The sequence below is a fragment of the Panthera leo genome, chromosome A2 (genome assembly GCF_018350215.1).
Source record: "Panthera leo isolate Ple1 chromosome A2, P.leo_Ple1_pat1.1, whole genome shotgun sequence".
Classification (NCBI taxonomy): domain Eukaryota; kingdom Metazoa; phylum Chordata; class Mammalia; order Carnivora; family Felidae; genus Panthera; species Panthera leo.
This window is the reverse complement of record NC_056680.1, coordinates 17435687-17709536: the sequence shown is the minus strand read 5'-3', so window position 1 is coordinate 17709536 and position 273850 is coordinate 17435687. Positions and strand designations below refer to the sequence as shown.

The 273850-nt window shown below is 52.2% G+C and overlaps 12 protein-coding genes and 2 long non-coding RNA genes across 43 annotated transcripts in view; 9 read left to right on the top strand and 5 right to left on the bottom strand.

Moving 5' to 3' along the window:
* LOC122214304 (cadherin EGF LAG seven-pass G-type receptor 3) overlaps window positions 1–32224 on the top strand; it is a 36582-nt gene extending 4358 nt beyond the window's left edge. The window contains exons 2-54 of one of the 7 annotated variants that reach the window (XM_042929257.1): window positions 900–1550; window positions 1929–2154; window positions 2464–2579; window positions 2949–3037; window positions 3146–3303; window positions 3838–4001; window positions 4263–4388; window positions 4479–4648; window positions 5063–5248; window positions 5799–5915; window positions 6285–6456; window positions 6597–6738; window positions 6847–6967; window positions 7286–7469; window positions 7785–7886; window positions 9298–9392; window positions 9617–9826; window positions 10052–10247; window positions 10519–10674; window positions 11073–11247; window positions 11874–12041; window positions 12265–12391; window positions 12480–12686; window positions 12893–13067; window positions 13297–13409; window positions 13859–13938; window positions 14402–14528; window positions 14966–15082; window positions 15190–15338; window positions 15615–15730; window positions 16043–16201; window positions 16771–16971; window positions 17360–18245; window positions 24246–24404; window positions 24485–24624; window positions 24857–24967; window positions 25524–25687; window positions 25895–26059; window positions 26139–26291; window positions 26571–26653; window positions 26738–26885; window positions 27380–27493; window positions 27628–27705; window positions 28007–28102; window positions 28192–28298; window positions 28445–28514; window positions 29425–29517; window positions 29603–29698; window positions 30080–30250; window positions 30891–31067; window positions 31258–31312; window positions 31562–31698; window positions 31936–32224. In XM_042929257.1, the coding sequence (XP_042785191.1) occupies window positions 900–1550; window positions 1929–2154; window positions 2464–2579; window positions 2949–3037; window positions 3146–3303; window positions 3838–4001; window positions 4263–4388; window positions 4479–4648; window positions 5063–5248; window positions 5799–5915; window positions 6285–6456; window positions 6597–6738; window positions 6847–6967; window positions 7286–7469; window positions 7785–7886; window positions 9298–9392; window positions 9617–9826; window positions 10052–10247; window positions 10519–10674; window positions 11073–11247; window positions 11874–12041; window positions 12265–12391; window positions 12480–12686; window positions 12893–13067; window positions 13297–13409; window positions 13859–13938; window positions 14402–14528; window positions 14966–15082; window positions 15190–15338; window positions 15615–15730; window positions 16043–16201; window positions 16771–16971; window positions 17360–18245; window positions 24246–24404; window positions 24485–24624; window positions 24857–24967; window positions 25524–25687; window positions 25895–26059; window positions 26139–26291; window positions 26571–26653; window positions 26738–26885; window positions 27380–27493; window positions 27628–27705; window positions 28007–28102; window positions 28192–28298; window positions 28445–28514; window positions 29425–29517; window positions 29603–29698; window positions 30080–30250; window positions 30891–31067; window positions 31258–31312; window positions 31562–31698; window positions 31936–31950 (8513 nt within the window). In that variant the 3' untranslated portion in view covers window positions 31951–32224. Of the gene's footprint in view, window positions 1–899; window positions 1551–1928; window positions 2155–2463; window positions 2580–2948; window positions 3038–3145; window positions 3304–3837; window positions 4002–4262; window positions 4389–4478; window positions 4649–5062; window positions 5249–5798; window positions 5916–6284; window positions 6457–6596; window positions 6739–6846; window positions 6968–7285; window positions 7470–7784; window positions 7887–9297; window positions 9393–9616; window positions 9827–10051; window positions 10248–10518; window positions 10675–11072; window positions 11248–11873; window positions 12042–12264; window positions 12392–12479; window positions 12687–12892; window positions 13068–13296; window positions 13410–13858; window positions 13939–14401; window positions 14529–14965; window positions 15083–15189; window positions 15339–15614; window positions 15731–16042; window positions 16202–16770; window positions 16972–17359; window positions 18246–19632; window positions 21596–22417; window positions 22497–22731; window positions 23135–23231; window positions 23325–24245; window positions 24405–24484; window positions 24625–24856; window positions 24968–25523; window positions 25688–25894; window positions 26060–26138; window positions 26292–26570; window positions 26654–26737; window positions 26886–27379; window positions 27494–27627; window positions 27706–28006; window positions 28103–28191; window positions 28299–28444; window positions 28515–29424; window positions 29518–29602; window positions 29699–30079; window positions 30251–30890; window positions 31068–31257; window positions 31313–31561; window positions 31699–31935 lie in introns of those variants that run through there. The other 6 variants (XM_042929251.1, XM_042929250.1, XM_042929256.1 and 3 more) reach the window with 6 other exon arrangements.
* Window positions 32225–33865: 1641 nt separating this feature from the next.
* TMEM89 (transmembrane protein 89) lies at window positions 33866–34852 on the top strand. The gene is made up of 2 exons (XM_042929261.1): window positions 33866–34255; window positions 34654–34852. Exons 1-2 carry the CDS (start codon window positions 33962–33964, stop codon window positions 34837–34839), a joined length of 480 nt encoding a protein of 159 aa, XP_042785195.1. The 5' UTR covers window positions 33866–33961; the 3' UTR covers window positions 34840–34852.
* Window positions 34853–43389: 8537 nt separating this feature from the next.
* Window positions 43390–52112, top strand: LOC122214305 (cytochrome b-c1 complex subunit 1, mitochondrial). Of its 3 annotated transcripts, none has more exons than XM_042929259.1 (13): window positions 43390–43500; window positions 43755–43895; window positions 45909–45995; window positions 47061–47190; window positions 47410–47608; window positions 48142–48221; window positions 49638–49753; window positions 49993–50136; window positions 50268–50428; window positions 50539–50624; window positions 50959–51047; window positions 51400–51475; window positions 51917–52112. In XM_042929259.1, exons 1-13 carry the CDS (start codon window positions 43432–43434, stop codon window positions 51979–51981), a joined length of 1443 nt encoding a protein of 480 aa, XP_042785193.1. In that variant the 5' UTR covers window positions 43390–43431; the 3' UTR covers window positions 51982–52112. The 3 variants fall into 3 exon arrangements, with proteins under 3 accessions (XP_042785193.1, XP_042785192.1, XP_042785194.1); XM_042929258.1 differs by having other exon boundaries at window positions 43394–43500; window positions 43752–43895; XM_042929260.1 differs by lacking the exon at window positions 45909–45995 and having other exon boundaries at window positions 43394–43498; window positions 43750–43895.
* Window positions 52113–55983: 3871 nt separating this feature from the next.
* COL7A1 (collagen type VII alpha 1 chain) lies at window positions 55984–87114 on the top strand. Its single transcript, XM_042929249.1, has 118 exons — window positions 55984–56132; window positions 56632–56812; window positions 57452–57617; window positions 57697–57790; window positions 57882–58043; window positions 58280–58443; window positions 58521–58650; window positions 58748–58864; window positions 58989–59135; window positions 59221–59337; window positions 59412–59561; window positions 59644–59772; window positions 60353–60496; window positions 60585–60710; window positions 60813–60956; window positions 61554–61673; window positions 61833–61976; window positions 62285–62410; window positions 62510–62656; window positions 62842–62964; window positions 63262–63408; window positions 63654–63788; window positions 63874–64020; window positions 64102–64238; window positions 64536–64662; window positions 64747–64893; window positions 64981–65153; window positions 65254–65289; window positions 65374–65400; window positions 65493–65537; window positions 65611–65673; window positions 66111–66182; window positions 66278–66313; window positions 66447–66482; window positions 66648–66719; window positions 66831–66908; window positions 67152–67178; window positions 67261–67314; window positions 67456–67518; window positions 67604–67663; window positions 67768–67803; window positions 68001–68045; window positions 68125–68160; window positions 68516–68560; window positions 68644–68679; window positions 68807–68839; window positions 69202–69234; window positions 69413–69466; window positions 69544–69603; window positions 69696–69731; window positions 69839–69919; window positions 70022–70057; window positions 70255–70299; window positions 70454–70525; window positions 70742–70786; window positions 71034–71060; window positions 71258–71287; window positions 71406–71486; window positions 71563–71598; window positions 71675–71710; window positions 71799–71879; window positions 72135–72170; window positions 72828–72890; window positions 73103–73147; window positions 74147–74182; window positions 74256–74291; window positions 74404–74499; window positions 74621–74656; window positions 74753–74788; window positions 74897–74944; window positions 75268–75303; window positions 75436–75558; window positions 75640–75840; window positions 75935–75970; window positions 76052–76105; window positions 76284–76352; window positions 76429–76473; window positions 76590–76652; window positions 76801–76845; window positions 77127–77162; window positions 77301–77336; window positions 77451–77495; window positions 77716–77748; window positions 77828–77890; window positions 77981–78016; window positions 78097–78177; window positions 78317–78385; window positions 78506–78541; window positions 78616–78657; window positions 78811–78855; window positions 78944–78988; window positions 79598–79633; window positions 79716–79775; window positions 79910–80017; window positions 80194–80265; window positions 80407–80442; window positions 80568–80627; window positions 80725–80769; window positions 80993–81028; window positions 81139–81174; window positions 81254–81310; window positions 81460–81531; window positions 82010–82081; window positions 82295–82330; window positions 82647–82727; window positions 82974–83027; window positions 83105–83158; window positions 83231–83293; window positions 83748–83810; window positions 83910–84026; window positions 84198–84275; window positions 84373–84426; window positions 84556–84604; window positions 85253–85285; window positions 85434–85520; window positions 85752–85841; window positions 85968–86165; window positions 86496–87114. Exons 1-118 carry the CDS (start codon window positions 56048–56050, stop codon window positions 86510–86512), a joined length of 8817 nt encoding a protein of 2938 aa, XP_042785183.1. The 5' UTR covers window positions 55984–56047; the 3' UTR covers window positions 86513–87114.
* Window positions 87115–87240: 126 nt separating this feature from the next.
* Window positions 87241–88177, top strand: UCN2 (urocortin 2). The gene has a single exon (XM_042927516.1). It carries the CDS (start codon window positions 87686–87688, stop codon window positions 88175–88177), a length of 492 nt encoding a protein of 163 aa, XP_042783450.1. The 5' UTR covers window positions 87241–87685.
* A 1514-nt stretch (window positions 88178–89691) lies between these two features.
* Window positions 89692–131126, top strand: PFKFB4 (6-phosphofructo-2-kinase/fructose-2,6-biphosphatase 4). Of its 7 annotated transcripts, none has more exons than XM_042929248.1 (15): window positions 89702–89782; window positions 96739–96944; window positions 99159–99275; window positions 99419–99515; window positions 103103–103169; window positions 105695–105769; window positions 106136–106192; window positions 106853–106974; window positions 109178–109385; window positions 109943–110089; window positions 117030–117134; window positions 118627–118756; window positions 118864–118926; window positions 119943–120007; window positions 122094–124153. In XM_042929248.1, exons 3-15 carry the CDS (start codon window positions 99164–99166, stop codon window positions 122151–122153), a joined length of 1308 nt encoding a protein of 435 aa, XP_042785182.1. In that variant the 5' UTR covers window positions 89702–89782; window positions 96739–96944; window positions 99159–99163; the 3' UTR covers window positions 122154–124153. The 7 variants fall into 7 exon arrangements, 6 of the variants coding, with proteins under 6 accessions (XP_042785180.1, XP_042785182.1, XP_042785178.1 ...); XR_006199830.1 differs by lacking the exons at window positions 89702–89782; window positions 96739–96944 and adding exons at window positions 93365–93522; window positions 130657–131126 and having other exon boundaries at window positions 122094–122637; XM_042929244.1 differs by lacking the exons at window positions 89702–89782; window positions 96739–96944 and adding exons at window positions 93365–93522; window positions 130657–131126 and having other exon boundaries at window positions 122094–122180.
* On the bottom strand, window positions 117389–122396 carry LOC122214301. 2 transcript variants are annotated; one of them, XR_006199832.1, is made up of 4 exons: window positions 122347–122396; window positions 119993–120190; window positions 118583–118671; window positions 117389–118305 (listed from the first exon to the last, which is right to left on the bottom strand). It is a non-coding gene; the product is annotated as an uncharacterized LOC122214301 (long non-coding RNA). The 2 variants fall into 2 exon arrangements; XR_006199831.1 differs by having other exon boundaries at window positions 122303–122383.
* Window positions 131127–136129: 5003 nt separating the features above from the next.
* On the top strand, window positions 136130–158496 carry SHISA5 (shisa family member 5). 2 transcript variants are annotated; one of them, XM_042929242.1, is made up of 6 exons: window positions 136130–136308; window positions 138678–138834; window positions 148877–148960; window positions 156688–156803; window positions 156952–157164; window positions 157278–158496. In XM_042929242.1, exons 1-6 carry the CDS (start codon window positions 136245–136247, stop codon window positions 157355–157357), a joined length of 714 nt encoding a protein of 237 aa, XP_042785176.1. In that variant the 5' UTR covers window positions 136130–136244; the 3' UTR covers window positions 157358–158496. The 2 variants fall into 2 exon arrangements, with proteins under 2 accessions (XP_042785176.1, XP_042785175.1); XM_042929241.1 differs by having other exon boundaries at window positions 136130–136311.
* Window positions 158497–158578: 82 nt separating this feature from the next.
* On the bottom strand, window positions 158579–160625 carry TREX1 (three prime repair exonuclease 1). Its single transcript, XM_042929239.1, has 2 exons — window positions 160068–160625; window positions 158579–159758 (listed from the first exon to the last, which is right to left on the bottom strand). The coding sequence occupies exon 2, from the start codon at window positions 159735–159737 to the stop codon at window positions 158793–158795; it is 945 nt and encodes a 314-aa protein (XP_042785173.1). The 5' UTR covers window positions 159738–159758; window positions 160068–160625; the 3' UTR covers window positions 158579–158792.
* An 86-nt stretch (window positions 160626–160711) lies between these two features.
* On the bottom strand, window positions 160712–175233 carry LOC122214297 (ATR interacting protein). 6 transcript variants are annotated; one of them, XM_042929236.1, is made up of 14 exons: window positions 174844–175233; window positions 172822–172952; window positions 171302–171472; window positions 169343–169461; window positions 167997–168154; window positions 166527–166628; window positions 166083–166212; window positions 165210–165899; window positions 162507–162658; window positions 162252–162343; window positions 161738–161818; window positions 161279–161531; window positions 160970–161006; window positions 160712–160873 (listed from the first exon to the last, which is right to left on the bottom strand). In XM_042929236.1, coding segments are annotated over exons 1-14 (2364 nt in total). In that variant the 5' UTR covers window positions 175091–175233; the 3' UTR covers window positions 160712–160872. The 6 variants fall into 6 exon arrangements, with proteins under 6 accessions (XP_042785170.1, XP_042785171.1, XP_042785168.1 ...); XM_042929237.1 differs by having other exon boundaries at window positions 160970–161003; XM_042929234.1 differs by lacking the exon at window positions 160970–161006 and having other exon boundaries at window positions 162252–162340; window positions 174844–175232.
* A 2649-nt stretch (window positions 175234–177882) lies between these two features.
* On the bottom strand, window positions 177883–179796 carry LOC122214296. Its single transcript, XR_006199829.1, has 4 exons — window positions 179721–179796; window positions 179586–179641; window positions 179416–179503; window positions 177883–178106 (listed from the first exon to the last, which is right to left on the bottom strand). It is a non-coding gene; the product is annotated as an uncharacterized LOC122214296 (long non-coding RNA).
* Window positions 179797–179892: 96 nt separating this feature from the next.
* CCDC51 (coiled-coil domain containing 51) lies at window positions 179893–188676 on the top strand. 8 transcript variants are annotated; one of them, XM_042929225.1, is made up of 5 exons: window positions 179893–179955; window positions 180262–180387; window positions 185668–185984; window positions 186985–187149; window positions 187697–188676. In XM_042929225.1, exons 2-5 carry the CDS (start codon window positions 180351–180353, stop codon window positions 188450–188452), a joined length of 1275 nt encoding a protein of 424 aa, XP_042785159.1. In that variant the 5' UTR covers window positions 179893–179955; window positions 180262–180350; the 3' UTR covers window positions 188453–188676. The 8 variants fall into 8 exon arrangements, with proteins under 8 accessions (XP_042785159.1, XP_042785160.1, XP_042785164.1 ...); XM_042929226.1 differs by lacking the exon at window positions 180262–180387; XM_042929224.1 differs by lacking the exon at window positions 179893–179955 and having other exon boundaries at window positions 179962–180387.
* A 2678-nt stretch (window positions 188677–191354) lies between these two features.
* PLXNB1 (plexin B1) lies at window positions 191355–216790 on the top strand. Of its 2 annotated transcripts, XM_042929223.1 has the most exons (38): window positions 191355–191367; window positions 195549–195601; window positions 196271–197383; window positions 198178–198360; window positions 198682–198810; window positions 198915–199015; window positions 199306–199438; window positions 199720–199876; window positions 200122–200230; window positions 200307–200415; window positions 200827–201507; window positions 201688–201810; window positions 202002–202124; window positions 202434–202527; window positions 202623–202795; window positions 202957–203108; window positions 204590–204695; window positions 204839–204975; window positions 205266–205442; window positions 205635–205806; window positions 205992–206234; window positions 206936–207112; window positions 207190–207338; window positions 207849–207949; window positions 208054–208271; window positions 208412–208590; window positions 208744–208810; window positions 209044–209190; window positions 210137–210305; window positions 210570–210673; window positions 210748–210832; window positions 211068–211240; window positions 211449–211609; window positions 211713–211860; window positions 213670–213734; window positions 213871–213946; window positions 214853–214927; window positions 216002–216790. In XM_042929223.1, exons 3-38 carry the CDS (start codon window positions 196277–196279, stop codon window positions 216104–216106), a joined length of 6408 nt encoding a protein of 2135 aa, XP_042785157.1. In that variant the 5' UTR covers window positions 191355–191367; window positions 195549–195601; window positions 196271–196276; the 3' UTR covers window positions 216107–216790. The 2 variants fall into 2 exon arrangements, with proteins under 2 accessions (XP_042785157.1, XP_042785156.1); XM_042929222.1 differs by lacking the exon at window positions 191355–191367 and having other exon boundaries at window positions 192015–195601.
* Window positions 216791–231327: 14537 nt separating this feature from the next.
* Window positions 231328–252785, bottom strand: FBXW12 (F-box and WD repeat domain containing 12). Its single transcript, XM_042929221.1, has 10 exons — window positions 252696–252785; window positions 252031–252068; window positions 251642–251799; window positions 250723–250841; window positions 244000–244209; window positions 243035–243193; window positions 241853–242063; window positions 240683–240861; window positions 240467–240600; window positions 231328–231577 (listed from the first exon to the last, which is right to left on the bottom strand). The coding sequence occupies exons 1-10, from the start codon at window positions 252783–252785 to the stop codon at window positions 231478–231480; spliced, it is 1398 nt and encodes a 465-aa protein (XP_042785155.1). The 3' UTR covers window positions 231328–231477.
* Window positions 252786–273850: the final 21065 nt, after the last annotated feature.

Genomic DNA, 273850 nt, shown 5'->3' with positions numbered 1-273850 from the left:
AGGAGGGTGTAGGTGGGAGAGGCTCTTGCAATCGTGCCTGCTGCTGCAGAGGTTGGCAGAGAGGCTTCCACTGCTGTTCACTTCCCAATTCTGGAGCATGGACTCCTCACACTGCCAAAGAAGGCACAGACTTCATTTATCCCTAAGTTCACTCAACAACCAAGCCTTATTGGCCATCCAGTGTGTACTAGGGTCTGGGGACAAGGTATATAAGCACCTCATTCTCATTTTGAGAGGTGACCACTGAGATCACAGGACCCAGATCTGGGATGACGGGCAGCTTTCTGATCCAAGAATTCTGAGGGGGCAGGTGGGTGGTGGTCAGGGTTCAAGACCTTCCTGGAGAGAGAGAGTTTGCTGAGCCAGGATTCTGGGGGATGGGGTTGAGTGGTCACAGGGCCAGGGGCCCTTCTAGTGCCATGGAAAAGCAGTTTGCTGACCAGAGATAGGGGATGGGTAAGTATTAATCTAGAAGTCTGTTTGTTTCTTTGAGGGGATGTTGTGCTGGTTATGCAATGCTGGGGGGTAGGGGTGGGTGGTCAGTGGCCCTGGCTCCTTTTTATGTTCTGAGTGAGGGTGGCTGCTGGCCATAACCTGGGGGAAGGTGAGTTACTATTTAGGGACTCTCTTGTGTGCTGTTAGAGGAATGGCTTACTGACCCAAGGGCTGACTCAGGTTTCTCCTGGCGTTGGAGGGAGGGGAGAGGAAGCAGCAACTTGGTACCCTGATGCTGAGGGAGTTGGTGGTCACAAGCCCCAGACCCCCTTGTGTCTGGCAGGGTCAGCCTGCTGACTCACAGGTGCTGGGAGTCTAGGCATTCACTGGCCCCAGCTCTCTGAGTCCCAGGGAAGGGCAGCCGCTGACCCCAGACTGACCACTGCCTCTACCCCCACCCGCAGATGGGCTGCATAGCGTGACGGCGCAGTGTGTGCTACGCGTGGTCATCATCACGGAGGAGTTGCTGGCCAACAGCTTGACCGTGCGCCTTGAGAACATGTGGCAGGAGCGTTTCCTGTCACCGCTTCTGGGCCACTTTCTGGAAGGCGTGGCCGCGGTGCTTGCCACACCCGCCGAGGACGTCTTCATCTTCAACATCCAGAATGACACGGACGTGGGGGGCACCGTGCTCAATGTGAGCTTCTCGGCGCTGGCGCCGCGCGGGGCCGGGGCAGGCGCTGCGGGTCCCTGGTTCAGCTCCGAGGAACTGCAAGAGCAGTTGTACGTGCGCCGCTCTGCCCTTGCCGCGCGCTCGCTCCTAGACGTGTTGCCCTTCGACGACAACGTGTGCTTACGCGAGCCCTGTGAGAACTACATGAAGTGCGTGTCCGTGCTGCGCTTCGACTCGTCTGCTCCCTTCCTGGCGTCGGCCTCCACGCTCTTCAGACCCATCCAGCCCATCGCAGGCCTGCGCTGCCGCTGCCCGCCCGGCTTCACGGGAGACTTCTGCGAGACGGAGCTCGACCTCTGCTACTCCAACCCGTGCCGGAACGGCGGCGCCTGCGCGCGGCGGGAGGGTGGCTATACCTGCGTGTGCCGCCCGCGCTTCACAGGTGGGCGGGCCGCGGGCCTGGAGGCGCCACGGGCAGAGCGTGAGGGCGGAACTACAGTGAAAGCGAGGATGGGGAATCTGTCTTGAGTCTACCTGGGTCGGGTGCGGCGCCGCGGAGCGCGAAGCCGTAGAACCCGGCCCTGGGAGAACCTAAAGCCCTGAAGAAATAGAGGTCTTAGGCGGGCTGAGACTGCGGCGGGGGCGTGGCCTGGGGCGTGGGGGCGTGACCGGAGCTGCTGGGAACGTGGGGCGGGGCCAGACCGATAGGAGGCGTGTCCGCCCCCAGGGAGCTCGCCCTTTCTGTGGGCTGGGAGGCTTTGGAGGGGCGGGGCCCCCTGGAGCCGCGGGTGACCTCCTCCAACCTTGGTTTGACTCCTAGGAGAAGACTGCGAGCTGGACACGGAGGCCGGACGCTGCGTCCCCGGCGTCTGCCGCAACGGAGGCACGTGTGCCGACGGGCCCGACGGAGGCTTCCGCTGCCAGTGCCCGGCGGGCGGCGCCTTCGAGGGCCCGCGCTGCGAGGTGGCGGCGCGCTCCTTCCCTCCCAGTTCGTTCGTCATGTTCCGCGGTCTGCGGCAGCGCTTCCACCTCACGCTGTCCCTCTCGTAGGTGCCCGCCCGGTATCTCTGCGCGCCTCCACGCCGTCCCCACTCCCTCTGTGACCCTGAGTCAGATTCCCGGCTGCCCCATCCTGACGTCCCACAGGACATCGCCCCTCCCCGGGTGTCCTGCCTGGGTGTCTCGGAGCATCACTGTCCCTGACATCACTGCATTGTCCCTGACGTCACCGCACCCGCTCTCCTCCTTTCCTGCTTCACCCTAGCCTGGCTGGCGCCCCGTGAAACTTCTTGTCGCAGGGATGGTGGGTGTGAGGAGGTGTCCCGCTCGTGACTTGCCCTGTCCACCCCATCCAGGTTCGCAACAGTGCAGCCCAGTGGACTACTCTTCTACAACGGGCGCCTGAACGAGAAGCACGACTTCCTGGCCCTGGAGCTTGTGGCCGGGCAAGTGCGGCTTACATATTCCACGGGTGGGTGCTCCCGTGGATGTATATGTGGGGGAGTGGGTACATGAGTAGGTGAGATGGCTGGGGGGTATAAGCCTCGAGTCCCCTCAGGTTTGCCTCACTGTACACCTAAACATGTACCTCCATGTCAAACAGACATCAGTGAGGATCTTACCCCCTTAGCCATTCCCTGGGAGAAAGTCCATCTCTCCAAGTGGTGTGTGCTTCTCCTATCTTCCAAGGTACTCTGGTCCAGCCAGTATGGTCACCAGTGGATGGGACTGATCTGATGTATCCCTGACCATCCTGGGAGTAACTGTACCTGAGTAGGGATGGGGAGGGAAAGGTAACTAGGCAGCTCCAGACAACCTTCCACATGTATCCCCTGCACAGGTGAGTCCAATACAGTGGTCAGCCCTACAGTTCCAGGGGGCCTGAGTGACGGGCAGTGGCACACAGTGCATCTGAGATACTACAACAAGGTGGGCACCACCCTTGGCATGGCAGTATGAGGGGAGCTGGGATGCCAGGTTCTGCCCCTTAGGGGTCAATCCTGGAGGTCCTGTTGAGTGGTGTGCCTGGGTTTCTAGCCCCGGACAGATGCCCTGGGGGGTGCTCAGGGCCCCTCCAAGGATAAAGTGGCTGTGCTGAGCGTGGATGACTGCGACGTGGCTGTGGCTCTGCAGTTTGGTGCTGAGATTGGCAACTACTCATGTGCAGCTGCTGGCATGCAAACAAGCTCCAAGAAGTGAGACCCCAGCCCCTGATACCCATGCCTTCTGCCTGCCAAAGCCCACTCCAACCCTGACCCCATGCCCGTCTCCAACCTGCCACCCCATCCTTCCCCAAATCACAAATCCTCTCTCCACTATGACACAAATCCTCTCCCCTACCTCACCGTAGCCCCATCTCTTTATTCTACCCCTGCCTCCCTGCTCCCATACACAGTCCCCAAGCACCCAGTCCTCCAGTATCCACTGCCCCCTTCCTAATGCCCCACATCCCCTTAGATTCTTCGCCAACCACCCAAATGCCTCACTGTTTCATCCTAGCCTTCAGCCCCTCCCCTTCACCTTTCCCTAGACCATCTGCCCATCATGAACTCTCCTTTGCACCCCCACAACTAAAGTTAGGCCCCAGCTTCTTCCCTGGCCTTACCCTCCCCCCTAAATCACCTTTACCCTCTGAGTCCTACTCCCACCCCACCCCCACTTCTGTGGCCCTCAGGAGCAACCCTACCTTGGCCTCTGTCCCAACAATGATGAGGACCCCTGATCCTCAGGTCCCTGGACCTGACGGGCCCTCTGCTCCTGGGGGGTGTCCCCAACCTCCCCGAGAACTTCCCCGTGTCGCACAAGGAATTCATTGGATGCATGCGGGATCTGTACATTGATGGCCGCCGAATGGACATGGCAGCCTTCGTTGCAAACAATGGCACCATGGCAGGTAGGCCATGTCCCCACATTAGGGAGGGGGAAGAGGGCTATGTGGAGTGATTCCAAATCTGACCTCATCCTTGTTTCCTTTGCTGGCAAGCATTGTGCCATAGCTTAACCCTTAGGGCCTGTCTCCTTCCAACTCCATCTTGAGAGAATCTGGGGCTAAAATCATGGCCACTTTTGGCCCCTCTGGACCCCTGTGTCCTGATAATACTTGTGCCCCCTGCCCCCCACGTTCTCACATCTGCCATGTGCCTTCCTCTCCCAGGCTGCCAGGCCAAGCTGCACTTTTGCGACTCGGGTCCCTGTAAGAACAGCGGCTTCTGCTCAGAACGCTGGGGTGGCTTCAGCTGCGACTGCCCTGTGGGCTTCGGTGGCAAAGACTGTAGGCTCAGTGAGTGGGCATCATGGGGCAAGAGGGGCCTGCAGGGTAAGGTCTTTTCCTCAGGTGGGACCTGTGATCCTCTTCCTTTTATCCCCCCAGCCATGGCCCATCCCCATCATTTCCGTGGCAATGGGACGCTGAGCTGGGACTTTGGAAATGACATGACTGTGTCTGTGCCGTGGTACCTGGGGCTGGCATTTCGGACACGGGCGACTCAGGGGGTCCTGATGCAAGTGCAGGCTGGGCCACACAGCACACTCCTCTGTCAGGTGTGTCTGTCCTCCTGGCCCCTCCCTAGACCCTCAACTCTCAACCTCTAATGCCACCAGCAACATTCCTGGTCTGTTACAACCTAGTCCTGCCAGGTGTACTGACCATACTTGGCCCTACTCTGGACCCTGGCCCTTGATCCTCTTCCCCACCATAATATCCTCTGCAGGTGCAGGGCCCCAGCATATCTTTTTTGTGCTAGCTGCACCAATCCATAATCCCTGATCTTGACCTCTGAGTCCCCTAACTTCACTCTCAGGGACATGGTGTCCCTATGGCACAATGCCCTGTGTGCCAGATATAGCCTTAGCCCTGCAGTTCTGATGTCTGAACCCCCTGATCTCACCTCTTGACTCTCCAAGCCCCAGCCCAACTTGGGGCCCTGACCCAGGGCTGTGCTTCTCTATCTGCAGCTGGATCGGGGGTTGCTGTCGGTGACAGTGACCAGGGGCTCGGGCCGTGCTGCCCACCTCCTTCTGGACCAGGTGACTGTCAGTGATGGCCGGTGGCACGATCTGCGGTTGGAATTGCAGGAGGAGCCAGGTGGCCGGCGGGGCCACCATGTCCTCATGGTCTCACTGGACTATAGCCTCTTCCAGGTCTGATCTCTGACTCTTGGGTAGTCCGTTAGTCTCCCAACCAGACCCACCTCATTTGACCCCTCTCTAGTCCAGATCCCCTCAACTGTCTCCACTGTACATCACTCTCCCTGCAGTCCCTTCCTCATGCCCTTGCTTTGAGCCCACCCTGCCAGCCAGGCCTGCTCAGGTTAGAGAGGCTATCCAGATTTCTGGCCTGGTCTTGGGGTACCTCTGCAGCCAGTACATTCCCTAACTCTTGGGAACCCCTTCTGGCCTCTGCCCTGATCTCCCTGTCTCAAAGCTCTGAAATTTCAGGGTCTATTCTGGGTCCAGGAAAGAGAGGCCTGTCTGAACCCAGCTCTTTACTGAAACCTTGCTATTATCCATCCCTCACACTCCAGCAGGTCCTCCGCACTCAGGGGCAGCGCATGCCCAGACCATTCTCCTGGTCCAGAGGGACAGAGGATGGTCATGCAGGGCTAGGACAAGGCCAAGACTGACTCTAGGGTAGGGCAGGGATCCATCAGGTGCCCCCACACCCCCAGTGCTGACTGTACCCCTCCCCCAGGACACCATGGCAGTGGGGAGTGAACTGCAGGGCCTGAAGGTAAAGCGACTCCATGTGGGAGGCCTGCCCCCCAGCAGTGAAGAGGAGGTTCCTCAGGGTCTGGTTGGCTGTATCCAGGTGGGGGTCAGCACGGGAACATGATTTGGGCCATTAGGGTGCGTGGTCAGTGGTCAGGAGCACCTTGGGACTTGAAAAGCTGCATTCACATAGGGGTTGGCATGGGGAGGGGATGTGACCCAGAGCCATCAGAGATGGGCCTTTCTGTGCTGTTGGCGGTGAGGGTCTAGCTTACATTATCAAGGGTCATTAGAGGTCTGTGTCAGGGACAGCACGATTAGGGGTCCCATGGGGGGCTGAGTTGGGGATATTGGGGTCAGGGTCTGGGCTTTTTGGGGGGTTTGAGGGAGACTGCATGTCAGGTGGCTGGCTCTGTAGGGGCTGAGATGCTTTGACATGGGGCTCACACCTTGCTGGCTGTGTCCATAGGGGGTATGGCTCGGCCCCACGCCCTCGGGATCCCCAGCCCTGCTTCCTCCTAGCCACCGAGTGAACGTGGAACCTGGTTGTATAGTGACCAACGCCTGTGCATCTGGACCCTGCCCACCCCACGCTGACTGCCGAGACCTCTGGCAGACCTTTTCTTGTACCTGCTGGCCAGGTGTGAATTGGGGTAGGGCAGGGTGGATTTGGGTAGGAACTGGGGGCTCATGGTAAAGACTGGGATCACTGGAAGGACAGGTACCTGCTTACTCCCATGCTCTGTGGCCAGTGTCCTGAGCTCGCTGACCCAACCTGCAGGTTACTATGGCCCAGGGTGTGTGGACGCCTGCCTCTTGAATCCCTGTCAGAACCAGGGGTCATGCCGCCACCTTCCAGGAGCTCCCCATGGCTATACCTGTGATTGTGCAGGTGGCTATTTCGGGCACCACTGTGAGCACAGGTGAGGGGCTGGAGACTGAGATGATGGAAAGACCTGGGGTGGGGGGAGGGAGTTATCACTGAGATATCTTGGAGGCATCTCACATCTCACCTGGCTGTCTACCTCCAGGATGGACCAGCAGTGCCCACGGGGCTGGTGGGGGAGCCCAACCTGTGGCCCTTGCAACTGTGACGTTCACAAGGGCTTTGACCCCAACTGTAACAAGACAAACGGGCAGTGTCACTGCAAGGTATGCCTGGCCCCTGACCCCTGACCTTTTAACTTTTCTCTAGCCATGATTTGTGATTCTTATCGAGCTTGCTGATCTCTGCCACCTGATTTAGGCCCTAGCCTCTTACCCCTGTCCTGTCATCTAACTGCCACCTCTAGTCCTTGATGTCTGATTCCTCCCTTACATTTCATTTGAAGCCCAATCTTCCTTCTGGCCTGTGAGTACTGTTCTCTTGACCCTTTGCCCTTGATTCCACTCATTCCTCAAGCCCTGACCTGAGACCCCTACCTTAAGCCCCGATCTCTGACCTCAGTCCCCTGATCCATTCTCGAATAGGAGTTCCACTACCGACCACGGGGCAGCGACTCATGCCTCCCATGTGACTGCTACCCTGTGGGCTCCACCTCGCGTTCATGTGCACCCCACAGCGGGCAGTGCCCCTGTCGCCCAGGAGCCCTTGGCCGCCAGTGCAACAGCTGTGACAGTCCTTTTGCGGAGGTGACAGCCAGTGGCTGCCGAGGTGAGCAGGCTCCACGCAGCTCCACATATAGAGGGCTGGCTCTGGCATGCTGCCACCAAGCTTTCTGGCGTGTTTGACTCCTTGGGTAGGGCTCTGGGAAGTGTTTCCTGAAGGAGACCACTGATACCTAGACACCCCCCACATTTGTCCCAGATACTTTGATGACTTGTTACAGAACCTGACAGGCCAGCTCCTGTAAGGCCAGAGAGGGAGTGCTGGGTAGTGGGTCTGATGTGGGTGGTAAAGGAGTAGTGGGTGTGGCTATCATTTTCCCCAGTCCCTGGCTGCCTGGTTCAGTGCTTCCTCTCTCTTTAGTGCTCTATGATGCCTGCCCCAAGTCCCTGAGATCTGGCGTGTGGTGGCCCCAGACCAAGTTTGGCATGATGGCTTCAGTGCCCTGTCCTCGAGGGGCCCTGGGTGAGTACCTGGGGAGCAGGGGCATCATTGAGGGTGGGAGTAGGTCTGTCCTCCGACTGCTGGAGCCACTTCTTTTCCTGAGTTGGGTGGCATTGCTCCTGCAAAGAAGTGGGAGTGGGGTAGGGGTCCATGTGGGCTCCTCAATACCTCCTAGGGGGTCTGGGTCCCTCCCCACCCCCTCATTGAGCCTCCATCTGTTTCTCTTGGCTTCTGGGCAGGATTGCGGGGTGCAGGTAAGGGGTACGTGTTTGCTCAGGTGTGCTGCGCCCCCCCACCCCACTGCCAGAGCTTTTGCAGACCCCTCCCGCTGCCTGAAATCCCTGCGGACCCATCCCCGCTGCCTGAGGTCTCTAAAAGCTACTCTCAGCTGCTTGAAGTCCCTGGAGGCCCCTTCCCACTGTCTGAGGATGCTGGAGGCCCTTTTCTGATGCTTGAGGTCCTCAGAGGCCCCTCCCCACTGCCTGAGGACCCTGCAGACCCCTCCCCACTTCCTAAGATCCTTGCAGACCCCCTCCTCAGTTCCTGAGGTCTCTTCAGGCCTTTTCCTATGTCGAAAGTCACAAAAAATGCCCTCCTCTCTGTTTGAGGACGCTATAGACTCCTCCCTGCTGCCTGAGGGCCCCTCCCCACTGCCTGAGGTCCTTGCAGAACCCTCCCTGCTGCTTGAGGTCTCCACAGTGGCTGGACAGAGATCATCTCTGTATGCATGCTCATGTGTGTGTCTTTCTGTGCCTGTGCACGTGTCTGTGTGTCTGTCTTGGGGGGGTTCTGTGTTCAAGTTAGGGTCCCTCTTGCTGGTGGCTACGAGCTCTCTTAAGACCCAGGTCAATTCTCATTCAACCCCCATCCCCATCTCACAGACAAGGGCGAGAGGGCAGCAGAGTCCACCACTGGGACAGTTGAAGCTGGTGTGAGAACTTTCACCCCACCCTCACTTTGGTCACACAGTACTCCTGGAAACCTTGGTCTGTGTGTGCATACATGGAGAGAGCATGTGTGTCTGTGTGTTTGTCCTGATCCACACGTCCGTGTATGTGCAGACGTGGGCACTGGTCTATGTGTTTGCTTGCCCTGGGCCACATGTCTGTGAATCTGCTCTGGCCCGTGTGTGTGTGTGTGTGTGTGTGTGTGTGTGTGTGTTTATGTGTGTAAGAGAGAGAGAGAGACAGAGAGAGAGCGTGCGCACCTTTCTGCTCTGCTTTATGTAATCAGTGGTTCTGAATGGCCCACAGGCCCCCTGAGACTGATAGGCAGCTGGGACCTGCTTGGGCTGGGAGCTTGTCCAGCCACAGATGCTTACTATTCTGGTCTCTGCTTCAGAGCTCCCCCTGGGTTGGGGGAGGGTGCTGTGCTCATCAGATCAGTGAAGGTGTTCCGGCCCCAGTCCTGACCATGGTTCACCTGTCCCTAGGTGCTGCTGTGAGGCTGTGTGATGAGGACCAGGGTTGGCTGGAGCCTGACCTCTTCAACTGTACCTCCCCTGCCTTTCGAGAACTCAACCTGCTGGTGAGACTGCCCAGACCTGACCCTGCACTCAAGACCTGCGCTGGCCCTGGCCCTGGCCTCAGCTTCCCCAGGCCTGGGCTGGGGCCCAGACATCATACCCCAGCCTTTGACCTCCTGGGCTTTTCCTGGTTGCCCTTTAATCTGGCCAAACCCTTCTTCCTGTGAAGCTTTTGAGAAAGGCCTAAGGGACCACAGAGCGACCATCCCCATCTTTGTCCTGGCAGCTGGACGGCCTAGAGCTGAATAAGACAGCACTGGATACTGTGGAGGCCAAGAAGCTGGCCCAAAGGCTGCGGGAGGTGACCGGCCACACCGACCACTACTTTAGTCAAGATGTCCGAGTCACTGCCCGACTGCTGGCCCACCTGCTGGCCTTTGAGAGTCACCAGCAGGGCTTTGGGCTGACAGCCACACAGGATGCCCACTTCAATGAGGTGGGGCTATCTCCTGTGCTCCCCATCTCCTGGACCCCTGCTCAGGCCCCTCCTGACCCTGAGGAAGTAAAGGCCCTGGGCTCTCCCTCTTCCCTTGTCCTCTCCCAACCCACGCCCTTGCCGGCTGGGGTGTGTCTGAGCACCCAGCCATAACCCTCAGACCTGCCTTGTCTCCCCTCACATGTCCTCACCTGGCTGAGCCCACTTTCATCTCCCTGATTCTAGAATCTGCTGTGGGCCGGCTCTGCACTGCTTGCCCCAGAGACCGGGGACCTGTGGGCAGCGCTGGGGCAGCGGGCCCCTGGGGGCTCCCCAGGCAGCGCAGGGCTGGTGCAGCATCTGGAGGAGTATGCAGCCACGCTTGCAAGGAATATGGAGCTCACATATCTGAATCCCGTGGGGCTGGTGACGCCCAACATCAGTATGTGGCGAGTGGCATGGGGGGGAGGCAGGAAGGGGGCTGTGAAAGGGCAAGGACCTGGAAATCTGAGGGGCTGGGGGCTATTGATGTCAACATTAGTAGCGGGAGGCTGTGCCACCTCCCTCAGTGCTTTGCAGGGACGGGCTCTGTGCTGGTAGCAATGAAGTGAGGGATTGTGGGACTTGGGTATAAGATGCAGATAGGAGGGTGTGGGGCCTTCTGCATGGGGAGGAGATCCTTGTTGGGTCTCATCCCTCTTCCTCCTGGGCAGTGCTCAGCATCGACCGCATGGAGCACCCCAGTCCCACCCGGGGAACCCGTCGCTACCCTCGTTACCACAGCAACCTTTTCCGGGGCCAGGATGCCTGGGATCCTCACACACACGTGCTGCTGCCTCCCCAGTCCCCACGGCCATCCCCACCTGAAGGTGAGATCCCTTGGGTGACCCCTGGCCCGGGTCCTGTTTTCCTATCCCACCTCTTTCACCAGATAGCATATTGCCCTCCTGCCAGTTCTCCCCTTGTCAGACCCACGCCATGTCAGACCCCTGTGTGAGACCCTCCCATGTCAGCCCCCCACACTGCTCTCGCCTCGCCGGACTCTCTCCCTCACCACAGATGATCTCTCCCACACCTTGATATTCAGGATCCAGCCCTGGAGAGCCCAGATCCCCTTCATGGGTTCCTGCTTTCTCCATCTCCCAGACCTGGACCTTCAGGGAAGAGATTCCCATGCTTGATGCTGCGATGGGTTGGTTCAGAGCTGGGTTTGTGGGTGCTTGGGGTCAGAGGTCACTGACAGTGGTTCCTCCCCCTCCCCTGGCAGTTCTGTCCACAAGCAGCAGCAGCACGGAAAACTACACCTCCTCAAGTGTGGGCCCCCCTCTGGCCCCCCCGGAGCCCGAGCCTGAGCCTGGGATCTCCATTGTCATCCTCCTTGTTTACCGCACCTTGGGGGGGCTGCTCCCTGCCCAGTTCCAGGCCGAGCGCCGGGGCGCCAGGTACCACGGGGGGCATTACTTCCAGGCCTCTCACCCCTGAGTTGCCTGTAAGCTTCTACTCAGTCTAGCACCCATTTTTTTCATGGGCAAATGAGCAGGTTCACAGTCATCCTGAGACAGCTCCCATGTGCAGCTCCAGGGAGCCTTGTCCGTGCTGGCTTCTAGGTGAATCATGTTCTGTGGGGTTGTGCAGGGTTGCAGACAGGCACAGAGCCACAGGTGGGGACAGTCTCATAAAGGAGAGGTACATGTGCCGGGTACAGACAGGCAGACTGGCTAACAGAGGCAGGCAAAGACAGGCTGACCAATCGATGGAGGTCGCATCGGGGTGGCAGGGACGGCAGTTTGAGGTAGACAGTCTGAAGCTGCTCAGGCCATAGACCCCAGTGTCCCTCGGCTGCGGAGAACCTGCCATTTCTGCAGAACCATGACAGCCTAGCTATGCCATTGGACTCAGGGTCTTGAATCAGCCCAGTGGGAGGCTGAGGGGGTTCCCCAAAATAGCATCCACTCTGGGGCATCCCGACTCTCAGTCAGCCATGCCGGTGGCATGAAGACCCAAGATGTAGGCAGTCAGAGCTTGGGGAGGTCAGCAGGGTCTGAGCCCAGGTGGGGTGTCTCCTCAGGCTCCCCCAGAACCCTGTTATGAACTCCCCGGTGGTCAGCGTGGCTGTGTTCCATGGACGCAACTTCCTAAGGGGTGTCCTAGAGTCCCCGATCAGCTTGGAGTTCCGCCTGCTACAGACAGCGAATCGGAGCAAGGCGATCTGCGTGCAGTGGGACCCGCCTGGCCCGTGAGAACCTCCGCTCCGGAAACCCTTGGTCCCCTGTTGGCCCCTGGGGAGCCCAGCCTGCCCCTGGGGCCCCTACCAATGTCCCTAGGCACCCAGGCCAATGAGGAATGTGGCTCCTCAGCTTCAGGCCCCCTGCCCCTCCCCACTGTCTGTCACAACCCCTCGCCAGGCCACGGGGCACTTTCCCGAGGGGATGATAGGTCTAACTGCCCTGTGGCTGCAGGGCGGACCAGCATGGCATGTGGACGGCACGGGACTGTGAGCTGGTACACAGGAATGGGTCTCATGCTCGATGTCGCTGCAGCCGGACAGGCACCTTTGGAGTTCTCATGGATGCTTCGCCCCGTGAGGTGGGACTGTGTTCAGAGTCCTGAGGACGTGGGCAGGCCAAAGGGCAGGGGTGACCAACACCCCCAGTGACCATCCTTGTCTCCACAGCGGCTGGAGGGTGACCTGGAGCTGCTGGCGGTGTTCACACATGTGGTCATGGCAGTGTCTGTGGCCGCGCTGCTTCTGACCGCAGCGGTCCTGCTGAGCCTGCGCAGCCTCAAGTCCAACATGCGTGTGATCCATGCCAACGTGGCGGCTGCCTTGGGCGTGGCAGAGCTCCTCTTCCTGCTGGGGATCCACAGGACCCACAACCAGGTGCAGGGTCGGGGCCAGGGGACCTGTGTCTCGATGGCCTTACCTGGCTCAGGAAGTCCTGGAGCCAAAGCTCAGGGTCAGGGGTCAGGGATGCTCAGGTTGGGGCCCGGGTTTGGGGCACGATGCTGGGTCAAGGTGCTGTGGTTTAGGGGTCAGAAGCGGGGTGAGGCAGGAGTGGTGCTGACGCCCCCCAACCCTGCCTTCAGCTGGTGTGCACTGCGGTCGCCATCCTCCTGCACTACTTCTTCCTCAGCACCTTCGCGTGGCTCCTCGTGCAGGGGCTGCACCTCTACCGCATGCAGGTTGAGCCCCGCAACGTGGACCGTGGCGCCATGCGCTTCTACCACGCCCTGGGCTGGGGCGTCCCTGCCGTGCTGCTGGGTGAGGGCTCTGCTCCCTGGCCCATCCGGGCCTGCGACCCCTGGCTTGTACCTATCACGTGGCCTGACTCCTGCCCCCGCCCCCAGTCCCGATCATTACCCCAACCTCCATCCCTGCCCCCCACCACGCCATGTGCTCAGCAGGGAGCCCGCTGTGCCCCCACCCCTGGCATGAGAAGGTCAGCTGCTCTAGAACATACCCCTTCAGTCCTTCCTCTCCTCCCCTACAGGCCTTGCTGTCGGCCTGGATCCAGAGGGCTATGGGAACCCTGACTTCTGCTGGATCTCGGTCCATGAACCCCTCATGTGGAGCTTCGCAGGCCCTGTCATCCTGGTCATCGTGGTGAGTGTGCTGTACCTGGTGCCACCTGCGTGCTCTGCAGCAGGTGCGGCGGTGTTGGTGGAGGGGTGCCGGGTGGCAGTCGGCAGGTTTCCAGGCCTCGGCCTCAATTTCTGTTCTCCACTCGACTGGCACAGAGATGGGAAGTGTGGGGCCAGAAACTTGGCTGCCAATCTCTCTCTGCGGATCTCTATTTCCCTTTCTCAGTCCCTCTCTGGTTCCCTATCTTGGACATTTTCTGAGCCAAAGTGCCTCTCTGTTTCTGATCTCCCTGTTGTGTGTGTGTGTGTGTGTGTGTGTGTGTGTGTGTGTGTGTGTGTGCGCGCCTGTGTGCATGTGTGTTTCTCACTGCTTCTGCCTCTCTGTGTCTTGGTCTCTCTCTGTCCCTGTCCCTCTCTCACTGCCTCTCTCTCTGTCCTGCCCCTGCTCCACATGTCTGGCCATGGGTCCAGATGAATGGGACCATGCTTCTCCTCACTGCCCGCACATCCTGCTCCACTGGGCAGAGGGAGGCCAAGAAGACCTCTGTGCTGTGAGTTGTCTGGCTGGGGGAAGCGGGGGATTCTTAGAATGGCAGTCCCTTCCTTGGCAGGCTGAGCTCCAGATTCTGGGTGGGGAGGTGAAGTCCTACCTGCCCTGGCCAGCCCCTGTCTGGTGCCCTCACCATACTCTGGCCCCACACATGCTCTGCCCTGCTGTCTCCCCTGAGTCTCCCTTGGCCTGGGTGGCTCACTGTGCCCCCTGCCCCCGTGTCCCACCTATCTCCCACGTTTCTCTCATAGCCTGCCCCTACTTCCCACATATTTTCCCCATGTCCCCTCATGGCTCCCTAACTATCCTCCTGGTTCTTTTGGTGACCTCCTGTCTCCCCTAGTGTCCTCTGGAGACTGCCATGTTCCTTTGTGATTTCCTGTCCTTCCATGACCCCTGTGTGTCCCCCGCATGAGCCCTGCATGACGCATGCTTGTCCCCTTGTGTCCTTCCCTGTTCCGCAGCAGGAGCCTTCGCAGCTGCTTTCTGCTGCTTCTCCTGGTCAGTGCCTCCTGGCTCTTCGGCCTCTTGGCAGTCAACCACAGTGTCCTGGCCTTCCACTACCTCCATGCTGCACTCTGCGGGCTCCAGGTAACTGGCACCCCTCCCCACCTCCGGCCTGGTGGGGCTTCAGCAGGGTGGCCCAAACCCTGGGCAGGCCATCGAGCCCAGTCTAGAGCTGACTCCTCTGGATGACTGATGCCAGGTAGGGTGCCCATCCTGGACTTCCTTCCCCAGCACTGTGGCTCCTGGCCACTTGCTGGTCCACACAGACCTCCACTGACTTAGTCACTTGGGCCACTCTGACGCCTCCGAGATTCTCCCTGACTCCCTTACTGGATCACCCCTGGACCCCTCACTCCCTCACACTGACTTGCAATGACTGATCCCCCTTGCTGACCCACAGTGACTTATATGAGCCTCGACTGACCCCCTGGGGGCCCCCCTCTGACCTGTGACTCATTTCTGATCTCTCACTGACTTTCGGTAACCCCTCGTTGACCCCATGCTGACCCTTACTGACACAGGGCCTGGCAGTGCTGCTGCTCTTCTGTGTCCTGAATGCAGATGCCCGGGCTGCCTGGACACCAGCCTGTCTGGCTAGAAAAGCAGCGCCCGAGGAGGCAAGGCCAGCGCCTGGCACGGTGAGGGGCTCTCAGGGCTGGGGAGTCAGGCCGGGGGCCCCGAGAGGCCAGGCTTGGAGGCCTCTCCAGAGCTGGCTCACACTCTTGTCTGCACCCACCTCCTGTAGGGGCACGGGGCTTACAACAACACGGCCCTCTTTGAAGAGAGTGGCCTTATCCGCATCACCCTGGGTGCCTCCACTGTCTCCTCAGTGAGCAGTGCTCGCTCTGGCCGGACCCAGGACCAAGACAGCCAGCGGGGCCGCGGCTACCTCAGGTGAGCAGAGCAGCCTTCTTGGGAGGAGGACATATAGCTCAGACCAGTCCCACTTGACCAGAGGGTGGCATTACTGGTCCTGGGATGATGGTTCTACCCATCTTGGCACCTGGTTCCCCCGCTACTGCTTCTGCCGTAGATGCCTCTTGCCACATACCCAGGGGTGCTTTCAGAGCCATTCCACAGCAGTTGGCTATGTGCTCACAGCCACCCCAGCCTCCAAAGCACCCCATCACATCCCTCTTTGATGGGAGGGGGCGGTTCCTGCATTTCCAGGGACAATGTCCTGGTTCGACATGGCTCAGCTGCTGACCACACTGACCACAGCCTCCAGGCTCATGCTGGCCCCACTGACCTGGATGTGGCCATGTTCCATCGAGATGCTGGTGGAGGTAGGGGCCAGGGCCGGGGCGGGGGAAGGGAGGCAGAGGATCTCCCCACCATTTCCCTTTCTTGAGAGCAGCAGCTGACTGCAGTGGGGCGAGCTCCCCGCAGGTCACTGCCCCAGGAGGCACCTGGTTCTCCTGCCAAGTCCCAGCCCTTCTGTACTGACCCCCACTCCAGACTCTACCTAGGTTCCCAGCCCCAGCTCCCTGCTGTAGCTAACCCAAGACCCTCAGCTCCAGGCTCTTTCTTGACCCCCAAGTTCCTCATCTCCCTGAGCCATTGATGTGCCTTCCTCCTTCTGATCTTCCCAACTCTAGCTGCAGACTCTGACTCTGACAGCGACCTGTCCTTGGAGGAGGAGAGAAGTCTGTCCATTCCATCCTCAGAAAGCGAGGACAATGGCCGGACACGGGGGCGTTTCCAGCGTCCACTCCGCCGGGCAGCCCAGAGTGAGAGGCTCCTCACTCACCCCAAAGGTGAGGGGGTATCTCTGACCCCATGGGTGACCAAGGGACACCCCATATTCCACTTGGGTGTGACCCAGGGACGCTGATATCCCCTGAAGATTCCTGGGACCAGCCTATTGGGAACCTGGGGTCATCATGAGGCCCCTGCACACCTCTCCCTATCTTCCTAGTGGTTCTGCCGGCTAGAGGTCCAGGAATAGCCTGGGCAACAAGGTCAAGGTCAGAGTCAGGGATGTTACAGGGTGACATGTCATTCTTCCAGCCCCTCTTCTTCCATGAGGGTTGGGGTTCAGCCTGGTTTCTTCTTCCAGGATTTTTCTTGACCCCTCAGCCATCAAGTCCCTCCACCCCTACTCTCTGTCCACCTCCAGAGTGGCAGGCTCACCAGTAACCCTCTCCATGGGTCCATTGATTTCTGAGAAACACTCTCTTGTTCCTACCTCTGCTCAATCAGTACAGCCAGAGTTTCAGGAGTCATTAGGGTCAGGGTTAGGGGGTGGTCACTGAGTCTGGATCATAGGGGTCATGAATCAATGGGGTCAATTCAGAGGCTCCTGTAACCTGCTCTGGCTCCACAGACGTGGATGGCAATGACCTTCTGTCCTACTGGCCAGCCCTGGGGGAATGTGAGGCCACTCCCTGTGCTCTGCAGACCTGGGGCTCCGAAAGGCGCCTGGGGCTGGACACCAGCAAGGACGCAGCCAACAACAACCAGCCGGACCTGGCCCTGACTAGTGGAGATGAAACCTCCCTGGGCCGGGCCCAGCGCCAGAGGAAAGGTACGACCCCTGACTTTGTCCTGTACTTCAGGGACCCCAGAGACTGCTTCTACCCCAGCCCAGGGGATTCTTGCCCCTTTGAGCCTCACCTGCATCGCCAGGACCTGGGGGTTGCTCCTCCTCTGATCTCAAGGGGAGGTCTGCCTCTACTCCTGCACCTTGGAGACTGACGCTGTCCCGACCCAGGGGATGACTGCCTTCCCACTCTAAGCCCTATCCTGCTGTCGCAGTGGGATCCCCAGGGGCTGCCTCTGCCCCTCCCCAAGGGGTTTCTGTCTCCAACCCTTTGTCACAGGGATCCCAGGGGCAGCTGCATCCCTAGCCCCAGGGAGTGTCTGCCACCCCCTGCCCCACATACTTACTTTACTCCCATTTGTTCCTCACACAGGCATCCTGAAGAACCGATTGCAGTACCCACTGGTGCCACAGACCCGGGGTGCCCCTGAGCTGTCCTGGTGCCGTGCAGCCACCTTGGGCCACCGTGCTGTGCCAGCTGCCTCCTATGGTCGTATCTATGCTGGAGGGCCCACAGGCAGCCTTTCACAGCCAGCCAGCCGCTACTCCTCTCGGGAACAGCTGGACCTGCTCCTCCGGCGGCAACTCAGCCGTGAGCGACTGGAGGAGGCCCCTGCCCCTATGCTTCATCCCCTGAGTCGGCCAGGTTCCCAAGAACGCCTGGATGCCGCGCCAGGCCGCCTGGAGCCCAGGGACCGGGGCAGCACCCTACCACGGAGGCAGCCACCGAGGGACTACCCTGGTGCCAGGGCCGGCCGCTTCGGGTCGCGGGATGCTCTGGACCTAAGGGCGCCTTGCGAGTGGTTGAGCACACTGCCCCTGCCCCACAGTGCCCGGAACCTTGACCCACAGCCCCCGCCTCTGCCCCTGTCTCCCCAGCGGCAACTCTCAAGGGACCCCCTCTTGCCATCCCGGCCCCTGGATTCTCTGTCCAGGAGATCGAACTCAGGGGAGCAGCTGGACCGTGTGCCTAGCCGGCACCCCTCACGAGAAGGCCTCGGGCCACCCCCGCAGCTGCTCAGAGTTAGGGAGGACCCAGCCAGTGGCCCTAGCCATGGCCCCTCTACAGAGCAGCTGGACATTCTCTCCTCTATCCTTGCCTCCTTCAACTCCTCGGCTCTCTCCTCTGTGCAGTCCTCAAGCACGCCCTCGGGCCCTCACACCACTGCCACGCCTTCTGCCACAGCCTCTGCGCTTGGGCCCTCCACACCACGCTCTGCCACATCCCACAGCATCTCAGAGCTATCTCCAGACTCAGAGTAAGCAGGCTCTAGCCACTTGCCCTTACCCTCATCAGCTTAAGACAACCTCCTGTGTACCCTGGCCTGTGTTCTGCCACACAATGGGGTATGGGTTGGCCCTGGCTTAGCACAGCCAGGGTGCCATGGGCTGGGGGCAGAAATCTGGCGGGGAATGGTGGTGTGATTAGCCGGAACTTGCAGGGTGTATGATTGGTGCCAGCCACCCTCCCCTGTACCTCCTGGGCGAAGGAAGAGAGATAGGTGCCTTCCGAAGGGCTTGAACGAGAGGAGGGGGTGAGAGCAGGTGCCAAGGCTTGGCAGTAGGAGGTAACCTGGTATGTGGAAGGGGCAAGGAGGAGAGGAAGAGTCATTGCCTGAGAGGCTTTGTTCAGGAGGTGGTATGGGATAAGGAGGGGCCAGAAGTGGTGCCAGGATATGGGCATCTTATATTCCAGGCTGAAGAGCTAACTTTGAAAGTAAGTCATTTATCCATTGACTGATCGATTGATTTAGTCAATGTTAGGTTCCTCGTGCCTGTGGGCACTGTGAGGTGGAGCACGTAGGAACTGAGCTGGGACCTGGTGCGTTTCAGGTGCCAGTGGGGCATCTGTGGGGTAGGGAAAAGCAGTCGTACCTGGGAAGCAGCTGGATACACAGGAGCCAGAGGAGTGGGGAGGAAACAAGGGCTGCGAGGCTTTGGAAACCAAGAGGAGGAGAGTTGAGTTTTGAGAAGGAGGAACAGCTAGGTCAGGCTCTGTGGAGGGCCGCAGGGCGAAAGGAGGCTTTGGGGAGAAGGGGACCCCAGGTGTGGGACAGGAGGCCAATAGAACCCAGGCAGAGTCCGAGGAAGAGAAAGGAAGGAGGAGCAGGGAACTTGGGGCCTGGTGCCAGGGACTCTGGAAGGGTGCTGGGGGAGGGTTGAGGGAGAGCTATGAGTATTGCCTGGACCCAACTGCAGCCCAACTTTGGGGTCTGACTGGTGGGGGTCGGGGGTGGGCCTGGGGGGCTGAGCAGGGGTTTGGGTTCGGGAATCACACTTGACTTCTCCGAGTCTCTGTTTCCATATCTGTAAAATGTGTCTGTAGTGACAAACTTTCTGAGATGTGGAGATTTTTTGAGACGAAAATCTGTCAAGTGCTTAATGTAGTATTTGTACATAGTAGGTGCTCGCTGAATGCCTAGAGAGAAGACAGGAGGCCGCGGGGCCTTGCTGATGAGTCTTGGGGTGCAGAAGGGGTAAAGGGGCTTGAGAACCCTGAAATGGGTGTAAGGGGGCTGGGGACTGAGAGGCAAAGGTGATGGGGTTGAGGGAAGTTGGCGGGGGCCCAGGCTGTGGTGGAAGCCCAGAGCCCCCTGACTGAATTCTCTCAGCAACCACCTCTGACTACCGCATTCAACTCTGCAGAGTTCCCAGAAGCGAGGGGCACTCCTGAGGGGCAGACTCACGGACCAGGAATGGCTGAGGGCAATGGAAGATTAGAGCTAACAGAAGAGACTCCGGGAGTCAGGGGCTGATCCCCAGGCAGCCTCCTGCCCACCCCCCAGCTCTCCCTGTTGCTGCAGTGCTGAGGCTCCTTGCTCTCTCTGTGAGCAAATCCCGCCATGCGTGTAACAGGTGCAGGGGGAAGAACTGAAAGGAGGACTTTTATACGTTTTGTACCTTTGTAACCAGAGAGATATGCTTATGTTATTTTTCAGCTTTTCTGTCTCCTGGGGTTCTGAGGCTGGGCTGGGAGGGGAAGGGGACAGAGGGTAGAGTTTGGCCCCATTTGGGTCCCTGGCAAACCATATGCTCTTTCCTCTCATCTTACTGGGGCGGATTCAGACAGGGAGGGCAAGTAGCCTCCCACCCATTGATCTGAATATTGTTAGGGCCCAAAGTACAGAGCTGATCTTTGCTTTTTCTTGGATGCCCCAAGGGCCAAACTTCAGGGACAAGGGGTTGGTCTTGGAAACGGGGGTCCTCTGATCTCCTCACAGGGCTTGCTCACGCTGCCCCTCCCCGTGGATGTGTGTGTTTATTATGTGGAGTCCCTGCCACTTACTGCCTTATGACCTAGGACTGATGCTGTGGGGTGCTGGTGGAGCAGCAGATGTCATGTTTACAGAGCAAGGCTTCCCTTTCTCTCCTGGGGAGGGGCTCAGGCCTCTGTTCAGACATTCCTGCAGAGGGTGGACTAGGGGGTCATTTGCCAGCCCCTACCCCTGCTATGAGCAAAAGTTGTCCATGGTGCCATTCGATGCCCTGACCCTGCCCTGTGCTAGAATTTCTTCCGAGGGGTAGGGTAGGAGTGGGGGCAAGGGGAGCAAAAACAAGGGAATTGAAGACACAGAATGTAGGTGCCACTGCCTCCCATGTTTACAGGACCCTCCCTGGCCCTTGGCACCTGGGCTGCAGTAACTAGTTCCATCCTACTCTATTTTCTCCTATAGGGAAAAATGACTGTTAGGACCCTGTTCACAAAACTCTCTTTTATTACTTTGTCTGATGTCCAGAACTGGGGACTTTTAGATTTTGTTACTTTGTTTACAGGTCAAGATTTCAAACATTTTACAAGTTTGTTTACAACTGAAAACTTTGAACTTTTACACTTTGTTTACAGTTGAGAATGTGTTTTCCCCCCCTTTGTTTACAAGTGAAAGATAGAGAAGATGGGAGAGGGGCTTGAGGACCCTGGACCTGGCCATCTTGAGGAGTTTCTAGCCTCTACCTCTCCCAGGCCAAAGGCCAGCCCTGAGCCCCCTGTTGAACAGCAGACCCAGAAATCCTCCAGAGCGGGCATCCTTTTACCGCTACGAACAATGGGTTGTGCAGGGTTGTAGGGGGTTCTGTGCAGACACCCCCCTGCCCCTTCCCCGCACATACTCTTGGGAGGCAGTTTCCAAGGAGATTAAAAGTTCTTCTTCACTGACTGGTGCCAAATCCGCCAGCCAGGACCCCAGCTCTCCTTACCCAGCAGAATGACCCCAGCCCTTGAAGGGTTAAGGGGCCCACTGTGGGGAGAGGGGGTCATCCTTGCTATGTCCTAGGTTCTATAGATGTCCCTCGGTGGGGGTCCCCTGCTCCAGCCCAGTGGCCCTTTCCCTGTCTGTGTAAATTGTTCCGTGAAGCCGCGCTCTGTTTTGGGAATAAACTTCTATAGAAAATGGTTGTTGCCTCTTTCTGTTTGGGGGTGGGGGTGTAGGGTAGGAAGGAGGCTATGAATGATTCAGGCCAGGTTGACCTTTGGGAGAAATCTGAGCTCTGCACCCCCCTCAATATTCAGTTATTTTTAGCACATTTCGTCTGACATTTGGACCAGGTTCCCATCTCTTTCACCCTTAATTCTGGCCTGGCGCCTTGTGATTGGGGCCTGAAGTACGAGCACAGGTGCTGGGAGTAAGGTGCCAGGGAAACTCCTCTCTCTCAAGGTGGCAGCATGATGACTTGGTCTTCAGGGTGTGCAATTGTAACCTCGAATTTGCCCTGGCTAGGGGCCCAATCAACCCTAAGAACTGCCCTTGCTAACCCCTCAGCCCATTAACAGCACTGACCCCCACCAGCCTCTAGGACTTGGAGCTGGCTGGGACATCGCGTTCCTTCTCTGCTCAGGCAGAAATCTTTGGACAGAAACCGAGATGCCAGGCTGTGCTCTGTATAGAGGAAGGGAAACTCTCAGTCTCATTCTGGGTCTGGGTGTCCAGAGTTGAAGGGCAGCCTAGGGCACCTTCGGTGTCAGACATTGCCTGATCTTAAGAGGAGAGACTGAAGGTGGCGCCCGCAGAGACCTGATACCCCAAGGAGAGCTATGGCTCTGGCCATCAGTAGCGCCCGCAGGCAGCCCATTGGCGGGTTTCTCGCCCCATCCCGTGGGGTCCTTCCGCGAGAAGCCAAGACTTGGTATTCGCCTTTGTCGTACTCAGGGACCTGGGGCCGCGGCTATGGCCAGCTCCGCGCAGGTCTTTAGTCCCAGTTCTGCAGTTCTATCAGGTTTAGACAGGAGGTTAAAAGTGAGCCAGGAGCGGCAGTACTAACCAGGCCGCAGGGGAGGAAGGGGTTAAATCTTCCGCCTTGGGGCTCGCCCAGCCTAAAGCGTGTCACTTAGGCCCCGCCCGACCACTCTGATTCGTCCAAGCCTTCCCTGTCCTATCCGGGGATTGGCCCCTCGGAGAGTGCCGGAGGTCCTCATCCCGGCCCCGCCTCCCGAGCCTCAGCGGCCTCCAGCCCCAGTTCCTGCAGCAGCCGGCAATTGACAGCCCGCTGGCCATGGGGCTGTCGGAAGCGTTGGGGTGAGTGCAGGGCGTGGCCCTGGTTCCTCGTGTCTGTGTCCGCGAGCCGCCGCGTGGTCTCGGTGCAGAAGCCGGCTTGGGTTAGCTCCGAAGGCGTACCGCCAAGTCCGGAGCAGGCATCTGCCTGCAACGCCTCTGTTTGCCGCTTTGCCGATTTTCTGCAGGCAGCTATCCCCTGAAGCGACGGATGGGGGCGGGAACTGGCGCGACCCTCTCTCCTGAGGACTGTGCGGGAAGCCACTCGAACGCCGCCCGCGAGCTGGCTTCGGGCCGCGGGAGGCGGCTGAGTGTGGCGGAGACCCGGCCCAGGAGGTGCGCCGATGGGCGCGTTGGGGCGGGAGGTCGTTGCACCGAGTCCATAACGGTGTCCTAAACCCACCTAGCTGTACAACTGATCCCGGATACTGGGATACGGCTGGAAGGGCTGCGGTGCCCTCCCAGAGGGAGGGGCCAATGATCTAGGCCCCGCCCTCCAAACACGCGCTCTGATGGGTGGTGGGGAGCGCTTTAAGAAGACCTGCGTGACTCACGGAGGAGGGGCAAGGGGGTTCAAAGATCTCTGTGAGACTGCGGTGCCAAGAGTCTCTGAGGATCTTCCTTGTGCGCACTCTACTCCCTTCTCCAAGCAGGACATCCAGGTTAGAGGCTCTTCCCAGGAGAGTTCCTACCCCTCCGGTGGGATCCTACCCCTAGGTCAGAGCTCACAGATCAGAACTTTCCTGAAAATTTTCCCAGCAGGGGAGTTTCCCCTCAGGGAAGATTCCTGCGCAGCGGAGATCTATTCTCAGGTGAAAGCTTTCACCCATTCCAGGTGGGAGCCTCCCCCAGGTAAGAGCTTCTCTTAGGTGAGAGTACCTTCCACATGAGGACTTTACTGGTAGGTGAACACTTTCCCCACTGAGAAAGCTTCCTTCTCAGTATGAGCTACCCCCCCCCCCCCCCGCCCCCTTAAGAATTCCCTCGCCTCCAGATCTCCTATTCCTAGAGGAGATCCACCTCCCGCTTCAAGTGGGAGCCTGGGTAGATAAGAGATTCTCCCAAGACAGGACATACCTGGCTGATGAAAACTTTCCTGTCAGTTGAGAGCTTTCCCCTACGTGAGATCTCACCTGGGAACAGGAGTTCTTGAGGGGGGGGATCTTCCCACTTTGAGTGGGAGCTTGCCTTTCCAGGTGAGACCCCTTTCTCCCGGTGAGAACCATTCCCTGGCTTTGTGAGATTAAGCCTGAGTTTGTCCACAACCTGGACCCTGGGGCTGGAGGCCCAGGGGCAATCTTAGCCTCAGCACCTTCCTTCCCTTAGAGGGGAGCCCCTCTAAAGAGCAGCCTGCCTGAAGAGCCGGAACCCTGGTTGCTGGATCCCTTCCTTGCGTGTGCTCTCAGATGGCCAGCACGGAGCTCATGGAGCAGCTGGATAAGGACTCAGAGACTAAACGGGGATTGGCTGGGGGATGGGCTGGAGGGGACCTGGGGACCAGTCAGCCTGGGACCTGGACCTGGTAGAGCGCTCACAGCTGTCCCTGGGTTGGAGGTATGGATTGTATTCATCCTGATGTGTTTTTGTAGGGAACTTTGGCCCAGTGAGAGACTTGTGCTAGACAAAGTTCAGGGATTGCCACTGGCAGGGCGTGGGGCCAGCTGGGAGCTGGACCTACCTAGATCTTGAGGATGATTCTCTGACTCCAGGTGGAAGTGTGAGGGAGGTTGGACCAGGGTTAAACTCACTATGACTCTGGTCTCGCCACCCCAGTCAGAGGGACACAGAGGCACTGTTGCCTGTGACGCAGGCCATGGAGCTGAGGAAGCGAAACTACTACGTGGAACGGCCACTGCTGAATCAGGAACAGCTGGAGGAACTGGGCTGCTTGACCTCAGCCACCGAGACCCACCAGTGGCGAACCTGGTTTCAGTAAGGCTGAGGTTGGGGGCTGGGGGCACCGACAGGACTTAGGTAGACTGTGTTCCCAATGCCTACCATTGTGTCCTCAGGTGCTCCTACACTCGGGCCCGAGCCCTTCTCCTCCAACACCTCCCAGTTTTGGCGTGGCTACCCCGGTATCCCGTGCGTGACTGGCTCCTAGGTGACCTGTTGGCTGGCCTGAGTGTGGCCATTATGCAGCTACCACAGGGTGAGCCATACCTGACCCAGAGGCTGTACCCTCAGTCTTTGGGGGGTGATCTGCAGCCCTTCAAGGCCCTGGCCCGGAAGCCCTGTGGTCTTGTGCCCACCCACCCCCCCACCCCCATCTGAAGCTTTGAGCCCTGCCCCTGGAACTATGGACCATGACCTAGGGCTGGGATGCCCTCATCCTTTTCAAGGCCCAGCCTTCCAAGCCTACATTGCTACCATTTCGCCTCCAGGCCTGGCCTATGCCCTCCTTGCTGGACTGCCCCCCGTGTTTGGCCTCTACAGCTCTTTCTATCCTGTGTTCATCTACTTTCTGTTTGGCACTTCCCGGCACATCTCCGTGGGTGAGTGGAGCCAGCCTCAGCCTTGCAGGAGGATGTCCACGTTCCCCCATGGAGGACAGGATGAGGGCAGGCTGAGGAGGGCAAGGGAACTTAGGGAAGGGGACAGCATTGGTGTTGGGCTACTGGGAGACTGGCCCAAGGTCATTCCCAGGCAGGACTAGGCCTCTGACTGTGGGGCCACAGATTCAGGATAGCTCCTGGCTCCGGGAGGATGTGTGTGAGGCATTGCAAGGGGCCCAGAACTTGGCAGAGGCCTGACTAGCCTGAGACAGGCCGTCCCTCTTTCCTCATTTCACCTTCCACGAGGGGAATGATTCTGAGCCGATGGACATGAGTGGAACAGGGCAGACGATGCAGGGCCAACGTTTCTAGCCACCCTCAAGAGCCCCTGAGCTCTGGGTTCATACATGACCACCAGCATTGCCTCTGTTTGTATGGCATAGTCTGAAGATACTTGTCTAGAGCTGAATGTCTCCTGGCCTCTGCCTTAAGGACAGGGCTCCTGGTTAGGGCAGTGCCCTCTCCCCTTCAGACCTGCCCTGACCTGTCCCTGCAGGTACCTTTGCTGTCATGTCTGTAATGGTGGGCAGTGTGACGGAATCCCTGGCCCCGGATGAGGACTTCCTGCAGGCTGAGAATGCTACAGTCGATGAGGAGGCCAGAGACGCTGCCCGGGTGCAACTGACCGCCACACTCAGTGTCCTGGTCGGCCTCTTCCAGGTGCGGAGCAGTCAGGAGTATGTGTTTCCGACCCCCACTGCTGCCAACCCCATCCCCACCCTCACCTGCCATTTCCCCTGTCTGACCATCGCTGCCCTTCTCACTATTGCTGTTCACTCATGCCCCTTGGATCCCACCTGCCCCGGGCTGTGCTCTAACTGCCCTGAGGGCCTTTGTCTTCCCTGACTGTCCTTGGCCACCCCACAGGTGGGGCTGGGCCTGGTCCACTTCGGCTTCGTGGTCACCTACCTGTCAGAGCCTCTGGTCCGCGGCTATACCACAGCCGCGTCCATACAGGTCTTCATCTCGCAGCTCAAGTATGTGTTTGGCCTCCAACTGAGCAGCCGCTCTGGGCCGCTGTCCCTCATCTATGTGAGTGAGGGTGGGAGGAGGGACGTGTAGGGTGTGCTCCACCATCTGGAGTGCTGGCTGTGACCCTGCCTCCCCTCAGACAGTTCTGGAGGTCTGCTGGAAGCTGCCCCAGAGCGTGGTTGGCACTGTGGTCACCGCATTGGTGGCAGGAGTGGTGCTGGTGCTGGTGAAACTGCTGAATGACAAACTGCAGCGACATCTGCCCCTGCCGCTCCCTGGGGAACTGCTCACGGTTCGGATTCTTCGGGGCAGGGGGGAAGGGCAAGGGAGGATATGTCCCTGCCAGCAGGTACCCTCGGGGATTTAAAGACCAGCCAGAGTGGGCACCAGGGAGAGTTCCTGGGGAGTGGCTGGAACCACAGCAGAAAGGTCCCATGTTGGTGCCTTCCAGTCCCCAAACAGCACCTTACCCGGTCGTCCACTTCTCCCCATCTCCTGAAGGCTTTGCTTCAGGCCCCCTTCTTCCCTGCCAAAGTGGTTTCTCCACACTCTGACTGTCCTCTCCCCCCAGCTCATCGGAGCCACAGGCATCTCCTATGGCGTGGGTCTGAAGCACAGATTTGGGGTGGATGTCGTGGGCAACATTCCTGCAGGGTGAGCTCTGGCCCCTGTCGGGTTAGGGAGGGGTGGGCGGCCAGGACCAGCACCCTCCTTTGGCCTCACAGATGCCCTTTGCAGGCTGGTGCCCCCAGTGGCCCCCAGCCCCCAGCTGTTCGCCAGTCTTGTGGGCTACGCCTTCACCATCGCCGTGGTTGGTTTCGCCATTGCCATCTCACTGGGGAAGATCTTCGCCCTGAGGCACGGCTACCGGGTGGACAGCAACCAGGTCTGGCGGCAGGATATGGGGGCAGCTGGGTAAACAGAGATGCCAGGGCCTGGGGGGTGGGGGTGGGGCGGTGTGTGGTATAGCGGGTGGGACAGGGGGAAATAGCAAACAAGGGGCGCCTGGGTGGATCGGTCGGTCGGTTAAGCATCCGAGTTTGGCTCAGGTCATGATCACACGGTTTGTGGGTTTGAGCCCCATGTTGGGCTCTGTGCTGACAGCCTGGAGCCTGCTTCAGATTCTGTGTTTCTCTCTCTGCCCCTCCCCCGCCCATGCTCTGTCTCTGTCTCTCAAAAATAAATAAACATTAAAAAGAAAGAAAAGAAACAGCAAACAAATGTGCTGGGGCCACGCAGGGGGCTGGGACAGTAGCCAGGGCATTCGGGACAGTAGCCAAGTCTGGAGGCTGTTGAATGAGGATGGAGGCTGGGGACACCTGGGCCTAGATACAGTGGTACGGTGACCAGACATGACACACCCGCACTTCCCTCCACCAGGAGCTGGTGGCTCTCGGCCTCAGTAACCTCGTCGGGGGCTTCTTCCGGTGCTTCCCTGTGAGCTGCTCCATGTCCCGCAGCCTGGTACAGGAGAGCACCGGGGGCAACACGCAGGTGGGCTCCGGGTGCGGGTGTGCATCTGTGCGCACGCACACCGCTCTGGCTGGGCGGTCCTGCCCGCTCCTCCCTGCACCCTGCTCCCCTACCCTCCACCCCACCCCACCCCCCTGCTCACTCCCACCCTGCAGGTGGCTGGGGCTGTCTCCTCCCTCTTCATCCTCATTATCATCGTCAAACTTGGGGAACTCTTCCAAGACCTGCCCAAGGTGAGCCGCCTCCTCCCCACAGCCAGGCTTGAGGGACCTGGCCAGGCCAGGGGCTCAGATCAGTCAGGTCCTAGGTGAGGGGCAGGGACACAAGCTCATGCCCTGTTTTTCAAGGTTGAGCTCTTTGGGGTGGGATTTGGAGTTAAGGATCAGGGATTGGAACCCTTCCGGGTGAGGTCCAAGTTGTTCAGTTCAGGGGGCAGGTGGCGGCTAGCGTCGTGCGGGGCTCATGCCCGGGTGGTCAGGGTTGTCAGCACCTGGGCGCCTCTCGGAAGTCCCTGGTGACACTCCCCTCACCCAGGCAGTCCTGGCAGCCGTCATTATCGTGAACCTGAAGGGCATGTTGAAGCAGTTCACCGACATATGTTCCCTCTGGAAGGCAAATCGAGTGGATCTGGTGAGAGGCCTGTGAGCCCATGGGTGGGGGTGGGGACCTACAGCAGGGCCCCCTCTAGAGCCTGTTGACCGCTGCCCTTCTGCTTTTAGCTCATCTGGCTGGTGACCTTTGTGGCCACCATCCTGCTGAACCTGGACCTTGGCCTGGCCGTTGCAGTGGTCTTCTCCCTGCTGCTTGTGGTGTTCCGTACGCAGCTGTGAGTCTCCCCTCTGGGTCCCCCCATCCCAGCTCGTGAGGGAGCGAGGCCCACACTTTCTCCCCACCGCCTTCCTGCATCTCGGGGGTCACCCAGGCTCCCTCGTACCCCCTCGCTGCCCCTTCCTCACATGGTCTCCTTCACAGGCCCCGCTACTCTGTCTTGGGGCAGGTGCCAGACACGGATATTTACCGAGATGTGGCTGAGTACTCAGAGGTGGGTGGCAGGGGCTGAGCAGGAGGCCTGGGGGTGGGACAGAGGCTGAATGGGCCTTTGTTAGTCTTGTCTGCACCTGGCAAAGACCCTGGGGATTGAGGGTGCTTTGGTCCTTGGAGCTTCAGGGGAGGAGTTCTAGTCTGCCACCCTCCTCAGAGCTAGGAGGGGACAGAGGAGGAGTGGATACAGGGGCCATGGGAGCCTGAGGGGAGGGGTCTGTCTTATCCTGTGGAGCAGCTCTGGGGCAGGAGCCTGGGACACCAGGGTGAAGGAGAGGCTGTTTGTGATCTGATCAGCAGAGTTCCTACATCTCTATCATTCGTTTACCTCCTGAGAAGTTTCATGCTTAATAGTAGGGGCAGTGGAATAAAACAAGCCCATTCCTGCTGACTTGGAGACTTGGAGTCTGAGTACAGTATAATCAGGCAGAGGGAGGAGTGGTCAGGAGGGGGAGCAGCTCAGCTGGATGGAAAGGGAGGTGGGGGCACATTGTGCAGGCCCAAGTGCTGAGCAGAGACCTGGACTGTGTCCTGGGTGGAATGGGAGCTGGGGAGGGTGTCTCTGTGTACATGCAGAAAACAGACCACAGAGTGGGGGGTGGAGACCCAAGAGGAGGCCTAAGAGCCTAGCCTGGGTTTTAACAGAAGGGAGGGGAGATGGGAAGGGAAGGTTCAGGGTGCCCTGGAGGAAGCTTTGACGGGCTTGGCTGAGGGTCTGGGTGGTGGGGGTGAGGGGTAGGGAGCAGGACGAGGTGTTAGGGTTATGTAGCCAAACCTGTGGCCCAAGGTCTGGGAGGGCAGGGGCTTGGTGATGGGGGGCCCTTGGGCCATACAGGAGAGGAAAGCAGGAGAGCAAGATACAACCAGGAGAGCAGAGGGCTCAGCCACCCCCAACCCTGACCCATCCCTAGGCCAGGGAGGTCCCAGGCGTGAAGATCTTCCGCTCCTCAGCCACCATGTACTTTGCTAATGCTGAGCTCTACAGCGACGCACTGAAGCAGAGGGTGAGGCCTGGGGTCCCCAGGGTGAGTGTCATAGGGTCCCTTACCTCCCCAGAATGTCTGCATCCCTTCTGACATTTCTCTCTAGTGCGGTGTGGATGTTGACCACCTCATCTCCCGGAAGAAGAAGCTGGTCAAGAAGCAGGAGCAAAAGCTGAAGCGACTGAAGAAGCTCCAGAAACAGGCAGGGGCCTCTCTGAGCCAGGGACTCCTGGCCTCCTGACTTCTTAACCTCATTCATTCCCCTCTTCTCCTTGATGCCCCCAGGACCCCTGCTTTGCTCCCCTGGTGGGTCAGTGCTCTGGGTGGAGTTTTGTTTTCTCCCACATCCTAAGCCAGTAACAAGCGTTACACAGTAACAACCACCACGATCCTTTTCCAATCTGGCTGTTCCTGGAGCTGGTCAGAACCCCACCACCTTCAGTCTGGCAGCCCTGGGTCCCAAGCTTCAGTTCCTGGCCTGCCTACCTGCCCAAAGCCTGGGGGTGGTACCAGACTTGCCTGGCTTGGCTGTCAGGTGACAGCTGGGACAGCTTTTTACGGCCCCTCTCTTCCCCTGACCTAGACTGCCACCTCCAAGGACACTTCTGTTTCTATCGAAGTCAACTCCAGCACCAGAGACATGGAGAGCAACAACATGGAGGACTCCAAGGCCGAGGGAGAGGGGTCAGCCATGAGCTGCAGAGATGGGGGTGCCCATGCATGTCCTGAGAGGAAGGCCACGGACCTACCAGCTGTGGGTTTTAAGTGGTTGTGCCAGTGGCAGGGGGGTGGGTGATGGATCAGATGCCCTATGGGGAGAGGTCTAGTGATCTGCCATAGATTCTGCTTGTGGCTCTCTTGTCTGCCATCGGAAGACCTTGAATTTGTAGAGTTCACAAGACCCCACAGTCTGTGCTCATGGGTAAAGGGAAAGGATTGGGAGTGGGGGGGAAAATATGGGATCAAAAGGGATGCCAGGCTCAACTAGAGACCCAGATGGTATGCCAGGGTGTCTGCGTTTGCACATGTGTCCCTGGGCCCCCTCCCTGCTCCGCCCTGGCTGACTGAGGGTAGGCTACAATTGCCCAGCGCCCTCCCTTCTTAAGCCTCCCTAGTAAGCCTGGGTGCAGGAGGTAACAGAGCAGTATATGCAAGTCTGTATGTGCTCCTGAGTCTGGGCGTCCTCTCCTGTGTTTCCTCATGTGTCCCTCTTGCCTTTGCATACAAGAGACTCCCCACATCCTGGTTCTCCAGTGTCCCCTGAATGTCCCAATATATGTGGGTGTTTACGTGCATGCTCCCACATCTGACCCTATGTGTCCTTGTATGTCTGTGTGCTCCTTGACATCACCCCTTCATGGGCAGCCTTTGCAGTGTGTCTGGTTTGCCAGCAGGTGAGCACAGGGAATGAGCTAGAAGATATGGCAGCCAGCGGTCAAGAAGGTGCTAAGGCCCCAGATGTGACCACACTGAAAGCCCTGGGCCTGCCTCAGCCACACTTCCACAGCCTCGTCCTGGATCTGGGAGCCCTCTCTTTTGTGGACACTGTGTGCCTCAAGAGCCTGAAGAATGTAAGGGGCTGGGGGCTGGGGACACCCCTAAGAAGAGCCCTGGGAGAGGACAAGGCCCCCTCAAGCCTCCTGACCCTATAACTAGATCCAAGAGCCCTCTGAGCTCCCCCTCAAAACTCCCTCCCACCCCAGCCTCCCTCTTCGGGACCCACAAGGCTCCCTCTGAGTCTGGCCCCCTTTTCTGCTGCAGATTTTCCGTGACTTCCGAGAGATCGAGGTGGAGGTGTACATGGCCGCCTGCCACAGTGCGTGGGATGGGGACATGAGCGGTCTGGGAGGGGAGTGGGCTCTTCCAGCCAAGGAGTTAAGGTCTCTGAAACTGGAGGTCAGAGGTGTCTTGAGGGGGCAGGGGTCAAGGATCAAGAGTGACTGGAGGTTTAGATGTAGCCTCAGGGGTAGAGGTCAGGGACGAAATGGGTCAGGGTATTCGGGGGACTGGGGTTGGGGTTCCTGGTGGTTCTATGAGTCAGGGGAGACCTATTCCTTGCCTACAGCCCCTGTGGTTGCCCAGCTTGAGGCTGGGCACTTCTTCGATGCATCAATCACTAAGCAGCATCTCTTTGCCTCTGTCCACGACGCTGTCCTCTTTGCCCTCCAACACCCGAGGTCCAGCCCTGCCAGCCCTGTTTTGGTGAGCTGGCCTCTGTCTTGCTGAGCTTTTTGTCTGTCTACTGGTTGTCCCTACCCTGACCCCCAGCTTCAGGAAGTTCACCCTTCCTGGATGGATCTGTCCCTGGTGGACCCATTGCTGCCCCTTCCTGCCTTTAGCTGAAGCTGCTCCTGGGAGCAGGGGTTGCTGTCCTGGGGGAAGGGGCTGATATGTGTCCTTTGGAAACTGACCAGAGCCTCCCCTCCTCTGCCTCCTCAGATGACCAAACTCTGACCATGCTGCCACCCTGCCTGAGACTGCTCCCCTCTGAATGTTGTAACTTGTGAGAACGACACCCCTCCCCCCAACCCTGGGCTGCCTCCAGATGTCCCCCAGGAGTCCCCTCCGTATAAACACACACACATACACACAACTCAGGGATGGAGGTTCTGGGACTCCAAGTTCAGTGCTATAGGCCAGGGATGGGGCACTGGAGTCAGACTGGCACTGGCTGGGTTGGGGGAATATGTATGATTTTAGCCCCAGAAATAAAGATTTATTTGCCTAACACCAGGCTCTGCTGTGCCTTGGTGGGGGCTTGGTGGGGGCTTGGTGGGGTGGGCAGCCATCTACAGCCCTGGCTCCTGACCTTTCTTATGCCCCAAAGTGGGGACTGGAGTCAGAAGTTGGGGGGAAGGTTTGGGGAGGGCAGAGTCAGGTGAGACAGCAGACAGCCACCAGAGGGAAAGTTATGGGGCCCAGGGTGGGGGTACCCCAGGTCCAAGTTACCCAGCTGCTCTCAACCCTTGGCACCTATATCTTCATCTGGAAGATAGTTGGAATCAGAGCTTCTTCTCAGGAATGATCCCAATGAGGTGCAGCCCCCGGAGGGTGTGAGTGAACCGGCGGGGGGGGGGGGGTGGTGGGGAAGCATGGTGTTCACAGGTGCTGCTGGTCTGTGTTTAGAAGAATGTGCAGGATTGTCTACTTGGGAAAATGCCTGTTCATAATCATTACATCACCTGGGCTCTGCAGGTCATGGTCAACCAAGAAATGTGCTCATTTCTACCATAAAATGCCAGCATCTAGGCATGTTCCCTAGTGGGCAGCAGTGGGCCTTTAGGCCAGCTGATGCTCTGAGTGATGGCAGGGCGGTGCGGCTAAAATCTTTCTGGTCCTGTGTCTCGGCAGTATAGTAAAATGACGATTATACCCGCTTCCTGCGTTGCTCAGTGAATATTAAATGAGTCAGTGCCACAAAATGCTGACAGCAATGCTGGGCTCGAGCCACCTGCTCAAAAGCACATGAACACTGCTGTCCCCCAGGTAACTGACCAGGTGCTCAGCTCTGTGCTGGACAAGCGGACGGAGGCTGACCTATCCTTCAAGTCACTGAAGCGCCCCTTGTCCAGCTCAGTTTTTATCGTGTTCTGCATCAGCACCCTGTTCTGTGTTCATGAATCCTCCTCCCTGCCCCAGCCCCCAGAATCACAGCCCAGGAAGTCAGAGCTTTTTATCTGCTTTGTCACACGTATCCCAGCACCAGGAATGGTGCCTGGCGTGCTTGGCAAATATTGGGTGAGTGAAGCTTATGTGTCTGAGTGGAGGGCAGACCTCAAATAAGAAACTGCAGAGAGTTAGAACTTCTTTGAAGAAAAAAAAAACGGGGTCACACGACAGAGAAGGGACTGTGTTGCCCAGTATGCTCATGGGAGGGAAGCTAAGGGAGAAGGTGACACAGACTGAAACACCAGCCATGAGAAATGGAGGACCGTGTCCTGGCATAGGGAACAGCACTTGTTTTGGGGAACACCAGAGAGGCCTGCGTGAGTCTGGAGGGAGGCCACAGCACACAGGACCTCACAGGCCAGAGAGAACCTTCAGGCTTTGTTCAGAGCCTGTGGGGGCCCCACAGTTTTGAGCGCTCACCCTGCTGTGATTTGGACTGTGGGGTAGGCTGGGCTTTGGGGACCAGCAAGCGGCTCTGTGCCAGACAGCAGCCTTAGGGACCATGGGGTGTTAGAATTTGAGGGACTGAATGTTAGGTGAGGAAGGAAGCAGGGAGGAGGCTGGGGGAAGGAGTTGTTCTTCAGTCCTGGGCTGGCTAAAAGATCGGCACCCAGGCCTCAAGCGTACTGCCTATCTTGGCCCTGGAAGCCCCCCTTCCCCACCCTGCTGTGTTTTCTGGCCAGTCTGCCCCTCAGGAAAGGCCACGGACCCAGCTGGAACCTGCTGCCTGCCCCTGGGGGAGGGGTGTTTGTCTGTTGCCAGGCACCCAGGTTCCACCCGGGGACTTGGCACAGCCATGCTGCCCACACCGTTCATCCTGCTACTGCTGCCCCTGCTGGCGATGCCAGCCCCCTCCCATGCCTGGTCACGGCCCCTGTGGTACCAGGTGGGGCTGGACCTACAGCCCTGGGGGTGTCATCCGAACACCTTGGAAGGCTGTGGGGGCAGTCTGGGCTGTCCTGGCCACTGGATGGGCCTGGGGATGAACCGCATCTACCCTGTGGCTGGGGTCACACTCACCACCACCATGATGCTGATGGTCAGCCGTGCGGTGCTACAGCGGTGGCGCTCCCAGGGCACTAAGTCTGAGGTGAGCACAGCACTGCTCTGTTCCCCCAGCCTCCTGCCTCCACTCAGACCCAGTGAGATCACGTCCTCTACCCAACCCTCCCCCAGTCAACCTACCCATGCCTGTGCCCCCCCGCCCCCCGCACCGCTCACACTCTCTGGTCCCTACATCTGTCCACACCCATCAACCCCTGACCACTCCCAGTACTCTGTCCCCATCTGTCCCTCCGCCCCTTAATATCCTTATTCCTCATCCAGCCCCCTTGGCCCCCATGACCACCCCAGCCCATGGCAGACCCTCGGTGACCCTCCACCACCATCTGCCTTCCTATGCCCTTCTCCCTGGCCCCATCGCTGCCCCTCACCGCACCCTGATCCCATCCCTCTGCTCTCACTCTTGCCTCTTGGTCCTATCCTCAGCACCCGCAGGTGACCACTAGTCCCTCCGGACCCTGGAAACGGCGGAATCCGATCTCAGACCGCGCCCTGCTCATTGGGGTCCTGCACATGCTGGATGCCCTCCTGGTCCATATTGACTGCCACCTGCGGCATATAACCACCAAACAGAAAACCCCAATAAAGGGGTCTCCCACCCAGAGTGGGTGACCCAACATATGCCTCTCTTTGCCTGGTGGCCAGTCGGGGTGGGGGTGGCCTGAGGCTCTGGGCCAGGCTCAGGCCTGTGTGTGTGTCGTCTCCAAGCTCGCCTGGACCCTGTGTCTCCTTTTTATTTTTGCAGTTGGCAGATTTGAGGCCTCTGTGCCCAGGATGGGTGGGCATGTGGGGCTGACTCACACTGCTCCATTGCCCCCACTGACAGCCCCCTCTTCCTTAAGGTCTCACTTATAAATACAGCTCCTTCTCCAGGGCTCCTTAGGGGCCCTGGTGTGGTGGGACAAGACTTGACCATCAGGGAAGACTTGGCTGGTCCATGGAGGGCTGCCCAGAGGAGGTAACAACCTGAATGAGTCAGTGAGGGCACCCGGTTGGGGATGAGGGGGGTCGGGAGGTGGAGGGTGAGCCTTGGCCACCTTCATCTTTATGGCGGGCTCAACCATGCTCTGGCACCTGAGTGGTCCTTGCTCTAAGGCCCCTGAAAGTGGAGTGAGGGCTGAACTTCACCCCTTCTCTTCCTTCTACTGAGGACAATCCAGGTTGAGTGGGTACTGAGGCCTATGCATGTTTATCTGTTTTAGAAAAAGAATATAAAATTACAAATTCAAAAATAGAAATAAGTGCATTAAAATGAGGAAAAAATGGTGAGAGATTATAAATGTTAAAAAGCTGACACTACAGGGGCTCCTGGGTGGCTTATCCTGTTAAGCGTCCGACTCTTGATCTCAGCTCAGGTCTTGATCTCAGGGTTGTGAGTTCAAGCCCCACTTTGGGCTCCACAATGGGCATGAAGCCTACTTAAGAAAAAAAAAAGTGATGCTACAATGCAAAATCCAGACCAATAATGTGTTTGTGGCGACTTCCTAACACATTAATACTTGTACCCCTATACTTTCTGGCTGCTGACTCTGATAACCTCTATATAGGATGAAGATTTTGTAGTACAGAGGGGACATATCCTCTATACACAGAAAATAGATGAATTCAGTCTTCCTTCTAACATGGTTGATTGTTGAAATTTGTGTTTTAATTATTGATAGTTTAGAAAATCCCTCTCCTAAACTATTATTGATGATGTCACATAAATTGTCTGGATGTTTTTCAAATTTGGAAAACTGTCATCAACTTGCTTTCATACAGAAGCTCTATATTTTGGAAGAATTTCCCAAAGGTAGGCTCTGGCTCCACATACATTTCAAAACTTGTTTTCTCTCCATGGCTCACAATTTTTCTAGCACTGGGCACTCTGGGGCACGTGCTAAATGCAATAGGATCCTGCATTTCTGTCCTGACCAGAAGCTCTGTCTGACCTGGCAGGAGGTTCCTGGAGGCCTCATGTACCAGGACAGAAATGACAAGGTGAATGCACACCCGAGTGGAGCAACCACATTAGGTCCCTCTAAACCCCGGCCAAGTGTGTCCCCTTGGTAGACTTGGAGGTGGTCCCCTTTCAGGGAAGCCCGCTGCTGCCAGTCATCAAGAAGGGTCTCAGCTGCAGGCGGCCTCGTCACAGCTAGTTTTTGCCCTTGGCGCAACCCTTTCCCTCTCTCCCTCAGATGCTGATCTCGACTCCCTGGTAAATGTCCTAATCTCCCTCTGGGGAGTCCGCTTCCTAGAGAACCCAACCTGGGACAATCCCCAACCCACCTTCCTCTTGGCTGAACCCCCCAAATGTTATAACTTCTCCAGTATCCCCATAAGAGGTGAGGTAGGATGGAGGGATTGACTAGAAAAGGACAGAGGTTCTAACTACATGCAGTTAGAATATCTTCATTCCGCGAGTTTAAAAAAGACTTGCCTCTATGGACACACTCCTGGGGCTCCTCCCAAGGCCTGGAAGAGAAGAGCATTGAAGCTTGAGATTCATCAGCCTCTTGTTAGGCCCACTTCTACATTCTACAAGGTTCAGTAAGCACCTACCATTTGCTAGTCTATTGTGGATACCAGGATCCATTGATGTACAGAACAGAACCGGCTCCTCTCTTACTCAAATGGGAGGGTGGTGGTGGTGGTGGTGGTGGTGGCGGCGGTGGTGAAACCAACTCAATAAAAGCCATGACTCTGCAGAGATGTGCTGGCCTAGTCAGGGCAGTGGGCGGCAGGTGGGTGGGGGCATGGAGCAAAGGTGGGCTGACTGCTGACACTTGAAAAGTGAGGTGACTAAAGTAGGGGACAGTGCTCCAGTCAGAATGACAGGTCCTTGTGGAGGGTGTGGGGGTGGACCTTGGCCTGGTCCAGGAACTATAAGATGGTCAGAATTTCAGTGGAAAGAAGGAGCCCTGGAGAGGAGGAAGGGGCAGGCTGGGGAGGGACAGGGTTTGGTACCTCCTGGTGAGGATATGGTGGGCAGGCAAAATAGTGGCCCCTCAAGATGCCCATGGAATCTGTGGATATGTTATAGTACCTGGCAAAAAGAACTTGGTAGATGGAATTAAAGATCTTTCTGGATTATTTTGCTAGGCTCAATGGAATCACATGAGCCCTTAAAAGTGATGAAGAGGGCAGGAGAGTTGGTTAGATTTAAATTGTCAGAGGTACTTGATCCTCTGTTTCTGGTTTTGAAGATGGGGGAAGGGATCTCCCACCATCCAAAAATCCAAGGAATTCAGGCGAGCTCTGGAAGCTGGAGATAACTCTCTGGTGACAGCCAGCAAGAAAACAGGAACCTCAGACCTACAACCACTAGGATCTAAATTCTACCAACAACCCAAATGATCAAGGACACAAATTCTCTCCTAGAACCTCCAGAAATGAACATAGCCCTGCTGATGCCTTAATTTCAGCCAAATGAGATACATGTTGGACTTTGAGCCTATAGAATGGTGAGGTAATAAATTTGTGTTCTGAGCCATTGAGTCTGAGGTAATTTGTCATGCTGGCAATAGAAAACTAATACAGATGTTGATATCGAGAGCAAGGCACTACTGTAACAAAGTCTAGAAACATGGAAATGGCTTTGGAATTGAGCAGTGAACAAAAGTTGGAAGAATGTCAAGGAGCATAGTGGAAAAAGCCAAGACAGCCTTAAACCGTTAGCAGAAATCTTGACTTTGAGAATGCTGCCAGCGAGGGTTCAGAAGGAAATGAGGAACATGTTATTGGAAACCAGGAGGTTTCCTATCCTCCTTCTCTCCTTTCCAGGAGGAAAGCTTAGTGGAGTTGTGTCCAGAAGTTTGGTGAAAGGCAGAACTTGTGAATGATCAAAGTGGACATTAAGTAGAGGAGATTTCCAAGGAAACTGTTGAAAATTCAGCCTCTGCTCTTTTTGCTATTTATGGTAAAATGCAAGAGGAGGGAGAAAGATTGAGAGAAAAATGGTCAAAACAGAACCAGGACCTGATACTGGAAATTCTCAGCCAACTGTCCAAAAAAACACTTTCCCCCAAATTATTGGAGTTGATATAATTCTTTTTTTGTAATAAATTTTTTTTTAATGTTTTATTTTTTGAGAGACAGAAAGAGACACAGTGAGGGCAGGAGAGTGGCAGAGAAAGAGGGAGACATAGAATCTAAAGTGGGCTCCAGGCTCTGAGCTATCAGCACAGAGCCCCATGCGGGGCTCGAACCCACAAATGCGAGATCATGACCTGAGCCAAAGTCAGATTCTCAACCGACTGAGCCACCCAGGCACCCCTATATAATTCTAATCAAATTAGGCTTTTCTTTTAGATGGAATATTCTTTTTACAAATCATTTAGAACAGGGTGTGACATCACAAAAGATGGCAGAGTAGGACTCTCCAGGAATCCTTTCCTCCACCAAAATATCAAGCTAGCAGAAACTTCAGCAGCTATTTTTGGAACTCAGAAGTCTAGTTGAACACTTGCAGCATCCAAGGGAGAACTTGATGAAGAATTCAATGAATTTCCCTGTTTCAACCCCCACCGGCTGAAGCAGCTTCCCAGCTGCAGGGAATTTAAGTAGACCTCACCCCCCACCCCCATCCCCACATTTCCTTTGGGAGCAAGACGTTTAAGGAAATCTTTGTCAGGTCACTGGCTGATTGCAGAAATAATAAATTAGAAACTTCAATTACTACACACAACAAGGAATATACACTTTGTGAAAGTAGTATGGAATGGTCATGATGGCTCCACTCCTCAACAAGCTGAAATCAGCAATCCCTAAACAGAGAACTCGATCTCCAGAGTTATCATATGTAACACTCAGAACGTCCAGTTCTCAACAAACATTACAAAATATGCTAAGAAATGGGAAAGTGAGGCCCATTTGCAGAGAAAAAAAAGAAACCTGACAGGAAACATCCCTAAGTACGCCCAGGCAATGGAATTATTAGTGAAAGGACACTATAGACAAATAGCTAAAGAAAACCAGAAAAATAATGTCTGCCTAAAATTAGAATATCAGCAAAAACGAAAATTTTAAGGGGCACCTGGGTGGCTCAGTCGGTTGGGTGTCCAACTTCAGCTCAGGTCATGATCTCATGGCTCGTGGGTTTGAGCCCCATGTCGGGTTCTGTGCTGACAGCTCAGAGCCTGGAGGCTGCTTAGGATTCTGTGGCTCCCTCTCTCTCTCTGCCCCTCCCCTGCTCATGCTCTGTCTCTCTCTCTCTCCTTCAAAAATAAATAAACATTAAAAAAATTAAATAGGAAAAAAACCCACAAAATTTTAAGTGGATCTAAAAATTCTGGAGCTGAAGACTAGAATAACCAAAATGGAAAACTCACGAGAAGGGTTCAGCAACAGATTGGAGCAGACAGAAGAAAGGGTCAGTGAGCTTAAAAGTAAGATGACTGAAATTATCCAGTCTGAGAATAGGAAAGAAAAAGGATAGAGAAAAAATGTGCAGCTCTTGAGGAACCTGTAGGACACTATCAAGCAGAAAAATATATGCATTGCGGAAGTTTCAGGCAGAGTAGAAAGAGAGAAAGGGGCAGAAAAAAATTTTTGAATAATGGCCACCCCTTTCCCCTCATATCTGATGAAAGGCACATCCAAAAAGTTTGGTCTGGTGGTATGGGGCTTAGCATAAATGACTATTTTGGATCTCTTGTTTTTAACAACATATGTTGTACGATCCCACCAATATGAGATACTTAAAATAGGCAAGTTTATACAGAAAAAAAGTAGAATCGAGATTATCAGGGGCTGGAAGAAGAAGGAAATGGTCAGTTATTTTCTGTTTAGGATGCTGAAAAAGTTCTGGAAATAGTGGTGACGATTGCACAACATTTTGGATGTAATTAATGCCACTGAGTTGTATACTTAGTAGTTAAGATACTAAATTTTATGTATATGTTAGGACAATGTAAATCTAAAAAAAATTTTTTTAAATAGGAAAGAATCCAGAATAAACTGGTGAGTATATCAAACAAATATTGAGTGAGAAGAGTAAGTTGAGTGCCAGAGCCTTCTCAGGCAGCCCACACAGACCTGGTTACGTGTTTGAGAATTTCTGGGGTGGGTAATAAAGGAGATATGGATAGAGATGGATAGAAAAAGAAGGTCTGGTCAAGAAATGTTGTTAGAGGGGCACCTGGTTGGCTCAGTTGGTAAAGCATGTGACTCTTGATCTCAGGGTCATGAGTTCAAGTCCCACGTTGGGCATAGAGATCACTTAGTAATAATAGAAATGCTGTTAGAAAGTTCAGTTTGCAACTTAGGGAGAAAAAGGATATTTTGACTTCACCTCATTCCATATACCAAGTAAATTCCAAAGAACAGTGAATCATCAAAGACTCTCGCCAAGTTATTGCAATGGCTGCTGCTTGTACTTGACTTTTCAGTAAACATTTCCTTTTTGACCAACATCTTGAAACACATCCTTCCCCAGACTCCTACATCACACTTCCTGGTTGTATCATTGCCTTTCCCTTCTCACGCTAGGGTAGCAGTGGGGATGGGGGACGGGGATGTAGAAGACTGGATATAGAAATTATTTGGAACAGAATTTACTAAAGGATTAAGTGGGAAATTTGAGAGAGGAATCAAGATGGGTCCTAGATTTTTTTAAGTTTATTTACTTATTTTGATAGAGAACAAAGGAGAGAGAATCTCAAGCAGGCTCTGTGCTATCAGTGCAGTGGCTCCTGGTTGTTGTTGTTGTTGTTGTTGTTTTAAGAGAGAGACAGCAGGGAAGAGGGGCAGGAGAAAGAGCATCTTTTTTTTTTTTTAACATTTATTTATTTTTGAGAGACAGAGGCAGAGTGCAAGTAGGGGAGGGGCAAAGAGAGAGGGAAACACAGAATCTGAAGCAGGCTCCAGGCTCTGAGCTGGCAGCACAGAGCCTGACTTGGGGCTCAAATCCGTGAACCGTGAGATCATGACCTGAGTCAAAGTTGGACGCTTAACCTACGGAGCCACCCAGGTACTCTGGGAGAGAGAGAATCTTAAGCAGGCTCCATGCTGAGCATGGAGCCCAATATAGGGCTTGATCCCATGACCCTTGGATCATGACCTGAGCCCAAATCAGATAGATGCTCAACCAACGGAGTCACCCAGGCACCCCAGTGGCTCCAAGATTTTTAACCTGAGCAACTGGGTTAATGGAGGTGTCATTTACAGAGATGAAAGCAATTATAGGAGGAATAGGTTTGGGAGGGACAGTGAAGAGTTCAGTGTTAGCCATGTTTAATTCTCTAGGGGAGATAGTGAATTATGGGAATATAGGAGCCATTGTATGTACAGACAGCACTGAAGCCATGAGGCTGGATGAGATGACCAGAAAGTAGTCTTGATCAGGACGGGAAGAGGTAGCCAGACCTGAGCCCTGGGCTCTCACTCTGTTAGATTGGGAGGTGAGGAAGAACCAGCCAAGGTTCTTGGATTGTCCAGGGAGGAGTGTCCAGGGAGGTAGGACAAGAACAGCGGAGTATGGGAACCTGAAGGTGGAGAAAGGATGAGGGTCTCATGAGGAAAAAGTGTCCAATTACATTGAAGGAGGCCACTAGAGCTCCCTGGTTGCCAGGACAGATGTGGTTTTTGAGGAGCGATGTGGGCATTGGACTGGAGTGGATTTGGGAGAGAATGGGAGGAGAAGAATTGCATGCAGGGAACTCTTTGGGGGAGCTCTGCCAGAAGGGTATAGGATGTGGTGGTCACTGGAGGAGGTTGTCATAGGCAAGAGAAGCCTAAGGAGATGTGGTAACTAAATGTGATGTGGTATCCTGGATGGAATCCTAGAATGAGGCGGGGTGGGAGGTAGAAACTAAGGTAAATTGAATAAACTATAGACTTTAGTTAGTAATAGTGTACTGATATTGGTTCATTAATCACAATCAATGTACCTTAATAATGTCAGATGTTAATAATATAGGAAACTGTGCACATGTGTATAAGGGGGATACATATGGGAATTCTCAACTATCTGCTCAACTTTTCTGTAAATACAAAACTTAAAACTGAAGTTTTAAAAAAGTGGAAAGATGGACTAATTAGAAGATTCTATTTCATTTTATTTTTCATGTCTAAATCAGTGCTTCACACACTGAAGCATCTTTTGTCTGCTTTTTGTAAAAGGGTTATAATTTACATTTGACATTTTTTGAAAGATCGCAAAGACAAAACAATAAAGCACGTATCAATCATGTAGAGTTCAGAATTATGCTCTTTCAAAAGTAACTTTTTTTGTAGAAACTAAAAATTCTGCATTAAAATAACAGAAGTGTATTCTCCTTCCCCTCAATCCATTTTCCAGAAGTCATTCGGCTAAAAGTTTCGAGGGAGTTCCTCCAGAATTTTTTCTATGAGGTCTACTAGAAAAGGCACATAGCTTCGTGTGTGTGTTTTTTCAAACAAGGAATCCTATTTCACAAATTGGTCTCTATACTGTTCCTTTTTCTTAGCAATATATTGGGGTTTTGTTTTGTTTTTTAGAGAGAAGGGATTTTTTTTAAATGTTTTTTATTTATTTTTGGGAGAGAGAGAGAGAGACAGAGAGAGAGACAGAGAGAGAGAGAGAGAGACAGAGAGAGCAAGAGCCGGGGAGGGGCAGAGGAAGGGGGAGACACAGAATTCACGCTCTAGGCTCTGAGCTGTCAGCATAGAGCCCTACGCGGGGCTCGAATTCGTGAACCAGGAGATCATGACCTGAGCCAAAGTCGGACGGCCAACCGACTGAGCCACCACCCATGCGCCCCTTAGCAACATCTTGTTAACTTCCTTCGATGTCGGGCATCTGAATCTGCTTCACCCTTTAAAGAGAAAACCGCAATCAGAAGCTACCTCATAGTCCCAGGAGCCCTCGGTGGTGCTTTACCCAGGGCGGGGGCTCCCATTCTCAGACACGCGGCGGCTGCGGCCCTACACAGCGCTGCAACTCCGAGTACACAGTGGATTCGGGACGCCCGCGGTTCGTGAGAAATATCGCGCATCCTGCCTCCCACGGGTGAAAGGGGAAGAGGAACTGGACTGCGAACGGACCCGCGCAGGCCAGGTGGGTTGACGTGTGCAGGTACCGGTGGACACCCGGACAGAGCCACCGACTAGCCGCATGAGAATAGCCATGGTCTCCGCTAGGAGGCGGCCGAGCGCCATATTTGCGGTAGTGCGCCTGCGCCTCGGACGCCGCTGCGTCCACTCTACGCAAGCGTGGCGCGACCTGGCGCTGACTGGAGCTCGAAGATGGCGGCTTCCGCAGTTTGCCGGGCGGCTAGCGCCGGGTCTCGAGTGCTGCTTCGCACCCACCGCTCGGTGAGGCGACAGCGAGAGCACAAGGCCGCGGAGCGCGGGGCTTCGGAACCCGAACGGGGAGTGGACTGTTAGCGGCGACGGGTCGAGATTGGGGAGGTTCCGGGGTCAGGGCCATGGGAAGGTCACGGCGCTGAGCGGGGATAGGAGTCTCGCGGCTGACCGGAGGTCCGGGGACGGGGTTCCCACTGCTGGCCTGGGAGCCGAGGAGCGATCCCGCAACCCAGCCCTAAGTCTCGGTTGTCCCTTTCCCGCAGCCGGCCCTGCTGAGGTCGCCTGCCTTGAGGACCACCGCCACCTTCGCTCAAGCTCTCCAGAGCGTGCCAGAGACACAGGTCAGCTTGCTGGACAACGGGCTGAGAGTGGCCTCCGAGCAGTCCTCCCAGCCTACCTGCACGGTGAGCGGGGCCCCCTCTTGGGAGGTCGCCTCCATACTGCTCCTGGCGTCTTTTCTCAGGACAGGGTGTGACCTTGGGCTCGAGACTTCTGTGGTTTGGGTCAGACTTCTCTCCGCCGCTGGATTGATTCTGCTACCTTAATCCCGACCCCAGCTAGGCTTGCCTTCTTGGGCCATTCCTTACTATAACACTCATTTAGCAGATGATGCCTGCCAAGCAGGAGGCCAAGTTCCTTTCCAGCGTTTTCCTTTCCTTAAGCAGCGCATACGAGAGAAGTGATCCTGTTTTCATTTTACAGTGAGGAAAATGGGTTTCAGAGACCTAAGGTGACTGCTAAACTCATGGCCCAAAGTCATGATCTCCTGGCTAGACCACTCACGCACTTGCGAAAGGAATGCATTTGAAGATTCCAAAGAAATGGATGACTTTCCAAAAAATACAAATTTTCAAAATTGACTTAAGGAGAGAAATCTTGGCTAGATACAGTATATGAATAGGTGAGAAGATTCTCAAGATGTAATCCTCTTCTCTGGACCCCACACTCCAGGGTTAAGTGGTTTTATTGGTAAATTCTTCTGGTTTTTCAGGAACAGATAATGTCTTTTGTTATAAGTTGTTACTAAATACAGTAAAAGATCATGGGCAGCTTCCTTATATGACACTGCTATGAACCGATCTGTTAAGACAGTTTGGGAGATGGGGCACCTGGATGGCTCAGTTGGTTAAGTGTCTGACTCTTGGTTTTTGGCTCAGGTCAGGATCTCAAGGTTTGGGCATTCAAGTCCTGCCATTGGGCCCTGCACTGACCACGCAGAATCTGTTTGGGATTCTCTCTCTCTGTCCCTCCTCTGTTCACACTCTCTCCCTCTCTCAAAATAAGTAAATAAACTTAAAAAAAAAAAAAAAAAAGTTTGGGAGAGAATGCTGTATTTCATGGACTCTGAGACGCTCTAGATTGTAAGGGGCACCACTGTGCTCCAAATGCCAGAGAAAGATCGCTGTCAGTTATAATCCAAAGATAACAGGTTGTTAGGCGAACTCTACTTCCTAAGATGTTAGTTATGAAATAGATGTCAGTGTAAGAATTTACAACATATGTGTATCAGCATCTCTTAGGAAAGTAAATGTGAAATTTTTAAATCAACTGTGAAGGAAAATTAAAAGACTAGAACTATGTGACCTATGTGAGGTGCATGGTGTGGCGTGTGTTTCATAGCACACCAGGAGACTATTAAGAAAATCATGCGAGGGGCCCCTGGGTGGCTCAGTCGGTTAAGCGTCCAACTTCTGCTCAGGTGATGATCTTGAGGTTCGCGAATTTGAGCCCCATGTCAGACTCTGTGCTCACAGCGCAGAGCCTGGAGCCTGCTTTGGATTCTGTGTCTCCCTCTCTCAGCTCCTCCCCCGCTCACACCCTGTCTCTCTTTCTCTCAAAAATAAATAAGCATTAACAAAAAAATTTTTTTTCTTAATTATGGGATTCTCTCATTGGGTGCCAAGGAGACACTGTGCAATGTTAGGTATCCAGGTCTGATTAAAACTTTTTTTAATAATTGTGAGCGAAGTCTACTTGCTTAATAGGATAAAACATTCAGCGTCTAAACCAACAGCCTCCTTCCTTAATGGGGAAATGAAAGAATCACCAGAACAAAGGTAGGGTATAATTTTTAGAAAAGAGAAAATAAATTGTTGTTTGCAAATGATGTGTTGCTTGCCTAGAAAAAATTAAAAAATCAACTGAAAAGCAAGACAGAATATAAAAAGTTCATATTGGTAATGGAGCCGAGTGAATGTACACAGTTAGAAACTTCCTTGGAGTAGGTCCTTTTTCAGCCAGTGCCTGTGCCCAGGGCATAGCTGTATCTCCAAGCACAGGGGGCCTACTGAGACAGCTCTCCCCCACTCTGGGACCATGAGCCCCATCCTGGGGCTTCTGCTGAGTCACCCAGAGTAGGGTGTGAGTGGAGTCTGGGGTGGTTTGTGTGTTACCTTTGTTGGTGGCTTCTCGTCCAGGTCGGGGTATGGATTGATGTTGGCAGCCGTTACGAGACTGAGAAGAACAACGGGGCAGGTTACTTTCTGGAGCATCTGGCTTTCAAGGTGAGGCTCCTGAAGTCCTGCATCACCCCTGGGCTTACATCTGCCTGTTGTCCCTCCTGAGGATGCAGGTCAGCAAAGCCAACCTCTTCAATTATGGGCTTCAGCTAGGGGGGCGATCTCTGGCTGGCCTTTCTGGGAGGAACCATGAGGGCTTGGCCTCTCCTGAGTGAGCACTTACCTGGTCAGCCCCTGCACAAGGCTCCTAGAGCCAGAAAAAAACCCGGGGAGCTGCGGGAACCCCACTCCTCACAGAGAGGCCAGGCCTTTGTTATGTGCGCACGCTGGTGTGGAATCGAACACGTAGATAGATAACGGGCATTTTAACAAATTCACAGACACAGGCAAGTTGTGTTCTTGTGAAATGTTCTGCTCTGGCAGAATATCCGGACATCTCTTGTTTGTAGAAGTAAATACTGAGCTTTCTTGAAGGTGGGGACAGTCACCACCCTCAGCCCCTAAGCCAGCCCATGTTGGTATGGAGTCTGAGTTTTTTGAATGAATGAAAAAATGGAGAAGGAGATATGGATCGGTAGGGGTGTGGAGCAGGACCGGGTAGGTAGCTTAGCCAGCAGCAGCATCACAGATGTGTATGTAGATCTCAACATGCGTGTGTGTGTGCCCGTGGACAGCAACACCCACACATACATAGGGGACTGGGGTCGAGTCCCACAGAGGTGTCCACTAGCACATACACAGTCATATGAATGGCATGGGGGTAGAGTGGGTAATGACAGTGTCATCTAAACATTGATGTGACATAATCTGGCTATGACTGTCAGTAAGGTGATTGGTAAGATCAGGCTGCTATGGGGATCTGGATTTCAGGCAGCACTTGCACTGACCGTGCCCTTCTCTCCTGGCCCCTGGCTGTCTCCATTCTGTTAGCCCATGATACTGTGGCCTGCTCGGCACTTGGTGAGGACAGACTGTAGACTGTACATCCCCATAGTCTTTGATGAGGAAGGTGCCTGTAGACCACTGGTCCTGCTGGGACTTTAGCCTTTGAAGATAGGGGTCCTCAGTTCCCATGTGGCTCCTGATGGTCGTGTTGATATCTGGTTCCAGGGAACAAAAAATCGGCCTGGCAACGCCTTGGAGAAGGAGGTGGAGAGCATGGGGGCGCATCTCAATGCCTACAGCACCCGGGAGCACACAGCATACTACATCAAGGCGCTATCCAAGGACCTGCCAAAAGGTAACGTCTGGAGGATGGGGCAGGGACGGGGATAGGACTTCAGGGGTACAGAGGACAGGCCCCCAGGAACTTGGCCTGGCTGAAGAGTGGGGTTACCATGACAGCAGATCCTTGCCGCAGGGCAGGCAGGCATGCCAGGCCTGGGGGTTTTGTGCTGTTACCGGCCTGCAGTGGCCCCACCTGCACTTTGGTTCCCAAACCTGCCCTTCTCACGTCCAGCTGTGGAGCTCCTGGCCGACATTGTGCAGAACTGTGCCCTAGAAGACTCCCAGATTGAGAAGGAGCGTGATGTGATCCTACAGGAGCTGCAGGAGAATGATGCATGTATGCGGGACGTGGTCTTTGACTACCTGCACGCCACAGCATTCCAGGGCACACCTCTAGCCCAGGCTGTGGAGGGGCCCAGCGGGAATGTCAGGTGAGGGTTGGCTGGGCCTGTGCTGGAATGTGTTCAAGCCCCGTCCACACGAGTTTGGTTTTAGTTGCCCTTTGCTATTATACGTTCTTAATTTGCACAACTGGAAATGTTTTCTCTGTGCCCTGTGGTCCTTGCAGGGCTTTTTAAATACCTGTACGGTCTTCACTCACATTGCGGGCTTCTTTGTAGGGTATGATTCTGTGCGTGTCCTGAAATCCTGAGGGAGAGAGCGTTGGGAATCTGTGTGGCTCCTTGTTCCCGGGTGGGATAAGCACTGATACCGCCCCTTGAGAACCTCACAGCATCAGCTCACCCCCTCAGAGAGGAAGGACTGAGCCTGACCTAAAGGCAGACGTGAAGCGGGGCCCCAGAGGACTGGGCGACAGAGATGAGAAAGGGGATTGAGGGCTGTGCTAGGGCTTGCTCCCCGGAGAAGCCATGTCTTCCCTTGTCTGTCTCCTAGCACTGTTTTGTGAGACCCAGACTGCTGTGGTTTGGGAGAGGCATTAAGCCATTGGCCATATGTCTTGCAGGAAGCTATCTCGTGCAGACCTGACGGAGTATGTCAGCAGGCATTACAAGGCCCCTCGCATGGTGCTCGCAGCAGCCGGAGGTGAGTGATGGGCTCCCTGAAGCCCTGTGGTAATGGGTGCATGGGCACCAGCCTTGCTTACTGGAGCCCAGGTCTCTTGGTTCTGACCACAAGGGATCTTCCACTCCTGGGCACCCTGTTCCTGTCTTGTTCTTGTGGAGAGTGATCTCTCTCCCATGCTCTCTGAGGTGGGAGGGCATTCTGCCCTACCACCACCACTGGGACCTGCCACATAGGGATGCTGCTCCCCCTCATTAGTACAGGCCTTTCTCAGCCCCACCTTTGTTAGGAGATCCAGTTTGCAGGCTGGTGGGAGATACTAGCCCCAGGTTTGTTCCTTGTAGCTTTGCTGGTGGGCAGGCCAGACACTGGGGTGTGACAACACACATTCAGTGACAAACCGGGAAGTGCTTTCAAGGGGAGGCACCCAGTGGCAGGGGGACTGAAATGGAGGACCCAGAGTTGGAGGTTAGGGGGTGCTCTTGGAACACATTATTGTTGGAACTGAGGTCTAAAGAATAGGGGGGTCATTCAGGTGAGGAGTGGGGAGCCCGAGCAGAGGGGCAGGGCGGTGTCATGGCCTGACGCTTGGCTGCCACATGGAGGGCCAAAGCAGAGGCAGGCCAGCCAAGGAGGGGCTGTGGCATGTTTCTGGTGGGAGGCAGCAGGAGCAAGGGAGGGAGATGGATGGACTCAGGATGGTTCTATCGATGGAAATCTGCAGGAGGTCTGGCCGTGGTGGGGAGGGTGGGATTAAGGATGTTTCTCTAGCTTGTGGTCTTGGCAGCTGGATGGGTGAAAAGGACTGATGAAAAGAGCATGATTGGTGGCTTCAGGGCCTGGGAACCTGGGAACCAAGAGCAGTGTAAGCTAGTGACATGTGAGATTGTGTTGAGTCCAGTGGGGTCCGGGCACCTACTGGTCGAGATGCTAGAGCAGCAGAGGCCTCCTCTTGTCAAGGCGAGGATGTGAAGTCTGCAGGGGTCCTGAGGGCCTGAAATTACAATGTTGTTTATAAACGTACCTGGAGCTGGTCACGGCCCTGCAGTAGCACCTCTTTGTGTCCTCTCATTTGCCACCGCCCACAGGGCAGCAGCCCCCATCGGCTTGAGGAAGGGCCAGAGGGGCAAAGCAGGACAGGTGGCCTTGTGCCCAGGGAGCCCCCATCTCGTCCTTGATGTGGGTGAGAACGCATCACATGAGGACCCACCTTCAGGCGCAGCATGCAGCTGCTTCCCTGTGGTTGAGGGGATGGATGCTGTTCGACCCTGAGGTGCTTGCCCTGCCCGTGAGGCGGAGTCCGTCTGGCGGATTCTCTTCCCTCACCCTGTCCTGATGTCCTGTTTTCCTTCTGCCGTCTCCCAGCAAGATGGGACGTGGGGTCCTCCCCCTGTGCGTGAGTCCCCTGACTGGTAACCATGCTCTCTGTCTCGGCAGGGGTGGAGCACCGGCAGCTGGTAGATCTCGCCCAGAAGCACTTCAGCGGCGTCTCTGAGACATACACAGAGGACGCTGTGCCCACTCTCGCTCCATGCCGCTTCACTGGCAGCGAGGTAGGTGGCCTTGTGGGCAGGGGTAGTGTTCTCAGCTGGGGCCTCTGGAAGGATGCTTGCGTACAAGGTTATCTTCATGACTCCAAAGGTGCCTCAGGAATTGTGAACGGGTCCTGTGGCTGCTGCCTCACAAGCACACACGTTCACGCGCGCATGGGCATGCTTCACCCACACCCTGTACCTTTTCTCGTCGTCCGGACATTGTGGCCGTCCCTCAGTCTCGCCATGTACTGTTTCAGATCCGCCACCGCGACGATGCTCTGCCGTTGGCCCATGTGGCTATTGCGGTAGAGGGGCCTGGCTGGGCCAACCCGGACAACGTGGCCCTCCAAGTAGCCAATGCCATCATTGGCCACTATGACTGCACTTACGGTGGTGGCACGGTGAGTGCCAGGGCGGGCACGGGACTTTGTCCTCAAGGAACAGAGGGTGTCAGGCCGTGGGCTCCTGTACTGGGGTTCAGGGTGTAGACCACAGGCAGGAGGGTGGGTGCTGATGGTCCTTGTCCCGGTAGCACCTGTCCAGCCCACTGGCTGCAGTCGCCGTGGCCAACAAGCTGTGCCAGAGTTTCCAGACCTTCAATATCTGCTACGCAGACACTGGGTTGCTGGGTGCACACTTTGTCTGCGATCGCATGAAAATCGATGACATGATGTTCTTCCTGCAAGGCCAGTGGTGAGTGGCAGCCTAGTACTGCTGGGTGCATTAGGGGCCTTTGAGGACAGTGAGGGGCTAGGAGACAGCACGGTCTCTTGGGATGACCATCCCATCCCCTGCCCTTTTAGGATGCGCCTGTGCACCAGTGCCACAGAGAGTGAGGTGCTCCGGGGCAAAAACATCCTCCGAAATGCCCTGGTGTCTCATCTGGACGGTGAGTGCAGCAGCCCTGTGGGGAGGGGGTGGAGCGCATCCTGGCAGGGACAGCCCCAGTGTAGCCACCATTCCCAACCAAGATGGGAAAGGCAAACTTTGAAGGCCATGCCATACCCCACTCCCACCCCCAGGGGCTTGGCATGTCAGATACAGGTGTGGGTGAGCCAGGTCAACAACAGCCCATCGCTACGGTAGCAGATGGTTGTAGAAGTGAAGGTTGGGATCTGGAGTCTGAGCACAGTCCCAGTGTCAGCCTGGAGCCAGAGCTTCACTGTGTGCCTGTGGTCCGGGACTGGACCGGGTGGACCTGGAAGCCTCCCCTGACCTTGCAGGCACCACTCCTGTGTGTGAGGACATCGGACGTAGTCTCCTGACCTATGGCCGCCGCATTCCCCTGGCCGAGTGGGAAAGCCGGATTGCGGTAACGAGGGCCCCTGGGAGATGTTCTGGAGTCTAGACCTGGCAGGCTCCCCAAAGGGCGGGGAGTTGAGGCCTGACGGTGCAGATTGCTCCCGTAGGCTTCCCTGATGTCCTAGGCCGCGTCACCAGCAGGGGTGGCATAAGTGGAGGGCAGGGCAGAGGCACTGATGGCTGAGGAGATGGGTGGGGCCTGTGGCGGTCTATAGGAGGAGGGCCCTGCCGCCTTTCCCCTTTGGGTAAGGGGGCTGTGCCATGGTTCATATGGAAGATCTTGGTCGGCTGGGTAGTGTTGACTGTCTGAGGTGGTCCCAGGAGCCTGCCTGTCAGTTGGCGTGCTCTGTCTCACCCTGCAGGAAGTGGATGCCAGTGTGGTACGTGAGGTCTGCTCCAAGTACTTCTATGATCAGTGTCCAGCAGTGGCTGGATTTGGTGAGTGGCCTAGGGGGCCTGTTCTTTATCCTTCTCAGGTCTCCTCTTAGGCTCCCCTTCTGCCTCTGCTCCCCCACCCCCCAGCCTAGCCTGGCAGCAGCAAACTGAGGCCCCTGAGAGGCTCTGCCCAATAGCCTGGCTGCCAGGGAGTTCTTGCTCAGAAAACCTGTCCCAGCAGCTCCCTGACTCCCTGCCAAGGTGCCTCCATCAATACCCCACACCCGCCAGGTAACGGACACCTCCATGTATGGGGTGGGGCTCCAAGAGCCAGGGAGCATGAAGGGACAGGCTCAGCACCCCTGGGGGAATGTGCTTTTCCTTTTTTCCACTCAGAGCCTGTCTTGTGCTGCTCCGGGCAGCCCTGGATCGGGTGTGGCGCAGGGCCAGGTGTCCCTGTGCAGGCCAGGCACCCCACCCTGACGCCCCACCCTATCCCCACAGGCCCCATTGAGCAGCTCCCAGACTACAACCGGATCCGTAGCGGCATGTTCTGGCTGCGTTTCTAGGCTGGAAGGCTGTGCTGGCAAGAGGGCGGGGCCGGGGTTCATGGTCTACCTCCCGCCCCCTAACATACCACCTCAGCTCTTCAGACCTGTGTGCGGATTACCTTACCTCCAATAAAAGCCTGTGTTGAGAACTGCGTTGTTCTTCTCTTCACATTGCCATGGAGTCCACTGGGCAGTGGATGGGGGAGCATGGACTTCCCTCCAGTTGTGTATCCCCCAGATCCTTCCATCTTCCCACATGCTGATGTGTCCTCAGCCAGAGGCAAGCGTGGGGGCCACAGCACAGAAGCCGGAAGTCTTTGATGCCTGCAGGAGTTGAAGCCAGATGTTTCCACTTAGCCACATGGGGTATGCTCCTGACTAGTCTGTCCCAAGAGTAGGGTGTGGGAACCCATGCTTTTGCCCTGGTAGAGGTCCCAGCTTGGGAACTCTGGTGGCTCAGGAGGGAAGCGCTTTGATGTGGGCCTTGCGCAATCGCCTTCTGGCAGTCCCTGGTTCCCTGGATGGACCAGGAAGGGCTAAGGACTGTCCCTGAGGAAGCCTCCTTCATAGGTTTACTCTGGATTCTGGGAGGAGGATATAGCCTGGGGCATAGTGTTCCTATTTGATTTCTAACTGTTGCCTGGACAGGCAGGGCAAGAATCCTTTGCCTCGATTTGCCGCTGACTCAGGCTCCGAGAATAGCCCTGAGCTCAGTGGGGCCTGAGCCCCCCTCCCTTGACTAGATCTGTCCCAGGCAAGTCCTGAGCTGCTGGCCTGATGATCCCCTTCCCATCTCCCTGAGGCAGCCAGGACCTGGTGGAGCTCTCAGCTATCTAGTCCCCCCACCCACCACCTTCAGGCCCTGGTCCCACAAAGCAGGTGGGCAGGTAGGCCCTTCTTCCTGTGTCCCCAGCCCTTCTGCAGTCAAGTTCCCTGGGAGCCCAGGAGGGAAGTGGAAATGAGAGGCTGGATTCTCCTACGAGAAGTGCTGCTGGCAATCAGTTGGGAGCAGGGTCCTGGGACAAGGGTTGTTGAGAAGTGGGCTCTTCAGAAGTCACCCAGCCTCCCAGTCCTGTAGTGGCCAAAACAACTCTTGAATCACTCTTGCCCTGCCCCAGTGCTTTCCCTCCCCCCCCCCCCCCCCCCCCACATCTCTTTGTTGCCACCAGTTGTCAATTAGGAAATAACTTTCAAGCGCCTTCTAGAGCCCAGAGCTGGATCCAGGATTCAGGTCATCCTCCTACTTTGTGCGATTGGCTCAAGAGAAACTGCTGGACAGCACAGAACTCTGACAGACCCACCCTGGGTGCTTACAGATGCAACACACCCGGTCTGGGAAACAGCAAATGCTTAATCTTGGTCTAAAGTTTGAGCTCCTGGAATGTGGGGCTTGATTTCTAAGCCCAGGCATGGTCTTCATAAGGCTCCAGGTGTGCTGGACACACAAGAGAGCCCAAGCGCCTGGAAGTGATCTGGTCCTAATGGGTCTTGCACACCAAGCCAGGGAATTTGCTCTTTACTCTGGAGGCATGTTGGAGGAGGTGCATTGGAGGTTACTGGGAAGAGAAGTGACTTGGGCAGCCTGAGACTTAGCACAAGGACTCTCAGGCTGGATTTCTGTGGCACACTAGTGAGCTGCAGTGTGGTAGAGCAGTGGTCACAGCTGTAGGAAGAGCTGGAGTGAGCTTCAGGGGACAAGCAGGACAGCAGCCCCAAAGGGGCCGGGGTACCCCAGAGGAGGGGTACCCTGGAAGATGATAACCTGCCTAGCTTTGGTCACAGTTCTGATGAGAAATTTGGAGGTGTCCAGGACAGTGGGATGTGTGGGGCTGGAATCCTGAAATAAAGCCCCTGTTAGAGATGTGGTGCCATCTGGCAGAGGTAGTGACTGAAGCCAGAGAAGCAAATGTCTGGGGGATGTGAGAAGAAGGACAGAACTCTGGGGCCCCACTACCCAGATGGAAGGAGCTGAGCTCAGGAGCTGTGGCCTAGTGTGTGTGCCTGCCGGGAGGTTGGAGCCAGCGGTCTCAGAGGGTCACATTTGCTCATGGGCCTCCTGGGAGCTCGTTTCACACCCATCCCCACCTGTGCTCAAACCTCCCTAACAGCCTCTCTCAGCACCGTTTGAAAGATCCTCATGCAGCAGGCAGCCCTTCCTTTCAGGGGCACATCATGGTCCTGATACCTTCTCAGCCGGGTGTCCAGTCTCCCTAAAGGCTAGACCGTGTGTGTGACCATACTGTATGTGTCCTCTGCTGTACAAGAGGAGCTAAGGGTCTTGGGGACTGTAGGGAGATTGTGTCTGGTTCTCTGCTGCACTCACCTACCGGATAGCTTCAAGGGGTGTGGGTCCTGGGACATAGCTGAGGAGACCATGACCTTGGAAAAAGGTTCTGGGCCCCATAGGTCACAGCACTGTATCCTATGAGGGGGAGGGTTCAGTGATAAAAGGGGTCATTCTGTAGCTTCAGTCTTATGGGCAGTAGGGAAACGGACAGCATGATGGTCTTCATTGCCTCCAGCTCTGGCCATACCAGAGAACCCAGGCCGTGAAGGAGCCCAGGGAAAATGAAGTGCTGTCCCCATCTCTCCCCACTCATTCTGTTGATTCCCAGGAGAGGGCTGGGGCCAGGCAGTCAGAAGGGGCCCGGTGGCAGTGATGAGTATAGACATACTTTGTGGGCTTCTCAGAATTCTCTAGGACTGGCAGGAAAACAAACAAAAAACGGGGCCTGCTGTTCTTGGGACTATCTCTGCCTTGGTGTCATTCCCCAATAAGACACGCATGTACAAAGATTCACCTCCTCTGGGTAGTATTTGTGACCTGGAGATGCGTTCAAGGGGACTGTCTACAGCCACAGAAGCCAGTTGAGGGAGATGGGTGGGAAGTCAGGCTGGTTAAGGGGAGAGCTGTGGGGCAAGGGTAGGTATAAAGGTGGCAGCCACAGGTGGCCCCTGAGGGCAGTGAGGAAAGGAGCGAGGGCCCACAGTGGCCTCTGGGCCTGGTGGGGTTAATGGGTGGAAGAAGGTCTTTGGGAAGAACAGAGTGAAGGAGGAGACTCTGGCAGGCCAGAATGAGGACATGTAGTTAGGGGGACTTAGAGCAGGACAGGGCCACCAGTGGGGGTGTAGGCAGGAAGGGGTGGATTCCTGAGAGCTGAGCTGTCACTGTGGGTGGTCCCACCCTGCACATATGGACAATCCCGGTCCCTACAGGCACAGCTGGATGGCATCTGCCTAGGACTTGTTTAGGGCATGGTAGGGGGTGTGGGGTACTGGGGTAGACACGTATGCATATGCATGACACAGAATCTCTCCTCCTGGCTTCCCCCTCCCAAGGTGGGGGTGGGGGGTGGGTGGGCATTTTTCAGATGCAGACCAGTGGTGCCTTGGTTTCCCTGGGATGAGCCCAGAGCACCTCATTCCCTGGGGGCTGTTCTGGCTGTCAGGGGGTTTGGGGTGGGGCACAGGAGATCCAACAGACAGAGGGATGGCTGAATCACAGGAGTGGCCGGCGGGACTCATGGCCTGAAGGCTTGTCTGGGCACCCCCATAGGGTGCGGGGTGAGTCATCTCCAGCTGCAGCCTCCCCCCACCACCATCCTGTTGTCTCCTCTGTCCCCAGGAACCTATTTGAATTCCAGCCTCCAGCAGTCATGTCACTAGTCACTCTGACCTTAAAGCAGCCAAGACTTCTGACCCTAGACAGAGTTGGAGAGGTTTCCCTCAGCATTTGTCAAGAACCTTCCCGGGGAGTCCCGGAAGCCACAGGAGGTGGGGGGCTTTACACTTCAGTAGACTCAGATCCTCTGTCGGGCAGGGGAGGTGGGGGCGGTGTCCTTTGGGACGCAGGGTGGGGGGCGGGCCGCCTGGGACCCCGCCCGCAGCTCCGCCCCCCGGGATCAGGGACTTTTTCTCTGCCGTGGCGAAGACCGCAGCAACGGCTGGCGGCGGGAGCCGGCGGACAGACAGACCGGCAGGCAAGACCCGGGCTAGGGGTGGGGGAGCGCTGGGCTCGGACTTGCCACAGCCGCGGGCCGAGGGACAGAGCCGGGGGCCTGGCTGACCGACTCCCCCACCCAGGATGAGGCTGCCGCTCCTGGTGGCCGCGCTCTGCGCCGGGATCCTGGCAGGGGCGCTCCGAGTGCGGGCCCAGCAGAGGGAGAGAGGTGGGCACCGCCGGGAAGGACGCCGTCCAAGCCGCTGCACCCTGTCACTTGTGGCTTTCATCCGGGACCCCCCACCACCACGACCCTCCCCGCATCTCTGCTAACTCTCCCCCCACTTCTCAAACCCTCCGCTGCAACCCCGTGCTGGCTCTCCCAAACGGCATCCTATTCTAATGGGTCTCAAACTCTGGCTCTCCAGATGTGCACTGGGTCGCCTACTCTCTGTCACTCCATCCTGGCCCCTTGAGGCCAACCCCAGCCCCCAGATCCGCACCTGCGTCCGTGGCTCTGCCTTCTCTAAACACACCAGTCCTCCATGGAGAGTCTGGGCCCCTCCGTGCCACCCTCCAAGTCTCCCAGGCCCAAGGCGGCCTGGGCCGGTTGGCTTAGCTGATGAGGCCTACTCCATCCTCCCCAGCCCCTAGTGCGGAGGGACCATAGCGCAGGGAGGGGTGGGTGGGCTCCAAGAAAAAAGCATGATGGCTCCTCCCTGCCCCAGTGACCTGCACTCGCCTTTATGCTGCTGACATCGTGTTCCTACTTGATGGCTCTTCGTCTATCGGCCGTGGCAACTTCCGTGAAGTGCGTGGTTTCCTGGAGGGACTGGTGCTTCCATTCTCTGGGGCAGCCAGTGCACAAGGTGTGCGCTTTGCTGCTGTGCAGTATAGCGACGATCCACGGTGAGTGGTAGCCCCTGGAGCTGGGAACCCAGAGATCTGGCCAAGATTCTTCCCCCCAGAAGCAGAGAGCCCAGAAACCCCTAGGCCAGGTTTTCGGGAACCCAGAGACACCCTCCCCGCCCCCCCTCCGCCCCGCCCCTGGCCAGGACATCCTGTGGAGACAGAGGCAGGGATCTCCCAGGTAGAGTCCTCACACCTGAGACACCTCCAGTCTATTGTCCTGCCAAAGATGAGGCTGTCTTTTCTAATCTGGAGGTGGAGAGCCCAGGGGCCTCAGATGCCCCCTGCCTACTGAACTCTCCATGTTCCAGCCCTCTGCCTCTCCCCTCACACAGGGCCTCCCTGTCTGGCCAACATCCACCTCCCTACAACTAGACCCTTCCTCCCACAATTACTTAATTAACTAGACATCCTGCTGCCCGAGGCAGCGAGCCCCAAGAGCTCCAGCCACCAGCAGAGCACAGAGGGGTATCAGAGGAGTTTGTTAACTTAATGGCTTCAGAGGTGGAGGGCAGGAGTCACAGAACCAAGAGGACCCTCAAGGGGGCCTGATATTCACAGACCTCACCCGGAGGCCTCTTAGAGGCCAGGGCCAGAGGTCTGTTGCCACCTGTTGCCACCTTCCCTCCCCTGTTGCAGGACGGAGTTTGGCCTCGATACACTTGGCTCAGGCTCAGGTGGCGAGGTGATCCGAGCCATCCGTGAGCTCAGCTATAAGGGGGGCAACACGCGCACGGGGGCTGCAATTCTCCACGTGGCTGACCACATTTTCCTGCCCCAGCTGGCCCGACCTGGTGTCCCCAAGGTGATCTCCCACCCTACCATTCCCCCCACCAAGTTAGCTGCCTGAGGCAGCACTGATTTACCCCCGGCACCTGCCCCAGGTCTGCATCCTCATCACAGATGGGAAGTCGCAGGACCTGGTGGATACGGCTGCCCAGCGGCTGAAGGGGCAGGGGGTCAAGCTGTTTGCTGTGGGTGAGTACCCATCTGGGGTGACAAGTGGGCTATGGCAGGGGCCAGTCAGAGGGCATGTGGACAGCTGAGCTCTGATTGGGCATCACCTCAGGCATCAAGAATGCCGACCCCGAGGAGCTGAAGCGAGTCGCCTCACAGCCGACCAGTGATTTCTTCTTCTTCGTCAACGACTTCAGTATCTTGAGGACACTGCTGCCCCTTGTTTCCCGGAGAGTGTGCACAACTGCTGGTGGTGTACCTGTGACCTTGCCCAGTGAGTTCCTGCCCCCACTTGTGCCCTGACCTAGACCTCTGACCTCCCTCCCCAAACCTGGAGGTGCTGCTTCCATTCCCTGTGCTCCTGACACCGAGCTGGGGGTTCTGCCCTCTGATCCTGCCCTTGAGGTGCTGATCTGACCTTATGTGCCCCCGACCCTTGACCCCAATGCTACACTTTAAGTCTGACCCCTGATCCTCCTGCCTGATTGCCTGACTCCTCACCCTTCCCAGCTGATGACTTGACATCTGGACCACGAGACCTGGTGCTGTCCGAAGCAGGCAGTCAGTCCTTGAGAGTACGGTGGACGGCGGCCAGTGGCCCTGTGACTGGCTACAAGGTCCAGTACGCTCCTCTGACAGGGCTGGGACAGCCACTGCCAGGCGAGCGGCGGGAGGTAAGGATGTCAGGAGTGGTAGGTGGAGGGCTGGGGACTTGGCTGGGCAAGGTAAAGTGACCTCTGGCCTTGGGCAGGTGAGCATCCCAGCTGGTGAGACCAGCACACAGCTGCAGGGTCTCCGGCCACTGACTGAGTACCAAGTGACCGTGGTAGCCCTCTACGCCAACAGCATCGGGGAGGCTGTGAGCGGGACAGCTCGGACCAGTGAGCAATTCTGCTAACCTCTGACCCCGTTCATCTAATTGCCCAGTAACCCCTTCCCACCCCTGACTCCACTAATCCCTGCTGGACCTTCCCCCAGCTGCCCTGGAGGGGCCAGAGCTGACCATCCAGAATACCACAGCCCACAGCCTCCTGGTGGCCTGGCGGAGTGTGCCAGGTGCCACTGGCTACCGTGTGACATGGCGGGTCCTCAGTGGTGAGTGAGAAGTGTGGGCTGAGGGGGATCTCGGCACGTCAGATAGGGTTGTAGGGTCCTAAGTCTGCAAGGCGCGCTGATCCCTTGGTGCTCGCCCTGCCCCCCCCCCCCCCCGCCCGTGCAGGTGGTGTCACACAGCAGCAGGAGCTGGGCCCTGGGCAGGGGTCAGTGTTGCTGCGTGACTTGGAGCCTGGCACAGACTACGAGGTGACTGTGAGCACCCTGCTCGGCCGTAGCGTAGGATCCGCCGCCTCCCTGACTGCCCGTACTGGTGAGAAGGCTGGGTGCTTTCTTCGCGCTGGGTAGGCAGGCGGGCAGGGCACAGAGGCCACTGACATCCCCTGTGCTCTGGGCAGATGCTTCCGTTGAACAGACCCTGCGCCCAGTCATCCTGGGGCCCACATCCATTCTCCTTTCCTGGAACTTGGTGCCTGAGGCCCGCGGCTATCGGCTAGAATGGCGGCGTGAGAGTGGTCAGTGCAGGGGAGAGGGGCGGGCGGGCAGGGTCAGGCTCGGCTTCAGCCAGCCTGACGCTGTCGTCTTGCAGGCTTGGGGGTGCCACAGAAGGTGGTACTGCCCTCTGATGTGACCCGCTACCAGCTGGATGGGCTGCAACCAGGCACTGAGTATCGCCTCACGCTCTATACTCTGCTGGAGGGCCGCGAGGTAGCCACGCCTGCAACTGTGGTCCCCACCGGTGAGGGCTCTGTGGGCCTTGCCAAGTGAGAGGGGAAGGTACAGGGGCCCGGGGCAGCCTTTAATGCTGTGCTCTCCAACAGGGCCAGAGCTGCCTGTGGGCCCTGTGACGGACTTGAAGGCAACCGAGCTTCCTGGGCAGCGGGTGCGAGTATCCTGGAGCCCGGTCCCCGGTGCCACCGAGTACCGCATCACTGTGCGCAGCACACAGGGTGAGGTGGACACAGCCACACCCGGACACACATTAAAGTTCCAGCTTTTGCGGTCTGACTACACCTTCACCCCAACACATTGTACCTCTGGGTTTCTACAGCCTGCTCCTGTCTCCTTGTCCGACTATCCCCCAAGGTGGAACTGAGCCCAGGCCTGTCACGGTGTCTTTCTGCTCCCAGCCCTGCCTCAGCCCATCTTCTCACCCGGATCTGTCTCCACTCCCTGCCCTGCATCCCTGCCTGCAGCTTTGGCCCTTCTCCACAATCCCAAACTCAATCCCTGCCCTTCTGTTACTCTAGCTGGAACCACTGTCCACACTGACCTCTCATCCCCCGTCCCCATCCAGTACTGACCCCCATTACCCCACATCACTGTCTATCAATGACCTGTCAACTCATATCACTATCCACTGATTTCTGTCATCCTACATTCCATGTCCCTGTCCACTGACTCCTATCATCCTGTATCTCCGTTCATCACTGGTGCATTATCCTGTGTCATTGTTCATCACTGACCGCCATCATCCCACATCCCTGTGTCTCACGGACCCCTGCCCACCTACTCTGCCTTCTCTCTTAGGGGTTGAGCGGACCCTCGTGCTTCCTGGGAGTCAAACAGCCTTTGACTTGGATGATGTCCGGGCTGGCCTAAGCTACACTGTGCGGGTGTCTGCTCGAGTGGGCAGCCGTGAGGGCGGTGCCAGCACCCTCACTGTCCGCCGGGGTGAGCACACAGGAGGGCTGTGGGGGGACAGCTCCTTGATTCACTCTGGTCCCGGTCTTGACCCCTGACCTCTGCCTTTAACCCCCAGAACCGGAACCCCCACTTGCCATCCCAGGGCTGCGAGTTGTGGCATCAGATGCAACACGGGTGAGGGTGGCCTGGGGACCTGTTCCTGGAGCCAGTGGATTTCGGATTAGCTGGAGGACAGACAGTGGTCAGTGTGGGGTGTGCGGGAGGGCTGTGGAGAGGAACAACTAGGGTTTGGGGGATTGAAGGGGCAGGCAAGAGCCATGCCAACACTCCCCTCTGACCCTAGGTCCGGAGTCCAGCCAGACATTGCCCCCAGAATCCACTGCCACAGATATCATGGGGCTACGGCCTGGAACCTCCTACCAGGTGGCTGTGTCAGCACTGCGAGGGAGAGAGGAGGGTCCCCCTGTGGTCATCGTGGCTCGCACTGGTCAGGGCCTGACCCAGCCCCTTGACTGGCTATCTCCAGTGCCCCTTCAGACCCCCCTGCCCCCCTTCGCAGATCCTTGTTTCGCTCCAGAACAGCCTCCCTCTTCAGATTCCCACTGCCTTCTCCCTCAGAGTCCTGCTTTCTCCTTCGGCCTCCCTTGCCTCCTCTTAAGCCCCCATCTTCTTCAGATTCCTCTGCCTCTCCTCAAAGATCCCACTCTCTTTGCCCTCAGATTTTCACAACCTCATCTCTCAGGCTCCCACTGCTTTTTCTGCTCCACCTTGCTCTCCTCTTAGGCTTAAACTTTTCCCTTTGTCAGACCCCCTCACTGCCTCCTCAGACCTCCATCAGAACCCTATTATCTTCTCTGTCAGACCCTCTTCTCTTTGATTCCTATCACCTGCCACCTCAGATTCCCACTATCTCCTCTGTCAGATCCCCAGTTCTTCCCCCATCTGGCCCATTAACTACCTCCTCCATCGGATCCCTGCCTCCTTTTAGACTCTCACAGCCTTCTATTAGATAGTTCCCCAAAACCTCCTCCATCAGACCCTCCACTGCCTCCTCCATTGGACTTCCCATTGCCTCTCCCCACAGACCCACTAGGCCCAGTGAGGACTGTTCATGTGACGCAGACCAGCAGCTCATCTGTCACCATCTCCTGGAACAGGGTTCCTGGTGCCACGGGATACAGGGTCTCCTGGCACTCAGGCCATGGTGGGGACCAGGGGTTTTGGAGGGGACCAGAAGTTTTAGAGGGTCATGGGGGGCAGGTCTGGGTGGAATAGGGGCTGGGGGGTTTTATTAAAGGTCCAGGTGGGGCATTGGGGGGCAGAGTCTAGCTAGCCCTGGAGCTGCGTCCATCCTCACTCCCAGGCCCAGAGAAATCCCAGTTGGTTTCTGGAGAGGCCACAGTGGCTGAGCTGGATGGGCTGGAGCCAGATACGGAGTACACGGTGCATGTGTGGCCTCATGTGGCCGGTGTGGATGGGACACCCGCCTCTGTGGTTGTGAGGACAGGTGAGTGGGCCCTGGCCAGCTGGAAATCACATCTCATTGGCTACCCCGCCCCAGTTGACCACTCCATCACTGCTCAGTGAGTTCGCCACATTGACTAAGTGTCCACCCTCAGCGACCTCCTGGCTGCCCCACACTGCCCACTCTGGGGCACTGGCCTCATCCCTCTCAGAGTTTGCCTACACTGACCGGTCCATACTAACCTCACACTGACCTTCAGACCTTACTGCGTTGACCATGTTTGCACTGCCACCCCTTTCTCTGCCAGCCATCCAGTGGCCCCTGACCCCTTCCCCTGCCTTTGCCCTCAGACCCTGCGCCCGTGGGCAGTGTGTCGAAGCTGCAGATCCTCAATGCCTCCAGTGATGTTCTGCGGGTCACCTGGGTCGGGGTCACTGGAGCCACAGCCTACAGACTGGCCTGGGGCCGAAGCGAGGGTATGGTTCCCTGACCCTGCCCTTGTCCTTCCTGGCTGGGACTGCCCTCTCTGGTAAACCACCCCCACCCCGACCGTTGCCCCATGCTTGCCTGGCCAGGTGGCCCCACAAGACAGCAGATGCTCCCAGGAAACACGGACTCCGCCGTAATACGGGGCCTCGAAGGCGGAGTCAGCTACTCGGTGCGAGTGACTGCTCTTGTGGGGGACCGTGAGGGAGCACCGGTCTCCATTGTCGTCACCACGCGTAGGCGGAGCTTGGGCTGGGGCGAGTCTGGGATTGGCCTCCACGGTTTGGGGGCGGGGTTTGTGCTCTGCGGGTTAAAGGGGGAAGGAAGGATGAAGCCTGGGATGGGAAAAGGGGTCGGTTGGGATTGGCTTAGGAGCCAGTTGGGGGGCGGAGCCTCCCTGAGTCCCTTGCTTTCCCTGTAGCGCCTGAGGCTCCGCCAGCCCTGGAGACCCTTCGCGTAGTGCGGCGAGGCGAGCACTCGCTGAGTCTGCGCTGGCAGCCGGTGCCGGGGGCACACGGCTTCCGTCTGCGTTGGCGACCCGAGGGTGAGAGGTTTCCCTCGGTAGGGGGTCAGGGACCGATGGGGGCGGGGCTGGGGGCGGGGTAGGAGAGGTAGGTCAGTGAGTGGGCCACGTCTGTCAGTGTCAGTGGGGGGATGTGCTGTGCGCTGGGATCAGTCATGCGGGGTCAGTAAAGAGAACAGGGTGAGCGAGAATGAGGAAGATCGGTTAGGAGGATGGATCTGGTTAGCAGGGTCAGTCAGTGAGGTGGGCGAGATCATTAATGCCCGTCTGTAGCATCTTCCCACATGCCTTGGGTCCCCACTTCCATGCCTGCCCCAGGTGGCCAGGAACAGTCCCGGGTCTTGGGGCCCGATATCAGCAGCTATGAACTGGATGGGCTGGAATCAGCAACCCCATACCGAGTGTGGCTGAGCGTTTTGGGGTCAGCTGGAGAAGGGCCCCCCACAGAAGTGATTGCACGCACTGGTGAGCCCAGAGTCCACTCTTCCCTGGTGTGATGTTTCCCCCACTGATAACCCGCACTGGTTTCCTGCACCCCGTGGCCGTGAGTGACTCCTCCTGTAGCCCCTTACCACTCCTGACCCCAGCATGATCTCCCTTGACACTTCCTTTGCTAAGATGATCCTGCCCCAGAACCTCTTCAGATGATCTCTCTCTTCTGGGTTCTCAGGACATAGACTCTGATCCCTGGTTTTTGATTCCTTCTTCAGAGTCACCCCGGGTGCCAAGCACTGAACTGCGTGTGGTGGACACTTCAATTGACTCAGTGACTCTGGCCTGGACCCCAGTGTCTGGAGTATCCAGCTATATTCTGTCCTGGCAGCCACTCAGACGCCCTGGCCAAGGTGAAGGGGAGGCCAGGATTGGGGTGGGCTGGCAGTTGGGGCTCTGTGGAAGACCTCCTGTTTAAACAGGTTTTATCTTTTGCAGACATCCCTGGGGCCTCACAGACACTTCCAGGGATCTCGAACTCCCAGCAGGTGACAGGGCTAGAACCTGGCATCTCCTATACCTTCTCCTTGACACCCATCCGGGAGGGTATACGGGGTCCTGAGGCCTCTGTCACACAGAACCCAGGTAAGGTGGGCACAGTGGGAGGGGCTTAAGGGGGTAGCTAGATGGGCCAGCTGCTTCAGTAACTCAGCCCCTTTCCTGCAGTGTGTCCCCATGGCCAGATGGATGTGGTGTTCCTGCTGCACACCACTCAGGACAATGCTCATCGTGCAGAGGCCGTAAAGCGAGCCCTGGAGCGTCTGGTGTCTGCGCTTGGGCCTCTTGGGCCACAGGCAATCCAGGTTTGGCCCCGGAGACAAACAGACCCCTTCCTATCCCAGCCCTTCCCCATCCCACACTTCACAGCAGCTACCATTTCCCTCCTCCACCACTGGTCCAATCTGTCTCCCAGCCCTTTCCAGGCTCCAGATCTCCTCATCTGCTGGTTGGCTGCCTATACTGCCATCACTGCTGACCCCCTAGTGTTCAGGTTTAGTCCCATTCCCTGAGCTCTATATCCCGCCCCCCCTCCCCGCCCCGATAGGCTCTGCCATCCTTGCTTTGCCATCTTCCCCAGGCTCTGTGTTCCCCCACCCCAGGTTGGCCTCCTGTCCTACAGTCATCGGCCCTCCCCACTGTTCCCACTGAATAGCTCCTATGATCCTAACATCATCCTGCAGAAGATCCGCAGCATCCCTTACATGGACCCAAGTGGGAACAACCTGGGTAAGGACTGCATTGTACATGGACTCTTGGGGCCTACCTGTTGGGAGCTGGGTGCCCTGGGTTCTGACATGTTCTTTCTCCCAGGCACAGCTGTGGTTACTGCTCACAGACACCTATTAGCACCAGATGCTCCCGGGCGCCGCCAGCATGTACCAGGGGTAATGGTTTTGCTAGTAGATGAGCCCTTGAGAGGTGACATCTTCAACCCTATCCGTGAGGCCCAGGCTGCTGGTGAGGAGGAGGGCTGGTGGGGATGGGGCCTGGGAGTCGGGCTGGCTCCAGCAGGGTTGTCATGCAGGCTGCTGGACCCCTCCTTAGGGCTCAGAGTGATGATACTGGGCCAGGCTGGAGCTGACCCGGAACAGTTGCGTCGCTTGGTGCCAGGCATGGACCCTGTCCAAACTTTCTTTGCTGTGGATGACGGTCCAAGCTTGGACCGGGCAGTCAGTGGTTTGGCAACATCCCTGTGTCAGACAGCCTTGGCCACTCAGGTTTGCAAGGGGCTTCTGGGGGAGGGGTGACTGGTGGGGGAGAGGGCGCTGGAGACTCTTGGGACAATTGCCTAGCCTCAAAAAGACCTTATGTCCACAGCCAGAGCCAGAGCCTTGCACATTGCATTGTCCAAAGGTAAGTGTCCAGGGTTGAGAGGATGGGCGAGGGCCACACCCGGGGCTAGCCACTCTGACCCTCATGTAATGTATCTTTCCCCAGGGTCAGAAAGGGGAACGTGGAGAGATGGTGAGTGACCCTATTTGGGGGCAGAGAATGGTTGGGGGTCAGTGTGGCTGGGGGAAGTTAGTGGCACAGGGCTCACTGATCACCCTTCCTAGGGCCTGAAAGGACAAGCCGGGCCTCCTGGCCCCCCCGGCCTCCCGGTGAGTGCCTCCCCACGCCTGTCCTCTGCCCCCTGACCAGAGTACTGCTTCCTTACCTGCTCTCTCCTCTCAGGGCAGGGCTGGTGCTCCTGGACCCCCAGGGCCTCCTGGAAGTACCGTTGCAAAGGGTGAGAGGGTGAGTGGAAATCATTGGGGTTCCCCGAAGACACTCCTCCAAGTGTTCTCAGGGTTTTTAGAAGACAGAAGTAGAGAGCAGGGCTAGAACCGCAAGGGTGTTAGAAGTCTAAGTGGACATTTAAACCACACCAGAGACTCTTGGGCAGGGCCTATAGTAGAGCAGCCAGTGGGGTTTTGAGACTCCCCCCGAGAGCCTGGGTGTAAGTTCTAAATCCCAGAGGCAGGGAAGGCCCCTCCACCTCATCATTGCCCTGGTACCTGGGATGAGTCCCTATTTAGCTCAGAAGGGCTGCTTCTCTGCCCCACTGCTCCACCCCAGCAACACTCAGGGGCCTGTGGGGTGGGAATCTAGATAAAGAATAGTCTCGGCTCCTCCGGCAAACCAAGGGCACGGAGGGAGGGTCCCTTCCTGCCCTGACCTCTTTGACTCCTTAGGGCTTTCCTGGGGCAGATGGGCCTCCAGGCAGCCCTGGCCGCCCTGGGACTCCTGGAACCCCTGGCTCCAAGGTAAGCAAGCCTTGCCCTTGCAGGTCATTTGGTAGGACTCTTTGCTTGAGTGGGTGAGTAGGTGGTCTGACTGCCCTGACTTCTTCCATTTACAGGGCTCCCCAGGGTGGCCTGGCCCTCGTGGAGATCCAGTGAGTTGCTTTCCCTTCTTTGCTCACCCAGTGTCTTCCCAAAGTTCTTTCTGGAGGGTGGGGACCCGTTGGGGGTGGGCAGTGTGGATGCGCTTGAGCCCAAGCATCACCCTTTGCTCTATTTTGTCCTCAGGGAGAGCGAGGACCTCGAGGCCCAAAGGGGGAGCCGGTAGGTGAAGGGGGAAGGGAGGGAGCCAGGATGTCCCAGGGAGGAACAGGCTGGATGCTATGCGGGGCCTGTGGCATGATAAGGAATACCTGGGTACCTCTGGGAACTTCTCCCGCCTCAAGGCTCCCATGCCCTGAATCCTGCCCTTTGCTTTCTGACCTGCAGGGAGATCCCGGACGAGTCATTGGAGGCGAAGGCCCAGGGCTTCCTGGGCAGAAAGGGGACCCTGGACCTCCAGTAAGTTCTAGGATGTGTGGGGGCAAGAGGTGTGTGGTGGGGAACCAGCAGGAGACAGGGTAGGAGTAAGGGTCAGTGGGGATGTACTTTATACTTTGTCTCCTCCATTAGGGCCTCCCTGGATCCCGTGGCCCACTGGGGGACCCAGGACCCCGTGGTCCCCCAGGACTTCCTGGAACGACTGTGAAGGTGACAACATGATCCCTTTATGGTCTCATGACCTCAATGTGATCCAGTGACCTGGTGACCCCATTTGAACCCATATAACCCCTACTGGTTGCTCTGACCCCATATGACCCCTTAGCCCCCCATGACTCCTCAGTTCCTCCGTGACCTTTGTAATCCGATTTGTCCCCATGACCTTCATTTCTCCTGGTATATTTGGGAGTGGAGGTGTGGTCCAGGGTCATGGAGTCATGATCTGTCTTCCAGGGTGACAAAGGCGATCGTGGGGAGCGGGTAAGTGAGGGGCAAGGTGTCCTGGGGGTGGCTTGGAGTCTGATTCCCATTGGCTGGCTCCTGACCTACTGTTCTCTCTCAGGGCCCCCCAGGACCAGGTGATGGTGGCACTGTTCCAGGGGAGCCTGGGCTGCCGGTGAGGGAGCCTTGAGGCTCTGCTGGGGAACTTGGGGGCCATCTCAGGGGTGTGGATACTGAGGCTGAGGCTCTTCTGGGGCAGTAGGTGGGTGCTGGGCCTCATAGTTTGGGGCTCATGTTTTCACTCACTTTCTCCTAGGGTCTTCCCGGAGGCCCTGGACCCCAAGGCCCAGTTGGCCCCTCTGGAGAGAAAGGAGAAAAGGTGGGAGGCCTGACCTCTTGGTGTGCCCATTCTGGGGCGGAGGCTGAGGGAGGTAGGGTCTTCTACTCATCTGTTTCTCCTTCAGGGTGACTGTGAGGATGGAGCCCCAGGCCTCCCAGGACAACCTGGGAGCCCGGGTGAGCGGGTGAGTGTAGGGGCAAGGGTTCTGAGGGATGGGCACAGCTCCCTCAGCTTCCCACCCTCTATCCTATGCTTATGCCCAAACTCAAGTCTCCAAACCCCTTCTAGGGCCCACGAGGACCTCCTGGGGACATTGGCCCCAAAGTAAGTGCTATTTTGGGAGGTCAGGTGTGGGGTGTGACCACTGGGACAATTCTAGGACTGGGGGCTGGGGGAGGATCAGGAGATGAGGGCTCTCAGCAGGTCAGAGGTTGTAGTTTTGGAGGCAGGATAGCTAGAGTTTGAGATGCCTTCTCTAGGGTTTGACAGTCAAGGCGCCTCTCCTATCTCTCTCCCCTTAGGGTGACCGAGGACTGAAAGGGGCTGTGGGTGAGATTGGAGAGAAGGTAAGTGCAGCCTAGGGGTTTCTCAGGGCCCCAGAGGGTCTGTGGCCAGACTCAGCTCTGACCCATTCTGTTCCATCAGGGTGAACGTGGACCCCCTGGCCCAGTGGGACCGCAGGTGAGCCCTCTGGCCTGATGCCAGTGTCCAGCTGACGTGTGCTCTGTGCCCCTTCCTGGTTCTGACTTCTCAACCTTGATGCCCCCTGTCCCTGGCCCTCCACCTCTCCTCACATGACTCTTGCTGATGCAGGCTCCAACCCTTAACCCCCGGGACCTGCTTTTTACTTCCTGACCCTGCTGAACTGACCTTGACTTCCACTGACCTGGACTCTGTCACCCCTCAGTTTGACCCCTGTTGCCTAAATCCTGACCTTTTGTGCCCTCTCTTCAGCATCCCCACAATTTCTAGCCCTTGCTTGCTACTATCTCCCTGCCCATCCCCCTGGATCAGCATTTCTGCTCTTCTTTCCCAGGGGTTGCCTGGAGTGGCTGGACGTCCGGGAGCTGAGGGGCCCGAAGTGAGTCTGTGACTATGGTAGGATGGGGAGAGGGGTTTTCAAGGGTTCCTCCTGCTCTGGCTTCATACCTTTTCCATATGCAGGGGCCGCCAGGACCCACCGGCCGCAGAGGAGAGAAGGTGAGTCATTGCCTGGGGGTCAGTCCCTCCCACCCCCTGCACTTGGGATTGTGGCAGGTGGGACACCAGGACCTGGAGTTCCTAGATGGGTCTCTGACTCATCCCTGCCCCCATCCTTTTTCCACAGGGGGAGCCTGGTCGCCCTGGGGACCCTGCAGTGGTGAGCAAAGGGAGGATGGGGCTCTGAGCACAGCGTGGCTCCTTGAGCACTAGCCTGCCTGTAGACCAGTATTCTAGGCTGAAACCCCATAACCTTGGGACCATGGGAAGGCTAAGAGTTCTGTGACTCTCCTGATGCCACAATGCATCTCCCGACTCTTGGCTGTAACCTGTGACCCTGTGACCATCATACAGGTCATGAACTCTGTGTAACCCCTGCCCTGCTCCCAGCGGTGACTCTGTGACCTCTGGACAGAGACTGAGCTCTATGACTTCTAGTTCCATATTACCTCATCCCCAGTCAATCACGTAGTACTGTGATCCCCAGGCAGGGCCAAGTGTGTCTGTCCTGTTTGTTTTCAGGGACCTGATGGTGCTGGGGCCAAAGGAGAGAAGGTAATTCTGGCGAGAGTGAAATGGAGGCTGATCCAGGGTTGAGGTCAAGGTCATGGGGTCTGCCTTTAGGCTTTCCTGGAGGCCCCTGGAAGTCATAGGGTTGTGGCATGATTGCTGGATTGTGGGGTCATGGAACCTGGGGCTGATGCTGATGGTTGATGGTCTTTGTTACTTCCAGGGAGATGTGGGGCCCACGGGGCCTAGAGGAGCTACAGGAGTCAAAGGGGAGCGGGTGAGTGAAGGGACAGTGTCTAAGGGGGTAGGGCAGGTGAGGGTTGTGCTCCCTGACTTCTGATCCTTTCACCACAGGGCCCACCTGGCTTGGTTCTTCAAGGAGACCCTGGCCCCAAAGGAGACCCTGGAGACCGGGTGAATAAATGTGGGGCTGGGGAGTGTGGCAGGAGATGAGGTAGTACCCGGGAGCCCCAACTAAGTCCTGTACTCCCCCCTACACCCTGCAGGGTCCCATTGGCCTGACAGGCAGAGCAGGACCCCCGGTGAGTACCTATGACCTTGGGTAACCTCAAGGTTTCTGGGGTTACCACCCCTCAGGGACTGGCTGCTATGTGCATCCTGCATCACCCCACTTTTGCCTCCTCCACAGGGTGACTCAGGACCTCCTGGAGAGAAGGGAGACCCTGGGCGGCCTGGCCCCCCAGGACTCGTCGGCCCCCGAGGACGAGATGTAAGAAAGCTGGAGTTGGGGGAGTCTTGGGGGGTAGGAGAATAGAATGTTGCTGTCATCGCGGGGTATCTTAGGACCAGGACTGATTCTCGTGTCTCTCAGGGTGAAGTTGGAGAGAAAGGTGATGAAGGTCCCCCGGTAAGACTCCTTCCCACTCTGATTTCTGACCCGGTACCCTTGCATTGTGATCCCACTGGACTGGGGGCTCCCCCAGGTCATCGAATCCATTCCCTTGCCTACTGTCAATCTGGTGCCCAGACCCTTCTCTGCCCCTGCTCCTTGAGTCAGTTTGAGCCCAAGCCACCTGCTCAGTGTGGCTTTCTCTCCATCACCAGGGTGACCCAGGTTTGCCTGGAAAAGCTGGCGAACGTGGCCTTCGGGTGAGGCTGGCAGGGAGAAGTAAAGGGGGTGCATATTGTGATGGGAAATTCAGGCATGGTTTTGGGGGTGATGGGGAACCTGAACAGTATGGGGGGTCATGGGAAACCTGCAGAATGCCACGAGGGCCTGTCTCAGACCAGCTGCTCTTCTCAGGGGGCACCTGGAGCTCGGGGACCTGTGGGTGAGAAGGGAGACCAAGGAGATCCTGGAGAGGATGGACGAAATGTGAGTCCTAACCCTGACCCCTAACCCCAACTTCAGCCATCCAGTTCCCAGCCCCTGCTCCTGCCATCCCAACCCTGCAATGATAAACGCTCACAATCCCCTGTGACCCCTTCGTCACAACCCCCAAAGGCCACCAGGATCCCCATGAGTCTTTAGTTTGCTTCCAAAGCTTCCTGAAATTGCTGCCTATCTTGAGTGACCCCTGACTTTCTACAGGGCAGCCCTGGACCATCTGGACCCAAGGGTGACCGTGGGGAGCCGGTGAGTAATGCCAGTGTTCTGGGCTTGGAGGGATGGGAGTTTCCAGTGCTTGGTCTGGTCAGTGTGTACATAAGGGGCCTGGAGGTCAAGGTGGGGAGTATTGATGGCTGTCTCCAGGCCTGACCTGCCTTCTGGGTGTTGGCATTGGGGTGCTTCAGGGAATCGGGGAGCAGAGTTGAGTCTGGGATGAACAGCCATGCCCTGTGATCTTGGGGCTCCTATTGATCATAATCATTTCCTTTCCCAGGGTCTCCCGGGACCCCCTGCACGGCTGGTAAGGGCTTAGCTGGGTGTGGTCCTCTATCCTGTCCCTCACCTGCTCCTGTTGGCACCACATGGTATCCCTTCATCCCTTCCACTGCCCCCTGTTCCCCTCATGGCCTCCTGATAGCTCCATTGATCCCATAGCCCCTCACTGGCCCCAATTCTCCTTGTTGAACCATTCACTGACTATCCCCCCCCACCCGACAGGTAGACATGGGACTTGGACCCGGAGAGAAGGTATCAGGGTCTGTGGGTGGAGTGAAGCTCTGAGCACAGGGAAGCCCCCTGGTGCCTCCATGATGGGCATGCCTGCAGCCCTAGGGACGTTCCTTCAACCAGCTTGTCTCTGCCACAGGGAGAGCCTGGGGACCGTGGACAGGAGGGTCCTCGAGGACCCAAGGGTGACCCAGGCCCCCCTGGAGCTGCTGGGGAGAGGGTGAGTGTGGTTGGTCCCATGAGGAGGTGTGGGTCTGGGAAAGCCTGGTCTGATTTCTTCCTTCCCCTATCCTCAGGGCATCAGTGGACTCCGGGGGCCCCCAGGCCCTCAGGTGAGTGATACTCTTTGCCCCAGCAGCCTCAGTCCTCCTCTTACCCTCACCTCTTATCTGACCTTGTTCCCTCCAGGGGGACCCAGGTGTCCGAGGCCCAACAGGAGAGAAGGTGAGAGGGCATGGAGGTTTTTAGCCCCAAGCCAGGCTCTTAGGTCCATCTTATCTTTTGAGGCCTCTTACTTCTCTATTTTCCTCAGGGTGACCGGGGTTCACCTGGCCTGGATGGCCGCAGTGGGCTGGATGGTAAACCAGGAGCCCCTGGCCCCCCCGGGCTGCATGTGAGTCATGATGGTCATGGTCTGGTCACACCTTTCCCTTTCCTCTTCATATGACCCCACCCTCACCTGGGTCTTCTTGGTCTTGATGAACTCGGGAGCTAGGTGGGGTATCTGTGTCTTCTCCTAGAACCTTCCTGGCTGGGGGATGTTAGTGCCTTGCAGGCCTGAGTTCACAGGAACTAGTGGTGTTGTTGGTGGGTGGTGCTCCTGACCCCGTGATCACTGCAGACTCCCTGACTTTGAGTCTCTCCTCAGGGTGCTGCAGGCAAAGCTGGAGACCCAGGAAGAGACGTAAGTGAGGGGAGATCTGTTTTTTTTTTGTTTTTTTTTTTTAACATTTATTCATTTTTGAGAGTGAGAGAGACAGAGCATGAGAAAGGGAGGGGCAGAGAGAGAGGGAGACACAGAATCAGAAGCAGGCTTCAGTCTCCAAGCTGTCAGCACAGGGCCCGATGCCAGGCTTGAACTCACGGACTGCGAGATCATGACCTGAGCCGAAGTCGGACGCTCAACCGACTGAGCCACCTAGGCACCCCAGTGAGGGGAGATCTTAGGCCGGAGGGTGGCTCAGGTCCAGCATAAATTGCCCGGGGTCATCATTTCACAGTACCACTGGGAATAGGAGCAATTGGTCCAGCCCTGTCCTTGGGAGGGGTCTCAGTCCCTGGCAGGCAGGTTTTAGCAGGGTCCAGCTTTCTGACCTTCTTGACCTCGCCTTGCGGGCCTTATTAGGTCCCCCAAGTCCTGTAGGTTATTCCCTTGGGAGTTTTAGTAGGGGTGGGGGGGGCCCTAACCAATGGAGTCTCTGCCTCAGGGGATTTCAGTGAGACCGCCAAATTTTGGGGGTCTCTACACTCAAGGAGGATCTTAATGGGGTCCTCCCCAGTCCATGGGTGTGCTCCAGGGGCTCTCAGTGGCTCTTTCAACCCTAGCAAAGACTTTTTCCAGGGGCTTCCAGGCCTCCGAGGAGAACACGGACCCCCTGGCCCGTCTGGCCCCCCTGGAGCCCAGGTGAGACTGAGTTTTCATGGTAGCCATGTTTTTAAAGTTTAGTTACATATGTACGTATATAATCTCTACACCCAACGTGGGGCTCGAACTCATGATCCTGAGATCAAGAGCCTCACGCTCTACAAACTGAGCCAGCCAAGCCCCCCTCATGGTACCCTTTTGCCCCGTTACTGCCCTCACCCAATCCCTGACTTAATGATCTGTTCCCACAGGGAAAGCCAGGAGAGGATGGCAAGCCTGGCCTGAATGGGAAAAATGTGAGTTTCTAGAGCAGACACAGGGACACCTACTGAGAAATGTCAGCACGTGTACCCAGACCAGATATGTAGCTGCACATGGGACACACAGACAGACACTTGCTGAGGTGTGTCAACACCCATGTACCTAGCCCAGACCTACATACAGATACATACTGAAATCCACGTCACGTGCACATCAGGCAGCCTCGCAGTGAGTTATGTGGGCATGCTGATTTGTGCCCAGATGGACTGACACCTGCTAGAATAACCCACAGCCACGGGATCAGGTGAAGAGCCACAGACACATATTGAGAGGGGCAGACATACTCGCATGAAGCCACATTGACGGATACTTGGAGACTTGTTGACACAGACACTTCCACCCAGACCAGATATGTGCTAAGACATGGGACCAGGGCCACATGTGGACCTGTGCTGAAACATAATGAGACACACATCCAAGGCTCTGGCATGTGACACGTGCATTCATATCCGCAGTCACTCACCTACATATGGCCACACATATTGACTTGTACACAGATATTGAGACATAGAGACAATTCTCAAGGCACCAGAGACATGTAGACACATGTCCGCCCTGTGTATACATGTACATGCCCATATGTAGATATGAGTCACAATGTGCAGACCAACAGACACCTACTAAGTGCCACCTATGAGGACATAAGACCCATGCATGGATACACATGCTAACACACACACACACACACACACACACACCTACACACACACACACACACAGATGCATAGATGTGGTATTATATCTAGAAAGCCAGAGATAGAGAACATGTGCAGTTACATGTAGAGGTGAGAAGAACCACACAGGCATGCCCTCAGATGTATAAAGGCTCACTCAAATGGTCATAGGCCGTGCTCCAAGACACAGAGGCTTGGAGTCATAGACACAGACATATAGTCAGCTGAGACCAGCCAAGCCAGTGTCTTGCAGCCAGACACCAGTGAATTTTGGGGCTGATGTGAATCTTGTGCCTACAGGGGGAACCTGGGGACCCTGGAGAAGATGGAAGGAAGGTAAGACCCCTCGCTTGGAGTCTGTTCTGCCCTCAGAATAGGGCCCTATCTAAAGTACCCTTGTCCTCCACAGGGAGAGAAGGGAGATTCGGGCACCCCTGGGAGAGAAGTGAGTGCTGGAGCCTTCTGCAACCTGACGCATGACCCTGTGATATCTGTGATATATGGTTCCACTCTTTTCTGGGGCCTCAGGGTCCTGATCCTGGCTACATCCCCCACAGGGTCACGAGGGTCCCAAGGGTGAGCGTGGAGCTCCTGGTAGCCCTGGACTCCAGGGTCCCCCAGGCCTCCCTGGGCAGGTGGGCCCTTCTGGCCAGGTGAGTATCCAGGAGGGTCGTTCTAGGACTTGGGAGCGTCGGGGGCCATTATGTTCCCACTGGATACCATCCTGGGATACCATGATCCTATGTGACCTCTTTGTGTTCTCTCATATCTCAGGGTTTTCCTGGGGTTCCAGGAAACACAGGCCCCAAGGTGAGTGTGCATGTGGTGGGTAGGGGGTACGGTGAGGGGCTAGTAGGGTTGAGGCATTTCCCCCCACCTCTCTTTGTGATCACTCTTTGTTCTCAGGGTGACCGTGGGGAGAGTGGACCCAAAGGGGAACAGGTGAGGTCCCCACCTTTCTCACATGCCCAGGTAGCCATAGCTCCCACATGGTGCATGCACACTTCCCTCAGAAACTGGGTCCAGCAACTTGTCTCTTGGTGTCTCCAGGGCCTTCCGGGAGAACGTGGCCTGAGAGGAGAACCTGGGAGCGTGGGGGTGAGTGAAGCTTAGGACCTGGTCCTCGACTCTTATTTGCATGCCTAAAGGAGCCACCTCTATCCTCTTCCCCTTGCCCTGTGGCCCCATGGGTTCTGTCCTGTGTGTTCAGTCTCCTGTCCTATTGGGATTCCCGTAGTCTACACTGGGGGGACCAGGCAATGGGGGCATGCCAGGGAGGGGCTTCCAGGGCTTTGAGCCACCTCAACCAGCGCTAAAGTGTCCTGTGGGCAAGAGGCCTGGAGAAGAGAGTATGGAAGCTGTTTCTGGGAGCAGCGTGGGGCTTCTCTGAGGGCAGCCCCTCACCCAGCTTGTGTCCCCAGAATGTGGAGCGGTTGCTGGAAACGATTGGCATCAAGGTAGGTTGTTTGGGGGCTGGGAGTGGGGGTGGATGGAGGCCCCAGGGGGCAAGGAGTGCCCACATGGCCTGGCGAGGGCCTGGGTGGCTGCAGGAATGGTCCCTGTTTCCCCAACCCCTTGTTATCACTCAGACATCTGCCCTGCGAGAGATCGTGGAGACCTGGGATGAGAGCTCCGGCAGCTTCCTGCCCTTGCCTGACCGGCGCCGTGGTCCTAAGGGGGACCCAGGCGAGCGGGGCCCCCCAGGCAAAGAGGTGAGTGTCGATCACTCAGTGGGGATGTCCTGTGGATGGTGTCACCCACCTCTAGCGACAGTCACTCTTCTGTTCCTCCAGGGACCCATTGGCTTTTCTGGAGAACGTGGGCTGAAGGGAGATCGTGGAGACCCTGGCCCTCAGGGGCCACCAGGCCTGGCCCTTGGGGAAAGGGGCCCCCCTGGACCTCCCGGCCTTGCCGGGGAGCCTGGAAAGCCTGGTATTCCTGGGCTCCCAGGCCGGGCTGGGGACGCAGGGGAGGCAGGAAGGCCAGGAGAGAGGGTGAGCTGGGCTAGCCAGGAAGGCTGGGGATGTGGGGCCAGGAGGGGCTGGGCTCCCCGTGGACGTGACCCCCACCCTGCTATTTGCACCTCAGGGAGAACGAGGAGAGAAAGGAGAACGTGGGGAACAGGTGAGCTGAGAGAGGCTACAGGGGGCGGGACTTCCTGGGTGTTGTGCTGGGGAAGCCACACCGTTTCCTTCTTCTCCACAGGGCAGAGACGGCCCTCCTGGCCTCCCTGGACCTCCCGGCCCTCCTGGCCCCAAGGTGATCAGCCAGCCCTGCCCTGGGCCTGTGACTGTTGTTACCAGGAGGCCACCATTAACTTAGGCCCCAGAAACTCCATATGGTGTCTCTAACCCATAATCCTGTGGGATCCTTTAATCTGGGGTGACCCCTCCATCTGTGATAGACACATTTCTCTCCTATGACCTGGTATTTGTAGGTGGCTGTGGATGAGCTAGGTCCTGGACTCTCTGGAGTGCAAGGACCCCCTGGACTCAAAGGCACTAAGGTCAGTGTGTGCGATCAACAGGGGGGCCACTCCCTGCCATGGCACCAGGGTCCAGCTTGACATGTCATCCCTACAGGGGGATCCAGGCAGTGACGGCGACCGAGGCCCCAAGGGAGACAGGGTGAGGCCTGCTAACCCACCCTGCTTCCCTCTCCTTTAGGGGGGCACATGAGCAGTGGTGTGTCTATGGGCACATAGCAGTGACCGGGGGCTCAGGACATGGCGTTCTGCTTGCAGGGTGTGCCAGGCATCAAGGGAGACCGGGGAGAGCCTGGACAGAGGGGTCTTGATGGCAGCCCGGTGAGTCTGTGCCACAGGTCACCCATGTGCCTGCACAGGGCTCTTACAGTGTTGTCTGGACTGGAGTCTGCACTGCCTGGGACTGTCTGGGGCGGCTGGGATGTGGGAACAAAGAGGATCCATGTGGTCTTAAACCTGTTCTCTTCAGGGTCTACCAGGAGAGCGTGGTGTGGCTGGGCCTGAAGGGAAGCCGGTAAGTGGTGGCAGGAACATCCTGGCCCAGGCTCCTGGGAACAGCTGCCCTCTGCTGGGAGCTGGCTGCTCTGTGCACATGTCACCAGTGACAAGGATGTTGTGCCTGCGTGCCAGGGTGTGAGTGCAGGGGTGTGTGTGTTATCCCTGAGGGTATGGGGTGATCTATGCCTGAGGGGTGGCAGCCTGCACGTGGGCTCCCTAGACAGAGGCCTCTGCAGGTTGGAAACAGGCCCACATGAGGCCCGGATTGAGGCTCAGCAGCCCCCCTTCTCTATCCAGGGTTTGCAAGGTCCAAGGGGGACCCCTGGCCCAGTGGTGAGTATCAGAATCCTCACCCCTCCTGCCCCCATCCTGCCCCCATCCTGCCCCATGCCACAAGGGGCAGTACTGCCTTAGTTTCTCTGGTGGGGTGGGACTGGCTCCGCCTCACCAGACTCCTTCTCTCTCCAACAGGGTGGCCATGGAGACCCTGGACCTCCTGGTGCCCCGGTGAGTAACAGGAGAGCACTGCCTGGTGGGGGTGGGATGGGCAGGCCTTGTTTGTGTTAATCCCCGAGCAGATGACTCTGACTCCCATCTCCTGCTCTTGATACTTTTTTCTAGGGCCTTGCTGGCTCCACAGGACCCCAGGGTCCTTCTGGCCTGAAGGTGAGTATAGGTGTGTGCAGACGTGTGGCTAAAAGGCAGAGGAGGCTCCTCTGAGCCATGTCCACACCAGGATAGCCCCTGCCACCCCCCTGGGTTGTCATCACCCTGCGATGGGGCTAAGCACCAAGGTGCCCCATCCATGTGGGCTTTTCTTATGGGCAGAGGGCTGAGGAGCCTCTTGTCTTTTTGTGGGGTCACAAGGTCTCTCGGTTTTTGGCAGGGGGAGCCTGGAGAGACAGGACCACCAGGACGGGTGAGTGGCCCAGCTCAGGGGTTAGAGTCACAGGGAGCCACGTGGGATTGGAGCTGCCCTGAACTGTTTCTTCCCCCAGGGCCTTCCCGGACCCACCGGGGCTGTGGGACTTCCTGGCCCTCCTGGCCCTTCAGGCCTCGTGGTAAGTGAGGTCCCTGCAGGAACACCGTGTCCTGCCCCCTGGGTCCCACGTTCCCCCATGTTCCCCTTACATCTGACTTGTCTCCTTCAGGGTCCTCAGGGGGCACCGGGTCTGCCTGGACAAGTGGTGAGTCCTGGGGGTCAGGACTGAGCTCCAGGGGGTCAGGAGTCAGTGGGCAGGCCCGTGACAGAGCTCCTCCCTTTCAGGGGGAGACAGGGAAGCCCGGAGCCCCAGGTCGTGATGGTGCCGGTGGCAAAGATGGAGACAGAGGAGCTCCTGGTGTGCCGGTGTGTATTCTGGGGGAGCTTTCTCCAAGCCTGTGATGGGGCCGTGTGCCCGGTCCTGGGCCTAGAGAGTAGGGAGGGCAGCGGCAGCAGGCCCAAGGTGGTGGGGAGGCACTGAGTCCTTCCCATTGCCCTGTCACAGGGGTCGCCAGGTCTGCCCGGCCTTGTTGGACCTAAAGGAGAGCCTGGACCCATGGGGGCTCCTGGACAGGTGATCCTGACCCTGACCCCGACCCTCTGTACCAGCTCCTCTGCCTCACCATCCAGGCCGGCGGGGTGGGGCTGGGGAGAAGGCGGGGGGGCTAGGTAACTCACTGGGCATTCCCCACAGGCTGTGGTCGGGCCCCCTGGAGCAAAGGGAGAGAAGGTGAGTGTGCAGAAGGCCTGGGGGGAGGGACTGAGGGGGGCCAGGGCATCCCACTGACCCTTCTCCCTCATCAGGGAGCCCCCGGAGGCCTTGCTGGAGACCTGGTGGGAGAGCCGGTGAGTGTGGAGCCTCCGACAGCATAGTTCACCCATCCTCATGACTCTGGGCTTTCATAATACATGTTACATTGGACCCTGCACCTCCTTCCTTGGGTGTCATCTTTCTGTGCCCCTAATGCCCATGTTGCTTCCTGTCCCCTGTCTCTACAGGGAGCCAAAGGTGATCGAGGACTGCCAGGGCCTCGGGGCGAGAAGGTGAGGCAGACTCAGCCCAAGGGCCTAAGCACTGTGTAGAGGGGGGCCAGGCTGGGTGGCTAGATCCTCTACTACCCTTTCTGTGCAGGGTGAAGCTGGCCGTGCAGGGGAGCCTGGAGACCCTGGGGAAGATGTGAGTCTGGGGTCTGGGCAAGTCAGCTGGGAGTGAGGAGTGCAGGTGTGGACATGAGGGACCATTCCCAGGCCTGTGCACCCTCCAGCATTCAGGGTTCTGCTCCAGGGAGTACACAGGGATCCAGCCTCTTGACTTCCTCCCACCTAGGTGGGGGCGGGGGTGTGTCTTTGCTTCCTTGTGCCTGTCCTAGGTCTTCTGCTCCTCACTGTGTCTGAGCACACGTGTGTGTCCCTGTCTGATGCCCTAGGTCTCCTGTTAATGTACCCCTTTCCCCTGCCCCCTCTGCGTTCCATGTATCTGAATGCATGCTTGTGGGCCTGTCTTAGCTCCCCAGGATGGGGCGACATTTGTGTGCTCCTGGGAGCTCCTGTGTGTCGGTGCTCACACCGGAGGTCCCTATGCCTGTGCTTCTGTGTGGGCTCCCCGTGTCTGTAGCCACGCCTAAACTCCCACATATCTGTGGTCACCTCTGGGCTCCTGTGAGCCAATCCTTGCTTACGTGTCTGAGTTCCACATGTGAGCTACCCTGGGAATATTCTTGGGCCGTGTCTAAGCTCTGGGTTCATGTTCCTCCCGTCTCAGGTACCGTTTACTTTGCTTTTTTAGGGTCAAAAAGGGGCTCCTGGACTCAAGGGTAATAAGGTATGTGTACCCTAAAGCATCCCTGCTGGGGGTCATGTTCCTGGGACTCGGAGAGCTGATCTGACCCCTCTTTCCCTTGAAGGGTGACCCAGGAATCGGGGTCCAGGGCCCCCTTGGGCCAGCTGGTCCTCCAGGTCTGAAGGTTAGTCGATGCCCCATCACCAGTGGTGTGCAGCAGGCAGGGAGGTGCCTGGAAGTGGGAAGAAGGCATTCTGGGCCTGGTTCTGGGAAGCAGTCCTGTTGGGGCCATTCCTCCCTTTGCTATCTCTGTTCCAGGGAGATGCGGGCCCCCCTGGGCCCCCTGGTGCTCCTGGTGTTGTCGGATTCCCCGGTCAGACAGGCCTTCGTGGAGAGACGGGTCAGCCAGGCCCCAGTGGAGAGCGGGTAAGCGTGCTGGGAGCAGCATGCAGGGACTTGGTGACTTCAGGACTTCTGAATTTGGTAGTGGGTGAGGAGAAGGGGGCCCAGGCCCTGCCTCAGGGGCTCCAGTCTTGGAGGGGCCATAGGGGAGGAAGGTCTCCAAGTCATTCTCTGCCTCTTTTGCTTTATTGTTCCCGTAGGGTCTGGCAGGTCTCCCGGGGAGAGAGGGAGCCCCAGGTCCCTTGGGGCCACCTGGACCACCAGGGTCAGCGGTGAGTAGAAGTGCTCTCTGTCCCGGGTATCTGATTCCTGTGTGTTGGAGTCTGTCCAGGTGGGAACTGGGACACACTGTGTGGCTGGGTATGTGTGTGTGCTTTTGAGGGCATGGGACACTCACCTTACTCTGCCCACAGGGAGTGCCCGGGCCCTCTGGACTCAAAGGAGACAAGGTAGATGGGACAATGCTGCTGGCTCTCCTGTATCCATCACTCCCTCCACCCTCCACTGACCTCCCTTGACCCTCTGTCCCCCACTGATGCCCCTCTCATATCCCTGGTGTCCTGTTGATCTCCAGGGAGACCCTGGAGCAGGGCTGCCCGGGGCCCGAGGCGAGCGTGGGGAACCTGGTGTCCGGGTATGTACTTCCTGCTCTGCAGCCATGGCTCCCTTTACCACGGCTCTTGCCTCTCATTTCCAACTTCTGAGTCAATGAACTCAATGTCACCATCCAGGGTGAAGACGGCCGTCCTGGCCAGGAGGGACCCCGAGGACTCACGGTGGGTCCCCTTGGGGAAAGCACCAGTGATGTGACTTCAGTCCCCTGCCTGTGCCCTCTGTGCTGTTGGGACACACTCTGTAGACTTCTGGTTCTTTTTATGTACTCTCTGGTCCTTCATGTCTCCCATTCCCCTTGGACCCCTTGGTTGTCCCCTACCCCCTGAGCTGTCTCCCCGCTAATGCCCCCAAGTTTATTTAGCTCACTGTTGTCTTTTCATACAGGGGCCCCCGGGCAGCCGGGGGGAACGTGGGGAGAAGGTAAGGACACGGGGAAAAGGCCCCAGGGTGGGTGGGGGTGGAGCCAGATCTTGTAATTCAGGACTTGGGACTCCTCAGTTTGGAGAGATTCACACTCTTCCACCCAATAGGGTGACACTGGAACTACAGGGCTAAAGGGTGACAAGGTGAGTGTGGGCATGCGGGAGGGCAGAGGCAGGGGCTAAGTGTGGTCCTGCGTCCTCTGATTGCCCTCTGTCCACTCAGGGTGATGCAGCCATGGCTGTGGGGCCTCCAGGGCCACGGGGTGCCAAAGGGGACATGGTGAGTAGGTCTGGCTCATGTACAGAGTGGGTCTATCTTGGGTGTGGGAGGAGCTCCCGTGGGGGCTGGGCCAGGGAATCTGAGAGCTCAAACCCTCAGATGGTGAGAGACCACCAGCCCCTGACCCTCACTTCTGACCCCTGACCCAGGGCGAACGAGGGCCTCGGGGCATAGATGGTGACAAAGGACCTCGAGGAGACACTGGGAACCCTGGAGAGAAGGTACAAAGAAGAGGGTGGGGTACTCTATATAGGGTCAGGAGAGGGTTTCTGTGGGCTGTGGGGCTCTATTGAGGGTCTGTGAGGAAAAAAGGGGAGGATGGGGGCTTTCTGGGGGTTAGAAGGAGGGGGTTCAGTAGGCTGTGGCAACTCTGTGGAGTGGCTGAGAGGATGGGGGCTCTACAGTGGGCTCAAGGACCTCCATGTGAGGGCGCCAGGGAGCTCTGTGGAATGTAGCTCGAAGAGAGGCCCTCTGGGAACAGACAAGGGGCTTCTTAGGTGTCAGGAGTACTCCAGGTTGGTTCAGGAGCCCCATGGTAGGAAGAAGGGGCAGGGATCTGAGGGCCTGGGATGAGAAATGAGCCACACTGAGGGTGATGGGTGGGAGCGAGCGCTGCCCCATCTGGCAGGTTCCAGTCATACTTCAAGCCTCCAGCCTGGTGTGGTCCTGATTATGTCCCTCTCCTGGTTACACCCACAGGGCACCAAGGGAGAGCCTGGTGACAAGGGCTCAACCGGGTTGCTGGGAGCTCGTGGACTCACAGGACCCAAGGTCAGCCCTGCCCCAGGCACAGACCCCAAACCACCCGTCACACACATCTGTCTCATGGGTGTCCTCTGAACGTTGGAGGGTTTCCAGCCTCCCTCACTGTTGGCCACGTGGCCATGTGATTACATGGGATTTGTGTGCAGCCTGGGAGTCACTGAGTGGCACGGGGGACAGTCACACTGAAAGGTGGCCCTCCCCCATCTGTGTTTCCTACAGGGTGAACCTGGTGCTGCAGGGATCCCAGGTGACCCGGTAAGATGCCCCTGCTCCCTCAGAGACCCCCTGCCCCACAGGGCCCCATCTCCCTGTGGTGGCCTTTGACCTTATAGTGATCCAGTGGTCTCATGGTGTCCTCATGCTGCCCAGTGCCCCCACCTTCACAGTAACCGCTATGATGTCTCCACCCGCATGGTGACCTCTGCCCATGGAAAATCCTGCTCTTCCATTAGCTCTGGCCTCCAATAGTGACTCTCACCCCTGTGGTGTTTCCTGTTCCTTTCATCCAGAGTGATTCCCCTGGATCCCTCCTGACCTCCCTTGACTCCATATTGACCCCTCTCTCTACCAGGGATCACCAGGAAAGGATGGAACCCCTGGTATCCGAGGCGACAAAGGAGATATTGGCTTCATGGGTCCCCGGGGCCTCAAGGTGGGAAGGGGCTGGGCTTTTTTCCTGGTCAGGAAGGCCTGATGTTGGAGGGCAAGGTATCTGGGGTCAAAGGTCAGGTATCTGGGGTCAGATGTTGGGGTATATGGGATTGAATGTGGGGCATTAGATTAGGGGTTGGAAGGTCAGAGATTAGAGTGTCTGAGGCCAGTTTGGAGAGTGGTTACATGGTCTGGTCAAGGGGTTAGGTGTCTGGAAGTCACTTTTCCATTTCTTTCCCCCCTCCAGGGTGAACGAGGGATAAAGGGGGCCTGTGGCCTTGACGGAGAGAAGGGAGATAAGGTACAGAGGTGATGGGAACATGGGCGTCTGTGGGGCCTGGGGCCTGTCTGACCCTTCTATCTGATTGATCCCTGCAGGGAGAAGCTGGTCTCCCTGGCCGCCCTGGGCTGGCAGGACGCAAGGGAGATGTGGTGAGTGTGGGGCACCCAGAATGGGGAAAGGATGGGTGGGCCAGGGCCCAGCTCATGTTTTCTCTTCTCCAGGGGGAGCCGGGTATGCCGGGCCAGTCGGGGACCCCTGGAAAGGAGGGCCTGATTGGTCCCAAGGTATGGGCCCTCTCGACAATGGACAAAAGGGGGTCAAAATGGGGCAGGGAAGGTCATGGTAGGGTCATGGGGGTTTCATGTCAAGAGGGTTGTGGAAAGTTGGGACACTCGGGGGTAGAGTAGGGTTGGTTTTGAGGTTTCAGGGCGAGTTGGGGTCACAGTGGGGACTTTGGATTAAGGGATGAGAAGTGGAGCAGTGGGGAGAGGTGCATCAGGGCTAAGAGGTCAGTAGGGGAGGCTGGTGTGTGTATATAAAGGAAATAGGTGGAAGCAGGGCAAGGGGTATTACAGTCAGGTCAGGGTCATGGGGATCACAGCAGATTGAAGGTCCTGGGATGGTAGGGTCACAGGTGCTTGGGTCATGGAAGATTGTGGCCATTGGACCAAGGGGCTCATGGCAGTTGAACTGAGGACATCAAGACAGATGGTCTCTCATGCTTCTTTCTGTTCCCAGGGTGATCGAGGCTTTGATGGGCAGCCAGGATCCAAGGGTGACCAGGGTGAGAAAGGGGAGCGGGTAAGTGGAGACCAAGGTCAAGCTAAAGGGACTGTACTTTCTGGAAGTGGGTCCATCTTTGGGGGCTTTGATCACTGACTCTGACCTGTCTCTCCACAGGGGCCCCCAGGAATTGGGGGCTTCCCAGGTCCTAGGGGCAATGATGGCTCTAGTGGCCCCCCTGGGCCACCTGGCAGTGTTGGTCCCAAAGGCCCTGAAGGACTTCAGGGCCAGAAGGTAAACAGCTCTGACCCTGACTCCTGATCCCTGAACCTCCCTGACCCTTCCAATATCACTGACCTCTGACCCTGCAACCCATCGCCAATACCCCTGAGCCTAATGATCTCAACTTTCCTTCCTTCTGACCTCCATTGACTCTGACTGCTCACTCATCCTTGTGTCTGACAGGGTGAGCGAGGTCCCCCTGGAGAGAGAGTGGTGGGTGCCCCTGGGGCCCCTGGGGCCCCTGGAGAGAGAGGGGAGCAGGTAAGTGGGGATTCCTGGGGTTGGGGTCAGAGACTGGGGTGACCTCTGGTGTCCCTAAGATCAGAGGTCACAGTCTGGCCCCATCTGTTGCACACAGGGGCGGCCAGGGCCCGCTGGCCCCCGCGGGGAAAAGGGAGAAGCTGCGTTAACAGTAAGTGTAGGCCTTCGTGGGCTGGGCCCCTGACTCAGTGCTGTCCCCCTGTGATCCCTGCATCATATGCCCTTTGTCCCTCCTGTGATCCCTGGGTTCTTCATGATCCTTGTGGTCTTGTGCTCCCAGGAGGATGACATTCGGGGCTTTGTGCGTCAGGAGATGAGTCAGCATTGTGGTGAGTGGGGCCCAGCCCAGAGCCTCTTGGGTCTCATTCCCATTCTACTCCAGCACCCCTAGACAGGGGCAGGTGGGGCCCCCAGAACTTATGGGGGACCAGCAGTCACAGAGATGGGTGGAGATGGATAGATACACAGGAGGGCATGTATGCTCAGGACAGACATGCTGTGAGGACTTTCCCCAAACGGTGACACGTAGCAAATGTGGGTGGACACACAGTGTTCCTAGAAGCCCAGTGTGGCCGTGTGTGGAGGGGTGGAGGCGGGAGCAGCCCAGTGGGGCTCTGATGGCTCTGAGGGGTATCAGAGAGTGAAGCTCCGTCTCCTCCTGTCTCTGCTTCCGTTCCCTCTCCGTGCCTGTCTGTTTCTGACGCTCCCTCTCTTGCCCTTTGTTGGCCTGTTCCCAACTTCTCTTTCGTCCTTTGTCTGTTTCTCCTCTGCCTTTCTTCCTCTTTCTTCCTTCCTCTTTCTCTGCTTCCCACCCTCTCTCTCTTTCTGTCCTGTCGGTCTCTCTGTCACTCTCTCCTGCTGTCTTTCTCTGCCCCGCTGTGTGTGTCCCTCTGTCTCTCTCTTTCTCTGCCCCTTTCCATCGTTGTCTCTTTCTCTCTGTTCTTTTCTCTCTCCCTGCCCTTCTCTGCCCCTTCCAGCCTGCCAGGGCCAGTTTATTGCATCTGGATCACGTGAGTAGTTTTCTGGTATTTTCTGCTCCTGGGACTTTCCTCATGCCAGGTCCCACTGTGTCCATTACCTGGGTTTGCTCAGCAGGGACTTGGCTGGGGTGGCTGCCATCATGACCCCAAGGCCCTGTGCCCCTGCTCCTTGCTCCAGGACCTCTCCCTAGTTATGCTGCAGACACTGCCAGCTCCCAGCTCCACCCTGTGCCTGTGCTCCGGGTCTCTCATGCAGAGGAGGAAGGTGAGGACAGGGGAACCATGGGGCATGTGTGGTGGGACACAGACACATGCGGGTTGCTCATGCATGCAGGGCACATGCCATGTGTATAGGGGCGACATGGAGGGCACAGCATGAACACTGGGCACACACGTGGGAGACCAGCGCTACCCGCCCCACTCTCAGGGCCGGGGTTGGGCAGCATGAACATGGCCCAGCAGCAGCCTCACTCATAGCACCCCACCCTGTGTGCAGGCGAGGTGCCCCCAGAGGACGATGAATATGAATATTCTGAGTATTCTGTGGAGGAATACCAGGACCCTGAAGTTCTTCAGGATGGCGATGGTGAGAAGGGGGGTTGGCCCAGAGGGACTCAGGGAGGGACAGTAGTGACCCCTGCTGACCTCTCACTGACCCTCAGTCCCTGACTGCCGCCACCCCTGCTGACCTCCTGACCCCCGTTGGCCCTAGACCCCTGCTTGCTTCCACTGGATGAGGGCTCCTGCACTGCCTACACCCTGCGCTGGTACCATCGAGCTGTGGCAGGTGGCACAGATGCCTGTCACCCCTTTGTCTACGGCGGCTGTGGAGGGAATGCGAATCGTTTTGGGACCCGTGAGGCCTGTGAGCGCCGCTGCATGCCCCGCATGGTCCAGAGCCAGGGAACAGGTATGGGCCTACCCCTCCGCCCCGAGAGGGACCTGGACACTGAGCCTACCCAGATCAGGTCTTGGTCGGGGTCCCACGTCAGGACTCCCCTCAGACTGGGAGGCCTGGGACAGACCTCCCCAGACCAAGTTGCTGAACAGAGAACCCTAGCTGTGGAGTCCCCTCCATGCTCCCTCCTCAAGGGTCTGAGTGAGGATCCCCTCTCTGAGGTCAGAGCCTCACTCTTGTGCTCCCAGCTGCCCCACTGACCATCTGTGCACTGCCTCTCCGTGGCCTACGTGCTCGGTGAGGCCAGATGCCTGAAGTCAGCTCCCAACCTGTTCCACCCAGGTGCTGCCCGAAGCTGAGGCCCAGATGATGAGCTGAAGTCCAGCATCCCCTGGTGGACTCCTGTCCCTCCCCTTGGTGCTACAGGCCTGAGTGCATGTGAGCGTGCATGAGCGTGTCCGTTATTTCAGTGACTTGGTCCCGTGGGTCTAGCCTTCCCCCCTGTGGACAAACCCCCATTGTGGCTCCTGCCTCCCTGGTAGATGACTCAGTGTGGGGGTGGCTGTGGGCAGTGAGCGGATGTGACTGCATCTGACCCGCCCCTTGACCCAAGCCTGTGATGACATGGTGCTGATTCTGGGGGGCATTAAAGCTGCTGTTTTAAAAGGCCCCTGTTGTGACTGTTTGGGGAGATGGGGATGGTAGGGGGTCCGGTTTTCCCTGGGAGGTCAGTGCTCTCCTGCACGGGTGCAGAGTCCCTCTGTCCAGCCCTGGTCACTGTTCTGTGGCTCTCAGTGTCCACCGTGTCCCCAAAAAGGAGTATACAGAGTGGAGGCTGAGGACATGTCCTCACTGCCCCCCAGGAGGGGATGAGTCAGAGGTGGGGGGCTGCTTCATGCCGGAGCCGTGCCCAGCTCCTACCTCAGGGGCTGAGAGAGATAAATGGGCCCAGAAGGGGGGAGAGGCCCGACCACAGCACAGCACCGCCTGGTCCCAGCCGCAGGCAGCCCCAGCGGCCCCACCTTGCTCCAGAAGAGGCTGCCGCTGGTAGGACTGGGATGGCTCTGGGTGGGATGGGCAGGGCCTTGGGGGCTGAGGAGATCCGGGTATGGGTTATTGGAGGTCTCCAGACGTGGAGTCTCTGGCTGCTTCTCTACCTTGAGGACCCAATTCCTGCCCTTCTTTGTCCACGATCTGCTGCAAGCTCCCTCAGACCTGAGGCTCTCCTTTTGTCCCTCTGTGTTCTCTCCATGCCTTGGTATCCTTATTTTCATCATGCTGTCTGTCTCTGGGGTGGCTCCAGCCTCTTTGTCTTCCAGTCTCCCTCTCTTTTGCTCTGCCTCCATGTCCTCCCTCTCGTCTTTTTCCCTCTTCTCCCTCCCCTCCCCAACTGTATCCATCTCTACATCTAGATCCAGACCTAGCTGTGCTCTCTGTCTCTTTCACTCTCCTTCTTGCTCTCTCCGTCTCCCTGGCCCCTGCTCTGTCTGGCTGTCTTGTGCTTTCATCTCTGTCTCTCTTATCTCCGTCCCATGCCTGGCCTCTCTAATCTCTGCCTCTCTGTCTCCTTCCCTTGGTCTCCCTCTCTCTGTCTGTCTACTTTCCCCGTCTGCATCTGTCCATGCGTCATGGCTGCCCAGAACCCCTGCCCTGAGCCTCTTTTCTCCTCGCAGCCTGACCACACGATGACCAGGTGGGCTCTGCTGGTGCTGATGATCCTGACGTCGGGCAGGGCCCTGCTTGTCCCCATGACCCCTATTCCAGCCTTCCAGCTCCTCCCTCAGAACCCTCCCCAAGCCACTCCCCGCCCTGTGGCCTCAGAGAGCCCCTCAGCCAGCACCGTGGGCCCCTCCACTGCTTGGGGCCACCCCAGCCCTGGCCCCCGCCCAGGCCCCCGCATCACTCTCTCACTGGATGTCCCCATTGGCCTCCTGCGGATCTTACTGGAGCAAGCCCGAGCCAGAGCTGTGAGGGAGCAGGCCGCTGCCAACGCTCGCATCCTGGCCCATGTTGGCCGCCGCTGAGCCTGAGGGCAGGGGTCACCCTGAATTAGGAGACCTGGAAGGCAGCAGCAGAGCAGGACGCACTACATCTGGGCACAGTGCGCCTGGCCACAGCCCCGTGCAGTCACTGCCATGTGGTGTCATATCACAGCTGAGTGCCTCACAGAGCCACAGTTTGTTTGGACAGCCCGGACATTGCCATATCGGGTGACTGCCAAATGGAGTCTTGCCATACCTGGAGCCCCACAGACTTACAATATGTCTGGACAGCTTGGACACTACTGTGGAATGTGACTACCGTGTGGAGTCTTGCCATGTCTGGGTGCCCCACAGTCAAAGAGCAAGAATCTGGACACTGCCAGTGTGGCCACTCCTGTGCCAGTTTTAGGAACCTCAACATAGGAGCCCAGTATTGCATCTCAGACCCATCCACCTAAGACCAGACCTGCAGGTCTTCCCTGCCCCCAACAGGTCACCACACAGGGGAGTGCAGGCTGAGGGTCACATGCATGTTTTGTGCTTCATGAGGCAGCACCCACCCCAGAAGAATGGGGCCGTCACAGGCATCTCCAGGCATGGGTGACCGTATGTGGAAAGTCTGTGGTTGTGACAGCCTTGCCTTGTGGTAGGTGTACGTGTGATCGGTGGGTGCATCTCTGCTGTGGGTATGTGTGGGTGAAGGGAGGGCATGCGAGGGGGCTGGGAAGAACAGATACTTGTCCCCCAAACCCACATGAAGCACACTCAACATACAGCCAGGCACTGTCCTACCCACAGCCCTGCACACCTGGCCTCGGCCCTTGGACACACATGACTCGGGAGAGAGGAGGCTCGGGCTGCTGGGGCTCCGGTCCAGCCCCATACCTCCTTTGTTGAATTGTCCCAAGCAAACTAAAATTTGCTCACCTTTCCAAGCCTTAGTTTCTTCCTCTGTAAAGCAGAATGATGCCACCAAGCTTCTTGCAAACATTGAGTGATGGTGCACTTGAAGGTTCTGGCATGCAGGAAGAGCTCAATAAATGTAGTGACTGGAGAATGGGATGAGTGAGAATCACAGTCATGTGCACCCAGGCAAGGACAGTCAAGGGTTTGGTCATAGCTGACTATGTTGCCCCTCTGCCCACTCCCCTCCACCCCTGCCCCATTTCACCCACCCGGTTCCTTGGTGTAGAAGGAGTAGGTTTTGCCTAATCTCACACCCCCAGCTCCATTGCTGGGCTGGAGATGGGGCTGACCTTCTGAGCAGTGTGGACAGGCTTGCCTGCAGATGGGGCAGATACCCTGGGTACTGTAGACAGCTCCAGCTGGAGACGAGGGCAGACACTGGGCAGTATGGACCGCTCTGCCTGGAGAGAGAGGCCACACGGGCAGGAGTTTGGCTGCCTGGGGTGGGGGCACTGTTGATCTCTCAAGTTGTGAGTAGCCTCGGGGGGCGGGCCCAGGGCGTGGCCGGGGAGGCGGGGCCACGGGGCACACCGAAGCTCCCTCACGAACCCGGAGGGCGGGGCTGCCTGGCTCCAGGCTGCAGGGGGGCAACGGTCCGGGGCCAGTTCGCTTTCAGTATGGACAGAGGCACGGAGGGAGGCAGCGCCCTGACGGACCCCGGGTCAGGGAGCAGTAGGCGGGGTAGGCACCGGCGGCGGGGCGAGGGTGGGGGGATTGGGGAAAGACCAGGGCGCAGTGGGGGTGGTGCTGGAAGGGGTGCGAGAGTGTTGGGTGTCTCTCTAGCTGTAGGGGTGTTCTGAGGGGGCATCAGCCTGTCGGTGGCAAGGAGGAGGGGGAACCCTGTTGCCGTGCAGGGGAGTGGAGGGGCTGGGCCAAGGGGGAACTATAAATAGCTTCTTCCTGCAGCCCAGGGAGAGGGACAGCCAGCTGGAGCTGCCTGAGGCCCTCCCGCTCTACCCTTTGCTGGCCTCCCAGGGGGTCAGGTTTGTCCAGGTCCCCCTCAGGGGTCACACATCAGTTTGGGGAGGCCCAGAAGCTCATTTGGGAAATGTTTCGTATGAAGTGGCTTTAGCCCTTAAACCAGGATTTCTAGGGCACCTACTGTGTGCCTTGTGTGGGTCCTGAGCTGCTCTAAGCACCTACTGTGTGCTCTATCCTGGTCATGAACCTCTCTAGCCCTTACTGTGTGCCTTGGCTGGCAATGAATCACTCTGAGTGCCTACTGTGTGCCTTGTGCCAAACTGCAATCAGCAAGTGCCGACCACAGTTCACAGGCTGCTTGGTCACATGGCTCCATACCCACAAGCTGGAACCTCACACCGTCTGTGAGCTCTGGGCCCAGGGAGACACTGGGGATGATCCTGGGCTTGAACTGGCTGGACGAAGCTGGAATTCCTGGGAACCTTCCAGCGGCACAGAGGGAAGAGGAGGAGGGAAATAAAGGGGAAAGGAGGCAGTAGAGAGCAGCGGGCTCTGCAGCCTTCCTGTCTGTGTAGGCCTGGGTGCAGGGCTTGCTAGTGTGTGTGCACGTGTGGCTCTGTGTTCATGCTTCCGTGCACTGGCATGTGGGGCTGTGTGGCATTCACTGAGGTCCCTGGGCCTTTATGCTGCAAAGGGTGGCTTGACGGTCTGGCCGGGACTGACCACCAGATACAGGTTTGGGGAAGAGTTTGAGCAGCAACAACTGAGGATCGAGGACTTCAGCCAACCTGTAGCTTGTAGCCTGGGACACTGGAGAGAGGTCTAGTGGTCAGTGCAGAGGGCACCACGGGAGCCAGCCAGGACCAGGCCAGGCAGGTTCATAGAGAAGGGGGGAGACTGAGCAGGACACATTCACACATGAGTGCACGCCGACATCCCAGCACACTTTCCACCCCGTCACTTTGGGATGGCTCCAAGGAAGGAAAAGCCATGAAGGCCAGCTGTTCTCTTGGACATCTACTGATGCTGTAGGAGCAGAAAGCCAAGAGAGCATTTCAATGGAAGGAACAAGCCAGAGCCCAGGGGTAGGGGTAGGAAATGTGGTGATATGGAAGGTGTGGGAGGTGAGGTTTTAAAGGGCTGGGAGTTCATCTCAGTCTGTCCTGCACTGTGGGCTGGCTCTGTGACCCCGGACCCTGCTCTCCTCCCTCAGTTTCCTACCTGAGAAATGGGCGGGGAGACAGGAGCATTCTTAGAGCAGAGGTAGACTTTGACCTTGGGGAGGGGCCCCAGCAGGCTCCTCCTGCTGGTGACCTGTGGCCTCCCACTGGATGTTGGGACTTGGGAAGGTGTGTCTGGGTCAGCCCAGGGTCAGACTGTTTGGGGAAGAGTGGGAGGTACAGAGTCATTGCTCTTCCTGGGAAGTCAGGCTCAGACTGGGCTTGGGGACAGCTTCCTCGAAATGGCCCTGGCATCCTGCCCTGCCCTACTCCCTACCCCCAGCTTTTGACTAGCATCCCAGGAGGGGTAAGGAGGAGAATGGGCAGGCAGAGGAGGTGCTGGGTGTCTGTGGGTGCTAGAGTATGTAGCCTTTGCAGTGAATGCTGGGGGTTGGATAGGGTGTGGGCGGGTGGTGACAAGGTCTCTGAGGTCGAGGTGACCCCAGGATGGCCTTGGCAACGGCTCAGAGACAGACCGGAAGATTGGCTGTGCCAGGAACCAATGAGTGGCTTTGGAGAAGTAGGAAGCAGGTGGGTGGTCACAAGGGGCATCAGGAGCCGCATATGAGTGTGTTCAGAGCTGCCCTGGTGTGAGGTGGAAGGAGGTGGGAGGTGGACGCTGCAGAGAGAGGATGAAAGAGGAAGTGCTCAAGTCTGTCTGGGGCGGGGCATTCCTCTGGGGGTAGGCAGCTAAAGCTGGTTTCAGGAAGGATCTAGGTGGGCTTCCACCTCCCCATCCATCTCCTGTGAAGTGGGCAAGACATCTGTATCAGAGTTATCTTAAGGGTCCTTGCCAGGCTCTGAAGTGCTGGGTGGAGACAAGTGGGTGGCAGGGAGGTCAGAGGGAGGGGATGCTGCTCCCCTGATGCACTGGGCGGAGCCTTGTTCTCCATGTCCCTAGCACCTGGCTCCTGGCTAGGGAACACTTTGGGCAGAGAGAACCTGAGAGTGCCATGATCCTGTCTGGGGGTTTTGTGGAGGACATCGCTAGAGGGCAGTGTGACCCAGGTTTGAGCCGTGCCAGTGGGGGTCCCGGGACAGAAAGTGTACAAAACTTTGAGAAACTGGGCTGAGGAGACAAAGGAAAGTGACCCAGGGTTCCTGAACTTCTGGATTTCTCCCTTGCCCCCTGCTTCCACTGCATTCTTAGAGACGGGAGGGAGATAAATAATATAAATATCACTGATGTGCTTTAAAATGGATTTCTCAGACACTGACACATTTAATAAATACCAGAATCTTGTAGGTTGATGATGCCCGCATTCTGTTTTCCTGATGGAGAGACAGAGATTCACTTAAAAAATATGTAGATTTACAATTTAAAATTTAATTGGTAGAGATGAAATCCTGGCAGGAGAAGTAAGATACTGCCAGGGAGCTTGGTTAAAAGGTCCTGCTCATGTGTTCCAGGTGGGCCAGAGTTTTAGCCTGAGCTTCCCACTAGCCAAGGTAAAAAGAGGAAACATAATCAATTTTGAGATTTGTCCCGTGTCCCTGTCCATGAGATAAAGAAACTTTTCCAGCGCGGTTGAGTCGGTCGCTTCAGTGGGCGAGGGAAGAGTCCTGGGGCTTGAGAGAGGGTCGAGAGAGGACCGGACGGACGCAGGGCTGGCGGGCGTGGCAGCTGACAACTGGGATTACGCAGGAGTCACCAGACAGGTCCCGAACAACTGAGACCTGAGGGTCAAGCAGGCCCTGCCCCCGGGCATGCAAATCCCTTCCTCCTAGGGAACCTGAGGTCAAGGGTAGCAGTGAGCAGAACCCGGGTGCTGGGCGGGGGGGGGGGGGGGGGGGGGGGGGGGGGGGGCAATCTATGCAGGCGAGGCCGTGGGTGAGGCCAATGCGTATCTGAGTGTACGGTTGGGTGTGCCGGGCTAGAGCCTCTGCACATCCCGGGCTAGAAGCTGTGGGGAGCTGGGCATGCGCGTCCTCGATCCCGGCGTGACTGGCGAGCCTGCTGGGTCCAAAAGCGGCTGGCAGTCGAGTTGGGCATGCGTGGTCGGAGGCCAGCCCTCTTCTGTTGGGGGTAGGGCCTATTTGTTCTGGGGAGGGGCCTGGGGGAGTTGGATTGGCGTCTGCACGGCTCGAGGAGGGGCGGGGCCGAGGGGCGGGGCCTCGAGTGGCCCGAGGTGGCCTGGCTGCTGGGTCGCGGTCCGCGCAGTCCGACTCATCCCATCCCGGGTATGGCGTCCCCACGGGAATTGACTCAGAACCCCTTGAAGAAGATCTGGATGCCCTACAGCAATGGGCGACCCGCTCTGCACGCCTGCCAGCGCGGTGGTGAGGCGGGGTCCTTGGGGAAGGGGAGGGCGGCGCATCGGGATGCGTGGATAGGGCGGCCTGGGCAGTGGTCTCCCATGGAGAGGGGGCCAAGGACAGGTGGGAAACCGGGGACAGATGGGGCTGCCGTGACTGGTGGTAGAGGAGCAGGAACAGGCCGGGAGCCGGGCACAGGTGTGGCAGAGCAGGGGGAAGAGACATGTATATGGCCGCGTCTACGCTCGCTAGGGGCTAGGTCTGGCCGCCATCACCTCTGGCAGGTACTCACTAGGTCAGGGCAGGGGAGGATTCGGAGCTTCGTCCTGCCCTCTCTGCAGGCCAGAGAGTGTAGACCGGTTCTGAGCTGTGTTGGCCTCATGGAAATCATTTGGCCTCTCTGAGCCCAGAAGTTTCAAACGCCCAAGGGTGGGCCATTCCTCCAGTGGGAGGAAGGGTGCTCCTTGGACTTAACTACCCACTTCTGGGCCTCACACTGAGCTTTGAGAGGAATTTCAGGGAAGTGCAGTTGTGTTGAGGATGGAGAAGGTGAGAACACTGTCCCATATGGACCTGTCTTTGTGTTCATGGCTGCATATGCATCCAGATGGGGTTGTGGGCGAATGGTAAGGTTGGAAGAGAAAACATCCAGGAGACATGCTGAAATCCGTGGAATTGTTAATGAATTGTTACGGTGGGGCCTGCCTTTCCTGGGATCCCGGTGTTGAATCCACTTTACTTGACTTTCTATTTGTCCTTACATGAGTCTTCAACGGCTTATTGCCAAGAAAAACAAAGGTTTTTTTTTTTTTTTTTTTTTTTTAGGAGTAACCGAAACATTATAATGAATTTGCAAATTGGCAAGGACCTCAGAGAACATCTAGTCCAACTCGTGGTACAGATATAGAAAAGGAGATCAGGAGATTGTGTGTTGTGCTAGGATCTCCTTGTACACCTTGATGTCTGCTTGGGCATAATAAAGGAGGGAGAGTGCCCCGTGCTTGTTTTGCTTTGGGCCAGCCTGGGGGCTTTTTGACCAAGATGTGAGTCCTGTAGGTGGGCTGTGTGTATCTCTTACTGTACTGGGTCCTGGTAGGGGGTGGTCATGGTTTTGACCAGACATTCTGGTGGGTCATGGCTCTAATCATGATGTAGGTCCTGGTAGGAGGCTGAGGTGGTGGTCAGTCTCTTAGCCCGGGGGCCATGGCTTTCCAGTCAGTACTCAGTCTGACTGGCTATGGCTCAGTACTGAGTCTATGGCTACACCCTAGACATCCCTTCTTCCAGACTTTTCTGGAGGGACCGAGGCCAAGCCCTCTTGCTCTTGTGCTTCTAGCCAGTCTGCATTAGGCTGTATTGTCCTAACAAGGGGGTGGCTGCTGTTACTACATAAAGGCGAAGGAGTCACAACCTGGGCTTTTGGAGGCAGGAACACTCCAGCCACATGGTAGCTCAGCTGTGTGACCTTGGGCACAGAGCTGACTCTCTCGGCCATGGGTTCCTCATCTGTGGGATGGAGGCAGCCATCTCCCTACTCCCAGAAGCTGCCAGGGGCCCCCTCAGGAGGAGGCGCTTGATAAGAGGCAGCAGGTGGCTCTGCCATTTCATCACCACTTTGCTTCTCTGTGTGTCAGAGTCAGGAATTGAAGCATCACCCTGAGCCAGCCCCCATTCCAGGTGGCAAAGATGCTGCGACCCGTTGGGGAGGGGTCTGTGTTTCTCCACACTCCAAGTATGCGATGAAAATGTGGCTCTGGTCTGAGCAGAGGAACTTGTGCCATGGCACTGTCTCAGGGTGTTGCAGCGGGTGGGATTCTGGACTGTCCCAGAACAGGAGAGCTTCCTGGAGGAGGAGGCACCCAAGAAGCCAAAGATGAGACCTGCAGATTGTGTGGTGGTTTGGTCCCCAAGCAAGGGTCCCTGAGTTCACAGCAGGGAGTAAGCCAGGAGGGAACATGGAACCTGTCTGGGCAGCACCTCCAGTCCCTAGAGACTGTTCATGCGGCATTGTACCCTCTACATGGTGGACTTATAACTTGATGGAAGACCACAGGAGGCCCCCCTCTGAGGGAGGGGGATGGGTAGAAGTTGACTTGATCACAGGGCTTTGTGGAGAAGAGGATATAGGGCCTACGGCTGATCTGTGCTGTGTAGTGGGTTGGCTTTGGTGTATAGTCCCTGGCTCCTGAGGGCACCACAGGCTGGTTGGCTGTGCTTCCTCCACCCCCACTCTCCATTAGCAATTCTTCTTCTTTCGGTAAAATTCAGAGCTACACATGAAGGCCTGGAAGTTGTTACCTTCTTCAGCATTGACCCCTCAGCTCAGACTTGGAGGAGTTCTGGGGGCAGGTGGGGCAGGGGATGAAGAAAGGAATCAAAACATGGCAGAAAGGACAGTACTTTTGATAGCTTTTATTTTATTTTATTTTATTTTATTTTATTTTATTTTATTTATTTTATTTTTTAAGAGAGAGCACGAGTGTGCACACATAAGTGGGGAAGGGGCAGAGAGGCGTGCCCAGCATGGAGCCTGATTGGGGGGAGGGGGGCTCAATCTCAGGGACTGTGAGATCATGACCTGAGCTTAAATCAAGAGTTGGATGCTTAACTGACTGAGCTACCCAAGTGCCCCTATGATAGCTTTTATTAACAAAAAGGTAACAAGACTTTTCTTTTTTTTTTTAATGTTTATTTATTTTTTATTTTTATTTTTATTTTTTTTAACATTTATTTATTTTTGAGACAGAGAGAGACAGAGCATGAACAGGGGAGGGTCAGAGAGAGAGGGAGACACAGAATCCAAAACAGGCTCCAGGCTCTGAGCTGTCAGCACAGAGCCCGACGCGGGGCTCGAACCCACGGACCGCGAGATCATGACCTGAGCCGAAGTCGGACGCTTAACCGACTGAGCCACCCAGGCGCCCCAATGTTTATTTATTTTTGAGAGAGAGAGACAGAGTATATGCGGGGGAAGGGGCAGAGAGAGGGAAACACAGAATCTGAAGCAGGCTGCAGGCTCTGAGCTGTCAGCACAGAGCCAGACATGGGGCTCGAGCTCACAAACCATGAGATCATGACCTGAGCCTAAGTCTGACGCTGAACTGACTGAGCCACCCAGGTACCCCAGGTAGCAAGACTTCTGGGCTAAGGACACGATTGGTGCATGCACGGGACAATAGGAAAGATGACTTTCTGTCCCCTCTGAACAGGACAGTGATGCCAGGCTGCTTTATTTTAAAGAGTACTCCCTTCCCCAGCCTGCCTCAAGGAAGTAGGAGCACGTGCAGTTCAGGAATCAGTTCTGGAACCCACTCAGGACTTGTGGCTGCCCCTGAGGTGACACCGCCAGAAAGTCATCCCTGTGTTGCACTAGGCTTATGTCGGGCCTCTTGACTCCTGGGGCTCCTAAGGCCTTAAGCAAATTTATAGGAAAAGAAATCAGCGAGGTAAGTCGAATTGACATGTCTGCAGATTTCCCTCTGCACCCGCCTCGTGTTCTAAACGGTGCGTTCTGTTGTCTGGTTGCTTGGGACTGAGGTTCTTGAGGGCCCAGAGCTGCAGGTCCAGCTGTGCACCCAGCTCACCTGGCGCATATGCTCTCTGTTCAGGCGCAGTGGTGGGTTCCCTCTTGTGGGCCTCAGTTTGCAGATTCTCTACTGCTAGCACTTGCTTATGTTTTGCTGTTGTAAGCAGAGCTATTGTGAATACACTTGTACTTTGATCTTTCTTTGGGTCATTTCCTTGGGAGCTTATCTTGAGGAACAGAGATGGTAGGTAATTTATTGCTCTTATTCTGCACCCAGCCCTGGTTTACTGCCCTGCCTGCCCACCATGGCTGTGCATGGGGCCAGGGGATGCTGTTACCAAACACTGGGAGAGGAGGCCGGGAGTTTCTCTGGGATGGGAGATGTGAAGACGGACCCTGAGGTGGTGGGAGAGCCCTTCAGGGAGCAATAGGAAGGAGTGGAGCAGGCTGGCTGCAGGTTTCCCCCATAGTTAGTAGCTGATTCACTGCTCTTTGGTTGCTTGAGAGCCTGGCCAGCAATTGTGCAAACAGCACAGGCCATCGTGTCGCTGGGCCTCAGGATGCAGGGTCTTGCTTAACTTGCTTTTCTCTCTCCTTAGCCAATGCTGAGGTTTTTCTGCAAGCTCACTCTTGCTCACTGTCATCCTGTGTTCCATGGGATCCTCTCCTTCTCTCCCCTGAGGCTCACAGTTTGGGTCACATTTGCCCAACGGTCATGTGCAGGAGCGATGGAGCCCCGACTGGCAAGCAAAGCCCTTTACTTCTCTGCAGGGCCTGCCTGGAGACAGACAGGTGCTTCTGTGCCCTAAGTCTGAAGGGCAGTCTGTGCTAAGGTGCACTTGTGTCCTTAGCCGGTGTGCTGCCAGGGCTGGGCAAAGGGCACAGGTTCCCAGACATGCTCTGGCTTTCACATGGAATAGTGCTAGACCTCACTGAGGGATTGTCATCCCATTTTACAGGTGAGGACACCAAGCCTCAGAGTTGCCAGTAATTGTCAGAGTCAGTATAGGAACCCAGACCTGTCTGACTCCTGACCCCTAGACACGGCTGCCCCTAGGGCCTCTGCACTCCAGCTCCAGTGGGGGAGACAGCTTGAGGGGTGGGGCCCAGTGATCTGTCCAAGGACTACCAGGTGAAGGCACTTGCAGAGCCTGGGGCAGTGACAGGTCCCCACACGGGCCCTCTGTCTGTCTGCTGTGGTTTCACATGGCCCAGGTGCTGAGGACAATGAAAGGAAAGCTTCCTCAGGTTTCTGAGGTGAGGCTACACTGAAAGCTGAGACGGGTCACGTGAGGCTGGCGGTTCTGCTGTCTTGGTGTCTGTCCTAGTGGACCAGGGTTTGGGGGTGCTGTGTCCAGACCTGTCCCCGCCTCCAGCCTTGGCAACTTCTCTGGCTGCCACACTGACCCGGTGACACGTGGGATGGTGGGGGGTGGGCTATCGGAGGGTCAGTCCTTGTGGACATTGGTCTCAGCCCCTCATGGCTCTCACCCCAGGGGATTTCGAGAAGCCGCCCCTCCCCCAGCCTGCGCCCATAATTTTTGAGCATCAGTCCTGTGCCAGACCCCATGGTCCTGAATGGCTCAGATACTGCAAGGCTGCTCTTGTTTCAAGTGATCAAATGCAGGGGGCGGACTCGTGGGTGAGGTGACCAGGACTGAGGGAGAGAGAGGGTGCCAAGGCAGTGCAGAGGTGTCTTGGAGGAAGGGTTCACTGAAGAAGCAGCTTTTGAGCTGGGCTTTGTACGATGAGGCAGGCAGGAAGGGTAAGCAGTGGGAATGCGCTAGTGGGAATGCTGAGTGACTGCTAGGCTGGGGTGCGGATTCCTGGGTGACAGGTGGCGCGTTGAATACCCTCTGGGCTTTGGCTCTGTCCTGCATGTTCATTCAGGGGTGTGGCACATCCAGCTTTATATCCACAGTGGACATCTGGATCAGGGGCTGGTGAGATTCTGCTGTATCCGCTGGAGCCCAGACAGGCCTGGGCAGTGGGGCCATGCCAGTGGTGGCTCGAGACCAGGGTATGAGGCCAGAAGGCCTGGAGGGCACATCTGAAGTCCTGTGCCAGGAGCAGAGGGAGGGGCACACTGGGAGGGGTCCCAGCTCTTGTCTGACACCAGCTCCTTGCCTTTCAGTTTGCATGACCAACTGCCCAACGCTCATTGTCATGGTAGGCCTGCCCGCCAGGGGCAAGACCTACATCTCCAAGAAGCTGACTCGCTACCTGAACTGGATTGGCGTGCCAACGCGCGGTGAGACTTGGCCTCGGCTTCCAAGGGGGCCTTGGGGCTTTGTGAGGGGGAGGGGAGAAGAGGAGAGAAGGCGGGTCTGGGATGTGTCAAGGGCAAGAGCTGGGGCTGCTGCTGTGTGAAAGATGAACCTTTCTTTCCCCCAGAATTCAACGTTGGCCAGTACCGCCGGGACATGGTCAAGACATACAAGTCTTTTGAGTTTTTCCTTCCAGACAACGAAGAGGGCCTGAAAATCAGGAAGTGAGTGTATGTATGTGTGTGTGATGTGTATGTGTGATTGTGTGTGTTTATGGAGAAGGCCCTGGAGCCCAGGTGCCGATCATGACTAAGCTGCTCCTGAGCCCTGGCCTTGCCCTGCCCCCACTCGGCTGTGATAGGGCTGGTCTCCTGACCATCTCAGGATGTGGTGGAGCTGGGGATGTGTTGGATTTTGGAACAGTGGGAGAGGGTGTGTGGCCTCTTGGTAGTTGGCCCTGCCCTGGGGTTCGTGAACTCTTAGTAAGGACATCCTGTGGGAGGGGAAGAGGGGGCTTCAGGGAGATGCAAGGGGCTTAGCCAGGGCCAGTCAAGGGCTGGCTGCATAGAAGCCTCTCAGCTTGCTTACCCCAGGCCTTCCATGGGGATGACCTCTAGTAGGGAGGGAGGCCCGAGTAGGTGCAGGGACACAGGCCTCAGGGATGGGGCAGAGTGGGAGCGGGACTACCTCCAGGCAGCTTCTCACAAAGCCAGAAGGATCAGCCCAGAACCGTGGCCTTCCTTCCCTTGCCCCAGAATAAACTGTATACTTGGAGGATGTTTGGCATGTGCTTGGCATGTTCTTGGCATGTGTAGGGTAGGCCGTGGCTTTGCTTTCATGTGGCTCAAACTTCACACTCTTGCTCTTATTCACGAGATGGGAATTTGCATGTGACACTCAGACTTGAACCGAGAACACCAGCTGGTGGTCTGAGGAGCTATGCTGCATTCTTTTCGGCAGATGTCAGCTGAGGGTTCAAGAAGCTTCCTTGCCCTTGCTCTGGACCCAGCCATTGTGGTAGGGCATTTAGCAGAGGTCTGCCCAGCTGTAGTGACCTCTCCAAATCAAGTACGGGTCCAGGCCAGAAGCTACTGAGTTGTTGCCCAGGCCTGGATTCTAGGCTGCCTGCTCTGTCTCTGGCCACCAGGGGGCAAGAGCTCTTCGCTGTGGCGCTTGGCCCCTCCCCAGGGTTTGCTCTTGGGCCAGTGGGGCTGGGCCAGGCTGCTGCACCAAGAAGGTGGGGGAATCTGACATTTCAGGCCTGTGGCCGAATTGTGCGTCAAACATGAGACTGGACCCTTTGGTGAGCCTGACAATAGGGAGGGGAGTGATATTTGAACTCCTGCTGTGTGTTGGGTGCATGCTGCCCATTATCACCGCCCCTTCCCATTTTACAGATGAGGAAACTGAGGCTCAGGTGTCTCATATAAGATAACAAGTTACTTCAAAGAGCCCAGACTTGAATCTAAGCCCATATACCACTAAAAACTGTTGTGTCCATCTTCTAGTATTACCCAATTAGTAGGTCAGAGATCGTATCAAATGCAGATTCTACAGCATCCTCAAGCCGTGGGCACTGACTAGCTTGCCTGATCTTTCCTTCAGTGGGTGCTGGCACCTTACTCTCCCAGATGTGGAGACCAGGTCTGAAAGTGATGGTATTTTAGGATCACGCAGGGTTTGAATTTGAAGCCAGGCCTGTCTGAATCCAAAATATTTGCGGGAACAATAAGAGAGCTGGCACTCCTAGGGCTCACCGGTAATTCTGCTCAGGCTGCCAGTCGAAGGTAGGCGTATTGGGATTAACTGAGATGGGGAAACCCAGCCTCGGAGTGGTTGGGGAGCTAGTCCAGAGTCACCCAGCTGGAACAGAGGCCCCAGCGGTAGCAGCTGGGAGCAGGTTCACATGGGCCTCTCTGCAGGCACACCCTCTGCCTATTCCTAGAAACCCTCCCTTCTGGATCTAAAGCCTGGGTCTGTGCTACAGGACCATTTCCCAATAACCAGCCCTGAACGTCCCACAGCTAACTGGCAAAATAGAAGAATCAGACTTTTTAAAGTGGGAAGCCTGAGAAGAGAAGACTGTATTTCCCAGAGGCCTAGGTTCTTGTATATCATCGAGATCCCTGGAGCTCTACAGCATTGATGTCTGTCCCTAACACTGGGCACAGTGGTCTCCTACTACACACGAGCCCATATGGCGGCCGTGGGCGCATGCACATTTGTCTGACAATTCAGTTCAGTTCTTTTTTTTTTATTTTAATTTTTTTAATGTTTTTATTTATTTTTGAGAGAGAGAGAGAGAGGGAGACACAGAATCCAAAGACAGGCACGAGGCTCCAAGCTGTCGGCACAGAGCCCAATGTGGGGTTCAAACTCGTGAACCATGAGATCACGACCTGAGCCAAAGTCGGACGCTCAACTGACTGAGCCACCCAGGCGCCCCAATTCAGTTCAGTTCTAACACTATCTATCTGGAGTTAGCATCAGTCTGCATAGGTTAAGGGCTCAGTCCCACAGACTGTCCCCACTTTACACTCAACACCCCCATCCTCTCAGGCTCCCAGGCTGTTCCTCCCACATTTCCACTGGAGCCCTGAGATGTACGTGGTGCTGCCTTAGCCAGAGCAGCCCACAGATCTCAGCCCAGAGCATGGTGCTGAATGCAGGTGGCCAGAAATGGCTCCGGCAACGCCAACTTCCCAGACTCTCAGAATTCAGGTTTTTGGGCGTGCAAAAGCTTTTTGAAGTGTTAACTAAAAGACCCACTGGGGCACAGAAAGGTCACCAGGAGGCATAGGAACAGAGCTCCTCCCAGTGACCTGGACTCGGCTCTGCCACCAGTTTCCCCATGACCCCAGCAGGCTCTCTCCTGCTCCGCTTGGCCCGTGCCTCCATGCACGGGCACAGTGGCCCGGCCCGGTGGAGGCCCTGACAGCACAGCCCTTTGATGCACTGGGGGTTTACGTGCAAAATCAGAAGATCAAACAAATGGAAGAAGATCTAATTTTATTCTTACATCAGACAAGATAAAAAGAAAGAAAGAAAAAGAGGAAGAAGGAAAGAAAGAAAGAAAGAAAAGAAGAAAGAAAGAAAGAAAGAAAGAAAAAGAAAGATCAAAATGATTTATCTAGCTGCAGACCTTGTGGGAGAAACGGATAAAATTAGGAAGATCCTTATATATAGCAGTATATTTAGCCGCAGTAAACCAAGAGGCTGAGATGTTCTGAAGGCAGTATAACCAATGGTCAGTCATGGGGAAAGTTTCACCTTCCACAGGGCCAGTGGACATGGTGCAAGAGGCAGAGACACAGCGTCCTCCTCCAGGAAGGGTAGTATCACGTGTTTTCTCTCCCAGGAAAGAAAATTGAATATTAAACGTAATGTTGCCCTGGGGACCAGCGATAGTGTCTTTTGTCTCCCCACCGCCAGCCCCCAACAGTCACATACGAGGAAATGTCTGGTTTTGAAAGTGCTTATTTTGATATCAGGGGAAATGCATGACACTTGGAAGTCATGCATATGGCAAAATGGCAGCCTGGATTTGCGCACAATGAGATGAGAAGAGAAAGCACAGAAAAGTGGTATTTTAAAAACTATTCCCAGTGGCCAGGAACACGTAGCCTTTCACTTATAGGAGCAGAGTTCACAAAAGCGCTGAAAATTACCCGAAGGAAAGAGAAATCTTGAGAAGAGAAGGGACCCCAGGGACTGTGCCCTCTCTGGTCTGGGGTAGAACATATCCCTGACCTGTTGCCCTCCTGCAGCCAGGGTCGGGTGCTGGGCTGACCCTGTGTTTTTTCTTCTGAAGGCAGTGTGCCCTGGCGGCCCTCCGTGATGTCCGGCGGTTCCTTAGTGAGGAGGGGGGACATGTGGCGGTGAGTGTAACACCCTGGTGACTTCTGCGAGTGACATGTGGGAGCCTATATACATCTAGCCCTTTGCTCATCAGGAATCCAGAAGGGAAGTCAGGGTGTGTGTGGCCCCAGCTGCCCCTGGGCTCCAGCCCTTGGGCGGAAATCTACAGCCACCATGTAAGAGGAAGCTAGAGGCTGGTTGTGTGCTGGGAATTTCCCTCTGGGCTTGTGGTTGCATTTGATCCTGTAGGACTTCCTTCTGAATACTCACATTATTGGCCACCACATGTGGTAGGTCATGTTACCAAGTCTTTAGCAAATGTGATTTCTCCTGGGGTGGGGAGAATCCTGGCCCGTATTTAGTGGCTGTTCTGGGAGCCAGCCAAATCCTGGGTAATGCAATTCCCCTGTGTGTTGGCCCCTCCTGTCAGGTGGATGGGTGGGACACAGTTGAGCAAGGGTGTCTGTTGGAAAGGGCCCTACCCTAACCCTATGCAGTCAAACACAGGGGCTGCTTTTTCCTTCCCTTTTCCTCTCGGAGACGTGCCTCCCACAGCTCTTCATCCTCCAGCTCCATCTGGATCAGTTGCCTTCTCAGTCTGTGGTACCCTGGGAATTCCCTTCTGACTCCCGAGTAGAAGGCCCTGCTCTCGGACCCTGTGTCTTCTTTTTCCTTGTTTACTGACTTGTTTTGTTGGAGCACATCCTCCAGTAGCTTCCTGAGAAAGGTACTTAGGAAGTACATCACATGAGACCTTGCATGTCTGGTAATGTCTTGTTTTATCCTTATAGTTGATGGTTGGGTGTAGGTGGGAGGTATTTTTCCTTTAGAATTTCCACAACATTGCTCTGTTGTGTTATGGCTTCTAGAATGGCTGTGGAAAAGTCAGATGGCATTCTGATTTGTTGATCTTCCTAACAGTTTCATCTCTTGGAGGGAAGTGGAGATGCTCATGGCCTTTTCTCTGGGGAGAACTTTAGGGCCTTGCCGTGGGTCCTCTCCTCCACGCTGGGTCCTGGGGTGACTTTTCCAATGGGAAACTCTTCTTTAACAGATCAAGAAATTGTTGTCTATTAATTACTTTGATAAACCACCCGACCACTTTCTGACAGTGATTTGCCATTCCACTCCCATTTCCTGAGCTGTTTTTTCTAGAACTCCTGGTGGCTTCATGCTAGGCTTGGGCCCTAATTTTATCTTTTTTCTCCTTATTTTCTATGTCTGTCATTTTTGTTCTATTTTCAGGGAGACTTTCTCAACAAGCACTTTACCTTATGAGCATTGGGTTGAATTTAAAAAAAGTCATATGATCATATTTTAATTTCTAAATTCTAAATTTCTTATTCTCCTAGTGTTCCAGTTTTTTATAACTCTGTCTTGTGGTTACTATAATATTTTGTATCTCTCTTTAAATAACAATTATAAGTGTTCTTACATTCCTTTATATTCTATGCCCTGTCTTCTTTTGCTGAAAGTTCTTTTTATTCTTTTTTTATCTAGTCTGTTTTTCATGTTAGAGGTTTTGCTGGAGCATCCAGTGAGCCCTGATTGAATGCCCTTTTAAAAAAAGTCCTGCTCTAGGGCGCCTGGGTGGTTCAGTCAGTTAAGCATCCGACTTCGGCTCAGGTCCTGATCTCACAGTTCATGAGTTTGAGCCCTGCATCAGGTTCTGTGCTGACAGCTCAGAGCCTGGAGCCTGCTTCGGATTCTGTGTCTCCCTCTCTCTCTGCCCCTCCCCTGCTCATGCTCTGTCTCTCTCTTTCAAAAATAAATAAATATTAAAAAAAAAATTTTTTTTTTAAGTCCTGCTCTAAAAGCTGCTTGGACATGCATATAAGTGGGTTACCCCTGAGGGTGTGTGGACAGGCCCCAGGCAGTTCATAAGGAGTTCCAGGTGGGTCAGCCTGGCTGGATGTGGTGGGGAGAAGGCCTAGGGCTCCACCTGGTCTTTTCTGCACCACCAGGCAGTCCTCCCTCTTCCTCTGCACACATGTCTCTTTTCTCAGAGACACCTGTGTCCCGATTCCGACTATCCTGGTTCTGTACAAGTGGGTGTGCTCTGGTGGGTGAGGGCTTGTATTTGGTTTTCTCCGTTTCTTGTGAGTCATTCACCCAAATTTTGTTAACATCTCCTCTCCTGTTCTCTTTACTCTTATTTTCCCATTTTAGTAGAGTCTGAGAATGGCACGGAAATAAACAGGGGTTCAGCTCTCCATGTGTAACTGGTTTTACAGGAAGCATGAACTGAGTCAAGCGTAAACTGAGTGCCTGCTGCATGCAGGGCAGTGCTGAGTGTGTCCTTTGTGCCAAGGGTTTGCTGCCCTGCCAGGAGCAGAGCCACCCACTCCTTCCAGCTTCCTTGAGGTGTGTTCCTCAAGGAAGGGGAGTACCAACCCAGCCCTTGCAGGTCTAAAGAACACCGGCCAGGAGGGTGGCCTGGGCAACAGAAGGTCCCTGTGAGAAATCCGGTCCCCGTACTGCAGCTGTTGGCTGACTTCCCCTCTTCTCTAGGCCAGAGACTGAGTTAACCCTAGTTTGGTCCTAGGTTTTTGATGCAACGAATACCACCCGAGAACGGAGAGCGACCATCTTTAATTTTGGGGAACAGAATGGCTACAAGGTGAGGCCTCTTTGGTTTACCTTCTTGGTTGGGCTGTGGCATATTCGGACCCTCTGGAGCCCCTTTCATAGCCTGGTGACATGTGCTGGGAATCAGGCAGGTGGGTTCCAGAGTCGATTTGGGATAGAAGCGTTGCTATTTTCTTTCCACCTGGAATTTTCTGTTTGGGGAGGTGGGTGTCTTGATGGGAGAGTCCTGGATAGGGTGGCATCTTCTTTGGTCTGGGGCTTCTTGACCCTTCCCTCAAATGCAGAAATCCCTTGGGTCAGCGTGGCCCTCAGTGGGGTGGGGGCTCCCTGGAGCCAGGCCCAGGGCCCTGAGAGTGTCTGGTTCCTTTTCTCCTGCCCGCCCTGGTCCTTGCTGCAGACCTTTTTTGTGGAGTCCATCTGTGTGGATCCTGAGGTCATAGCCGCTAACATCGTGGTGAGTGGTGTATCTGACCTTGTGGGGCAATAGTACAACTGAGGTAGCATGGGACAGTGAGGTCCTCTCCAGGTCTGGGCTGGTGCCTGGGCCAGCCTTAATTTGGTCTTCTTGAACACTGGGGGTGGGGTGATCATAGATGCCCAAGGACCACTTGTGTGGAGGGCCATGTAGCTGGGGGCATTCATTCTTGCTCCCTCCTCTTCCCTTCCCTTCCCCTCCCTTTCCCCCTCATAATTCCCTCGACAGTGGGAGAGGAGCTTCAGCCTCTGGAGGTAGAGAGTGTGGTAGGAGGTGGTTATATCTGGAAAGAGAAAGAGATTTGCTCTCTCTCCTACCCCCTGTTTTACAAGGAATGAATATCTGGGGTTGGGAGGATGGTTCAGATGGCCTCACCTCCCCCAGTGCCACAAAAATGAGGGACTCTGATCTTAGGGTGCCCACTAATACTCTGTGGCACTGGTGTGGGAACTAAGACCAGGAACTGTTGAGCTCTTCCTAACGGGACCAGTCTTCTGGGATTGGCCTCCAGCCTCATGCCCGAAGCCTTGGCCTTGGCCTCTGGCCCTGCCTCCCCCTTCCCCCTGCCCAGCATTCTCCTTGGTCTCTGGCCCTGCCTGGCCTCCAGCCCTGATGTGATGTCTGTGCTTGGTCCGGCAGCAAGTGAAACTCGGCAGCCCCGATTATGTGAACCATGATAGTGATAAGGCCACGGAGGATTTCATGAGACGCATTGAATGCTATGAGAATTCATATGAGTCATTGGATGAGGACCTGGACAGGTGAGTGAGGAGAGCACTATGTCCTGCAGCTATGATGGGTGGGTGGTGGGGATCCCCCTGAGCTGCCTCCTTGTGACTCCCTGTGGTGGTGGCTGATGGGCCACTCCAACAGGCAGAGATGGTCTGGCCTTGTTTCTTTCCTTCAGGCAGAAATTGAGGACCAGAAGTGACTTGCAGAACCCTATTACCTTATTGGAGCTCTGCAAGTCAGAATTTTCTGTTATTCCTTACAGTTCTTGATCTCAGGGTTGTAAGTTCAAGCCCTGTGGTGGGTGTAGAGCTTACTTTAAAAAAAGAAAGAAGGAAAGAAAGAAAAGGAAGGAAGGAAGGAAGAAAAGAAGGAAGAAAAGAATTTTTGCTATTCTGTTATAAAATCAAGCCTGATTTCTGTGCAGCGGATCTTTCTGCCAGGCATTTGCAAACATTACATGCTGCCCTTTAAGTGTGCGGTCTGCATTTTGAGCAGGCAGGAAGGAGTGCCCAGATGCTGCCTACAAACAGCTGGCAGTGACCCGTGCTGATTAATTCCACTGCCTCTTTCTGGAATGGCAGACCCAGCAGGCACTAGGAATTAGTGTCAGGTGGGGAGGGGCCTTTAGGCCCACAAGGGGCATTCAGCTGAGGCTCTTACAGTAGCAAACTTTTTCTGTAAAGAGTCAGGTAGCAAATATTTTAGGCTTTGGGGGCATACAGTCTCTGTTGAGCTATTTAACTCTGCCATTGTGGTGCAAAGGAAACAGACAATGTGTCAATAAATGGGTGTGGTCCAATAAAACTTTATGTACAAAAACAGGTCGTAGGCCGAATTTGACTTATTGGCCATAGTTCATCGGTTTCTGTATAACAGCAAAAGTGGGGGCAGTGGTTAAGTAAGTGACAGTGTGGCCCCTTGGTAAAGTGTTGTATAGTCACAGATCATACCGACAATGCATGGGAAGGTGTCAGTTATGTAGCATTAAGTGAAAGACTGGAATCTAAACTTGGGCGTGGGTCACTTATAATGACATGAGAACATCCGATGTATTCGAACTAAGGAGAACAAGCCACTGTAAGAGGGATGGTTTCTAGGGTTCTTTGCAGAGGACTGGCTGAGTCTCCTTGGCCAGCCGAAGGCAGTTGCACTAAACAACACTCATCGCCTGGGCCCCCTCTGTGGTTTTTCGTGTTTCTCCAGTCACTCCAGCTCTGCGGTTTTCCTCATGGTTCTGTGATGTGACCGTGCGAGACGCTTAACTGGAGCAGCTCCTGTTGGACTCCTCAGTTAACGTGCTGCTGTTTTTTGGTTTTTCAATTTATTTTTTTTGACATGTATTTATTTTTGAGAGAGAGACAGAGCACAAATGGGGGAGGGGCAGAGAGAGAGGGAGACAGAGAATCCAAAGCGGGGTCTAGGCTCTGAGCTGTCAGCACAGAGCCCGACGCGGGGCTGGAACTCATGAACCGTGAGATCATGGCCTGAGCCGAAGGCGGACGCTTAAGCGACTGCGTTGCTGCTATTTTTATTGGTGTCCATGTAACAACCCTAAACCTAAAGCCAGGCTCCCAGGCCAGACAGTGAGAGCTCAGATGAGAGCGTGCAGGGAGCTCCTGGGCCAGTCCAGAGCACGATGCCTGAGAAACCCCACCTTTCCTCCTGGTTCCTCCCCAACACCCAGCAAACATCAGCAGAGAATGTTCTCCCAGCTGCAGCGCTTCCCAGCCAGAACGAGGGAAGTGGCTGAGCTGGGTTTCAACGGGAGGGCTCACTGGGGGAGGGAACGACAGGTCCAGGGGTGGCTGGCCAGGGGAGTGGAGGAGGAGTGCTTGCCAGCTTCTTTCAGGTCAGTCCTGGAAAAAACTATCTCTTATTCACCTTACAGACTGTGCGTTGAGAGCTCAGAGGTAGGCAAGCGGGGTCCGGGGGACACAGAGCAGTGGCGAGAGTCACAATGTGTATGACTGACCCTGTGCTTTGGATGTCACCTTTTGGAAACACGACAAGTGTTGAGCACCTCTCACAGGGTTTGTCTGGATGTCACACGTGTTGTGTTGCTCCCTCCTCACCCCCATCACTTACACACCAGCTGACAGTCCTGTGTGTTGTAACCTGAAGCCTCGTGGTCAGGAAGGCACCACTCTGCGGCCAGTTCCTGTGGCTGGCGGGATGGACCCTCAAGGGCCCTAGTAGCACTCACAGGGCTCTCTCTACCTTCTCTCTGGAAAGAGATCTGTCCTACATCAAGATCATGGACGTGGGACAGAGCTACGTGGTGAACCGTGTGGCTGACCACATCCAGAGCCGTATTGTATATTACCTCATGAACATCCATGTGACCCCCCGCTCCATCTACCTCTGCCGACATGGGGAGAGTGAGCTCAACCTCAAGGGCCGGATTGGCGGGGACCCAGGACTGTCCCCTCGGGGCAGGGAGGTCAGTGTGGGGGGGGGGGAGGGGCGGGTGGGTGGGTGTGTACATGCTCACATATTAGGGTGGTGGTGCTCCAGCTCTTGTAGCTAATGTGTCATCAAGGTGGATGACCTTCATTCAGTCTGGAATGTTCCTGTCATTTAGGGAAAGTCACCAAGCACCAAGCTTGGATTTCTGGCTTCCGTGCAAGTTGTCACCAGCTGAGCCCCTTTCTCTGGAGAGGCATGCCATTTTGGGAGTGATCCAAATCCCTACAGTGCAGCTGATGGCTGCACCACAGTCTAGGGGAGATATTGAGGCCACAGTTGGGGGTTATAAGGACTAGGACACATGGTCAGGAGGTGGGCAATGGCAGGGGACGTAATGATCCACAATGGGAACTACACAGAGGGTTCTGGAAAGAATGCCTAAGAACAGCACTTAAGGACATGGGTATTCTTAAGAGATTAGTTCTCTGTGTTCTTGGAGGCTGGGCACAATGCCATGTGCCCTGTGGCTTCATGGTCCTTGGAGGGCAGCCTGGAATCTGTGAGTCTGAATTTGCTTATGATGCATTTCAGTTTGCCAAGAGTCTGGCCCAGTTCATCAGTGATCAGAACATCAAGGACTTGAAGGTCTGGACGAGCCAGATGAAGAGGACAATCCAGACAGCTGAGGCCCTGGGTGTGCCTTATGAACAGTGGAAGGTCCTCAACGAGATTGATGCGGTAATCCCCATCTCTGTCTTCCGTTGCCCGGGTCTCCTGGGCATGGCTGCGCTCAGCCAGGGTGACAGTGTTGAGGGTCAGGGAGAGCTTTCTCCTTAACTTTTCTTCATTTCTTAGGGTTTTGATTCCTCCCTCCCTCCCTCTTTCCTTCCTTCCCTTTTTTTCAATTTAACTATCTAGACCAACTAGGATTTATTTTGATGTTCTAACATAGGCCTTAAATCTGATTTTCCCCCAGTTAACTCACTTACCTGTAACCATCTGTTTATCCTTGTCCTGTTGATTTATTTCACCTACTTTTACATTAGGTATGATTTACGTATCTGTTCACGTACCAAATAGCACACTATTTTAATTATGACAGTTTTTACTAGGTTTCTTGGCCATTTGAATATCTTTTGTGAGGTCTTCTGCTCTTTTTCTCCCCCTATAGGATTGTCTGCCTTTTTCTTATTAACTTTTAGGAGTTCTTCATGTATTTTGGATACAGAGCCTACCTGGTGATTTTTGATTGGGAGCTGGACATTTTGGATGAACAGTGTTGGAGATAAGTTAGGCTCAAGTTAATGTTATCTCTCTCTAGAGGATAAACTTTTACTTGGGGCAGGCAGTTGGGGTGGGTTACCTTAGTCTGCTCAGGAATAGAGCAGTTTCAAAGCTGCTTTTTTTTTTAAGTTTATTTATTTATTTTTGAGAGAGATAGTGTGTGTGTGTGTGTGTGTGTGTGTGTATGTGTGTGTGCACGCGCGCAAGCAGGAGAGGGACAGAGAGAGGGGGAGACATAGAGAATCCTAGGCAGGCTCCACGCTGTCAGTGTGAAACCCGACCTGGGGCTTGAACTCACAAACTGTGAGATCACGACCAGAGCCAAAATCAAGAGTGGGACGCTTAACTGACTGAGCCACTCAGGCACCCCAAAGCTGTATTTTGATCTTTGTGGAGGCCACTCAATTCCCAGGTCTTCCTCCTTCTCCTGTAATATAGCCTTTAAGGTTCTGATGGAAAGACTTGTGGGCCCAACCTTTTTTTTTTTGTCCCTTCAGCCAAGATTGCTGCCAGTTCTGCCAGGCTTGTGTCCACTCAGTCCCTATACTTCCTGCTTGGCTTCTCCTCCTCCCCACTATCCCTGGTTTTATTGAGATATAATTGGCATATAACATTGTAGTAGTTTTGGATGTACAACATGATGATTTGGTATATGTGTATGTTTCAAAGTGATTACTAAAATAACATCTGTCATCTCCCATAGTTACACATTTTTTTCTTGTGATGATAACTTTTAAGATCTAATCTTTCAGCAACTTACAAATAGACAATAGACTTGTTAACTATAGTCACCACCATGATGTACATTATATTCCCCAAGACTTAATTATCTTATCACTGGAAGTTTGTACCTTTTGACTACCTTCACCCATCTCCCCCACCCCCAGCTTCTCATCCTTTTAACTGCCACTTTCTTTTCTTTTTTTAAATTTTTAAAAATGTTTTATTATTTATTTTTGAGAGAGAGAGAGAGACAGAGTGTGAGCGGGGGAGAGACAGAGAGAGAGGGAGACACAGAATCTGAAGCAGGCTCCAGGCTCTGAGCTGTCGGCATTGAGCCTGATGGCAGGGCTTGAACCCACGAACCTCAAGATCATGACCTGAGGCAAAGCCGGACGCTTAACTGACCGAGCCAGCCAGGCGCCCCTAACTGCCATTTTCAAAGCAACAAAATGATGCCATTAGCAGGTTTGCCTCTTTGGGCTTCCCTGTTCTCTAAGACCTTGGCCCCTCATGGCCCCTCTGCCTGGAGCTCTATGATAATATCAAACAAATATAAATTTTTTTCTATCTGGGTTTTCTAGTTGCTCTCCCTGGAGGGTTGGTCTAAACAAGCTAGTCCACTATTGCCTGAAGTGCAAGTTGGTAATGAGATCAGATTTGAATGGTAGAAGGGTCACCCCAGTGGGTGTAGAGAATGGTTTTGTTGTTGGGGTGAGGTAAAGGGGACAAGCTGGAGAAGCGAGACCAGCTAAAGGTGCTTACGGTGGCCTGGTTAGGTGATGACATCTGGAACTTGGCTGGCAGCAGTGCAAGAGAGAGAAGTGGATGGATTTGCAGGATGTTTATTCAGTTATTCACATATTTATGCGGGCCTACCCTGTGGTAGGAACTGGGACAGGTGCTGGGGACGGACATGTGGTGAAGTGATAGAAGCGATAACTGATGGGGCGCCTGAGTGGCTCAGTCGGTTGAGTGTCTGACCTCGGCTCAGGTCATGATCTCACAGTTCATGAGTTCGAGCTCCGCAACAGGCTCTCTGCTGTCAGCACAGAGCTCGCTTTGATCTTCTGTCCCCCTCTGTCTCTGGTCCTTCCACGCTCACTCTCTTTCTCTCAAAAATAAACATTCTTAACGACAACAAAAAGTGATAACTGAGTGGTGAGGTGAGAAGAAGACAGGCGTCCAGGACAATTCCAGGTTCCCGGCCACTGGGAAGGGTTCTGGGTCACACGAGGACAGGAGCTGTGCCTACTTTGTTCACTACAGGGTAGGTGCTCAAAAAATATGTACTGAGTGAAAGGAGAAAATTTGGGGGAGAATTAGTGGGTGATCTCTTTAAAAGAGTAAGCACTTTTTGTAACCTATCTGGGAGCTCCCTTAACCATTTTGTAGGCTTCCATCACTGGTGGCTGCCGGGAGTCCTGGGAGGCCTACAGCCATCGCTGTCTTTGTCCCCCTGATGCAGCTTTGTGCCAGTGTCTGCCCTCCAGGGACACGGATGTGGCTCCAACATTGGGTTTTGCAGAGAAGCCCTGGGCCACCCCAGTTTTTTTCCATTGTAGTTAATCTGATTATTTTCCTAGATGCTGGTGGATTCTCTTCTTTTTCTTTCAAATTTTGAGACTGTTCCAATATCTGTGTGATCTATTCATCATCTTTCTATGTTTATCTTTGTTCTTTTTGTGGGTTCTGGTAAACAGCCCTGGGCTAGTCTTCTATTTCAACATTGGGATTTTTTTCTTAGTTCAATCCACAATTCACGGCCTTATTTTTCCTTTTTAACAAATACCAGCTTTATAGGGGTGCCTGGGTGAGTTCGAGCCCCACATTGGGCTCCAAGCTGACAGCACAAAGCCTGCTTGGGGTTCTCTCACTCCCTCTCTCTGCTGCTCCCGTGCTCATGTTCTCTCTCTCTCTCAAATAAATAAAACTAAAAATAAAATAAAAAAAAAAATACCAGCTTTATAGAGAATTAATTCACATACCATACCGTTCATCTACCTAAAGTAGTTCAGTGATTTTTAGTGTATTCACCCAGTTGTGCAACCATCACCAATTGCAATCAATTTCAACATTCATTACTCCAAAAAGTAACCCTGACCCCCGTCCCTCCATTTTCTTCCAACCCCTCCCTTCAGACCTAGGCTACCACTCATCTATTTTGTGTCTCTGTGGACTGGCTTAGTGGGGATATTTCATGTAAATATGTGGCCTCTCTCTCTCATAAATAAACATTAAAAAAATTAAAAATTAAAAATAAGTAAAATGTTTTACTCATTTTTTGAGAGACAGAGACAGAGACAGAGGGTGAAGGTGAGCGGCGGAGGGGCAGAGAGAGAGAGGGAGACACAGAATCCAAAGCAGGCTCCAGGCTCTGCACTGGGGGCGGCACGGGACGGGGGGTTTGAACTCGCTAACCAGGAGATCACGACCTGAGCCGTAGTCAGATGCTTAACTGACTGAGCCACCCAAGCGCCCCCAGAATTGCTCTTAATGCCCGTATTTTTACCAAGAGTCTCATGGTTGCCAACAGTCCTTGGCATTCCTTAACTTCCAGCTGAGTCATCCCAATCTCTGTCCTCACATGGCCTTCTTGCCTGTGTGTGTGTCTCTGTGTCTTCACATGGTCTTCTTGAAAGGACATTAGTAAGTGCATTGAGACCCACCCTGGTGACCTCATCTACTTGGTTACATCTGCACAAGCCCTATTTCTAAGTAAGATCACACTGTCTGGCACCACGAGTTAGGCCTTCAGCATATCTTTCAGTGGGGACACATTAGACTCAACAACAAAGCCGGTTTGTCTTTCTAGGAATTTTCTTATTTCACGCAAGTTATCTAATTTGTTGGCACAGAGTTGTTGGTTAATAGTCCTTCAGAGCTTTTTTTTCTTTCTGCAAGCTTGATAGTAATGTTCTTCTTTCATTCCCAATTGTAGTAATTTGATCTTTTTCTCTTGTCATTCTAGCTAAAGGCTTGTGAATTCTTTTGATCTTTTCAAAGAACCAATTTCTTTCTTTCTTTCTTTTTTTTTAATTTTTTAATGTTTATTTATTTCTGAGACAGAGAGAGACAGAGTGTGAGTGGGGGAGGGGCAGAGAGAGAGGGAGACACAGAATCCGAAGCAGGCTCCAGGCTCTGAGCTGTCAGCACAGACCCCGACGCGGGGCTCGAACTCACAAACTGTGAGATCATGACCTGAGCCGAAGTCGGATGCTCAACCGACTGAGCCACCCAGGCGCCCCATCAAAGAACCAATTTCTAATTTCATTGCTTTTCTCCATCTTCTGTTTTCTAGTTGATTAATTTCTGCTCTGGTCTTTTTAAAAAAAATGTTTATTTATTTTGAGAGAGAGAGCGAGAGTAGGGAAGAGGCAGGGAGATAGAGAGAGAGAGAGAGAGAGAGAGAGAGAGAGAGAACCCCAAGCGGACTCCAAGCTGCCAGTGTGGAGCCCAGTGTGGGGCTTGAACTCAAACCATGAGATCATGACCTGAGCTGAATGGACGTTTAGCCAGCTGAGCCACCGGGTGCCCTGCTGTGATCTTTGTTACTTCCTTCCTTCTGCTTGCTTTGGGTTTACTTTGCTCTTCCTTTTTCCAGTATCTTTAGATGGGAGATCAGATTATTGATTTGAGATCTTTCTTCTTTAAAAAAAAAAAAAAAAGCTTATTTATTTTGAGAGAGAGCAGGGGAGGGGCAGAGAGAGAGGGGGTGAGAGAAAATCCCAAGCAGGCTCAGTACTGTCAGCATGGAGCCCAACATGGGGCTCAATCCCACAAACAATGAGATCATGACCTGAGCTGAAATCAAGAGATTGATGTTCAACCGACTGAGCCACCCAGGTACCTCAAGATCTTCTTCTTTTTTGATACAGACATTTATTTTTATTTTTAAATGTTTACTTATTATTTGGGGAGAGAGACAAAGAGCGCACGCATGCAAAAGGGGAGGAGGCAGAGAAGGAGAGAGAATCCCAAGCAGGCTCCATGCTCAGTGCAGAGCCCCATGTAGGGCTTGATCCCATGACTGCAAGATCATGACCTGAGCTAATATCAAGAGTTGGATGCTCAATCTACTGAGCCACCCAGGCACCCCTTGATATAGACGTTTACAACTGTAAATTTTCCTCTTGGTCTGTACTTTTTTATTTTTTTTATATTATTTTATTTTATTTTTTTAATTTTTTTTTAACGTTTATTCATTTTTGAGACAGAGAGAGACAGAGCATGAATGGGGGAAGGTCAGAGAGAGAGAGGGAGACACAGAATCTGAAACAGGCTCCAGGCTCTGAGCTGTCAGCACAGAGCCCGACGCGGGGCTCAAACTCACGGACCGCGAGATCATGACCTGAGCCGAAGTCGGATGCCCAACCTACTGAGTCACCCAGTCGCCCCAGTCTGTACTTTTTTAATAGACAACTTAGAACAAAGGCAGAGATCAGCAGCTCTCTCTTTTTTTTTTTAATGTTTATTTATTTTTGAGAGAGAGAAAGAGCACAAGTGAGGGGAGGGGCAGAGAGCGAAGGAGACACAGAATCTGAAGCAGGCTCCAGGCCCCAAGTGGTCAGCACAGAGCCCAACTCGAGTCTCGAACCCATGAACTATGAGATCATGACCTGAGCTGAAGTTGAACACTCAATTGACTAAGCCACTCAGGCGCCCCTCAGTAGCTTTTTATTAGGGCATTTTATTACTTCCTCTCTCAGTACCCTTAAATCACTTTGGTGTTCTCAACCAGTGTTCTTCTTTGATAGATTTTTAAAAAATAGCATTTGTAGGGGTGCCTGGGTGGCTCAGTCAGTTAAGCGTCTGACTTCAGCTCAGGTCATGATCTCACGGTTAGCCCCACGTCAGGCTCTGTGCTGACAGCTAGGAGCCTGGAGCCTGCTTCGGATTCTGTTTCCTTCACTCTCTGCCCCTCCCCCACTCACACTCTGTCTCTCTCTCTCTCAAAAATAAACATTAAAAGAAAAATAGCATTTGTATAAGGTAATCTATGCTACGTGTGAGTGTGTGTGTATCCTGAAGGGACACAAGTGAAATCTTGCTTTATAGCTTGTACAACAATCCATACTTAGAGTATTTCTATAGCACAGAAAACAAAAGACACAAGAAAAGACACATAGTTAACATTCTGTGTTATTTATTTATTTATTTATTTATTTGATTTTAATGTTTATTTTTTAATTTTAATTTATTTTAATGTTTATTTATTTTTGAGAGAGACAGAGACAGAGACAGAACATGAGTTGGGGAGGGACAGAGAGAGACAGAGACACAGAATCTGAAGCAGGCTCCAGGCTCTGAGCTGTCAGCACAGAGCCCGACGCGGGGCTCGAACTCACTAGCCATGAGATCATGACCTGAGCCGAAGTCTGACGCTCAGCTGACTGAGCCACCTAAGCATCCCTCTGTATTTATTTTTATGGCATAAACTGGATGGATGGAAAAGACTGTTCTGGTACCTCTTTACAAACCAGAAGCTGCCCCCTTTGCTCAGTGGTCCCACGGACCTAGTCTTCCCAGATGCATTCTAAGTTCCGGGCTGGGAGGGCCACCATGACCCAGGAAATACCCTATAAACCTGATCCCCTCTGCCTGCCCTCCCCCCGACACAGGGCTGATCCCCGGGCCTGGCATGGGAGGTGTGATGACCGCGGTGTCTCCCTAGGGCGTCTGTGAGGAAATGACTTACGAGGAAATTCAGGATCATTATCCACTGGAGTTTGCCCTGCGGGACCAGGACAAGTACCGGTACCGGTACCCCAAGGGGGAGGTAGGTGGGATTTGGGGGCTTAGCCACCCGCCGTCTGCCCCAGGACCACTGGGGGGTGCTCTGTGGAGGCTGTGTGGGCGGTAGGTGGGGTCTGACCTCAGAGCTTGGCCAGGCTGGGTGTGCGTGTCATCTCCATCACCTCCCAGCCATGGGGTCCAGGCCACGCAGTCCCTGCCCGCCTTGGACAGTGCTGCACGGACTCCCACCTCTGAGACTCTGGATCCCTGCTTCCCAGTGTTCCCTACCTTTGCCTTTTTCCCTTCCCCGGGGTATCACAGGGATTGTGTCCTCCCTGTGACTCCAGACACAGGCCCCCGAATGCAGACATAGGGAGACCTTCCCCAGTTGAGTCGTGACCACTACAAGCCATGTGCTCTTGTCTCCTTCCCTCAGGCTGGCTCCTGCTTCAGCCCAGGCCCCAGGTCAGAAATAGGTGGCCTTTGACTCCAGTATCTCCTACTTCCAGGAGGTGGCCTAGGGCAGTAGCCAAATAAAGATACCATTACAGACACACAAGTGTATGCACACATACACGTACACATGCGGAAGTCCCCATCCCCACCCCAGAGTCCAGACTCTGGGCCCCTTTGCTGTACTGTCTTCGGGAAAAGCACAGCTCTGGGTAGCATTACTTTTTTCCTGTTGTACTATGAGGCAGGGCTCAGATTTAAAACTGACCCAGATAACAATAAAAAGGAGTAAAGCAGCTGGCTGTTCAGACTTGAGAATACAGGAAAACAGCAGTTACCAAAAGGACTGATCTAGGATTCCTCCAGAACTACAAGGCATTGCTCTCAGTCAGAGCGTGGAGGCACATTCAGCTCCCAGCTTGAGACATTTGTTTTGCTGGTTGTGTGCAAAGAGGACTCGGTCTCCTGGTGGAAATCTCTAAACCTCATGGCTGAGGGATTGGTCTAAGGTGTCCCTTGTCAGCTACCTCCCAGCACCCAGGGGAGGCACAGGGCAGGGAGACTGCCAGGATCATTGTTCCTGGGCCCTTAGGCATGCGGACAGGTCTTGCTCCAGGAAGTTTTGGCAGCCTTTATTGCCCCTGCCCCCACAGCTCTTTCTGGGCACTCCATCTACTGTGGGCTGGAAGGGCACAGTGCCTCCTACCAGTCCTCAGTTGCCAGCATGTGAGTTCCAGCAGTGGAGGGTTCAGCCAAGGGCCCTGTAGGTGAGCACAGAGGTGGCCCCTTAGGATGGCAGCCTGAGGCCCAGCCCTGCCCTCTAGTCCTCCGGGGACCTGGCCTGGGGTGGAGGACGCAATCCCTTTCCCAGGCTGCCCATCTTTCTCCCCTCCCAGCTCCCCTCTCAAACTGGACATCTCACTGTCCTAGAGGGTCCCCAGGGGCCAGGCTGGAGGATACCAGTCTGCAACCTCCCAGAATGGTGAGCATCCTAGGACCGAGGAGGTAGCTGGTACCCAGGATGTCTCCATCACTTACCCCTGGAGCAGGGCCTGAGGGACCCTTCCCACTTGCACTTGCAGTCTTATGAAGACCTGGTCCAGCGGCTCGAGCCTGTCATCATGGAGCTGGAGAGGCAAGAGAATGTGCTGGTCATCTGCCACCAGGCTGTGATGCGCTGCCTCCTGGCCTACTTCCTGGATAAGGCCGCAGGTGCGGGCCGGGCCCCCAGGGAGGTGGGATGTGTGTATGTGAGAGAGACAGTGGGACTGTCGTGTGGGCGTCCCTGGCGTGCCAGCCCTCCCCATCTGTGTCCACAGAACAGCTGCCCTACCTCAAGTGTCCACTGCACACCGTCCTGAAGCTGACCCCTGTGGCTTACGGTAAGGAAGCTTCTTGCACACTGACCTGGTTGCCAGATGCTGGCTTTCCACAGGGTTCCACGATTTTGCTGCAGATCCCTTGAAATTCCTTTAGGGACTCATTCTTCCTCTGCCCACTCCACTACCTTTCCCAACTTACCTTTTTTTTTTTTTTTTTTTTTTAAGGAAGCTCTCTACCCAGTGTGGGGCTTGAACTCACAACCCTGAGATTAAGAGTCACATGCTCTACCAACTGAGCCAGTCAGGGAGGCACCCCTCCCAATTTATAATTTTTAGTTGTTGTTTTTTTGTTTTCTGTTTTTTGTTTGTTTGTTTTTAACTTCTGTGGCCACTGGTGCCTTTCCAGTGATCCTCAACCATCACCCACCCACATGAGGGGCTTTTCTACTGGTTTTTCTGAAACCCCCGTAAAGCCCCAAAGCCTCCAGGACCTGGGCCTTAAAATATTCTGGGTGCAGGGCCTGAGCTCCTGGGTCTCAGCTCCTCACTTTCAACACAGGCCATGAGGCACCCCTCAGGTGGTCGTGTCCTCCGGAGAATGACCGTAAAGCCTAGTGGCAGCTGATGTCATTCCCGTGTGTACTCATCCCCTCGTCCCCCATTGCATTGAACACCTGGCCTGTCGGGCTTGTGTTCGTAGTGTGCTTGGGCTGTAAGTGGTTTGGCGGCTCTGAAGACTCACAGAATGACTCCATGCCGAGCTCAGGCCCGCCACTCCTTAGACTGCCCTCCGCCCCGCCAGTGGGCAGCTTGGGTCCTAGGTGTAGCCCTGCCTGGGTGTTTGGGCTCCTCACCAAGGCTGCGCTGTGGCACGTGATAAATGTGGGCCTGACTGGGTACCTCATCCTTCCTCACATGCTCTGCAGAGCTGCCTAAGGGTGAGAGGACCAGGACGAGGCAGAGGATGGCTGTCTAGTCTATCATACCCCAGGCCTCGACCTGAGAGACGTTTCTACCCTCTGTGGCTCCAGCGGCCTTCCAGGAGGGGAAATGGATTTCCATCTTCCCTTTGGCAGGTTGTAAAGTGGAGTCGATATTCCTGAACGTGATGGCTGTGAATACGCACCGGGACAGGCCTCAGGTAGCAACGGGGTCATTGCTGTGGGGGCGAGCATATTCCTGGGGGTATCCAGGCACAGCATCTTCAAGGCCCAGAGCCAACTGGGGTGCCTGCCAGAGTGAGCTGGAGTTCTCTGCCAAAGCTGCTGTCTTATCACCAGGGCGAGGTCATGGCTCTGGGCTAGGCCTTCCCGAGGATGCTGGCCTGGTGGTGGAGAAATCCCTGGAGCTGGGTCCCCAGGCTAGGCAGTGCCTGCGTCTGGGTGTGGTGGCTTCTTCCCAGCAGCCCTACCATAGCAGTCTGAGCCAGGGGGTGGGGGATCCCAGCTGGGAAAGAAGCAAGAGGCCCTACTAGGGGGCATGTGGGGATCCTTCCATAGTCCCCTACAAGCTCAGGCCTCACAAGCATCTTTTCCAACTTGAGCACACCTTTAACAATTAAAGTGGTATTGTGCTTTGTTGTAGAAAGGGCCGTGCAGGTACTGAGAGGGTGTTGGCACTAGACAGAGACTGTCATGCAGAAGAGCAGTTCACTATCCTGTGTTCCCCCAGTGCCTTGTTTAAGATAGAAGCTCCTCAAAGTTTTGCCCAGAACCACTTTCTATGTCCACGTGAGGTCTCTCTTTCACTGAGGCCAAGGGCCGGAGTCACCCTTCTGGACCTCATTCACAAGGTCTACTGCAGCAAGAAGGCCCCTGGGGCCTCTGTTGTGCCTGCTGCCACCTACAGTGGAGCATGGGGGGCTCTGGGTCCCTATCAAAGGTGCAAGCCTTGGGCTGCTCACCTGCCACCCCTCGACCTTGAACCCCACTGGCAGAGATATGTGCATGTTCTTAAGACTGCTGCCCATCACCGGGACCATCTACCATGTAGGCCACTTCTCTATTTGTCCTGAGAGTCTGCCCCAGGCCTAGCCTGGCACCCACAGGTCACAGGAGAAGGCATGTCCTAACAGGCACCCTTTGTGCAGAAGAAAGCCCAGAAGGCACTGGGCCCCAGTACTGACTGACAGGGTGATGGTAAGAGAAGCCCCTGGAGCCAGCAGTCATTGGGGGCTGATGCCTGCATCAACGGGACAGGAGCCGGCATGACCATGGGGTAGGTGGCAGCCACCTTGCCCACCTCTGCATGGTGGCTTCTGAGAGGCAAACTGCTGCTGGCCATAGGTTCCTGGCTGGTTTCCTTTCAGGTGGCGGGATCCCCGGGTCCTAGCCCATTCTTGGGAATGTGATGGGAAAGGGGGCCCTCGGGAAGCCTGCCCCACCCACCATGAGAATTGCACCTGCCCCTCCAATTCCAGTGGCTGGTTCAGGGCACGCACAGGTGTGCCCGTGGGGGCAGTGTCTTCCTCCCTGCAGATCCGGGCACATCACATCACATGGGGCTGTGGCCCAACGTGACCTGCTTCAGCAGGTGATGGTTGCGAGGGCCCCCAATCAAGAAGATGGGCCACCAGGATTTGGGGGTCCCATAGGACCATCTCAGGGAGCTGAGGAAGGTGTCAGGCTCTCAATCCCTTAGGCCACAGCCCAGCAAGCTGTGGAAGGAAGTGGACTTTGTGGTTTGACAGGGCCCATCTGTAGCCGAGGGCTTCAGGAGGTCCAGAGTGCCCCACCCCAGGTCTGAGAGGACAAAGCACGCCACAGACTACGAGATTTCCACAAGCTGCTGGGGCTACATCTGACACCTGTCCACCGACACTTCGAGCCAGGAGGAGGTCGCCCCCAGGAGCCGGTTCCCTTCCCTGCCCCCCACTGGCGAGGATGCAAGCCAGCTGTTTCCTCCTGGTTGACTCAGGCCTGGGGCAGGAGGTGGAGATAGCCTTACTTTGGGTGATGCCCGGCCTGTGTGCAAGGAGCAAGCAGGAACTGGGGGCATCTTCCACCCCTGCCTTTGAACACTTGTGTTCGTCCGCCCACCATATGTTGAGAGGCTCTTGGGCCCTTGCTCTTAGGGAAATTTGGGAAACGGAGTCCTGCAGCCAGGGCTCCTGGGGAGTGAGTATGTGAACCCAGAGGTGCACAGTGATGAGGAAAGTAGGCAGCAGGACAGTGGATGTCTGTCTATTCTCACCACAGTGTGAATCTTCTGTGTTGTTTGTTTTGCAGAATGTAGATATCTCGAGGCCTCCAGAGGAAGCCCTCGTCACGGTCCCTGCTCACCAGTGACCATGTCTCATCCACTGCGACCCCCAGGCAGGTACTGATCTCTGCAGATGAGATCATTACAGGCCCCTGCTCCATGTGACAGTTTCTATGCTGGATCATCCTCAACGCCACACCTGGTTGGTGGCACCCAGAGCCCCCGCACAGCCCACCTGCTTCCTTGTTAATGGCGACAGGGTTATACGTGGTGCCTGACCTGCTGCTAAGAATCATTTGGCCAGACTGCGTCTGCCCTGGGCTGGTGAGAGGTTTCCTAGCAACCCGGTCCTTCTGTTGCAGCTGTGAGGTGTCCTCTCACCGGTCGGTTGGCTTTGTGAAGTGTGAGACCCTAAACATGTGAACAGAAAGCACTTGCTGTGACGATCCCACCAGGCCGAGCTGTCTGAGGTGGACCGGGGACCCCTGCAGGGGCTCCGCCGTCTCCTCTGTGGCCACTTCCTGAGCCTGAGGCAAGGTCTTCATGGCAGCCTGAGCTCCACTGCCTTGGGTGAGAAAGAGCCCTTCCCATCCTGCCCTGCCAGGACCCGTAGAGCCACCAAGGCAGGTACCTCCACTGGCTAGGCCACTCGTATGAGCAGTGTGCTCACTTCACCACGACATGATGTACAGAACACACAGGGAACACAGCCTTTGTGGTCACCGCTTCTCAACTGCGCACACACTGGAACATTGGCGAGAGCTGATGGCCAAGGCCACCCCTGCCCACCTGCTGCACAGGGAAAGCACGTAAAGACAGGGTGGTTGTGTGAGTTCTTCCCAGTGTACACCCAGGTGCTTGAGGGAGGGGCTGCCGTCCCCCTCCCCTCCTGGCCCTGCCTGCTAGGCTACCTCTTGCCTGTTGCCGCCTGTGTCCACACAGGAGTGTACCCCGGTGGCCGAGACGTGCATTTGCTGTGAACGATTCAGAGAAAAATAAGCCTGTCCTGGCATTCATTGACCTCTGCCCGTGGGACTGAGCCGGAGAAAGGGCGGGCTCCTGAGGTACCCGTCCAGGGGAGGATTTTCTCAGCCATATCGTAGCTTTTGATTCACGTGTATGGGAGCCTGGCAGAAAACGATCTCAGAAGGCTACCATCTGTCACGCCCCTGAGTTCTTTTGAGCCCAGAGAGGCAGGCTGGGCAGTGGGTTTGGGCTCCATTTTATAGCTGAGCAGGAGACCTGCCCAGCAAGTCGCAAGCCTGGGTGAGGAGGTGTCTGGACCTGTAGTCGGACGCCCCACCGTCCACAGGACCCAGGATCCCGAGCCCACCTTGTACCCGGAACCTTCCTTGGCAGAACAACCCACCTTTCCCAGCCTTCCGGGGCTTTGCAGCCTGCAGGTGCCACCTGTCCCTGAGGGAAGTTCATGTCCCTGCCCCAGCTGGCAGTCTGTCAGCCTTGGGTGCTGCAGTGGCTGTGGACAGACACGGTGGAGGGCTGGGGCAGGATCTTCTGGACTTACCTCCTGCCAGAGCCCCAAGCCCTAGACTCAGGACCAGGGGACCATGCCACTGCCTTTGGGACATGAGGACCACAGCCTTTGTTTCTGTGTCCCCAGAGTCTTGGGTGACTCGGTCACTTGGACACACTCACTTTTTGGCCATAGTGGTACTCTTTTGTTGGTGGCACCTACGTCTGGATGTCCCCACTTCGCCAGGACCTCGAACTGGCTGAGGCATGACCAGCGAGGCCTTTTCTCTGTGCCCAGAGGGCAGTCAGGAGCTGACAAGGCCTGGGATAAGGCAGAAGGAAGCCTGGGGGCATGGTGTGGGTTGGGGCCTTTCCTCTCTGCCTGTGCCCTGGAGTGGTCTCTGCATGGTCAGCAACCCACTGGGTTGACCACTGGTTCTATCCATGATGGTGGATGTGCTTGTGTTGAAGACACTTTCCCGTTCTTTTCAGAATGGAGGTTGTTGGATCTCAGCCACACATTACACTGTGTCTAGCATTCTTTGCAATAAATACTTTTTCTTAAAAAATTGGGCACCTGGCTGGCTCAGTTGGTACAGTGTGCAGCTGTATCTCGGGGCCGTGAGTTCGAGCCCCATGTTGGGCCTAGAGCTTACTTAAAAAAAAAATAAAATATATAAGAATCTAAGGTTGTATCTTGTGACCATCTCTCCATTTGTGAGGTATTTCCGGCTGGCTCTGCACACTCCCATGTTGTAGTCTCTCGTAGGTCTGTGTTGGGGTCCTTGGTCCAGCTCCCACCTCCATGCCTACCCCTCTCTGGAGAGGAAACTGTCTTGCCCTGGAGTGTGCCCTGGGCCTGGTGCACATGGGCAGGGACAGGGCCGAGTTTTCTCTGGGCCAACCTAGGGTTCTGGGTGCTCATCCCTGAGCAGGAAGCAGATGTGTGAGGGGGCATTTGGAGCAGAGCACCAATGAGGGGAAATTATTGATCTCAAATGTCGGCATCCCTGGAGAGGGGAACCAGGGGCTGGATGGAGGATGGACGGAAGGTCTGCACGAGGCTGTGGGTGGGGGCGTGTTGGCTAGTTCTGTTGTGTTTTCTTTGTCACCTACCTCTGGATTGGGGAAGATGAGATGAGGGGCAGGGTTTTCCCTTTCTTGTGCCCCAGAAAATCACTGGACTTTCCATACCTCTCGCCCTGGGGCTGGGCTGTTGGGAGGGCAGGGCTGCTCTTCAGTGGACATGATGGGGCTGGACATGGCTGGGTGCCCATCTGCACCTCTCTCGGTGTGTCAGGTTGGAGGTGGCTGTGGCTGGGCTGTTTCTGAGTGGTTTGGTGTTGCCAGTGGCTATGGCTGTGCCTTACCCAGCTGTGTCATGATGGATGAAAAAACCCCCTGGGCATCATCCCCGAGTTCAGAGGGATTCCAGCTGCAACGGTCCTCCTGGCAGGTGAAATTAGGAGACAGCTTGATGGTCCTCACCCTGTCTCTGGGCACTGAGTTCCTGGGTGGACACCTGACCTGAGAGGCCTCAGCACTTTTGGAAGAAGGTGTTAAAGATTTTTAGCAACAAAGCAACAGCAGAAGGAATGAGATTTAACACTATGAGAATTTTTCTTCGGGTCCAATGTTCTACCACAACCTAGAAAGAGCAATTATATATTGTCATGTTGAAAAATTTTGTAGCAGTTTGGATTGCTAGAAAACAATGACCATGATTGGATGTTAAGATCAAGCGTATTTGGATAGAAAGAAATGTTGCAAAGATACAGGTTTCGGCAATATTTGAATTATATTTATAATATAATAATATACTATATATTAATAAATTAAAATACAATTATCAGCAAAGGGGAGTGTTGGCATGTATGGCTTAAACCAATCATGTGTGGGGCTGGGCACATTGTTGTTTGAGCAGAACGTTTTTTCTTTAAGTAATTTATTCATTTATTTATTTATTTATTTATTTATTTATTTATTTTGAGAGGGAGACAGAGAGCGTGAGTGGAGGAGGGGCAGAGAGAGAGAGGGAGAGAAAGAGAATCCCAAGCAGGCTCTGTGCTGTCAGTGCAAAGCTCATGTAGGTCCTGATCTCACAAATTGTGAGATCATGACCTAAACTGAAATCAAGAGTTAGATGCTTAACTGACTGAGCCATCTGGCACCACTGAACAAAACTATTAAAAGTGAAAGATGGGGAGCATATTGCTCTTGACCTTGGGGTCATGAGTTCAAGCTCCACATGGAGCATAGAGATTACTTTAAAAAAAAGAAAATGGGGGCACCTACGTGGCTCAGTGGGTTAAACATCGACTCTTGATTTCAGCACAGGTCATGATCTCACAGTTTGTGAGACCAAGCCCCAAGTCGGGCTCTTCGCCGACAGCGCAGAACCTGCTTGGGATTCTCTATCTCCCTTTCTCTGCCCCTCCCCTTCTCTCTCTCACTCTCAAAAGTAAAAGAAAAGGAAAAAAAGAAAGAGAAAAGAAAAGAAAAGAAACATGGCTTTGGGGTAGATTAGAACTAATGTCGGCCACACCCTAGTTAATGGCCACAAGTCCCTTTGGGAAGGACTGTGAAGAAAGTGCCAGCATGAACCAGTAACATTTGCACAGGGCCCTCCTTCCTTAAAGGGCACCCACCCTACTTCCTTCAGGGACCCCTGAGTTTATGAACTGATTTTACCTAGAACGTTGGAGAAAAAAAATCCTCTCTGTTGCAGGCAGGTCTCTGTTGGTCTGACCTCTGGTCCTTCTATTACACACATCAAGGAGGACTCTATGGGCCTCCCTGTCGGTTTTGGTCCTAGGGGCCTGGTGATCCTGGCAAAGATCCTTTCAGGCCAGGCCATTCAGATGACCACTAAGTCTCCTGCATCTCATGGTCTCTGTACCTCTCTCTCCTCTGGCAGCTCAAGGCTGCTACTTGCCTCTCAGTGCCCAGGGTCCTGGTATCTGCATTGAAATCAAGGAGTCATCTCAATTACGGTGTCTCCAGTCAGAATCCCTGACCCATGGAGGACAGTGACTACGGTGCTTGTTAAGTAAAGGTTGAATTGTGTCCCCCCACAAAACAATTCATACACTGAAGACCTAAGCCTTGTACTTCACAATGTGACCTTATATAGAAATAGCATCACTTTTCAAAGATGATGTCCTTGGCAGTGAACTTCTAAATGATGGTAAAGGGAGTATCTCTGAGTGAGTTGTCTGATGAACTCAGCCCAACATTGGATTTCAGTGAATGAATGAATCTTCCTAAGGTTTTGGATTCTTTCTTCTACATTATACCAGGGGGCTTTGGACATCTCTGTTGCATTTAGGGAGACTCTGCTGTCTTCCAGCCAACCAGATAGACACACAGAACAAGCCTTAGTGGCTTAAGCCAGCACACTGAATCCAAAATTTCTGTCCAGTGCACCTGTATCAATAAATTCAGCCCAATCTAAACTTAGGTTCTTATCTCCTGGGTCTAGGACCTCAATCTTTCCTCGCACATATTCTCCACATTGTCACGAAGGTAAGTTAACAAAAGTCTTACAGTTCCTTTGATATATAAGCCTTCCCCTCTGCATTTTACTTTGTAATAAGATCTCCAGACATGCTGGAATCCATCTTTTTTTTTTTAATGTTTTATTATTTTTTCCTTAGTATTTTATCATTCAGTAATCTCTGTACCCAATTTGGAGTTCGAACACACGGCCCTGAGATCAAGAGTCACATGCTCCACCGACTGAGCCCACCCGGCACCCCACTGGAATGCATCTTTAGTTTAAGGCACTGGGGTTATTGAGGAGTTTGGGAAGAGGGGAAGGAGAAGAGTTGGCTTCCCCTTGCAAACAATAATGTTTCCTCTGAGTTCATTCATAGATCTTCATCCTGTGTAATTTGTTAACAGGTGAAGTGCCTACTGTGGGCTAAGCTGTGGAGACAGAGCAGTAAGCCCGACAGGCAAACTCCTGCTGTCACAGAACTGCCGTGGGAGACACAGTACAGAAATACATAAGGATGTAATTCCTCCCAGGGCGCTGGGACAGAGGAGAGGGTGTGGGAGGGCGTGTAAGTAGGCCTCACTGAGAAGGTGGCCAAAAGGCCTGGATGAAGCCATGGAGTGGATGGCTGCAGAAGCCAGAGTGAAGAAGAGGAAGGCCAGGTCAGAGGTCATGGGGTACAGGTGATATGGGGCCTTGGAAATAGGAGGCCCATGAAGGCCTTTGAGCCAAGTGAGTTGATTTGATGAACTTTTTTTTTTTAATGTTTATTTATTTTTGAGAGAGAGAGACAGAGACAGAGCATGAGCAAGGAGGGGCAGAGAGAGAGGGAGACAGAATCCGAAGCAGGCTCCAAGCTCTGAGCTGTCAGCACAGAGCCCGACGCAGGGCTCGAACTCACAGACTGCGAGATCATGACCTGAGCCGAAGTCGGATGCTTAACCGACTGAGGCCACCCAGGCACCCCATCAATGAACATTTTTAAAGGGTCCCTCTGGCTGCTGCCGCCTCTAGAATAGACTTCAGTGGGGCAGAGTGGAGGTCAAGAGACCTGTCTGGAGCCACTGTGACAATCCGGGTGAGAGACCTTGATGCTGGCATTGGGGCTGCTGAGAAGTAGTCAGATTCTGCCTAAATTGTGAAGGTAGAGCCAAGATTGGCTGCTGATGTGGATGAAGGCCTGTGAGAAAGACGTGGTGCCCAGGGGTGGGGTCACCACTGTGGACATACGAAAGTCTGCATGGGGCAGTTCGGCTGAAGGCGCATTCAGATTAAATGCCAGCTGGATATCTAAGTGGAGGTGTGACAGGAGTTGGATCTTGAAGTCTGGAGTTGAGGCCTGGGCTGGAGATAAGAAATGACATCATCAGTGTGTAGACGGTGCTTAGAGCCGTGACACTGGATGAGCTCTCAAGGGGAATATAAATAGAGAAGAAATGGCACCTGAGGACCAAGCCCTAGGGACCCCACATTACGAGCGTAACATGAAGAGCCAGCAGACGGTGTGAGAAGGAGCAGTGTGGGGAGCGTGGGGGAGCTGGGAGTGCCCCGCTGTGTCAGGTGATGCTCGTGGGTCAAGGAAGGTAAGGCCAGTGGATGTGGGCCTGCGAAGTATTTCCCAGTGTCGCTGCACACTCTCGGTGCTCTGTCCTGAGCAGTGCCTGACTTTCACATTAAAGATTTAGGGAGGCTGTGAATTCCCTCAGCATTTCATCTGGAAGCCGTAGAATCTGCCTATGGGTTTGATAATGGGCTGTCTCAGCCCCATGGCGGCAAGAGATAGGAGACTCCTTTGCAAAGCAGAGAAAGTTTAAAAAAAAAATTTTAATGTAAATGTTTATTTATTTTTGAGAGAGAGAGAGAGAGAGAGTGCGCGTGAGCCTGAGCAGGGGTGGGGCAGAGAGAGAGGGAGACAGAGGATTTGAAGCGGGCTCTGTGTTGACAGCAGAGAATCTGACACAGGGCTCGAACTCATGAACCATGAGATCATGACTTGAACGCTTAACCGACTGAGCACCCCCCAGGCGCCCGGAGAAAGTTTTCCATTTGTGCTTGGACACACAGCAGCTGGGAATCTGACCCTGTTGTTCTCTTTAAGCTGCTTGGATGCTGTTAAAAGCAACCACCTGGCAGCAGTCAGTGCATTTCTCAGGCCCTTCATGTTTTAAGGTGAAGCCCTTGGCCTTCCAAAGCCCGAGTATCAATGGATTCCTCACCTGAGGGGCTACCTGTGGTGTCTTGTTTTCTGATGCCACTTGGGACACTAAATTTTGTGGGGTTTTTCACACCAATAACTAATTCTCTGATTCTCCCACACCAACTAGGTGTCCAACAATTCAATCCAATTTGGACACCAACTCTTGAATTAGTGCAGACCCCACAGGTTAAGGGCTCAGTCCCACAAGACTGACCCTACTTCAGGTGCTGGTCCCAAGTCCCAAGAGGGCCACCAATAACTTCTGATCAACTGGCTATAAATCAGGTCTAAGCCCCCTCCTCAAATTCAATAACTCGCTGGAATGACTCCTAGAACTCAGGGAAACACTTTATTTGCATTTAAAAAGGATGCAATTCAGGAACCACCAAATGGAAGAGATGTATGGAATGAGGTACTGGGGAGAGGGAGAGGGTGGCGTGGAGTTTCCAGGATAACCAGGGCTATTGCCTTCCTAGCACATCAGTGCGTTCACTAATCTGGGAACTCCCAGAACTCCACTATGTAGGGGGTTTTACGGAGGTTTCATTACAGAAGCACCATTAATTAAATCACCGGCCTTTGCAAGTTTAAGGACAAGTGTAGAAGTGGGGTACTGGGAGACCTTGCCTTCAAAAACCCTAGAAACCAAGTTACATAGATCATAAAATACTTGGATTAGAATTTTTAAAATAATGTTTTGACTTTAAAACTTTATTTAAAAAAAAATTTATGTTTGTTTGTTTATTTATTTAGAGAGCAAGCCGGGGAGGGGCAGAGAGAGAGAGAGAGAGAGAAATCCCGAGAGCTGGCTCTGCACTGTCAGCACAGAGCCCGACACAGGGCTTGAACTCACAAACTGCGAGATCATGACCTGAGCTGAAACCAAGAGTCAAGAGCCAAATGAAGAGACGCTTAACCAACTGAGCCACCCAGGCGCCCCTAAAACTTTATATTTGAAAGGAAAGAAAATTTGATATTGCTGGTGTTGATTATAAAAAAAAAAAACCATTGGCCTCTGGTTGATAGAAGTGAATCTCCACCCCCCACCTCCCCGGCTTGGGCTGAAAGTTCCTACCCTCTATTCATGGCTTGGTCTTTATGGTGACCTGCCCCCATCCAGAACCTTTCTAAAGGGTTTGGCTTTCCCTGGCCGGGAGTCTTATTAGCATACGAAAGACAGCAAATCCAAGTGTTTTTAGGAACTCCGGTGCCAGGAAGCAGGGACTAAGAACACGTATTTTTTATTATACCACACCCCCAGCGGTGGCTTCAGGCTGCCAGGTTCGCTAGAGCCTTTCCCTTCATCCTAGCTGGATTTCCACCGCCTTCAGCTCCTACCAGACAAATGTCCAGTCCGGACCCACCTCTATTTCCCCGCAGCACCTTCTGCCATTCCTGGTGACAACATCTCTATCACTTGCAGGAAACGGTCTCTGCCCGACCTAATCAGAAACAGAATTTGTGAAAAGGAACTTGTGTAGCTTCCAGAGCCACCGAGGGGGCCGGAGGACAAGACTCAGAGCCGGACAGCTCGTTTCCAGCCCAAACCTCCGTCCTGCTCTGGCCTGCTGAGCAAGCCACCACCACCGCCACCGCAGGATCCTCACCATAGCCCAGACACTGCAGGATCCTCATATAGCCCAGACACTTCGAGCCCTGAGCCTCGAAGGAGGCTCTCTGTTGTCCAGACGTGGCAGCCAGCCCCCCAGCGAACTCCTGGGAGGGTTCTGATTGGCTGGGCCTGGACAAAGGCCCTTGCCCTGGGGCGAAGGACAGCGAGCCAGTGAGTCTCTGGCATTTCTGCCTTCTCAAGTGGAAGAAAGGGGCCCAGGTGCTGGGTGAAGAGGAATGGCAGGGGCCTCTACTTCAGCATTGCTAATTAACAAAAATTCGACTGAGTAAATTTTAAAGATCTAATTGGCTTTCTTAAGTGATTCCTGAAGTGGGCAGCATCTCATCTTACCCGTGGAGGGGAGCTCTGAGGAGTGGGACAATTCGGAAGGTTTCTATAGAAGGAGGGTGGGAGCAGGAAGGTTATTAGCAAAAGAAAAGGATGTTCCAGACCTGGCCTCTTTCTGGGGGGGCGAAGCAAGGTGTCTTATCATGCAGACGACCCCATCTTTCTTTGAGGGGTGGGAGAGGAGCAAGAGGCCGACTCAGTGGCGCTGATTGAAAAATTCCTGACTGACCGGTTAAGACTACATTTCTGGGAGAGGTTGAAACTGCAATTTGATCGGGTATCAAGGCCTGGTTTGGGAACTTGGTCTGAGGGACGTCATTTGGGGCCCGTGATTTTTGTTTTGTTTTGTTCTAATTTTTTAATGTTTATTTTTGTGTGTGAGAGAGAGAGAGAGCAGAGGAGGGGCAAAAGAGAGAGGGAGACAGAATCGGAAGCAGACTCCAAGCTCTGAGCTGTCAGCAGAGCCTGACTCAGGGCTCGAACTCACGAACCGAACCGAACCGTGAGATCAAGACCTAAGCCAAAGTCCGACGCTTAACCGACTGAGCCACCCAGGCGAGCCCGCACCATCCCCCCACCCCGCCCCGTCTTTTTTTTTTTTTTTTTTTTTTTTTTTCACAGCACTCACCTCTCCTGGCCCAGAGTCTCAGGCCTGGGCTGACAGGTTGCGCCCACCCCCTGTCAGGGACTGGGCTTTCTGGGCATCACTGGGTGCTCCCCATGCAGAATTGCCACTACACGTTGGCCACACACTGGGGGCTGGGCATTTGAGGTCAGCGCTCAATACAGGGGCCATTTACAGAGCTATAGACAGGTTCAAGTGGCCACTTAGGTCGGGGCAGCACCAGGGGCTAACATCAGGAGACCTTTCAGTCCACAGGCCTACAGGGGCAAAGTGGGGAAGGGTTACCGGTACCTGGTGTGGGACCATCCCTTAGCCACGTATTGGTCCCCAAACCTCCAGTTTCAGTTCCTGTAATCTGTCCACCAGAGGGATCTCTGAAGTCACTCACTCCTGTGGCCACCTAGATAAGTCTCCGTTTCTGAGCACTATGGCCCTGAAAGAGAAGGAGGAGAGAGGAGTGGCTATGGGGTGGCACATATTGACTGCAGGCAGGAGGTTGGGGAAGGAGTAGGGGGGAGCAGCCCCACCCCTGCACTCTCCTCTCCCACCTGACCACCCACCTTTGCCTTCTATTTGCCAAGCCTAGAAAGAAGCCCAGGAAAAGGGAGCCCCAGGACAGGGTAGGGTGGAGGGTGGGACCGGAGGGGAAAGTAGAAGACAGCCTGCTGCCACAGGCCCCTCCTATGGGTGGCACCGAGGACTGGGGGCACTGAGGCAGCCCACCCCCAGGGGGAGTGATTTCAGGACTGGGACTCAGGGGAAAGAGGCCAGTGGGCTGAAGGGGAGCTTGTCTTTCCTTTTTCAATTATCTGGCACCTACTATGTGCATGCATGGCCCTTGTGCTGGATACAGAAGACAGACACTAGCCCAGCCTCATAGAGCCCCAGAGTAGCAGAAGACACCCACATGACCCAGGGGGTTGTTTGTGTTGGGCGGGGGGAGTCACAGAGGGGAGCCCTAACTCAGACTTGACATCTTGGGAGGCTTCCTGGAGGAGGTGGTATTTCAACTGGAATATAAAGGTTGAGGGAGGGGTGGGAAATGTGTGTGGTGTCTGCAGAGCCAGGAAGCACGAAGAGCCCCATTTGTTGCTGGGACTGAACTTGGAACTTTTTTTTTTTTTTAATGTAAACTCTACACCCAAGGTGGGGCTTGAACTCATGACCCTGAGATCAAGAGTGTCATTGGAGGACCCTCAATCTTTTTTTCTTTTTAGTTTTTAAATTTTTAAATTTACATCCAAGTTAGTTAGCATATAGTGCAATAATGATTTCAGGAGTAGATTCCAGTGTTTCATCCCCTATGTATAACACCCAGTGCTCATCCCAACAAGTGTCTTCCTTAATGCCTCTTGCCCATTTAGCCCATCCCCCCACCCACAATGCCTCCAGCAACCCTTAGTTTGTTCTCTATATTTAAGAGTCTCTTATGTTTTGTCCCTCTCCCTGTTTTGATATAATTTTTGCTTCCCTTCCCTTATGATAATCTGTTTTGTATCTTAAATTCCACCCACATATGAATGAAGTCCTATGATATTTGTCTTTCTCTGACTAATTTTGCTTAGCATAATACCCTCCAGTTCCATCCACGTAATTGCAAATGGCAAGATTTCATTCTTTTTGATTGCCGAGTAATACTCCATTGTATATATATACCACATCTTCTTTATCCATTCATCCATCGATGGACATCTGGGCTCTTTCCATACTTTGGCTGTTGTTGATAGTGCTGCTATAAACATAGGGGTGCATGTGTCCCTTCGAAACAGCATACCTCTATCCCTTGGGTAAATACCTAGTAGTGCAATTGCTGGGTCGTAGGGTGGTTCTATTTTTAGTTTTTTGAGGAACCTCCCTCCTGTTTTCCAGAGTGGCTGCACCAGTTTGCATTCCCACCAACAATGCAAAAGAGATTCTCTCTCTCCACGTCCTCACCAACATCTGTTGTTGACTGAGTTGTTAATGCTAGCCATTCTGACAGGTGTGAGGCGGTATCTTATTGTGGTTTTGATTTGTATTTCCCTGATGATGAGTGATGTAGAGCATTTTTTCATGTGTCAGCCATCTGGATGTCTTCTTTGGAGAAGTGTCTATTCATGTCTTCTGCCCATTTCTTCACTGGATTATTTGTTTTTTGGGTGTGGAGTTTGATAAGTCCTTTATGGATTTCGGATACTAACCCTTTATCTGATATGCCATTTGCAAATATCTTCTCCCATTCCATTGGTTGCCTTTTAGTTTTGCTGATGGAGGACACTCAATCTTGTTGAGACCCTCATGTTTGGCACAGGGAGTTTGATTTCTGCTTTGGAGGGGCTGATTTCCCTGGGCAGCTGTGGAAGTTACCATTTCCCAGCTTCACAGGCTTGGTGTCCTCTGCCCCCACCATGGGCATATGCCTGTCAGATGCATGGCTGTGGTTTCCCAGCCACTGGGTGTTCCTGGCCTCCAGCCCCTCCTATCCATGCACAGCTCTGGGTGGGTCATGGAGCCGCCACCATCCTCCACCATGAAGGTTTCACACGTTTGTCTGTGACGTGTGGGAGGATGAGCAAGCACGGGGATCCCAATCCTGAAAATGTCAGGGAGGATGAGGCCAGGGGAAAGGCACCTAGAAGAAATGGGGGGAGGTGTCAGAGCAGGAAAGCCAAAGACAAGTGATAGGAGGTAAGAAAGGACAACTCTTGGGAGTTTGCTGGGGATAAGGACTGGGTTCGAAGGGAGACAAGTCTGTGGGAGGCAGAGGCTGGACACCCAGGGAGTGGAATGGGGTGGGGGGTCAGAGGACAGCTGGACAGTGACGTGGAGGTGAGCACGTGGTGTCTGTTGTGCATGGGGAAGGGGGACCTGGGCTGTGTCCAGCTTCAGGCCGTGCTGCTGAGGGGGCAGAGGCAGCGCGGCAGGACGGGGAGGGCTCCTCATTCTAACCAGGGATAGTCAGCTTCTGCCCCGTGTGCTGAGCCCGGACCCCTTCCTGGCCAGGTGGTGGCCAAGCCCTCTCCTCCCTCCTCTCACATGCTGGCCTGGGGAACTGCACTGAGGACACCCCAGGTTGCCCTCTCAGGTCTCACTCTGTCCTCAGGTGAGAAACACGTGATGTGGTGCACAGGATGTATGCCCTGGCTCCAGGGCCCCGTTAGCGTGACCTTTCATGTTTTCTGCCTTGAGTATAATGTACTAGATGTGCCCGGTGCAGGTGGGAGGCAGGTCAGAAACCCTGGGTAAAAAAATGCTCACTATAGATTGAACACTTGTGTCCTCGTAAAATTCATATGTTGAAATTCTAACCTCAAGGTGATGGTATTTGGAGGTGGGGCCTTTGGGAGGTGATGAGATCTTGAGGGTGGAGCCCTCATGAATGGGGGTTAGTGCCCTTATAAAAGAGGCCCCAGAGAGGTCCCTGGGCCCTTCTGCCAAGTGAAAACAAAGGGAAAGGACAATCATCTGTGAACCAGGAAACTCTCATCAGACATAGAATCTGGCGGCAGCCTGATCTTGGACTTCCCAGTGGGCAGAACTGTTGTTTACAAGCCCCCAAATCTATGATGTTTTGTTATAACAGCTGGAACAGACTTCTCGATTTCCCTGGCTCTGCCCAGACCCCTGCTCCACAGTGGGTGGCAGAGCCACCGTTAGCCATTGCCCCATCTCAAGGTGTCTTGTGTGAGCATATGGTCTGGAGCAGACGCGGATGAGGCCCAGCCAGACTCCCCCTGAGCCAGGAGGTGGCCTGGTGTGCCTGGGAGCTTCCAGTTCCCATCCTCAGACCAGGCCATCTGAAGCAGGCTTGCCCTGAGCTGGGAGGGGTGTGGGGGGGGGGGCGGGTAGGATGCCTGAAGGGATAGAGGTATCAACCCAGTGGGTGAGGTGATGGGCTAGGCTTGCAGAAGGGACTGGCATTTATTGAGTGCCTACTGTGTGCCCAGGTCTGCTCTGGGCACTGTCCCCACCACCTCACCTGGTCCTCCGATGCAGAATGAGGGCCCAGGGCCACGGGGAGGGGAGGGGCTGTGTCCAGCCTCCCAAGTGTTAGGATGCAGATTCCAGTGGAGACCCCCTTGGGGTCAAGGGCTAGGAACTGGGGCTCGGGGTGGAGGGGGAGCGGGGCAGGGAGCGGAAAGTATCCCGTGCACAGAAGTCAACGTCGGTGGTCGCCAGGTGCCTGTCAGCGTCCTAAACGGCCCCGGGCCATAGTTTTTGCTTGGCCTCGGGACGTGGGCCTGGCCGGCAGGCTGGGAGGGGCGTCCTCTCCCCTTCCCTCGCCTCGCCCTCCTCCCCTCCGCTCCCTCCTCCGGGCGGGGTTCCCGGAACAGGCCGCCGGGGCGGGGCGAGGAAGCGGTGGCCGCACGGGTCGCTGAGGCTGCGGCTGCACCTCGACCCCTGTTTCTTCTGTCTGTCTGTTCTTCTGTCCGTCCGCCACCCAGCTATGGCTGCGCGTGTCCCCGCGCCACGGATCCTCCTGCTGCTGCTGCTGCTCCCGCCGCCTCCAGGTGGTGAGCCTTTGGGGGTGGGGGGAGTTTGTCCCGGGCGGGGACAGTGTATAGGGGAGCGGGGCAGCCACGTCCGTGCGCCCCTGGCGTGAGCCCAGGCAACACCATCCCCACAGTGTCCCGCACCCCATTAACCGCGAGGCAGTCAGCCAACCCTCAGGACTGACCTGACCTCCACCGCAGCACCCCTCCCAGTCTGAACTGACACTGCCCAGACCCTAGGAAGTTGCCACCATTGCTCTGCCCGGGAATGGTGGTGCTGGTGGTGGGGTCTGTGCTCCCTCACGTGTTACAAGGGATTGGGTCCCCAGGGGCTGGGGTAGGAGTTCCCGCCTGGCCTTAGCCTAGGGTGGTGGCAGCAGGGAGGCCTGGCCCCTCCATCAGAGGCTTTCCCTTGGGCTCTGTTTACTGGGTGTGGAAGCCCCTGCCGGGTTGAGGCCGGGTTGAGGCCGGTCTCCCCCCGGGGTTGGAGGAAACATCACTGTGTGTGTGTTGACGGTAGACAGACGGGTGATTCACAGGCGGAGGAGGCCAGGCTGGGGGCCTTTTAGGGGTAGGAATTGGAACAACCCCTTGCCCAGCCAGACGAAGCGGATGATCCCTCTGGGGTGAGTGGCTTCCTCCAGGAGAAGGGCTTTATTTCCTGGGGGCTGAGATGAATGTGGGGACCTGGGGTGGGAAAGTGAGAAGATGGAGCCCAGGTCCCTGGTCCAGTGAGATCTGGGAAGCCTCCTCCACTGGGAAGTGTCTGGGGCCCAGAAGAGCATTCGTGTCATGGGCTCTTGGCCCAGACAGCGTCAGCGTTGTGTCTTCAGTCCCAGCTTGGAGGCTGGGCCGTGACTGTAAAGGCTGTAAAGACCCTGCTGGAGGTGGCTCACCCGAGTAACCCAGTAGCATGGGCCATGCTGACCATACCTGCCACCATACCTACTACCAGGGTGAGCCTGGTAGTGGTCAGGTCCTCTGTCCCGCAGCTTTGCCCAGAGCAGGGTTCTGCCTGAACCTGCCAAGAGCAGAGCACCCCTCCCCCGCCCCCATCCCATTCCTAGTTATCTCTTCTCAGGGAGGCCACTCAGTGCCTCTTTCTGTGGGCCTCGCTCTGTACATGGTCTCCAGACACTGCACGCTGCCCCAGGGCCCTGGCCACTCTGGGTCTCTGCGTTCCAGGTGCTGTGTCAGCACTGTTTCCAGGTGAAGTAGCCACACTTCATGGTTTATCAGCTACTGTAGTCATCTGGGCCTTACTGGATTGGGTGTTCTATGTGGGGGTCTGCCCAGGCACGATCCGGGACTGCCCCCTCCTGCTGGTGGGCACTAGGCCTCTGCTTATATAACCTAAGGATGCATGGGAACATTTGGCTGTAGCATCTTCCTGGAAGTTTGCAAGGCTTGTGGTCTCTCAAAGCCCCGGTCACTTCCCACACTTGTCAGCCAGGTCCTCTCAGCATGGCCTGGTACAGTGAAGTGTTGTCTATACCCCAGCCTGGGGGAATATCCTTAGATCCCAGTTTTGCCTGAGAGCCTTGTAATGGTTCTGGGACTCCAAGTGGTGCCACTGCCTCGGAGCCCTGGCCACTGAGGGCATAAACATTTTCTAGGCACCCGCTGCAGCCCTAGCCCAGGACTAATTGTTTCACAGACTCTTATATGGTGGGTGTAACTGTAGCCAATGGGGAGTTGGTCTGGAGACAGCCTGTCGTGTGGTCTGTGAGGGCCAGGCCCCTGCAGTCCAGTGTCTAGCAGGGGCCCAGGCCCAGGTGAGGAGAGGGAATAAGGATTGAGAACTAGTTGGTCCAGTGCCTGGGCCCCAGCAGCTAGTTGGGGGTATTACTGTTCAGGTCTATGATTGCTGGGCTTGGGCAGTTTCTGGAGGAGGGGGCCTGGAGTGAGGCCTTGTAGGATGAGTAGATTTGAAGGTGGGGAATGGGAAGCAGGCAAGAAGAATATAGGCAGAATGTGGGTAGAGTTGGAAAGCTGGGGTGATCGTCAAGGCCTTTTGCAGTCCAAACCCCGTTTTGTGGACTCTGGACTTGATCCTGAGGCAGTAGAGACCAGGGATGGTCCGAGAGCAGGAAGTAGCCCAGTCAAACTCCCACTTAGAAAGGTCAATCTTCTATCAGAAGGCAAGTGGCCGGTGGGGGAGGGAAGGGGGCTTGTTAGGTGCTCTGCTGTGGGACAGGGAGGAGGGCAAGGCTGATGGGGGCTTCGGCTAGAGGTGGCCAATGACTAGGATGGTTCACAGATGGCCCAGATGCTTGTGCCTGCTGGCAGTGCTGGGAAAGGGGCTGTGCTAGCCAGGACATGGCTGAGATCTGGCATGAGGCCTGGCCCTGTGGCCACAGATTAACAAGTGTGTTTCTCTGCTCCAGTCCACAGTGAAGTGTGTGTGGCTTCCCGTGGACGCATCCTCTTCCCTGAGTCCTGTCCTGATTTCTGCTGTGGCACCTGTTACAAACAATACTGCTGCTCTGATGTGCTGAAGAAATTTGTGTGGGATGAGGAAAAGTGTTCTGTGCCTGAGGCCAGGTGGGTGCCCGGTGGTCGCAGGGGGGGAGGCCTGAGCCCGCCCCGAGCAGGAGTGTACATGAAAGGGAAATAGCCCTGCCCCTCCGCCTCTCAGCCCCCTCGAGGTGGTAGAGCACTGGACCAGGGGTGGGGGTGGGGGTGGGGTGCCCCTGTTCTGGGCTGAGCTCCCCAGAGCTTGCTCAGTTAGCCCCTTGCCCCTTTCCCTGCGACCCTAGAGGACTGCAGCTCACCCACCTCACTCAGCCTTGGGCTGAGCAGGTATCTCGGGGCTGGTGGCCTCAGCTGGCCCTGTGGCTCACCCCTGGGTATGTACCTGGATGTGTACCTGTACCAGCACGGTGCATGCCTTGGTGTGAGTGTACCCCACAGTTCGTGCATGCACCTGGTGGGGGATTGTATGTGATTTGTGTAGGTATCATCCTGTGGGCCCTGGAAGGCACGTCGCACTGCACCGTGCCTGTGTCCTCTTGGTCTGGCCCCTGGATTTGCATTGCATCTCGGTTTAGGCTGTTTCATGGGCTGGTCCCGAGGTCTCCCTTTGCCACATCTGTGTTTTGTGTTTGGTCGCGGGTATAGAAACGGTTGAGATGGTCAAACTTCTCAGCTCATGGCAGGTTGATTATCATCAGTCTGGGCAAGACCAGCCCCTGTCATCTTACGTATTTACTTTAATCTCACATGACCATTCCATTTCCCTCTCACTCCATAGGCTACCAGTGTGTATGTCCTTTTCATGGTTTGGGTTTTATTTATTTATAAATTAAATTAAATTAATTTTTAAATTTATTTTTTATTTTTAAAAGTTTATTCATTTATTTGTATTTTTATTTTTTATGTTTTTTTAATTAAAAAATTTTTTTTAATGTTTATTTACTCTTGGAGAGAGAGAGAGAGAGAGAGAGAGAGAGAGAGAGAGAGAGAGAGAATGTGAGTGGGGGAGGGGCAGAGAGAGAGGGAGACACAGAATCCGAAGCAGGTTCCAGGCTCTGAGCTGTCAGCACAGGGCCCGATGCGGGGCTCGAACTCACAATCTGTGAGATCATGACCTGAGTGAAGTTGGTTGCCCAACCGACTGAGCCACCCAGACACCCCACGTTTATTTATTTATTTATTATTATTATTGTTTTTTATTTAAAATTTTTTTTTTTTTAGTGTTTATTTATTTTTGAGACAGAGAGAGACAGAGCATGAACGGGGGAGGGGCAGAGAGAGAGGGAGACACAGAATCGGAAGCAGGCTCCAGGCTCTGAGCCACTAGCCCAGAGCCCGACGCGGGGCTGGAACTCATGGACCGCGAGATCGTGACCTGAGCTGAAGTTAGACGCTTAACCGACTGAGCCACCCAGGCGCCCCCACGTTTATTTATTTTTAAGAGAGACTGAGTGCGTGCACATGCACCCTTGCGCAAGTGGGGGAGGGTCAGAGAGAGAGACAGGGACAGTGGATCGGAAGGGGGCTCTGGCTGACAGCAAAGAGCCCGACATGGGACTCGAACTCACAAACCTTGAGATCATTACCTGAGCTGAAGTCGGACCCTTAACTGACGAGCCACCCAGGTGCCCCTATTTATTTAAAAAAAAAATTTTTTTTATGTTTATTTATTTTTGAGAGAAAGAGTGAGAGAGACAGAGTGCAAGCAGGAGAGGGGCAGAGAAAGAGAGGGAGACACAGAATCCAAAGCAGGCTCCCAAGCTCTTAGCTGTCAGCACAGAGCCTGACACAGGGCTCGAACCCACCAACCATGAGATCATGACCTGAACCGAAGTCGGAGCTTAACCTTAACTGACTGAGCCACTCAGGGGCTGAGCCCCTGAGCCACTGAGCCCCTCCCACCCATTTGTTTTTAAGTTCATTTATTTATTTTGAGAGAGAGAGAGCGCGTGCGTGCCGGTGTGCATGTGCATGTGTGTGCCAGCGTGGAAGGGGCAGAGAGAGGGAAACAGAGATCCAAAACAGGCTCTGTGCTGACAGCAGAAAGCCTGATGAGGGCTCAAATTCACAAATTGTGCGATCATGACCTGAGTCAAAGTCACATGCTTTAAATGACTGAGCTACCCAGACGCCCCTATTTTTTTAAATTTTATTTGAGAGAGAGAGAGTATAAGTGGGAGAGAGGGGCAGAGAGCCACTTTGTGCTTTGCAAAATGTACATTGTTTTGTGGGTACGATGAACTCTTTTACCTTTTGCATTCAGCACAGCGTCTGTAAGACCCATCCATGTTGCATCGTGTACATCCGGCCTGTGCCCACCCCTGTGGTGTCGTTCTCTTTGGTCTGAGTCCTAAGCTTGCTATCCTAGATAATTGTGATGGACATCCTCCTGTACTTCCTATCTCCTTTTATGGAACCATGTGAGAATTTTTTGGAAGTGTGCATGGGAGCAAATAGCCAGGTTAGTGAGATGTATGTAATTACTGACTAAGAAAGTGATCTTGGGAATGGCGACACCAGGCTGCATACACTGCCAGCCACACCTGAAGATTACTTCCAACCTTTTGGTGTCCTTACATTTATGCATGTGTCTTTTTTAAAGAAATCCATTCCAGTAATTTTTTAAAATACAGGAGCATTTCATTTAAATTTAGTGTAATATTGTGCTGGGACTATATTTGCCATCTTATTTTGTGCTTTTTATTGGTCTCTCTCCTATTCATTCTGTACTTCTTTCTTTTTAACTTACCATATTGTTTTGGTTTGTTTTTATTCCATTTTTTTCTTCTACTGTTTATTTCTTTTATACTCTGTATTGCTTTTGCTCCTTCTTGCCTCATTGCACAGGCTGGGACCTCCAGTGCATTGTTGAATAGAAGTGATGAGAGCAGATATCTCTTTCTGGGTTTCAATTTAGGGAGAAAACATTCAGTATTAAGTATGATGCTAGCTGTAGCTTTTTCATTGGTGCCTCTTATCAGAATGAGGAAGTTGCTTTCTATTTCTAGTTTGCTTGGACTTTTAGTCATGAAGGGATCTTGAATTTTGTCAAATAGTTTTCCTGCATCTGTACTTTCCCCTAGGTAATTACTCTAAAAAAAAAAAAAAATCTTTTAAGTTCATTTATTTATTTTTGAGAGAGAGAGAGAGAGAGAGAGAGAGAGAGATTGCACAAGTGGGAGAGGGACAGAGAGAGAGAAGGAGACACAGAATTCAAAGCAGGCTCCAGGCTCTGAGCTGTCAGCATAGAGCCCCACATGGGGCTTGAACCTACAAACTGTGGGATCATGATCTGAACCAAAGTCGGATGCTTAACCAACTGAGCCATCCAGGTGCCTCAGTCTTTTTCATAGTACTGTAAGTAGTATAGTTTAAAATTCTCATTATGTATTGATACAGAGAAAGGTAATAAATTTTAATAAATTGACCTTGTATCCAGAGACTTTACTAAATTTACTTATTAATTTGAGTGATTTTAATTGAAATTTCTTTAGAATTTTCTACAAAAATAGTCACATCATGTGCAGTTAATGTCTTATTTTTTCCATTCCAATTCTTATACTTTTAATTAATTTTTCTTGTTTTATTACACTGGCTCGGATCTCCAGTACAATGATGATTGAAAGTGGTGATAGGTAGCATTCTTGTTTCTGGTTCCAGAGGGAAGGCTTTCATCATTTCCTGGTTAAAAAATGTTTGCTGTAGTTTTGTATGTGTGTGGTTTTTAATGTTTATTTATTTTTGAGAAGAGAGAGTGTTAGTGGGGGAGGGGCAGAGCTGGGGGTGGGGGGTGGTGGTGGGAAGTTGGGGAACAGAAGATCTGAAGCAGCCTTTCTGCTGACAGCAACGAGCCTGACGCGAGGCTCAAACTCACAAACTGTGAGATCATGACCTGAGCCAAAAATGGATGCCCAACTGACTGAGCCACCCAGACTCTCCTGCTGTAGTTTTTCTTTTTTTTTTTAAGACACCTTTTATTAGACTAGGCTTCTGCTACTCTTCCCCCACCCCCCCACCCCCCGCTATTCTAATAGCGATATTAAGAACTCTTTTTCACAAACCTTTGGTGCCTTAAAAAAATTTTGTTTCCAACGTTTATTTATTTATTTATTTATTTATTTATTTATTTATTTATTTATTAAACGTTTATTTATTTTTGAGACAGAGAGAGACAAAGCATGAACGGGGGGAGGGTCAGAGAGAGAGGAAGACACAGAATCTGAAGCAGGCTCCAGGCTCTGAGCTGTCAGCACAGAGCCCGATGTGGGGCTCGAACTCACAGACCACGAGATCATGACCTGAGCTGAAGTCGGACACTTAACTGACTGAGCCACCCAGACGCCCCGTTTATTTATTTTTGAGAGAGAGAAACAGAGTGTGAGTGGGGGAGGGGCAGAGAGAGAGGGAGACACAGAATCTAAAGCGCAGAGCCTGGTGCGGGCTTGAACCCATGGACCTTGAGATCATGACCTGAGCTGAAGTCAGACACCCAACCAATTGGGCCACCCAGGCAAATATTTGGTGCCATTTATTTATTTATTGTTTATTTTTTTAAGTTTTTTTTTTTTTTTTTTTAACATTTATTCATTTCTGAGAGACAGAGACAGAGCACAAACAGGGGAGGGACAGAAAGAGAGGGAGATACAGAATCGGAAGCATTATCCAGGCTCTGAACTCTCAGCATGATGTGGGGTTTGAACCTAAGAACTGTGAGATCATGACCTGAGCTGAAGTCAGATGCTTAACCAACTGAGCCACACAGGTGCCCCTCTTTGGTGCCTTTTAAAAGGAACATATTTCAGGGCGCCTGAGTGGCTCAGTTGGTTGAGCTTCTGACTTGAACCAAGTCATGATCTCATGGTTCACGAGTTCGAGCCCCACATCGGGCTCTGTGCTGATGGCTCAGAGCCTAGAGCCTGCTTTGCAGGTTCTGTGTCTCCCTCTCTCTCTGCCCCTCCCCTGTTCATACTCTGTCTCTCTCTCCCTCAAAAATAAATAAAACATAAAAAAAAATTAAAAAAAAAAAGGAACATATTTCTGGGGTGCCTGGCTGGCTCAGTTGGAGGAGCATGTGACTGTTGATCTTAGGGTCATGAGTTTGAGCCCCACATTGGGGATAGAGATTATTTAAATAAATAAATATTTCAAAGGAACATATTTCTTTTGGGTAAATATCTTGGAGTAAAATTGCTGAGTCACTGGTGCATGTGTTCAGCTTCCAGATACTGGCAGATACTTCCAGTTTTCTAACACTGTACCATTTACACTCTTGCCAGCCATGTATGAGAGTCCCAGTTTTCTATACATCCTCTCTAAACTTGGCATTGTAAGTCATTTTTAAAAATTGCGCTAGGGGCGCCTGGGTGGCTCAGTCAGTTGAGCATCCAACTTCGGCTCAGGTCATGATCTCGAGGTCCGTGAGTTCGAGCCCTGCGTCGGGCTCTGTGCTGACAGCTCAGAGCCTGGAGCCTGTTTCAGGTTCTGTGTCTCCCTCTCTCTCTGACCCTCCCCCGTTCATGCTCTGTCTCTCTCTGTCTCAAAAATAAATAAATGTTAAAAAAAAAATTTTTTTTAAAAATAAAATAAAATAAAAATTGAGCTATAATCACATACAGCAAAATGCACAGGTCTGAATGTTTCAGTTTGATGAGTTTTAATAAATGTATACTTCTCACATATAATATCTCAGTCAAGATCTAGATCATTGCTATTGCCTAGGTTTTAATTTCAGTAATTTTGGTGAATGTGTGGTGATACCTCATTGTGTTGTTTTCTTTTAAGATTTAAGTCTTTTGAGATTTATTGAGACTCATTTTATGACCCAACCTATACTGTACCTTGGTAAATGTTTCGTATGAACCTGAAAAATGGTATATTCTGCAGTTGTTGGGTATAGTGCTTTATAAGTGTCAGATCAAGTTGGTTGATAATAGTGTTTAGTTCTTTTCTGCCTTTTGGTTTTGTCTGCTTGCTTTATTGATTACTGGAGACCACAGATATGTTTGTTGTTTTAGTTCTGTCAATATTTGCTTCATGAGTTCTGATGCTTTGTTATTAGGTGCATACATATTTAGGGTTGCTTTGACTTTCTGATGAATTGTTCATCTTATCATATGTAATGTCCCTCTTTATGTCTTGTATAACCATTGTAAGCCTCAAAGACAGTATTTTAATTGTTTTTGACAGTGAATATTTATTTATTTATTTCAATATGAAATTTATTGTCAAATTGGTTTCCATACAAGACAGTGAATATTTATTTACATTTATCCATATCTTTATCTTCTTGCTGCTTCTTATTGCTTCCTGCATCTTTAAGCCTCAACTGAGATCATGTTCCTTCTGCCTCTCATGCAGGTATGCTGGTGTCAAATTTTCTTGGTTTTTGTTTCTCTGAAAATGTCGTTATTTCACCTTCCTCCTCAAAGTATATTTTTCCTGGTTATAGATTTCTAGGTTGGCAGCTACTAACTTCTCTCAGCACTTTAAAGCTTTCATTCCATTCTTTTTTTTTTTTTTACGTTTATTTATTTTTTTAGCAATCTCTACACCCATCATGGGGATCAAACTTATGACCCTGAGGTCAAGAGTCATTGCATACTGGGGCGCCTGGGTAGCTCAGTCGGTTAACTGTCTGACTTTGGCTCAAGTCATGATCTCACAGTTTGTGAGTTAGAGCCCCGCATTGGGCTCTGTGCTGACAGCTCAGAGCCTGGAGCCTGCTTCGGATTCTGGGTCCCCCTCACTTTTCTCCCCCTCCCTCACTCGCACTCTCCCTCTCTCTTTCAAAAATAAATAAACATTAAAAAAAAAACCACTAAGAGTCATTACATACCCTTCCGACTGAGCCAACCAGGCACCCCGTTCCATTGTCTTCTGTTGTCTATTATTTCTGTTGAGAAACCAGTTGACAGTTTAATGATTGCTCCTTTGCAAGCAATATGGTTTTTCTGACTACTTAAAAAAAAAAAAATTTTTTTAATGTTTATTTTTGAGAGAGAGACAGAGGAGTGGCAGGACTGGGAGACAGAATCCGAAGTAGGCTCCAGGCTCCAAGTTGTCAGCACAGAGCCTGATGTGGGGCTTGAACCCATGAACTGCAAGATCATGACCTGAGCCAAAGTGGGACACTCAACCAACTGAGCCACCTAGGCGCCCCTGTTTATTTTTGAGAGAGAGACAGAGAGAGAGAGAGAGAGACAGAGTACGAGCAGGGGAGGGACAGAGAGAGAGGAGACACAGAATCCGAAGCAGCTCCAGGCTCTGAGCTGTCAGCACATAGCCCAGCGTGGGGCTCAGACTCATGAACCATGAGATCATGACCTGAGCTGAAGTCAGACACTTAACCAACTGAGCCACCCAGGTGCCCCAATGATTGTTTATTTATTTTTTATTTTATTTTTTATATATTTTTTTAAAGAAGCTAAGTATTTATTTTTTTATATTTTTTCTTAACGTTTATTTATTTTTGAGACAGAGAGAGACAAAGCATGAACGGGGGAGGGTCAGAGAGAGAGGGAGACACAGAATCTGAAACAGGCTCCAGGCTCTGAGCAGTCAGCACAGAGCCCGATGAGGGGCTTGAACTCACGGACCGCGAGATCATGACCTGAGCCGAAGTCAAATGCTTAACTGACTGAGCCACCCAGGCGCCCCATTTATTTTTTATTTTTATTTATTTTTTAATTTTTTTAATGTTTATTTATTTTTGAGAGAGAGAAAGCATGAGCAGAGAGAGACGGAGACACAGAATCTGAGGCAGGCTCCAGGCTCCAAGCTGTCAGCACAGAGCCTGATGTGGAGCTCAGAGCCACGAACCAAGAGATCATGGCCCGAGCCAAAGTCAGACAGTCAACCAACTGAGCCACCCAGGTGCTCCTGTTTGTTTGAGAGAGAGACAGAGACAGAGACAGAGACAGAGACAAAGAGAGACAGAGCGTGAGCAGGTGAGGGGCAGAGAGAGAAGGAGACACAGAACCTGAAGCAGGCTCCAGGCTCTGAGCTGTCAGCACAGAGCCCAATGCAGGGCTCAAACCCACGAACCATGAGATCAGGACCTGAGCCAAAGTCGGACACTTAGCTGAGCCACCCACGTGTCCCTTTCTCTTTGGTCTTGTATTCATGTTGTCTAGTGTCCTAGTGTTTCTGAAAACTTTGTAATGTGTGCCTAACATTACATTTGCAAAATTGACTGTAGAAATTTGGAGCTCAGGACTTCTGAGGAGAAGTCTTGCTTTTGCAGGGACACGGCACTCTCAGACCACCTTGGCCTAACTGCAGAGGCCAAGAGGATTAGGAGCTCAGCTCTCTGCTCACTTTCTCCCTTATTCTTGGGGTGCAGCTTTTTAGGTCTCATCCCCAGTTGGTGGGAATCATCAGAGAATCATCGTCACTTGGTGGGCTCTGAGTCCAATCTCCACTCAGCCCCTCAGCTGCCCCTCTGAAGTTGGCTAGTGCCCCCGGGAGCAACAGGGCCTCAGATGCCGGGTTAGCTTCCCTGGGTCTCTCTTTCCAGCCTCCCACACACCAGCTTGGCATCCTCTGCTCTGTTATTGCTCACCAAAGCCTACATACTGATTCTTTTTTTTAAGTTTTATTTATTTGAGTAATCTCTATACCCGACCTGGGGCTTGAACCCATGACCTGGAGATCAAGAGTTGCATGCTTTTTTGACTGAGCCAGCCAGGAGCCCTTGCTCTCTGATTTTTTAAAAGTATTTTCTCCTCAGCTTCAGTTTTCCTTCAAATTTAGGGTGTAGTTGTTCCTCATGCTTTTGAATTTTGTTCTACATTTAATTTTGGAAAGTTTCAATATATACAAAAACAAGAGAATAATAACTCCACATCCATGACCTGCTTCCATAGTTACCCACACTCTGACCATACACTTTCCACCACTTTTTTTCCTCATTAATTAATTAATTAATTAATTTTTTAACGTTTATTCATTTTTTGATAGAGACAGAGTGCGAGTGGGGGAGGGGCAGAGAGAGAGGGAGACACAGAATCTGAAACAGGCTCCAGGCTCTGAACTGTCAGCACAGAGCCCGACGCGGGGCTCGAACTCACGGACTGTGAGATCATGACCTGAGCTGAAGTCGGACGCCCAACCAACTGAGCCATCCAGGTGCTCCTTTTCCTCATTACTTTAAAACAAAATAAAAATTAAACCATCATAAAAATTTCTCCTCAAATGTTAGTTTTTATCTATACAAATGAGTCCTTTGTAAAGAAATATAACCACTGTATCAATAGTACATTTAGCACAATTAACAGTAATTCATTAATAATTTTCTTAAAAAATTTTTTTGTTTATTTTGAGAGAGACAGAGCGCGAGCAGGGGAGGGGCAGAGAGAGAGGGAGAGAGAGAATCACAAGTAAGCTCCACGCTGTCAGTGCAGATCCTGACGCAGGGCTCAAACTCACGAAACTGTGAGATGGTGACCTGAGCCGAAATCGGGAGTTGGACGCTTTACCGAGCCCCTACCATTTCTTTTTTAACTTTGTGACATGGTAATCTTCCTTTGCTGATTTCTAGCTTAGTAGCATTGTGGTTCGAAAAGATACTTTGTATGATACCAATCTTTTCAAATCTATTGAGCCTGCCAGGCCTTACCTGTGGTCTGTACTGGAGAATGTTTCCATGTGCACTTGAGAAAAATGTGTGGGAGGCACCTGGGTGGCTCAGTCAGTTAAGCGTCGGGTTGTGATCTCATGGTTGATGGGTTTGAGCCCTGTGTCAGGCTCTGTGCTGACAACTCAGAGCCTGGAGCCTGCTTCAGATTCTGTGTCTCCCTCTCTCTCTGCCCCTCCCCCACTCACACACACACACACACACACACACACACACACACACTCTCTCTCTCTCTCTGTCTCAAAAATAAAATAAACATTAAAAAAATTAAAAAAAAAAAAAAAGAAGAATGTGTGGCATTCTAGCCTGAGATCCTGGTGTGTGTGATAGTCATGCTCAGGAGGCCATTAGGGCTACTCGCCGGCCCCGTACAGGACTGGCTTTGGTGCATGTTGTGTGTGTGCACTAAGGTAGCATTTGTTCCTGGTATGCTGGGTGGGGCTCGGGTGTATTAACTGTGAGTTTTCCTCTTTGCAGCGTGTCCACTGATATAGAGCCACTGGAGCAGCTGGGCTCGGCGCTGAGGTTCCGTTCCAGCTTGGACAGCGACCCCATGTCAGGGTAAATAAAACCTGCAGGCTGCGCGCATCTTTCTGGCCAAGATGACAAGGGGCTCAGCGGGCTAGAGTGAGGGCTGTGGGGACAGGGATGCCGCAGAGTCATTGTAGTGACTAGCCCCAGAGACTGACCACCGGGTCCCTTGCTCCTCATGTTGGAAAGTTGTGTCCTCATCATCGTACTCAGGAATGGGAGGACTATGGTTGGCAGTTGAAAGGCCAAGGGTAGGGGTCCATGTTGACCTAGGTGATAGGGAGGGCATGATGGTGACGGTGGTGACAGGGATGGTGTGATCGTGACGGCGACGGGGCAATGGTGGTGACGTGGTGGGGCTTTGGTGGCGATGGTGATACAGTGATGGTGGTGATGGTCTCAGGGCAATGGTGGTGACGGGGCGACAGTGATGGGTGAAGAGGTGACGGGGTGATGGCGGTGGGCGATGGTGGTGCAGGTGCACGGTGGTGAGGTAATGATGGAGCGCGGCGAAGATGCTGGGACAACCGATGACACCCAGTCCCCGTGTCTGGGCTTGTGAGTTATGGTTGCTGTGTCAGGGCCCTTCTGTCAGGGGGCCAGGGAACAACCCAATCTTTGAAAGCTCAGTTCCCTCGGCCAGTTTCCTGCTGTGTCTTGTTGCCACCATGACTAGGTGTTGTGACACACGTTTCATGCGGATGGAGTAAGCGTGCAGCCACTGGTGTGTTTTCCTGGTGGGGTCTGTTCCACGTGCCGCCTGCCCCTGCCCTGGTGGATCTAGAAGCCCCTTTTGGGAGAAGATCTGCCCAGGCCTGGTTGCCCCTTAGGAAGAAGAGACTTTGGGCTCAGGGCTTGCACGGGGGTCCAGGTGCTTGCCTGCCCCATCCTGCCCTGTGGACCTGGGTGGATGTGGAATCAGATGGGGCACCGGGGAGTGGGGAGGGGAGAAGTGCAGCCTGTGGTCCCCCCTCAGCGCCCAGGGCCCGGCCTCTGTACTCCCGTCTGCTGGCTGATCCTGCCCCCTTGGCCGACTGGGGACTGACGCCTCGATGAGCCCCTCCCTCCACATCCAGGGAATGCCCTTCCACTGTTGAGTCCCAGAACTGTGGGCTTTCAGATGGCCCCACAGGATGTTCTGATGTCCAGCCAGTGTGGGCCGGGGGCAGCCCAGGGGTGGGCCTTGTCCTGAGGACAGCGGGCAGCATGGGGTTCTGGGCAGTGCTCGTCTGAATGGTGTTTTAGGAAGACCACTCTGGCTGCTCTATGGAGGATGAAGGCAGCAGGCAGGGACGGGGTGGCGGGTGGCTAGTGGGAGGCAGCCATGGCTTCCCAGTCCAAGGTGTTGGGAGGCTAGAGGGAGACTGGGTTTGGTGGGGTGCTATGAGGCTGGAGACGGGCATTCAGCAGCTGCGCTAGGGAGGGGTGGGGGAAGCTGGTCTCTGTTGACAGGGCCAGAGGTCTGGCCCTGTGAGAGGATGTGGGACAAGGAATAGGTTTGGGGTGAAGGGTTCAGGTTGGGTGGCAGGAGTGTGTTGAGGACTGAATCTGAGGGTCAGCAACGTTTGAAGAATGGCCTCAGGAGGAGCTGAGCGGGAGGGTTCAGAAAAGTGGGAGGAAAGAGGAAGACGCCCGGTCCGTGGGGTATTGAGAAATGTGGATGCCATACCACAGAGGCCATGGCACCTGTGGCAGGAGCCGTTCAGTGCAGTGGATTGAAGAGTGAGTTGGAAATGGGTAGGGTGAAGTGAGTGTAGACAGCTTCAGGGAGATATCTGGTTGTGAACCAGTGAGGAGTAAGACAGGAGTTGGAGGAGGAGTCAGGGTGAAGAAGGGCTTCTTCGGTGCTGGTGGAGACTTAGGCTGGGAAAGGGGACAGAGGGGACGCTGCAGAACAAGGTCCCTGAGGGGCATAGGAGGAATGACTGCCAGGGCTTGTGGCAGGCAGTTAGGGAGGTGACTGGGACGAGCCCAGGAGCACCTGTCGCGCCTTGAGGTGTGCACCAGTCACGGAACTGGTGAGCGGGGCCACACGCTGCAGCGTGCACACCACTGTGCCTGGTGGGGGTGCCTGTGCCTCCTGCCCTGCCTGTGCCCTTCATGCCTCCTGCCCCAGACGTGCTGCCCACTGAGAAGTGCTGACAGTAATGCTGTTGACTTGCCCCCACCCTGCTCTGCCCCGTCTCTTCTCTGCTTTCTTACCAGAGCCCCTGTGTCTCACATGACACCTGTCTTAATAAAGGTTTAGGGTTTGGGAAGTAGGTACCAGGCAGGTAAAAGGGCACAGTCACCAACGACACTTCTGTGAATGCCCTCAGGTGGCTGCCTGTCCATTCTCTCAGGTGGGCATCTGTGTGCTGCCCCCTCGGCCAAGGGTGCTGTTTATCCACTGGAGTGTGGGCTCCTTGGTGGGTCCGGCACCTGCTGCCCAGGCCATGGCTGGGAGCTCCAGGGAAGCCTCGATAGAAGGAAAAACCCCTTGTCTCCCTCTGTGAGTGACTCCTTGGGTTCCCCAAGAATGAGGCACCAGCTCAGAGCACAGGGACCCAGATGAGACTATTTCTGCCTGTCACAGCCTGGATGGGTGATATCTTCCCTGAATGTGGCACTGTGCTCCCTATGGTGTGGCCATGTTATCCATGGGCCTGGAGTTGGCCCAAGTCTTCTGCCTGCTCCCCACCTTTGGTAGGCGAGCCCCATCCTGCCCTATTGAATGGTCAGTGGCTGTGTCCCTTTTTGGCTTGTTCCCTCCCCAAAGCTTTCTTGCTCCTCTGTCATGGTTCTTTTGGATCCTGATTTCATTGTCCCTTCCCAGTCCCTTGCTACTCATGGGATGGTCAGGCAGGATTGGCATGTTTTTAAGCACCTGACTGGTAGGATGCATGGCTTCAGACCCCAGGCAGGCTGCTGCTGACCCTCCATCCTGACTCTGCTGTGACAGTTTGTAGGAAAGGCATACAGGTCCTTGAGGTGAGATGAGGCAATGGTGCACCTCTCCTGGCCCTCCCAGCATCCTTTCTGCAGCTCTCACACCCACTGTGTCACGGCCAGTCCCCTGTCTTGCCAGCGTCATGGTGAAAGTGCTGGTGTCCCTGCTCCAGAGATGGCCTTTCCCCAGTCTGAACATTGGGAGTCTTTGGCCTTCTGGGACCCCCCAGTTCAGCCCCACCTGCTCCCTGCCTGGGCTGACTCTATTTTTTGAACTTGGCCTTTGGTGTCTTTGATCTGGGAGGTAGCCCCAACCTTGGGAATGTCATTCCTTCCTCTCAGAGGCATGGTTCAACTGGAATTGTGGCCATTGGTACCACAGACCCCTGCCACACTACAACCACCCCTCAAATATTACCCTTCCCCAGAACATCATGCCTTGCTGTCCTACGAGGTGCTGCCCCTGGGTCCCTGAGTGAGTTTTTCATTCATCAGGTATGTATTGAACACTTATTGTATGCTTGTCACTGGAGTTACAGTGATGGCCCAAAGCAGGTGCAGTCTGTACCTCTGTGAATCCACGGGCTGGAGGCAAGGTACATGTTAATCAAATGCTCACATTGAGTGTTTATAAACTGAGGTAGACAGGAAGTTCTTACCTAAACTTATCTGCATGGTCAGGGGAAGTGTTCCTGATGAAATAATATTTTGAGCTGAGTTCTGAATGGTGAACAGAAATTAATTACATGGGGGTGAGACAAAGAGAAGAGTGGATCAGGCAGGAGGCACTGCATGTGCAAAGGCCCTGAGGTAAGATACAGCATGGGGCTTTGCAAAGCTGAAAGGAAGGTGATGTGGCCAGAGCACAGAGAACAAGGTAAGGTGGGAGTCCCAGACCACACAAGTTTTATTTTATTTAGACTTTATTTTATTTTATTTTTTTTAAATTGTTTTTTAACGTTTATTTATTTTTGAGACAGAGAGAGACAGAGCATGAATGGGGGAGGGGCAGAGAGAGGGAGACACAGAATCCGAAACAGGCTCCAGGCTCTGAGCTGTCAGCACAGAGCCCGACGCGGGGCTCGAACTCACGGACTGCGAGATCGTGACCTGAGCCGAAGTCGGCCGCTCAACCGACTGAGCCACCCAGGCACCCCTAGACTTTATTAATTAAAGATTAAAATTTGTCTTATTGTAAGTTTTACTATCTGATGAGACAGATCCTAGATCCCCCCCCCCTTTTTTGTAAACTATAATATATATACAGATAAGTACAAATAGATACACATAATTTATCTCTTTTTAATTTTTAAATTTTTTTAAGACTTTTTTTTGGTGGTGGGGGGACACCTGGCTGGCTGTCATTTCAGCATCCGGCTCTTAATTTCAGCTCAGGTCATGATCCCAGGATTGTGGGATCGAGCCCTGTGTTGGGCTCAGTGCAGAGTGTGGAGCCTCCTTAGGATTCTCTCTTTTTCTCTGTCTCTCTCTCACCCCTTCTGCCCCTCTCCCCTGTCCACGCTCTCTCTCTCTAAAAGAAAATTTAGGGGTGCCTGGATGACCCAGTTAAGCATTCTACTTCAGCTCAGGTCATGGTCTCACCATTTGTGAGTTTGAGCCCCACATCAGGCTCTCTGCTGTCAGCATAGACCCTGCTTCAAATCCTCTGTCACCCTCCCTCTCTGCCCCTCCCCCACTTATGCTCTCTCTCAAAAAAAAAATTTTTTTAAGGTTCATTTATTTTTGAGAGAGAGAGAGAGAGAGAGAGAGAGAGACAGAGTGCGAGTGGAGGAGTTGCAGAGAAAGAGGGAGACACAGAATCTGAGCTGTCAGCACAAAGCCTGATGTGCGGCTCGAACCCATGAGCCATGAGATCATGACCTGAGCTGAAGTTGGATGCTTGACCGACTGAGCCACCCAGGTGCCCCCAAATTTTTTTAAAATAAAATTTAAAAAAATATTTTATTTATTTATTTCTATTAAAATATCTGAGCTTTTTTTTTTTTTTTAAGTTTATTTAAGAGAAGAAACGTGCATGGATGAGCACGTGCAAACAGGGGCAGGGCAGAAAGGAGAGAGAGAATCCCAGGTAGGCTTTGTGCTGTCCGCATGGGGCCCTGGGCTGGGCTAAATCTCACAAACTGTGAGATTATGACCTGAGCCGAAATCAAGAGTCAGATTCTTCACTGACTAAGCCACCCAGGCACCCAATTTTTTTACTTTTAAGTAATCTCTACACGCAATGTGGAGCTCAAACTCACAACCCAAGATCAAGAGTCATGTGTTATACTGACTGAGCCAGCCAGGTGCCCCAGATACAGCTTAACAAGTAAATTATAAAGCGAATTCCTGTGTGATCCTGAGAGCTATAGGAGCCATAGCAGGCTTTTGAGCAGGAGTGACATGATCAGACCTGGCAGGTTGGCCAGGGGCACTTGAGGAGGCACTTACATCATCCTGGCAAGGTAGGCTACTGGCTTGGAACATGTGCTGGTGGGAGAGGGGGTCCTGAGGGGATTCGTGTGTCATCCAGGAGGCCCTGGGGGTTGCTGGTGGGCCTAGATCACTGAACGTACCCATCAAGGAGGACAGCTGGAACGGGGCTGGTGGGCTGAGTTGGGGCTGAGCAGGAGTGTGGCTTGGGCACTCAGGGCATCTCAGATCCCATGGCAGCGTCTCGGCAGGAGGACGGATGGATAGCCTTGGTGAGAGGCCAGGTCGGGGCACGTGAGGCTGGGGACACAACTCTGGGAGGACCACCTGAACACTTGGCTTCCCTGCCTGCTCCTGGCCCCTCTGGTGCAGCTGGGCCTTGCTGTGTCTTTAAGAGCTCTGTGTTGCTCTTCCTGCCACTGACGTCAGGGATAGGGGAGGGCCAAGATCTGCTTTCCTTTTCCTCGAAAGGGGAGGAGATTGAAACTGAGTGGCCCATGATGGAAAGAGGGGAAGTCCAGGGCTCCTGGCGGCCCTGGAGTGAAGGCAGAGGCTAACATGGGGTGAGCTTGGGCGCCATACTGTGTGTGTGTGTGTGTGTGTGTGTGTGTTTCTTTCTCTCCATTCCTTGGGGGCAGCAGAGGGCCTGGGAGGAGCTTATGAATCAGGGGAAGGTGAGGGGCCGGCACAGTGGCCAGTGGTTCCTGCTTTGCAAATGCGGTTGTGTATTTTGGAGTCCAGAGCATGAAAGGTCTGTTCTTCACCTGTCCCTGGGCTGTGAGGGGCCCTGCTGAGGTGGTGCTGCCCCTCCGGACTGTGAGGGGCAGCTTCTCCCCCCAGGTCGGGGCAGGGCGGGGTGGAGCCACAGCCTTCCCCTGGGTCTTCAGTAGAGGCAGAGGCCCTAACAGCTCGCCAAGGTTCTTCCAAGTTTTATTTTTTAATTAAAAAAAAATTGTTTTTGAAGTAGTCTCCATGCCCAGTGTGCGGCTTGAGATCAAGAGTCTCATGCTCTACCAACTGAGCCAGTCAGGTGCCCATGTTTTTTAATTTTTAATTTTAGAGAGAGAGAGAGAGAGTGTGAGTGGGGTAGAGGGGAGGGGACGGGGTGGGGGGGGGGGAGAGAGAGAATCTGAACCAGGATCCATGCTCAGCATGGAGCCTGACATAAGGCTTGATCTCACAACCCTGGGATCATAACCTGAGCTGAAATCAGGAGTTGGACGCTCAACCGACTGAGCCACCCAGGCACCCTGCTCCTTCCATGTTTTAGGTGCAGTCAGCAAGCATGTACATTTTCTTAGAATAGAGCTTGGTCCCTTGGCACCTGTGGAGGAGAACAAGGGTCTCTGCCCTTGAAAGTCAATTTTAGTGACCTTCCTGCCCAAAACTGTTCTTTCTTAAAGCCCCTCCACTCTGTTGTGGTCCTTGCTGAGGGCCCGGCATCAGGCCCTTCCGGAAGGCAAGATTACCTCCAGCACGCCCATATTGTCTACCTGTTTCTTTCTTTTTTTTTTTTCTTTTTTTTTTTTTAACGTTTTTTAAATTTATTTTTGAGACAGAGAGAGACAGAGCACGAACGGGGCAGGGGCAGAGAGAGAGGGAGACACAGAATCAGAAGCGGGCTCCAGGCTCTGAGCCATCAGCCCAGAGCCTGACGCGGGGCTCAAACTCACGGACTGCGAGATCATGACCTGAGCTGAAGTCGGACGCCCAACCGACTGAGCCACCCAGGCGCCCCTGTCTACCTGTTTCATTGTTCACCGGCCTGCAATACTGGCCAGAGTGCAGGAGCCCACCCACTGGTACAGTGCTTGGCATCCAGCAGGCTCACTGTCACTCCGGGAGGCCAGCAACCCTACTCCGGGGCCAGTGCTGAGTCTGTGTTCTCTGCGTGCCTCTCCTCACGCTTCTGGCCACACTGGCCTCGGCTCTCCTGGAATTTCCCCCCATCTTTGTCCCTTGTGCTTCCACAGTCATTTAACCTTCAACATCTGCCTCCTGCACTGGGCTGTGGGCTTCCGGAGGCCAAGGGCGGGTCTGTCTCACCCACTGCTGAGTTTCTGGTTTGTGGCATGTGCTCAATAACCGTCTGCTGACTAGGCAGAGGTGGCCAAGACGGGTGTATGGTGGGGAGGCGCCGGAAGAACTCCCTGCCGTGCTCCTCGGGCGGGGCAAGAGGGGTAGACCTTGGGTGCTTTATACAGACTCATAAGACAAACCCCATTTTACATGTGAGGAAACGGATTCTGAAAGAGGTTCAAGCTACACAACCTAGATGTTGCTCTGTGTCGCCCAGAGTCTCCTCTGGCAAGAGGGGTGCCCCTGGGAATGGTGGGGTGTGGACTCTGTCCTGGGCAGGGGCGAGAGGCCCTGGGTCATGATCGGCTCTTTGGCAGGTTTGGGGCAACTGTAGCCATCGGCCTGACCATCTTTGTGCTCTCTGTCGTCACCGTCATCATCTGTTTCACCTGCTCCTGCTGCTATCTCTACAAGATGTGCTGCCGGCCACGTCGTAAGCACGCCCGTCCCCTCCCCACCCCGCCGGGACCCTTGGTGTATGGGGTGCAGACCCCAGGCGGCAAGGGGAGCCGAGCAGCGCCCTGGCTTGGTTAAGCCCGAGCGAGGGGTGGCAGTGGTCCTGACTGGGATTCTCTTTGCAGCGGTTGTGACCACCACCACGGCCACCACCGTGGTACACACCCCTTACCCTCAGCCTCCAAGTGTGCCGCCCAGCTACCCCGGACCGACGTACCAGGGCTATCACCCCATGCCCCCGCAGCCAGGGATGCCAGCGGCACCCTACCCGACACAGTACCCACCACCTTACCCCGCCCAGCCGTTGGGCCCCCCGGCTTACCATGAGACATTGGCCGGTGAGTACCACTGCCAGCTCTGACCCTTCCTGAACCCCCTAAATCTCCTGCCTCTGCCCCCTCGCACTGCAGCCCCCGTGCTCATAACCAACCAGTGTCCTCTCTATTTTCAGGAGGTGCGGCCATGCCCTACCCTGCCACCCAGCCTCCTTACAACCCAGCCTACATGGACCCCCCGAAGGCAGCCCCCTGAGCATGTCCCTGCATCTGGGGCTGCCACCATGTGTGTGTACGTGTGTGTGCGCACGCGCGTGTCAGACTGGGTACGCAGGCATGGTCCTTTTCTCTCCGTGCGTGGTGCGTGAGTCCTGTTTGTACACGAGACTTCTCGTGATGCTGACGTGGTGGGAAGCAGTCCTTGCCAGAGTTGCTGGGACCCTACTTTGTTCTCTTCCTCACTTGAAATCGTGCTCTTTTGAAATCTCAAACAAAATTCAAAGACTGGGGTGAGTTCTTTTCCATACCACCCCAGGGAGACCAGGTGGGGCTTGTGTCATGCTAGGATAGTACAGCTTTCCGTGGGCAGCGTGCATATATGTTCCAGTTTCGGTGGAGCGGCTAGCCACTGCTTGAGGCCATGGCCTGTCCCCAGGGCATGGGGGATTCTTCAGAGAACCAGAGCTATGATGCAGGCCTGTGGGTGAAGTTTGGGACCTGGCTAAGTTGGATTTTAATCCTTTCAGCAGATGTCCCATAGTCCCCAGATCCTGTGCTGTGCCCAGGGGAGGGTGGGCAGCCTCCTGAGATCAAAACACTTCAGGCAGAGCCCCACCCGTCCCCGACCACTGTCTGACTGGATGGTCCCTGCATTCTTCCTGGCACCACCCAGAGGGCTACATCCACCCACAGTTCTGGCTGCCCTGGCTGGCCATGACCCCCCATCACAGGTAGGCAGGGTAGCCTCTGTCCACCGGCACACTCAGGTGTCCTCCCTGCAGTGTTATTGCCTTTTTAGCCAAACATTTTGCCTGTTTTCTGTTTCAAAGTGTGTATGATAGTTGTGAGGCCGAGACCCCTAAGTCCTGGAGGAAAACTGGCCCACAGTCTGACCTCTGATAGTCCCTGCTTCTCCCGTCACCAGCTTCAACAGAACATCCAGCTCCCAAACCCGAGTCCACAGTGTGTCTTGGCACCTGGGACACCTGGGCCAAGGGGCTGTCTGGACCAAAGGTGCGGGGGGCCTCGGTGGCTGCTCTGGCCCAGACACGAATACCTCGGTGTTCCCCGTTCCTCTGTTAATATCTCACCAGATCTGTCTTAGCTTTGTGCCTGTTGATGTGTTTGAGAGCCTAGGGTCTGCACCTTTGTTTATAATAAATGCAAACATTTGGGGCTGCTGCCTCCTTTCTTCAGAGCCTTGGCTACTGGGACAGGGCATTAGGCCATGTACCATTTTCATCCACCTCTTGGATTTCCATGCTTTCTCTGCCTTCCCTAGGCTCAGACGTCTGACCATCCTGCTAGAGAGGGTGAAGGCAAAGACTGTGGCACCCTCTGTGTCCCCCTCCCCAGGTGCCTGAGTGTGTGGGCAGAGGTGCAGGAGGCTCTAAGGCTGCCAACAAGGGTAGAGGTGAGTGGCCACTCAGTGCTGTGGGGGCGTCTTTATTAGTCAGACTTTCCTTCTTGGCCTACTGCCCAGGTGTGGCCAGGGACAGCCCATACAGTGTGGCTATTGCCAAGGTCAGGAAGGCCAGCATGCCCAGTGGGGCCAGCAAGCCCTCCCTGGGTGAGGCTCCAGGGCCCTCCATTGGAAGAAGGGCTTTGGGCTTCCTGCCCCTGCCAAGCTTAGGACTAGTGTCCTCGGCTCTAGTCAGGGATACAGTGGCTGCGGTGGCAGATGATCCTGGTTTGGTTCCAGCAGAGGCTACGACCCCATACATGGGCTTGACAGTGCTGAAGGGTCTGGCGTGAGCATCCACCCAGCGCAGCAGGGCCTGTGGCCTCCACTGACAGATGCTGAGCAGGGCTAGGACGTCCCCCTCAGCCATGTGGGAGTCCGGCGGGGCCTGCCCATACAGGCGTGTGTAGATGCTGGTCAGGCTGTAGCTCTTCTTTGGGCCGTGCTCCGAGTGGCTGCTGGCCTGCTCCAGGGCCTTCAAGGCAGCAATGCTATCCACACAGAAGGCACCGTCCAGAACACTGGCAAGGCCTAGTAAAGCCAGCTCTGCTTGGAGCAAGGGGAAGTCATAGCGGTCGCCGTTGTGTGCCACGAGGCACCAGGGCTGTGGCTGGCGCTGCAGGAAGGCTTGGAGCAGGTTGGCCAGGTCGGCATCGAAGCGTTGACGCCCATGTGCTGCCAGCACAGCTGTGCTGAGGCCCGTGATCTTACTGGCTTCTGGGCTGCAGGCCTTCCCTGGAGCCACGCACAGAGAGAGCTTGTCCACCACCCGGGGCGGCGAGGGCACTGTGGGAGGCTGCCCCTGAGGGGTGGGTGGGCTCTCCAGGGCACATCTGTGGACGGCTAGCAGGCACAGCTCCGTGACCTTGGGCCGGGAGGAAGGCAGGCCAGTGGCCTCCAGGTCCAAGAAGATAAGGGTCTGCACGGGACCCGGCGGTGGGGCCTGCGAGCCCATGGTGGGTACCTGCTGCCGAGCCTGGGGAGGAGCATGGGGTGGGGAGGGGCTATATGAGTACCCAGTGGAAAGAGCTGAGGCGGGTGGGGGTGGGGCAGGCAGGAACACATCTTTGGCCTTCTCTGCTCAGGCAGGCACTGTCGGTGAGCTCTAAGACCCGTTTCCAGAGCAGGAAGCCAGAGAAGGTGGGGTGGCTTCCTAAGGGGGACCAGCACATTCAACTGTCTGGGGGAAGGCTTGGCTCCTCCCCTAGCGCCCACCTAGTCTGGGCCTGGGTGGGGGGGTGGGGCCTTCCCACCCTGCCCCATCCCCGTAGGGGTCCTCACTTACCGAGTAGCAGGCAGGCAGCAATGACTCGGGGTGCAGTCTGGCTGGTTCTTGCTGCTGGCAGCAGTGGCGGGAAGCGAAACTTAGTGTGAGCCCGCCTATGGGCTGTCCTGATCGAGGCCCGCCCTGCTTGTCAGCCTGCCAGGTCTGCCCCTCCCCAGCCTCCCCCCTCGTGACTCCCTGAAGGCCTCAGACCTGCAGCTGTGGGCCTGCTGGCTGGCACAATGTGCCAGAGCCCTCATACCATGAGAACCAGCCCAGAGGATGAGGGCAGTGTGCCCAGGCCATCAGGGAAGGCTAGCTCCAGGACTCACGCCTGCCGGGAACCCCTGCTGTGGCCACTTTGCACCCACTCCTTGCCCCTACTTTCTCAGGTCTCCCTGGTATAGGCCAGGGCTGACAGCTGTCTCCTCCCCTGCCACAGGATGGTTTCTTCCCATGGCCTCAGCCCAAAGCGATGACTCAGGACAATTCCACAGGCAGGGCAGGGCTCCTTCCTCGGGGCAGATTTGTTACTATGGGGACAGGCTCTCAGCTCTAGCCAGGGACGGGAAGAAGGATCCTAGCCTTCCCTGGGTCTGGCTCCTGCACCATCCCTCCCACTCAGCCGACACAGATCAGACTCAGGAAACATCAAAAGGCTGGCGTGTTCTCAAACAGCCTGTCACTGCTTTTAATCAGTTGCTGCGGTGAGGAAAGTAGTGGTTCTGGTGCCACTATGTGGCTCCATGCTCACTGGCTTCAGCTACAGTCCATCTCAGGGTCGTCCGCATCCGTTTCAGTGGCACACAGGTCATCCAGGGCTGCCTCTGAGCCAAGAGAAGAGGGTTGTGTGGTGAAGGCCTGGAGGTGCCGGGCACTGGGGGGAGACCCACCGCTCCTCCCCCACGCCCGCAGGAACTAACCAGTCCCTTCCACGCCCAGGCCTTGCTCCCTCAGCTACTGCAAGCAAAGTGATACAAAGGCAATTCAGACAGCGATGTTTCTGGAAAAACTGTGGCTCTGCTAGGCCAACTCAACAGATACAAGCAAAAGGCAGCCTGATAAGCTCAGAGAAGACCCAGAGCAGTAAGACAAGTGCGACCCCAGTGCCAGCAAAGGCTGCGTGGAGAGAGGACTGCTGACTTAAGGCCAGGAAGTCTGACTTGTCCGTGAACTTCAGGGAAACCCCCGCATGTGGGCTGGGGCAGGCAGGGGTCCTCCTGCTGGCTTACCTTCACAGTCTGTCACATCAGGAAGCCCTCGAATCAGCATGCTGACCCCTGGCATCACCTGGTCATACTGATGTAGGACCTCCACACAGTGCACAGTGAAGAGCTTGTCCTTCTGGGAGAGGCTGTGCAGCAGCAATACCGTGTCCCGCAGACACCGCACAGTCCGCTTCTGCTGCTCAGTCCTCGGGGGCTCCCCCGCCCTCCGCACTGTCAGCCACTGTCTGTGCAGCATCACTGTGAGTGCTCTGACCACCTAGGGAGAGGGCAAAGACTGAGGCCAGGTCTCAGGGTTCCTGCACCCTAACAGCTTGCTCAGCTGGACAGCACCTTTCCTAACCACCCCAGGTAAGGAGGGCTCCGAGCGGTGGCACCAGAGTTACAAGGAGCAGGGGCATGCTTGCATAGGGTCACCTTCCCCCGCCCTGACGGAGCTGCCACGCCATTGGCCCGTGTACTCACCTCCACGTTGCACTGGCAGACAGAGCCAGTGACTGGGGAGGCAGGGCTCTGCACACCAAGCTTAGCCAGGAGCCACACGGCCTAGAACAAGAGCAGACTATTCCATCCGTGGCAGAACGAGAGCCTGATCACAGTGAGGGCTTTCTCAGGCTTCTCCTACAAGTGCTCCAGGTTCCCTTAGCAGCCGCCTGTCCACACAGTGACATCCAAGGAATGGTGTGGGGCCTTCTCAGGCTAGACTCAGGATCAATACCTGTCTCATCAGCAACCCACCTGCCTCCAGGCCCCAAAGCCAGGGTAGGGCCAGTTATTAGGCAGCCCTGCCAAGTGCTGGGACACCCTGGGGTCCACCTGTATTGTACCTGTGTAGTATGGAGCCCCCAAACTGAGTTCACCTTCTTAGCAGCTAGGTAAACACTTGCTACCAAAATGCATTAAGACTCCATTCTCCCCAGAAGAAGGAGGAACAGTGGCCCTTAGGTGGGGTGGGGTGGTGAGGCTCTGGAGTTTTTACCTCTTGTTCTAGTTGAAGCCACTGTGTCTCCGAGGCCACTTTATCAGGCCTTGACGTGATGTACATGTACAGCAGCAGGAGGAGGCAGCCTTCTGAAAAGGACGCCCCACCTCTCATTCAGGGTCCCCTTCTTACCCAGAGCCCAGAGCACAAGCTGCAGAAGCCCTCAGGAGGCCTCTGAACTGTCCCTGCCACCACCCTTCCCTCCAACCTGCAGGAGCCGCCCAACCACCCATCCCCCCTGCCCTGCTTTACCTGAGGGGGAGCAGAGCTGAGGCGCGAGCTTCTCGTGGTCCACCAGGAGGGAAAGGAGCTCAACAGTCAGTAGCACGCTGGGCAGGGGGCTCTCGGGGCTGAGGCACTGCGGCAGTACCCGGAACACACACTGGAACCTAAAGCACAGGGGCCCAGAGAAACGGGACACTGGCACCCAATCCCACAACCATCCTCACTTTTCACCAGAGGCAATGGGAAATTTTGAGCAGGCAGGTACAAGGAGGAGCTGTGGTTCGGACCTGGCTTCAAATGCTGGCCAACCACCACATACTTGCTGGGATATCTGTTTCCTGTGAACCAGTGGGTACTAGCCTTCACCGTGATATTGCCGTGGCTTAGAGAGGACAGGCCCTTGCCAGGCCCAGTGCCACCTGTAAATGGGGGATGCTTCCCTGGACCTGGGGTGCCTGGCTTCCACACTCTCCTGGGCTCTTTCTTGCCTCTGTTCCCAAATAGGGAGGGAGGTCTTAACGAGTGTGAATGTTATAAGCCTACTACCAGAGGGCTGGCCAGGTTCCAGAGGGCTTGGCTATGGTTGGATCTTATGAGACCCCTTGCTTGCTGGCAGACTGTTTTTGCAAATACCAGCTCCCCTGCTACCAATTATGAAAAGGTGCTCACTTGGGGTGTGCACGGGTGTTGGGCTCTGGGCACGCTCTCTCCAAGGTCTCACAGGCAAAGAGAACTAAGGAACCAAGTCCCAAGACAACCACTGCTATTTGCTCAACCCACATAGCCTTGTGGATGGGGAGAGGGCAATTCTACATGTGTTCCCCTTCATGCATCTGCAGTGTCTTAGCACATGCCGTCAAGGGCTAAGAGTATTTCTCAGTATGCCATTAGGAAGCAAGGCCTCGTTATTTGGGGTGAAATCATTTTAGAGCAAATCCTGTACAGTGGGTAAGCTCAATGTTTTCAGCCACCAGAGTGTGGAAATTTGCGGGAAACTGGGATTTAACCTGGTGGTTACTCAATTTCGTCATTAGAATGGTCTGTAATCCACTAAAGTCCCTGAAACTATCTGCAAGAAAAATCCATCTTTATATATGATGTAGTGGTTTCTAAATTATTTTTGGATAGCAGAAAAAAAAATTGTTTTCCAGAACCCCCAAACACACAATAGAGAATAGTCCTACTGTTCTGTTTGAAGCTGGGGATGAGACCTCTGCTCAAAAGTCCCTGCCATCCCAGTACCCTGGAAATGACCCAGGACCATGGCTACACCAGATACGGTAGGAAGACGTGGGTCTGAGGGGATGATTTGTCCTCAAGCCCGGGTAGGCAAAGGTACCCTTTCTGAGACTGCTGTCTGCCTGGCTGCTTGTGCTGCATCACATATTGCTTTAGAGCTTTGGCGGCATGTGTCCTTAGCTTTCACTCCAAGGTGAGCAGGAAGCTGTGTGGTAGTGGGGATCCTCCTGCAAGATGTAGGAATTCTGAAGCACTGAGTGGGAGGTGGTGCCAGACCGTGATCAAGGGCAAGTCAAGGAGACCAGCTGGAAACTCGCCCTGTATGTTCTCTCTATTCGTACAGCAAATACTGAGTGCTTACAGTGAGCCAGGCTCCATGCTAGGTGTGAGGATGCAGGGCTCTGAGGGTGTCACATGAGCTGGTGAACAGAGGCATCTGTCTGGCCTATGGAAAGCATCCATCAAATAGCTGTTTTTTCATGTCCTTGTGGACAAGCCCAACAGAAAGGGAATGATGGTGTATCTACCAAGAGAACTGGTAATAAAGTGCTTCCTGGAATTCATTCAACAAATATGAAACAAGCAACCAGCCACCATGAGGTAGGTCCATGCCAGACACGTGACAATTCTGTACCTATTGTGTCGCCCACAGTACACTGCAGTACTGTGCCCGGCTCTGAGGACCACCCCTAGGATGGACCATACCAGCTGGAATATCTTCAGAAGGAAACCAGGATCCAGAAGTGTTTTAGGGAAACAAGTATGCTAAGCTCAGAGACAAAAGCTTAAGGTAAGTGCAGCCAGCAAAGTTGATCCAAATAGAACTGGCCTCTTGGTGGCATGCTGAGGGAAGAGACAGGATTTTTGGATGAGGAGATGGGCTGGATGGTGTTTACAGTTCCTCCCAGTCTTGAGGCTCTGGAATCCCAAGTTAAGAATTTATGACAATAGTGTTCATGAGCTAGGTTCACTATATAACCACTTCCAACAAACCTTAGGAGGAACAGGTAACTTATGGCTTGTGCCAGAGTCGGGCACAATGAGGAGGAGCAGATTCCCAGTAAGGTCAGCTTATGGGCTGCCCACACCCTCTGCCTCCTTAGGGAACCCCACCAAACTTAAATATGGTGTGATACATGGTCTTCACCTACCTGATCCATGGCCTAGGTTCAAGGCTCTGGGTTCAGTCTTTGTCCTGGGGGCAGGACACTTTTCCATAATGTCTTAAAAGCCTTTCATTACATGTGTCTTTTGCTTACCTGCTGTACAGAGGCAGAATTCAGCCAAGTAAACCACTTCCTTGGCTCTCCTAACACCTGGCCCCACTTTCCATCACTTCAGAACACCCTGAACAAAGCCTCAGAACATAAAACCAAGGCTTAGCCCTGAGCAGTACAGCTAAGATGTGGGCAAAGTATAAGGGCCACAGGATAGACCTCAAGAGGTCAGGTGAGACCTGCAAAGAATCATGACTGCCATGCAGTGTTATACCTGGGCAGGAAATCAAAGGAAGCATTTTCAGCTAATTTCACCAAAATCTTAAGACACTGGCTCAGGACACTGGTTTGAAGGTGACCTGTTGCTGCAGAAGAGAAAGTCAACAGGTGAAGAAGCATCTTCAGTAGTGGATGCTGGCCTTGGTCATCGGTAAGCCCCCTTGGGACTGAGGACACATCCCCATGATCTTGTCTGTGAACCAGACTCTGGTTTCCTTCCCCAGCGGCAGAATCCACCCCTGCATCTGATAGTAATAGGTGGACGACCGCTCCGCTGTGGCACACCAGGTGCTGAAGAACACTAAGTGAAGCCACAGAGAAGCCTTCCAGGTTGCAAAGTGAGTCCTCAAGGCTGGCCTCTCCCCCAGAGCTCACGTAGGAGGAACTTGTCGGTGAGTCCGCAGGCGCTCCACTTCTCTTGACTGCTGCCAGATCGTGCAGAGCCTGGCAGTGTAAGCCAATAAAGAACTGTACCAGGGGGAGGAGATGCACGGCCCCAGGAAGCTGGCAGAGTGGGAAGGCCCTTCTGCCTCCCTCTGCTTGGTCTCCATCACGTGAGCCTTCATCCCTGGCAACCAGATTCAATCCAGTAAGTGCCAGGTTCTGTGCTTCTTTCAGGGCCAAATGGGGAAATGACCCATCGCGAGAACCTGTGGTCCTCAGGCTTGAAATCCCAGTCAAGGTACTAGCAGCAAATACAAAAGAAAACATACAAGTGTGAGGCAGAGACAAGGTCAAGGGCCCCAAACAACCTGTCTACCGAATTCTCTAGTTTCCCCACCCAGCACACAGACCTCCCAGGCTGGCCAGGACCAGAAAGGAACTTGTTTCCTGGGAACTCCCAGCTTTTCAGGAGTCTGAGGTTTACCTGCCATACCCCAGTGGCTGCAGTAGGGTGCTGGTAGGAGCCTCAGAACAACTGCTCAGGAGGTGGCACAGACCTAGGGATGACCCTGGGATCAAAGGCTGCTTCAGGAGAAGGTTTATCAAAATGGAACCTGCAAAAGACAAGGTGATTCTAGAAGGTTCTGACAAGGGAGGCCTTTTCTGTGGCTTCAGAAGGAAAAGTGAGGATTCCTTGGATGCTAACTGTCCTCTAAGCTGCCACTAAGCCCCACTGAGATGCCTGTGGGTGCTGAGGGCTCTGGGATGTAACTGCTATAGTCTTCTGCTAAGTCACAGACTGTTACTCCCCTGGCCCCTCTGAAGGACTGCCTGGGGTGCTGCTTCTCAGAGGCAATTCTACCAGAGCACCGCAGAGGATGCCCAGAGCTGTGCAGGCCTCCTGCACATGGAGCAGGGCTTCTGGTACCTTGAGTGTTTGATCTCTGCATCCAGCTGTCAACAAGTCTTTTCTGCGACTCTTCTTGCTTAATGGGGTCACCTCCCAGATTGTGGCTCTTATTCTCTACAACTAAATAAAATGTGAATCAAAACTTGAGCACAAAAGCACAGGCATATCAAAACTCTTGAATGTACCGAGTTTCATTTTCTCTCTCTCTTTTTTTTTTTAAAGTAAACTCTACCCCCAATATGGGGCTTGAACGCACAACTCTGAGATCAAGAGTCACGTGCTCTATGGACTGGGCCAGCGAGGCACCCCATAATGAATTTAAAACAGAGATTGTTCTACTTCCTCAACCTTGGATCAAATCAAGAACCAGAGCAACTCAAGAACCCTTGCATCACTGCCTCCCTCATGAAAAACAGGAACTCCTACAAGGAAAGGAAAAGAAAAGAAAGTTGTTTGCTCCACTTTAAAATGAGGCAATAACATGAAAGCAGTAACCACGAACACTTATTATGTGCCAGACAAACCCTGTTCTAAGAGCCGTACCCATGTTAGCTCATCTGTTCCTCAAAGCAACCCTAAGAGGAGGTGTCATCTCCTCTATTTTACATATAGAGAAACTGAGGCATGGGTTAAGGGACTTGCTCCAATCACACAAGCCAGTAAGTAGTGTGACCGGGACTCCTGTCAGGCTGGTGGGCTCCAGTGCCTGCCCACAACACCATCCTATACTGTTCCTGTAGTTGCCGGGTACCAAAAATGTGAGTGGTTGAGGTCCTCAGAGGTGGCATGAGGGCCAACGACTTGAACAGGTGGATGGTGGTAGGAGAGAGGTGATGTATTGGAATGGTAAGATAAACTGACACAGCATATTCTCAGAGTAAAAACCTACCAATGCTAGACTGTGTCCCTCTATAAGGCAGTAGCATGCCCTCAGTCTGGACTGAGCTGTATAAACTCAAGGCTCAAGGAACACAGGTACCTGATACTAGCTGTGTTTCTGGCACATCAACGGATGGTGACTGGGGAGGTTTTAAAATATGCCTGCAAATTCTACAAACACTTCTCTTCAAAAGGTGCAGCCTAGTTTCCTTCCCGTTGAACATGGTTTCTAACAAACAGAATGTGGCAGAAGTGATGCTATAGGACTCCCGAGGCCAGGCCATAAAAGGGATAGCTTCCACCTCGCTCTCTCTGGTTTGTTAGCTCTAGAGGAGGCCATCCACCAGGTTATGACATCACCCAAGTAGCTCTGTAGACAGACCCACGTGTGGAGAAGAACTCCATTGCCAGTCATGTGAGGGAGCCACTCTGAATAGATCCTCCAGCCCCAGACGAGCCTCCAGTGATTCCAGTCCCCACAGAGACAAACCATCTCCTCTTTATCAGAACTGTTGTCCCACAGAACCAGGAGGAGTACTTATTGTTGTTTTAAGCCACAAGGTTGAATAATCGGTTACACGGCAACAGATGACAGACAGACTGACTTACCCTCTCTGCCCACCAGGGACTTATATCCTGGCTCTGTCTGGAAGGGGTGGGGAAGGGACATGTTAGCACTAAAAGACTCCTTTGTAGGGAAAGATGGTTTTCCGAATTGTGGAGAACATGCTTCTGGCTTTATAGCCACAGAAGGGCTTTTCCTAGGACTGGAAAAAGTTAACTATGAAAGCAAAGTAATGATTCTGCTAAAACCACTTAAAATACCTGGTTATAAAACTTCTAACAAATGTTAAACTTTTCATGTTTAAATGTTTAAATGGTAAACCTGCTCCGGCCCATGGCCAATGTCTAGGTGCTTTGACCAAAGGTTTTTATCTGTTATATATTAGTCATTCTTTGTCAGTCAGGATAGCAGTGTAAAACTCAAGGTATTTTGATCCAGATGGTGGAAAAACTCTTTCATTTCTGTATTCTTCTAATAATCACCCCAAAACATTGGCCATAATTCCATTACAACTTCCAATTCCACCAAAATCTTTTTAATATGGAACAGCCTCTTATTTAATCGTTCCCAGGGGCTGGATTCAAAGATTTTCAGTAGAAAGAAGGTCTATTAAAAGGCGTGTTGTTGTGTCTTGCAACTTGAAAACAGCCCGTTCCTCAGTGCCAGGGGTTTTGTGTTAGGGAAGCAGTCTTAACCCCCCGAGTGCATCAGACAACACCAAGAGCCTTCTGTCAGAGACGTGTGATGAGGTGGGGATGGACCCCTCTGCTCTCCTGTCTTATTTGGACTAAGCTAGGCAAAAAGAGTTTAATTTCACACCCTGCCCATTATGAGCAAAGGCAGCAGAATGTTCAATATTCAGAAAAAGACACGCTGACCCACACTGTTCACAATTCAAGGCTGATATCAACGGTGTGCCAGACTTCTCTGGCAGGCAAGGCGCAGGACAGGACCATTAACAAGCTGATCACATCTACAGCAAAGGCAGGGGCTATTAGACAAAGGTCCCAAGACAGTAAATGAGAAAAAATATTCCAAGTAGTTGGGACTGAAATACGCTCATACTTGGGGCAAAACTGATTATTTGAAACACATTACATAAAAATGAAGACTGGGTCACCCCAAAAGTTTAGAGAGCATCTTTCCAGCCCTTTTTTAGTCCTGAGTATAAAGTCCTATAGAGGAAGCCCTTCTAGAGTGTGAGGCCTTTATGCGGTGATGCACCAAACCATTCAAGCCTCATCTAAACCACCTTTGAGGCCTTCAGGAAAGAGGATCTATGTCCAAATGGCAAAGTTTAAACAGCCTTCATTCAAGACTAACCTGACGTTGTTACTCAGACTTTCTAATAAACCATGCAAAACAACTCTCCTTCCAGCATCATCATTACCTGGCATGGAGAATGGAGGGAGCAGCCAATTTATTTGCTCGTTCACTGCTTTGAAGCTTTGTCCTTAATTCATTCATCTCAGCATCTTTAAATTGGAGTTCGGACTGCAATGATTGGAGCTGGAAGGCAAAAGCAACATACTCATGGTAACCCATCATACGTGCAAAAATATCTCTGGGCTTCAAAGTCTCAAGCTCATAAAGGAAAACAAACAATGAGAAATAAGTATAAAAGTGTGCTGTGACATAGATGCCCTATGATATCAAGCTTTCCCCTTCCTCCTCAAAGACAGCATGGTATTCTAGAAAGACATTTTGACCTGAACTGTTGCAAGGTAGTTTGTGAAGGTTCAAATACCATTTACTCGGCCTCTTTAAACTTTGACTTATCTGTAACACAAACCCCTGTCTTTGTGGTTAGGGGGGATTAAATAGGAAGGATGAATGTGAAATGCCCAGCCTAGGGCTTGGTGAGGTGCCTTATCGCACAGTAACATGTTAACCTTTTAATGGACATAATGGTGCACAATTCCAGGTCTTCTTGAAATTTTACCAACACGCCACGCAGCACGGGGAGACCTGCTCCAGCCCATGGCCAGCAGTAACTGCTATTATTCCCTGAGCACACTCTGTGCCTGTATGGCACCAGTCACAGCACCAGTCACCGTAAGTGTGGGGCTGTTTAAGTCTCACAGCAACCCTTCTAGTTATTTCCTGGGACAGATAATAGAAATGAATCACAGAGCTGAAGTCACTACCCTGAGGTCGCCATTTATCATATGTGATAAAGCCAGGATTCAAACTCTAGTTTGTCTGATTACAATTCCCTTGCTCTTCATCATGGATGCGGAAGGAAAACTACTGCTGTTAGTGCTGGGCACAGGTTAGTGCTTCTTTAGAGTTTGCTAATTTGCTAATGGATGGCAGAATAAGATCCATTCCTTGAGACTGAAGCCTTGGGAAGTGCTGAAGGAAAGTGGCAGTATGTATGGACACCTATTAATTTCTTCCCCAAACAGCAACTCCCTCCCTTGAGAAACAATCATGTCCCTGCCTCAATGTGATTTAAAAAAATTTTTTTAACGTTTATTCATTTTCGAGAGACACAGAGAGACAGAGCGTGAATGGGGGAAGGGCTGAGAGAGAGGGAGATACAGAATCCGAAGCAGGATCCAGGCTCTGAGCTGTCAGCACAGAGCCCAAAGTGGGGCTCGAACTCACGAACCGTGAGATCATGACCCGAGCCGAAGTCGGATGCCCAACCGATTGAGCCACCCAGGTGCCCCTCCCTACCTCTATGTGATTTAAATGGGAGCTGTCATCTCTGTGGTTACAGTGACTGGGTCAGGGACAGGCACCTGACCCAGGTTAGAACAATTAGAGCCTTGAGATGAAGGAGCCCAAGTTTTCAGTCTGCTCTGGAGCTATGAAATAGGAGCCCAGGAGCTTCTGGAGAACACATCCTTTACCATAAGAATGGAGTCTGTCTGTAGACTAGGGAGTAAAGATGAATCCTGGCAAGGCTCCAGTCATTCAAGGCCCCAGCACACCTGTTTTTTCCCAGACTTAGTTATAGAAGTCAATACATTTCCTTTTGGCCTAAGCTAGGTCAACTGAGTTTCTGATCTGCCAAAAAGCTCTTACTTAAGTCTATTTCTGGAAAGTCTAAGCTATTGATTTATTCCTGCCAAGACCACCTACCACAACTACCACAGCAAAGCAGTTTCAACTAAGTCATTTTACAAACCTCATGCAGAGCCTGGAAAAAAAGTATATGCAATTAACTGATATTAGAAATTATTTAAGACAAAAAAAAAAAAAAAACTGTTGAAATCTCCCTGGAAGATTTACAGGCTCTTTGGTCATTATTGCTTCTAAAAGAACTCAGTGAGCAGGCAAAGCTTGTGTCTAGAACAAGGGGAAAAAAAAAAAAGGGAAAAAAAAAGCAGTTCTGGGTCACCTTTTTTGAAAATTCCTTTTCTTTGTCACTGAGCACTTGAGTTTTCTCTTGTTCAAGGAGGAAATGTGATCTTCTCTGTTCCTCTAGAATGGATTCTGTCTGATGCAGTGAGTCCCGCAAAATTTTTATTTCTCCATTTTTAATGAGAACTTCTTCTTCCATTGCTTTCATCTGTAAATCCAAAATCAATCTTGCGAAAAGCTTATAAGGGAAAGTTATATATGTACTTGTTTATTTTTTTTTTTAATTTTTTTTAATGTTTATTTATTTTTGAGACAGAGCATGAATGGGGGAGGGTCAGAGAGAGAGGGAGACACAGAATCTGAAACAGGCTCCAGGCTCTGAGCTGTCAGCACAGAGCCCGACGCGGGGCTCGAACTCACGGACCGCAAGATCACGACCTGAGCTGAAGTCGGACACTTAACCGACTGAGCCACCCAGGCGCCCCTATATGTACTTGTTTCAACATATAGCTAGGGAGACAGAGAAAGCACATGTAAACTATGTTCTACAGACCAATGAGTTCTCAAAGTATATCCATACCAACTAGGTATGGTCTGCTAGGCCCATTTGTGGGACAGGTGACATTCAGAAAGCTTAAGGAGACACTGTCATTCACACATGCAGATTCTGTAGGTTCTAGTAAGTATTAAACAATCTGGGTCACACACTTCACAGATCTCAAGTTTCATACTATGTTTCTAGTTTTCCTAGGGACCTACAGATGGTCACATAAAGGATGTCTCCTTTTTTGTAAAACTGCTAACAAATACAGTAGCCATTATGATGTTGTGTTCCTTATAAAAGACATATGCTATAAATTTGTCTCAGTGCTGTGACAGAAAGTTTGTATCACTTTTTGGATGTGAAGTACAGTTTCCTTTGTTGCCTAGTTGTTAGGAACTAGGATCTGGTTTCTTCCAGTTTAAATTTTCTGGCTTTCTTTCCCCAGCCTTCCCTCATTTCATGGGGATGAATCTGGACTCCTGTTTTACTTTATTTTTTAAGTTTATTTGAGAGAGGGAGAGCAAGCAGAGGAGGGGCAGAAAGGGAGGGAGAGAGAGCATCCCAAGCAGGCTCCTCACTTTTCATGCGAAGAGCCCGATGTGGGGCTCAAACCCATGAACCATGAGATCATGACCTGAGCTGAAAACAAGAGTCAGTCGCTTAACTGACTTGAGCCACCCAGGTGCCCCTGGACTCTTGTTTTAAAACTTTTATATATTTTAGGGGTACCTGGGTGGCTCAGTTGGTTAAGCATCTGACTTTGGCTCAGGTCATGATCTCACAGGTTCATGGGTTCAAGCCCTGTGTCATGCTCTGTGCTGACAGCTCAGAGCCTGGAGCCTGCTTCAAATTCTGTGTCTCCCCCTCTCTCTCTCTGCCCCTCCCCTGCTCACTCTCTTTCTCTCAAAAATAGATAAACATTAAAAAAAAACCCTTTTATATAGTTTATTCTGTGGTGCTTTATAACACATGCATAAGTGCATACATTAGCTATAAAACCACAAGTCACTTACCTTTTCTTTAAGTTCTTTGTATTGTGCCTGAAGTACCTCTAATTCAAAATTCTCTTTAACAGGAACATATTCTCTGTTTTTCCCTGCAGGAGTTTTTGACATCCCATCTAATCTGGGGACCTTATGAACATCTGTAAAAAAACAGTTCCCATATACTTTTCTGGATCCAACACTTTACCACTTTTGCCAGTCAATGCTGAAAAGAATCACTCTTGAAAGCAAATTAGAGAAAGATCTAGTAAGCAGTATAGGTATTTTCCAACCTAAAATGTGATTCAAACTCATAAATGATCCTTATGAAATGACAAACAGATCCTGTCTCCCCCTACTCCCCACCCCTCAATTTTAAGAGTATCATCTAAAGGCTGAAAAGGTGCTGTGGGAACCTCACTGGTCAGAACTTGGTGATCTGTTATTCGACAATATTTACTGAGCACCTATACCTATACCTACTGAGCACCGGGCACAATCTAGTCTCTAAAGGTACAGTGGTGAGCAAAATGGATACAGTCCGTACACTCATGGAGCTTAGAGGACATTCAAAAATAATTACACAAATAAATGTAAAATTACAACTGTGATAAGAGCTACACAAGAGAACAAGTATAGGAAAGCCAAGTATATGGATCCAACTGGAACGACTGGAAGGCCTCCCAAGGAAGTGATGACTGAGGTGAGAGCTAAACAAGCAGGAATTAAGCAGATGAGTGGGGATGGGGAATGGATGGGAAGAATACTCAGTGTATGAGAAACAGCAATGTGCAATTTTTGTATTGTAAGGAAGTCGGGAGAATTCAAGAAATGAAGGCAGGTCAGTGTGGCTTGAACCCAGAGAGAGTGGGAAAGGGCCAGACCATGCTGGGCCTTGTAGGCCATGATATGGACTTTGATCTTTATACTGGAGACAGTGGGAAGCTATGAAAAGGTTTGCAGCAGGGATGTGCACTTGTATCTATGTGAGACAAAGCCAGATTTGAGTTCTGAAAAGATCACTCTGGCTGTAGTGTGAAGTCTGACTTACAGGGAGTCAAGACTGGCAACGGGGAGACCATTTAGCAGATGAGCATCCAGAGGAAGGAATGATTGTAACATAGATCAGGGAGAATGGTAGAGATAATGGAAAGAGGATGGGTTCCAGAGATGGATAAAGAAGATAAAGTTACAGGACTTGGCAAGGAATTAGATGTATGGTCAAGGAAGAGGAACTGTTGCTTTGTGCCACCTGATGGAGACCGGTAGTAGTCACGGTTGTACAGAATATTTGGTCATTAATGAATGTTTTCTGAATGTCTGCTTTGCCAGGCACCATGCTGGCAATACTGGAGAATGACTGGACTTCCAGATGAATGTGTGGGATTTAAGATGCCTGTGAGATATCCAAGTACAGATGCAAGATGCCCTCAAAACGTTTCTCCTTCTGTGAGCCCCACAAGACTTCACTCACTCCCCAGCTAGAAAATAAGCTCCCGAAGAAAGGAGTTTTTGTCTTTTGTTCATTGCTAAGTGTGCTGCAGTTCCTACGGTTTTGGACACCTAGTACAATTTACTGGTTGTATATCGGAATAAACCTCTTTCATCTCTTGCCTCAGCTAGGCCCTTATGTTCATGTGGCCCAAGGAGGACAGTAATCTTCGTTAGATCTAAAGCCTCTTAAACCTGTCACAAGAATGGGTCCCCATGGGTAGGTAGTGACGGTTCTGATGATGGTGGTTGTGTTCCAAGGATCTTTGCCTAGAACCAAGAACTTAGGGGCCCAAATTTTAACTACAGGAAAAGGTTAACTGAACTTTCTGTATTTCAAATCGGCTGTTTTGACATTCTTAATACAGTACTCCCACAACTCAAAGGACCTTTTGGAACACAACCTGTGCCTAAATGAAGCCGTTCCTATATTTTGAGAACGGCAGCGTGGGTGCAAGACACTGGGTCAGCGGTCGCCGTGGGGTTCCGAAGCCACAGCCATCACGTAGTTCTGGCGAGATCTGCACCACCCTCCGGGAAAAGGCCCCGAGGCGCACTCACTGGACACGTCCCGAGGAGCGGCCGGGCACTGGCTCAGGGCCTGCGACGCGAGGGTGTCGAGTTCCTCCAGGTCGTCAGCGGTGAAATCCCCGTGCGCGCCGAACGGGTCTTCGGGGTCCGGGGCAGCGGCTGCGGGGAAGCCTCGGGCTCGCTTGCTCGGAGGGTGCCCGGTGCTGGGCGGCGGGCCAGAGCTAGGCGCCGGAAGCCCGCTCCGCCTCCTGCTGCCCGGCGCGGAGGTTCCAGCCATGCCTCCGCTGGTCAGTCTCCCAGGGCACCGAGTAAGGCCTGGTCGCCGCGAGACCGGAGGGCTGGACCAACCGCCCGCGCGCCGCCGCTCGCCTCAGCCGCTAGGGCCACGCCCCCCGAGCCCACGGGCCAATCGGCTGCCAGCCGGAGAGCGCGGAAGAATGACCGAATCCGAACGCGTCGCCGTGCTCGGCTGAGTGCCGGCCTTTCTAGGTGTTGCCCCGCCCTCCCAGCCGCGTTCTGCCTGGTGCTCAAATACCGGCGGCTGGCTGTCCGTAGGCGAGTGGCGGGTGTTGTGCACCGCTATCCACGTTACTGGAGAGCAGGGCCGAGGCTCACCAGCCTTACAGCGCGGGGGCCTCCGCGCCCCTCCCTGGCATCCAGTATACAGCCTCGGTGGAGTTCGCCCTGATATTCACACGTACACCTGTGAATCGAGACCCGCAGCATTCAGGGGTTTGGTCTCTGCGACTTCGCTGTTTTCCTCCCGCTGGACTCACCTCTCACATACCCAGAGGCTCTCTCGGGGAGGAAAGAGTCTGGGAGAGCGGGGTTGGGTGAAGAGTATGAATACAGCTTTTGTGAGCAGGCATCTTAGAGAACAGTAAATGTTTTGAATGTGTGCATTTAAGGTAGGTTTGGGGAAGAAAGGTGTAAGGAAGAGGGGTGATCCTGAGAACGATGTGCCTGTGTTGGAGAATGTGGGAACTGTCAGGCTGTTAACATTCATTTCTCTGAGAGTGGCTGAGTGTTTTTGTCCCAAGGACATGTCATAAATGAATAAGGCTCAGGAGGTCAAGAAAGGCCCTTGGAAGTGGCACCTGGGTTGTCCTCCGGGTTGAGCAGGAGTTATCGAGTTAGCAAGGAGGCTGGCATACAAGACTATTCAGACAAGAATAGGACACCAACATGGAGGCCACACAAATGCCAGGTAGGAGTTGTGGCAAAGAGAGAAGGTAAGGCTTCAAAAAGGAGCAGGACTCGGGCAGGATTTTATTAGGCAGCGGTGGTGTGCAGGACAGTTAGCAGGAACAGGTTGTTTCTTGCACATTCAGTGCCAAACTTAGCTTGTAAGTGTCCTATGAATGTTTATGAAAACAGTAAATGAAAGGGATATAGTTGTCAGGATTTGGAAGGTCTTGAATACCTGAGTTTAGTTTCTGAGACAACTAGTAGGTTCCTTCAGACAGATGCCCAAATGTTGAATGCTTAAATCTTCATTACTGCGGGTTTCTGGTCTTGTAAAGAGATAGGATTGTACTTCATTTGTCAGGAAGGATTAGGTTCCACCAAATAACAGTAGTAGCTGTCAGGGGCAATGTGCTGGCACTGGCAAAGAAGGGCTGTTCTCAGCCCCACAGGGAATGCCTGAAGTCCAAAGGTGTGCAGGCTGTGGAACTTTCCAGGAGAGGACCAAAGTAGGCCCTTTATCCTCTCCTGTTAAGTAACTTAGAGTCGTAAAACAGACTTCAATCTATAAAAACCTTTTCCAGTTTTGACTTAGCATAATCTGACTAGTTCCAGAACCCTTTTTGAAAAAAATGGTCAGAGATAGCTTAGCATTATTAGCATAATTTACAGTGTTATCAAGGGCCTAGAGGGGAAATCCAAAGATTTGTGCCTCTGAATTGTTTCTCTCTCCCTCCCTCTCTCTCTCTCTCTCTCTATATATATATATGTGAATGCAATATATATATGCATTTAGTATACATTATGGCCTCTGTCTCCTTCAGTTTACTCCTCCTAGAGTCAAGGGTGATAATCAACAAATATTAGGAGAAAAAAATGAAACAAACAATTGGGACTACTACTTCATATAGAGTGGTAAGGGACGAGTGCACTACTTTTAGTCCTCTAAAGGAAGGGAGGTAGTCTCCAATATACAAATGAGTGACAGGCAGAGGCAAGAGTCGGTGAAAACGGTGAGGCAGCTTGCTTGCGATGTAGGCCATTGTGCAAGATGGACCAGGGGATGAATGGTGAATATCCAAAGATAGGGAGTGGCATCCAGATCCCTTAGGGCCTGACTGGTCATTGTAGGGACTCTAGCTTTTTCCTAAGAAGCCACTGAAGAATTCTGAGCCAAGAAGAGACAAAAGTATGACTTTATGGTTTAGCAAGACCATCCTGTCCTGAGTGAAGGTTAAACTGTAGAGGAGCAAGGGTAGGGGTAGGAGGACAAATTTGGATATGACTGCAATAATCCAGGTGAGGGATTTTAGGTTACAATCGGGGAGTGATACTGGAGGAAGTATGTAGGGGCCAGACTGAATTTTGCTGATGGGTTGAATGTGGGATACTCGTCATTCCCTAGCAAGGACCTTTCTGAAGCCCTAGTGTAAATGCAGACCGGGGGGTTCAGGATAAACTTGGTTCTTAGAAACTTTCAGAAAGTCTCTCCTTTCCGGTTTTATTCCCTTTATAATGTATATTGTATGTAACAATGTTGCCCTCTTCCACAACAGAGAAATTTGTTGAAAACAGGAATCACTCTTCGGTGTATGTGCAGGATGCCCACATGAAAGATGAACAATCCCATTACAACAAATGGCAATGTGGAGGTCATAACAGAGAAAGACGTTTTTTCCCCCCCAAAGTACATATTCTTGCATTAGCCTCATGTATTGTATTCCATCGGGTATACAACTATAACAAACAACCATTTCAAATGAGTTGGTTTAATTCCAGGTGGAACAGAGTTCAGGACAGAACAAAGAGTGAAGAGCACACACTGGCAGGACTTCGGGCTAGGTTTACTCTGACCTCACAACAAAGGCAGAAATGACTGAATGATAAGAGAACATGAGCCACTGATTTTATTATTATTATTTTTTTACAAAAGTTTATTCTTAAATGTACAACAGGATCTAAGACAACACTTCATTCTATCTATAGGTGGCAACAGATGCTATGGCAGGAAATCCAGATGTTTAAACAGGAATGGAATTAAAGATCCCCATTGTCTCGGGTACAAGGGATGGCTTACTTTTTGCCAGATTTCTTAATTCCACCTGTGGCTGCAAAAGGAAAAAAATGTCTCAGTTAAGAAAAAATATAGTCCTTATGGCAGAAGTGCCAGAGGCCTTATAAGGATCATTGAAAGGTTCAACTCTTGTGCTGGGCATTCTTTTTGACACAAGCATGTATAGGACTTTCCCAATAGTCTACTCTGGGTGATATCAGAATGAGGATGAGGCAGGGGCCCAAATAATGGCTGTGCCCTGGCCTGGATCTATATTGTTAAGTATTTCACACACTAGCTCATTTAATCCTCATCCCCCATCAACCCATTTTACAGATAATGAAGTGCTAGTGGTTAAGTGCTGTTCAAAATTATAAATTGGTATGTGACAAAGCCAAGATTCCACCCTGGGTAGTCTGATGTCCAGGTCCACATTCTCAACTGCCACATCACAGTACATATTATGATCCTGGGGTCTGGTTTACTATCTTTATTTTACTCAATTTACATTTGACTATATATTTGGCATACAGTAAATACCTTAAGAAATAGCTGATTTACCTTCCTGTACACAATCACAGATTAAAGGAAGGTACAAAACACCTTACATTCCAAAAGGGAATCTCAGTAACTAGAATCTCAGCCTTGTGAATCAATTAAAACCCACTGGGATAGAAGTCTTGGAAAGCCCTGGATGACACTCCCACCATCCCCCCCTCCACCAGCCCCAGTGTAGCTCATATAGGGCACAAATAACTATGGAAGAAATTATTCACTAGTGTGATGAATGTAAACAGCATTTAAGAAGCACAGAAAAGTTCAGGCTGCTGGGCTTGAAAAATATTTTGATACATAATCCATTTTTCCTACATAAAAGAAGTAAAATGGTGGGGGATTAGGTTAAAAGAGCATACAGCGCAATAGCACATTAAGGAGCCTGGACTTTTATCTTTTAGTCTAGGCGCATTCAGAAGTCAAGACTCAGTATGCAAAAGTATTTACTGGAATTAACAATATGAGCGGTAAGTCAAGAAATGCCATAAGCAAAAAGGAGCAAATACGAATTTGGGGCAAGAAATAGTGAAGACTGTTTGGAAACTCAACTCTAAGATATATGAATCTCTGTGTTTCCATCTCTGCTGTTTCCCTAAAGAAAAGAAGACCAGAATGCCTGGGAGAAAAGAAATTTCATTTCCAGGACCGGTCTGGCTCCCTCCCCTCCCCGCTGCTGCGACTTCAAGCTGGGTGGGGGTCGTCCGCAGTAGCTGACACGAAGAATCGAAACCTCACCAATGAGATAGGAAACAGACCAGAGAGATGCTCAGAACGTTTGCCCGGCTTGAGCTCTATTTGCCCTCACTTACCCAGGGGGCCCTTCCCCGCGGCCTTCGCTTTTAGCTCCTCGAGTTTCTTCTGCTCCTCTTTCTGTTTCTGCTTGAATGCCTTATCTTCCTAAGGAGAGGCAGACGGCGTTCACTCGAAGCAGATTCCCCAGTCCCTCCGCACCCTCCCACGCCTCCGCGCTCGCCCTCACCTCGTCCATCTCCTTGGCCTGCTTCTTTGGCTGCTTCAGGGGCTTCTTCTTGCCACCTGTAGGCGACACAAGCATGCTCAGTTCCGTCCCCGCCGAGTACTGTCCCTCTCCACCCCGCCGCCCCGGCACACTCACCTTCGCGGCCGGACATGGCGCCTGCCGCCCCTTCCCCAGGCCCTGCCACCGGAAGCGAAGCTCCCCTACCCACCCCCTGTGCCTATACCTCCGCGCGGGCCCGCTGATTGGCTCCTGGTCAGGAAGCTGTGCTCCCGCTGCCGGAAGCAACTCTGGGGGCGGGCATTAAAGGACCAGAGGTCTACTGAGTGGCGGACGCTTGGTTGGGGTTGCAGCTCTCGCGGTGGGGCGGCAGGTACGAGGGCCTGTCTTGCCAGGGAAGGGTCCGGAAGCCAGGAGGGGTGCTTAACCGGAAGGCGCTGGGTCTGGCATCGTGCATGGGGAAAGCACTGCGAGTAGGGGGAAGAGGCCTTTGAAGTTCAGCGCGTTCTTGGAACCGAAGAAAGCAAGCATAGCTGCAGGGAGATGCGAGGGAGGTGCCAGATATATGGGCGGGGGATAGATCACCCGGTCCTAAGGTTTTGGAGGCCACCGGAAGGAGTCTGGGTTTTAATATAGCCGGGGTGCAACTTTTTGCAAATTATGTTTATTCATTCAATAGGTTTTTGTTGAGTGTCATGCAGACAGTTTTATGGGGCACTGAGGATGCAGCAGTGAACAAAACACATCTCATACCCAATCCATCAGCAAATGGATGCCAGCCCTGGCAGAGCTGACATTCTGGGAGGTGAGACAGCCTGTAAGCAAAGTAAATAATTGAAATACATATCGCAGGTCACGTGATACGTGCGTGGAGAAAAATAAGGTAGACAGAATGGGTAGAGGGTGCTGGGATGGGAGTCCTTGGCAATGACATATGAGCAGGACTTGGAAAAGAGAAGGGAGCAAGCAGCGCAGATAGCTGGTGTGAAGGCCTTGTGCGGGGATCGTCTATTGTGTTGCAGCAACATCACGAAAGTCCATGCATGGTAATTACTTCAACGATGTGTTAGCTAACCTTATTGTGGTATACGTTTAGCAGTATATACGTCTATCAAGTGTATCAAATAGTCACGTTGTATATCTTAAACTTACACAGTGATATGGCAATTTATATGTCATTTTTATGTCAATAAAGCTGGGAGAAAAAAGGTCCATATGATTGGAGTAGAGTGAGGAAAGGTATACTTGTGGGAGATGAGGTCAGGGAAGACTGAGAGCCAGGAGGTGGATGTCCTGTAGACCGTGGAGAAAATTTGGCTTTTACATTGAGAGAAATGTGGAACGACTGGAGAGTTTGAGCAGAGAGAGACATGGTCTGGCCTGTGTTTTGAAAAGGCTACTGGCTGCTCTGTTGATGATAGATTGTAGGGGCTAGAGTAGGAGCAGGGAGACCTGTCAGAAGGGTGTTATAGTAAAAGATGTTAGTCACTGGGACCAGGTGGTAGCGGGGTTGGGGGGGTGCTAAGAGGAAAAGGGATTTTGGTTTTAGAAAGGAAGAAGCATTTGCTGATGGATTGGGTATGAAATGGGAGGGAAAGCAAAGGGTCAGGGATGATTTGAGGTTTTTGGTCTGATTTGGATTTGGAAGTTTCTATCAACCAAGATGGAGAAGGCTATGGGAAAGGCAAGTTGGGAAGGGAAGATCCTCATTAACCTTCCAAGCTGAGTTGTGGATTGGGTGGTTCAGTAAATGAGCCTGGAATCTATAGGAGAGGTCTGGGCTGGAAAAGTCAGAATATAGTTGATTGGTTTTTTTTTTTTTTTCTTGTTTAAAGTTTATTTATTTATTTGAGAGAAAAAGAGATTGAGGCAGAGAGAGAGGGAAAGAGAATCCCAAGTAGTCTCCACACGGTCAACACAGAGCCTGACCTGGGGCTCAAACTCACCAACCGTGAGATCATGACCTAAGCCAAAGCCAAGAGGTGGCTGCTTAAGCAACTGAGCCACCCAGGCACCCCTAGTTGATTGGTTTTTTAAGTAATGGTTTTGGGAGGAAAAAGCAGTGGGAGGAGCGGCACCTAGCTGGCTTGGTTGGTGTAGCATGTGACTCTTGAGTTCAAGCCCTAAGTTGGGTGTAGAGATTACTTTAAAAAAAAGTAATGGTTTTATTGAGATACCATTCACATACAATACAGTTCACCTATTTAATGGGTACACTTAAGTGGTTTTAGTATATTCACAGTGTTGTTCAACCATCATTATAGTTAATATTTTTAACATTTCCCTAGATGGTATTTATTTATTTATTTAAATGTTTATTCTTGAGAGGGACAGAGACAGAGTGAGAGCAGAGGAGAGGCAGAGAGAGAGGCAGACACAGAATCCAAAGCAGGCTCCAGGTTCTGAGCTGTCAGCACAGAGCCCGATGCGAGGATCGAACTCACGAACCATGAGATCATGACCTAAGCTGAAGTCAGACGCTTAACTGACTGAGCCACCCAGGTGCCCCATCCGTAGATGGTTTTTAAAGCCATGGGACTGGATGAGAGAGGAGTCTGAGGACCTTGCCTTGCAGCACTCCACGTGGGTAGGTTCAGGAGATGAGTGGGGACTGGAAGCCAAGTGTAGAAGGCGTTTCAAGGAAAGGAAACTGGCACAAGGCTCAGGTTGCTGATAGGGCAAGTAAAATGAGGACTGAGAACTGATCACTGGATTTAGCAATGTGGAAGTGGCCTGGACAAGAGCATTTCCGGTGGCATGGTGGAAGTGAAGGCCAGATTAGAAAAGGTTTAAGAGAGAATGAGAGAAGAGGAACTGGAGACAGCAAGTGCAGATGATCTGTCCAGGAGTTTGGCTGTACAGAGGGGCAGAGAAGTGGAGCTGTTGCTGGAGAGGGTGTCTGATCAATTACTGAGCAGTGTCAGGTAGGGAGAGCACACGGGACCTGGCCACAGCTTGGTCTTCCTAGAGCATGAATTCTTCATCCCAAGGAATAAGAGAGAAGGTGGAAACCGAACAGACACAGGTGGGAAGGTATGGTGGGAATTTATAGAAGTTGTCTTCCAATTTTTAAATATTTTCTTAGTGAAAAATGAAGCAAGCCTTCAGCTGCAAGTGAGATCGAGGTACAGGTGATGGAGGTTTGTGGCATGGACAGTTGGTAAGAGACAGTCGTCTGGATAGAGTGTTAGAATGGATTTGGAGGGTCAAGATTCTGAACTTGGCCCTCAAGGCCCTGCTTAATATGGTCTCTGTTTACCTCTTCAGCCTCTCCTCTGTCCACTCTCCCTTCCTCTGCTATTTTCCAGCTACACTGGCTGCCTTTCAGGTTTTAGATGACCCCCAGTGCATTTCCACTTTTTCCCTTTGCCAGGAACACCTTCCCTGTGCTGGCTGAGGGCTTGTGGGACATTTGAATGGGGAGGGGCTGAGAATCAGGCTGGGGTGGGGGCTGGATGTCTGAGAAGAGGGACTGGAATAGAGGAACAACTTGAGTCATTTCCTCACACAGCAGAGTCCCTGCTGTCACCAAGCTTATGTTCTAGTGAGGGGCCTGGCAACATGTAAAGAAGGCAATATGTGTCTGATGGAGAAAAATAAAGCAGGTGGCCCAGGAGGGAATGGTCAAGGAAGGTTTGCCACGAGGTGGTGTTTGAGCCAAGATGTACAAGTCAGGATGAGCTGACTGGACCTGTCAGCTGACTCGACCTTTCTGTGGAGAAAGTAGCAGAGTCAGGCTTCACATGTTAGGGTGCATGGAGCGGAGGACAGGAGGAAGGGATGACAACCAAGAGGACCGTGGCTTGTTGGCCACTGGTGGGACTGGTGTTCATGGCAGGTGAGATGGGAGCTGTCGGGGGTTTTGAACAAGAGATGTGAAATGATGAGTTAACAGAGCCTCAAGTTGCCTTGTGAATAACGGCTCTGAGGGGCAGGGAGGAAGCCAGGACTTCGCAGGAGGCTGTAGCTGTCATTGCTGCCAGGGATGGATGACTTTCCTGGGGTTCAAGAGTGGGTGGCTGGTAGAGAAGTCAGGAGAGGAGGCTAAGAAGGTTGGAGGAAGCCGAGGCGGGGGTGGGTAGTGATTTCAAAAAGACAAGTGATTTCAAAAAGCTGCAGAGATGTTGGAGAAGAAATCTGAGAAATACCTGGTGGATCTGGCAAGGTGGAAGTTTTGCAGGGCCTCCAGGAGAGCAGCCTCTCGGTGGAGTGCCATCCAGAGAGAATGGGGGCTGGGGAAGTAGTGACAGCAAGGTGGACACCTCTCTGGTGAGTGTTGCTGAAAAGGAGAGTGAGGGCTGTGGTTGGCAGTGCTGGGAGTCTGCTTTGCTCTGATGTAGGAAACACCTGCAGGATGGTCATGGGGCCACAGCTCATGTGTGGTGGATGCTGGCATTGAGGCCTAAGAGGCTGGCTTGACCCCTGGGTCATGGATGTTGTGTGCTTTCTTGGGCCTTGTGGATGGGGCCCAGGAGTTCGGGTGCAGCACCAGCTCAGAACCAGTGTTACGGGATGTCCCTTCCGTGGCTGTCAGCTCGGACCCATTTTGGGCAGGAGGCATGTCCCTACCCAACCAACTTTGTTTTCTAGAGGGCCTGAGCTTCTCCAAGCACAGCACAAGGGGATAGGAGGCTGAGATGCTCTGAGTGGGTCTCTATTCCACATCACCTTACATTCAGAAGCCCCTTTCTTTGTCACCCAAGCTCCTCCAATTTATCTTCCTGTCCCCAGCATCCTCTGCTTTTCTCTCTGGCCTGGTTGTTTGGCCACTAGGTGTCACTCTGACAGCCAGCATCAATACTTGAGAGCTTGTGTGTGTTATGGTTGGGGGTTGGTGGGGGAAGGAGGGTTGGCCAGAGGACAGGAGTACTGGTCCAGGTTTGCCTGGGAGCAGGGGTCACCTGACCCTCCTTGGGTCCCCAGAGTCCCTGCTGCTTTGGGGCTCAGGCAGAGCCAGACTGGGTAATGGGAGCCTCCCTCTGCTGTTTAGGTTAAGAGAAGTGGGTGTTGTTGGGGCCCAAAGCAAGGTTGAAAAGGGAGAGATTGAAGAAACCAGACCTATAGAGCCGGACTAAAGTTGGAGAGGAGGGAGAAAGCTTGTGGAAGGTTAGGAATGTGAGGGGTGGGGGGGATTGGAAGCCTGGAAAGCCTCAGAGGGCAGAGGAGGGCTCGTGTGAACCTAAGAAAAGTTGTCCTCTGTGTAGAGATCCAGGCTTTTTGTTTTGTTTTGCCTTTTCCCTGGAATTGTCTTCTCAGAGGAGAGCCGAGGAGGGAATTTTCTGCCTTGGTACAGAATGACTTGTGTCCTCGAACATAAGCAAAACTCTGCTTTCCCAGTGCTGGGGCAGCCCTCAGAGTCTGGGCAGTTGATTTTGATGGTATTTTGCAGAACTCTTTCCCTGAAATCCCCTCAGTTCCCCAGTTTCCCTGGGAGTCTTTATGAATCTTTGTGATTTGTGAGGCTTTGTCAGCATGGACACAACTCAGGTTTGAAAAAAATATTTTTTTTTAAGTTTATTTACTCTTGAGAGAGAAAGAGACAGAGACGGAGACAGAGAGAACGAGTGGAGGAGGGGCAGAAGAGAGAGGGAGAGAGAGAATCCCAAGCAGGCTCCGCACTGTCAGCACAGAGTCCAACACAGGCCTCGATCTCAGAAACCGTGAGATCACGACCTGAGTCAAAATCAGCAGCTGGACACTTAACTGACCAAGCTACCCAGGCAGCCCTGGTCTGAGAATTTTCTTTGACGTTATTAGAAAACCGGGCACCAGGATTCCCATCCAAGTCACAACGGAGACCTGGAGGCTGTGGGGAAGGTGGGTGGGATGGGAGGGGCTGGTGGCATTGTGGAAGGAGATGGAAGGCATGATCTCCTAAACATGTTCTTCCCTGGTGTGTTCTCTTGTCTGGGAGCACCCAAGGGGAAGCCTGACCACAGTGGCTACCGTCTCCAGGCACAACAGAGCAGCGCTCTGTTTGGACTTTTTCATGGAAATTAGTTCAGAACTGCCCCTAGGCCCTGAAACCTGACTTATGCCCAGCCTTTCTCAGCTGTGAGCTGATCTGTCTGGCGTCCCCCTACAGATCTCCTGATGACAGGGCGCAGCACTGTGTTTGCCATGCAGCACGTCCTCGGTGCGCCCCGTGTGGTGTGGAGAGGCCTCCTTGGAAGGGACCTCTTTATGGCCAGGACTCTCTGCAGCCCAGGCCCTAGCCAGCCCAGAGAGAAAAGACCTGAGGAGGTGGCTCTTGGGCTGTACCGCCGCCTCACAGCTCTGGGAAGAGCCCTGGGGCACGACATTCATCAGCGAGCATCGTCCACAGCCACGACTTGGTGGGAAAGATACGAAGAGTTTGTCGGACTCAGTGAAGTTCGAGAGGCCCAGGGAAATGTGACTGAGGTGAGGAGGGAAGCCGGGGTGGTTGGCCCTGCCTTCTGACTTGGAAATGTGGCTGGGAGGCTCTTGCCAAATAATTACCAGCCACGTGGTGCTGGGAAGCCTTGCCCAGGTTTGCCTTTTCTTAACAAATACTATTGGTAGATGAATTTGACTCATTTCTCACATGATAACTTGGATTCGATCGTACTGGGGGTGAAGATCTCTGTGTAACTGTACCCATCTACCCCGAAAACAGGTTTCTGTGTACTGATGAGTCCCTGGCCATTGACATCCATTGTGTTAGGCCAGTGAACACTTCCTACATTGACTGAGCGTTGGTGAGAGTGTTACCAAAGCCCCATGTGTAATTAAAACATCCCTTGTGAAGGTAGAAGCCCAGGGCCAGGCAGCATCACACTGTGAGGTGGAAAGAGCTTCCTGTGGCTGGAAGCCCTTGGTGGTAGCAGAAATGCATTCTGTCGTCTCTGTTCCCATTCCTGCCTAGTACAGACCATGCTAGTGAGGTGGCAAGAACCTGGGGGTTCAGTGGGAGGTTTTGAGGCACAGTGCTGTCTCTTCCCCTTGAAGGTCATGACCTTGGCTGAGCTGGAGTTTCTGGGTGTGTAAAATGGAGGCCACAGCAATGCCTCTTGTGGCATCGTCAAGAGGCGAAGATAAGGTAGCGTGCGTGTGTGAAACAGTTTAGGAACCTAGGTTCCTTTCCGTGGCTTGTATCCGACTAGGATTGGCTGGGTTTTGTGTGGAGCATTAGCTTTTTTCAAGTTTCTCAGGGGCATGTTATTTCCACTTGAATGGATAAATCCAGTGATTCTGATGGGTGTGGCCCAGGGCTGCACTTTGAGGACTACTGGGCGAGCCAGGATTTTGTGTCTGAAGGACTCTTTTTTTCCACCCTTTGCTGACACCCCACTCACCTCAGCCACAGCCTTGTCGGGAATAGAGCTGAGCCTGTGTGGGTGTGGAGGGAAGGGGCAGACAGCCTCCATTGTTCTCTCTGCAGGCAGAGAAAGTGTTCATGGTGGCTCGAGGGCTTGTGCGAGAGGCTCGGGAGGACTTGGAAGTTCACCAGGCCAAGCTGAAGGAGGTGAGGGACCGCTTGGACCGCATCTCCAGAGAGGATATCCAGTACCTAGAACTGGCTACGCTGGAGCACCGGCTGCTGCAAGTAGGCACTCAGAAGGCAGCCCTTCCTCATTGGATAGGGACCCTAGCCTGGCAGATCACCAAGGGGCAAGGTGGGAACCTGACTGGTCTGGTGGTCAGAGATCTGGTGAAGACGTAAACCAGAAGCTCTGGGCTCCAGGCTTCCAGAGCCTGTCCACCCACTTTCTCTTGGAGTACCGGGGTCAGTAGTCCAGGGCAGTATAATCTGGGCCCCAGATCCCAGATTGCTGAGGAGGGAGCACCAGGGAGGAGGGGACTGGCCTAGAGGGGGCCAGACACTTCCTTCTGATGGACACATTCTGTAGTCATCAGTGCGTGTCTGGTCGGACCCAGCACTGCTTGGGTAGGAAGGTAGCATTGCTCATCTTGACCGCCCCCAATTCCTTTGCTTCCTGCACCTGACCATGTTTATGCTGCCTTCATTCATTCAGCGGGTTTATTGAGCATGCAGTCTGCGCCAGGCATGAGGCTGAGCCCCAGGGACGTCTGCTGGCAGCTCCAACGGTGGGGCCACATTGCTGCTGTATAACACTGCTTTGCTTCTGCAGGAGGAGAAGAGGCTTCGTGCAACCTATCTGCGTGCTGAAGACTCTGAGCGAGAGAAGTTCTCCCTCTTCTCTGCGGCTGTGCGGGAAAGTCACGAGAAGGAGCGTACTCGAGCTGAGAGGACCAAGAACTGGTCCCTCATCGGGTCAGTTCTGGGGGCCTTGATTGGTGTGGCTGGCTCCACCTATGTGAACCGTGTGCGGCTACAGGAGCTGAAGGCCTTGCTCTTAGAGGCGCAGAAGGGGCCTGTGAGCCTCCAGGAGGCCATCCGAGAACAGGCATCCAGCTACTCCCTCCAGCAGAGGGACCTCCACGACCTCATGGTGGACCTAAGGGGCCTGGTACAAGCTGGCTCCGGGCTGAGCTCTGGGACCCAGGCAGGTACTTCCCCCACCCGAGACAGAGACACAGATGTCCTTTCAGCTGCCTTGAAAGAGCAGCTCAGCCATTCCAGGCAGGTCCATTCATGTTTAGAGGGTTTACGAGAGCGGCTTGATGGCTTGGAAAAGACTTTCAGCCAAACGGCTGAGGTGGTTCAGCTTGCGAAGGCTGCAGCACATCCAGGCCTGCTGGGGCCAGCAGAGAGGGCCCTGCCTGGCTCCTTGCTGGAGCAGGGGAGCGTGATCTTGGCACTATCAGACATGGAGCAGAAGCTTGAAGCTCAGGTCAACAGGAACACCATCTACAGCACACTGGTCACCTGTGTGACATTTGTGGCCACTCTGCCCGTGCTCTACGTGCTCTTCAGGGCCAGCTAGCCCTCCAGAGAGGGCTCCAGGGAGCTGAGGGGATAGCCGTGGATACAAATTTAGCTAGAGAATCCCAACAATGAAGTGAGCCTTTGGGGTGCACACAACCTCAGCCTGAGGCTGAGCACCATCTGTGTGGCTCACCAGCAGGCGTACTTTGATTTTGAGAAAATGCTCATTTATGTTAATTATCAACACTTTGTACTAATGTCCAAATAAAATGTCTTTCGGTTCGTGTTATTTAAATATTTAAAGTAATACTTACATCAGATGGAGTTTTTCTTGTTGAAGGTTGAGATTTGGGACTTAAGGGCTGAGCCTGGAATTACAGTAATCACGGCCCCCTTCCGTTCCTCTCTCATCTCCTCTTGGTCTCGTCCTCAGTTCAGAACCATGTTGGATGAACTTACCCTTGAGGCTTGGGTTTTTGTTTTGGATTGCCAGGTCTGCTTGCCCAACCCTCCTATGTCAGATAGCTTGGGGGTTCCGGGGAGTGGAACCAAGCCTGCGCAACCACGGCTGACAATGGTTACTTGCCCCGCTTCTGGATTACTTTCTCTGCCCTGGTGGGGAGAACCTTCTGGTTCTAATGCTGGAGGGATGATCAGAAGAGAGCAGGGAAAAGGGATTGGGGGAATGGTTGATAAATATTACTGGGGACATAATTACAGGGATTGGTAGCCAGTCTGGGTCCCTGTGCAGAGAGCTTTGGGCAGTCCAGTGTGCCCCTAGAGCTAGGTGTCCTCCCATACACAGCCTAGAGATGGCCTGTACAAGCATGGGCAGAGCTCAGCATGTCAGCAGAGTGAACCTCAAGGCAGGCCTCAAGGCAGGCCTGGGACCTGGGTACAGGCAGAGTTAGGTTTTGCCTGTGAGTTTGAATGGGGCCTGAGATCTTGTGATCCTATAAGTTGAGGACACGAGGCCTGGCTCCAAACCAGCCTTTTCAGTGGCAATGATGGAGACGGGCCTCCCTGAGGTGGGAGGTACGGTGGGGGGCCCGAGGGCAGACTGCCCAGAGAACCCCTGGCCTGTCCCTTTGCAGAGGAGAACAGCAACCTTTGATCTCCTGGGCTAAATGGCCATAGGTGGCCTTGTGTGTCCTTGAGTAAATAGGAAGAGTGGGGAGGCACTCTGTACTCCCACAGGTCTGGAAAAGCCACTCCTTTCTAACCCTAACCCTTTCTGAACCCTGTATACAGGGTTTGTGGGGAAGGGCTTCTGTGGGCTGGGGTTTGCTTGGGCCTGTGTGGAGCCTCCTCTCAGCAGGGGCCTGTGGAACCAGTAGGGTTTCCCAGGAGGTACCCTCTGTACTTGGAGCCTGTGCTCAGGTTTGGGCAGTGAGTATGACCTGGGTGGCCCCATGGGTTCTGTGAACCTCAAGTGTCTGGTCCTTTGGTCATTTGGTCACTCCATTCTTGACATTGTTTCCTTTGTGTAATGGTTCCTCAGGATGGCATGAGATGAAAAGACCTCTGTGCATGGGATGTTCACCCTCCTGATGGGGGGTAGGAGGTACCATATCTGTGTACAGATGAGGGGTGCTATGGGGTTTGGAAGTCCTGTGTCCACCTTTGGGGTGAGGTAGGTCCTAAAGAGTGTGCACTTGAGTGAATGGAATTGAGGAGGGGAGGATTCTAGGTATGTGGCAAGGGTCTCCCATAGGCTGCACAGGCAGGAAAGCCATGGGCTTTCAGCACCTTAGCCAAGGGGCTGAGGTGGTGATGGATGTGGAGGAGTGGTGGGGCATAGGTTAGAGAATGAAATGGAGGGCCTGGGGTCTGTGATGCTGGAGGCCAGGGATAAAGGAACTGGGGGGGGGGGGTGCCATGCTGGTTCACGGCCCCAGGTGCTGGGAGAGGGGATGGAAGAAAGGGAGTGATCAGAGAAGCTGGTGAGAGAAGTTGGAAGGCAGAGTTGGGTAGATGAGAGTGAAGGCAGACTCTTGATGAGGGGTGGCAGATGGCAAGAGTGTGTCTGTGGTGTTGGCTCTTTGGACACTAGCCAGTGTGGATGACCTGAACCTTCTGGTTGAGGCTCTCCCTAGCCTTTGGAGGCTCTGGGGGCTTCCAGAGTGGTGTGTGTGTGTGTGTGTGTGTGTGTGTGTGTGTGTGACAAATTTTGCCTCCCAGGACGCTATCCCAATGGCCTTGAGCCAAAGTCCTAACAGCATGGGCTGTGTCCCTCTGAGTTTGCAGTAGGCAGGCCAGGGTGTGCGTGAAGGGCCCAGCAGAGGGCACAACTGGGCCCCTGCCCAGCGGTTTCTCCCTAGAAAGGCCCAGGTATTTGCCAGTGAGGGAGTCCAGACTTGCCCAAGGCTTCTCAGCATAGGGTGGGTCCAGGTAGAGGCCCAGGAGGAAAAGAAGGAAATGCACCCTTGCTTGTGTACTTTGCAGCCGCTGTGCCCTCCTGTAACAGCCTGGTAGGTGTGGTATCACCTCCACTTGCCGGTGAGCAAACAGGCGTGGGGGGGCGGGGGTGTTCAGGGGTATGGGGGGCTCAGGTTACTTGGCTTTGTGGTGGCACAAACCCAGGCCCAACCCCAAAGCCTATGCTCCTCTGGCGCAGCCAGAGGTGGGGGCCGGAAGGAGAGGGTGGCTGTTAAGGAGTCCTGGGAGTAGGGGCGGTGGGCAGGACCTGGTACGGGGGTGAGAAACCAGGCGCCGAGGAGTTCAGGTAAAGAAAGTTGGAGGACGACCACAGGAAAGGAAGGAGAGAGTTCGGGACGCTGCGGAGCAGGGGTGGTGGCTGGCGAGCTGGCGGGGCTGGTGTGGGGTGCAGGTCCCACCCGTCGCCGGTGGGCAGGAAGAGGCCGGACGCTGTACCTGCAACACCTGTGGGCGCCAAACGCGCCACCCTCCCCCCCCCCCCGGCCCCGCCCATCCCGGGAGGACTCTTGATTCCGGTTCCTGCGCAGCGCGCAGGTATGGCCCGGCAGGGGCGGGATGGGGTGGGGTCGGGCAGCCAGAGCTCTGGGCTCTGCTCCTCGCCCTCCGCTCGCCTGGCCGCGACCCGCGTTGCCGTGGCTACCGCCGCCCAGCAGCCAGCGCCCCCACAGGGAGGGGTCGAGTCCCCCGCCCTCGGCAAGTGCGGAGCCCGCAGGGCTGGAATGCGGGGTCCCGGGCGGCTCGGGGCCGCGCGCCCGGCTCTCCCGGCTGCTTCCGGCCTGGCCTGGGCGGCGGGCGGGGGGAGGGCGGCCCGGCGGGCGCGGGGGGAAGGAGCGAAGCCCGGCCCGGCCGACGCGGCTTTGTCTCCTTTGTTCCCGGCGGTGGCAGCGCCGCGGCGGGAGGGGCGGGCAGCGGGCGCGCTTTTCCGCCCCTCGGTCTCCGGGTAACAGCTGCGGCGCCGCCGGAGCCACCTCCGGGGGGCGGGGGGGGGGGCAGCGAGGCCGCCGCGCGCAGATCCCGAGCCCGCAGCGGCCGGCGCCCGCCTCGGCGCGCTCCTCCCGCGGGGCCCGGCCGGGTGGTGAGTCCGGGGCCCGGGGCGGGGGCCCGGGGGTGGCGGTGAGGCCCCGGGGGGGGGGGAGGGGCCCGGGGCCCGATGCCGCCAGGCAGGGGCAGCCCGGGTGAGTGGTGGGCAGCTTCGGTCCTGAGAGTTGGGACCACACTTCTCCGCACTGAGGAAAACTCTGGCGGCTCCGCCTGTAACGCGATTGGGAGACAGAGGAGGTGGAGCTGCTCCTCCGCGCCCCCTCCTCGCCGCCGCCGCTGCCACAGCCGGGACGGCCGGCCTCTTCCCCGCCCTCCCAGGACCACTGGTGGGGTCCTTGCCCCGCGGCCGAGGGAGGAGGGAGGAAGGTCGAAGAAGAGCCGATGGGGAGGTCTAGGCTTGCCCTCTGTAGTAACAGCCCTTCCAGGCTGCGCTCAGCGCAACTGACAAAGGCGGACTGTGAGCCTTGTGCCAGGCATCCCCAGAGGGAGACCCCCCACCTCCCTACACGACCCAGGCAGTGGGTGATTGATGAGCGCTCCTGAGTCCGCGCGGGTGTTGCATGGTGGGCCCCTCCACCCCACCTCGAAACACAGACAACAGGGCGAGCAATGTGCATTACAGTGCTGCCGGTGAATCTCTTCTCCCCCGGGGGACCCTGGGAGCTAAGCAGGAGAAGGGGAGGGAAAGTCCAGTTTCCCATTGATCCCCTTAAATGAGGGCTGGGGTACCACCCCTTCAGGTGTGGAGGGGCAGAGTTTGTTAGCCCCTTTGGTTGGTGAGGACAGCCCCAGGAGGGCCCCAGAGCTGCTTTCTCTTTGCAGATAGAAGTTAGGCAGCTGAGGGCTCTGCTGAAGAGGTCTAGAGAAAGATGAGCCCAGAAGAGACCTCAAGGCAGGCCTGGGACCTGGGTACAAGCAGAGTTAGGCTTTGCCTGTGAGTTCGAATGGGGCCTGAGATCTCGTGATCCTGTAAGTTGAGGACACGAGGCCTGGCTCCAAACCAGCCTTTTCAGTCTGCTCTGGCTTGGTTATTAATAAAGTGGGCCTGACACCTTGTCCTTTGAGAGGCCAAGTGGCTGGAACAGGGTGTGGGCCCCGTATCTCCCCTTCTGAGTGGATTTCCTTGGCTGTGAAATGGGGGTTCTTTCAACATGTGAGGAACACCTGCTTTGTGCTAATATCTGTCTTAGTTGCTGGGGCTCCTGCCTGCAAGGAGCTTTAAGTCTAGAGTTGGGAGAGTGGAACAGAGAGAAAAGTGTCTTTGGTTGGTGCCACTAATGCCAGGCACACACATTTCATGTTTAATGGTCAGAGCAGTCTTGCTTCCCATTCTGCAAATGGGAAATCTGAGGCTCAGCCCAAGCCAGAGCTGCAGTACACACTAGAGTGATAGCTGGAATATGCCCATTCCATCCTCCACACAGGGTGGACTCCTCAGGAGCCTGGGGGGACATGGAAGGCTCTCCTGGGAGATGGTTGGGAGTCAGAGTTAACTAGATAGAAAGGGAGTGGGCATTCCAAGCAGGGAGGAGTGTGAAACAGCCCACAGTTAGGCCAGCAGGAGCTAACAGCATGTGTGGGGGAGCCCTGGCATAGATTGGATGGAAGAGGGCGTGGACTGGAGGGGTTTGACCTTTATTCTTCAGGCCTTGGGCTGCCCCAAAGACAGGGGAGAGATGTGTTCTGATTCTGCTTGAAGATCCTGTGAGGTAGGAGGGGTGGCCTTTAGGGGCTGGGGGCTGCTCTGGCCAGTGGCAGGGGTTAGGTGAATTTGAGTGCCTCGAGATGTCACTACCCCTCTTTCCCTCCTCCCCCACCTGTGGTATGTGGGGAAGGGTGAGGGTCCTGCTTCAGTGATTGAAAGAGTCCATCACTTTTCCCAGAGTGGGTCAGCCTTCAGCCTCCTATGTGGCCTGGCCAGGAGCTCTTCTGATCCTTCCCATCCTCCTGTGGGCCACTTGACCCAGTTGTGACTTTACATTTGGGGAGTGTCTTGGTTGCTGCCCCTTGAGGGTTGGAAAGCTTTGGCATGCAGTAGGCTCTGAGCAAATGTTTGTAAGCCAATGACAGAGTGACTCTTGGTCTAACTATGGACCCTTTGCCCCAGGCACATCCCTGGGCAGGAGGCTACTGGAGGGAGTGCAGGAGGTAGCCTCTGCCCATCCTCAGACAGACCCTGTCTTCCCAGAGGAAGAAACTTTCTTCCTCGACCCCTTGGAAACAAGGTGGGGGGCTCCTGGGAAGCCTGGCCTTGCCATAGTCCTGAGTTCACGACTCTCCCTGCTATCCCCTTTCCCCCACCCCCTCGGGTAGCAAACAGAGGCGGCCTTGTTCCTGCTCCCATAGAGCTGCCCTGTTCTCCTCACACTAAAAATGGAAACCCCCAAGCTATTTCGGGAGCAGTGCCCAGCTGGGCTGTGGCCATGGCTCCCCTGCTCCCACCAGGCGGCCGGACCCTCCTCTGAAACTTATGCCCAGTCCGCTCACTCTGGGACAGTCTCAGCAGCACCTTGGTGGGGCCTTGGCGGGGAGGAGCCGACCCTAGCTGAGGGAAGCTCTCCCTCAGGCAGACTGGCCTCTGGGTGGTGGGAGGGGCTGGGCTATGTGGCCTGGGCAGAGGCGAGTAGGGGAAATATCTCCCGGCCTGGCCTGGGAGCAGCACTTCCCCAACCTGGTGCTCCTGGCTGGGGACCACCCGGGGCTGGGGAAGATGGTGTTACCATGGTTTTCTGCTTCAGCAGGCCTTAGCTGGGGCCCACAAGGAGGGATCTGTGAGGAGAACAGGCACCCAGGGTCTGAGGAGGTCCTGGGGATAGACATGGTGACTTCCTCTGGGACAACCCTCCTCCAACCCTGGGCCCTGGCTCTGCTCTGACCTGCAGGAGGAGAAATAATAGCAAGAGATGCCTGGCTTCCACAGCCCTGTAGGACTTAGGGCTCAAGCAGGGAAGTGTGCACGAATCTGTATGCGTGGGTATCTGAATGTGGGTGGTGGTGTATATGTCTTTGCTGGGGGGTGTGACATGCCCTTGCGCGGAATGCCTATTTGTACGTGTGTGTTCCTGCGTGTAAGGAGGCTGTGTCTTTGTGCGAGTGTTTAAGTGTGTGGTATGTGGGTTGTGTTCCTATGTGTGTCTGTGCGACGTGGACACGCCATATCTGCATGTATCTGCACGTGTGCAAGTACCCGTGTGCTTGTGTATGGGTGTGCACCTGCAGGGCCGGCGGCATGTCTGCTTCTTGGTGTGTGCAAGCCTGTGTCCGTGTCTGTGCCAGTGGCAGTTTGGGCTAGACAGCTCCTGGCCTGTGTGGAGGGTGTATAGCGGGGTGCCCTAAGAGGACAGAGTTTGGGCAGAGGGTGAGAAAGAGACAGTAGCTACGAAGGGAGAAGGGGCTGCAGAGGACAGGGCCGTGCTGGGGGCCTGGCTGGGCCCCGCCTGCCATGGGGCTCCTTCCTAGTTGCCCTTTCCCAGGCCCTGAGGGTGCCTGGTTCCGCTGCCCTCCCCCTCCCTGTGTGGGCTCTGAGGAGGCGTCCCCTGTGGAATGTGTTTGGTGGCCGAAGGCCAGGCTGGGCCCAGTTCCATTGGCAGGCTGGGCAGCGGGAAGGGGAGCCCGGGCTCCCACATGCCTGCAGCCCAGCCCCCAGCTTCATGCTCTGCTATCTCCCTGGCTAGGTGACTCCCACACAGGTCATGCTGTTGTCTCCTGATCCAGCCGGCCCTGCCAGGTGAGCCTGACCTCACACCTAGGCACCTGGGAGAAGTGTGACTCCTGCTTCTTAGGGCTCTCCAAGGTGGCATCCAGTCATTTAGGTCCCAGTCCTGGCAGCCTCAGTCTCCCTCATCTCTTCATTGGTTCTGTGGATTCCTTCTGGATTCCTGGCCTGAAAAGCCCTTCATCCAATTCTTGCTCTGCTCTAATGTGCAGATGGCCCATGGGACCTTGCCCTCCCTCTTTCCCCCCTGCAGGCAGCTGACATCTGTGCAGAGGGGTCCTCTGCCTCCTCGGGGTTCTGGGCCCCACCTTCCCATCACCTGCTCTCCTGCCTCTCCAGGCCCTGGTCCCTGGGGATGGGATGTTTCTCACATCTCTACCCCTCTAGCCCCTTACCCTCGGACCCTGTGGTGACACAGGGCAGTGCAGGGAGAAGCGGGGGTGGGGTAGGATGGAGGTCTCCTGAGAGAATAGTGCTTGCAGGAAATGGACAGTGTTGAAGTTTCCAGGAAAGATCTCCTGACCCCTTGCTAGTGTGCAATCCTGGGGTCATCCTGGACCACAGTGCTGTCTAAGCCTAGGCCTCCTCTGGTCACTCCCCCGGTTAGGAGGGGCATCTTGGCAATGTCACGGGCTTACCTCCCACAGTAGCCCCTCAGCACTCCATCTCTCTCCTTGCCAGGTGACCATGCCTGCCCTCGGCCCAGCTCTTCTCCAGGCGCTCTGGGCTGGGTGGGTCCTCACGCTCCAGCCCCCTCCACCAGCTGCTTTCACTCCCAATGGCACGCATCTGCAGCATCTGGCACGGGATCCCACCTCAGGTACCCTCTACCTGGGGGCCACCAACTTCCTGTTCCAGCTGAGCCCTGAGCTGCAGCTGGAGGCTACGGTGCCCACTGGCCCCGTGCTAGATAGCAGGGACTGCCTGCCACCTGTGATGCCTGATGAGTGCCCTCAGGCCCAGCCTACCAACAACCTGAACCAGCTGCTCCTGGTGAGCCCAGGGGCCCTAGTGGTGTGCGGGAGTGTGCACCAGGGGGTCTGTGAGCTGCGGTACCTAGGCCAACTTGAACGACTACTGCTGCGGCCTGAGCGGCCTGGGGACACCCAGTACGTGGCCGCTAATGACCCTGCAGTCAGCACGGTGGGACTGGTGGCCCAGGGCTTGACTGGGGAGCCTCTCCTATTTGTGGGGCGGGGATACACCAGCAGGGGCGTGGGGGGTGGCATCCCTCCCATCACAACCCGGACCTTGTGGCCACTGGACCCTCAAACTGCCTTCTCCTATGAGGAGACGGCCAAGTTGGCCGTGGGCCGCCTCTCCGAGTATAGCCACCACTTTGTGAGCGCCTTTGCACGTGGGGCCAGTGCCTACTTCCTGTTCCTGCGGCGGGACCTGCAGGCTCAGTCTAGAGCCTTTCGTGCCTATGTGTCCCGGGTGTGCCTCCGGGACCAGCACTACTATTCCTATGTGGAGCTGCCTCTGGCCTGCCAGGGTAGCCGCTATGGGCTGATCCAGGCTGCAGCTGTGGCCACATCCCTGGAGGTGACCCAGGGGGAGGTACTCTTTGCTGCCTTCTCCTCGGCCGCTCCCCCCGCTGTGGGCCGGCCTCCGTCAGCAGCTGCTGGAGCATCTGGAGCCTCTGCCCTCTGCGCCTTCCCCCTGGACGAGGTGGACCGCCTTGCTAACCGCACGCGAGATGCCTGCTACACTAGGGAGGGCCGCGCCACGGATGGGGTGGAGGTGGCCTACATCGAGTATGACGTCAATTCTGACTGTGCACAGTTGCCTGTGGTGAGTCCCAGCTCGTCCCTGTCTGGCATTCACGGCCAGGCAGCTGCCCGAGGAGTCCAAAGGGAAGCTGGTGGTGTGGGGGCTGATCAGGTCAATGGATGTTATGTGCTTCCTTTGTGTCTGGGTGATGGAGATGCCTTACGAAAATCGTGGCACTCAGGGGGCGGAGGGCCATTCAGAGTGGGGCTTGGACTGCTTGCTGCAGAGGTGCTATTCGTGTAGGTGGACTGAAGGTGTTTGGGGTCCTAGGGTATGGGGCAGGGACCTAGAATGTGAGAAGATGGGCCCTGTTGTTTTACGTTATTGAGCAAGAGAGGCAGGTGAGGTTGAGGCTTGTTTGGCTCTAGTCTCTGGATAGATAACACAGGGGAGAAACCACAGCTAGGGGGACCGAGTGAGGGAGAGGTGGCAGGGACCCAGGGGAGTGGACCTGGACATGAAGACGCAAGCTTTGAGAGGCCTTGGGCAAGTGGTCCAGGGGAAGGCTGAGTGCGTACCCTGGGGGAAGGCCAAGGGTGTGGGAAGGTGGAGCCCCAGATAGGTGGGGATCAAGAGCGGGGTAAGGGGCTGCTGGAGATAAGCAGCTGAGGCCCCACTAAGGATGCAGCTGTGGGCAACATCAGGGAGGGCTGGCAGAGACACTAGGGGTGGGGATGAGGCTGTCCAGGGGCTCCTTAAGGGAGGGGTGACGGAATAAGGCCGTCCAGAGAAGAGAGTCATTCAGCAAAAGCTGGCTGGGCCAGGGGATGGGGATGTCCAGGGAGGGCCTTACTGGTGCTTCTTGCTGCCTATAGGATACCTTGGATGCTTATCCCTGTGGCTCAGACCACACGCCCAGCCCCATGGCCAGCCGTGTCCCCCTGGAAGCCACGCCCGTTCTGGAGTGGCCAGGGATTCAGCTAACAGCTGTGGCAGTCACCATGGAGGATGGACACACCATTGCTTTCCTGGGTGACAGTCAAGGGCACCTACACAGGGTGGGTCCACAGGAAGTACTGGGCCCTGCCCCAGGGTTTAGAGGGAATAGGTTGCTGGTGACCCAGCCTGGGAGGAGCTATGCCTGTGACCCCTGGGACACACCCCTGGCCCTAAGGCTGGGAGAGATGACTTAAGCTTCTCTTCCCAGGGCTGGATGGTATTTACCTGTGATCTCCCCCACCCCCTGCCCAAGGGCTGGGTGGGATGACTTGTACTAGCAGAAAATTCTGCTTGTAGATTGCTTCATTGTGGGAAGAAGAGAGGGCCTTGGGCCTATGGCCGTGGACTTGGGTCCCAGAACTTATGGTCTCTGATCTCAGGTCTACTTGGGCCCAGGGAGTGATGGCCACCCATACTCCACACAGAACATCCAGCAGGGGTCTGCGGTGAGCAGAGACCTCACCTTTGATGGGGCCTTCGAGCACCTGTATGTCATGACCCAGAGCACAGTGAGTGCCAGGCGAGAGCTGGGATCTGGCTGCTGGGAGGGGCCTTGGGCAGGGCCAGGCACCCATATGTGGAGGAGTCACTGGTGTTTGGATTGCTGTCACAGCTTCTCAAGGTTCCTGTGGCTTCTTGTGCTCAGCACCTGGACTGTGCCTCTTGTCTCGCTCACAAGGACCCATACTGTGGGTGGTGTGTGCTCCTTGGCAGGTCAGTGCTCCACCGACTCCTGACCCATTCCCCAACCCCAACCCCCACCTCCTGCCCTCCCTGGTCCTGCATAATGGCCCTGTCCAGTATTCCTGGTCCTTAGCCCTTGACTTGCAGCCCACGACCCCTGGATGCCCCAATCCCCTACCTCCATTCTCCATCCTGGGCATCAGTGCCTTGCCAGGGCAGACGTAGCCTAGTGTCATGGCCCACCTGAGGATCCCGCCCAGGTCCCCAGTATTGGAGGTGTCCCTGCTCCGTGAAGGTACATCCTGGTCATTCTCCTGCAGGTGCAATCGCCATTCCGAGTGCTCACGGGGACAGGGCCCAGAGCGGTGGCTGTGGAGCTTCCAGCCTGAGCTGGGCTGTCTGCAAGTGGCAGCTATGAGTCCTGCCAACATCAGCCGAGAGGAGCGGAGGGAGGTGAATGAGCGGGGCAGGCACATCCCTCGTGGGGAGGACTCTGGTGATGGGTCAGGACCTCGCATTTTAATGTCAGATGCTCTAAATACCACGTGGCCCTATACAAGTTGCTTGTCTTGGGGCCTTGCTTTCTCTGTCTGCTTCTAATCCAGGCTAGAGGGCATTTGTGAAGGCTTGAGGGCTGGTGGCCACTGTGCCCACTCACATTGGGTGCTCTGGAAACACAAGCCCTGGTCTGCTGCCCGGTGGCTCCAGCAGCATGTCCTGGCCTCTCTGTCCAGGTTTTCCTGTCAGTGCCTGACCTGCCACCCCTGTGGCCAGGGGAGACGTATTCCTGCCAGTTTGGGGATCACCAGACTCCTGCCCTGCTGACCAGTTCTGGCGTGATGTGCCCTTCTCCGGACCCTAGCGAGGCCCCAGCACTGCCAAGAGGAGCCGGTGGGTGAGAGAAGGGGCCAGCCCTGGGGCCTGGGAGCCCCACCCTCCTCCCATCTTGCTCCAGGGGGTGTGGTTGGGGTGAAGTGTGAATCCGAGTGGGGATCCCTGAAATAGCACTTTTCTCTGGGCCCCCTGGCTAGTCCTCAGTCCCCTAAAGTGCCCATTTTGTGTCCTATGGGCTGTGTTCCCCAGATCCCGGGTGCTAACCCCACTCCTCAGCCTGGGCCCTCTCTCCCACCCTGCAGACCACGTGTCAGTGAGCGTGGAGCTCAGGTTTGGCGCTGTGGTGATTGCCAAAGCTTCACTCTCCATCTATGACTGTGCAGCAGTCTCTGAGCTCCGCCCGTCTGCACAGTGAGTTCCTCCCCGACACCCCCAGCGCCCGGGCTGCCCCGTGGCGACCTCTGCCCCATGGCTGTGCTCTGTGCAGGTGCCAGGCCTGCGTGAGCAGCCGCTGGGGGTGTAACTGGTGTGTCTGGCAGCAGCTGTGCACGCACAAGGCCTCATGTGACGCTGGGCCCATGGTGGTTAGTCAGCAGGTGAGCGGGACCCCCAGCTGGGCCCCACAGGGGTTTGGGGTTCCCTTTGTGAGGGTTTCTCTGATGGCCCGGGGTCTGTGTGCCTGCCTGCCCATGTGAGGCTCTGTTGTGAGCACCCGAGCTGCTGTGTGTGACGGACTCACTGGAGAACAGCTGCTGGTGTCCCGCCTGTTTCGGGGAGAGGACCTTTGTAGCTGAGCGGCAGGGGAGGTCTGGGCCTCAGGTCCCGCCTCAACACAGATGCCCCTGGAGCCTGCCCTCCCCTCCCTCCTTTGGAGAATTAACGGGCTGTTTTTGTTTCTCTTTTCCTTGGTCTCCTTTCCTCTTAACACACCCTTTGCCTGCCTGCCACCTGCTCCCGTGCCTGCCTGCTGAGCGGCCCCTCCTGTCTTTCTCTGCTTCCCCCTTCAGAGCCCGCTTCTCTCCCCAGCCCCTCCCGCAAGAGATGTACCCACCCCCTTCCCACCTGAAGCCCCCCAGACCCCAGTCACCCCTGCTCCTGACACCCTTCCCGTGGAGCCTGGTGCCCCCTCCACAGCCTCGGATGTCCCACCTGGGGATCGCCCTTCCCTGCTCAGCCCCTGGGGGCCGGGGGCGGGTCCTGGCCCCATACCTGCCTCAGCCTCCACAGAGTCACCTCTCCATGAGGAACCTCCCCCTCCCGACCCCCCCAACAGACGTGGAACCGCTGTCCCCGCCCCCACTGACTTCGGACCCACGGCCACACCCGAGGACCTCTTGGCCTCCCACCCATCGCCCTCAGATGCAGCGGCACTGCCCCCTGCCCCTGCAGACCCCGGCCCCGAGGCCGACCCCTCCGTGGCACTCTTGGACCAGCCCCCTGGCACTGCTCCCGCCACCACTTTCCCAGGGGCCGCTGGCTCCACGAAGCCCGCTCTGGACTGGCTCATGAGAGAAGGCGGAGAGCTGCCTGAGGCGGACGAGTGGACGGGGGGTGACACACCCGCCTTCTCCACTTCCACCCTCCTCTCAGGTGATGGAGACTCGGCCGAGCACGAGGGCCCTCCCGCCCCCCTCATCCTCCTGTCCAGCCTGGACTACCAATACGACACCCCCGGGCTCTGGGAGCTGGTGAGGCCCAGCCCAGGAAGGAGGCCTCCAGGGGAGGGGATGCGGGGCCGACTCAGGAGGGGTCGAGGGGCAGGGTGGGGTCTGCAGCTCCACGCCGGCCTGGGCCCTGAGTTGTGCGCAGGGAAACAACCGAGGTGATGGGGTGGGCTCCATAGACTGCCTTGCTCTTGGTGTCTCCAGGAGGAGGTGAACTGGGGGGCAAGCTCCTGCCCTTGTGTCGAGAGTGTTCAGGGCTCCACGCTGATGCCAGTCCACGTGGAGCGAGAAGTCCGGCTGCTGGGCAGGAACCTGCGCCTCTTCCAGGTGAGCGTGTCCGGTTGCAGGCATGTTGGCGGCCTCCTTGGCTGTTGACAACTATGCCTGAGCCCTGGAGAGCAGGAAGAGCGCCTGGCCCCACGTCTCGGCCCTGACCCTGGGGCTCTGTTAGCGGCCCTGCGGGACTCACTGGGGCCAGCTCCTGAAGCTGCCTCAGCAGCTGTGTCCTCTGCCCCCAGGACAGCCCAGGAGACCACGAGTGTGTGATGGAGCTGGAGGGCCGTGAAGTGGTAGTTGAGGCCCGGGTCGAGTGCGAGCCACCTCCAGAGACTCAATGCCACGTTACGTGCCGGCAGAACCAGGTGTGGGTCACGAGTGCCTGGGTGGGCAAGGGTGTGCCGGCCACGGGCTGGCTACCCACCTCAGCTGGCCACACCACATTCATCGTCCCAGCCCCACACATAACCCTGTGACCTCGAGGGAGTCTGAGTACCCCGGCTCTGACCTCTGACCCTGTGGCCTCATGGGGTCCCTGTCCCCCAGTTCTGACCTCTGACCTCTGACCTCGTGCTCCCACAACTAGTCATTTGGTCCTTTCTCTGACCACCACCGCCCCCCAGGCCTGATGCCTCCCCCAGGCCCAGACTCTGACCCCGCTCCCATTTCTCCAGCTCAGCTATGAGGCTCTGCAGCCAGAGCTCCGTGTGGGGCTGTTTCTGCGTCGGGCTGGCCGTCTGCGTGTGGACAGTGCTGATGGGTTGCATGGTGAGCTAGCTGGGGCCTCTGGGGCCACGGGGCTCCTCCAGGCCTGCCTCTCACATTTGTCTCTGCCCCCCTCCCGCCCCCCCCCCCCCAACCAGTGGTGCTGTATGACTGCTCCGTGGGACACGGGGACTGTAGCCGCTGCCAAACTGCCATGCCCCAATATGGCTGTGTGTGGTGCAAGGGAGAGCATCCACGTTGTGTGGCCCAGGAGGCTTGTGGCGAGACTGAAGCTGTGGCCACGCAGTGCCCCGCGCCCCTCATCTACTCGGTGTGTTGAAATGCTGGCATGTCCCTTCTTCACCGCTGCCTTTAGAGGGAGAGTGGGGTGCTGTGGGTCCAGGGGTCCCGAAGGTGGGAGTCTGGGACTGCCTTTCCAGGCTGCCGAGGGTTGACTGGTGGTGGAGGTGAGCAGTCCGTGTCTTGGAACAGGTGGAGCCGCTGACCGGGCCTGTAGACGGAGGCACTCGTGTTACCATCAGGGGCTCCAACCTGGGCCAACATGTGCAGGACGTACAGGACACAGTCAGGGTGGCTGGAGTACCCTGTGCTGTGGATGCTCAGGAGTACGAGGTCTCCAGTAGGTGAGTTGGCTGGACTGACAGGAGTTCGGCACCCTTCATGGGCTCCCCGGTTGGCTTTCCTGCTCATGGCTGCCCATCTACTACTCCTCTGCCTTTTCCTCTCCCCCTTCGCTTGTTTCTGGTCACAATGTCTCAGAGCTAAGGTTGCCATTTGAGGCCCTGGAGCACCCACCTCGGCTTTGTGCACGGACTTGCATGTTCCTGGCCAGGACTGCTGGGGATCATTGCTGGGCCTGGGCCCAATCATTGCCTAGAACCAACAGGTGGCCCCATCTACATGTTCTCACTTGGTGTTCTGAGTGAGCATGGCTGTAGTTGTGGCAGCAAGGTTCTCAGATCCCAGATGGTTGTGCTCAGGGGCTGGGTTTCCACGAGCTGTCCTTTCTTCCCCAAGCACTGCCCCTGGAGGGCTTTTCCGGGCACAGACTTGTGGCCCGTCTGCTGAGTGCCAGACTCCTTGCCTAGTCCCTGGGACCCCCGTTGCCTTCCCAGGGACTGTAGCTGATAAAGGTTCTGGGTCATGGTAGCCTGGCTGGCAGTAGCAGGGTCCAACGGTGCCCACCCAGGACATTTCCCAGGAGATATCCACAATCAGCAAATCCCAGACCCGGCTGATATCAGGGTGACCTGGAGAGCCTGTCCAAAGCCACCGTAGAATGGGTCCTTCAAGCCTACCCTCAGAGATCTGGATTCTGTAGGCCTGTGCTGGGGCTCCGTGATCTGTATTTTAAACCAGACTTTGCTAGAGCGTGTGGTATTCCCCTGTGTGTTATGACCAAGAACTTGCGGTGACTGTCTGGACTGTTAATGATTCTAGAACCATGAGACTAGAGTAACTTATGAAGTGATTTATAAAGAGATTAAAATATTCTCTGGCCGAGGTCTCTCCTGGGTACTTTACATATCACTTGTTCTGTTTTCCAAAGTGTTGGCGGTGACTGTTACAATGTCACGGAGTCGAGCCACTGCCAGCTTCACCATGGGGACATTAATTTGTCCCAAGCTTCTCTGTTTTCTGGCTGAGAACCAACATTTTCTTAGATTGCTCACTTTCCCTTTCCATCTATCCCCAGACCTGATTAGAAGCTTCCAGGGACTTTTTTTTTTTTCACGAGGAAATCAAGTTTCCACCACTTTGCAAGTGGTGTGGTGTGCGTGGTGATGGCAGCTAGTTAGGCCACTCATCAGTTTGGTGCTCGTCCCTATAGCCAGCCTCAGAGGGCTCCTTGTAAATTTGTGCCGCGCAGAGAGGTGAATTCCTCTCGGCAGGGGGCCCTAGGGTTGGACTTGAATGATTGAAACCATGCGTATTAACTCTCAGATGCCAAAGCCCCCTGGTGTGCCATAAGGAATTCCCCCCAAAGCAAGAGGATCTCTGTCAATCTTGGGAGCAGGGAGAACACCTCATTTAGTGGGGCAGCCAGCTCAGTTTGAGGGGCCCTCGGTGCGGCCCGGCACCCCAGCCTGCCTTGTGCCCACAGCTTCGTGTGTATCACTGAGGCCAGCGGGGAGGAGGTGGCTGGCGCTGTGACGGTGGAGGTGCCGGGAAGAGGACACGGTGTCTCAGAGCACGACTTTGCCTACCAGGTAAAGTGGCTCCCCTGCCGGCCCGTCTGGTTTCGCCTTCCTGGGGCTTCTCACCCGGGGCCTTCTTGTCTTCCTCAGGCTCCCCCTGCTTCTCTGTTTGTGGCCTCATGTCTGCCTATGTTTCCCTATCCCCCTTCCCACAGGACCCGAAGGTGCATTCGGTCTTCCCAACCCGAGGCCCCAGAGCGGGGGGTACCCGCCTTACCCTGCACGGCTCCAAGCTCCTGACTGGGCGGCTGGAGGACATCCGAGTAGTAGTTGGAGACCAGCCTTGCCACCTGTGAGGGCTGCTTCCTCATTCTGCAAAAAATCCGTGTGCTGTAGGGAGAAGACAGAGGGGTGGGATGCTGGGAGAGCAGAAAGGGGGAGAGGGCCAGGTCTGCTCCATCGGAAAGCGGCCAGACCCTCCCTCAGCTGGGGCTGTCGGGGGACTGTGGCCTCCAGGGTCACGTGTGGAGCTTGCAGTCAGCTCTGAAGGGAAGTGAGCTGGGGCCGGAGGGGGTCCCATGTCCTGGAAATCATCCCTGTCCCCTTCCTGGCCTGCCTTCCGCTCATCCCTCCCTTCCCCAGGCTGCTGGAGCAGCAGGCGGAGCAGCTGCAGTGTGAGACCAGCCCCCACCCCACGCCTGCCACGCTCCCTGTGGCTGTGTGGTTTGGGGCCGCTGAGCGGAGGCTTCAACACAGCCAGTTTGAGTACACGTCAGACCCCAACGTCACCTCTGCCAGCCCCACCAAGAGCTTCCTCAGGTGCTGGGCCAAGGGCATGGCCTCATGGCATGCGGCAGGGAGGTCTTTGCAGCTCTAGTATGTGGGGAGGTTGCGGGGCTTTCTGTGGAGGCCGTGACTCCCGTGCTGCTGCTGGGGAGAGGGCCGAGGGACTTTGGGCCGGGCTGGCCCCGGTTCTCATAAGCCATGGGTGGTTCACGGTCTGTGTTGCAGTGGAGGACGGAAGATATGGGTCCGTGGCCAGAATTTGGATGTGGTACAGACACCAAGAATCCGAGTGACTGTGGCCCCGAGAGCACCGCAGCCCGGCCAGGGGCTTGGGCGGAGACGCCGCGTGATCCCAGAAACAGCGTGCTCCCCTGGAGCTTCCTGTGGTGGCCATCATGTAGGACACCCATGGGCGTCCCCTGCTTGCACTAGAGTAGCCATCGTCCTCATCACTCCACACTCCACCCCGTGCACAGCCGTGGGTGGCGGATACCAAAGAGGCTATTGCCCTGTCTTTGCTGGGCCCCCTTCCTGAGGATGGCCCTCAACTCTCCTCCCCTGTCTTTCCTCTCTGTGGCCCAGTTTGAGGAGCCGTGCCACGTGAACTCCTCTCAGCTCATCACGTGCCACACGCCTGCCCTCCCAGGCCTGCCTGAGGACCCCTGGGTCCGGGTGGAATTCATCCTTGACAACCTGGTCTTTGACTTCGCGACACTGAACCCCACACCCTTCTCCTATGAGGCCGACCCCACTCTGCAGCCCCTCAACCTCGAGGACCCCACCGCACCATTCCGGCACAAGCCTGGGAGCGTGCTCTCTGTGGAGGTACTGTTCCCGCTCACACACGGGCGGGGGGCTCACGACCCTTCACTTTGCTGGTCATTGTGGCTGTGTGTGGCAGAGGGGGCATGAAGGCAGAGCAAGGGCCAGCGGACAGACCTGGCTCCTCACCCTTCACATGTGAGGGCTGAGGGGCTGGTGATGGGCTGCCTCGCCTGACGCATCTGGCTGGAGCCTGGGGCCCCACACACTCTACGGCAGGAGCCTGAATGACAATATGTAAATGGTTTGGCACACGCAGTAGCTGGGTGGCGTGGTACACAGTAGGCGCCTGGGCTGATGCCCATTTGGCAGCCTGACTCAACGTGAACAAACACTTGGCATGGGTTCTGACACGTGCGGTAGGTGGGCATTCTAAAAGGCCACAGGTAGACAAGCCGGCATCGTCCGCCTGGTGGGCCAGCAGACACAGTAGTGGCTCTGGCTTTGTTAGGTGACTGGGCAGGATTCGGGGGCAACTTTATATTGTCCAGATTTTGAGCTCTGGAAAAGTGAAGATGTGAGGAAGAAGGATGGGAAGGGTAGAGAAGGGTCGGGGGGCAGCTCAGAGGATAGCCATGGACTGTCCCCTCCAATACAGGGGAAGAGGTGCTGACCTGGCATCAGCCCTGCTCCCGGGGGTAGGTGTCAGGACCATCCTTCCCACACTTGAGGGGATGGGATCTGAGTGACCCCTCGTGTTCCAGGGGGAGAATCTGGACCTTGCAATGTCCAAGGAGGAGGTGGTGGCCATGATAGGGGACGGCCCCTGCGTGGTGAAGACACTGACCCGTCACCACCTGTACTGCGAGCCCCCCCTGGAGCAGCCTCTGCCCCAGCACCACGCCCTCCGGGAGGCGCCCGATGCCTTGCCTGAGTTCACGGTCAGTGGGTGGGGACTGGATTGGGCTGGGCATCAGGCCTGTGCTGAAACCTTGCTCACAGGTGGCTCCCCACATAGGTGCAGATGGGGAACCTGCGCTTCTCCCTGGGCCACGTGCAGTACGATGGCGAGAGCCCCGTGGCTTTTCCCATGGCAGCCCAGGTGGGCTTGGGGGTGGGCACCTCTCTTCTGGCTCTGGGCGTCATCATCATTGTCCTCATATACAGGTAGGTGCAGCCGGATGTGGCTGGGCTGGGGCAGGTAGGGGGGTGCGGCTGGATGGGAAGGGCAGACTAGGCCAGGGGTCAACAAAATTTTCCTGTAAAGGGCCAGAGTACCTATTTTAGGCTTTGTGGCCGGGTGGCCTCAGTTGCAGGGGCTCAACTCCACTGTTGCAGAGCAGAAGCCGCCATGGACCATATGCAAACACATGACTGTGGCCGTGTGCCAACAAATCTTTATTTACAGAAATAGGTCGTGGGCCAGATTTGGCCTGCTTGTAGTTTGTTGATCCTTGGGCTAAACTCCTGGGCTAGACTGGATATGGGGTGTGACTCGCCCAGGATGCGACAGGCTAAATTATTCTGGGCTAGGCCTTGGCTTGGCTGGGCATGGCTGGGTCAGACTGTGCCGGCCTAAGCCAGGGTGAGGCTGGGGTAGACAGGCCCGGGCCATAGGCACCAGCAAGGGCTCTGGCCTTGTCTGGCCTTCCCCTTCCTGACCTTGGTGCTGAGCAGGAGGAAGAGCAAGCAGGCCCTGAGGGACTATAAGAAGGTCCAGATCCAGCTGGAGAATCTGGAGAGCAGCGTGCGGGACCGCTGCAAGAAGGAGTTCACGGGTGAGGCTGCAGAGAGTAGGCCCGGAACATGTTTCAGGGCCCTGTGAAAGTCTGCTCCCGTCGGGTGGGATCCACGCCCAAACCTGGCCTCTTCTGCCCAACAGACCTCATGACTGAGATGACCGATCTCACCAGTGACCTTCTGGGCAGTGGCATCCCCTTCCTCGACTATAAGGTGTATGCTGAGAGGGTCTTCTTCCCTGGGCACCAGGAGTCGCCCTTGCACCGGGACCTGGGTGTACCGGAGAGCAGGCGACCCACCGTGGAACAAGGGCTGGGGCAGCTCTCCAACCTGCTCAACAGCAAGCTCTTCCTCACCAAGGTGCCACGCGTGGCCCCACCCCAGGCCTCCCCACATCTGTCCCCTCCTGGCCCCACCCCTCCTGCCCCAGCCCCGCCCCTTCTTTGTCCCTTCTTTTCTGAATGGGCCCCTTCCTCCTCATCCCGCCTCCCTGGCGCCAGTTCATCCACACCCTGGAGAGCCAGCGCACCTTCTCAGCTCGGGACCGCGCCTACGTGGCATCTCTGCTCACGGTGGCGCTGCACGGGAAGCTCGAGTACTTCACCGACATCCTCCGAACCCTGCTCAGTGACCTGGTGGCCCAGTACGTGGCCAAGAACCCCAAGCTGATGCTGCGCAGGTCTGTGTGGCTGTCAGAAGCCACGGGGGCCTTGTGGTTATGAGGGCTGGAGCCAAGGGCTGCGTCAGACCCTCTGGGGTTTAGGGGTTCACAGAACAGGGAGCCCAGAGGCCCTACCTCTGACCCTGCCCCTCCCCTTTCCTGTCATCCTAGGACAGAGACCGTGGTGGAGAAGTTGCTCACCAACTGGATGTCCATCTGCCTGTACACCTTCGTGAGGGTGAGAGAGGCAGACGTGGACAGGGCTTGGGCTCCCCTCCGGGGCGAGGCGGGACTCTAAACCACACAGCTCTAAACCAGCCCCGTTCAGTCCAGACACTCCTGCCCAGCATGTCTCATTCACCTCAGGCCCTCTGCAGTCTGTCCCCTCCCCCAGCATGGGCCATGTCCCATACAGCTCTGTTTCATGCCTGTCACCTGCCCTGAGGCCCTCACTGGCTGTCACTTCCCCAGGACTCAGTAGGGGAGCCGCTGTACATGCTCTTCCGTGGAATTAAACATCAAGTGGACAAGGGGCCAGTGGATAGCGTGACTGGCAAAGCCAAATACACCCTGAATGACAACCGCCTTCTCAGAGAGGACGTGGAGTACCGTCCCCTGGTGAGGGAGGGAGGAAGGGAGAGGGATAGGGAGACCGAGTCAGGGAGGGATGGGGGAGGGAGGGAAAGAGAATGTGAACGTGCATACGCTCAGTGGTGTCTGTCCCTGGTGAGGATGAGGAGGGTAAGCATGTGTGATCATTGTGAATGGCTGGCTGCTGGAGAGAAGGCTTTAGATTAGCTTAGCAGCATAGAGGCTTGAGGGCTAGACCTCAAGGCAGAAGGCCTTGAGGATAGGACCTCAGGCTTGAGATGGGGTCAGAGTGAGACAGGGTCACAGCAAGGGTTTGGGGAGCAGTCCACAAGCCCTTGGACTGGGCCAGGGCCTGAGCGTTTGCAGGACCATCATCTCAGTGTCCTGCCAGTGATGTGATGTGCCCACCAAGCCAGGAGCCAGCTCTGTCAGTCTTGTCCATCTCTTCCTCCGGGTTGCTATCCCCTTAGTGGAGTGCCTTCTTCGGTGGCCCACGCAGGGCACCTTTCCTGGTGATCCACGTGGGATACCTTCCTTGGTGGCCCACGCGGGGTACCTTTCTTGGTGGCCCACACGGGGTACCTTTGGGAAAATCTCATTCAGGCTCCACCAAACCTGCCCCCTCTCAGGCCGGTAGGAATCCTTACTTCTTATGAAGCTTCTCTCAGGTGCCTCAGCCTGACCAGTTGAGCCAGGAACCTGGGGTCCTGAGTTCAGAGGGACTTGTGTTCACTTGTTTTTTTCTGCCATTCACCCCGTAGACATTTACTAGTGCACTGTGCTGGAGGTGGAGTCAGAGTGGAGGAAGCCACTGTCCCTAGTGGGGGTGGACGGCTAAAGAGATAAGAATTAGGGAGTTGTTGGTGCCGAGAGGTCAGAGCCAGTGGCTTCCTCATGGGTTGTCCTTGACCTTGTGTGTTGGTCATCCCATGTGTGGCATGAGCCCTGATTGCTCCCGCATATACCTCGGTAGACCTTGAATGCACTGTTGGCTGTGGGGCCCGGCGCAGGAGAGGCCCAGGGTGTGCCTGTGAAGGTCCTGGACTGCGATACCATCTCCCAGGCCAAAGAGAAGATGTTGGACCAGCTTTATAAAGGAGTACCTCTCGCCCAGCGGCCAGACCCCCGTACCCTGGATGTTGGTGAGGGTGGAGGGGAAGGGTAGCCTGGGGACCTGAGCCAGGGTGTGGGCTGGGCTGGCCCTGGACCATATCGCTCGGTGGGCACAGGGCAGAGGCTGGAACGACCTCTCACATGGTGAGGGGTCCCTGATCCTAGTCTTTGGAGGGGTTGGATAAGGCTGCCCCCTGACGGTGGGGCCTGTGTCCCTGTGGAGGAGGAGGTAGGCTCCACCGCAGGAAGGGTGTTCTGGAAGCCCTGGACCAAGTCCCAACTTGCTCTTGCAGAGTGGCGGTCTGGGGTGGCTGGGCATCTCATTCTTTCTGACGAGGACGTGACTTCTGAGGTCCAGGGCCTGTGGAGGCGCCTGAACACCCTGCAGCATTACAAGGTGGGAGGGGTAAGAGCGGGAGGCGGGGTAGGCGGGGTGGGGCTGGTGGAGGGGTCACCAGCTGTGATTAGCAGGTCCCAGATGGAGCAACTGTGGCCCTGGTCCCCTGCCTCACCAAGCACGTTCTCCGGGAAAACCAGGATTATGTCCCTGGAGAGAGTGAGTATGCCCCCCACTTCCAGCCCCTACCCAATCACTGTCCTCTGCCCCTGCTTTGCCCAGTCCCCAGTACTGGGGCAGATCTTCTGGACCTGAGGGTAGGCTTGTGTCTACCTCCCTTCCACTTAGAGAAGCCCTCAACCTGTGCTTCCACTCCTGGAAGTTGGCAGGACGCTGGGGTCCCAGGGGACGTGGTACCTGATGAGGGATGACGAGCTGTGGGGTCTTGGCACAGGGACCCCAATGCTGGAGGATGTGGACGAGGGGGGCATCCGGCCCTGGCACCTAGTGAAGCCAAGTGAGGAGCCAGAGCCTCCCAGGCCTCGGAGGGGCAGCCTTCGGGGCGGGGAGCGCGAGCGAGCCAAGGCCATCCCTGAGATCTACCTGACCCGCCTGTTGTCCATGAAGGTGGGGCAGGAGGGATTGGAGGCTGGGGTCAGGGATGGGACAGGCCGTAGGTCTGGGCTGTGGGGGAGGGGACGGCTACTTACGGGGTTTGGGTGTGGTGTGGGGCTCGCACGGGCATAGTGCCGTGAGGTGTCTGAGGCCGGGCTGGGGCCGAGGTCCCCTGTCCCCTTGCTGACCGTACGTCCTCTGTGCTTCCCCTCCCCAACAGGGCACACTGCAGAAGTTTGTGGACGACCTATTCCAGGTGATTCTCAGCACCAGCCGCCCCGTGCCGCTTGCTATCAAGTACTTCTTCGACCTGCTGGATGAGCAGGCCCAGCAGCACGGCATCTCCGACCAGGACACCGTCCATATCTGGAAGACCAACAGGTGGGGGTGGGGGTGGGGCTGGGGCAAGGCGGGCCAGGTGTGTGTGGGGTCTTCTCTCCCACCTCCCCAGCACGCTCATTGGCCCTGCCTGCCCTACCCACAGCCTGCCGCTAAGGTTCTGGATCAATATAATAAAAAACCCGCAGTTTGTGTTCGACGTGCAGACATCTGATAACATGGATGCAGTGCTCTTGGTCATTGCTCAGACGTTCATGGATGCCTGCACCCTGGCCGACCACAAGCTGGGCCGGGTGAGTGGGTCAGGGTGGACACGGAGGACACGAATGGGGCAGGGTAGTATGGGCCAGGTGTGGACAGTGTTGTGTGTGCGCCGATTCCAGGCTTGGCTGAGAATGTCGGGGAGGAGGGCTAGGGGAGGCCTCTGACTCCAGCCCCAGGCTGGGCTTTGTCCCTGAGCTCCCCGGGAGGTGGCAGTGATGACCCCTCAGGGACCAAATCCACCGGGCAGCCTGGAGCTGTCCTGTGATTGTAGGATCCACATGTCTACCTGGAAACCAACCTAGCGGCCCCACCATCACCTTGGGCTCACCTCCTCCAAGTCTGGGCTCACCATAGCCAGAGGCCCAGGGATCAGAAGTCACCCTGCCTTTTCCTCGTTCCCTACACGCAGGGGCAGAGGAGGTATCTGCCTGTCGGTGCAGTGTAGACGGGAGAGTCCAGGCAGTGAGCGCCAGGCATGGGCGAGGTGCTGGCGAGGGGTGCTGGGAAGCAGAGAGGAGTGGCCAGGGCTGTGGTGGTGGCGGGGTGTTGTCACAGTAGTGAGAGCCAAGGGAGTCCCATGACAGATAAGGGGTCCCTGCTGCAGTGGCTCAGGCACCCAGCAGGCAGGGCCTGGGGCTCTGCAGGCCTGTGCAGGGAGCTGTTACCTCTTGAGGGATCGATCATTAGACTTCTGTCAAGAAACAGAATGCAAACTTCTACTCTGTAGTGCTGTCTTTTGAGAGCAGTTTCTATTCTGTGTGTTCTCGTCACTGTGCCTACAACGAACCCCACCGCGAGGACCGGGGAGGGCTACCTCGGGTGGATGCTATGTGGTGGCTGGGGTTTTGCCCAACCTTCACCTTGCCTCCCCTTGCCAGCAAAACTGCAAATGCTTGCTGGGTAGCTCAGGAAGAGTCCAAACCAGGAATGCCTAGGGTCCCCCCCCGCAGAGCGTTGGTGAGAAGGCATGCATGCTGACTCATGACTCAGGCCCAGGGATGCATCGCTGCCGCACAGGGGTGGCGCCATCTTACCTCACCCTCCCGGCAGCCGTAGGGTGAGGCAGCAGGTGCCGTCCAGAGCTCAGAGCTGGGGTTGGAACCCACTGCAGTGGTGGAAGATGTGTCTGGGTGTGTTACAATGTGGGCTCTGACCTGAGAGACCTGCTTCAGGTGCCAGCTCGGCCACTCAGAGTGAGGTGGTGTGGGACAAGTTACTATATTTTCTGGGTCAGTTTCCTGATTTTTGTATTTTATTTATTTGTTAAGTTTATTTCTTTGGAGAGAGAGAGAGAGTGCACGTGCAAGCAGGGGAGGGGCAGAGAGAGAGGGGAGAGAGAATCCCAAGCAGGCTCCACACTGTCAGCACAGAGCCCGATGTGGGGCTCGAATTCATGAGCCATGAGATCATGGCCGAGCCGAAGTCAGACACTTTACCGACTGAGCCCCCCAGGTGCCACAGTTTCCTGATTTTTGAAATGATTACGTGGGGAACGAGCAGCACGTGGAAAAGCGGCATTAGGGCTCCATATGGCGCGGTGCCCTCCCACCCTGCATGCCGGTTCCCTGCTGGATCCAGGTGGAGGCATGTGGAGCTGAGTAATGGCCTTGGAATAATTGGGGGAGAAGCTCGAGGTGACAGAGTGGAGATTGGGTACCGGTGGAGGGGAGTGGGCAGAGGAGGTCCTTGCAGAGGGAAATGGGCCAGGGGCACCAACCATCCCAGTTGCCTTGGACTGAGGGGTTCCTGGGATATTTAGAACGGAAACGGTGCTGGGAAAATTGGGACAGTTGGTCACTCTAAGGGGACTCTCCTCTTTCTCTCCTGCTGACGCCTAGGACTCCCCCATCAACAAACTTCTATATGCTCGAGATATTCCCCGTTACAAACGGATGGTGGAAAGGTATGAGGGCGAGGAAAGGGTCTGGAAGGGGGATGAGTGGACCGATTGATGGATGTTTATGGCTGCAGCCGTGGGATGGGCCCTGTGGGGGGAGGAATGGTTTGTTTACCCAGCAGCTGGCCGTGGTCTCTGGCAGGTACTACGCAGACATCAGGCAGACCGTCCCCGCCAGTGACCAAGAGATGAACTCCATCCTGGCTGAGCTGTCTCGGGTATGGCCCTCCCTCTGCTTCTTGGGCTGGGCACAGGCCTCCTGCCATGAGGATCCTGCTGTTTTGCAAGGAAGCCCTTGGGGCCTCAGCGATCCTGCGAGCTGGTTGGGGGCAGGACACATACCATCCCCATAATGCAGAATGTTCCAATGGCCACTATGAAAGACCAGGGCTCCCAACATCTCGCTACAGAGCAGCAGGCGCTTGTCCCGGCAGCTGCCACCTGACCTGACTCGGCCAGCTGCTTGGGTGCCTGCAGCCCATGTTTGGGTCTGGGGACGATGTATCCAGAGCAGTGAGGTGGCTGGGATTCAGCCCCAGGACAGCCCAGGTCAGTCTGCCCGTGTCTTCATACAGCATTGCTTCCATCGGTGTAGACGTGCCCCCACCTACTTTTAAAACAGTCTCCAAACATAGACTCCAGGGAACTTAGTGTTCCTGAACACTAAGCGATGGAGGACCACAAGGACACAGAACACGCAACAATAGCAGCTACGATTTGGTGGTGGTGCTTTGATTGTCCTCTCGCCTGACCCCCATAGGAGCTCCGCAGTTTGGGCACTATTAGCCCTGTTGTCCTGATGAGGAGGTGCGGGCTCAGAGATGGAGCCCCCATGGAGGGGCCCCGTGCAACCTCCCGGAAGATGTGATGGAGATCAGAGCAGACCTAGCTGGGTCACAGCCCCTAAGCGGCCGCTGTCCCACTGGGCTCTGCAACCATCTGGGGTCCCAGCTGCCGCCTTGAGGGGAGAGAAGTAGGGCCCTGCTCACGCTGCAGACCTGGGATCCCTGGTCTGTAGGCAGGGCTTCCTGCTGCAGGGCCTGTCCTTTCTGCCACCGCCTCCCCATTTCCCAGGGGTCCTGTGGTTGGTGACAATACTCATCTCTCTTACCTCTTCTCCTTAGAACTACTCTGGGGACCTTGGGGCACGAGTGGCCCTGCATGAACTCTACAAGTATATCAACAAGTACTATGACCAGGTGGGCAGAACCCTGGGCCCTGATGGAGGGAGGGAAGGGCTGTGACTAGTGGTCTTCCCCAGGCACAGAGCAGGGTCAGGGCAGGGTCCTGGTATCTCCCCTGCTCTCCCCATCCTTGCCCTCTCCTCTGGGGCTCCTCGGCAGCAGCTGGGATGCCGGGGGATCTGCCAGGGTCTGGAGATGGTGTGGGGGATGGTCTGGGAAGGACACAGCTGCTGCCCCTGCCCCCACCTTGTCCTGGTCCCCATCCCTACCCGAGTCCCCACAGTGGCAGCGTGCTGTGCACGGCCAGAGAAGAAGGTCCTGCCAGGAGTGGGTGAGGGGACGGCAGAGCCAGCAAGGGGGCCGTCTGGGGAACTTGGACTGGGCCCCAAGATCACAGCACCTACGAGTCAGCCTGCTAAGTGTCTGCCAGAATCATTCTCTCGGATGTTTGTGTGGCACCAACGATGTGGCTGTTGCTGTTCAGCGATGAGGAGCCTGCCTGGTGGCCGGCCTGGGGGATAGTCATTTAACGTGAATTCCAGGCACCCCAGGCTTGCTCAGGCAGTGTGAGCTCCTGCATGGGGGAGGCGGGGGTGTGTGGTACCTCATGTACCCTCATATAAACGGCACAGGCCAGCCCCTCCTGGGCTCCACCGTTCCCCCTGTGGCAGCCCTCATTTGTGCTTATGTGGTTGTTGGTGTTGGGTCAGAATCTGTCTGTCCTGCCATCAGTGAGCCTTGTGAGGGCAGGATCACACGTGTCCCATCATTGTGGGGTCCCTGCTCCATGCCAGCACCTGGAATGGGAACACAGGAAATGCTTGCTGCCCGGTGGGGGCAGGGGGAGCCAGGGGACTGGAACAGGGCTTCTAGGGGTTTCGTGGGGGGAAAGGCTAGCATGGTGGGTGTGGCTGGGCTCCACTCAAAACGATTTTTACTGGTGGAGGTAAAACCCCAGCAAGGCCCCGAGGAAGTGAGACGGCTCGCTGAGGCCCCCAGTTGTGCCGCAGTACCTGAGGAGGCCTGCTGGGGGCTGTGGGTGCATGCGGTGGCTGGTAGGCCCTGCTGACCGGCCGGTGTCTGTTGCAGATCATCACTGCCCTGGAGGAGGACGGCACGGCTCAGAAGATGCAGCTGGGCTACCGGCTCCAGCAGATCGCAGCCGCTGTGGAGAACAAGGTCACGGACCTGTAGGGAACTGGCCAGCCCTGGCCTGCCATTGCCTCAGCCCTGCCCGGGCAGCCCTGGAACCGTGAGGGAGAAGCTGCCTTCTTAGATGCCTGTAGTACCTGACGAGCAGAGTTAGTGGAAGGTGGCCCCCGGGCTCCTGGGGCCTCTGGCCTGGGCCCTGCTGGACCTACCTCGCAGGCCTGGGGCTGTGAGGCTGATGGGGTGGTGCCCAGCCTGCTCCCCGAGCCCAGTGACCCTGTGGGCTCTTTTCTGTGTGACGTCGGTCTGTGGGGAGTCAGGGACTCAGGGCTTCCAGAGAGTGGCTGGAAGGGCCTCCAGCCTCTGGAGAAACTGTACTGTTCCTGAACACTGGTCTTTGTCCCACCGGAATTCCGAGGGGAAGGAGGAGAGCCCCACTTCCTGTCCTTTCCTCCTCCATCATCCCTGACCTCAGTTTAGCTGCCTCCAGCCTTTTGCTGCTGCCACGTTCCTAGGTCCGAGAGATGAATGCCTTTCCTAGGCCACTACAAACTGACCCCTTGTCAGGACTGGCTGCCTCAGGGCCACCCTGCCTCAGAGGCAGCGAGTGGGGAGGGGCACTTGCTGCAGGGACCTGGGGGAGACCGGTGGCCCCACTGACCCAGCTCTTAATTAAAGGATAACACACTGCTTGGCGTCTGATGTGTGGGCTTGGCCCAGCCCCTCCCTTGGTAGGAGGTGCCTGATAGGCACGGGAGGGGGGGGGGAGGGGGAAGGGGGGATCTGTACCCTGGATGGGGGGGTGGGGGGGGTCTCAGGACCCCCATGCAAGACTTCAGACTGTCAGGCTCGCCGGGCTCTTTTTGGCTCCTGGGCAGGCCTGCTGGGGTGAAAGCATCTGGGAGGGAAGTGAAAACCCCATTCAGTCTGGGCTGAGGAGCCTGCGACCCGAGGTGGAGGGGTCTGAGTCCCTTCAGGGGCTCTGTCTTGTCTGCAGCTCAAGTGTTCTAATGCCACCATCCGGGTCTCGTTGTCTGGAAGGGCAGTGGGAAAGGAGGGCACCGGTGCAGGCAGCTTCAGGGAGAGTGGGTCTGGGGGCCCTTTTCCACAGTCCTGCTTCCAGGCTCTCCACACCCCTGTTGGCTGGGGCTGTCTGAAGGTTCTCCAGGATACTGAGTTGTCCCCTCACTCCAGGAGTCTGGGGTAGGGATCCCAGACCAACTGTCTGCCTGTGTAATGGCTGCCTTGGGTGGGGTTTCCTGATTTGTACCTGGAGGTGAGCTTCCAGACTGTCTCAGTTGGGTCTTGTGTTGCTGGGTCTGTGGGGCTGTGTGTTGATGCGCCTTTGACTGAGACCACCCTTGTCCTCCACCAGAGGCCAGCCTGACAAACAGAAATATTCTAGAATCTTGACATGGCTCTCCCCCTTGGCTCTCTGCTGACTCCCCAAGCCCATAGACCTCCCAGCCTCCCTTCCCCTCTGACTAGGGGCCCCACCCCCACTCGGGTCTTCACTGAGTTTGAAGAGACAGAGGCTGATAGGATTTTAGGAGTCCCTTCCCTCCCTCTCAATGGTCCTAGATAAAACCATCTCAGAGTCCTTGTCCCTATAACAGCAGGAACCACACTGGTCTGTCCATGCCCACTGTGGTCACAGCTGCTATTCTCTGTTCTGATGTCCCTCCCTCCCCATTTCTGCCCAGTGTCGAGACCACAGTCAGAGAGGTCAGCAGTCGGGCACCATCATTTGGAAGCATGGGTGCTTTAGTCCTTCAGATAGTGGCTCAGAATGGCTCAGACTCCCTCATGGTCTGTCAGGCCAAACGATGGGCTCTCAGGGAGCAGGCCCAATGAGTTCAGTCTGGGGTGGACTTGGTCACAACAGTCCCACACTTCTGTTCCAGGCTTAGGCCACTACAGGTTCCAGGACACCAGTAGGTGAGGGGAGGAAACCAGGCACCTACGTGTCTGGGGGTGCTGAATGTTGAATGTACTCTGAGTCGCTCACTTTCACATCTCAGCCCTCACAGAACACTGTTCTAGAACAAGGTGGATAATGAAAATCTATCACGATAACGTAGGTATTTCTAAGTCCTCACTCAAATGCCATGGCTGAGAACAGAGATCCCATCTCTGATAGTTCTTTGTGATTGTTTGCTTGGGTCTGGGCCACAGTTTCAGTGTCAGACACTTGTCATCCGGTTTGACCAGTGTCTTCCGAATTTTTCTGATCAAGGTTGCAAAAGTGTGCCCTTGTGGCGGTATTTCCCACAAACATGTTAGCGTGCTAAGGACCCTGTTTCTCACCGGGGGTTCCTTTAGGGGTTCAGGAAGTGATTTGCTTGAGTAAAAGGACTTTCATTAATTTAAATATTGGAATAACTGTCCAGACAAGATCCAGGAGTTGTGTGTTTTTGTTAACTTTTTTAGTATTTAAATAACTGTGCTATTCGATATAATGGCTGAATTTATGCTGATAAATGTTGGTATCATTTTGGAAGCCACTTGAAACCTTGGGATTGGGCAGAAGGACTCCGGCCCCTTCTGGCCAGTGCTGATAGATGGCTCTCGGCTGTGCTGGGCGCCACAGGGTAGGCCGGGCTGTTCCAGGCTTCTCTGTTCAGTGCCCAGCTCGTGTATCAGGTACTCTTCCACCCCCCAGGTCTTTATTAGGATAACACATTCCAGAACAAATTCAGACCCAAACTGTCTGGTTTAGCTGACTGGTGATGCTCCATGGATCTTCCTTTAAATGTTCTGTTATTTTTTAGAGAGCGCATGGGGGGGGGGGGGGGGGGGGGGGGAGGAGCGGAGGGAGGGAGGGAGGGAGGGAGGGAGAGAGAGAGAGAGAGAGAGAGAGAGAGAGAGAGAGAGAATATATGAATAAGCAGGCTCCACACTCAGCGTGTTCTGTTCTAATTAAGAATTATGGTTTATCCCATTCCAAATATGTACCAGAAATCTAAGGCAAAGATAACATTTTGGTGTTTGAAAGGAATTTATTCCATGATTGCAGTTTTGAGGTTTTATTTGTGTTTGTCTTACCTGGCTGATACATGCACTTGAAGCAGAATGGTCTTCGGGCTACCTGAGTGCCCACAGACCTAAGCTAGTGAGCAGCCCCTCTCCCCTCCTGTGTGGCTGGACCACTGGGGAGTTGGGGACTCGGGATGGTGGCGTACCGCCATCTTCTGGTCACGGTGTGGAATTTTATCAGAAGCTATTATGACATTTTCTGTGTCTGGAGCTCTAGTGCTGGGGCTCAGTGGGTAATCTTATCTTGTCTCTACCCTGACCTCTGGTTTAGAAGTGAGATACAGCTAAGGAAATAACTGGGGCCCTGTAACAGTGAGTGGACTAGTCCAGAAAACAAACCACAGAGTGTTTCAGACAGAAGATTGATTACAATAATGTTGGGAGGGCAAAGCAGGGAGTAAAGGTACCCAGAGGTTAACGACCACTGAAGCCTTTCACCCCAAACTGCAAGGGCACAGCCCTGTAACTGGTGCCCATGGGACACGCTGGGGCCGTGTGCTCGCTAATGGGTACCTGACTTCCCCACCATGTACTTACTGTGGAAACTTCACATCCATCTCAGTGCGCATGTGAGCACACACACACACTCCTAGATGCATCTCTTCCCCCAAATCTCCAGGCAGGAAGGCAGGAGACCTGGATTCTAGCTTGAGTTTCTCTTTCCCTGACTGGCCGGGCCTCCGAGGAGAAGAGCGGAGTCATCCTGGTATGCGGCAGGGGCCACCCTGTGGCATAGGGTTGGACCCCACGTTGGCACGTGGCAGGATTTAATGATGAAATGTTTATCAAGTGCTGGATCCGTTCAGTTCCTGGTGAGAAACTGGTGGCACAAACCAGAAAAGAGGTAATGGAGGTGGATTTAGTAGGAGAACTACTGACGGAGCTGTGGGCCTCAGGGGAGCCAAGCAGGGTGGTGCAGCAGCCATTCCTGGCCCTGTCGTGAGGGTGCGGGGACCTGGCAGGTATCAGCACCAGTGGGAGCAGCCCCACAGGAACTGAGGCCTTCGGAGGAGGAAGGCAGCACCTGCCAGCCTGCCCCATGACAGGAAGGGCACAAGTGGAATAATTACCCTGGCCCCCGGCTCTGCCCACTGCCCTGTCCTGTCAGCTCCCCCTGTTGGCCAAGCCACCTGAACCAGAGGGCAGGGGAGCCTGGCTGGTGCAGATGCGGAGAGGTCAGCTTGTGAGTGCGGAGCAGGGTGAAAAATCAGGTAGGACGGGCCTGGTGGGCAAACAGGGCATCCGGCACGAGAGCCTATTTGCCCTGGGAGGCACATGGCTGGTGTAGTGTCATTCAAGGCCATGGGGTTAATGCCATAGCAGGACTTGGTTCCCAGCTCCCAGGGATTTTCCACTACACCCCGTGACCTGCTGCCCCTTGATTCCCAGGAAGCCCAGCCTAACAGAGGTTTCTCGTGCCCAGGTTCCCACTGGGGGTCTCCCTGGCTGCAGAGTGGGATTCAGCCTCCAGGTGATGCAGGAAGGCCCTGCCTTTGCTCTCTGTCTTGCTGATCCCTCCACCTTTACCCCCACGAGAGAGAGGTGCTGCTCTGGCATTGTCTATTGGTTGGGGTCTAAGCTGGGGGAGGCGTAGAGGGTGTCTTCCCTGGGGGAGGTTGAATCCATCCAGAGGGAGTGTGACTTGCTCAAGGTCACATGGCCAGGAGGACTAGCCAGCTTCTCCTGACTCCCACGTGGAATCTTGGACTCTTGCTGCTCCACGCTGCCCAGGTCCAACCTCCTACCCTGCCCTGTCCTGATGGGGAGGGGGCTCAGGTTCACCACCAGGTAAGTGTATTACAATATTGACTATTCCCTTTGCTGTACTTTTCATCCCTGTGACTTATTTTATAATTGTAAGTTTGTACCTCTTAATCCCCTGCACCCATTTTGCCCCTCCCCCCACCCCTTTCTCTTTAGGTAACCACCAGTTCTCTATGAGTGTATCTTTCTTTTGTTATTTGTTCATTATATTTTTTAGATTTTTTTAAAGTTTATTTTTGAGAGAGAGCACGTGCGCAAAGTGGGGGAGGGGCAGAGAGAGGGAGAGAGATAATCCCAAGCAGGATCCTCACTGTCAGTGTAGAGCCTGACACGGGGCTCAAACTCAAACCATAAGATCATGACCTGAGCCAAGATCAAGAGTCTGACACTCAACTGACTGAGTCACCCAGGTGCCCCATATTATTTAGAGTGTACATGTAAGTGGAATTATACGGTATTTGTCTTTATCTGACTTATTTCACTTTGCATGATACCCTCTAGCTTCATCCCTTGTTGCAAATGGCAAGATTTCATTTTTCTTTTTATGACTTAGTAGTAGTCCATTGTGTGTATACACACACACACACACACACACACACACACACACACACACACCCCTTTATTCATCCATTGATGGATAGATTGCTTCCATGTCTTGGCCATTATAAAATACTGCAAAAACATAGGGGTATATATCTTTCTGAAGTAGCATTTCTGTTTTCTTCAGGTAAGTACCCAGAAGTAGAATTACTGGATTGTATGGTATTTCTATTTCCAATTTTTTCAGGAAGCTTCAGACTGTTTAGAGTGTCTGCACCAGATTGCATTCCTACCAACAGTGCACAAGAGCTCCCTTTCCTCCACATCCTCACTAATACTTGTTATTTCTTGTCTTTTTGATTCTAGACATTCTGACATGTGTAAGGGGATATCTTATGGTTTTGACTTGCATCTCCTTGATGAATAATGATGTTGAGCATCTTTCCATGTGTCTGTTGGCCACCTGTATATCTTCTTTGGAAAAATGTCTATTCAGGTCCTCTGCCGTTTTTTAATTGGATTGTTTTTTGGTGTTAAGCTGTAGAACTTCTTTTATTTTGGATATTACTTGGATATTTTATAAATTTTAAAATTTTGGATATTAACCCCTTATCAGATATATCATTTGCAAGATCTCCCATTCAGTAGGTTGCCTTTTTGTTGATGGTTTTCTTTGCTCTGCAAAAGCGTTTTAGTTTGATGTAGCTTCAGTTGTTTATTTTTGCTTTTATTTCCTTTGCCTGAGGAGACCTATCTAGAAAAATGTCGCTAAAGCTGATGTCAAAAGAGAGACTTGTGTGCGTCAGTAGTTGATTTATATTTGTTGGTGGGTAGCATTCCATTGGATGGCTGGACCTGAATTGATCCTTTCACCAGTTGAAGGACAGGTTGTTTCCAGTTTTTGGTGATTATGAATACAGTTGCTATAAGCATTTACATACAGGTTTTTCTGTGACCATAAGTTTTCAATTCTCTTAGGTAAATACTTAGAATAGTTTGTATTGTTTCCCCACCTGCCCCCTCTAATCTAATAGGTGTATAACGGCATCTCATTGCAATTTTAGATTTCTTTAGTGGCTAGTGATGTGGATCATCTTTAATGAAGGTTGCCTCTTGTATATCCTCTTTAGTGAAGTAGCTGTTCAAGTCTTTTGCCCATTTTTAATTGGGTTTTCTTGTTGAGTTTTAAGAGCTCTTTTTTTTTATTTATTTTGAGAGAGTGAGTGTGGGAGGGGCAGAGAGAGAATCTGTCAGCGCAGAGCCCAAACCCACAAACCATGAGATCATGACCTGAGCTGAAATCAAGAAACGCTCAATCCACTGAGCCACCCAGGAGCCCAAAGAGTTCTTTATATATGGGATATAGGTTTGTAGGGGCTCAAAGAATTTGGGGGCTGATCAAGGAAAAACGTATAACCACAAGAGGCAATGACACACAAACTTTACTGAGTGGTGCTTGGAGGGGAAGGTCCTCATATCACAAGACCGTCTAGAAGCTTGTGGTGTAGAAGCCACCATCTGGAGGGGAGGATGGCCTCCTGGAGAGGAGATAGAGGTGGGACAAGGGGACTTAGATGTCTAGGTGAGGTAGCCCGGCAGCACAGCTTGTGCACATGCGTGTTGAGGGGGAGGGGTGAGGCTCTGGGTCAAATAGTCCCGAATGACCGTGGCAGCCTGGGGCTTATAATCAGAAGGTTCTGGCTTATCAGTGGGGAATAGCAGTCAGGGGAGGTTTTAATGGGGGTATAAAAAGCAGACAGGCTCTAAATGGCTAAAAATCTGCTTGTTTGGGCTATTTAAAAAATAATGTGTTAAAATTTGAATCTGGCATTGGCAGGCTTTTGAGGTAACTGGTCTCTTGCTTGTTTTTTGGAGCCAGTGATAAAGCACCTTAGGAATCTTAGGATCCAGAATCATAGAAGGTCACACACTAGGATTTTAAAACCTTTTTTCCCCCTAGCCAGTCTGACCATTGAGTAGTAGAGAGCCAGGAGAATTGACCCAAAAAGGAAAAAATTTTCTTTTTTGTTAGATCAATATTATGGTGCCTTTGGTGTGTGTCCTGTACTCAGTAAAACTTGGTGTGTTTACCTATAGGCAGCAGGATGTGCTAACCAGCACTAGACCTGCTCTCCTTTAGCAACCAGTGAGCCCTGTGGGGCTGGAGAACACTGAATGTTTGGTTGTACTGGTGAAGGTAGGTACTTCTCAGGTAAGGAAGTGACACAGCCACAGAGTAGAAGTTAAAGTTGAAGGTCATCTGCAGGGCAACTGTTTGTGTCCTGGGACTTGCCCATATGGTGGTACCCCATTCAGGGCAATTAATTCTGTTAAATTACAAAAATTCAACCAAGTAAATTTTATTTTCTGTTTTTAAAAGTTTTAATGTTTATTTTTGAAAGATAGAGGGTGAGCAGGGGAGGGGCAGAGAGAAAGGGAGACACAGAATCCGAAGCAGGCTCCAGGCTCCGAGCTGTCAGTACAGGGCCCGATGTGGGGCTCAAACTCATGGGCCTTGAGATCATGACCTGAAGTCAGATGCTTTAACCAACTGAGCCACCGAGGTGCCCCTCAACCGAGTAAATGTTAAAGATTGAATTGGCTTTATTAATTCATTTGTGAATTGGACAGCATCCCCATCTAGCAAGTAAAGGGAAGCTCCAAAGGGCTACAGAAAAGGAAATGTTTTTAAAGCTAGGGAATGGGGGAAAAAGGGAAATTATTATCAACAAACCCATTGTTTTAGGCAAGGTTGTGCTCCTAAAGGGAATGGAAAGGGTCTAGCAGTAAATTTCCTAGTGCTGACCAGGATATTCCCATGTTGACCAGGTAAAGGTTACATTTCTGGGGGGCTGAAACTGCAGTTAGGTTAGGGTCCCAAATCACTAAACCAAGACGTAATACCTAACTTATGGGACACCATTTGGGGCCTGTGGTTCTCTTATTCACGGTTCTAGCTCTTGGGGGTCAGGAGCAGGCCCAGCTTAGTGGAGCGGAGTGAAGAACAAGGTTTTAGAGAGGACGTGCCTCTCTCTCCGGTAAAGTTTTTAGTAAGTAGAATGTATTAGTCAAATCAATAAACCATTCATTCATGTTTTTTGAATGTATCCGTTAAAGCAATGATATCTAATAGAGGAGTTGTGATGAAAGGAATAGCCCTGTTTAATTCTCTATGGTCTATAGTTAGCCCACACTCATAATGGTGGCTTTTAGCACTGAGGGTCCCAGGGAAATGAAAGAAGGGAGGGGGGAGTCAGTACCCCTTCTGTAACTAAGTCAGCTGTAGTGGGCCTTCACTCTGCAGGGTCCAGCCTTACTGGTAGTCCCCAGCAGCTGGGGCCCACCCACGGAGCTTCCTGGGGCTGAGACAAATAAAACCTGGCCTGGTTTAGGGAGCACAGGTCAAAAGTGAACTGCCAGAGCCTTGTAGGGATGTTTACAAAAAGAAGGGGCTAAAATATCACTAAGGTTTATTATTTCTGTGGTTTCTTGAATTCTTTTTACCCCAAATCCAAATTAGAGTAGTCCCTTTATTAAACCTTCATCTGTATATGACCTCTCTCTAGTTCTGGAACCTTCACTTACGTCAACTCCACCTCCAAGGAGAAGGAGGAGCTGAGAGAGGCAGCCATCCCCATCATCCTTCTCCAATGGGTAGACTTCCCTTCAGTTTACCTACAAGGGAAGGACAGTTACTTTTCCGAGGGTCCCGGACCTTGCAGCTGTGTGACCTGAACTCCACTTTGGCAGGGATCCTGTATTCCATCCTGGAGTCCTTAAAAAGTCTATGAATAAGGCATGTGGCATTTGTTGGCTTTTCTGGATTTATCCTCCCCCCCCCCTTTTTTCTTTCCCCAACTTAGAAGGTTTCTCTTCAATTCCAGCCACCTTAACCATGGATTTTAAGGTTTTTTGCATTTGCAGTTTTGAACAATGTTTGGTTCTGTGTGTAGAAAGTTTTCTCTGCATATCTTGACCACTTTTTTCTGGAAAATGAAAGCCCAAAAGCAGTTCAATTGTGTGTCTTTAGCTTAGGTTATTTAGAAATCACAGACGCCGTGGGATCCTATTTGCTCCTCTTTCCTTGGACAAGTTACATTCTTTGTGCTCATGCACATATAAGTCCACCTATTTCACACACTTTTCCTCTGTCACATCTTACCTTTGTAACAGAGATTCTAATCAAGAAAAATGACCTCGCTGCCTTTCCTTACTGTGGCTACTTTTGTTTTTTCAGTTGAGGTAAAATTGGTATATAACATTAGTTTCAGGTGTATGCTATGGCTACTTCTAAATCGATTTCCTAAAAGTCAGTGAAAAGGATCTTTTAAGAATATACATCTATAGGGCCACCTGGGTGGCTCAGCCTGTGAAGCATCTGACTCTTGATTATCGGTTCAGGTCATGATCTCATGGTTCGTGAGTTTGAGTTCCACATCAGGCTCTGCACTGACAGGGCAGAGCCTGCTTGGGATTCTCTCTCTGCCCTTCCTCCATGCTCGCTGGCTTGCTCTCCCTCCCTCCCTGAAAATAAAATTAAAAAGAATACAGGTCTATAAAATATAGGTCTTTTTTCTCTTTTGTTAAAAAAAAAAAAAAAAACAAAACTATGTGGATTATATCTTGCAAATGTCTGTGTGACTTAACACTTTGACTTTCTACCCTTCGGTTAGTAGTGTTCCTCGCTGACTTCAGCCACCTAGACTTCCTTTGATTCTGACTTTTTATTTTTTATTTTTTTATTTTTTAATATATGAAATTTACTGTCAAATTGGTTTCCATACAACACCCAGTGCTCATCCCAAAAGGTGCCCTCCTCAATACCCATCACCCACCCTGCCCTCCCTCCCACCCCGCCCTCCCTCCCACCCCCCATCAACCCTCAGTTTGTTCTCAGTTTTTAACAGTCTCTTATGCTTTGGCTCTCTCCCCCTCTAACCTCTTTTTTTTTTTTTTTTTTTTTTCCTTCCCCTCCCCCATGGGTTTCTGTTATGTTTCTCAGGATCCACATAAGAGTGAAACCATATGGTATCTGTCTTTCTCTGTATGGCTTATTTCACTTAGCATCACACTCTCCAGTTCCATCCATGTTGCTACAAAAGGCCATATTTCATTTTTTCTCATTGCCACGTAGTATTCCATTGTGTATATAAACCACAATTTCTTTATCCATTCATCAGTTGATGGACATTTAGGCTCTTTCCATAATTTGGCTATTGTTGAGAGTGCCGCTATAAACATTGGGGTACAGGTGCCCCTATGCATCAGTACTCCTGTATCCCTTGGATAAATTCCTAGCAGTGCTATTGCTGGGTCATAGGGTAGGTCTATTTTTAATTTTCTGAGGAACCTCCACACTGCTTTCCAGAGCGGCTGCACCAATTTGCATTCCCACCAACAGTGCAAGAGGGTTCCTGTTTCTCCACATCCTCTCCAGCATCTATAGTCTCCTGATTTCTTCATTTTGGCCACTCTGACTGGCGTGAGGTGGTATCTGAGTGTGGTTTTGATTTGTATTTCCCTGATAAGGAGCGACGTTGAACATCTTTTCATGTGCCTGTTGGCCATCCGGATGTCTTCTTTAGAGAAGTGTCTATTCATGTTTTCTGCCCATTTCTTCACTGGGTTATTTGTTTTTCGGGTGTGGAGTTTGATGAGCTCTTTATAGATTTTGGATACTAGCCCTTTGTCCGATGTGTCATTTGCAAATATCTTTTCCCATTCTGTTGGTTGCCTTTTAGTTTTGTTGGTTGTTTCCTTTGCTGTGCAGAAGCTTTTTATCTTCATAAGGCCCCTGTAATTCACTTTTGCTTTTAATTCCCTTGCCTTTGGGGATGTGCCGAGTAAGAGATTGCTATGGCTGAGGTCAGAGAGGTCTTTTCCTGCTTTCTCCTCTAAGGTTTTGATGGTTTCCTGTCTCACATTCAGGTCCTTTATCCATTTTGAGTTTATTTTTGTGAATGGTGTGAGAAAGTGGTCTAGTTTCAACCTTCTGCATGTTGCTGTCCAGTTCTCCCAGCACCATTTGTTAAAGAGACTGTCTTTTTTCCATTGGATGTTCTTTCCTGCTTTGTCAAAGATGAGTTGGCCATACGTTTGTGGGTCTAGTTCTGGGGTTTCTATTCTATTCCATTGGTCTATGTGTCTGTTTTTATGCCAATACCATGCTGTCTTGGTGATGACAGCTTTGTAGTAGAGGCTAAAGTCTGGGATTGTGATGCCTCCTGCTTTGGTCTTCTTCTTCAAAATTACTTTGGCTATTCGGGGCCTTTTGTGGTTCCATATGAATTTTAGGATTGCTTGTTCTAGTTTCGAGAAGAATGCTGGTGCAATTTTGATTGGGATTGCATTGAATGTGTAGATAGCTTTGGGTAGTATTGACATTTTGACAATATTTATTCTTCCAATCCATGAGCAGGGAATGTCTTTCCATTTCTTTATATCTTCTTCAATTACCTGCATAAGCTTTCTATAGTTTTCAGCATACAGATCTTTTACATCTTTGGTTAGATTTATTCCTAGGTATTTTATGCTTCTTGGTGCAGTTGTGAATGGGATCAGTTTCTTCATTTGTCTTTCTGTTGCTTCATTGTTAGTGTATAAGAATGCAACTGATTTCTGCACATTGATTTTGTATCCTGCAACTTTGCTGAATTCATGTATCAGTTCTAGCAGACTTTTGGTGGAGTCTATCGGATTTTCCATGTATAATATCATGTCATCTGCAAAAAGCGAAAGCTTGACTTCATCTTTGCCAATTTTGATGCCTTTGATTTCCTTTTGTTGTCTGATTGCTGATGCTAGAACTTCCAGCACTATATTAAACAACAGCGGTGACAGTGGGCATCCCTGTCGTGTTCCTGATCTCAGGGAAAAAGCTCTCAGTTTTTCCCCGTTGAGGATGATGTTAGCTGTGGGCTTTTCATAAATGGCCTTTATGATCTTTAAGTATGTTCCTTCTATCCCGACTTTCTCAAGGGTTTTTATTAAGAAAGGGTGCTGGATTTTGTCAAAGGCCTTTTCTGCATCGATTGACAGGATCATATGGTTCTTCTCTTTTTTTTTGTTAATATGATGTATCACGTTGATCAATTTGCGAATGTTGAACCAGCCCTGCATCCCAGGAATGAATCCCACTTGATCATGGTGAATAATTCTTTTTATATGCTGTTGAATTCGATTTGCTAGTATCTTATTAAGAATTTTTGCATCCATATTCATCAGGGATATTGGCCTGTAGTTCTCTTTTTTTACTGGGTCTCTGTCTGGTTTAGGAATCAAAGTAATACTGGCTTCATAGAATGAGTCTGGAAGTTTTCCTTCCCTTTCTATTTCTTGGAATAGCTTGAGAAGGATAGGTATTATCTCTGCTTTAAATGTCTGGTAGAACTCCCCTGGGAAGCCATCTGGTCCTGGACTCTTATTTGTTGGGAGATTTTTGATAACCGATTCAATTTCTTCGCTGGTTATGGGTCTGTTCAAGCTTTCTATTTCCTCCTGATTGAGTTTTGGAAGAGTGTGGGTGTTTACAAATTTGTCCATTTCTTCCAGGTTGTCCAATTTGCTGGCATATAATTTTTCATAGTATTCCCTGATAATTGTTTGTATCTCTGAGGGATTGGTTGTAATAATTCCATTTTCATTCATGATTTTATCTATTTGGGTCATCTCCCTTTTCTTTTTGAGAAGCCTGGCTAGAGGTTTGTCAATTTTGTTTATTTTTTCAAAAAACCAACTCTTGGTTTCGTTGATCTGCTCTACAGTTTTTTTAGATTCTATATTGTTTATTTCTGCTCTGATCTTTATTATTTCTCTTCTTCTGCTGGGTTTAGGCTGCCTTTGCTGTTCTGCTTCTATTTCCTTTAGGTGTGCTGTTAGATTTTGTATTTGGGATTTTTCTTGTTTCTTGAGATAGGCCTGGATTGCAATGTATTTTCCTCTCAGGACTGCCTTCGCTGCATCCCAAAGCGTTTGGATTGTTGTATTTTCATTTTCGTTTGTTTCCATATATATTTTAATTTCTTCTCTAATTGCCTGGTTGACCCACTCATTCGTTAGTAGGGTGTTCTTTAACCTCCATGCTTTTGGAGGTTTTCCAGACTTTTTCCTGTGGTTGATTTCAAGCTTCATAGCATTGTGGTCTGAAAGTATGCATGGTATAATTTCAATTCTTGTAAACTTATGAAGGGCTGTTTTGTGACCCAGTATATGATCTATCTTGGAGAATGTTCCATGTGCACTCGAGAAGAAAGTATATTCTGTTGCTTTGGGATGCAGAGTTCTAAATATATCTGTCAAGTCCATCTGATCCAATGTATCATTCAGGGCCCTTGTTTCTTTATTGACTGTGTGTCTAGATGATCTATCCATTTCTGTAAGTGGGGTGTTAAAGTCCCCTGCAATGACCACATTCTTATCAATAAGGTTGCTTATGTTTATGAGTAATTGTTTTATATATCTGGGGGCTCGGGTATTTGGCACATAGACATTTATAATAGTTAGCTCTTCCTGGTGGATAGACCCTATGATTATTATATAATGCCCTTCTTCATCTCTTGTTACAGCCTTTAATTTAAAGTCTAGTTTGTCTGATATAAGTATGGCTACTCCAGCTTTCTTTTGGCTTCCAGGAGCATGATAAATAGTTCTCCATCCCCTCACTCTCAATCTAAAGGTGTCCTCAGATCTAAAATGAGTCTCTTGTAGACCCTTTGATTCTGACTTAAGTCAAACATGCAACTATCCCAGAACTGTCAGGTGCTGTTTACAGTGTATCTCCTTGCTAACTTCTCCACCCAACCTTGTTGTCTCCAGAGACCCCTCACTGGGCTTCCTTTCCTTTTTCCTCCAGGTCACAGCTTAATGTTTACTTTGACCCGGGGGCCTGGATGGCTCAGTTAAGCATCCTACTTTGGCTCAGGTCATCACCTCACAGAACGTGAGTTCAAGCCCCACATCCGGCTCTCTGCTGTCAGCACAGAGCCTGCTTTGCATACTCTGTCCCACTCTCTCTGCCTCTCCCCTGCTCGCACTCTCTCTAAAAAATAAAATAAACATTCAAAAAAAGTTTATTTTGACCAGGAGGGGACAGTGGGCACATTAACAAACCCATACTGCTCACTGGAGAAATCTCCCATTGAGATTACATTCCCATTACAGTACGATCTACTCCCTCAGGCCATCTTTCTTCCAGTCCTCTCCACCTCTCAAAGCCAGGACGGTAGACCTGGGGCTCTTAGGTTTGATTTTTTAGTACTCTCATCCCTGAACTCTGAATCCTGAGCCAGTGATACAAACTTAGGGGACAGTTTTGTTTTTTTTTTTTGCCTCCATTACAATGGCTGTGGTGATACGGAAATTGAAACTTTCATGTGATGTAGCTTTAGCTATATTTTCTACTTCCTAGTCCTTTTAAGCATTTTTTTTTTATTACCATTTATATTCTGAGTCTCTTCTAGCTACCTTTAAGTATTAATGTCTATGTTTTTCTAATATTTATTTTTTGCTTGCATCTTACAGAATTTTTTTTGCTTGCTTATAGGCAAGGAACAGTGAATACAGGTGGCCTTCACTTTTTCACTTATCTTATTTTTAAAGATTTTTTAAAGTAATCTCTACATCCAACATGGGGCTTGAACTTACAACCCCAAGATAATGAGTTGCACACTCTGCTGACTGAGCCAGGTAGGCGCCCCTTAATTTTTTTTTTTTTTTTTAATTTTAAGTAGGCTGCATGCCCAACATTGGGGCTTGAACTCACAGCCTGAGATCAAGAGGGTTGTGCCTTCACTTTTAAGCTAGCCTCAATCCAAAGTCATACTTTCCCCTCTCATATGCTCCCCTTGAATTGATTTGTGTGACCATTTTACTACCTTAGTATTCGATACTGTCCCTGATGGCAAGGACAAAGGATATGTTGCTCTACATTCTGTTACAGTGCCTGATTTACCAAAGACAGTTAAATCATTGCTTCTTTCCCAATAGCACTCAAATAATCATTCTGAGTTTGCAAACAGAATTCTCTTTACTACATTGAGGGAGATGATGCAAGGTTAATTATTCCATTAGTTTCCATATTATGTATGCAAAGAATACATCACCAGAATGCTGGACTCACGATTTTTTGACACCACACATACTATGCTCACGTTATCACATATTGCTTTGGAGACGTAGCTGCCAACAGAAAAAAACACAACGTAATTAATGGACAAAAGGGAAAGTAGTTATTTCTATTGTTGATGATACTAAATTTGAACCTGACAAAGATACCTTTTTCCCAAATCAATTGATCCTAAGTCACTCTTATATTTGGTTTCAAATGACTGCACAGATCTGGCAAAGTTATGATGATTACTATTTGCAGGAGTAGCAATCTCAACCTGCCCTGAGATAGCACTGCCAGAATTATCAAGATCTAGCAAATCAGAGATATTATTTAATAATGATAGAGAATATTTTTATTTTAAAAGAGAATTCTGTTCCTTTTGACTATACCTGCTCTATTCCAGGCGAGTATCTAAAAGAGGCCATGCCTCCCTCCCCATGGGGTGATGGGGAGATTGTGGGGCATGGCCCTGTCAACTCTTCTCATCCTGTATTAAGGAGGTGATACTCCTACACCCCTCTTCTCCAGGAGTCCAGAAACTGGGGGTGGAGTTCTTTTAACCATCCCTGAGTTGCACTAACCCAAGCAAAGGTGGCACCTTTACTCCTCCCCTGGGGAGGGGAGACTGTGAGGTGGACACTGTTGACCATCTCCTCCCTCCCCTGTGCTAAGGTGAGTAGAGGTGGACTCTTTCCTCTTCCCTTCAAACACTGCGGAGATAAGTAATAGCTAAAAAAAATTTGGTAAACCTACAGACTGAAAAAGCTGATCAAACCCAAACAGGTTAAATTCAAAGAAGTCTATATCAAACATATCAAATTTCTGAAAACTAAAGACAATAACTTAAATCAGCCTGAGAAAAATGACACTTTATCTATAGAAGAGCACCACTTTGACAGTGGATTTCTCATTGGATACCATAGAAGCCAGAAGGAAATAGCACAACATTTTCCAAATGCTGAAATAAGAAAAGTAAATATACCGATTAAAAGATCTTGGCACAATGTGAATAAAAATCATGACAATTAGATGCTGTCCACAAGAAACTAACTTCAATTATAATGATACAAGCAGACTGTTTTCCATTCCTCTACTTCCAATGTAACATACAAACATTAATCAAAAGACAGCAGGACTAGCTAAATGAATAACAGGTAAAGTAGATCTCAGAGCAAAGAAAACTGCCAAGAACAAGGAGGGACATTACACAAAAATAAAAGGCCAACTAACCAAGAAGACCCAATACTACTAAATGTGTATGTACTAAATAACAGAGCTGCAAAATACATGAAGTAAAAACTGATGGATTAAAATTTTTTTAATGTTTATTTTTGAGAAAGAGCAGGGGACAGCAGAGAGAGGGAGACACAGAATCTGAAGCAGGCTCCAGGCTCTGTGCTGACAGCTCAGGGCTCCAACTCACAAACCATGAGATCATGACCTGAGCCGAAGTTGAACACTCAACCGGCTGAGCCACCCAGGCGCCCCCAAACTGATAGAATTTAAAGGAAAAAGAGACAAATCCAGATTTATAGTCAGGAAATTCAATGGTCTTCTCTCATAACTGATAGAACCCTAAGATCAAAAATCAGAAAGGATACAGAGGAACTGAAAAAGATAAATCAACCACAATGCTGCAGTTGCCAAATATAGAACACTCTACCCAACAAGAGCAGGATATGCATTCTTTTCAAGCACACACGGAAACTTCAAGATTGTTTTATGACCCAGGGTAGAGTCTAAGTTAAACAGACGTAAAAGAATTGAGAATATACAAAGTGTGCTCTCTATAACTGATTCACACTAGAAATCAATACAAAGATAGCAATAAAATATCAAAATACTTGAAAAATAAACACACTTTTAAATAATCCATGGGTCTCTACTCCTGAAACTAATACTATATGTTAAATAAGTGGAATTTAAATAAAACTTGAAAATAAGTAGTCCATGGGTCAAAGGGGAAAAGGGAAATTAAAAAGTATATGGAACAGAGGCACCTGGATGGCTCAGTTAAGTGTCCCACTCTTGGCTTCGTCTCAGGTCATGATCCCATAGTTTGGGAGATCAAGCCCTGCATCAGGCTTTGTGCTGACAGCATGGAGCCTACTTGGGGTTCTGTCTTTCCCTCTCTCTCTGCCCCTCCCCTGCCAGCTCAAGCTCGCTGTGTCCCCCCACTCTCAAAATAAGCAAAAAAAAGTATTTAAAAAAAAGTATATGGAACTGAGTGAAAATGAAAATACAATCAATTGAAATCTGTAAGTTGAAGCCAAAGCAGTGCTTAGTGAGAAATTTAGAACATCAAATGCTTATATTTAAAAAGAGAGGTCTCAAAGCAATAATCTAAATTCCTACCTCAAAAATTGGAGAACAAACCAAAGCAAGAAGGGAATAAAAAAGCAGAGATGAAACTGAGAACAGGGGAAAAAAAAAAAAAAGACAAAAGCTGTTTCTTTGAAAAGGTAATAGAAATTGATAAACCTCTATTAAGACTAAGAAGAAAAAAAAAAGACAAATCCCCAATATCAGGAGTAAAGGGGTTGATATCACCATGATTCTGCAGATATGTAAAAGACTGAAAGGAACAAATCCACGCACATAAATTTGACAAGTTAGATGAAATGACTAATTCCTGGAAAACTACAAACTACCAAAGCTCATGCAGCAGAAAAGAGACAATCTGAATGGTGCTATAACCATTAAAGAATTCATAGTTATAACCTTCCAAAAAAGTAATCTCCAGGCCCAGATGGTTCCACTGGAGACCATTAAATTTTATTTGTTGTTTATTTTTATTTTTTTGAAATAGGCTTCATGCCCAGAGCCCACTGCGGGGCTTGAACTCACAACCCTGAGATCAAGAGTTGGGTGCTTAACTGACGGAGCCACCCAAATGTCCCCTGTTAAACTTTTAAAGAAGAAAGAACACCAATTCTACAAAATCTTTTCCAGAAGATAGAAGGTCAGGAAACACTTGCCACTAATTTTATGGAACCACCACTATTTTAATGCCAAAATGAGACAAAGACAGTACATAAGACTACCAATCAATATCCCTCGTGAATACAGAAGCAAAAATCATTAACAAAATATTAATAAATTAAATCTAGCAATATATAAAAATATATACAATATGACCAAGTGGGGTTTATTCCAAGAATGCAAGGCTGGTTCAATATTCAGAGAGTCAATCGATATAATTTGACTTATTAACAACCTAAAAAGGAAAAATCAGTGGCACCCGGCTGGCTCAGTCAGTGGAGCATGCTACTATTGATCTTGGGGTCATGAGTTTGAGCTTCACGTTGGGCACGGAGATTACTTAAAATTTTGGGGCACCTGTGTGGCTCAGTCAAGCATCTGACTTCACTCAGGTCATGATCTCATGGTTCAGGAGTTTGAGCCCCACACCCAGCTCTCTGCTGTCAGCACAGACTTGCTTTGGATCCTCTGTCCCCCTCTCTCTCTGCCCTTCCCCCACTCATGCTCCTGCTCTCTCTCTAAACATTAAAATTTTTAAAAATAAAATCTTAAAAAAATAAAAAATAAATAAAAAGGAGAAATAATGTTCTTATAGTAACTGATACAAGAAAAGCATTTGGCAAAATTTAACATCTATTGATAAAAACCCTCAGCAAATCAGGACTAGAAGGGAACTTCCTGAACCTAATAAAAGGCAATTACAAAAACATACAATGAATATCATAATGGTGAAAAACTCAACACTTTCTATAAAAGTCAAGGATACCTGCTCTCCACTCCAATGTTGTTACTGAAGGTTTTTATGTTTTTAAGCTCTACGCCCAATGTGGGGCTTGAACTCATGACCCTGAGATCAAGAGTTGCATGCTCTACAACTGAGGCAGTCAGGTGCTCCTTGTTATTGAAGGTTTTATCCAATGCAAAAGTCAAGAACAAGGAATAAAAGATGTACAGATGGAAAGTGGGGGGGGGGGGGGAAGAGGCTGTTGACAGATGACATGACTGTATACATAGAAAAAACCACAAAATATCTATAAATCTATTAATAAAAGCTATTTGAATAACAGTTTAGCAAGGTTGCAGGATACCAAGTTAGTATTTCAAAAGTCAATCATGGGGCCCCTGGGTGGCTTGATTGGTTGAGTGTCTGACTTTGGCTCAGGCCATGATCTTGCAGTTCATGAGTTCAAGCCCCACATCAGGCTTGCTGCTGTCAGCCTGTCAGCACAAAGCCCACTTCAGATCCTCTGTCCCTCTCCGCCCTTCCCCCTGCTTGTGCTCTCTCTCAAAAAATAAAACATCAAAAAAAGTCAATCATATTTCTACATCTTATTAATAAAAAATAGAAAATTGAAGACATTACTGTTTGTTTATGGTAGCACCCAAACCACTAAATACTTAGGTAGAATCTTACAAAATATTTGCAAAATCTGTATCTTGAAAACTACAAAAACACTGATAAAATAAGGAAGACTTAAGAGACGTAAGGTTCATGGATTAGAAGACTCAATTGTAAAGGTCCCCAAACTTATCTATAGATCCAATAGAATTCCAGTATAAATTCCAGCAGAATTGTGTGTGTGTATTCTATTTCTTTTAAAGTTTATGTATGTATGTTTGTATGTAATCTCTACACCCATTGTGGGGCTTGAACTCACAACCAGGAGATCAAGAGTCACATGCTCTTCTGACTGAGCTAGCCAGGAGCCCTTAATTTTTTTTTTTTTAATTTCCTTAAGTAATCTCTAAGACCCACATGGGACTCAAAGTCACCACCCCAATATTGAGAGTCACATGCTCCACCAACTGAGCCAGCAGGGTGCTCCCCCCAGCAGAATTTTTATAAACATTTACAAACTTATTCTAAAATATATGTGAAAAGCAAAGGAACCAGAATAGTCACAGAAATTTTGCAAAAGAACAAACTGGAGGACTCCCATCAGATTTTTAAATTTCTATAAAGTTACACTTTCAAAGTAGTGTGCTATTAGAGAAAGGATAGACACAAAGATCCTTGGAACAAAAGAGTCTTGAAATCTATATATATAATATATAAATATAACTATATATATATATATATAAATCTGTATATATAGATATATAGTTTATATATATTGTGTATATATATGTAAGTGTATATATATATGTATGTATATATATATGTGTATATATATGTATGTATATATACGTATAGTCAATTTTTGACAAATATGTAAAGGAATGAAGAATGTTTTTTTCACCCACAAATGGAGCTGAATAATTAAATACCTGTATGCAAAAGGAAGGAAGAAAAAAAAGAAAGAAAGAAAGAAAGAAAGAAAGAAAGAAAGAAAGAAAGAAAGAAACCAACCTTGATCTATATCTTGCCCTATATAAAATTTAATTCAAAATAGATAACAGACTGGGGCACCTAGGTAGCTCAGTCAGTTAAGCATCTGACTCTTGATTTCGGCTCAGGTCACGCTCTCACAGTCATGAGATCAAGTCTTGCATCGGCTCTGCACTAGGCATGGAGCCTGCTTAAGATTCTCCCCTCTCCCTCTGCCTCTCCCCAGCTTGTGTGCTCTCTCTCTCTCAAAAAAGCAAACCCAAAACGGGTAACAGATCTAAACGTGAAACCTAAAACTATACAATTTTGACAAAAACATAGGGGAAAAATCTTTGTGACCTTGGGTCGGGCAAAGGTTTCTTAGATACAACATCTCGAACCTCATCTTTTTAGAAGAAAAATTGGACTTTATCAAAACTAAGAATACTTGCTCTTTGAAGACAGTGTTAGAGTAGAAAGACTAACCACAAAGTGGAAGAAGATATTTGCAAAGCCTTATCTGATAAAAAATAAAAAATAAAAAAAAACTTACATTCCAGGGGCACCTGGGTGGCTCAGTTGGTTAAGCATCTGACTTCAGCTCAGGTCATGATCTCACCATTCGTGAGTTTGAGCCCGCATTGGGCTCTGTGCTGACTGCTTGGAGCCTGGAGGCTGCTTCAGATTTTGTGTCTCCCTCTCTCTCTGCCCACCCCCACTCATGTTCTGTCTCTCTCTGGGTCTCAAAAATAAATAAACGTTGAAAATAAACATTAAAAAAAAAACTTACGTTACAAGTATATAAACTATCAAAACTCAATAACAACCCAACTAAAACAACCCAACTAAAAAAATATACAAAAGGTTTGAACAAATGCTTCACCAAAGAAGCTATCTGGATGGCAAATAAGCCAATGAAAAGCTGCTCATCATCATTAGGGAAATAGACAACAAAACTGTAATGAAAGATCACTACATGCCCATTAGAATGTAAGAAAAAAATAAAACAAAAATGGAACAATACCAAGTGGGAATGCAAAAATGTATAGCCCCTAGGAAAGCGTTTGCAATTTCTTATAAAGTGAAGCATTCCATATGACCTGACACTTCCACTCTTCGGATAAACATGTTTTCATATTTATCTAAGCTAGAAACAACATCAGTGACCCTCAACTAGTAAGGTGATAAACTGTGGTCCATCTACACATGGGACAATAGTAAAAGGAACTCAGCAGTACAGGGGAGTGAATTACTGATACAGTCAGCAAGGGTGAATCTCAAAACCACAATGCTCACTGAAAGAAGTGAGACACAGGGCTCCTGGGTGGCTCAGTTGGTTAAACGTCTGACTCTTGATTTTGGCTCAGGTCATGATCTCACGATTCGGCAGATTGAGCCCCGCATCGGGCTCTGTGCTTATGGCAAGGAGGCTGCTTGGCGTTCTCTCTCTGACACTCCCCCATTCTCTCACACATTCATGTGAGCTCTGTCTCTCAAAATAAATAAACTTAAAAAAAAAAAAAGCTAGACACAAAGGAATATATACCATATAATCCCATTTACATAAAATTCTAGAAAATTGAAAGTAATTAATAGGGACCGAAAACAGATCAGTGGCCGCCTGGTGCTGGGGATGGAAGGAGGGACACACTGCAATGGAGCATGGGAAAACCTTGGGCATGATGGACATACTCTGGTTTGTGCTTCTGATTAAAAGACTATCGTCAAAACTAAAACTGTGTTGGACAACTGGATTCTATTTCTTTGTATTGTTAAAAAAAAAAATCAGACGGATAAAAGACATAATGCTGCACAGTATGGGACATCATCGGATATGAAGGGGATCTATTTAAAATTACTGAAAGGAGAAAAAAATAGAAAATATAGATAATCATTGATTAAAATAAATCTAAGCCACAAAACATTATTGAAAGGAGAAAAGCATTTATGACTTAGTAGGCTAAGGTTTATTAGATATGATAAAGAGCAAAAAATAAAACCTGCTAAGCATGGGGCACCTGGGTGGCTCAGTCGCTTAAGCATCTGACTTCGGCTCAGGTCATGATCTTACAGTTCATGGGTTCGAGTCCCACATCAGGCTCTGTGCTGGCGGCTCAGAGCCTGGAGCCTGTTTCAGAATCTGTCTCTCTCTGCCCCTCCCTAGCTTGTTTTCGCTCTCAAAAATAAATGTTAAAAAATTTTTTTTAATCTGCTAAGCATAATTACATATTATATATGCTTAAATTTTTTTGTGCCTCAAAAACATTGGAAATATCTGAACATAGAGATTTAAATTACAGCTGCACAATACTCCATTATGTGGACATGCCATAGTAATTTAAACAACATCTTATGTTTAGGCAGTGAGATGGTTTCCAGCATTAGGCAATCACAACTCATGTTGTAATAAACAACCAATGTATTTATTCATTCATTTTTATTAAATAAATAAAACTTTATTTTGAGAGGGACAGAGATAGCACGAGTGGGGAAGGTGCAGAGAGAGAGAGAGAGAGAGAGTGAGTGAGTGAGTGAGAGAGAATCCCAAGCAGGCTCTGCACTGTCAGCACAGAGTCCGACTCAGGGCTTGAACCCAGAAAGCCCCGAGATTGTGACCTGAGCCGAAAGCAAGAGTCGAACACTCAGGTGACTGAGCCACTCAGATGCCCCAACCAATGTATTTTTAATCTTTGGAGGTGTACTGTCAAAGTAAATTCCTATTAGTGGCCCTGGCAGTTGAAAGGATATGTATTATATTTTGTTAGATATTGCCAAAAATAAACATTAGAAGGACAAGCAACAATGTTTATAAAAGACAAGAGCCTTATGTACAGCACGTAAAATCTCAAAAAAATAATTTAGATGAAGGCTAGCAACTTAAAAGAAAACTAAATGGGGGCACCTGGGTGGCTCAGTTGGTTAAGTGTCTGACTTTGGCTCAGGTCACGGTTCGTGGGTTTGAGCCCCACGTCGGGCTCTATGCTGACAGCTCAGAGCCTGGAGCCTGCTTCAGATTCTGTGTCTCCCTCTCTCTCTCTGCTCTTCCCCTGGTTCATGCTTGCTTGCTTGCTTGCTTGCTCGCTCTCTCAAATATAAATAAACATTAAAAAAAAATTAAAGGGGCACGTAGGTGGCTCAGTCAGTTAAGCGTCTGACTTGATTCAGGTCATGATTTCACGGTTCCTGGGTTCGGGCCCTGCATCAGGCTCTGTGCTGACAGCTTGGAGCCTGGAGCCTGCTTGGGATTCTGTGTCTCCCTCTCTCTGCCCCACCCCCACTCACACTCTGTCTCTCTGTCTCTCCCAAAGATGAATAAACATTAAAAAAATTTTTTTTTAATCAGCTTGCTAAGGAAGTGACCCAAATGACTGATGAACTCAAAAAATGTATAAACCTTGCAAGTAAAGACAGGACACTGAAGATATAAATCTTCCATATCCTGCTGTGGGCAAATAAATGGGAGCCATTTTGGAAAGCCTTTTGGAATCTACTCCAAGAGCTGTGAACATACCCCAAGAACTAGCAATTCTCTTTTTGGACATAAGTTTATTCATATATGTCCTTGAACTTAAAAAACAAAACTAAACCCTCACCTACTATCCCTTTATTTTTTTATGTAGAAATTTAAAATCTTGAAGGGAAGTTTGAGTCACAAAGCAGGGCTTACCAGCTGGGCGTCAGGTCACTCCCTATGTGTTCCAGGTGACAGCAGCTCTTGAGGTATGGATAACGGCCTTCCTCTTCCCACATGTACACATGCAGGGAGTCATCCATAGATGTGGTGAGGACATGCAGAGAATCCTTCAAAGGAGACGCGGGATGAGTGGCCCAGAGTCACAGGCAGAGCAGTGAGCGGGGCAGGGGGGAGAAGGGGCATACGGACCGCCCACAAATTGCCGATGGTCCTCTGGTGGTCCTCAAATCGTTGCAGCTGGTGCCCACTGATGGTGAAGAGGAACAAGTATGGCCCACTCTCAAAGACGATCATATTTCCATCACTGGCTCCCATCCAAATCGGACTCTCCATATGAACTGGCAACAGGAAAGTCGCGACCTGATGGGCTGTTTTCATGTGGAACAAACACACGCAAACTTGGGGTCATTTAGTCAGAATGATATCTTTACACGGAATGAAAAAGCATACTCGTTACTTTCATGGGACCTCAGCCTGGTGAGGAAAATGAAGGACAGGCCAGTGGCAGATACAGGTCACTGACCATGGTAACAGATGCTAGGACGTGGGAACGGAGCGTGGTGGACAGTGACAGCTCAGGCATTGAGGGGGGGTTGGAATCCAGGCCTGAAAGCAGCATGGGAATCTAACCACATCTGCCCAGGGTGTGTCTGGGCAGCTCAATCGGTTGAGCATCAACTCTTGATTTTGGCTCAGGTCATGATCTCACAGTTATGAGATCAACTCCTAGGTCAGGCTCCATGCAGGGCCAGACGTGGAGCCTACTTAAGATTTTCTCTCTCCCTCCCTCCCTCCCTCTTTCTCTCAGGGCCCTGGGTGGCTCAGCCGGTTAAGCATCTGACTTCACCTCAGGTCATGATCTTGCTGTTTGTGAGTTCGAGTCCCATATTGGGCTCTGTGCTGATAGCTCAGAGCCTAGAGCCTGTTTCAGATTGTGTGTGTGTGTGTGCTCGCTTCGGCAGCACATATACTAAGATTGTGTGTGTGTGTGTGCGTGTGTGTGTGTGTGTGTGTGTGTGTGTGTGTGTGTCTCTGCCCCTCCCTGGCTCATGTTCTGTCTCTCTCTCAAAAATAGGTAAATATTTAAAAAAAATTTTTAATGACAAATAAAAAATATAAAGAATCTCTCCACTCATGCACACACTCTAAATAAACAAATAAAATCATATCTGCCCAAGAGCAGGGTGGAGTGTAGAGGTCAGAGCGTGGGCATCAGAGACACTAACCTGCAAGGGTTAGCCTGCAGCTGAAGAAATCCCCTGCCTGCTTCACACAGACTGTTTACATACATTTATGGCTTCAAAAGAATGCATGAGTGAAGGGGAGGAGAAGCCGTGTTTCCGGTGTGGCACTGCCTACCTTGGATGACTGTTCTGCCCCCAGTCCTCTCGGTCATTAGGTCAAAGGTGGTAAATCCCGTCTTTTTGGAAGAGCCTCTTCGGTACATCAGTGTTATCCTGCTTGTCCTCCTTGGGGCCCAGCAGGCTCTGCAGCATGACGAAAACGGGATAGAGAGTGACAGAGGGCTTTTGCCTTCCGATGGTTTCAGTAAGCACTCTGTGAAAAAGACCTATGGAGAGATTGTTGCACAAATAGGTGAAGGGGGAAATAGCAGCATCTCAGTGCAGGAGGGACTCCAGAAAAGCCTCCTTAAAAATCCTTACTTTGTGGGACACCTGGCTGGCTCAGTCGGTGGCACATTTGACTCTTGATCTCAGGGTCATACATGCAAGCCCCACGTTGGGCATGGAGCCTACTTAAAAAAAAAAAAAAATCCTCGTTTTGTGGCCAAACTTTAATCTGAATCTTAGGAAGCACAGAGTAGTCACTGCTTGTCACTTGACATCCAAGAACCTGTCTTCCTATCCTGCCTGTCGTGGTCACAGAGAGCAAAGCCCCTGCAGCCACACTTCAGGCATGCCACAGAGGTACAAAATCGTCTGGCCACACTGGAGTCCGGATCAAGTTGCCACTGGCTCGACAGATCTCCCCTCCTTGGAGAAGGGGTCAAGGGCTGTTTTGCTTTGGCTGCATCCTCTCAGCTCCTTGCTCTTTGGTGCCCGGTCCACCTGTGCCATGGTAAAAATGGCTTGGCTCAAAGGCCACAGACTTTCTCAGAGTGCCATTCAGAGGTGGATCCATTTTTATTTACTTCTGGACTGCTTGGTACTTTCTAGCCAAGGTGGATAAGAGTAAGGAAAGCTAAAGTGAACAAGGTTACCAGAGATCCTCCTCTCTTGAGCTGTCCCTCACTTGCCTCTAGCTCTTTGGCCGATTCAGGCTTCTTGATGCAAATTTTCATGGCTTCTCAATGCAAAGCTTCATGAATTAACGTTTGTTTTTGCACCTAGACATCATCACTTCCAAGAACACTGCCTCCTGACTATCGAAATGGATTCTAAATGTGATATGGCCTTTGAGAGGGGGGAGCCCTATGTCTGGTCCTTGCTGAGCGCTGCAGGTTCTCCCACACTTCCTAAACTCCACCTTCCCAATGCTTGACCCTGTCCTCCCGAGGTTAACCCGCAGAGCAACGCTCACCCTGGGCAAGATGTTCTGATGTGTCCCAGATGCAAAGACCCATTTCTTGTCAGGAGAGCAGTGCAGAAGGTCAACAGTGTATTTAAATGCGTGGACTTTAGAAACACCCCTGAGCTCAGGCACTGTCAGTGTGTAGATGTCACCTTCAGAATTGCCGACCTGAAACCAAAGCACCACCACCACATCAACAGAAGGAGATGGGAGATTATAAAGCACACAGAAGGCATCACTGTCAGCTGCAAAATATTCTACTGTTTTGGGTGCCAGGGTGGCTCAGTTGGTTAAGTGACCAACTCTTGGTTTCAGCTCAAGTCATGATCTTACGGTTTCATGAGCTCGAGCCCCGCATTGGACTCTGTGCTGACAGCACAGAGCCTGCTTGGGATTCTCTCTCTCCCTCTCTGCCTGCCCCTCTCCCATTCATACTGTCTCTGTCTCTTTCGAAATAAACTTTAAAAAAATTTTAAAAATATATATTACTGTTTCTTTAATCATGTAACAGAGATTAAAACCTCTTGACGTTGTGAGAATGATCCCAAGGAATAAAACTTTCTAAGCCCCAAAGCATTCTTCTCGAGGATAATTATTCATTGGTACATCAACATTATTCTTTTTTCTCAATATCTCCCCAAACCCACAGCTCTCCCTCCATAGTCCCTGTCCAAGGTCATGTACTGTACAACCGACACTTGAAAGAAGAGACATGGATATAAAGTAATTCAGGATTTTTTTTTCCCTTTTTTTGGAAGAACGACTAGGGAAATGTACTTGTGGGAGATCAAGGGCCAAGACAGTAGCAAGGTTTGTGTGACCAGCATTCGCTGGTGTGTTTTGACCCTCAGGGTACATGGTGGGGATGACTCCAAGAAGATAGACTGTGATGTGACAGTGACGGGGCCACAACGGCGGCCAAGGCAGCAGGCATTTTGTTTGGTGGGTGCCCTCCAGATGCAGGGCTCACTTACCATCAGGAATGGGCCATCCTTTGTGAGACAGACTTCCAAGGAAAAGCAGGCCTGAGACACGGGGAAAGTGGCCAGGGCATCCTGATCCTGACAATTCCACACTTTGACGGTTCCCTCCAAATCCACAGTGAACGCGAGATGCAGCTGAGGGAGGGTCGCCAGATGCGTGATACTAGACTGCTGGACGGGGCTTGACCACATCATAGTGCCCTAGAGGGAAAGGAACACTGTATGTGCCAGGAACTCCTCACACCCACGGTGCTTTCATTCTGCCAGCGTTTATTTGGAAGTCTCCTCCAAATTAGAGCCGTTTCTTGCTTCTGGGGAAAAACAAACAAGAAAATACCCCCTTGAGAGGGTAGTGAACACAGGAAAGGAACAACACAATATATTCAAACAACAGAAGAGCTCACTACATGATAGGCATAAAGAACGATCTGACTTCTGGGCCCAAATCAGTCCTGCCTCTTTTTTTTTATTAACAAAAAATTTTTTTTGTTTATTTTTGAGAGACACAGAGAGAGAGAGAGTGTGTGCATGCACGCAGGGGAGGAACAGAGAGAGGGAGAGAATTCTAAGCAGGCTCTGCACCATCAGCACAGAGCCCGGTGCGGGGCTAGAACTCACAAACCGAGAGATCATGACCGGAGCTGAAATCAAGAGTCAGGTGCCTAACCTACTGAGCCCCCCAGGCACCCCAGTTCTGCCTTTCTAATGGTGTGACATTTGGCAAGTTACTTATCATTGTGGCTTCTTACACGGCTGTTTCCATTTCATAGCACACGAAACATACTTAGTAGAAATTCAAAGAATATCCAGTTCGCAGTAGGATCCAAAGAATATCAACTCTCATAACTGTTATCCATCATCAATCTTGTATGTTGCAAATAAGAACGGTTTCCTTTCTAGATTTTCTTTAGTTTAAAAATCGTGAAGTATATCAAAGAGATAAGAATACAAAATGTAAAAATTGTTACAAAGTGTTCATATAACTACTTTTTAACATTTATTTTTTTTTTAATTTTTTTTAACGTTTTATTTATTTTTGAGACAGAGAGAGACACAGCATGAATGGGAGAGGGGCAGAGAGAGAGGGAGACACAGAATCGGAAGCAGGCTCCAGGCTCTGAGCCATCAGCCCAGAGCCTGACGCGGGGCTCGAACTCGCGGCCGCGAGATTGTGACCTGAGCTGAAGTCGGACGCTCAACCGACTGAGCCACCCAGGCGCCCCTAACATTTATTTTTGAAAGAGATAGAGTACGAGTAGGGGAGGGGCAGAGAGAGAGGGAGACACAGAATCTGAAGCAGGCTCCAGGCTCCTAGCACAGAGGCCGACGTGGGGCTTGAACTCACAAACTGTAGGATCATGACCTGAGCCGAAGTCAGAAGCCCAAACGACTAAGCCACGCAGGCGCCCCATATAACTATTTCTACCTGTACTTGTTATATTTACTAACCTCTTTACCCTTTCCAAATGTCACCACCATTTGTACTCTTAACACTAAGAGGCTTCCTGTGTAGTGTTATCTATTGCTTTGTAAATCATCCCCAAATTGGGTGGCTTAAAATCAAAACTAGGAAGAGATATCACCTCATACCTATCAGAATGGCTAAAATAAAAAATATAAGAAACAAGTTTCAGCGCAGATGCAGAGAAAAAGAAACGCTCGTGCACTGCTGGTGGGAATGCAAACTGGTGCAGTCACTGTGGAAAACAGTATGGCGGCTACTCAGAAAATTGAAAAAAGAACTATCATATGACCTAGTAATTCTCCTACTGGGTATTTACATAAATAAAACAAAAACACTAATTCAAAAACATGTATCACTCCTAGGTTTATTGCAGCATTATTTACAATAGCCAAGATATAGAAGCAGCTCAAGTGTCCATTGGTAGATGAATGGATAAAGAGTATGTGGTATATTTAGACAATGGAATATTACTTGGCCATAAAAAATCATGAAACCTTGCCATTTGCACCACCATCGATAGATCTAGAGAGTACAGTGCTAGTGAAATAATTCAGAGAAAGACAAATACCATATGATTTTACTCAGTTTAAGAAACACAAGAGAAAAAAGAGACAAACCAAGAAACAGACTCTTAAGTACAGAGAAGAAACAGTTACCAGAAGGGAGGTAGATGGGGGAATGGGTGAAATAGATGATGGGGATGAAAGAGTACACTTATAAGGGCACCTGGGTGGCTCAGTTAAGCGTCTGACTCTCGGTTTAGGCTCAGGTCATGATCTCATGGTTTGTGGGTTTGAGACCCATGTTGGGCTCTGTGCTGACAGTGAGGAGCTTGTTTGGGATTCACTCTCTGTCCCCCACCTCCACCCCTGCTCTCTCAAAATAAACAAACATTGAAAAAAAAAATAGTACACTTGCCACAATGAGCACTGAGTAATGTACAGAATTGTTCAATCACTGTATTGTATACCTGAAACTAATATAATGCTGCATGTTAACTATACTGGAAGTTTTTTGTTTTTTTTTTTAAATAAGCAAAATAAGTAAAGGGGCGCCTGGGTGGCTCAGTCAGTTAAGCGTCCGACTTCGGCTCAGGTCATGATCTCTCAGTGAGTTCGAGCCCCGCGTCGGGCTCTGTGCTGACAGCTCAGAGCCTGGAGCCTGTTTCAGATTCTGTGTCTCCCTCTCTCTGACCCTCCCCCGTTCATGCTCTGTCTCTCTCTGTCTCAAAAATAAATAAACGTTAAAAAAATTTAAAAAAAAATAAGCAAAGTAAGTAAAAAATAAACCCTCTCCAGGGGCACCTGGGTGGCTCAGTCAGTTGAGCTTCCGACTTGGGCTCAGGTCAGGATCTCGCGGTCCATGAGTTTGAGCCCCGTGTCGGGCTCTGTGCTGACAGCTCGGAGCCTGGAGCCTGCTTCGGATTCTGTGTCTCCCTCTCTCTCTGCCCCTCCCCTGTTCATGATCTGTCTCTTTCTGTCTCAAAAATAAACATTAAAAAAATTTAAAGAAATAAGTCTTTTTAAAAATAAGCCCTCTCCAAAAAAATTGGGTGGATTAAAACAGAAGTTTTTGTTGTCTCAGTTGCTGTTAGAAATTCAGGTGCAGCTTGGCTAGGTAGTTCTGACTCAGGGTCTCTTAGGAGGTTGAAGCTGGCTGCATAAGGACGAAACTCGAGATGGTTCACTCATACGGCTGGCAAGTCGGTGCTGGCTACTGGCAGTCCTCAGTACTTCACCACATAGACCTCTCTGGAGGGCTTCTTAAGGGTTCTCATAACATTATTGGCTGGTTTTCTAAGAACCAATGACTCAGAGAAGAAGTGTCTTTTGCGACGTAGCTTCAGAAGTCACACACCATTCCCACAATATCCAATTGGTTACAAAGGCCAGCCCTATTCAGTGTGGGAGTGGCCTACCTAAAATCGGGAACATGGGACATCTTAGAGGCTGGCTGACACAGTCCACCTGCAGTCCCTAATAATCACCTCCGGCCTACATGCAAAATACACTCACCATCTCCCCAGTGCCCCCAAATAGTTCACCATTACAGCATCATCTCAAAATCTAGGATCTCATGGTTTAATGAGAGGCTCTTTAGACTCAGTTCATCTTGATGTGAAAACCTTGAACTAAATATACAAGTTATCTTTCTACTCCTCCAGCCCCAACATACAAGAGTAGGGTATTATAGGTAAGGATAACATTATAGACCCTCTCATCCAAAAAAAATAAAGGGGGAGCAAATGGGGGTAGGGTGGTGGGAATCACTGCTACACAGAAAATTTGAGATCCAATAGAGAACATGCTGGTAGTACGTTGACTGGGATTCAAGGCCTGGGAGAGATTCTTCAGGACTCTTGGCTCGGTCTTCTGAGTTCTCCTGCCCTTTCCATATACAGTGGTCCAATTTTTCAGGGAAGTGGTTTTTGGAGCCAGCTTCTTCCCTGTAAAAGTCCAGGATTCCAAGTCCTCTTCTCCTGTTACGATATCTCAACCTCTTTAAGTTCAAGCTGGCAGCCTTTCTGTCAGTAGGAGTCTCTGAAAAACTCTGTGGGTCTCCAAAGAAACTTGCTGAGTTTATATCATTAGACAAGAGCCATATTCACAAGTCTTGGAGATAATTCTCTGATACCCTGGGCTGCCAAGGGCAAACTTAGAGGTCCAGTGCTTGTCTCAACAGCTCTGAGGCACTCCACTTGGATCTTTCCGTGGTCTAAAAAAAGAATTGGGCTATGGGCGCCTGGGTGGCTCAGTTGGTTAAGCGTCTGACTCTTGATTTTGGCTCAGGTCATGATCTCACTGTTCTTGAAATCAAGCCCCATATCAGGCTCTGCACTGATGGCGTGGAGCCTGCTTAGAATTCTCTCTGCTCCTCCCTGACTCTCGCTCACGCTCTTGCTCTCAAAATAAATAAACTTAAAAAAGAAAGAATTTTGCAGTCACCCCTTTGACTTCACCTTTATAGTATGGTTTACAGACACTGCCATGGATTGATATTGCTTGGAGTTGACTTAAGTTTTAACGTCGTTTCCCATCTTGAAAGGCTGTGAATTTTGAGAACCAGCAATCCTTGGCTCCCTTTTATTTGACAGCCCTCACTTTATCCTCTCCCTCTTACTCTTGTGTTTTGCTCCAAGCAGCAAGCAGCAGCCAGCCTTCAGCATTCTGCCTGGAATTCTCCTGAGCAAGATCATTCAATTCAGTGGATATATTTGCTAGTTTCCACGTTACCCTGGGTGACAGTGTTGCTCAACCTTCTGCAGCTATGTAGCAAGGACCCTGTTTCCTCTAGTGTCCAATAACACTTTTTACATTTTCCTGTGTGTCTTCACTGGCAGCCTCACGGCAGCCAGTTAGGTTTTTGCTAACAGTCTCTCCAAGGTCCAAAACTCTCCTCAGAGCTTTCTTAGCTTCTTCCCACTGCCTGATTCCAAAGCTTCTTCCACATCTTAAATTTTTGTTATGGCAGCACCCTACTTCCAGGTAGTAAAAACTTATCTGGGGATGCCTGGGTAGCTCAGTCGTCTGAGAGTCTGACTCTTGATTTCATTTCAGGTCATGATCCCAGGGTTGTGGGATCAAACCCAGTGTCAGGCTCGACGCTGAGTGTGGAGCCTGCTTAAGATTCTCTCTCTCGCTCTCTCTCAGCACCTGAGTGGCTCAGTCGGTTAAGCATCCGACTTCGGCTCAGGTCATGATCTCATGGTTTGTGGGCTCGAGCCCCGCATCAAGCTCTGCGCTAACAGCTCAGAACCTGGAGTCTGCTGTGGATTGTGTCTCCCTCTCTCTCTCTGCCCCTCTCCCACTCAGTCTCTTTCTCTCTCAAAAATAAACATTTTTTTAAAAGTTAAGATTCTCTCTTTCTGCCCCTGCCCTTTCATGTGCACACGCTGTCACTCAAAACAAAAAACAAAAACACACAAAAACCAAACCAAACACACACACACACACACACACACACACACACACACACACAAAAACAAAAAATCCACCCTGTTACCGGTTGCTGCTGCCTAACAAATGACCTAGCAGCTCAAAGCAATAAACACTTATCTCCTACAGCTTCTGTTGGTCAACAATTCAGGAGTCGACTCACTGAGTGGCTCTGGTTTAGGGTTCCTTGCTAGGTTGCAACATGTTGACTGGGGATACAATAACCTGAAGGATTGAAGATCAGCTTCCAAGATGGTTCACTCATGTGACTGCAAGCTAGTGTTGGCTGTTGGCAGAAGGCCCGAGCTCTTTGCCACATGGATCATCATCCACTGGGCTTCAGGGACGTGGGACTGGTTTCCCTAAGAGCAAGTTATGCAAGAGTGTACTTTTCTGGTTTATCTTCTCAGCTTTACGGAGATGTAACGGGCATAGAACATTGTGTGACTTTAGGAGTATCCTTCTAGACTTTTAGTTCATCATTCTCCTGCCACCTCAAGTATTCATAAAGAGGTATTTTGTCATACTCTAGAAGATCCTGTGTGACAAAGAAGCATTATGTAGGTTTTTAAAGTTTATTTTGACAGAGAGAGGGTGTGTGCGCACGAGTAGGGAGAGGAGGTAGGGGAGAGACAGAGACAGAGACAGAGAGACAGAGAATCCCAAGCAGGCCCTGCACTGTCAGTGCAGAGCCCAACGTGGGGCTTGAACCCACAAACCATGAGATCACAATCAGAGCCCAAATCAAGAATCAGATGCTTAAACGACTGAGCCATCCAGATACCTCAAAGAATCATCATATAATTTTTACAGAGAGGAAAGAGAAGTCTAAACAGGGCAAGCCAAGAAAATATAAAAATTTGGGTCCCATGTTGGGATTTTCCCATTCCTATCCAGTGATTCTTGCACGATTTTTACTAATCCTGAAATGTAAGACCGTTGTGCTCCTTGGCAGTGATCGGAGTTAGAGACCACTTTCTGAAAAATCCAACGTAACAAGTGCCAACAGTTGACAGGAAGGAGGGAGAATAACTAGTGAAGACGCCCAGCGCCCAAAGTTTCTTTCACAGTCATTCCACGTTACCAACAGAAATTAAGTCTTTGCGCACATTTATATCTAGAAACACACATTAAAAAATGAATTTTCTGTGTGTCTGTAGACTAGATGAAGAGGTCACAGATTACCAACTAGAAGACCCGCTCTGAAACTCTGTTCCCGGCACCAATTCTTAGTATCATTTCTCCCCAGCACCCATTTCCTGCATGGAAGACGGACACGGGCATACATTACCTGTGCTCATCGGCCAGACTCACCTCCTGCACATCCCAGGCATAAAGCATGTGCTTGGACGACACAGTACAAATGATGGACTTCTCCCGTCCACCCATTGTGGGGCCATTTCCTGACAGATAAGCCATAGGTCCTATGATTCCTAGAAGGAAACACAGACAATACTTGAGGGATGATGCAGTCAAGTAAAGAGAACTCTGGAAAGATAGTTGTTAAGTTTTCCTGCACCCTCTTGGGAGAGTTTGGAGAAGAGAAGTTGGGTGGCCTTCAGAGTCATCCAAAAATGGGTTCCCATTGCAGACTGGCCATTTGGGAGACACTGGCCAATTGGTTTTTCTCCTTCGTTTCAGTTTCCATAGATATAAAATGGGGATAAAAACGTCACCATCAGAGAACTGTTCTGAGTTTTAAAAGAGGTACTAGGATGGGGCACCCGGGTGGCTCAGTCGGTTGAGTGTCCAACTTCAGCTCAGGTTGTGATTTCATGATTCATGAGTTCAAGCCCTACACTGGGCTCGCTGCTGTCAGCACAGAGCCCTCTTTGGATCCTCTGTCTCCCTTTCTCTGCGCCTCCCCTGCTCTCACACGCACTCTCAAAAATAAAACATTTAAAAGATAAAAATAAAAATAAAAGAGGTATTAGGAATAAAGCAAACAGAACTTCTGTTATTTAAGTTTCCTTTTTAAAATTTTTATCCTAGGAGGGATGGGAAGTCTGCGGAGAAAGGGAGTCCTCACAGGGCCTGATCTGCTCTTGTGACCACTGGGGACAAGAGAAGAAGCAGGGAGACCAGGGACAGCTACCACCGCAGCCCAGTCCCACCAAGTTTTAATCTTCTTTCTCCTCACTGAATGAAAACAAGGGGGGGGGGGGGGGTAGAAAATGGCACATTTCTTAAAACAAGTTTGTCACGGTCCTCTAGGCTCCTCCTACCCCCATACCGAGGTTCCCAGTTGCTTCTTTGAAGATAAAGTCCTCTGGTTGCGCCAAGGCCATCTGATACTCCTGCTTTGTTTGTTTGAGGAAGAATTGTTTCCACGTCTGTGAGCCCAGGCACTTGGAGAAGTTGCAGAAGCTCCATTTCTTCAGACACAGGTTTCTGGAAACAGAGTCATAACACCACCCCCACCCCCACCCCCACCCCAGGCTGTCCCCCCGTCAGTCCACCTCCTCGGGAGCACTGGTCTCACGAACCCCTCCCTCTCTGTGAGCGTCACTCACGCCTCTCAAGACAGGGCCACCCGCAGGCCTCCCTTGGGTACGCAATCCAAGCGTACGTCTTCCCCCATGAGACACACCTGCCTTCCCGCCTTGCCCTTGCCTTGCTCACCTCCACAGGTGATCGTTCTCGGCAACTCTATTCCATTCCTGAGGGGGAGAAAGGAAGGGGTGAGCAGGCAGTCAGTCCCCAAAGGCTGGCTTCTCCTCTGCTATCATTTGTTCTGGTTGCAAGGCCCACACCGGTTCACCAGCCAGCATCCCAGCTCTCATGGCCTTCCTCGTCTGGGGGGACGGGGACAGGGTGATAGCAGAGGTCTGTCAAGGCTAAGACAGGCCCTTGGGATTCCTGTGAGAGTTTAGAGGGAGAAATGGGGACTTTTTGGAGCTTGAAATGGGGGCCGCAAGGACCATTTAGTCAGTACAGCAACTCCTGGGTATCAGTGTGTCCTTTTCATTTAACAAAACAGGAGGCCCTCGGAGGGGAAGGATGCTAACCCCCAACACACAAGGTACCACTCCATTATTCTGCAAATGGGGGCTCAAACTGGTCAAGAGAAGCAACTAAAATCCAGGGACATTGATCTCTGGGAGCTGAGCGGATGGGCCCGAACAAGGTAAATTTAAGCAAAGAGGGAGGCTGTGTGGGTATAAGGCTCGCGTAGCCAAGATCTCAAAGCTGAGAGACCGAGGTGAAAGGGTTCTTGTGCAAGGACTTGTGGAGAGGTGTGGGGGTGGGGCGGGTCAGACAGAGAGCGGATCGTGGAGAACATTTACCCTGTTCACTTGGGAAGCCTGGAGCAAGCTGAACGCGTCCAGGAAAGAGAAGATTTTTAACGTCGGCAGATCAGGCAGTTGGAGCGCCATCTTGCACGGCCTGAGCCTACATCCAGTCTCCTTTCTCCTCTCCAGTTGCTCTGAATTTAAAGGCCTGGCCCAAGTCTGCAGCACTCGGGAGGATTTCCACCTGCAGCTCATCTGGCTCTGATGGAAACAGCCTGCAGGTGCGTGCACTCGCAGGGAGGTGGCCCTCCACTTCGGCCTCCTCCGGGACCAGATCCATGAGCTGAGGGCATCCCTCCCTGCACTCGCCTGTTCATTGTGTTCATTGTGTCAACGTGTTCGACAACACCTTTTTTCTTTTGCACTGTGAACCGAAAGTGCAGGATCCGGGGCAGCTCTAGGTGCTGATGAACTTGTCAAGACTGTCTAGGAAATTTTGACTGACACCCTCCAAGTTCCAAATCACTGGGGTAGGGAATCAGGTTGGCACGTTTATATGTCTATTTTGAGACATCGAATCTGACCAGCACGGCCTATCTCCCAGCACCAACACAGCCCCTGGGTTTCTACCTTTGTGCATTTCACTTTCCAGAGGAAGGAGAAAGCATGGGCCACAGAGGCCTGTGCTAAGGGCACAGGGCTTATCTGAGATGGCTCTCACAGGTGGTGCCTTTCTCTTGTGACCCAATCCTTTTCTTCCAAGAACTTAACAACTGATTATTTTCTTTTTTTTTTTTAATTTTTTAAGTTTATTTATTTATTTATTAAAAAAAATTTTAACGTTTATTTATTTTTGACAAAGAGAGAGAGAGAGAGAGACAAGTGTGAGTGGGGGAGGGGAAGAGAGAGAGGGAGACACAGAATCCAAAGCAGGTTGCAGGCTCTGAGCTGTCAGCACAGGGCCCAATGAGGGGCTTGAACCCACGAACCGTGAGATCATGACCTGAGCCAAAGTCAGATGCTCAACCGACTGAGCCACGCAGGTGCCCCTTAAGTGTATTTATTTTGAGAGAGAGACAGAGTATGAAGGGGATAGAGGCAGAGAGAGGGGAGAGAGAGAATCCTAAGCAGGTTCCACACTGTCAGCACAGAGCCAGACGTGGGGCTTGGACTCATGAAGTGTGAGATCACGACCTGAGCCAAAACCAAGAGTCAGATGCTTTACCGACTGAGCCACCCAGGCTCCCCTGATTCCAGTATTTTCTATGAGTTCCTGTCTGAGGCTCAACGGTGATGACCCCTGTAAACTGGGTCAGGCTGCCTCCGCCTGACCCACAGTAGTGGTCCTCAGAAGCACCATTTTTCCTGCAATGATATCTACTCTATTATCCAAAACTAGACTGGGCTTTCCTTTTTCTTTTTTTAAATTAAAAAAATTGTTTTAATGTTTATTTTTGAGAAAGAGAGAGTGAGTGAAAGGGAGAGACAGAGTGTGAGCAGGGGAGGGGCACAGAGAGAGGGAGACACAGAATCTGAATCAGGCTTCAGGTTCTGAGCTGTCAGCACAGAGCCTGACATGGGGCTCAAACTCATGAACCTCGAGATCATGACCTGAGCTGAAGTTTGTGGCTTAACCAACTGAACCACCCAGGTGCCCCCAGACTGGGCTTTTCTGGGATAAATGTCCTCTTCCTCAGAATTTGCATTGGGAAACTTCACACTGACAGGCCAATAAAGTACAAACCTCACAACTATGCGGAGACATATTTTTCGTTCTGTTGAATTAGGTTCATAGGAAACTGGTTTGAAGAGGATGTGGTTTGAAGAGAAATAAACTGTTGTAAAGAAAAAAAAAATCCTGGTTTCAAGATAGATAAAGGGAGTCTTACAATATCTTTCATATCAATAATTCATTCAAGTCCTTTCTAAGTCAGTTTCCCTGAACTATGCCATTTTACTAATTATAAAATTAAAACACAATCTTTGGGGGTATCTGGGTGGCTCAGTCTGCTAAGCAGTCTGCTAAGTCACGGTCTCAAAGTTCATGAATTCGAGCTCCACATCAGGCTCTGTGCTAACAGCTCAGAGCCTGGAGCCTACTTTGGTCTCTGTCTCCCTCTCTCTCTGCCCCTCCCCCTCTCGTGCTCTGACTCTCTCTCTTTCTCTCTCAAAAATGAATAAACATTAAAACTAAATAAAATACAATCTGTGTTTTGGTTTGCTGAATTCAAGTGAATGAACAAGCTCTTGACTATTCACTGCCTTTAATACCAACAAAAAAATGTATGTTCAAATTTATGAGACCTTGATATACATCCTAAATTGTCTTCAAATATATTCATGTTTGGACAAATAACACCTGGGACTGCACACCTGCCAGCCTGAAATAAAAAACAAGTGTTGTGGAGGATGTGGAGAAAAAGGAACCCTTGTGCCCTGTTGGTGGGAATGCAAACTGTGGAAAATAGTATGGAGGTTCCTCAAAAAATTAAAAATAGGACGACCTTATGATTTACTAATTCCACTAATGGGTATTTACCCAAAGAAAACAAAAACACTCATCTGAAAAGATATATGCACCCCTATGTTTATTATGGCATTATTTACAATAGCCGAGATATGGAAGCAGCCCAAGTGTCCAGCCATAGACAAATGGATAAAGAAGATATGGTATATAAGATGTATATACAATGGAATATTACCCGACCTTAAAAAAAAAAAGAATGAAACTTTGCCATTTGCAACAACATGGATGGCTCTGGAGAGTATAATGCTAAGTGAAATAAGTCAGAGAGAAAAACAAATACCATATGATTTCACTCATATGTGGAATTTTAAGAAACAGATGAAAAAAGGGGGAGAGATACAAAAAACAGACTCTCAAATATAGAGAACAAACTGGTGGTTACCAGAGGGGAGGGAGGGGATGGGTGAAATAGGCAAAGGGGAGCAAGAGTACTTACTGAGTACTGAGTAACATATGGAATTGTTGAATGCCTTTAATGTACATCTGAAACTAACATAACACTGTATGTTAATTATACTGGCATTTTTTAAAGCCTCAAATTCAGAGAATTCCTAAAGCAAAACAAAAACAAAATAAATAAATATCTACAACACTTGTGGAAAAATCTTAAGTTTCCCAGTGTAAACACTATAAATATATAGTGTAAATAAATATAGGGTATAGTATACATAACTACACAAATGGTTTGAATATACTTATAGTCAAGTAGATGTGCCCAAAAGCACTCCATTCTTTTTTTTTTTAATTCTTTTTTTTAATGTTTTATTTTATTTTTGAGACAGAGAGAGACAGAGCATGAGCGGGGGAGGGTTAGAGAGAGAGGGAGACACAGAATCGGAAGCAGGCTCCAGGCTCTGAGCTGTCAGCACAGAGCCTGACGCGGGGCTCAAACTCACAGACGGTGAGATCATGACCTGAGCCGAAGTCGGAAGCTCAACCGACTGAGCCACCCAGGCGCCCCAAAAGCACTCCATTCTAATATATCCTTTGTCTAACCCTCTCTAACATTTTATTTTTATTTTATTATTTTTTTATTGTTTATTTTGAGGGAGAAGGAGAGTACTCACGAGTGGGGGAGGAGCAGAGAAAGAGAATCCGAAGCAGGCTCCGTGCTGTCAGCATGAAGCCGATATGGGGCTCAAACTCACCAACCATGAGCTCATGACCTGAGCTAAAACCAAGAGTCTGACACTTAACTGACTGAGCCACCCAGGCGCCCCCACCACCTCTAAAATTTTAAAAGCCTCTCAGTGTGAAATCAATAAAAGGACAAAATACACAAAAAACAAAACAGCACATGGGACTGGAATTTGGTGACAAGCCTCCTTCCAGTTCTAATGGTCCAGGACATTGAATGTTAGAACTGATTTTTGGGTTGCTGCCTGCCCATACCCTCTGTAAGGTGGGAATGATGATTTCAAACTGACTCTGTCTCAGGATCTCTCTCTCTCTCTCTCTCTCTCTCTCTCTCTCTGTGTGTGTGTGTGTGTTTCTTATTCTCTCTCTGATTAGGCATTCCTGCAATTTCTTCAGGGTTCTTCATTCTACCTGCATCCAGCCTATGGGTCCCTGTGTCCGTATAACAAATGTGCAGTAAAAGGACGTTGTAAGCATGCAAGGCACTCTCCGTTTGTCCCTCCACTTCCCCTGCCCCCCATCATGTAAATCACTTATCTTCGTTTCATTAAGGTCTTGTTCTTTTGTTTGGAACACATCCTTCTGTGTCTTTATTCTTCCTAGACTCTCTGTGCTGGTTTTTATGCATTAGAGAAAACAGCTACCTCTCCCGGTCTTGGCTTGGTGTAGGATTAACCTTATCAGCCAACCCTGCCCTATCTCTTGGTTGTCTCTCAAACCTTGGTGATTGTCCAAGTAGCCTGTTTTATTTTTAGTGGCTCCTAGTAGTTGAGGGTGTGCCAGGACCTGTCAGTGTCCCGAAGGGGAGGATCTCAGTCAGCATCTAGATTCAGGCTGATTGGAAGCCTGACCCTCAGGCAGCAGCTTTGAAACATGTACAAATATACCTCTTTCAGGGGAAGATGGGCCTTTCTGTCTGCTTCCTCTGTGTTGAGCCCTGGGGTGACAGCCAGGGGAGAACTGTTTATTTCTTTGATCCTGTCCTGTTGAACCTGTGAACATAAGCCCCATTGGCCACCAGAGCCAGACTATCAAGAGATGTGTCTTCCGGGCAGTAGATACAAAAGCCAGGGCACTGGACACATGCAAAATCTGATTCTATTTCCTTTCGAAGAAGGAAACATTGAAGCTCAGAATGCCGAGGTATGCTGAATATTCAGCCTCCCGATTCTGATGGTACAAGCAACCCGGATCTGGGGCTTCTTTGGGGTAGAATCTCTTTCCTCCCTTAGCCAAGCCAGCATTTCTTTGCCCAAGAAATAGCGAATTAACCTAGTTAACCCTGCAGTTGTATAACTAACACCATAATGAACATACAGAACAGTTTCATTACTGTCCCAAATTCCCCGGTGCCCCCCAGAGCTGACTTTTGATAAACAAGTTTTTTTTTATTTTTAATTTTTTTAAATGTTTTTATTTGAAGGAGAGAGAGAGAGAGAGACAGAGCATGAGCAGGGGAGGAGCAGAGAGAGAGGGAGACACAGAATTTGAAGCAGGCTCCAGGCTCTAAGCTGTCAGCACAGAGCCCGATGCAGGGCTCGAACTCACAAACTGTGAGATCATGACCTGAGCCAAAGTCGGACGCTTAACTGACTGAACCACCCAGGCGCCCCTTTAATTTTTTTAATTAAAAAAGTTTTTAGTGTTTATTTTTTGAGAGATAGTGCAAGTGGGGGAGGGGGAGAGAGAGAGGGAGAGAGAGAGAGAATCCCAAGCAGGCTCCGCGCCATCAGCACAGAGCCCGATGCAGGGCTCGAACTCATGAACCACGACATCATGACCTGAGCCAAAATCAAGAGTTGGACACCTAACTGGCTGAGCCACTCAGGTGTCCCAATAAACAAGTTCTTAATGAAGTCCAATTTATCAATTTTTTCTTTAATGAACTATATTTTTCCTTTTCCAGGTAGATTTGCCTACCACAAAGTTACTTTTTGCTAGAATCTTTATTGTTCTGGCCTTTCATATTTAAATCTGGGATTCACTGTGAATTAATTTTTCTGTATGGACTCCATCTGACATAGCACCAAGGGTAGAAAAGGTGATTCTTTCTCTGTTACAGTTTACGGACATCTTTGTCGAAAATCAGGTGATCGTCATATATGTTGGTCTATTTGTGGATTCAGTATTATGTTCCATTGATCTATTTAAGTAGTAAATTTATTCCCTTCCTCATGGAGACAGGGGGAAGATTATCCTAATCAGATAGGGGACTGAGAGGACAGGAGGCAGGTTTGCAGTATTTTAAGGTTCCATCTACTTCTGGATCACCTGGATGTGATTTCTGGTGTGCACCTTGAGATGTTCCAGCCAAAAGTGTAGTGCGTTTATAAGGGTCTCTATGCTTTGTTGGGTCTTGAAATTTGATGTTTTCCTTTTTAGCCCTGAGACACTGTGGGATATTTTAGAGGCTTTCTGTCCAACTTTTTTTTTTTAATGTTTATCATTTTTGAAAGACAGAGAGAGAGAGAGCACAAGCCAGGGTGGGGCAGAGAAAGAGGGAGACACAGAATCCGAACCAGGCTCCAGGCTCTCCCGACGTGGGCTCGAACTCACAAACCGTGAGATTATGACCTAAGCCGAAACCAGACACTTAACCGACTGAGCCACCTAGGTGCCCCAAGCTTTCTGTCCAACTTCTTATTCCCCTACTCAGTGCAGTGCAAGAATTTGGCAAACGCCTCCAGAGAAAGGAGAAACCAAGTCATACGTTGGAGTCTCATCCTCCTTCCTTCTTTTCCCTGGAATATTGGCCACCTGAATCCTGGCTTCCATGCCATCCACAAATTTCAGTCTGCCACTTCATTTTGCTTATTCCTCTGACCCTTAGCAACAATTCTACCCAGATCTCTGTGTGCCTGGGTTTTCAGGCTCCCTCACGCTATTATCAACAGTCCAGCGTCAATAGGCAAAAATTAGATAAAGAATTTTAGCTCCCACTCTGGTCCACTTCCTTTTGACATCTGCCCACTCAAATCCTAGTTACCTAGGCAGCTCTCTGATGATTTCATATAAATTCATTTCTTAAAATCTTATTTCCCTTTTAATCTGGTTTTCATGGGAGCATGAGTTTTCCACCAATCATTCCATCATCGCCAGAAAAGGATGTCTGGGTTCCTGGTTTCAATGATATCTATATACTGATGACTCCTCTATTTATATATCTGTCCCAGGCATCTAATGTGAGTTTAAAACTGTGTAACCTGTTGTCTCCTTAACATTTGTACTTGATGTTTAAAAGGCATCTCCAACTTCCTGTTTAAAACCATATTCTTTCTGGTCCCACGGATGTACATTTCCTGTGTCCCCGTGCATAGTGAATGCCCCTTGCATTCTATTCTCTTGCTCAGGCCAAAAATCTCAAAGTTTTTCTTGACTTCTGTTTGCTTGTGACCCTCATCTTCCCTTGTAGTACCCCATCTCTGCCTTCATATCTCAGCTCAAATATTACCTCCACATAAAGTTTTTCCTAAAATAAAAAAAAAATTTTTTCCCTAAAATAACACTTTCCATCAAGTGTGGCCCCTTTAAAAAAATCTTTCTTAGAAGTTGTGGTTTATATATACAATGGAATACTACATGGCAACGAGAAAGAATGAAATATGGCCTTTTGTAGCAACGTGGATGGAACTGGAGAGTGTTATGCTAAGTGAAATAAGTCATACAGAGAAAGACAGATACCATGTTTTCACTCTTATGTGGATCCTGAGAAACTTAACAGAAGACCATGGGGGAGGGGAAGGGGAAAAAAAAGGTTATAGAGGGAGGGAGCCAAAACATAAGAGACTCTTAAAAACTGAGAACAAACTGAGGGTTGGTAGGGGGTGGGAGGGAGGGGTGGGTGTGTGATGGGTATTGAGGAGGGGACCTGTTGGGATGAGCTTTGGGTGTTGTATGGAAACCAATTTGACAATAAATTTCATATTTAAAGAAATCTTTCTTAAAGTTTATTTATTTATTTTGAAAGAGAGAGAGAGGGAGAGGGAGAGGGCGTGTTCGTGAGTGGGAGGGGGCAGAGAGAGGGAGAGGTTCTGCACTGAGCCCAACGTGTGACTCGAATTCACAAACTGTGAGATCATGACCTGAGGTGAAATCAAGATTTGGATGCTCAACCGGCTGAGACACCCAGTTGCCCAAGTGTGGCCCTTTTTGCTATTTTGTCTTCATACTTTTAACAGCACCTGTAATTCACTTTTAAACAAATTATTAGGTACATTTATTTGCTTATCTGTTTATTGTGTCTCTCCCTCAACGGAATATAATTTCTTGGATCAAAGGAATCTGTCTCTGACTCACTTTTGAATCAACCAAGTCCAGGCTTGTTTCTGGAAACAGGAGATTTAATTATAATCCAATGAATGAAGGAATGGCTGGATATATTTTAAGCTGATGGGAACAGCGAGTACCCTGATGCCACAGTCGCTAACAACCATGGCTGACACGGAAGGGCTCCTGCTTGATGTAAGGACAAACACAAATGAGAGATGAGACTTAATTTTCCCTGTTGAAAACGAAGGAAAAGATTTCCTTCCCTTCCCTTTTTACCAGAGCATTAACTTTGGAAATTTGGCAACTGTATGTTCTTTCTCTGTCTCTTTGAAGTGTATAAAATCTTTTTAGAGGTTAAATGAGACTCTTGCCAGAGTACCCTTACCGTGACGGGCACTGAGTACTGTATAGAATTGTTGAATCACTATATTGTACACCTGAAACTCATACAACACTGCATGTTAAGTATACTGGAAAACAACAAACAAATAAGATTCTTTCCAGCTCTAGGACCCAGGTAGGTCTTTATGACCAAGGTAGGTCTTTCTCAAGGACCTGGGAGCCAGGTCTTTGAAATGTAAACATCCAGGGAGATAGTACCCCTATCTCGCAGTTTCTGTGGGAGGGCAGGAGCCTAACTTCGGTGGGTACCTTCCTCCCAGTTGAAAAAGTATCTCCTTTCATGAAGAGTTTATTTTTCCTTTGTATGAAACCAATGAACCAACACAGATGTTTACCCCATTACCAGGTGAACTTAGGGTGAACCATGTAATAAATGGTGCTGTCATGTCTTCTTGCTGGATGACTAGTCATTTATTGTCTATCTTGAGAACATGTATGTAATGGGTATCTGCTGGGCCACATCAAAGGGTGAGACTTCTTTCTGTCTTTGTAATCTCTTCATGGATTGCCTGTGATCCACACCACATTCTTTCTGGCTTGATACTTATTCAACAATAAAATTCTCTTTTCCTTCTAAATTTTTTTTTTAATGTTTATTTTTGAGAGAGAGACAGACAGACAGACAGAGTGTGAGTGGGCAAGGGGTAGAGAGAAAGGGAGACACAGAATCCGAAGCGGGCTCCAGGCTCCCAGCTGTCAGCACAGAGCCCAACACGGGGCTTGAGCTTACAAGCTGTGAGATCATGACCTGAGCTGAAGTCAGACGGTTAACTGACTGAGCCACCCAGGTGCCCCTCTTTTTCTTCTACCTTTGTGGAGAGGCTTCCTGGGTTGGGAGATTTTTTTTTTTTAAGATTTTTATTTTAACTAATCTCTATATCAAACTCACAACTCCAAGAGCAAGACTGCATGCTCCACCGACTGAGCCAGCCAAATCTGCCCCTGGGAGATTTTGTTTTTAATTACACTTCTCTGATGCTGACAAAGGTGGGGGGAAATTACTTCTTGTGAGGATATGTGAATTTTAGACATATTCCAAACACGCTTGTTTGTCTCTGAAGCAATAAGCCAAAGGGCAAGATAAACATCAACACATCCAACCTAAATGAAGAATGAAGTAACAATTACAGATCCAGATATTTACGTGGGAAGACATTTGGTCATGTTGCATATTTTCCCATCCTTTCATGAGAATAAATACAGGAGAATTAGATATTTCTGCTCAAAGAATAAGACAAAATATCCAAGAATATAAAATACATATTGCCACGCAATCCCAGCCTATTTCCTATCTTTTTCTGAACAGATCGACATTTTTCAGAAAAATATTTGATAAACACATGGAGTTCGAGATGAGGCCTCCATGGGACTTTCTCAACTGTCAGTTACTGAACAGCCTTATAAAGAAAACAGACTTTTGCTGTTCTAGGGGAAGGTATGCAAATTAGGGAAGTGCTTAATTATAGATGACTGGTAAAAATTTGAATGCTAATGAGTAGTTGTTTCTGGGGAGAGAAAGAGAAAAGTCTAGTCTGGTAAAAAACGGGTATGATTATCTATGCCTCCTTGTATGGGGGGGGGGGCTCCTTTACAGGGAGACTTTGTAGCTCTGCCCATCAAGATGGGCCAGTTTCTCTGGACTTTGTGACTTTCTTTGGCCAGCAGTCACCCTCAGGATGAGGTGTGACAGCCCATGGGCCCTCAGATGAGCAAGGGGAAGTGATCCCTCTAAATTATGGAAGGGGAAGATGGTTTTGCCATATTCCTCCATATAGCATCTACTCTGCTGTTGAAATTTGATTTCACTGTTTTTCTGGTGGAAAATTCTGCCCATCCATAGCAAACTGGTATTTAAAACATCTTTTGGAGGTACCTATGATTTTCCAAGGTCTTTTTTTTTCTAATATCAGCCTTTAAAAAATTATAATTCTACTTTATGATTGATATACTTTCTCTCATACAGAAAGAGACATGTAATTTAGGAAAACCTGTAATTTCTCTCTATAATTAGATGTTTCAGTCTATCTCAATTTGGTCAGCTTCACCTTCCTAGTGAAAGAAAATCAGCAGCTCTTAAACCATGCAAGTGTAAATGCCCATGGCTAACGTATATGATCTCATAATCTTAAAGTGCCCTGTTAAACACTTTCCAATGAGAAAATATCTTTTCCTAAAATTAATAAGGGTTTGGAGAAAATATGATTCTCTGAACTTGCTCTAAGCAGCGTGGCAAGTTTCTTAGGTCCCCAATAAGAGGAATAGAGTAGTTCTACTGATGGTCCTTTTGGAGATGGAACCTCTGGTTCTTTTACTAGATTGCATCGAGGGGCACCTGAATGGCTCAGTCGGTTAAGCGTCTGACTTCAGCTCAGGTCATGATCTCGCAGTGTGCGAGCTGGAGCCCCACGTTGTGCTGACAGCTCAGAGCCTGGAGCCTGCTTCAGATTTTGTCCCCCTCTCTCTCTGCCTCTGCCCCCCCGCCACTTGCACTCTGTCTCTGTCTCTCTCTCAAAAATAAACATTTAAAAAAATTTTAGATTGCATTGAGCTATGTATCATACACGCCTGTTGCCCCTTTTACACCCCCTGGGCCCACCCAAGTTCACCTGTAACTAAAGATAAAGCAAGAGGACTTCCCAATGTGCTATCGTCTTTACACATCCCAGGTATGGGCATCTTTTCTCTGTCTGAGGCTTTCTAGTACCTGAGGGGTCCTTGCATGGCTGCACAGACAGCTATCAGGGATACAGGAGTAAAAGCTTCTGAGGGTAGTCCTCACACACTGGGGCACGGGACTTGGTGGGTAAATGTTTCAGCCTCACACACTGACCTGGGATGCTTCTGAGTTTGCTCTACACAGCTTCTCAGAGATTCCCTCAGTGGGAGACAGCACAGACCTGCTCAGGAAAGCCACAGTGGATGGCTTTTCTATCTTCCTGGTCTCGTTTTCCCCTGATTCCTCATCCTCCTCCCCCTGCCCCTCACCGGGTACCATCTTCAAAATAAAGCATGCCATTTAACTCCTAGTCTCAGGATCTTTTGGGGAGAAGCAATTCTGAGACTATTGGTATAGCAACTGTTCAAGTGTCAGTCAGATGACAGTGAGGACTGTCTTGCTAGTATTAAGTGCCATGCTGGTAAAGACATGTGGTGGATTGGGATGAGGTACAGATGGAAAGTGAAACACTAATTTATGCATTAGCTCTAGAATTTGAACTGTATGTGGGGAAAGTGATTGGAAGGTCCTAGAGTTGGGTGTTTGGCTGATCATAACCTAAGGACATGCTGTGAAAACCAAAATCCTGCCATGACAGCATTTGAACAGATCTTTTCTTTCTTTCTTTCTTTCTTTCTTTCTTTCTTTCTTTCTTTCTTTCTTTCTTTCTTCCTTCCTTTATGTTTATTTTTGAGAGACAGAGAGAGAGACAGAGCATGAGCCAGGGAGGGACAGAGAGAAAGGAGACACAGAATCTGAAGTAGGCTCCAGGCTCTGAGCTATCAGCACACAGCCCACCATGGGGCTCGAACTTACAAGCTGTGAGATCATGACCTGAGCCAAAGTCGGACGCTTAACCAACTGAGTCACCCAAGGGCCCCCAGATGCTCATTTCTTGTAGCAAGAAGGCAAACTGCTAAGATTAAGGCCAGGATTTAATTACAAGGGCAGTGGAGTTAAAAGGATGTCAATGCACAGAACTTCCAGGTCTTCTCTGCTAAATTAGGACATTAAAGCTGATGGAGTAAGACCGGATCTTCCTGAGATCACTGAACCCTTAGATTCCCCTAAAAACCCTCTGGGTCTACAGAAGTAATTGCCTTACCTTTGTGAGAGGAGAGCAGGCTCCCACTATCCTGTGGCCGTACAAAGGCCTCCTGAAGTGGCTGCCCCACAAGAGGATGTCTGCCCAACTCCAGTTCCACTCATGCCCCCTTCGTGGCCTCTAGGCCAGGAACTAAGTTCAGGTCTCAGCAGAGCCCTGGTGAGGAAATAGCTGATTTACCAAATGAGCTCTGTGCTGTGTTGTCATTTGTATTGTCTCATCTGTATTGTCGGGCACTGGGGAACAGGTGCAGAAGTGGATTGTGAGGTTTTCACCTGCTGGAGAAAAGGCTGGGCACAGAAGTACTTCTTGATATGAGGGCACTCGCAATAGCTCAGGATTTGACATCGTGTAAAGACATATGACATTGGCTCTTGACCCCACTGGGAGAGCTCTTTGGAGATTTGACACGAGGATGCCACGGTAAATGAGTCGGAAATGCTGGAATTGCTTTGGCAAATAGTGAGGGTAAGAGTTTCAGCAAAGGGATGTATAAGAATTGAATTATTAGGGGTGCCTGGCTGGCTCAGTCAGAAGAGCACGCGACTCTTGATGTCGGGTTCGTGAGTTCAAGCCCCACGTTGGGTGTAGAGATTACTTAAATAAATACAACTTTAAAAGAATGAATTGAATTATTATGTGATTACAGAGAACTCACTAGAATGGTCCTGGAGCTGATTATGATTACTATAACCCAGCTGAGTATCGTCCTGGAGAGGGACCAGAGGTCACGTCTCTCACAAAAGCAAACCAGAATGCATGAGTCAGATAGGCACCAACATCACTGAGAAGCTCAGTGGCAAGATTTTGTCCTCTGAAGGTCCTGGTGAGGACAGGAAAGTGGCTACAGAAGTGGGCTCCCTAGCATCAGTGGGGACGACAGGATTCCATACAACAGGAGCCAGATGGTCACAGCTCACTGTCAGAAGCCAGATGGGTGTGAACACTGTGAGAGGAAACAAGTCTGGCGTTGCCACCTGGGGGCCTCGATCCACAAGGATTTGTGTCAGTGACAAAAAGGTATGAGATAGGACGGGCAGCCATTGATGGCACTGCTTACCTTCTACAGACGAAATGATAAAGAATGGGATTGCAGAAGACTCAAGTCAGCAACTAAGCTGAAAACTGTGAGCCCGTACACAATTTTGATATCTAAACCAGATCACAGAGTCCATTGCTTGAATGGGGACCTGGGTGTCCTTGAGAATGGAACCAACAGAGCCTCTGCAAGTATCAAAAACGTATATTCGCCTAGCCTTTTGCCAATGTGACTGACCTATGACCATGGACCCAAGTAATTCTACAATGGGGAAAGAGGGACACCCAGGTATACTGAGGGCTGTTGGATATAGAATAAGTCATGGGGATAAAAAGTACAGCGTAGGGAATACAGTCAATAATATCGTATTAACTTTGCATGGTGAAAGATGATAGCTACATTTGTGGTGAGCATTTCCTAAGTATATAATTGTCGAATCACCACATTGCACACCTGAAACTAACATATTATATGTCAACTACACTTCAATTAAAAAAAAAAAAGAAAAATCAATCACAGCCCTCGTGTTAAACTGAGGCATATGGAAACCAAATGATACACAGCTCAAGTCCATCTTTTTTTTTTTTATTTTTTTATTTTTTAATGTTTATTATTTTTGAGAGAGAGACAGAGACAGAGAGCAAGCAGGGGAGGGGCAGAGAGAGAGGAAGACACAGAATCAGAAGCAGGCTCCAGGCTCTGAGTTGCCAGCACAGAGCCCAACGCGGGGCTCGAACCCACAAACCGCGAGATCGTGACCTGAGCCGAAGGCAGCCGCTCAACCGACTGAGCCACCCAGGCGCCCCTCAAGTCCATCTTATACTGGATCCGATGGTTCTGTGAATTTACCTCATGGTCATTTCTCTGGTCTGTGACTGATTGGCTACACCTGGCTGCTGGCAGAGCCCACATGCCGGCTCTATGGCCTGGAAAGTAAAATTCACTGTGGTAGGAAGAGCCAAGTGAGTGCTCCTGAAACTGCCTTGACTCATCAAAAGTAGAGCAGAGCTGTTCTGCATCCAGTAGAATCGCGGCCTCAAAGACAAAGGGAATGCAGTCACCACCACAGCCCAAAATATGGCTGTTGCATAAACAAGATGGATCATGGCAGATGAGTCACCTACTGCAAAGCTAACCACGCGGTCATAGCTATGGAGATGTGTTAACTGTAAGGAACAGATTGACACAAACTCTGGCACGTGGCTCTGGGCAAAGAGAGAGAGAGACAGAGGATCTGAAGAGGAGTCTGCACTGACAGCAGAGAGTCCTATGCGGGGTTCGAACTCACGAACCGTGAGATAATGACCTGAGCCGAAGTTGGACGCTTAACCGACTGAGCCACCCAGGCGCCCCTCCTCCTTCTTTTCATATCTGAATATTTCATAGGGCCGTCTGCACAACAGCGTTTGCCTCCATTCTTAGATCCTTCAGAACTACTGTTCCACGAAGGCTGTTCAGCCCCGCAACTTCCTTCACGTTTAGTTCAGGAGCCGCTTCAGTGTAGTTACGTTGATTTTCCTCTCAACAGTTTTGGACTTAATCAAACATTACCTCTTTGTTAAAATGACATTAGTGGGGGGACAAGGGGGTTCTTATTCTTCCTCCTTGGCAGTCCCATTATACGCTATTTTTCTGGTATCTCTATTTCACTCTTTATATCATAAATGCCTGGGTATCTAAAATTTGTGAAAAAAAAAAGCATATGGAATTACTCATTCAGGGAAATTGGCCCCTCAAAGGAACCATAATTCCCTCTGGAAAGTGGAATTAGATTCTCTACACTCATTTATTGCATCGGAGGATATCTGCTTCCTGTCGCTCTGGAATCACACGTAACTGACTGAGCCACCCAGGAGCCCCTTATTTTGTTTTAAAAGACAATTATCACTCATTTGTGAATGTTTTACTTTGTTTGTTTTTTGTTTGTTTGCTTTTTTGTTTCAAGTTTTTACTTAAATTCCAGTTAGTTAATATACAGTGTAATATTAGTTTCAGGTGTAGAATTTAGTGATTCATCACTTACATATGACATCCAGGGCTCATCACAGCCAGTGCCCTCCTTAGTACCCATCACCCATTTAACCCATCCCCCTGCCCACCTCCCCTCCTCAGTTTGTTCTGTATAACTAAGAATCTGTTTTATGGTTTGCCTCTCTCTCTTTTTCCCCCATGTGCATTTGTTTTGTCTCTTAAATTCCACATATGAGTGAAATCATATGGATTTGTCTTTCTCTGACTGACTTATTTCACTTAGCATAATAGTCCTTAGCTCTATCCACGTCATTGTAAATGGCAAGGTTTCATTCTTTTTTATGGCTGAGTAATATTCCATTTTATATGTATACCACATCTTCTTTATCCATTCACTGTTCATTCCTCCCTTTTTTCTCTCCTCACATATGGCTAAATCAGAAGAATAATTTTAAAAATCGCAGTGGTAATTGTCATTTAAGATTTGTTTCAGCCTAAAAGTTAAATTGTTTCTTTGTTTTATCATTCTATGATCATAGGATCTATGTGGTTTAGGAATAAACACAGTTTAGTCCTGGGTTATTACATTTTTAATATTCAACTGAATATAATTTCATAACATCTGTTTTAATCTCTCATGATTCCTTAATAGTGGAATGGGTTTATATTGTAAGTTTTGGTATACAAGATAAATTTAAACACACAACAATAATAGAAGAAATAGCATAGTTAACAAAAATAAGGAATTAACAAGCATCTCCCTATATTCATAAGAAACTAACAATATAAAAATATAGTGTTTACCTTATAGTAAAAGACATTTAATTTGATAGATAGTGTAACTGAACAAATGTGACTTAGCTCCTTGGTGACCCACAGATAGCAACTACACCAGGTGGAACTGTCACACAAAGGAAACTTTATTTGCAGCAAAGGACATCAACGGGGAAAAACCTCCAAAGCTGTCACTCCCTGAGCAAGGGTGAATGGGTTTCTTTTTCTTTCTTTCTTTCTTTCTTTCTTTCTTTCTTTCTTTCTTTCTTTCTTTCTAAAACAATTTTTAAAATGTTTTTTCCATTTATTGTTGAGAGAGACAGAGACAGAGTGTGAGTGGGGGAGGGGCAGAGAGAGAGGGAGACACAGAAGCTGAATCAGGATCCAGGCTCTGAGCTGTCAGCACAGAGCCTGACGTGGGGCTCGAACCCACGAACCGTGAGATCATGACCTGAGCTGAAGTCGGACTCTTAACCGACTGAGTCACCCAGGCGCCCCTAATGTTAGGATGACTATTTAGAACAGGGATCTCTGTCATTATATGTAGAGGTGGCCATAAAGCAGCACACGGAGTTTAAGGAGTCATGCTCATCCACACAGTGTAAATGAGGCTTGTACTCCTCCTTGGGCAGGGAGTTTGGTATTATGATGAGGTCAAGGTGACTGTCGGTCACTCCATGGGTTACTCCATGGTCCATCTGTGCAGATGTGAGTCAGGGGTTAAGCTCAAACTGCCCTGAGTGGTCTGGGCAGGCCAGAGCTCCTCACCAGGGAAGTCATTAATTGCTTGAGAGACAGTTTTGGTTTTCACCCCAATGCTATGCCCCTTGGGTCTCTTGCCCAAGTTAAGAGATAAGCTGGAAAGAAGAGTTTAAGAAAAAATGTGGGACAAAGGTTGGTGGGTATAAGCAGGTGAGCAGAAAAGTTCAGGTCTTGGGGTCTATCTTGAGCTTCATCATAGCTTCCTGTATATGTAAAATATTTAAAAACACAGTCCTATTTTACACCTAATTTAAAACTGAGCTTAATTATTTTAATTTAAAATATCCAGACAGCTTAAACATTTAAATTAAGAATATAAAGCAATAGGGGCGCCTGGGTGGCTCAGTCGGTTGAGCGGCCGACTTCGGCTCAGGTCATGATCTCACGGTCCGTGAGTTCGAGCCCCGCATCGGGCTCTGTGCTGACAGCTCAGAGCCTGGAGCCTGTTTCAGATTCTGTGTCTCTCTCTCTCTGACCCTCCCCCGTTCATGCTCTGTCTCTCTCTCTGTCTCAAAAATAAATAAACGTTAAAAAAAATTAAAAAAAAAAAAAAAAAAAAGAATATAAAGCAATAAAATTTTGCAAATGACTATATCTAAAATTTAGGGGCAGGGACAAGCATATCAAACAAGAAAGCAGAAACTACGTAATAATGGAATTACTTGATTAAATACCATGTAAAAATATTTGTGTGATATTCTATAAACACAATTAATACACACAATTAACACATAACTAATTGATCTGGTAAAATGTACTTTGCGGGTTATAAAATTTGATTAGTTACATAGAAGTAATAACTCATGAATTTCTGAGGAAAGACTAAGGGAAAACTGAGGAAAAAAGTTTGAATATTCAATTCACGAAGAATAACCCAAAAGACACAGCCTCATAGAAAAATATTCAAATTCACTTGAATGAAGAAATGCATATTAAAGTAACAATGCCAGGGGTACCTGGGTGGCTCAGTTGGTTAAGGGTTAAGTGTAGGACTCTTGACCTCAGCTCAGGTCTTGATCTCGGGTCGTGAGTTCAAGTCCCGCGTTGGGCTCCACTGGGCGTGAAGCCTACTTAAAAAAAAATAGGGGTGCCTGGGTGGCTCAGTTGGTTAAGTGTCTGGCTTCAGCTCAGGTCATGATCTCACAGTTCATGAGTCTGAGCCCCACATCGGGCTCTGCACTGACAGTGTGGAGCTTGCTTGGGATTCTCTCTCTCCCTCTCTGCCCCTTCCCCACTCTCTCTCTCTGTCTCTCAAAATAAATAAATAAACTTTAAAAATAAAAATAAAAATAAAGTAACAATGCCACATCACCTCTACTCATCAAACAGGTGGGAATGCTGAAATTACTAACGTTGGTGGGAATAAGGAGACTAGCACACTCCTGCCTTGCTGGTAGAATTCTGACTTGTTTTCAACCTACCTGGAAAACCATTATCCTCAGCCTCTTCCTCTTCCTCCCTCTCCCTTCTCTTTTTCTCCCTGTCTTCCTTCTTTCTCTCCTTCCTTTTTCTAAAGCAGCATCCCACTCCTGTGAATCTCAATCTGCCATAAGAATAAAGAAACAAGAATAAGCTTTCTGCAAAGCTGTGATAGGCAAACAGCTAGTGAGGCTACTAATATTAGAGACTGTGGGGGTGTAAAAGTTAAAGACCCCAGAGCCAGTTCAAATCCCAGCTCTGCTACTCATCAGATATGTGACTGTTGGCAAGTTATTTAATCTGACAGTGTTTCACGTTTCAGATCAGTGACCTGGGGATAACACTATATCTAATTCATAAGTTTGTTTTGATAATTAAAATAGATCGTTTGCATAAAGTTTTAAAATAGTCCCTAGGAAACAGTAAACAAAATATAAATGGTTTTCATTGTCAACAAATAAACTGATTCTGCAACTTTAAGGTTTTAATAAAAACATATAATCTTGCGATGTAAAACACATTATTAAAATATTATGTTGGCAAAGGTACATAGAAAATAACATTTTTATTCTCTCATCCCTTTCTGTGTATATCAGATTAAATAAGCTGCATCTCAGTGAAAAAGCCGCAGAGACCACTAGTTTTACTTGGTGGATCTGGACAGAGCGTTTATTAAACACGGACCATGGAAATGGCTCTGTGACTGAATCATAGTTCCCTTTGAAGTCAGGTGGTTTCCAATTGTCTTATTTCATCAAAGTTTAAGGAACATAGATTATAGCTCACAAATCATTAAAATTGTTTTTAGTATCATGATGTAATTTTTTATGTAATTAGGAAGGACTTCCACGATGTAAGTGACCCTGTTAAAATAAAAATTTTAATTCCCATCTACTTACGTAATGTGAACATGATTTTTCAGTGTGTATCTGTGGAAATAAAGGATACATATAAAATGGGTGCTAAATCCCGAGTGATTCCAGTAACAAGTGGTATTCAAGGGAACACACACACACTAACTGGACACAATCAGCACCATGCATCACATTCAGAGATGTATAGCTAATAAAAAGTTACTTCTAGGTTAAATAACCATCAAAATTTGTAATATATGCTGTTTGGTTTGATCAATGTGTACTACTAACGATTGTGATGATAACCCAAGAGAATTTTATTAATACTTTATATCCTGTGGTCATAGGAAATTGAAAGCATCAATTCATTTGCATATTTCTGTTGAAGAAAATTAGAAAAGCCTGACCAGAAAAGATCTGTAAGACAACAGGGCAGGGGGCACCTGGGTGGCTCAGTTGGTTAAGTTTCCGACGCTTGATTTTAGTTCAGGTCATGATCTCATGGTCATGAGATTGAGCCCCCTGTCACTCTCCCACGTGCTCTCTCACTCTCTTTCAAAACAAACAAACAAAAAACAAACAAACAAACAAAATAACATTGTGCATAAAGTTGTGGGGAAGGTTGAATGAAAATTTTACTCATTCAAGGAGAAAAAGTATGGAAAGTTTCAAACTGTGAGCTCATGCATGTGTTTTTCAAATTATCGTGGTGACATCAAATCACCATACAATGTAGATTCCACTGGATACATCTTAAAGAATGACTTTTATTTTTATTTACTTATTAGGATTTTATTTTATTTTTAAGTAATCTCTACACCCAACTTGGAGCTCCAACTCACAACCCCAAGATCAAGAGTCACACGCTCCACCAACTGAGCCAGCCAGGCACCCCCAACATTTTTATCTTAAAACATCAATATTTAAAATAAGTCAGTCATGGTGTGCCTGGTGGCTCAGTCGTTTAAGTGTCTGACTTCAGCTCAGGTCATGCTCTCACAGGTTGTGAGTTCAAGCCCCATTTTGGGCTCTGTGTTGACAGCTCAGAATCTGGAGCCTGCTCCGGATTCTGTGTCTCCCTCTCTCTCTGCCCCTCCCCAACTTGTGCTCTGTTTCTCTGTCTCTCAAAAATAAATAAACATTTAAAGTTTTTTTTTTTTTTTTAGATAAGTCAGTCATTTAATAATTTGTAACCATTTAAACTTGGGATGAAACATTTTACATGTCACTTAATATGTATAAGTGGATACCAAATTTAGAGAGACTGAAAGCAAAAATCTTGAAGACTATCACGGTAGACGTTGTGGTCAATCAGAACAGTACTGAGAAGGTATACTTTACCTCCCAGAACTATGCGACACGTCCCCATTTAAGTCATTCATCCAGAACTGGGACCTACAGGATTTGTGATACCCAATAACCTCTGAACTTTTCCTTTAAAGTTGGTGTTTTGAGGGACTTTTTTTTTCAAGTGCTAGAAAGAGTTACTATTTAGTGCTCGTGGAAAGAGCACTCTGTCCCAGGATTCTTCACCTTCCCTAAACAAAGCTGAACTTGGCAGATCCCATGTAAAGTAAGCTTCCACGTTAAGATTCTATGAGTCAGTATTAGAAACATTCTAAATTAAAAGTTTCGATTAAGTGAATATACAGTTTTGACTACTGATAAAATAAGTAACTGTATATGCAGATGTGACAATTTATAGTACTGTGAACACATCTGAAGCTGTCCTGAATACAATGATTGCTCTACAGATAAAAATGCAGGAATTCAAAATTTGGGTAGGACACACCCTAACCTGCTACAGGTTTGTCAAGAACCAGATTCTGGAGTGTACAATACAAACTACCCTTAAAACACTGAAATTGAAACTCTTAAGATTTAGGCATTACGGAATTTGGAGTTGGAAGAAATAAGGTGGGAGTTATGACTATACCTCCTAACTTCAGAGTTCATACTCTTGGGGGCATTCGGCTGGCTCTGTCCGTAGAGTGACTCTTGCTCTTGGGGTTGTAAGTTCAAGCCCCATGTTGGGTGTGGAGATTACTTAAAAAATAATTTAAAAATCTTGGGGCGCCTGGGTGGCTCAGTCGGTTGAGTGTCCGACTCACGGTTTGTGAGTTCAAGCCCCGCGTCGAGCTCTGTGCTGACAGCTCAGAGCCTGGAGCCTGCTTCGGATTCTGTGTCTCCTTCTCTCTCTGCCCCTCCCCCACTTGTGCTCTGTCTCTCTCTAT

Coding starts and splice junctions, on each gene's coding strand:
- TMEM89 (XM_042929261.1), top strand. CDS start 33,962: ATGCTGCCCACACCGTTCATCCTGCTACTGCTGCCCCTGCTGGCGATG. Junction 34,256..34,653: donor CCCAGGGCACTAAGTCTGAG/GTGAGCACAGCA, acceptor TCCTATCCTCAG/CACCCGCAGGTGACCACTAG.
- LOC122214305 (XM_042929258.1), top strand. CDS start 43,432: ATGGCGGCTTCCGCAGTTTGCCGGGCGGCTAGCGCCGGGTCTCGAGTG. Junction 45,996..47,060: donor TGGAGCATCTGGCTTTCAAG/GTGAGGCTCCTG, acceptor ATCTGGTTCCAG/GGAACAAAAAATCGGCCTGG. Junction 47,609..48,141: donor GGGCCCAGCGGGAATGTCAG/GTGAGGGTTGGC, acceptor TATGTCTTGCAG/GAAGCTATCTCGTGCAGACC.
- COL7A1 (XM_042929249.1), top strand. CDS start 56,048: ATGAGGCTGCCGCTCCTGGTGGCCGCGCTCTGCGCCGGGATCCTGGCA. Junction 64,239..64,535: donor TTGGGCCACAGGCAATCCAG/GTTTGGCCCCGG, acceptor CCCCCACCCCAG/GTTGGCCTCCTGTCCTACAG. Junction 72,891..73,102: donor CTGGCCCCCCTGGAGCCCAG/GTGAGACTGAGT, acceptor CTGTTCCCACAG/GGAAAGCCAGGAGAGGATGG.
- UCN2 (XM_042927516.1), top strand. CDS start 87,686: ATGCCTGGCCTCTCTAATCTCTGCCTCTCTGTCTCCTTCCCTTGGTCT.
- PFKFB4 (XM_042929244.1), top strand. CDS start 93,426: ATGGCGTCCCCACGGGAATTGACTCAGAACCCCTTGAAGAAGATCTGG. Junction 93,523..99,158: donor GCACGCCTGCCAGCGCGGTG/GTGAGGCGGGGT, acceptor CTTGCCTTTCAG/TTTGCATGACCAACTGCCCA. Junction 120,008..122,093: donor CGCACCGGGACAGGCCTCAG/GTAGCAACGGGG, acceptor TTTGTTTTGCAG/AATGTAGATATCTCGAGGCC.
- SHISA5 (XM_042929241.1), top strand. CDS start 136,245: ATGGCTGCGCGTGTCCCCGCGCCACGGATCCTCCTGCTGCTGCTGCTG. Junction 138,835..148,876: donor TGTTCTGTGCCTGAGGCCAG/GTGGGTGCCCGG, acceptor TCCTCTTTGCAG/CGTGTCCACTGATATAGAGC. Junction 156,804..156,951: donor GATGTGCTGCCGGCCACGTC/GTAAGCACGCCC, acceptor TTCTCTTTGCAG/CGGTTGTGACCACCACCACG.
- TREX1 (XM_042929239.1), bottom strand. CDS start 159,737: ATGGGCTCGCAGGCCCCACCGCCGGGTCCCGTGCAGACCCTTATCTTC.
- LOC122214297 (XM_042929233.1), bottom strand. CDS start 175,090: ATGGCTGGAACCTCCGCGCCGGGCAGCAGGAGGCGGAGCGGGCTTCCG. Junction 168,155..169,342: donor CCCTCCATTCTCCATGCCAG/GTAATGATGATG, acceptor AACTTTTTCCAG/TCCTAGGAAAAGCCCTTCTG. Junction 166,629..167,996: donor GTCCCTGGTGGGCAGAGAGG/GTAAGTCAGTCT, acceptor CATTTTATTTAG/TTGTAGAGAATAAGAGCCAC.
- CCDC51 (XM_042929225.1), top strand. CDS start 180,351: ATGGATGCCAGCCCTGGCAGAGCTGACATTCTGGGAG. Junction 185,985..186,984: donor CCCAGGGAAATGTGACTGAG/GTGAGGAGGGAA, acceptor TTCTCTCTGCAG/GCAGAGAAAGTGTTCATGGT. Junction 187,150..187,696: donor TGGAGCACCGGCTGCTGCAA/GTAGGCACTCAG, acceptor TTGCTTCTGCAG/GAGGAGAAGAGGCTTCGTGC.
- PLXNB1 (XM_042929223.1), top strand. CDS start 196,277: ATGCCTGCCCTCGGCCCAGCTCTTCTCCAGGCGCTCTGGGCTGGGTGG. Junction 211,861..213,669: donor CCGACCACAAGCTGGGCCGG/GTGAGTGGGTCA, acceptor GCTGACGCCTAG/GACTCCCCCATCAACAAACT. Junction 213,735..213,870: donor TACAAACGGATGGTGGAAAG/GTATGAGGGCGA, acceptor GGTCTCTGGCAG/GTACTACGCAGACATCAGGC.
- FBXW12 (XM_042929221.1), bottom strand. CDS start 252,785: ATGGCGCTCCAACTGCCTGATCTGCCGACGTTAAAAATCTTCTCTTTC. Junction 250,842..251,641: donor AGAAGCAACTGGGAACCTCG/GTATGGGGGTAG, acceptor GTTTCCTTCTAG/GAATCATAGGACCTATGGCT. Junction 240,601..240,682: donor CCATCGGCAATTTGTGGGCG/GTCCGTATGCCC, acceptor TCTCCTTTGAAG/GATTCTCTGCATGTCCTCAC.